The sequence below is a fragment of the Chlorocebus sabaeus genome, chromosome 24 (genome assembly GCF_047675955.1).
Source record: "Chlorocebus sabaeus isolate Y175 chromosome 24, mChlSab1.0.hap1, whole genome shotgun sequence".
NCBI lineage: Eukaryota > Metazoa > Chordata > Mammalia > Primates > Cercopithecidae > Chlorocebus > Chlorocebus sabaeus.
Window position 1 is genome coordinate 50,750,954 of NC_132927.1, and position 246,472 is coordinate 50,997,425.

A 246,472-nucleotide genomic window follows, 5' to 3' on the forward strand; every position below is an offset into this window, starting at 1 on the left:
CCAGTCTGGGCGACAAGAGTGAAACTCCATCTAAAAAAAAAAAAAAAGAAGGTAGATAATTGTTTGGCTTCTCTTTCTGCCTCTCAAAGCCTGGAATAGCATTTCAGAGGGCTGGGAAAGAGGTGGGAATTGTGGACTGTGAGACTGCCTGCCCAGTCCAAGCAAGGCCTGGACCAGGGTACATGCTGCCGTGTGCCCTTTCCAGTGCCCCAGCCAGGCTGGTGATGGGTGGGACCACAGCGCAGGCAGGGCCAGGTGAGACTCCTCAGCCACCATGCCCCCTTCTCTTCTTCCGTTTTAAAAAATAATCTCTCTCTCTCTTTTTTTTTTTTTTTGACAGGGTCTCACTCTGTCACCTAGGCAGGAGTGCAGTAGTGTGGTCATGGCTCACTGCAGCCTCAACCTCCCAGGTTCAAACGATCCTCCTGCCTTAGCCTCCCATATAGTAGTGGGACCACAGGCATGCACCATCATCCATCACGACCAGCTAGTTTTCAAATTTTTTTGTGGAGATGGGGTCTCACTATGTTGCCCAGGCAGGTCTTGAACTCCTGGGCTCAAGCAATCCTCCTGTCTCAGCCTCCCAAAGTGCTGGGATTACAGGTGCGAGCCTCCTCCTTCACCTCTTGTATGTGCACGTGGTGCACGTATGGGTGCGTGTGTGTGCATACAGCTTTTGTGCATGTGTGGGCTGTGCCTGTGTACATGTGCATGTGTGTGCACAAAGGTTTGCGTGGTGCGTGGCTGTGCCTATGTGTATGTGTATGCATGTGTGTGGGTACATGTATATGCAAGTGTGTGCATATATGTGGAACATGTGCATGTGCGTGTGAACGTGCATGCTCTGTGCCAGGGTTTGGCTTCTCCCAGAAGCCAATCCTGAGACAAGGGTTCAACTGTAGGCGGTTTATTGGGAGATGATCCCAGGAAGCACAGCTGGGGAGTAGGGAAGGAGGCAGGGAGAGGCAGTCAGCCAGTGAAGGGCATGGGTCAAGCGGAATGCTGCTGCAGGCAACTGAGCTCAGTCCCACTGGGGAGCCCAGGGAGCCTGTGTAGAACACGACCGAAGCAGCCTTCGGCATGAAGAGGTGAATGCAGAGGGGATCTAGGTGGGCACCAGCGCGTCTGCTGCTGGGTGGGTGGGTGTGGTGAACGTGGTGATATGCCGCTTAGGGCCCCTTCAGGAAGGATTGACAGCTTTCCAGCTGCTGCAGGTCCTGGCAGCAAACAGTCTTCAGGGCAAATCTTTTCGGGTTGTCACAGCTGAAGACCATTGCCTTGCCTGAGGTCACACCCTCTTTCTGGGTGGCCCACATATAATGACTGGTCAAGAGGGAGTAGAAAGACCTGGCTCTTCACCCCAATTTGGGTCAACTCTGGCTCCTCTGTGGGTTGGCCTAGCCTGTCATTCAGGACTGCATTGCAGCCTGACCTCTCCGTCTGCCCAGATCTGCCTCCTTCTCCATGCTTCTACAAATGTTATCCCAACAGCAGCTCCTCATATCCACCGCACAGACTAATCTGTTTCTGGGGTTTGCAATCCATGCAGCATGTGTGTGTGCATACATGCATAGCTGTGTCTTACAAGTAGGTGCACACATGGATATGGGATGTGCATAACCTGCCTCCCCAGGGCCCTCCATCCAAGTGACCTAGAGGCCAGACCAGTCCCTGTGCTGGCCCAGGCAGGCTCCTGGGGGCTCAGGTCTGAGAGGATATTGGAGATTCGGTGCTGAGCTGGGGCCTGAGGCAGGCAGAGATGCCTTCCTCTCCACATTGCCCAGGAGCAGCTCCTGGGATGGAAGAGATGGTGAACCCAAGAGCAGGAGGCAGGGGCATAGACTCCTTGGCCCCCTCACACCCTGTATCCAACCTTGGTAGCCCCAGGCAGCTCCGTGGAGCCTCGGTCACCCTGGCTCACATCCCTTCCTTCCTGTCCTCCAAGGCTCTTGAGCCTAGAAGGGCTTTTATTTCAGGCATGGATCTTGCTTTGGCTTGCCTAGAGCAAGCCAAATGCAGGCCATCACCCTGCAGCCAGACTACTCCAAGCAGAGAAGTCCTGAGATGGTGCAGACATTCTGGCCACAGCTCCTCCTAAGGCCCATACATGGGCTTGTCCTCTCCAGAGGCTGCCAGGGGTCAGAGCAGCAGACATAGCAATAGGTCAGTCTTGGAGAAGAATGGGATTCAGGCAAAGGCGGGGCAGGTAGCACAGCAAGAGACCTGGAGGACACCAGGTGTTACAGAAACGTTTATTACAAGGATAAATCAGTACAATAATGGGATCTTAAAACTGCTGTGATGCAGGAGTGGAGGGCTGGGCAGTGCCCAAGGCAGGGGAGGACAGTGGGACAAGGGATGCTCAGTGGGGGAGCCACAGCCCTGGGTTCTATATGGGGCATGGGAATGACCAGGTTCCCACATCATGCACAGCAGGGGCCTGTAGCTTGAGTCCAGACAGGCCTGCTCACATTAGTGCTCCCCCCTTTGCCTACCTGGATGTCTCTAAAATTCTGGATGTGCCCTAGTGGCTGAGGGTGTTGAGAGCGGCCCTGAGCAGAGGTATCAGTGAAGATGCCCCAGGGGTAACCAGGTACCCACCACTGACCCCCTAGCATTCAGAGATGGGAAAACATCATTGGTCTTTGAGAGACAGGCCTGACGTTCCTCCTTGAGTTGGTGGAACCTTTAGGAATGGCTGTAGTTTGACTCCAGCCCGGATGTTCCAGGCAGAATCCAAACAGCCTGGAAGCTTCCTGTGGAAGGCTCCTGCTACACCCCAGCCTACAAATACAAAGAATTATGTGACCAAATCCCTTAGATGAATTCTATTCATCCTAGGCCTTGCTCAAGGGACACCTCCTCCAGGAAGCCTTCCTAAGCACCGTTGACTACTCAGCAGGCCATTCCTTCCATGAGTCCCTTCCCTCATCTATACTACTCCCTAGGGTCTCTCCTTGTTGCATTTTCTGCAGGGCTGGACCTAGGGCCCTGCACTCAGTGGCTGGTGAGCTGAGGGCACTCTCTGGGTCTAGTCTACTTGTGATGGCACCAGCTCATGGACTCCCAGGCAAAGCCCAGAAAAGGATGATGGGGGTGGGGAGTGGGGGGAGAGTAGGAAGACTCATGTAGTCCAGCAATATTTCAGGACTCTCTGTCATTGCAACTGCCTTTTGCACCCACATAAAGAAGCTCCAAGAACCTGCCCTTGGTTCAGCGTTTATACACCGAGGTTCCTCTTCCCTATCTAGAATCTACAGTGCCTCACAAGCCCATGGGGAGATAAGCACCCCGTAGAATCAGAGACAGCAAGAGGCCGCCTTGTCTCCACATATTTCCTTCTTGGCCTGCTGAGGTCTGGGCATGATGGGGCCAGAGTGGAGTTGGGGGAAGCTCAGGCTGTCCCCAGGTGAAGATCCCTGTGGGCTGAAAGGATTGGGACAGGTCCCCTTGTGCCCTGGGTACCCCCTTTCCTCCCCGTAACCTCCTGCTCTTTCTCTGTGGGGAGGTTAGGAGGGTAGGTGGTGGGCTGGCTGTAGGGCAGGAGATCTTCTAGGGAATGGGCAGAATGGACTGAGCTAGGCCCCTCTGAGATGGCCTGGTGGGCAGCCCTGCCTTCTGCTTCCCGTCTGTAGCCTGGGTTAGAGAGTGGGGCCCCGGGCCCTGCTCTGGGGCTGGGAGCAGCGGGCAAGCAGAAGTGAAGGCTGAACTCTGCAGGCTGTGGAATGGGGGTCTGCCCCTCAGCAAGCCACTCTCCCGGGATCATCTTCAGGGGCTGGGCCTTTCCATAGCGTCTGCAACCCCAAGCCCCACTGCTTCCTCAGGTGGGCAGGGGAGTCAGGATGCAGGCCCTACTGGCTACTAGCCATGGCCGTTCTGGGACATGTAAGCTGCCAGAGCCACCACCACGGCCACGTAGAGACCAGCCCCCACGGCGATGGCGAGTGTGGCTAGGAAGAGGGCCCGGCGGGAGGTGGTGCTGGCCAGGCGGAAGTCCCCTTTGGAGATGGCCTTGCTGGTCTAGGGAGAGAAACATGCTGATGAACAGGAGTGTCCCCACACCCAGCAAAACAGCCCAGCCTGCCAGGCCCCTGACCCCATCCTGTAGACGCGATGCCAAGCCCTCAAGTAGAGAGATGGGCCAGGGAAGAGCTGCTGGGCCCCAGGTGCTCTTACCCCCTGGGAGAAGTAGAAGGCAGCAATGCCCAGTGGCCAGAAGCAGCAGAGCATGGAGAAGAGAGTAAGGCCCAGGTGGTCCCTGGGAGGCAGCGTGAGGAAGTTGTCTTCGCTTTCGCTCTCCGTTGAAGTGGCATCGCTCTGCAAAACAGTAGGGTTTAGTGACCAGGCCCAGGATCAGCCCCGCCCCAGCAGGCTGGCAAGAGGTTTTTAAAAAGGCAATGCCCAGTGGCCAGTGACATGGAGCGACAGGCAGTCTCTTCTGCCGCAGGTGGGGGTGTAGGCTGGCCTTGGCACTTTCTACCAAAGCCTTAACAATGGCACAATGATTCCACTTTTAGGAATTTATCACGAGGAAAGAAGGCAAATACCTACATGAGGGTTGTTCATCATAGGATAGCAATTGTGAAAGAAGAGAAACACTCTCAATGGGCTGGTCACAGCGGCTCACACCTGTAATCATAGCACTTTGGGAGGCTGAGGTGGGTGGATCACCTGAGGTCAGGAGTTTGAGGCCAGCCTGGCCAACATGATGAAACTCCCTCTCTACTAAAAATACAAAAATAGCTGGGTGTGGTGGCAGGTGCCTATAATCCCAGCTACTTGGGAGGCTGAGGCAGGAGAATCGCCTGAACCTGGGAGGCAGAGGTTGCAGTGAGCTGAGATCGTGCCATTGCACTCCAGCCTGTGTAACAGAGTGAGACTCTGTCTCAAAAAAAAAAAAAAAAAAAAAAAAAAAAAAGAAAAGAAACAATCTCAATGACCAGTAACCAGGAGACTGTGTTAATAAATGATGGAAGAACTTGCAATGGAAGACCATGTAACCATTAACAATCACCTCTCAGGAATACATTAAATTACGTGGAGCAATACTCAAATATGTTGCTTAGAGAAATACAATCAGATTATAAAACTATGTACAGCAAGATCTCTTCTGGGGAGTGGGCTGGGGGAAAATGTGAATAAGAGACTTACACAATCATTCACCAAAATGTTATCTTTGAGTGCGCTGAGTTTAAATTATTTATATAATTAAGAAAACAAGAACAAGTGCTACTGAACAATGAAATAGGCACCCCAAAGCTCATGTTTCTCAAAGCATGGGCTATACCTGTGTCCCAAGTCCCTTTTCTTTGGTAGTGTACAGATTCCTGGGCCCAAATCTAGGCCTATTAGATCTCAATATCTGGTGATGGGGCTCTGGGAACTTGCATTTTGTTTGTTTATTTATTTATTTATTTACATTTTTTTGAGTCAGTGTCTTGCTCTATCACCCAAGCTGGAGTGCAGTGGCACAATCACAGCTCACTGCAGCCTCAACCTCTTGGGCTCAAGCAATCCTCCCTCTTCAGCCTCCTGAGTAACTGGGACCACAGGCACACGCCACCATGCCAGGCTAATTTTTAACTTTTTTGTAGAGTCGGGGTCTCCTTGTGTTGCTCAGGTTGGAATCTGCATTTAAACCTCATTCACTCACCTCCTCTTCCTCCTGGTCGTCCTCCTGGTCCCGCAGCTCCTCTTGTACCCCGTAGGACACAGTCTGGATGGTGACATTCTCTGCAGCTTGGCCAGGTCCTGTGGGCTGCTCTGGGGGCCCCTCCTGGGGCTCCCTGTCCTCTGTGAAGCTGGTCTCACAGCTGCCTGCCCTGGGCTCCTTCACCTTGTCTCTCCCCAGAAGGCAGCTGGGCCGGTACCAGGCCTCTACGGCCAGCTGCAGGGACCCTGGGTCCAGGAGCTGGTGAGCTCCAGCAGGCCCAGCGCCGCCTAGGAGGTAGGAGTAGAGCTTTTCCTGGTAGGACCAGCTGGGTGGGGCCTCAGGGTAGGGATAGGGGCCATGGAGGTGGGAGGGGCTCCTGGGCAGCAGCGGGTTCTGTAGTTCACTCAGACTTTCCATGGTTCTGGGGGCAGCTGCTGGGGAGGGGAGCCTTGGCCAGCCGAGCAGTCCTCAGAGCCTGTCAGAAGAGCAAGACAGACAAGCACTGAGGCCAGGGTACTGGAGGCAGGACCCAAAGTGGTGAAGAGCATGGGTTCTGCAGTCTGACTCGGCTCAAACCCTGCCTTTGTCCTTTGCAAGATGCGGGACCTGGAACTGGCTACTTCACTTCTCAGGGCCTCCGTTTCTTTGTCTGTGGATTGGGGCTGGCAGTAGTGCTTACCCCACAGAGTTGGCTTAGTCATTTGTCCATTCAACACATATTTATTGAGCATCAGCTATATGCCAGGCACTGTACTGGATGCTTGGGGTACCACGGTGAGAAAGATGAGAAGTAGGGAGAGGGAGCAGATGCATGCTTTGTCTTCACAAAACTTCCAGTCTGATAGAGAAGACAAGTGTAAAATCACATCTCTGCCTGAAGAAGTACAGCAGGTGCATGTAAGCACACACAATGGAGGAGCTGACAGAGACCCAGGGAAGGCCGTGAAGCTGAGATCTGAAGAGTGTGTGCAGGTCAACGAGGTGAAGAGGATGGGGAACACGTTTCATGCAGAAGGAAGAATGTGTGGAAAGGCCCCGTGGCTGGATACAGGAGAAGGCAGGTGTGGTGCAGGGCACAGATGGAGGTGTGAGATGGGGTGTGGGAGCCAGACTGTGCAGCCCTGCTGGAGTCTAAGAGTAGGTGCTAGGGTGGGATCTAGGTCCTGAAGCCTTCCCCATGGCTGTGTGTAGGGAGTGGACTGGAGAGGGCTGGACTGACTGACCCCGTTAAGGGGCCTTTGCTATGGCTGCAGGCAAGTGAAGATAACTAGGGTTCAGTGGTGGTACGGATGGAGGAAAGGGAACTGATCCTGGGAGATACTGACAGGACTCAGTGGCAGGTGGGATTTGGGGTTGAGAGAGAATTCATTCTAGGGTCAAATGGGAGTGCGCTGAGCCCAGAGCTTGGCACATGGTGTGTGCTCACAGCTGTCAGCTCTTACTGAGTGAGGATGCTTGCCCCTAGCAATGGTCTTAGAGGGATACACCTTAGTAACTTCCTCCCTAAGGCAAATTGAGACTTTCAGAAGTTCCTGCAGGATCTAAGGTGGGGCCTCCTGGGTGCTGAGGTCTGGACCTGCATATCCCAGCTGGAAGTATGGAGACACCCAGGGCTTCCCTTCCTCCTTCAGCTGCTCTGAGCACCTACTGAGCACCTGGGAAGCCACAATCCCCCCACACACATTGGGCTGTGGCAGGTGCAAGTGGGGTATGGAGAGAGGGAAGGGGCAGTCTAGGGGCTCCGGGGACCTCCTGCTGTCCCCCTCCTTGGCCCATCTCAAAGCTGGAGGGTGATGGGGCTGTGTCTTGCCCTGGATTTCTAGGCTGAAGATCGGGGATTCAGTCCTGGCCTTGAGGCCTTGGGGCCTTGGGCAGATCTTCGTGCCCTCTGTTTTCTTATCTGTAAGGTGTGGAAGGTAATAGGGATTACCATCCATACATCCCCACAAAGTTGTTTTGTGGAGCCAAAGACATGGCTGGGATGAGAATGTGTGGTAGATTTTGAGAGAGGGGGTTGCTGTCGCCCTGACTTCTGGGCTTCAGACCTTGGCGTCACCCATCTGGGGCCATGTCTGGCCTTCTAGCAGGTCTCTGCTAAGGGTGAAGGACAAAGTGCAGGGAGATCCTGCTGCTCCCAGGGCTGCGATTATCTAGTCTCCTTTCCAGTCCCAGGCCCCATGAGAATCCACAGCCAAATCCTGGAAAAGAGCAGTTTCTGCTTCTGCCCCCAGAGAAATGCCTGGATGCTAGGAAGCTGGCTCCAGGAACAGTGCCCAGGTATTGGGACAGAGCAAGGGAGGAGTGGGACCAGGCAGGCCTGGACGAAGACACTGAGGGTGTGTCCATGAGGGGTCAGGATCCCCTGGCTGACTTCCTAGGAAGCAGGGTGGGGGTTGTTGGCTGCATGAGGGCAAAGGGGCAAGAAGACACTGCCCATGGCTCTCAGCTGTGAACCCAAGAGTGGCTGCCTCTAAGCTGGGCTCCAAGAACATCTAACAAACAATCACGGGGGGACTCAGAGAAGGGGATGTGGCCCAAGCACCAGCTCCTCCACCAGGGAGGGCATAGATGGTCTGGAGACACTGGGCTGCCATGGGCCTCAGGGCCCTGCTGGTACATTAACAAGAGGTGAGTTCCATATAGGGTGTCACGCAGCTGTAGCAGACGCCTCTCCACAGGCAGAGATGGGGCACACAGGCTTGGGCAGGTCATGCAGGCTTGCATCATAGCTCTTCAGTGCTCACAAACGCAGGGCCTCCTCCTTCCTCTCTGGGGGTCAAAAATACAGGGAACCCCTTGGATTATAGTGATGTGGAGGGCATGTTCCAGCAGGTGGGGAGCAAGGAGTGCCCAAAGCAGAGGCCTTGCTGGGCTGGGCTTGTGGCTAGGCTCCTCTGGGCAGATTTCCAGGAGGACTGGTCTCTTCTGCCCTCCAAGGGCAGCTTTGGAGCCCCTGCTATGGTCTCCCTTCTCCCAGCAGATGTGACCACAGGTGTGGGGTTGAGGGCATGTGAGCACTGTAAGCCGTATGGAGTTGGGAGTCAGGTACACTGGGATTCCATGTCTGGTTCACCCCTTATTAGCTTTTTGATGTGGCCCCTCAGTTTCCCCAATGAGTGATTGCATGAAATGGCCACTGATGTCAATCAACTGTAGCACTAACATTCCATGATCCTGTGCCCCTAAGGAGCCCCACAGAAGTGAAGTCTTCTTGTCCTCTGCCCCCTTTTGAGGGTCGGTGGTAGGTGAACACATGCAGAGCCTAGTGAGGGGCACAGTCATCCCCTTCCCTACCATAGCCCCTTGATCAGGTTGAGGAAGGCAAAGGAAAGCAAGGCATCAGTTTTCCAGATGGGCAACAGAGCCATGGATTCGCCTCCAGCTTCCTGACTGCCCCTGTACTGCCCCAGTCGCAACCCTGCCCCTCCACCCCTGCCCATCTTGCCCACCCTCTGGGAATGGAGGACATGGCCCCAAAAAGTCCTCAGCCTCTCCCCCAGCTGGCCATAATGTATGTCCCTTCAACCTGCAGCCTCGAGTCAGGTACACTGTGCTGTCACCATCCATGGGGGCTGAGGTATGCAGGGGCCTTGGGGTGGGAGTGGGCAGCCCCAGGGCCCACAGAGCAGATTATTGCATCCAACTCACCCTGCCCTACACTCTGCCTCACCAGGAGGACTGCCCTCCTGTCTGATCTCTCCAGGAGGGATGGAAAGATTCCTGAAGACCATAAGGGAATTTGAAGATTGCTTGTTCAAAGCAGGCAGGGGCAGCTGAATCCCAGTTCATCCCTTTATTCCCCCATCACTGCTCCTGTCAGACTTTCTTGGTCAAAGTACACCCAGCTGAGCCTCTGCAATCCCAGCCACACTTAGCCTTTCCCAGCTTTCCTCCTCCCTTGCACTCTGATGGTGCCTTTAAGCAGGGCTCAGCACAAAGACATATGGTCCTGGCTTTACACAATATGAAAAACTGGAAGCCACCTAAATGTCCAGCAATTGGGAACAAGTTAAATAAATTACTGTGCACAATACGGTGGTACGAGGCCTTCAAACAGGTTTACAGGGAGTAATGACGTGAGAAAATACTCATTGCAGATTCAGTGAGAAAGAAGAAAAGAAAATGGTAAGTGCATGTAATCTCAACTCCACCAAAATGTCAAGAGTGATTATCTCCAGAGGTGGGAGCACAGGTGCTTTTCATTTTCTTTTTCACACTCTGGTTTTTCCATTTTCCATATTTATTATTATTATTATTATTTTTTACAATGAACATGTACTACTTTTAAACCAGAAAAAAAATTAAGTGCATAGATTTCTTCTGAGCCAAATTATCTAAAATCAGTTTAAAACCTCCTTAGGCTGAGGGGTTCTTTCTAGGTTTGGCAGCTGAGCACAGCATTAAAGCCTGCCCCTACACACACACACACACACACACACACACACCCCCACACACACCTCTGCTTCCATGAAGCAATCCGAGTTAGGAGCAGCTGCATCTGCTCACAGTCCAGCCAAGGGTCATGGTTCTCTATACAGCTCATACTCACCCCATATCTTACTAGGGCCACATGGGGAGTTCACGGACCTGATCCTGGAGACCCAGCACAGAGTCCTGACCAGAAGGAGAGGGTGGCAGGTCCCCAGACACAGTCTTCCTGCTCTAGGCTTGGCCTGGCATTTCAGCCCATTCCTTTGGTCTGCCTGTCCCTGTTCACTGGAGTAAGGGACCAGCATTCAGAGCAGAACAATTATCATCACCACCATTGTGGCTTTGTCTTCCCTGGACAGTGTGTGCCTTCCAGACCCTGTGTGGTGGCCTGAGGACCTGTGGGTGAGTGTGCCCACGCGCGCGCGTGTTTATGCATGAGTGCATGTGCATGTGTGTGTGTGTACACATGCGTGTGTGTACTCTGCTTCAGAGGAAAGATATGAGAGGATCTGGAATTCTGAAGCTAATATTACTCCAAATCGTGCAGCTAGGGCTGTGGGTCTGCGTTCCACAATGGGAGAGGGAGAGAAGGTGGTTCTGAGGCCACAGCACCCAGGTTGTCTTTTTCTGAGCTGAGAACTTAGCTGGGCCCGAGGTTTCCCACTCCCTGATTTAGGGATGGAGAGCACACTGCCACCTTCTAGACCAGGGGCAGGAAACCATTCAGGAATCCGCTGGAGTCCAATTACAGCCTCCTGCTGAGTCCAATTGCACTGGAGTTCAATCATACAGTGTGACATTGGTTTGCTTATCTGTCAAAAGTATGAGAGATTTAGGAGGAGTTGATTTTTAACACCTCCGCTCAGTAGGACTCTAGGATTTTATTGGGAGAAGAAGAATAACTTACACTTACTGAGTTTTTGACCATGTGCCGGGAACTGTTCTAAATGCTCACGTTGACTCTAGATTCCTAGTGGGAGAATAACAACAGCATAGAGGGCTTCCTTTTTCAGCCGGGGCAGACTAAGTCATGTCACGCCAAACCGCCAATAACAGCTAGAAAAGTGGTGTGTGGTGGGAGGGAAATATGAAGGTTTCAAGGAATCACCAAGGGATCAAGAACTGGAAGGTCAGAATGCCAAGATCCCAGAGGAAAGAGAAACACAGAGGCGAGCCTGACACTTGGCACTGCATTTTCCTTTCAGGCCTTTCCTGATTCCGCAGGGGCAGCTTAGAGGCTGCTCTTCCAGAAGCCTCAGGGCTGGGGGTAAAAAATTGGAGGTCAGGGCCTGTTAAGGAGGAGGGCCCTCAGTAAACACCCTGGTTTTCAACTGGGACCACTTTAGGGCTACATGCTGGAAGTAGGAGCAACCCAGAAACAAACCAGCCCTCACAGCACTGAAACCAGGCTTTGAATCAACTCCACCCCTTGTAGGATGAAGGCGATCTGCACATAGCCCAGCTGCCCGCCAGAAGCGAAAGTTGTCTCAGGGCAGGGGTTCTCAAACTTCAGCATGCATCAACATCACAGGGAGGATCTGTTAAACCTGGATTACCAGATTTTACCTTTACAGTTTATGATTCTGGGGTGGAACTTGGGAATTTGCATTTCTAACAAGTTCCCAGGTAGTGTTGATGCTGCTGGTCGAGGGACCACACTTTAAGAACCACTGCTCTGATAGTCACTGAAAAAAGAGTAAAAAAATGTATAACCGCTATGGGGAATATGAACTAATAAAAATACTTTTTTTTTTTTTTTGATACAGGGTCTTGCTCTGTGTCCCAGACTGGAGTGCAGTGGCCTGATTCCCGCTCACTGCAGCCTCAACTGCCTGGGCTCAAGTGATTCTCCTATCTCAACCTACCAGGTAGCTGGGACTATAGGCATGTACCACCACGCCCCACTAATTTTTTGTATTTTTTGTAGAGACAGGGTTTTGCCATGTTTCCCAGGCTGTTCTCAAACTCCTGGGCTCAAGTGACCCTCCCACCTTGGCCTCCCAAAGTACTATCCAAAAGGATAGTGCTATCCAAAAGGAGGCAAGAAAAAATAGAAAAAGGAATATAGAATAGGTGAGACAAATAGAAAGTAAATAGTTAAGATGTTAGGCCTATAACCAACTATATCAGTAATGACAATGAATATAAATGGAATAAAATTGCCCGTAAAAAGACAAAGATAGTCATACAGTGTTTTATTCCACTTATATGAAAGTCTAGGAGAGGCAAAACCACAGTGACAGAAAGCAGATGGGTAGTTGCTCAGGGCTGAGGGGAGAAGAAGGAATTGATTGGAAAGGGGCCTGAGGACTTTAAGGAATGTCAGAACTATTCTCTCTCTTTTTAAAATGTTTCTTTTTATTTTGTTTTATAATTTTAAATTTATTGTTTCCTTTATATTTCCTTTTTCCACAAGTTCTAATATTCCATCTCTTGGTCGCAGTCGTGATTATAGGACTGCATATATTTCACAAAACAAATTGAATCGTACACTTAAAATTAATGAATTTTGTCATGTGTATTATACCTCAAAGATGACTTAAAAAGGACAAAGAGGCTAGGCATGGTAGCTCACATCTGTAATCCTAGCATTTTGGGAGGCTGAGGTGGGTGGATCACTTGAGCCTAGGAGTTCAAGATAAGCCTTGACAATATAATGAAACCCCATCTCTACAAAAAATAAAAAAATCAGTCAGGTGTGGTGGTGCACACCTGTAGTCTCAGCTACTTGGGAGGCTGAGGTGGGGGGATTGCTTGAGGCCAGGAGGTCAAGGCTGCAGTGAGCCATGATTGCACCACTGCACTCCAGCCTGGGCAACAGAGCAAGACTTTGTCTCAAAAATGAAGCCAAACAAATAAACAAACAAACAAAAAAGATAGATTGGACTTAAAAAATATGCTGCAAATAAGCAATGAAACTTAAATGTGAAACTCCAAAAAGGTTGAGAGTAAAAGGATGGACTAATAATGACACCCCATGCTTACTAAGTTCTTACTGTGTTCCAAACACTGTTCTAAATGCTATATATCATCTCATTTAATCCTTACACTAGCCCTGTCAAGTCTATGTCATCATCATCTCCATTTTACAGCAAAAGACACTGAGGCATAAGGAAGTTGTAGGTGCCCACAGCGCACAGCTGGTGAGTGGGGAGCTGTACATGAACCTTGGAAGTCTGACGTCAGAGTCATGGTACCCTAATGCCACTATGTATCAGCTACCATTATTGGGTGCTTGTTTTGTTCTGAATGCCATGCCAAGTGCTTCAAATGGGTTATCTCATTTAATCCATCCTCTTTAATGTGTGGGGAAACTGGGGCTTAGAGAAATTAAATTGATTTTCTGAGATCACACAGCTAGAGAGTGGCAGAGCTCTATTTGACCCAAGTCTGTCTGACCAGAGTGCATGCTTTTAGCCACTAAACAGATGGAGGGATGGGAGAACAGAGGTCCTGGCAAATGAGATAAAAGGGCTGGCCTGAACAGGACCATGTTCTCCAGGATTTGCTGTAGGGCTGACGCCTTGAGGAGGGTTGCTGTGTGCACTGCCTGGTAGGCTCTGACCTGAATGGGAGGAGGCATCATGAACACTGTTAAAGAGAGGCCAAAAGGACAGTGTGATGTGCGTGACCAGGAGTTGGCTCACACCCTGGGATGGGGTCAGCCTTTATCAGAACCCTGTAAAATGGTAACAGCTGCTATTTATTGCATCCTCCCATGAAATGTTCCATGTGCTTTATCTCAAAACTTTACAACAACAAATGAAGCTGGTTATTATTATTCCCCATTGTTTAGATGAGGAAACTGAGGCTCTGAACTTGCCCAAGATTAAATAGTGACAGAGACTGGATTTGACCCAGGTTTGATTTAGTCCAAAGCCTGGGCTCTGACTTCCCACTCCTTTCAGGGCATAACTGTATGGAGCTATGCGATAAGTGGATATGGAGGGTTGTGATATGTGGTAGGGGTGAGAGTGGTGAGGAGTTGATCTTCAATGAGTTAAAACTAGAGTCCTAAGTGCCAGGAATGAGAAATTGGAGTGTTAAAAGAAGATTAAGAGATTTAGGGTGATTTAGCAGGGCATACCTGTATGTGGAGGGTTGTGATAAGTGGTAGGGGTGAGAATGGTGAGGAGTTGGTTTTGAATGGGTTAAAACCAGAGTCCTCAGTGACAGGAATGAGAAATGGGAGCGTTAAAAAAAGATTAAGAGATTTAGGGTGATTTAGCAGCCCAGGGGTGGCTGCATAGATAACCCCAAGGTCTGGATTCAAATAAATACCGAGGCTTTGTGAAGAAGTTGAGATACTGACCACTATCTCTCAGTGCAACAAGAGAGATTGCTTTTAAACTGAGAGATAAAAACCAGAACTTCCTAATCGGGCAGAAGATTAAATGTAAATGATTAAAATCCAGGGAAAAGGTGAAATCTTTAAGAACAGGCGCTAGACCATCCTCTAATCAGATCATGTATAAACTGTTCTGTAAACTGTGAAGTGTTGTGACTCTGGTGGCTGTTTGTTGATGGCTTGGCGCTGGGTTTGAAGATTTCTGGCTGGTGATAAGTGAGAGAGCCACCAAGCCAGCTTGGAGTCATTAGCTGCAGCTTGCTGCATTTGAGAATAAAGGGAGAAAGAGCCAGGGGTGGCAAGGGGGGCGAGGTTGACAGAGTCAAAGAAAATGGGGAACTGAGCTTTCTTTGTTTCAGTTTGCCTTCTCAGCAAGCCTCACACAATTGATTATCCTTTCTCTCCCTCTGTCTCCAACTGTTCCTAATTCCTGATCCTTCCTAATGGCACTTAAACATATTGTAGTCTCCCTCACTTAAAAAATAAAATCATTGTGATGATTGTAAAATCTGGCTGCAAATAATTTGACACTCTTTCTAGGAAGATTTAGGGAGTCTATGCCCTTCCTCCCTAATCTGAGTGGGCTTACAACTGCTTCAACCACAGAGCACAGCAAAAGTGATGCTATGTGACTTCTGAGGCCAAGCCATAAAAAGCCATCTTTCACCTTGCTCATTGGAACACTCGCTCTTGGAATCTTGAGCCATTCTGTAAGTAGTTGGATGATTCTGAGGCCACCATGCTGGACATGTGTGTATAGATGCTCCCATCGATGGAAACTGCAGAGCCCAGCCTCCTCATCATCCCCAAGATGCCAGACATTGTGAGTGAAGCCATTTTGGGTTCTTCAAACCAGTCTATCTGTCACCAAGTGACCTCTGTTAATGCCATACAGAGTGGAATGATCACATAGCTAAACCCTGCCAGCATTTCTGACCCTCCAAAGTCGTGAAGTATAATAAAATGTCTGTTGTTTTAAGCCACTAGGTTTTGGGGTAGTTAGGCAGCAACAGATTACTGGCACATAATTCCCCAGTGTCATTCCCCCTTTTAGCTCTGTCCCCCTCTCTCCTTCACTTCCCATCCCTGTTTGTCAGAAGTTCCACTCACATTAGGATGCTCTAGCTCTCAGCTCAAAGGTCACTTCCTTAGAGAGGCCATCCCTAATTCTTCAGTCTAGATTTCGCCTCCCTGGTTATCTGCTCTTCGTGGCTCCATGCTCCTTGCCTCAAAGTGCTTATCACAGTCTCTATTTACATATGTGTGATTCATTCATTAGTGTCTTTCTCCTTCACCAGACTGTGAGCTCCAGCAGGTGGTAACGGTCTGTCTTGCTCCTCCCTGCATCCCCTTGCGTGGCATATACTAAGCACTCAATAGACAGTGCATCTCATGAATGGATGAGTTAATTAGTGAATGGGTGAGCTAGGTATACTGAGATTCTCTGGGAAGAAAGTACTTTCCAGGATTTGGGGTGGATGGAACACATCTGGCTGAGGCAGATTTGGTTCTGCACAATAAACATTTCTTGAACAATTACTTCAGGCCAGTTATTAGGTTGCAAAAATAAACCAGAAGTGGCACCTGCTGTGAGGAAGGGTAGGAAACACAGACTAGCAAATACAAAGTTTCAACAGCTGGAGTAAGTCGTATTAACAGCACAAAGAATGCTATGGGTGCATTGATAAGGGACCCCTATCGTGAGATGGCAGCAAAGGTGATGGTGAGAGCTAGGAAGAGGCTTCTCAGAGCAGGTGACTTCTGAACTCAGTCTTGAAGGAAAAAGTAATAGGAATCATCTAGGTGAGCAAATGAGAGAAGGGCATTTCCAGCAGAGGTTATAGCACAAAGGCATTGGGTAGTGGTACAGAGGGGAAGTCAGGGTGTTTGGTAGTGATGGAATGAGGCAGGAGAGGTGGGAAGGCCTCCCATGCCATGCAGAGGAGCCTTGGGGAGCCAGTGATGGGTGTAGCAGGGAAGTTTTATGGTCATGCCTATGTTTTAGACAGAGCACTCTGATGGGCAGCAGGGGATAGAAAGGATTTAAGGTGGATGAGAATGGAGGCTAGGAGTCCTGTTAAGAAACTACTGCAGGAATGCAGGCAGAAGGCCAGGTGCGGTGGCTCATGCCTGCAATCCCAGCACTTTGGGAGGTCAAGGCAGGTGGATCACTTGAGGTTAGGAGTTTGAGACCAGCCTGGCCAACATGGTGAAACCCCACCTCTAGTGAAAATACAAAATTAACCAGGTGTGATGGGGTGCGCCTGTAATCGCAGCTACTCAGGAGGCTGAGGCAAGAGAATCGCTTGAACCCGGGAGGCGGAGGTTGCAGTGAGCCAAGATCATGTCACTGCACTCCAGCCTGTGTGACAGAGTGAGACTCTGTTAAAAAAAAAAAAAAAAAAAAAAAGCAAGCAAAAGAGGATGAGGACCTGAAACTGATCTGTGGCAGAATTGAAAAAGAGGAAGAGTCAGATCTAAGGAGCAGTCAGAAACCTAAATGAACAGGAATCTGTGGGTCACTAGAAGTGAGGAAGAGGAAGATGACAAAAGTGACTCCCAGGTTTCTGGCTTTGTCAACCAAATAGAAGGCCATGCAACCACTTGAGACAGAAAGCCTAGGGGGAGGCTGCCGGTTCAAGAGGGTAGCCTGAGCACAAACCACCACCTCTTTTCCTTCTTAAGTTTCTATGAAAATGACAGGATGTATATCTTTTACAAGAATAAAATAATAATAAATGTGGAAAACAAAAAAGAATTATATCAGTGGGCCAGAAATTCCTGGAGATAAAGAGCAGATGAGATTCCTTGGTGAGGAAATCAGTGTAGAGAAACTTGTAGGCCCAAACACTGGAGGTAAGAACAACTCCTGTTCAGAAGAGAGGCCAGCTGTGGAAACAAACTTAGCCAACTTCAGAGGAAATTCATACTAGCTGCCTGTTCTAGTCAATGCCGTCCTTCATCCTAAGTATAAATGGACAAAAAAAGATAATAAAAAACAACTACAGGAAAATAAAAGAGAAGGATTAAATAAACAAATACAACAAATAACCCAATAAGATCCCAAATCATTCAAGTTACAGAAAAAAACTGAAAAAAATTTTTTTGAATTCATATCCTCAGGCAGATGTAAGAGAACACTGCATCTATGAAAGAATAACAGGTTACTATGAAAAAGGAGCAATTCAAGAACATGAGCATTTTGGAAATTAAAAATAATCGCTGAAATTTTCAAAAATTCAATGAAAAGACTGGATAATAGAATAAGCATAGATAAAGTTAGAAGACCTTTCAATGTTAAAAAAAAAAGTTAATAAAATTATCTAAGACATAGAGCAAAAAGACAGAAAGATGGAAAAGGTAAAAGAAAGGTAAGGGACATGAAGGAGAGTCCCAGGAGGTCCAACATCATTCTAATAGGAATTTCAGAAAGACACAACAGAAGTGGAGGAGAAAAATAATAATTAAAGAAGCAGAAGCATCAAGTGTTTCATGAACTAAAAAAAAAAATGAATATTTAGTTTAAAAGGCCCACTAAGTACCAAGCTGGAAAAATGAGGCACACAAACACACACACAGAAGAGCAGGATGGGGAGAAGTGAACGAGTTTTGTTTTAAAGTGTGTTAAAGAGTAGAAACTCTGCCTGGCAGCTGGATGTATGGAGTCAAAGCTCTAGGTAGTGTTCAGGGCCAGAAAGAGATTTGAGAATCATGGAAGGACCTTTGGAGAGAGAGAAGAGAAGGGCAGAAGAGAGAACAGAAAAGGAGAGGAGAAAGCTGATGGGGGAACTCAGGAAAGACAGATTATACGGGTGGAACACTTCTTGGCTCCCATGGGAGGTTTCTTAGTCACTGTCTTCCAGGGAGAATCGATTGCCCCCCTTCCACCCCCTGCCACCCTGGGCTCCTATGGGCCAGACTGGCCTCTCCTTTAAAGCATAATCCACCTGCCTGGGAGATGGGCTTGTGGCTGACAAGGGTGAAAATTGCTGACAGGATTGGGATGGTGGCTCCGCTACTCAAATTAGTCCATTTTCAGGTGGAAATCAAATCTTTTTTCTTACTGAAACAACCTGTCTCTCTGCTGAAGCAGCTCATTCCCAACCACTTAGAAGCAAACAGCACATCTAATGGCGGAAGATAACACACCTAATGGAGAGTTTCAGCATCCGGCCCCACTTCCTGCTTGGTTTGCTTGCTGGGTGATGGGGGTGGGAGCAGCTGCAGGGAGGAAGGAGAAGACAGAATAAGAGGAGAGGTAAGAGAAATGAGGGCTTGATATAAAGGGCGGGGGTGAAGATCAGTCTTTAGTGTCCCCTGGCTTGCAGCAGAGTGGACCTTGCCCCATACGGGATGCCAGCTGAGTCCCGGAGAAGGGAAAAGGGTTGGAAAACGCAGAAGGTTTAAAGAACTGGGATGTTCCTTCTCCCAGGCTGAAGGCTGTTCCTCCTGCTTCTGTCTCCCCGGTGTACTTTGGAACTGGAAGCCCCTCTAGGATTCACAGATGAATTGGCTTTTGGACTTGAAGGTAACCAGTGATGTGCAGATATCTCTCGATATTCTCTGCCTCTGCCATTTTGTGTGCATCACACAGGGGAAGGGACCTGCATGTATGTATTTCAATGTTTTAATCTCTCTCTTCACACATACACACACACACACAATTTCTCTCTCTCTTTTTTTTTCCTTTCTTTCTTTTTTAAGACAGGGTCTCCCTCTGTCGCCCAGGCTGGAGTGCAATGGCACGATCTCGGCTCACTGCAGCCTCCACCTCCCAGGCTGAAGCAATTCGTGCTTCAGCCTCCCAAGTAGCTGGAATTACATGCCTGGCTACTTTTTGTATTTTTAGTAGACATGGGGTTTTGCCATGTTGGCCAGGCTGGTCTCGAACTCCTGACCTCAAGTGATCTGCCCGCCTTGGCCTCCTAAAGTGCTAGGATTACAGACGTGAGCCACTGCTCCTGGCCACACAATTTCTTAATGACCATGTTGCATTTATTCTTCCTCTTTCTCAGCTCCCCCCAATCCCTGCCCCTAAGATTACCCAATCATGAGCGATGTGCCAGGGTTGACTCCTTTCTTCCCTTTGAGGCCTTGTAGAAGGGCCCAGAATAAAAGCCTCAGCAAGGAGGGAACAAGAGGGGAACACAGGAAGCAGCCAATGGGTAGTTTTCCCTGGTCAGGAGAGGAGCCAGATGTCATCTGCCTGGGTGACCAGAGATGCCCTGCACCCTGACAGCTCTGGGAGTGGGGTGTCCACCCAAACAGCTGCAGAAGGAAGGCTAGTGTATTGTCCTCACCCCAGTAGCAGGCCAGCTCCCCTGCAGACCAGCCTTGCAGAAAAGAAAGCACCTCGCTAGCTTGCTGTTGCTGCTGCTGCTGCCGCCACTTTGTTATGAGGGTTAGTGACTGTCCATTAACTCCAGAGAGCTGATTTTTGCCAGTGCTGCACCAACAGCTGGGAGCCAGAAAGCAATGACGTGAGGAGGGGAAGACTGGTCCCCCACCCTGGCTGGGCACTCACAGTGTAATTCGGCGAGGTCACTGGCATGGCTTACTCAGCTCTACTGAAATGTGAATTAGCTAAGGTTTTTCTGAGCATTGGCTGGGTCTGCCACAGTTGAGGGGAATTATCAGAGAAACTCACTTTGTTTGTGTGTGTGTATATGTCTATATCTATATCTCTATCTCTATCTCTAGCGCTCTCTCTCTCTCTCTCTCTCTCTCTATATATATATATATATATATATCTCACACACAAATTCTCTGTAGGGATGGATCTTTCCTGCCTGTCCTCTCCTCTGGTCTTCCTAGGAGGGAGATCACAGCCAGGCAGGGTCCCTGGTAGGAGATGGCCAAGGGTGGGGTCCCTGGCCCTTTGTTATTCACAAGAGATGGTGGTGGTGGTGGTGGCAGGGATGATGGGGTGGTGGTTCCTGGTCTTTGGGCTTGGAGGCAGGAGCCCCTCTCAGTTCAGTCACTCTGAGTCATATTCATGGCTTTCCCAGAGAAATAAGAAAGGGAGGGGGTTCTTAAGAAAACATCAGAAATATAAATGGCTTTTTCTGGTTCCTATTGCTCACTTTCACTCCATTCATAAAATCCAGTTCATTACTAAAAGGTCATTAACTTAGTTGTCAAACCAGGTTGATAAAGCTGGCATCCTGTATTCAAGCAGAACTGAGGGGTTTATGGGCCTCAAGAAAGCCCTACAGAATATCAGGGCTTGAAATCTTAACTCATCTAGCCCAACTCTCTTCTTTTACAGATGAGAAAAATGAACCCCCAGAGGGGAATGGACCTGCCTGAGACAGTGGCAGATCTGTGACCAGAACACAGGGCTTCTGACTCCTGGTTAAATGCTTTTATTCTGATACATTTTAACTTTTCATTCCCTCATTTTACACCCGATTACCGAGTCCTTACTATCTTTCAGGTGTTGTTGAGAAGGGGGTCATGAAGGGAGGCAAAGAGATGAAAACAACACAATTCCTGCCTTCAGGGAGCTGTTTCCTTAGATCTGTGGTTCTTAGGGAGAAAATATAAAAACCTGTGAGTCAGACTCTCACCTTATATTATCTCCTATAGGTGATGATGGAAGAGGAGAAGAAGAGAGGACACACTTTTTTCTCCTTAAGATTTATAAGTTTGGCTTCACTGATTCTGAGACCCCAGGGTGGCCAAGGACAAAGGGAGAGACATGGCCACGCTGGGAGAAGAGGGAGTAGGGATGATAATAATCAGGTCACTGCCAGCAGGCCTGGTTAGGGGTTAAGAACAGTGACAGTAGCTCACACTGGTATGGAGATGTACAGGTGGCAAGCCTCCAATCAGGTGCATTGTTTTTCATTGGATCCCAAGGCAGTTCCCTGAGGTGGGCAGAGCATTGACCTTATCCCCACTCTAGGGGTGAGGAGGATGAGGTTGAGAGAGCTTAGGGAACTAGCTAAAGCCAGTAAATGCCAGCACCCAGCCAGGAACTCCTACTCTAGTGCTTTTTCTACTTCTGGGAGTGGGGAAGTTGGGTTGGGTTGGAGGGTGGGGATAAAGCAGTAGAAAGAAGCGGTCAGCCACAAGGATAGGCCAAGTCTTCCTTCACGCAATTTTATTTTGATCGCTACATTCTGCCAGTCATAGAGAACTCTGCTCTGAAGAACTAGAAGCACTTTGCAGGCCTGAATGAGCTCATTCAGTGCACTCTTGCCAGAAAGAGAGAGAACTCCAAATGGAGGCTCTGTCTAGGGTCACCAGCACATAATAGAAAACAGGACCCAGGTTCCCTGACTCTTTGCCTTCATGCGCCAAGAGATGTGATGCAAATCCTGCCTGCTTCTGTGAGCATCAAGAGTGTCATAGGAAAAAAAAAAAAAAAAAGAGGTATCTTCCAGGACCTCCTTCCTTCCCTGAAGAAATGGGTTAATGCACATCCTAAGGGGCCTCGGCCCAAGAGCCCATCCCTTGGCCCAAGAGCCATCTCCAGGGCAGAGAAATCTCAGAGCAGGGGGTACTACAGCCACCTCCGTCACCCCTGTGAACAGGTTTGGGTGCGAGAAGAGGGGAGCTTAGTGAAGCCTGCTCAGATTTTGCTAGTGTCGCAAAACCTTGGTAGGGATTGGGGTACCCGGGAGTCTGAGGCTCTAATCAGTATTTCTTGCCGTCAGTAGGCAGGATGTCTAGGAGCTGCCTGAGGTCAGGGTCAAGGCCTGGTGTTTCGAGGTTGTGGTGTCTTGACCCCAGTTCCTGAGCCCCCTCCAGCACCCCCAGCCTGCAGGGTGAGGGGTAGGGAGGGACGAAGTGCAAGCCTTGGAGGAGCGCAAGGTCCGGCCAAGCAGGAAGTCAGAGCCCCCAGCCCCGAGAGGGCTCCCGTGCCCTCCCAAGCTCACTCCCGACTCCGCGCCTAGCTCTGCGCTCCCGCGGCGCCCCCAGACCGCCCCTTACCTGTCCCGCCGCGGACGGTCCCGCCTCCTCCGCGGGGCTCGGGGGCTCGGCATGGGCCGGTGAACGACGGCTCCCCTGCCTCGCGGTCGCGGTGGAACTCCCAGGAGGGCTCCCCTGCTCCCGGCCCCGCGTCCCTGAGCCGCCGCCGCTTCAGCACCGCGGACAGCTCCCGCCCGCCGCCGGCCGCCGCCGCCCGCCCCTCCCCGCGCGGTCCCCGGAGCCCCGCATCCTGGCCGGGCCCCGCCGCCGCCGCCGCGCAGCCCTCGGCCCGGCCCGAGGCGGCTCCGCGCCGACTTGGGAGAGCAGCGAGGAGGGTCCCCCTCCTCCCCGCCTCCCGCTGCCGCCGCCGCCTCCCTGTCGCTTCCGTGCTCCGTGCTCCCTTCCACGCTCCGGAATCAGCCCACCATGCACTCCGGACCCGGCTCCGGGGCGGGGCGGGGCGGGAAGTCGGAGAGCCTAAAGGAGGCGGCGAAGCGAGGGGCGCGCAGCTGGAAGCCGCGTACCCGCTTCCTGGAGCCGAGCCCTCTTTCCCAGCCCTTCTCTCCCCTCCTCCCGCGCACCCCAGAGCGATGGGAGGCCCTTGGGCTTCTTGAAGCATTTTGGAGCTCCTGGGATACCAAGCCAGCCCTGAGTTTTTAACATTGATCTGCCCTAAAAAGAAAAACAAACAGAAAGCATTTATTGAGCACCTACTATATACCAGACACCAAGCCCGATAATGTGTTTAATCAACATAAGCTCGTTTAATTTTCTTAACGACTCTATGAGGCAATATAGTCCCCTCTCCCTTCCCCTCCCCCTCCCCCCCCCAATTTTGCAGACGAGGACGCTGGGCTCACAGGGATGAAATCTCATGATTGGGAAATTCAGTGCTGTGCTGGGAAGGGCACAGGTTTTAAAGCTCATGGACCTAAGTTTTGGTCCTAGGGTCCCACTTGCTGTATAACCTTGAGCAAGTTACCTAACCTCTTAAAGCCGCAGGTTTCTCATGGACAAAGTGAGGGGTCATATGAGGACAAAATGAGATGACATATGTGACACATTGGCACTCAATAGGCCCGCAGTGAGTGAGCGTCCCCCTGAGTTTTCCCAGCAAGAGCCCTGAGATCCGAATGCAGGCCTTTTGGCTGCTTTGTCTCCACCCTGTGCTGCTCTTTATCCACCTCCACCTCAGTTTCCTTTTTTATTTTTTTTTTGCATGGGGATGCCCTATCTTGAGTGTTACTAGTGGATGAACCTATTCTTCGAGTGCCTTCACAAGGTCTTGAGTCTCACCAAAGTCCCAGGAGGTCACGAGGAGAGAGTATTCTCATTTTCTGAAGGTAAGTGTAGGTTTGCAAAGTAAACCCCAGAGCAGGCTGCAGCTGGGGCTGGAAGACACAAGGAACCAGGGTCTGGCAGTGGGATTCCACTAGCATCCACAGTCTCCTAGCATCCAGCTGAGGATGCTATAGCACATGGCATGGTGGGCTCCAGCACTCCCTCACTCCCACAGGATATGGGCATCTGGCACAGTTCAGCATAGCTCCTAGAGTGCACAGTAGGAGCCAGGAGCAGGTCCACATCATGGGGCTTGGGTCTTCTTCCCTTCAAGGCAGGACAGACAACTCCCATATCCTGGGGTCTGTCTCAGGGCTGGTATTGGTGTTTAACTTGTTGGGTGCTAAATATATTATTGTTCTTCCTGTCTCTGCCCTATTAGTGGATAATGCAGTGATAAGCCCCCTGAGGCTATTGAGGCTCTTGGATCACTCATCTGAGGCCCATACATCGTCTTCACAGACACCCTCCTCCTTAAAACACAGACATACAGACGCACACACAACACAGACACTCATAGACACACACAGACACACACACACACACACACACACACACACACACACACACACAAGACATTGTCTCTGATGTCAGGCCACCCTCCTGCACCTTTGGTTTCTCTGGCCTTCCTCTCACAGGGACTCATGGCCCCCTACTTGGCCTTGGCCTCCCTGTGCTACTCCCCTCCCTACCCTGGCTTTGCTCCATGCCTCGGCTGCATACTGAAATACTAATTGAAAGGATAATAAAAAAGCCAGTGAAGCAAAAGCCGCATATAAATTCTAAATACTAATGTTGATAATTATATGCTGCTGCCTGGAGGGAAAACTCAAAGAGAGGCTGTTGGTGTTGTATCAAGGGCCCGGGCCTGGTGCCAGGAGACCCAGGTTCTAGTCTTGCCTTTGTCATTAATTGGCTGTGCGACCTTAGGCAGTCGCCTAATCTTCCTGGGCCTTTGCATTCTTATAATTCAGTAGCTTTGAAGAAACTATAAGTGCAATCAGCAATGTATGATGCTTGTGACAGAGAATAGTGGGTAATGCAGTGATAAGAATTTCTTCTCAGGAAACTAACCTTTACCTCTCACAAGGTATAAGGGTGGCTTAGGGACTGAAGAATCTATAACCATGCAAAGTTTCCATTCTTTTTCCATTCCCTCTCTTTATCCCTCCCTTCCTTTTTCCATCAAGCATTTCCTGTCATGTAATGAAAATCAACCCCTCTGTTAGAAACCAAGAATGGAAAGTATAAACCATTGTGCAGGCCTTTGAAGGAGCTGCAGAGAAGGGGATGCGGTCGATAGACATGTTGACCAGCAATTCCAACACATTGTGATAAATGCTGTCACAGAGTAAGTGAAGAGTGCCAGAGAAGAAAACAACTCCCTCTGCCTGGTGAAGTCCCAGGAGGCTTCCTGGAGAAGGTCTGAGTTTTATTAAAGGATGAGACAGTCACCAGGCAGGCCATGGGAGGAGGGGATTGTTGGTAGGAAGGCCGGAGTGAACAGATGAGCCTGAAGGACTGATGAGGAAGCTCTACCGAGCCCAGGAAAGAGGTGGTGAGAACTTGAGCAAGGCAGAGTCAACAGGATGGGAGCAGGGAAGGGATTTAAGACACTTCTGGGTGAAAACAAAGAGGAGAGATTGGTTGTAGGGAAGGGAGCAAGGCCTCAAGGATAACGCTGGGGGCTCCTGTTGCTGGGAGGCTAATGTTATTTACTAAAGGGCATCAGGAGGGGAGCAAACTGCTTACCCTGGGTAATGCTGCTGAGCCCCTCAGTTTCTAGGCACTCTCTCTTTTTTTTTCTTTTAATTGTATTTCCCCTTTGGTTCCTAGAAAATTTTCTTAAGCCAGAAAGGCTCCTCTCATCTTATCTTGATTATCTGAATGGAAAAGGGAAAGGCCCAGGCTTGGGCCAGGTGAGCTGACTGGGGCAGAGCAGCCCTGGAAGCTCACCTGGAGGCAGCAGGCATCCTCGCTGGGACCAGGGTGAGGCCCACAGGTAAGGGACAGAGTAGGCACTGGCTGAAAACCTGGGAGGGGGTACCCTCTTGTCCTCTTCCCCTCCCACCTCTCTGACATTCCTTAAGTGAAATCCAGCCCTAGAGGGTTCTGTTTTAGTTGGAGTCAGCTCCAGCTGCTAATCTCGTCCCACCTGGGGACTTCCCTTGGCAAGCTTTTTCATGCATAAACTCTCAGTTCTTTTTACAAGTGGTTGATTGTCTTACAAGTGTTCCCTAGGGAATGTAAATCAGCACCAAGCATAGAGAGATCTGTCCCACTACTACTTCAATAGGCCACACATTGGAAGAGATGCTTCCCTTAAGAGGACAGACAACCCCACCCCTGGCCTAGTGAGCCCTCTACCTCGGAGTTGAGCTCACGGCCAAGGCCATATGGCTGTGACCCACAAAGCCCTGGCTAAAGGAGGGATTGTCTGACAGAGGACAGGGACAGGTGGGCCTTTGGACTGCCTATCAGCCAAATCCTGCACTCATGGATATGGCTCCAGAATGACACAGTTCCAAGGAAGGGTGCATATGTGGCTGTAAGCAAATAGTGGGAACAAATTTTTGACTCTTAATGCAACAGAGAACCCTGGAGCCCCTCATTACTTCTGAGTCAGACCCTTCGGTTTGAGGCAGACCCCCAGCAATGAAGTCTAGAGTCATCTGTCTTTTAAACTTCTCATTTGGGGGGCTTTGGAAGTACATTACCACAGCCGCTCACTTCTTCTCTCCATAGGAGACTGCAAAACTGAAGATGAAGCCATTTCTCTAGAAACACACTGATTCATGCCCAGGAAAGAAGATGAGGAGAGTTCTTAGCACCAGTCCCGCCCGAGTCCCTGCTTTCCTGCCAGGCACACACTCACTCAAGCCTGGGGAGCAGAGTGGGTGAGTTACTGCAGATTTGAGAGGCAGAACCAGAGCATAAAATGGAGGAACCCAGCCGCCGCAGACTGCACAGCTCTAAACTCCAGCGCTAACTCTGGCATCCACAGGCTGCTCGGGGCATGTGAGCATTTGCACCCTGGCAGAGAAACCTGCACTCTTGCACTTTCCCACTTTGCTGGAGCAAGGATGAGTGAGCGTATATGTGTGAGAGGTTGGGGCTGCCAGGGTGGGGCTTATCAACAGTGGCAAGCAGATGGCAGGGTTCTTTCACCTGATATGGTGACAAAATGAAAATGAGCGGAAGAATGCACTTTTTTTTTTTTTTGAGACAGAGTCTCACTCTGTCACCCAGGCTAGGGTGCAATGGCATGATCTTGGCTTACTACAACCTCCACCTCCCAGGTTCAAGTGATTCTCCTGCCTCAGCCTCCCAAGTAGCTGGGATTACAGGCATGTGCTACCATACCCAGCTAATTTTTGTATTTTTAGTAGAGATGGGGTTCACCATGTTGGCCAGGCTGGCCTTGAACTCCTGACCTCAGGTGATCCACCCGCCTCGGCCTCCCAAAATGTTGGGATTGCAGGCATAAGCCACTGTGCCCGGCCTAGCATTCTTTATATTTGCTTGCACACTACAATTTTTTTTTTGAGACAGGGTCTTACTACATCACCCAGGCTAGAGTGCAGTGTTGCAATCATGGCTCAACATACAACAATTTTTGAGGCATCTGCTTTGCCATTATCTCATTTCATTCTTATAAACATGTATAATTCCCAGTTTACAGATGAGGAAAACTAGAAGCTAAGTAACCGGAGAAGCTAAGTAACTTCCAACTTGGAAAAAATAGTCAGGGATCAATAACAAGCCAAAAGAAAAAATGAAACTGATGCATAATCCTGCCTTCCTCCCGCCCTTGAAGCCAGAGTCAGTGTTATGGGCCTGGGGGAGCTGCAGAAGGAGGCCTTCTTTGCCTTCACCCTGAACTGGGACAATGCAGAGTGGACTCAAGCTCCTATAAATCCTCGACTGGAGCCCTTTAAAGAGCTGAGACCAGGACCCAGGACTGCTCCCATCTTTGTGCATGTGTGTATTTGTGTGTGTGTGTGTGTTTATGTAAGGTAGGGTGTGTTTGCCCCAAGAATGGCTTTCTGAGCTAGGAAAGTGAGCCTTTCTCCCTCTGTGTAAAGGAAAGAACTTTCCTTGTGCCTTCCTGAGGGCCTGGGGAGGCAGGGCACTGGAAGGCAAAAGGTTATTGGTACTAAGAAAACATCCCTGGAGAAGTTGGAGAACTTGTTATACTCTTCGGTCTAGGACATGAAAGAGAGTCCGTTTTGAGTTCCTACTCTGTATTAGCAGTTTTATCTTTTAATCCTCAAAATAATTCAGTAAGGTTGTTTTTAATCAAGGCTCATGGAAGTTAAATTAATATACTAGATTCATACACTCAGCAAATGAGTGGGCAAGATTTGAAGCCAGGTCTGTGTGATGCCAAAGCTGATTTTTTTCCCCCACTCTCTGCCCCAGCAACCTTACTCATCTGCATCATTGTCCAAGGAATTGTGACATTTAATGAGGGAGCAGAAAGAGAAACAAGAGGAAATAACTTCAAAATGTACAGAGAGTCTCTGGACATGCACCCCTGCTCAGGTGGAATGTGAGCATGCAAGGCCCCAAATTCTCTGCTAGATCAGGAACGTGGACTTGCTGAACTCAAAGGCTGAGCCTTTCGTTATGTTCTGTTCTTTTCTCTTTTGTTTTATCTTAATTTTTCTGATGTTCCTTTTGAAGATTGCAGCCTAATTCAACTGGGTTAAGGGAACCCAAGAATGAATAGGTGAGGGAGGGAGGAGCACTGGGAGCATCACCCTGGGGGCTAACAGGGTCTGCAAGCAGAGGGGAAAGTGAAAAAATGTCCAGGGAGAAGGGGAGACACTCAGGCTACTGTTTCCCTTTTGCCAGAACACCCACTCCCAAGGACTCTCCTCTTCTTGTGCCTTGGAAGATGTGTGTGTGTGTGTGTGTGTGTGTGTGTGAGAGAGAGAGAGAGAGGGAGAAGAAGGGAAAAGCCAGTGAGGCCATGCTACTTGCAGTTATCAGTTTCTTGATATCAGCTTCTTGATCCCTGGTCGCCCATGATCCCAGCAGCAAGCAGTGCTTGGGGCACACATGTAAGGCTGTACATTATAGCAAGCACATACTTGGTTTCACTGAAGCCTTCATCCCATCTCTCCTCCACACTCTGGTATATAATCCTCTCCCTCTGGCTCCCAAGCCTGTTATTCCAGCACAAACTGTGGGCCCTAACTATACTGTGATGGCAGGGCTCTGCCATGTCAATGAGAATGTTAACTAGAGTAGTGAAGGCACACTGAGCCAGGTTGGGCACTGGAGAGCTATTGAGAGGGAGGTACAGTGGAGATAGAAGGAGAAGGCTCGGTGAGGTGGCTCATGCCTGTAATCCCAGCACTTTGGGAGGCCAAGGCAGGTGGATTGCTTGAGGTCAGGAGTTCGAGACCAGCCTGGCCAACATGGTGAAATCCTGATTCTACTAAAAATACAAAAGTTAGCTGGGCTTGGTGGCATGCCTGTAGTCCCAGCTACTCAGGAGGTTGAGGCAGGAGAATTGCTTGAAGCCAGGAGGTGGAGGTTGCAGTGAGCCATGTGCCAGGAACTGTGTTAGGAGTTTTAAAAAGTGTACTATCTCAATGAATTATCTATTAAATCTATGATGTGAACATTTACTATAAAATATAATTTGTACTGATTCTTAAATAATGTAACAGATGCCAGGTCTTGTGCGGATGCTATATACACTGTTTCATTTTGTCTTAACAATACTTCATTTCTTTGGTGCTAGGAGAACAATCATTGCAGTGATCTCTAACCCCTGCCTGAGGAGATGCTGTGGCAGGCTGGTGGAATGAGCAGGATTCTTTTCATCAGGCACACCTAGGTTCACATCATGGTAGGTTTGTCAATACATGTTTGCTCTTTTTTGGAAGGCAATTTGGTACCATGTATCAAGGGACAGAGTAAGTTCACTACTGGGAAACCATCCTAAGGCAATATTAATAGGTAACAATTTTTGAGTAACTACTACATGCCAGGCACTGGTTTAGATAAATAATCTGATTTAATTCCTTTTTTTTTTTTTTTTGAGACAGAGTTGCTCTGTCACCCAGGCTGGAGTGCAGTTGTGCAATCTTGGCCCGCTGCAACCTCCGTCTCCCGGGCTCAAGTGATTCTCATGCCTCAGCCTCTCAAGTAGCTGAGATTATAGGCACGCACCCACTATGCCTGGCTAATTTTTGTATTTTAGTAGAGACGGGGTTTCACCATGTTGCCCAGGGCGGTCTTGAACTCCTGAACTCAGGTGATCTGCCCACCTTGGCCTTTCAAAATGCTGGGATTACAGGCGTGAGCCACCATGCCTGGCAATCTGATTTAATTCTAAGAACCCCACAAGGTAGGTATTATTATCATCACTATTATGCAGATGTGAAAACTGGGACATATAATTTACCCAATGGCTTGTAAGGACAGAGCCCAGATTCCAACCCAGGCAGTCTGGCTTCAAGGCCTCACTCTTTTTTTTTTTTTTTTTTTTTTTTTTTTTTTTTTTGAGACGGAGTCTCACGCTGTCGCCCAGGCTGGAGTGCAGTGGCCGGATCTCAGCTCACTGCAAGCTCCGCCTCCCAGGTTTGCGCCATTCTCCTGCCTCAGCCTCCCGAGTCACAGGGACTACAGGCGCCCGCCACTTCGCCCGGCTATTTTTTGTATTTTTTAGTAGAGACGGGGTTTCACTGTGTTAGCCAGGATGGTCTCGATCTCCTGACCTCGTGATCCGCCCGTCTCGGCCTCCCAAAGTGCTGGGATTACAGGCTTGAGCCACCGCGCCCGGCCAAGGCCTCACTCTTAACCTTAATACCATACTAACTGTGTAAGCTTTGCATACAAAACTAGCCATCACAGTATTAATTTTCATTACAGAAAAATTGGAACATATATAAATGTCCAAAAAATAGGGCAATGGGTAAACAAATTTAAATGATATTTTAAGAGTTTGCAATATCATGGGAGAAATGCTTATGTTATAAAATGAAGTAGAAAAAAGCAGGTTACAAAATTGCACATGTAATATAACGGCAAGTATGCCAAAGAGCCCATAAAAATCTTAGGAGGAATTAAAACAAAATGCTATTAAGGGTTGTCCCTTGATGGAGATAACTATGGTTCATTTAAACATTCCACTTTATTCTGCTTTTGTATTTTCTAACTGTCTGCAATATACATGCACTACCTTAAAATTATTTTAAAGCTTAAATAAAAATAAATATCCACTGAGTGAATGATTGCTGCATTGGATACCCTTTGAAGACTCATCCTCTCTCTCAAAATCTTTATTCCCAGCAGGAACAGTGGTGGGATTGGGGAGTGACCTCTACCCCGGCCTGCCTCGGTGGAAGAATAATAGTAAATGAGGTCACATTTCTAAAGGATTATGTTCTCCTTACAGCCCTAGTGATCCTCACAGAAAAAAGGAAGGCAAATAAAAAGCAGCAGGGAGGATGCAGGGAGTGGGCAACACAATGGCAGGGGAGAAAGAGGTGGCAGAGGAGATGACTTGGGGAGGAAAGGGGAAGAGATCAAGGAAACCTGGAACATCCAGAAGGGTCAGGAAACTGGGAGGGGAAAGTGAATGAGTGATGAGGCATGATAAAGAGAGGGCAGATGAGAGAGAGAGAGAGAGAGAGAGAGAGAGAGAGAGAGAGAGAAAGTCGACACAGCAAACTGGTAAGGGATATAATTCATTTCACTCTGCTAAGCTGCAACGTTTTTCTCCAATGTTACAGAAACCATTTTCTTCAGTTAAATGCTGAAAATCTAGGGGAAGCCTTTTCCTGGGTTTGCAACTTGAATCTCTCTCCCTGCCTGGCCTTCCCCACCATCCTCAAGGCTCCAGTCAAGAGTGCCTCTTTGGACTGTAGCCATTACAGTGTTCGAGGGACAACGAGGCCTATCCCTGCTTCAATCCAATCAGCCAATACTGGGAGTTTTGGTACCAATGGACAAGCATTAGGACATAAACAGAGGATTAAAGCTCAGCTGTTTCAGAGCACAGTGTACAAAGGCTGCTTAAAGCTTCCAGTTTGCAAACCAAATCATGGAACAATGTAAGATCTTCAGGAATCATCTGTAGAATTCAACCACAGAGAAAGAAATGAGGCCCACAGAGAAGAGTTGGCCAGGGCCAACAGCTGGTTGGAGGGGAGTCTGGGCTTTGTGATTCCTTACCCAGTAGAATGATAGCTTCTGATAGGAGTGATGTTTTGTGTTTTCAAAGTGCTTGGTGTGAATCTGACTACTCTTTTTACCTTCATAATATGCATTGGGATAGGTAACCCAGTAATAAGTTCTATTTTTGTAGGTAGAAAATCAGCAGCTCAGACAGCTCATGGAATATTCTCCCAGCATCACTGAGCTGACGACTCCTGGAACTGGGGCTCACACTACATCTTCTTGGGAACATGTATGGGGGGCTTTTTGCGAGGCCACACACTCTCCAGAGGAACTTTCAGTCATGGAAAGTGAGGAGCAGTTTTGATTTCTGCAGTTTGCTGGAGACTTCGGGTCAAAGTTTTTTCTTGGTGCAGCACAGCAAGTGTTAGAGGCATATAGTGAGTGTGTCCAAGTTTTTATCATAATTTTCTGGTTTCTGCTTTAAAATCCTCTACTTGGCTACAGTTTTGATAGTGTGAGGCCTCAAACCCATTATCACTGAGAACCATTGAGAAAGCATTTACTATATATAGAAAACAGGGTAGGTTCTGGGGATACAAAGAGATATGAGATATTGCTCTGGTTAGCAAAGACAGGATGATTTTAGCTGTGGAATAAGGACACATACCTACATGTACAAAGAGATAACAAGTCTGGGTTCTCCACAGTGTATTCCCTTTGCATGTACCATACTGCTTCTTTGAAATCCCTTACCGCACTCTTTTTTTTTTTTTTTAATAGAGATGGTGTCTTGTTCTGTCACCCAGGCTGGAGTGCAGAGGCGTGATCATAGCTCACTGCAACCTTGACCTCCTGGGCTCAAGCAATCCTCCTGCCTTAGCCTCCCAAAGTGCTGAAATTATAGGTGCATGCCACCATACTTGGCTAATTTATTTATTTATTATTTATTTTTTGTAGGGACAGGGTCTCATTTTGTTTCCCAGGCTGGTCTCGAACTCCTGGCTTCAAGTGATCCTCCTGCCTCAGCCTCCCAAAGTGCTGGGATTACAGATGTAAGCCATCACATCTAGCCAACCCACCCATCATTAAAAGCTCAGCTCGGCCAGACACAGTTGCTCACACCTGTAATCCCAGCACTTTAGGAGGCTGAGGCAGGCGGATCATCTGAGGTCAGGCATTCAAGACCAGCCTGGCCAACACAGTGAAACCCTGTTTCTACTAAAAATACAAAAAATTAGTCGGGCGTGGTGGCGCACGCCTGTAATCCCAGCTACTTGGTAGGCTGGGGCAAGAAAATCGCTTGAATCAGGGAGGCGGAGGTTGCAGAGCCGAGATCGCACCATTGCATTTCAGCTTGGGAAACAAGAGCCATACTCCGGAAAAAAAAAAGCTCAGCTCAGGGGCTTCCTCCTTGGTGTCTTCTCCCAGACTCTTCCACCTGGGCTGGATGCCCCCTTTCTGGTTTCCTGTAATAGCTTGTATTTTCCCTCCCACAGCGCTCAGAGCATTGTACTTTTACATCTTACTTGTCTCTCCTTCGACTGAGTTTCCGGGAGGAGGTTGGGCCTCTATTTCTATCCCTTGTACCTAGCTTATGCGTGACATAAGTAAACATGTAATAGATATTTGCTGAATAAAGAAAAGCAACCATTCTGCCTCTACTGCCTCCAGTATATAAGCTCTAAGCCCCTTGCAGCTCTGATGTCCTGGGACCTCATTCTTGCTGTTTGAAGCATGGATTTCAGTGACAGAGGACTCAATTCATTGAGGCAAGGCATGACTTCACTTAGTAGTAAAGGAAACCACCTCAATGTAGCCCCTGTTTTCCTCCTCAAGTACCTAATGATAAATTGATCATGAACAACAGTGGGGACTTGTGGCTTACTTCACATCTCTTTTGTTAGACTGACCAGGGCTAGAAGAAGTCCAGCAGAAACTTGCTGTCCACTTCTAACAAGGTCTTACTCATGTACCTGGTTGCCAGGCAGGTGAGGCTGGGAAAATTCAGTGACTAGACAACACAGAATATGCAAGAAAGGAAACTAGCTAAGAGTATTTGCAGATTAGAATGGCAAGGAAACTTGATGGAAACAAACATTCAAAGTACCTGCCAGGCTTTTAATAATGTCAGAGGAGAAGAGCCTGGAACCAGCTGGAGGAAAAAGATAAGAAACACATTTATTTCCTCTGCCTGGACCACATCGACTATCCCCCCACTCCCACCCCTATACCTTGTGTTTTACTATTAGAAAACAATTGGTCGCATTTCTCAGGCAAGCTTCATTGTGTCAATCTCTCTTAAGCAGGAAAAACTGAGTCCAAGATGTCAGCAAATTTGTTTGGCAGCCGCTCAGGGGCTGTTTTGCTATCCATGGTGCTGACAGCCCTATAGGGCCCCCAAACCTCTGAGTCTTTAACCAGGTTCTTCTGCCGCCGCAGATGACCCTGTGATGAATGATAGAAAGAAGCTGGGATGTGGACGAGGCAAACCTGAAGTCCTATCTAGAAATATAGGTTCACAGTCAGACTATATTCTGAAACCCTTGGTGCCAGATGTTTTTCAGAATTCAGATTTTTTCAGATTTTAACAAGGAAAGATGGTGCACCTACCGTATGTTATACAAAATCCTTAGTGAGGTCTGAGGCAGCACCACATAACCAACCACATCAATATCTCTTCAGTAAAATGTATGACTAGTCATCCTGAGGGTGATCAATAAAGATATTAAATAATCTTATGGTGGTTCAGGTCAGGGTCTTCCTCTGAATGAGTTCTCTTTAGGCTTACAAAAAACCTTTTGGTTTCAGAGTGTTTTGGATTTCAGAATTTGGGTTAAGGAATTGTGAGCTCACAGCAGTTCCAACTCCACCTCAGGTAAACTGACCTGTAAAAATTCCTGCGATTGATCAAACTTTCTAAGCTTCTAAATGTCCTGGCAGGGAGTTGGAGGCAGGGGATGGGTAGGAATGAAACTAAAGTTTGGACCATCTATTTCGCAAACTCACCCCACCCTCAAAGGTTCACAGGCATAAAACTTTCTCCTCAAGTCAAATAGCAAATAATTACTGAGGAATAGCTACAGATCCTGGAAGCCTCATGGGTGACACACAGACTGAAAAATTAAAAGGCCATTAGCACTTTTTTACTACTCAGAAGACTGATTGTCCCTTGACCCTGGGTAATCTTACATTTCCTAACACCCAACCATGAGCATAGTTGGAATTCCTGTAATGGAGGAAGAATGTTCTGTTATCAGTGCCTAAAAATGGCTACCAGCCCTAGTGACTGCTCGCTACCTGCCACATTCCGTACAAACTGCTTGACACGCATTAGCTCTCTTATCCTTATCACTGCCTTAACACAGTTGTAAGGCAGTGTTATCCTCCCATTTTGCAGGTTAGGAAACTGAGGTTCAGAGGTTAAACAATACACCTTAACTCATAAAGCCAGTAAATGGTGGGAATGGGGATTTGAATCCTGATCAGTCTGACTTCAATGCCTGCACTGCTTCTCTCTTGCTTTCACAGTCTCACTGCCATGGGTCTTGGCTTGAGTGTGAACAGGGAATTAAATTGCTGCTAGTCTTGGATCAGTGTACTCTGTGGTGGGTTTTTAGTTAACTATGCTGTGAAATGATGTATATTTACATTTACAATATATTGTTCAACTTAAAAAAAAATTATACAAGTAGGCCAGGCATGGTGGCTCATGCCTGTAATCCCAGCACTTTGGGAGGCTGAGGCGGGGCAGATCACATGAAGTCGGGAGTTCGAGACCAGCCTGACCAACTGGAGAAACCCTGTCTGTACTAAAAACACAAAATTAGCTGGGCATGGTGGTGCATGCCTGTACTCTCAGCAAGTGGGGAGGCTGATGCAGTAGAATCGCTTGAACTCGGGAGGCAGAGGTTGCAGTGAGCGAAGATCGTGCCATTACACTCTAGCCTGGGCAACAAGAGCGAAGCTCCATCTCAAAAAAAAAAAAAAAAAATATATATATATATATACATACACACACACACACACACACAAGTAATAATTGCTTATGAAGTGGAGAAGTCAACGGTATAAGGGTGCTCCCTGCCTATGGCCTCCCCAAGCCCACTTCCAACTGATCAACTATGCATTGTATATCCTTCCAGAAGTTCATGTGTACTTTTCAGTACAATAGGAGATTATACATAATCCACCATGGCATTATTTTTGGCCTTAATAATGTATCTTGGCCGGGCGCGGTGGCTCACGCCTGTAATCCCAGCACTTTGGAAGACCGAGGTGGGCGGATCACGAGGTCAGGAGATTGAGACCATCCTGGCTAACATAGTGAAATCTCATCTCTACTAAAAATACAAAAAGTTAGCCAGGCACGGTGGTGGGCACCTGTAGTCCCAGCTACTCGGGAGGCTGAGGCAGGAGAATGGCCGTGAACCCGGGAGGCGGAGCTTGCAGTGAGCCGTGATGGCGCCTCTGAACTCCAGCCTTGGGGACAGAGCAAGACTCCATCTCAAAAAAAAAAAAGTATCTCTCCATATCTAAACATACAGAATACCTCATGTTTGTTTTTATTATATTAATTTTTTAAAAGACATGATAAATGTACCAGGCAAACAGCAGTGAAAGGGATACATTTCTAATTACTAGGCTTTAAGGCAGGTAGATACAGCTGTTTGTTTTTGAGGAAGCACAACACAGTTGTTAAGAGCATAGAGCATTTGGAGATAAGTCCCCAGTCTGTCCCTTATGGACCTTGTAATTTTGGGTAAATCTTAAGTCTCTCTGAACCTGTTTTTTTTTTTTTTTTATCTGTAAAGTGGGACTAATCATGGAACTATATACACAAGAAAAGATAAGGCAGTGAATGGGTTTAGTACCATGCCTGCTGCCTGCCGGGCACAAAGCAAGTTATTATGGTTCAAATAGGAAGCAGCCACGCTCCTACTGCTAGAACAGATATATAAGAGTCCTCCTACATTTGCTTTAGGTTAGCCCTTAGTTGATAACACTGAGTTTTGTTTTGTTTTGTTTTTAATCCTGGAAAGTTGGAATAGGTGGATCCAGGGATCTCTTGCCCTCTTACCCACCCTACTTCACCAATTACAAATTAACTACACTCAAAAAAGTTTGGAAGCACTGCTCTTGGCAGATTGAACTTTGTACCTCGGACACTGAGCTCCTGCCCTGGTAGTGGAGGTAGGGTGGGTATATAGAACTCAGGGTGCAAAGCATTGAGTTTGGAGCTAGTTCTAACCCTAAATCTGTTACCACCTTGCTGGGTGACTTGGATAGATTCAGTATTCTAGACTTTTAAAATTAAATTTTGTTTTTATATATATATTAGAGGCAGGGCTTTGCTCTGTTGCCCAGGCTGCAGTGCAGTGGCACCTTTTTAGCTCACTGTAGCCTCGAATTCCTGGGCTCAAGTGATCCTCCCACCTCAGGCTCCCAAGTACCTAGGACTACAGGTGAGTGCCACCATGCTCGGCTAATTATTTTTTAAACTTTTTTTTTTTTTTTTTTTTTTTGGTAGAGACAGAGTCTTAGTATATTTCTCAGACTGGTCTTGAACTGCTGGCCTTAAGTAATCCTCCCACCTCGGCCTCCCAAAGTGCTGTGATTACAGGCTTGAGCCACTGTACCTGGCTGATTCTAGGGTTTTGTTCTGATTTTCAAGATTCTGCTTTAAAAAAAAAAAAAAAAAAAAAATCCAAGACTATGCAGATGTAACTGCAGGGAACTGGTGTCCTTAGAAAGCTGCAGGTAGGTCTGGTTTTGGTGTTTGGTCCACTTGGAAAAGCAGAATGCTGCTTAAGCATTGTAGGGTCTAGAATCAGAAAAGCAGGTTCAGATTTTGACTCAGCCACTTCTAAGCTGGGTACATGACTTAACCTCTCTGAACCTTAATTTCTTCATGATGTGACATGGGGTTAATAATAGTGCCTTTCTTTAAAATAGTACTTTTTTTTTGATCCATTCATTCTACAAATATTTGTTGAATGTTCATCGTGAGCCAGGCACTGTGCTAGACATTGTCATACAATTATGAGAAAAACAAATGAAACTTAGCAGCCTAGCACAGAACACAAACAATACCTGAATAATAATATTAACAAAATTAAGATGGTAACTGTGACAAGTGCTGCCACCAATGGCAATATGGCCTTATGAGAAACTATTTTGGAGGGACCTGATGTGCTAAGGTTTTCCTGGGAAGGTGATACTTGCACTGAGCACTGAAGAATGAGGATAACTAACTAGATAAAAGGAGAAACAGGATGTACAAAAGTTCTGTAGTGAAAGATAAGAAAGAAGGCCAGTGAGGTGGGAAGAGAATAAAATAAAACATGTCACAAAGCAAGGGTGGAGAGATAAACAAGGTCTAGGCCATGTTTTGTTTTTATTCTAAAATCAGCAGGAGGCCACTGAGGTTTAAGCAGGAGGCTGATATTATCAGATTTGCTTTTAGAAGAGATCTCTAGCTAACAATAGATTTTGGGGAGGGTGGTAAAATGAATTTAGGCACAATGGCTAGGAGGCCACTACTATGGTTCAAGTGAAATAATATGGTAGCCTAGAATGGGTTAGGAATGGAGGAAGTTAGAAGTGGACAGATTAGGAGATAAAACTGACAGGACTTTGTAAGAGAGTAGATGGGTTGGAGTGGGAGATAGTAAGAGAGGAATTTGTCTTGAATGATGGCTGGGTTTCTGGTTTGAGTAATTGAATGGCTGATGGCACCGTTTGCTAAAAGAGGGACTCCCAGAGGGGCAGCAGGTATGGGGGAATGAGCCTGAGTGACTTTGGACCTGTTGGCTTATGGTGCCTCTGAGACATTCAAGCTGAGTTGTACGACAGGCAGCTAGATTGTGGGTTAGAAACTGGAAATACAAATTTGGGGAAAATTAGCAGAGACAGAATCAACACTATACATATGCATGAGATGCCCCAGGAATTAAGCATAGTGTAAAGAAGGGGCAGGGCTTGAGTCTCAGCCTCCCAGAAATACAACATTTAATTGCTGGTTGAGAAGAATGAACCTGAAAAGGAGACAAGGGGGAGAGGGAGCTAAAGATCTCAAGAGAACATAACAATTCCAGACATTCATTGTAAAGACCATGAAAAGACAAGCCATTGTTTGGAAGAAAATATTTTCTTTCTTTTTTTTTTTTCTTTTTTTTTGAGACGAAGTCTCGCTCTGTCGCCCAGGCTGGAGCGTAGTGGCCGGATCTCAGCTCACTGCAAGCTCCGCCTCCCGGGTCTACGCCATTCTCCTGCCTCAGCCTCCCGCGTAGTTGGGACTACAGGCGCCCACCACCTCGCCCGGCTAGTTTTTTGTATTTTTTAGTAGAGACGGGGTTTCACATTGTTAGCCAGGCTGGTCTCAATCTCCTGACCTCGTGATCCGCCCATCTCGGCCTCCCAAAGTGCTGGGATTACAGGCTTGAGCCACTGCGCCCGGCCCGAGAGAAAATATTTTCAAATCATGTATCTGATAAAGTACTTGTACATGCAATATAAAGAACTCTTGTAATTCAATAACAAGAAAACAAACAACTCATATTATTTAAATCGGCAAAATATTTGTAACACTTTGCCAAATAAGGTATAGAAATGACAAGTAAACACATGAAAACATATTCCCAGCAAACTTGTAATAGAAAACTATCAAATGTTACTGAAAGAAATTAAAGAGTGGAAAGCTATACCTTGTTCATGGGTCAGGGAACTCATTGTTTGGATGTCAGTTTCCCCCAGATTGATCTATGGATTCATTGTAATTCCAATGAAAACTCCAGCAGGCTTTCTTGAAAGACGTGGACACATTTCTAAAATTCATATGAAAATACAAAAGGCATAGAATAGCCAAAACAACTTTGAAAAAAAGGAACAAATTTAGATGGCTGACACTACCTGTTTCAAAACTTAAAAAGCTACAATAATCAAGACAGTGAGGTGTTGGCATCAAGATAGAAAAATGGTCAGTTAACCAGAATTCAGAGTTAATAAATAACATATATGAACAGCTGGTTTTTGACAAAGGTGCAAAAGCAATTAAGTGGAGCAAGAATAGCCTTTTCAAGAAACAGTGCTGAAACAATTGGATGTCCATTTGGAAACTAAAGGCATACAAATGTTCAATCCATACCTTATACTTTATACAAAAATTAATTCAAAGTTGATCATGGAGCTAATTTATAAAACCTGAAACTGTAAAACTTGTAGAAGATGACATTAGAAAAACATCTTTGTAATTTGTGCTAGGCAAAGATTTATCAGATAGAACACCAAAACACAATCCATAGAAGAAAAATGGATAAATTTACTTAATCAAAAGTAAACCTTTTGCTCTTTGAAAGACATTTTAAAGAGAACAAAAATACAAGCCATGGTTTGGGAGAAAATATTGTCAAATCACATCTGATAAAGTACTTCTATATGCAATATAAAGAACTTCTATAGTCCAGGCATGGTGGCTCACGCCTCTAATCCCAGCACTTTGGGAGGCTGAGGTGGGTGGATCACGAGGTCGGGAGTTCGAGACCAGCCTGGCCAACACAGCGAAACCCCATCTCTACTAAAAATACAAAAATTAGCCGGGTGTGGTGGCACGTGTTTGTAGTCTCAGCTACTCGGGAGGTTGAAGTGGGAGAATCACTTGAACCCAGGAGGTGGAGGTTGTGGTGAGCTGAGACTGTATTATTGCACTCCAGCCTGGGTGACAGAGAGAGAATTTGTCTCAAAAAAAAAAAAAAAAAAAAAAAAAAGAACCCCTGTAACCAAATAATAAGAAAACAAACAACTCATATTTTTTAAATGGGCAAAAGACATTTAACACTTTACCAAAGAAGATATAGAAATGGCAAGTAAACACATGAAAAGATATTTAACATCATTAGTCATTAGGGAAACACAAATTGAGACTACAATGAGATACTACTATGTTCCTCCTAAAATGATTAAAATTATAAAGATTGATCATACCAAGTATTGACAACAACATGGATGAACTGAAACCTCATACACTATTGGTGGGACTATAAAGTGGCTGATATGGTTTGGCTGTGTCCCCACCCAAATCTCACCTTGAATTGTAACTCCCACAATTTCCACATGTCATGGGAGGAACCTGGTGGAAGATGATTGAATTATGGGGGTGAGTCTTTCCTGCATGATAGTATATGAGTTCTCATGAGATCTGATGGTTTTATAAAGAGGAGTTCCCCTGCACAAGTTCTCTCTCTTTGCTGACATCCATGTAAGATGTGAATTGCTCCTTCTTGCCTTCCACCATGATTGTGAGGCCTCCCCAGCCATGTGGAACTGTAAGTCCATTAAACCTCTTTCTTTTGTAAATTGCCCAGTCTCGGGTATGTCTTTATCTGCAGCATGAAAACGGACTAATACAGTGGGACAAACACTTTAGAAAACAGTTTGTCCATTTCTCAAAAGTTAAATATAAACTCGCTACATAATCTAGCCATTACATTCTTAAGTAATTTACCCATGGGAGAAGAAAGCATAAGTCTGTACAAAGACTTATACATGAATGTTCAAAGCAGCTCTATTTCTCATAGCCAAAAACTAGAAACAACCCAAATATTCATCAACTGATGGATGGGTGAATAAAATATGATATATCCATAGAATGGAATACTACTCAGAAACAAAATAGAATGAAGTATTGATACACATAACATGGATGAATTTCAGAATAATTACACAGAGTTCACGAGCCAGACCAGAAAAGTGTACATATAGTATTACTCCATTTCTATAAAATTCTAGAGAATGCAACTAATCTATAGTGACACAAAGAAGATCCATTGTTGGCCAGGTGCAGTGACTCATGCCTATAATCCCAGCACTTTGGGAGGCCGAGGCAGCTGGATCACCTAAGGTCAGGAGTTCAAGACCAGCCTGACCAACATGGAGAAATCCCATCTCTACTGAAAATACAAAACTTAGCCAGGTGTGGTGGCGCCTGCCTGTAATCCCAGCTACTTGGGAGGCTGAGGTAGGAGAATCACTTGAACCCAGGAGGCAGAAGTTGCAGTAAGCCAAGATTGCACCATTGCACTCCAGCCCGGGCAACAGAATGAGACTCCATCTCAAAAAAAAAAAAAAAAAAAAAGATCAGTTGTTGTTTGGGCACGGAGAGGAGGAGTAATGTGAGGAACAGGGGAATAGGAAGGAGTTTTTACAAAGGAGCATGAGGAAATTTTGGGGAATGATGAGTGGGGTATATACACACATAAGTCAAAACTTAGCACATCATACACCTTAAATATATGACACTTATTGTATGTCAATGATACCTCAATAAAGCTGTTTTTTAAAAAAGAAGTTAGAAAAAAAGGGCCTGAATATAAACACAGGCCAGGCATGGTGGCTCACACCTGTAATCCTAAAACTTTGGGAAGCCAAGGTGGGCAGATCACTTGAGGTCAGGAGTTCGAGACCAGCCTGGCTAACATGGTGAAACCCCGTCTCTACAAAAACCAAAACAAAAATTAGCCAGGCGTGGTGGTGCACACCTGTAATCCCAGTTACTTGGGAGGCTGAGGAGGAGAATTGTTTGAACCTGGGGAGGCGGAGGTTGCGCCAAGATTGTGCTACTGCACTCCAGCCTGGAGAACAGAATTAGATTCTGTCTCCAAAAAAAAAAAAAAAAAAAAAAAACCACAAAAAAACACAAAACTGAATAAAAATACAAAGAAAGAAGGAAATAAGAAAGATCAAGACAGCAGCAGTTAATGAAACAAATTAAGTAGATTATCCAAAGTCGCACAGTTGGAGAATGGCAGAACTGGCCCAAATTCAGATTTTTCTGACTCCAAAGCCTATGTTCTTTACAGAAGTTAAACATCTTCACTGTTTTCCAAATTTCAATTGTGAGGTATTATCACCTTCATGATTTTTGTCCTCTCAAGTACTACCTACTATTGTTTACTTCATATTTTTATTTAAATTAGCTCACTTTTAAAACTTAACCTCATCTTAGGCAATAACAGCTGTGAAATCAAGGTTTTGATAAGCAATTAGAATGTTCCTAACACACATTTGGAAATAAGTACATATCAATTCAAAGGAAAACTGCCAGGTCTGTCGCACAGACCCTGGCTGACAGATGAAATGAGTACTCAGACACAGGTATGCAGTGTAAGAGCAGCTAGGTGACTGCCTGGCTCTAGTAGCCAGAGAGCAGCCCTGAGAAACTGAAGCTGCTTCCTTTTATTCAGTGTAGGCACAATGCCGAAAACCTGCAGCCAACACAACCTGTAGGTAATTAACATTTATTGTTCCCCTTTCAGGGAACGTGGGTCAGTTCCTGGTCAACATAAGTAAACAAGCCTGTTTAAGATAAATTCTCCCATGCTCCCCTGTACCTGCCCCTACTATTATTAATACCTATTATGTACTGGGCAAGATACTATCTTCTAATTGGATCACAACACCTCATATGAGAGGCACTGTTGTCCCCATTAGATAGATGTGGAAACTGAAGCAAACAAGGTGAAATAACTTGCCTAAGGTTATTCAGGTATTTAGGGACAAAGTCAGGATTTGAACCCAGGTCTTTAGACTCCAAATCCAGTGATTTCTGTAGGAGTCTGATGGTTATATCACTCAGCCGTCTTCACCAGATTGAGCCAAGGGAAGAGTGAGGGCCTGGCTTCTTGTCCTGCCCTTGCTGCCAGCAGCTGTGTGCCACTAGATGGTCTCATCCCCTCTCTGGGTGGTTTTCTTACATATAAAGTGAAGGAGGTAGGTAGGTCATATTAAAGATCCTTTGCTGGGCACAGTGGCTCAGCTCATGCCTGTAATCCCAGCACTTCGGGAGGCTGAGGCAGGTGGATCACCAGAGGTCAGGAGTTTGAGACCAGCCTGACTAACATGGTGAAACCCCATCTCTACTAAACAGAAAAAATTAGCCGGGCCTGGTGGCGCATGCCTGTAATCCCAGCTATTCAGGAGGCTGAGGAAGGAGAATTGCTTGAACCTGGCAGGGGGAGGTTGCGGTGAGCTGAGATTGCGCCATTGCACTCCAGCCTGGGCAACAAGAGCAAAATTCCATCTCAAAACAAAACAAAAACCCACAAAATAAAATAATAAAATAAAATAAAAGATCATTTTCAATTCTCTGACTTTTAAATTTCCATTTCCTTTTCCCAATGAGGTATAAAAGCATTTTGCTTCCATCTTATAAAAGAGGGGTCACTGGAGCTGGGGGTGGGGGTTATGCAGACTCTTTCCTGCCAAGCTGGAGCTGGAAACCACAGTCCAGGAGCCTGGTATGTTGTCCATCAGTCGGGGCTGGACATATGCAATGGGACTTCCTAGTAGGGCCACCTTGGGTCTCGGTGGCAGGATTCTAGGAGCAACAGCTGTACCCCTGCAGGAGCCACGGAGGGAAGTCACTCAGTTCACCGAGTCAGGCCACATGGGAGGAGAAGGCAGCCTAGAACTAGTCATGGTGAAGCCTTCCCAGGCAGTTCATGCTTTTGCAAATGGCCCTGAGAGAGATGCTATCAGGAGGCGTATTTAATGGGTTTTGGAAATTGGCTAATTTTGTCGCAACCGTCTGAGTGTTATCCGATGCATGCTAAGCATCTGCGGCCAGCATGCCCAAGGCCTTCCAAGAGATTTGACAGCCGGGAAGGCTGGGCAAAGTAGCTAGTGTTTTCTAGCACTTAAGGGACCCCAGGTGACCTCAGAAAACCAGGTCAGGTTCTGGGTTGATAACCTCTCCTGCTCCACAAAGAATCACCCCACCTGCCTCCTCTATCCCTCTTCCTCCCTCACATTGGTCCTTGCTCCCAGGCCTCCTTTCCCACAGCCCCTGCCTCCCCATTCCCCCAGCCAGCCGTGGGCTGAGCTCCTTCTCCCCTAGCAGCTGCCCTCTCCCATGCTTTGGGTCAATAAGTCATCAATATCCTGCACCGAGGAGAAACAACAGCCTCTTGCACGCCTGATTCACCAAGAACCACTCTCCCGCCCCACTTCCCTGGGCCTCCCGCACCCTCCCTCCATCCTCTGGGGCCACGTTTCCGCCTCCAGAGACGCTGCCATCCATCAGCTCTCTGCCTCACTGGTCACATTTACTTTCTCTGGCTGTCTTCAGCTTGGTTGTTTATTTTCTTCCTCTCTCTGCTTCCTACTCCCTTTTTCTCCACTTGTTCCTGGATGCAGGATTTCTGTAGGTTGCTTCTCAGGATTGTCCTACAGAAGGGGGGCAGCAAAGAGGCCCGAAGCCATACGCTCCATTTCCCCTTCCCAGGGGACTCTTGCCTCTCTCCAGAGCTTATTAGGATCATTGAAAAGGGGTCCCTGTTTCCCACAGAGGCAGGTGATGAAATTTAAAGGGCTTGAGATTTGGAATTAGAAGCCTTCAGTTTTGGAGCTGCAGTGGTGCAGTCACAACTCACTGCAGCCTCAATCTTCTGAGCTCAAGTGATCCTCCCACCCCAGCCTCCTGAGTAGCTGGGACTACAGCCATACACCACCATGCCTAGCTAATTTTTTATTTTTTTTAATTTTTTTTTGTAGAGATGAAGTCTCACTATGTTGCCCAGGTTGCTCTCGAACTCCGGGGCTCAAGTGATCCTCCCGCCTCAACCTCCCAAAGTGCTGGGATTACAGGAGAGCCACTGCTCCCGGCTTGGAACAATTTCTGAGAGAAACTTGGGTAAGTCTATTAATCCTTTTAAACCTCAGTTTTTTCATTTATAAAATGGAGCTGTGAGGACTGAGTGAGAAAATAATAACTCATTTACTGAGTGTAGTGGGTACGTCAGGCTCTATGCTAGGCCCTTTCAAATATGATTGCCCCTACGCAAGTTTGTGAATGTGCTTTGCAGGTTAGAAAGTGCTGTGCAGGCCAGGCGCCGTGGCTCACACCTATAATCCCAGCACTTTGGCCTGTAATCTCAGCAATCTGGGAGGCCGAGGCGGGTAGATCACCTGAGCTCAGGAGTTCAAAACCAGCCTGGCCAACATGGTGGAAACCCTCTCTCTACTGCAAAAATACAGAAATTAGCCAGGCGTGGTGGCAGGTGCCTGTAATCCCAGCTACTCGGGAGGCTGAGGCAGGAGAATCACTTGAACCCAGGAGGCAGAGCTTGCAGTGAGCTGAGATCACACCACTGCACTCCAGCCTGGGTGACAGAGCGAGACTCCATCTCAAAAAAAAAAAAAAAAAAGTGCTGTGCAAATGCTAGTTATTACAGACAAGTCCAGAGAGCTATTATAGCATCGCCCAGAAAATATTTTTTTGTACCTAGAAAATAATTAAATGGGCACTTTTGAACAGTTTTGTCAGCAAACATTTTATACACACCTTGACAGGACTGCTGTGAAGGAGTCAGGCAGATGTGATTAATCCCATTCTGTGGGGAAGGAGACCAAGCCCTGGGTCTGCAGAACTGTCTGCTGTCTCCACTTTTCCCTGCACCCTCTGGAACTCCCTGCCATCCACCGTCTGCAGTGGACAGGGAAGTGTGCCATTTCGTGTGATGGTGTTGGGGGCGTGGGCAATGTGTATGAGAGCCTGTGGACCCGTGCAGCATTTTGGAGGTTGGGATGAGACGCCACGTGGAGAAGTTATCTAGAGCAGGCAGCTTGGCGCTCTGAGAGCAGCAGCATGCACCCAGCAGGCCAGGGGGAGCGAGCAGCACTGTCTCTGTCTCTGGAGGAGAGAGGGCATGGTGGGGAAAGTCCACGGGTCATTGTGTTGGCAAGCTGGCTGTGCCTCAAAAACCAGCAGGAAACGGGGATGCGTAACAAAGGTGGCTGGGCGTGGTGGCTCACACCTGTAAACCCAGCACTTTGGGAGGCCGAGGTGGGCGGATCACTTGAGCCCAGGACTTCGAGTAACGTGGCAAAATCCCGTCTCTATAAAAAATACAAGATACTAGCTGAACGTGAGGTGCAAGCCTGCAGTCCCAGCTACTCGGGAGTCTGAGGTGGGAGGATCCCTTGAGATTGGGAGGCGGGGGTTGCAGTGAGCCCAGATTATGCCACTGCACTCCAGACCCTGTCTCAAAACAAAACAGAACAGGTCTCGGGAATCATGTGACTGAGGTTCTGAGGACTTGTTCTTACTTGCTGCTAAGCTCAGGCCAAACAGATCACTTTCCAAACCATGCTCGGTACCCTGCATCTTCAGGACACAGGGCCAGACTCTGGTCCAGGAGCCTGTGGGGGAATATGCAGCCCCTTCCAGGGCTGTAAAATCCAGGCCCTGGCTACCTCTACATCAATTGGCCAAAGTCCCCCACTACCGCCACCAGCCACCAGAGGCCACTGCTAATTCCAACCCAGGCTGAGTCATGGCACCAGCCTGTGCACTTGGTCCAGGGCTGTTGCTGACTCCTTCAGAGAGGCCCCAATAACTCACTGCTGAGATGGATTTCTTTAAAAATTGCAGCCAGCCAAATCTACTGTTCCCAGGAAATAGTCCCTTCTGCTAGCCAGGCTTCTGTTCTCCTCCCAGATGCTTCTATGATTCCTTCCCTCCTTCCATGGCTCCCCATCCATTCAAAATTGCCCCTGGACCTCTGGGGACCCCCAGCTCTTCTTCCCCCTCATCTCTGTGGTCTGATGGCCTGGCTTTCCCCTAAGGACATGGCTTCCCTTTGTGCCTTCTCAAGTGGAAGCTGCCCTTTCCTCTCAGGCTTTAAGCTCAGGAAGCAGATGGCAGCCTCCGGATCAGCAAGCCATTAAGCCCTGCCCTGTCTCACTGTCTCAACCCTGTTCCAGCGGGGCTCCTGCCACCTACTCTACACTCTGTTCTTCTCAGTGCTGCCACGGATCCGTCTTGTTCACAGAAGACCTCGCTCTCCCTTTTAACAGCTGCAAACATTAATGTCATCATCATCTGGGATGATGTCACATCCCCAGGGACCCCACCCTCCCAATAGCTTGATTGCACGCTCTATTGTAGGCTCTTATTCCACAGCCACCCCCTGAACCTGCTCATTTTGAGCTGCCCCACCTCTGGAATGTTAGATCCAAATTTCCTGCGGGCAGGCTACAACCCCACGTGCTTCGTGCTCTCCCCAGCCTTTCAAACTACAACTGCCTTGTGACAGCGCTGGTCCACTGAGAAACCATTGCCTTTTTCTTTTCTCTTCATATTGGCCCTTCCTGTTTTCCCTTCCATCCTGGGTCAGCTGAGTCCGTGTTCCATTTCTTCTAATCACTCTTGCTTTGTCGCCCAGGCTGGAGTGCAGTGGTGTGGTCTTGGCTCACTGCAACCTCCGCCTCCAGGGTTCAAGTGATTCTCCCACCTCAGCCTCCCGTGTATTAATAGCTATAGCTGGGATTACAGGTGCCAGCCAACAATGCCCAGCTAATTTTTGTAGTTTTATTAGAGATGGGGTTTTACCATGTTGTCCAGGCTGGTCTTGAACTCCTGAGATCAAAGTGATCTGCCCGCCTCGGTGTCCCAAACTGCTGGGATTACAGGAGTGAGCCACTGTGACTGACCTCTTTTAATCGCTCTTATACGAACAGCTTCATCTCCGTGGCCCCCTTGTCTTTTCATGACTCCCCTTTGGCATAAAGGTAATTCAATTATTTGCCTTTTCTGCACCCGTTATCTAGCATTCTGGGCACCACTGGAGAGAAATCACACAGCTGCAGAGACCGAGGGGACTAGACAATTATGGTCTCTATCACACCAAGTTTTCTTTTCTTTTCTTTTCTTTTTTTTTTTGAGACGGAGTCTCACTCTGTCGCCCAGGCTGGAGTGCAGTGGCCTGATCTCGGCTCACTGCAAGCTCCGCCCCCCGGGTTCACGCCGTTCTCCTGTCTCAGCCTCCCGAGTAGCTGGGACTACAGGCGCCCGCCACCGCACCCGGCTAACTTTTTGTATTTTTAGTAGAGACGGGGTTTCACCGTGTTAGCCAGGATGGTCTCGATTTCCTGACCTTGTGATCCACCTGCCTCGGCCTCCCTAAGTGCTGGGATTACGGGCATGACCACCGCGCCCGGCCCACACTAAGTTTTCACCATGGCCCAGAATTTTCTCTTTCCTTAGCTCTCTCTCTAGAGCTCACCATTAGCTCTTTCGGACTTCTCCACTTTTTTCAATACAGCACCTTCCCCAACATCTTCCTCCATATTCTCAGTGGATAACGTCACGAAAAAATAAGACATTCGGCAGAAATTCCATCAATATCCTGCCGCCAAACAGATTTTGTCCTTTCCTCCTTTGATCTCTGGTCACAATGGGAGAGGATCCAGGTGTCCCTCCTAGAAACTTAGGCTAACACCTTCAAGTACATTAGGCCCTCTCTTTCCATCTGCCCAAAAACCTCATTCAATTGATTTTCCATGCTCTTCTCTCTAATTTTCCACTTTCCCCTGTCTACTGGCTTCTTCTCATTAGTATTTAAACATGTTTGAGATTCACTCTTTAAAAACAAAACAAAAATCCTTTCCCTTGTCCTCATATCCTTATCTCAGTCCCCCTGCCTTCATTCTCTTTGCTTGTGTAACATATTACCCCAAAATTTAGCAGCTTAAAACAACAAACATAAAACAATAAACAAGGCCGGGTGCAGTGGCTCATGTCTGTAATCCCAGCACTTTGGGAGGCTGAAGTGGGCAAGATTGCTTGAGGTCAGGAGTTCGAGGCCAGCCTGGGCAACATGTCGAAACCTTATCTCAACAAAAAATACAAAAAAATTTAGCCGGTCTTGGTGGCACAAGCCTGTAGTCCTAGCTACTTGGAAGACTGAGGCAGGAGGATTGCTTGAGCCTGGAAGATCAAGGCTGCAGTGAGCCATGGTCACACCACTGCACTCCAACCTGGGTGACAGAGTGAGACCATGTCTCAAAAGAAAAAAAAAAAATTCTGAGGGTCAGGCATCAGGAAGTAGCTAGGCAAGGTGGCTCAGGTCTCTTTAAGGAGGCTGCAGTCGAGAGGGAGCTGCAGTTTCCTGAAGGTTTGACTGGGGCTGGAAGATCTGTTTCCAACATGGTTCACTCATGTGGCTATTGGCAAGAAGCCTCAATTCCTCGCCATGTGGGCCTTATCACATGCAGCAAGCTTCCTGCAGGGGGACTGATCAGACAGAAAGAGGCTAAAATGGAAGCTACAATGTATTTTATACAGATGATCCCTGACTTACAATGGTTCCATTTAAGATTTTCAACTTTACCATGGTGCAAAAATAATATACATTAAGTAGAAACTATACTTCGAATTTTGAATTTTGATCTTTTCCTAGGCTGGCAGTATTCAGTGTGATACTCTTTTGCGATGCTGGATAGTGGTAGTAAGTGCTAGGTCCCAGTCAGCCATGCAATCAAGGGTAAACAGCCAATACTTGACCAGACGCAGTGACTCACACCTGTAATCCCTGAACTTTGGGAGGCCGAGGCGGGTGGATCACTTGAGGCCAGAAGTTCAAGAACAGCCTGAGCAGCATGGAGAACCCTGTCTCTACTAAAAATACAAAAAGCAGCCAGGCATGGTGGCACATGCCTGTAATCCCAGCTACTCGGGTGGCTGAGGTACTAGAATTGCTTGAACCTGGGGAGGCAGAGGTTGCAGTAAGCCGAGTTCATACTGCTGTATTCCAGCCTGGGTGACAGAGTGAGACTGTGTCTCAAAAACAAAACAAAACAAAAAACAATCAATACTCTGTGGTGTGCTGTGTTGCAGGATAACTTTGCCTAACTGTAGGTTAACATAAGTGTTCTGAGCACGCTTAATGTAGACTAGGTTGGCCAGGCGTGATGGCTCACTCCTGTAATCCCGGCACTTTGGGAGGCTGAGGTGGGCAGATCACCTTAGGTCAGGAGTTTGAGACTGGCCTAGCCAACATAGTGAAATGCTGTCTCTACTAAAAATACAAAAATTAGCCAGGCATGGTGGTGCATGCCTGTAGTCCCAGCTACTTGGGAGGCTGAGGCAGGAGAATCACTTGAACCCGGGAGGTGAAGTTTGCAGTGAGTTGTGATCATACCACTGCACTCCAGGCTGAATGACAGAACGAGACTCCATCTCAAAAGAGAACAACAAAAAAAAAAAGGCTAGGCTAAGCTATGAGTTTAGTAGTTTAGGTGTATTAAATGTCCAGGCTGGAGTGCAGTGGCATGATCATGGCTCACTGCAGCCCTGAACTCCTGGGTTCCAGTGATCTTCCTGCCTCAGCTTCCCAAGTAGATGGGACTATAGGTGTGTGCCACCATGCCTGGCTAATTTTTGTATTTTTTATAGAGACAGGGTTTTACTATGTTGTCCAGACTGGTCTCAAACTCCTGAAGTCAAGCAGTCCTCCCACCTCAGCCTCCCAAAGTGCTGGGATTACAGGTATGAGCCATTATTCCTAGCCTAAATGCATTTTTGACTTATGATATTTTCCATTTATGATGGGTTTATTGGAATGTAACTCCCTCATGAGTCAAGGAGCAACAGTACTTGAATCTTGGAAGTGACAGTCCATCCCTTTTGCTGTTTTCTGTTGGGTACGCAGACCAACTCCAATACAATGTGGGAGGGAATTAACAAGGCTGAGGATACCAAGATGTCAGATCACAGGGGGCATTTGGAGGCTGGCAACTACGCTTTCCTTCAAAGCCAGACTTCCTGAGAGAGTCGTGCACGTTGCCTGCCTCCACATTTTGCTCTCTTCATTCAGACTACTCTTTCTGGGTCTCCAATAACTTCCTTGTTTTGAAATCCAGTGGCCACTTCTCAGTCCTTATTGTATGTGGCTTCCCTGCAATACTCCACATTGGGCACTTCCTCCTTAGCTAAACACTTCTTCCTTGGCTCGTGTGCCCTCACAGGCTCCGGAGTTCCTTTGCCTTTTGCCGCTCCGCGGCTGTAGTCACAAGCTTCTCTTTACTATCTGTCCATCCCTGAAGGGTTGGAGCAGCTCAGGGTTCTGCAGAGTGTCCCTTCTTTGCCCATGGTGGATGAAGCTGGCATGATCTGGCCTCCATTAACCTTGTCTTCTGCCACTCCTGCACACCAAACTCTCCATGCCAACCCCATAGACTGTCCCATGGTTCCTGCCCTCTTCCCACTATCATCAGTTCAGATCGGCACTTTGAGGCTACTCTTTGTCCAGTCTTGGATTCCTCAGTTAAAAGACGAGGGGAGGGGCCTTAAGAGGAAGTAAGGATACAGCTGTAATTAATGAAGAAAGCAACTGAAATCCATCAACCTCAGATGGAGAAGGCTAAGGGGCGATTTGATTATGTTTTTCAAGCCTAAGGGGGCCCTTTGCCTTAAGAAATATTAATCTGTCTCCTTTAAAGACAAAATAGAAAAAGGTTAAGTTTTAGTCATGACAGAAATGACAGATCCAGGTTAGGGAAGAGAAGCATTAAATGCCAGGAATTAGCTAGAGCAACGTGCAATCTGATCAGCCTGCTTTAAAAAGTAGGCTAGGTTTCTGCACATCTGAGATGATTGCTGGGTAGACTGAACTAAGGGTAGGCTGGTGAACTGGGCAACTCACCAAGCCTCGGGATGTACTCTGCTGCATAAGCAGCAAGTTTGAGGTAGAGCTGGGCTCAGAGACCAATTCCTTGTCCATTTCCAGCAGTGGGGTCTGACCGTGGCAACCCTTGGGCTGCAGAATGGGTTTGTTCTGGTCTGTAGGGTCAAAGCAGTCTAGCTACTCCTGCTTGGTTATACCTGCCCTGAAAGAGGCCAGAGGGTAGGGTTGTGGGTAGGGAATGAAAAAGGGTGTAGGTTGGTATTTAGAAGAGTGGCACAATCAGGGGGAATAACCTTGGCTCAGGAGCTGGTTGGTATATCACCTCCTTCAGGAAGCCCTCCCTGATGCGCCCATGCTGGCTTAGGGCCCCTCCTCTGTGCTCCCACACCCCTGTGCTACCTTGGTTCCTAAATGAATCCTATGGTATTGAGATAATCTAAGGATTTCAGTCTCTCCTCACCAAACTGTGAGCTCTTTGATGGCAAGAACTATGTTTCGTTGATGGCACAGGGTATAGGTTGTGGAAGTGCTGGGTAAACGGGTCTTAACTAATTGACCTAGGGAACAAATGCATTGCTGCATTGCCCTGCGAGACTGTACTACATTGTCCCCAGAGGCAGCTTCAGAATACCCAGCAGAAAACTCCGGCTCTCTGGAACCACACATTTCAATGGGACAACCGAAGAGATGACCCCCGGAAATCTGGGCTCTGGTCCCTACTCAGCCACTTATTAGCAGTATGGCCTGGTTAGCACGTAACAATCCCCTCCCTTTGCCTCGGTTTCCTCCTCTACCAAATGGGGGCCATGGTCCCACAGATTCACAGGGTTGTCTTGAAAATGGAATGAGATCATGGGTGTGCAGGCAGTGAAAACATCTTGAAAAAGGTCTTTAAGACTTATACAGAGGTAAGGAGTTATTAATAGCCTCATTATTATTCTTACCCAGAATGCCCATGGCAAAGCAGCATGTGGCAGCCCCAGCCCCCGCACCCCACCCTTCTATACTATTTCTGTACCTGGAAAGCAGGTTCTTGGAGGGATCGTCCCCACATGGGGAAGAGGGTGAATGCCGGGCAGACCTGCTCTCTAGCCTGCTCCTCCCTGGGCACTCTCCCCAAACCCTGTGATTCAGGAAGCATGGCTGACTCTGGCCCACCACCCATCTGGAGGGCTTCAGGTAGCGTCTGTCTCTGTCACTTCATTTGGTGGAGCAGTGGTGCTGGTGAGGTGCTGAGGGGAGCCCCTAGAGTGGTCAGGACAAGTCTCATCACTTGGGTTAAATCCTGGGGCAAGCTGTCTTCCTGGCGACCTCTGATCCACCTTCTTCAGACCCACTTGATTCGGAGTTCACTTAGGCCCAGGCACAAAAGGAAGCAGCTTTAATGCCTATTGCGCATTTCTAAGTAAGCAGCTCAAGTCAGCTCATCCTACCTCTCCTCCCTCTTTTCTTCCAATGACTTCACCATTGCCTGGAGAGTGGAGAGTGTGGGGCAGGAGTAGGAACAGATCCAGGTGTTTCTCCTCCCCAACACCTCTCACTTCCTTGCCGTGCGAGTGTGATGCTTGTGAACATCAGTTGGCACACCCCAGGGAGCAGCAGAGAGATAGAAGTATCCCAGAGAAAGGAGGAGAAAATCAGATAGGTGGGTGGGTGATGGGTGACCCCATCTTCCATAAAGCCCTGGATGCAACATCCAGGTTCCAACAGCCAGCAGAATCCCCCAGGGTATAAGCCCCAGGACTCCCAGTGGAGGGCCTGACCTTCCCAACCCTGGGCCTCATCTTTCAGTTCCCCCTGGCCCTCACCCTAACCTGTGAACATCAGCATGAGGGCCGAACAGATTCGTAGAAGTGGGGTCTTCACTGGCTTTGGGAATAATCAAAGCCCTAGGGTCAGCAGAGCAGTGGGTACAGAGGGGAAAAAGCCAGCAGAATCTAAAAAAGCCAGCAGAATCTATCTGCAGGTCAGGGAAGGCTGGAGCCTGGAGTGAGGTGTCAGACCAAAGCTCCACCAGCCCGGTCCAAGGATCTCTCCACAGGAGGAAGGCCAGCAGCAGCTACTGCCAGTTTCATAGGAATGGTCCATTATCAGAGAAACACAGCCTGACTGCTTTGAGGAAGTCTCCTAACTCGTCTTAGCTCCCGCTTCCCATTCGGCCAGCCAGGTCCATGCGCTGCTGACTTAAAACGCTGCCCTCAATTCTATCTTTAGCTCTGGCTGCTGGGAGCCTGAGTGACAGGCAGGGTGGGGGCTTGTGCTGGGGGTGGGAACAATTTGCAGCTACCAGGTTTGCTGAGAAGGTGGCATTTATTGCAAGGAGCAGGGCCCATGTCATAATCACAGAATCATCTGTGGTCAGTGCAGTGGAAAGCACAGAACTCCACGGATACTGGTTGGGTGGGTGGATGGATGGATGGATAAATGGATGCAGCCATGCATAGATGGAGCAGAGGCCCCAGGGAAAGGATGAGAATGGGGCCAATTGGTCCATTGACCAAGGCATGGACCCTGAAGGAACGCTGCATGATATTAGGCAAATGACTTCCCCTCTTGGCCTCAGTTTCTTCATTTGTAAGAGGGGACAAGAGAAGTGGTTTTCAGGCTGCCTCCATGGGCCATCAGCACTGGCTCCACCACCACATCTCCTCCCCACCCTCCCCCTTCATGAACAAGGGGCTGCTGCTGGGCTTGAGCTGGGAGGAAGGGAAGTGATGGCTCCACAGGGCTCTCCTCCCACTTCCAACACGGCTGCTCGTTGGTATCAATCCTGAACACTGAGCTTCCTGGAAAAAATTCTGCTAGATAAAAGGGCCGGTGGCTAAAGAGTGTGATAATCACTGGGTTAAACAACCTTAAAGGTTTCTTCTGACGTCTGGAGCCCCTTGGAAGCCATTGCTCAATCACACATTGGAAATGTTTGGGTTGCTATGGATGGCTCCAGGGGGACACCAGAATTAACACAAGTTTTCCTGGAGACAGGAATAATGAAGACCCCCGGATTTTACCCCTCTTTCCTCTCCCTCAGAAACCCCTCACTTCGTAAGGGGGAATTCCTGGGGTCATGTTGACTGCAGAATGTTTCCAGGTTACTGGCTTTGGGTGGAGAGGTGGGATTCTGTGTAAATACAGTTTTCTCACACTTTTCTCATTAATGGGTCACCCTGTTGCTTCCTTTAAAATTTTTTTTTTTTAATTTAAATTTTTAATAGAGACAGGGTCTTGCCATATTGCCCAGGCTGGTCTTAAACTCCTTGGCTCAAGTGATCCTCCTACCTTGGCCTCCCAAAGTGCTGGGATTACAGGTGTGAGCCACTGCGCCCAGCCTGTTATTTCCTTTCAGAAGCTTGAGTGTTGCCCACTGTGTCCTCTCCAGTATAAGGGTCCTGGTTGGGGGTGGAGTGAGGAGTCAGGTCCTCAAACGAGGGCTGAGAAGGGGCAATGTCCAAGTCAGCTGTGCTCCCACCTACCTTAGGCAGAAGCTCGGTACCTTTTCAGCCCCAGGAGAGGGCGCAGGGGGCTCAGATTATGAAGTTGTTAATTCCCCTCCACCCAGAGCAGCTCAGTTTCCCAAGTGCATTCAGACTTGGTCAAATGAAATTGCCTTTTGCAGGAAGTGGCAAGACTAGTCCATCAATTGCTTCTCATCAGGACTGATACGAAAATCCCTTATCTGAGCAATAAAACACTGGCAAACTCCCATCCAGCCAAATAATTTTTCCAAGAAGAGAAAGTGAAGTGCCCAAGAAAGGATGAGGAGGGACTGGGGGGAAGCCCTGGCAGGGCAGTAGGAGCATGGATTGAAAGGAGTTGATGGGGGGTGTGACCCAAACGCCCAGCCTGGCCCGGGGGAGAAGTGAGTGGAACTGACGTTGAGCTGGAGAGGAGACTCCAGGCAGACACAGTTCAGAGAAAGGTGCCAGGAGAGGGAAGTGGAGTCAGATCCATCCATCCCCTGTCTATCCTAAGGTGGCGAGACCCCACAGCACAGCAGGCCTTTGAGGTTCCAAGGTCGAGGGGGATCTAGTGGCCTAGCATCCTGCAGATCTGGATGCAGCTTAGAGTGCAGATCCATGGAGCCCGGGGAAAGAGGCCATTGGCAAGGCAGGAAGGCACCCTGTGGAGAGGGAAGCTGGGCCAACCAAACTCCTCTTTCTTTCTCTTGGCCTGACCTGTGAAAGGAATGGGATGTGACTGGACCTTGGGTAAGTTACTTTAGCTCCCTGTGCCTCCATTTCCTCCCTTGTTAGATGGAGACTCTGCCTCGGTCACAAAGAGCCAACGCTTGACTTTGCCTCCAACACAAAGATGTTCTAATCCAATCTGATGACAGACGTGAAGGTTTTTCTTTTGAAATAGAACTGCTTCACAGGCATTACTCGTGGCCAGAAGGCTGGAGTCTAGCGGCCAGCTCTCTGCTACTTTTGGGCTCTCTTCTTCCTGCTCTTAGGGATTTGTGCCTGGGAAGGCCAGGGCCTCTGTCTCTCCCTCATTTGACCTTCCCTTTACCTTCCTACCTTCTGTCTCAGGGACATTCTCCTCCCATTCCTTTTTTTCCTCAATCTTTATCCCAGCCACCCTCTGGCAATGAACTCCCAATAAGGCATATGTTCCTGCGTGAACCCTGTGCTCCATCTTCTCAGGCCCAGCTCTTCCCCTACACACACTGCGGTGGGATCACGATCCCCCTGCTTGGAAACCTGCTGCTGTGTGCTCAGGTGTGCATCCCACATCGTGCCTGAGTTACTCATCGAGGACTTGCGTGGGCCCACTCACCTCCCACTGACCCAACCACCCCACGCACCAGCCTTATAGGACATGGCCTTTCTGTAGATAGTCGGCTTTCTACCTCCTCCTGCTTCCAAACCATTGCCTCTCCCACCACCCTCAATGTTCTACCCTTTATCTCTGCTAAATCAAGTAAATAGCCTTTGAGAAATTGTCTATCTCCTCCCCTCCAGGAAACCTTCCCCAAATAACCTCACTGTATCTTGTCTTCCCTTCACTTGGACACCTTCTAGCCTATGACAGGATTGGTATCTCTGCAGTGTGAAGTGTGTGTCTGTGCATCCTTCAAGGCCCTTGGGGGTCACCCTTTCCAAAGGGGCCATACCCACTGGCTCCCCATGGTGAGGCTATATGGGCTGCAGACCGACTGTAGCCTCCTTGTGTAGGAAGAGCTGGACCAGGTCAGGTTTGGTGTCTAGAAGATGGCAGGACAGCCCCCATTGCAGAGGCTGTAGTAACCTTTATGACAGTGACACGTCCCAGAGCCTTTTCATGTCCTTTGTAGGGACATAGATGAAGCTGGAAACCATAATTCTGAGCAAACTATTGCAAGGACAGAAAACCAAACACCACATGTTCTCACTCATAGGTGGGAACTGAACAATGAGAACACTTGGACACAGGGTGGGGAACATCACACACCGGGGCCTGTCGTGGGGTAGGAGGAGGGGGGAGGGATAGCATTAGGAGATATACCTAATGTAAATGACGAGTTAATCGGTGCAGCATGCCAACATGGCACATGTACACATATGTAACAAACGTGCACATTGCGCACATGTACCCTGGAACTTAAAGTATAATAATAGAAAAAAAAAGAAAAGAAAATGTGGCCACATGGCTTTCTCCTCTAACCCTAGACTGCAGCACGCATCACCTGAAATTGTAGATGAGGTACAGACATCGTCACCTGTCGCCTGAAGGGTGGTTTGGATTGTTTGTGTTCCCTGCTCATTGCTAAGGGATAAAGGCTCAGGGGCTACTTATGCTGTCAGACTGGGCTCAGCACACAGTCCTGACCTATTTCGTGGCTTCAAATTCAGAGATGCCAAGAACACTGTGTTTTTGCTGCTAAGTCTGGCAGTTTAACCCACAGTAACCTTTAGGTGCTTTCCAACCCTGAAATTTCCTTGCTTATTGTTCTGGGTGGAAAATGAAAACCCTCTCTGCCAGCAATTAATTTACAGAAATAAACAGGATTTCTGCTTTTCGTGACAAAGACAGTCCCGGAATGCCAATCTTAGGGCTGCCAGATTGCAATTTCAAGTGGGTGCAGCCAACATGGTTACAACCTGCAGGTGATTTATCGAGAAGGTTATGGGAAAAGGAGAAAACGCAGTCAGGAGGAAGTGGAGAAAGGCATTGTCTAGGAGTTCTTGCACTCATCTGTAACTTCTCTGGCAACAAGTTTCTGTGCCCTTGGCCTTCTACCTTCCCTGTTTTTTTTTTTTTTTCTTTAATTGCCAATGATTCTTGTTTTTTCACCCTGTTCTGTTTGACTTATTTCCAGCCCTTTCCTGACAGGGGTGCAGCCTGGCCCCTGGTTCTAAGCCACATCCCTGCCTGACGGCATCTCAAAAGCATGTCACCCAGAACCCTTGGCTTGCTACATTTTGCCTGTGGGTCTGGTCCCTTCATCTAAGAGCTGCTTCTGGGGTGGTTGACTGGATACTCTCTGGAAACAACATCCAAACTGCAGAAGCAGCCTCACTCTTTCTCCTTCCCTGGATGCTGAATGAATAGGGACACGATGCATTGGAAACGAAGGGGGTAGGCATAGAGCTGAGACACAGACTTGCTGAGAAGCTGGAAGGATTTGCTCAGGTAGGAAGAGTGGCACAGGTTTGGGGGTGGAGGCTCTGAGTGGCACCAGTCAGGGACCATTAGAGATTATGTTGGGGGAGTTAAAAGCAGTGATTAAGTCTGAGAACATTGTCTCCTCCATCTCAGCCCCTGCTGAAAATCAATCCTTGTAATCACTACTCCTATCACCACTGCTGCTCTTCAAGGCTCAGTGCAATAGCTTGTTAGGTAGATTAGGAGAGAAGAGAAAGGACCCACTAGTTTTCCTCAGACGCCTGCTTTTCCAACATCCTGCTTCTACTGCCTGCCTCTGAGAACTTCACTGTTTAGGGCTTTGCAATTTGGATACTTATCTTTCCCAAGACTTTATCTGCTCTGATCTCAGGGGTTCCCTGGGCCGGACAGTGAGCAAGTATTTGTTGTGCATGATTTCAAGGTGCCTAGTGTTAAAAACATACACAGCCGCATCTTCAAGGAGCTCACAGTTGCTCCTGGAGTCAATATAAATACAGATAACTGTGGAAACCTGCAGAGAAACTAGATAATAACTTCCTTTACGCAATCGCTGGAAGCTAAATGTTCTTGTACTTTCTGCTTTCATCTTACTCTTGGTTCCTCCCCATCGCCTCCCTCACGATTCCATCCTGGAGTAGTTTAGACACAACACCCTGCAGAGCTTGATCTTCTTGATCCTCTACAGAGAGACACGGAAGTAACTCCAGCTCTCTCTGGAGGAGTGGCTGGCAGAGGAATCTTGATAATAAAGTCTAGGAGGCATGGTGGCTCATACCTGTAATCCAACACTTTGGGAGGCTAAAGTGGGTGGATCACTTGAGCCCAGGAGTGCGAGATCAGCCTGAGCAACATGGCAAAACTCCGTTTCTACAAAAAAATACAAAAATTAGCCAGGTGTGGTGGTGTACGCCTGAAGTCTCAGCTACTTGGGGGACTGAGGCTGGAGGATCGCTTGAGCCTGGAAGGTTGAGGCTGCAGTGAGCTGTGTTCACACCACTGCACTCAAGCCTGGGTGACAACGTGAGACCCTATCTCACGAAAACAAAAACAAAACAAAACAACCCTCACAATTTACAGACCAAACTAAGAGTGAGTTGTTTGCTATAGATTCAATTTAACATTTAATGCGCAACTATGGTGCACCCAGAGCATTGTGCTAGGTCTTAGCAGGAGTGGTGGGTTGCACAAAAATGAGCAAGAGAAGTTCTGTCTCTAAAGAGTGTTTCCAATATTATTTGATTTCCAGAACTTTAATTCATACAGGATCCTTTGGAGGTACTCATGGTTCTCTGACTCTCTTCCTGAACTACCACTGAAGTCATAGCATTAACATCTTTAAAATCTCAGATGGATTTTTGTAATCATATGAAATTTATTATCTACTCTATATTGGTATTGGTTTTGATATAAAATGATCCTCCTTTTCCCCAACCTCATACTCCTCAAGTTCTACTCATAACACTGAAGCAGCAGGAAAATGGACTAATTGTATCCCATCTTTTGTATCCCTGGCATACTATCTTACACCCAAGGCACACAAGTACCCCTGAGAATCAGAGTTATAGATTCTCAATACCTATTTATTGATTTCAAAACCCAGAGAGATGTAAGACACCAGGGTGCTGGAATTCTCCCTCTCTCCCTCTTCATATTTCCTACCTTTACCCTCTGATCCTTTAAGCCTTCTTGTCTGGGACACCCCTCCCCTGGCTTACCTTCTTTCTCCACATTTCTTTTTTTTTTTTTTTTTTTTGAGACGGAGTCTTGCTCTGTCACCCAGGCTGGAGTGCAGTGGCGCAATCTTGGCTCACTGCAAGCTCCACCTCCTGGGTTCATGCCATTCTCCTGTCTCAGTCTCCCAAGTAGCTGGGACTACAGGCGCCCGCCACCATACCAGGCTAACTTTTTGTATTTTTAGTAGAGACGGGGTTTCACCGTGTTGGCCAGGATGGTCTCGATATCCTGACCTCGTGATCCGCCCACCTCGGTCTCCCAAAGTGCTGGGATTACAGGCCTGAGCCACCGCGCCTGGCTCTTTCTGCACATTTCTCAGAGGGGCTCCCTGTTTGGTTCTGGTGTTTGTTTTTGCATTTGGCATTGTTTTAGTTTTGAACACAGAACCATTTAGGCCCAAGGCAAATGGTGACCCAAAAAAGATAATTAATCATTCCATTAACTAATTCTCTCACAAACCACATATAAGTCATCTGCTCCTTGGACTAATAGCTATGCTGGACAGTGGGAGTACAGTGATGAGCAAAATAGAAATGTTGTCTGTCCCAGTGAGGCCTTCAAGGGACTGGGAAAGCCAGACATTGATCAAATAATTATAGCAGTATATAGTGTTGAATTGTGCCATGAAGAGAGAGAACAGAGTGCTATGAAAATGTATAGCAAAGTGTTTGATCTGATCTGGGGGAGGTAGTCAGGGAAGGCTTCTGGAGGAAGAGACATTGCAGGAGAAATGAGGATGAGTAGGAGTTAACTAAATGAAAAGGGGTTATGGGGCAGCATTTCAAGCAGCGGAGCAGCATGCGTAAGAGTCCTGTGGCTGGAGGAAGGAAGTACAGCCAATTTGAGGAATTGAAAGGAGACTGACGCGGCTAGAGCACAGAGAGAGAAAGAAGTGGTGTAACGTGGGCTGGAGAGTCAGAGGAGGGGGGCGAAATTCTAAAATCCAAATAGAACATGATAGCTGGCTATACACTAGGATCAGGACATCACCAAGTATGCTTACTCAGTTCCAGAGTAAATTAAGTAGCAGGAACTTTAAATAAAACCAAATTAACCAAGACCAGTAATTCAGGAGGAGGTAAATTCACCATAAGAAATACTCCAGGCTGGGCGTGGTGGCTCCTGCTTGTAATCTCAGCACTTTGGGAACCCAAGACGGGTGGATCACTTGAGGTGAGGAGTTGGAGACTAGCCTGGCCAATATAGTGATACCGCGTCTCTACTGAAACGCAAAAATTAGCTGGGCGTGGTGGTAGGCGCCTGTAATCCTAGCTACTGGTAAGGCTAAGGCAGGAGAATCGCTTGAACTCGGAAGGCGGAGGTTGCAGTGAGCTGAGATCATGCCACTGCACTCTAGCCTGGGCAACAGAGTGAGACTCCGTCTCAAAAATAAATAAACAAATAAATAAATTCTCCAAAAAATCTCAGAAGATTGTTGGCTGAATGAATGATGGATTAATAAAGACCTAGTACATGATTATGTGTCTCCATTTCCAGCCACTTTCTAAGTAGAAGCCTGACCTGTCTCTGCCTCTTCCAGAGCAAAGCACCTCAGTACTCTCCCTTTTTGTTGCCATGGCACATTTCTGTACATGTGACTATCATGGCTTTGTTCCACTGGATTGCAGTGATGGTTTGCTGCTAGCTTCTCTCATTAGACTCTAAGCTCCTTGAAGGCAAGGACCATGCCTTACTCATTTTTTCATTCCCAGTGCCCAGCTCAGTGCCTGGCACATAATAGGTGCTCAGTAAGTATTGGTTGAAGGAATGCATACTGTGCTGTCCGTATAAATTCCACTAGACTTCATGATGATCAGGATGATACAAGTGTTCAGCTGCCTAGGCCTCTTATACCCTCAGAACTAGCAGCCAACATTTCAGGAGAGCCAACTGCATTACAGGCCTGTTTTGTAGTCAAAGAAAGGCATTCACTAAGTCAGTCTCAACCTTGTTCTTCTGGTGACCAAATCAGGGACCTTGCTTTCCTTGTGAGGTTTTCTGTGGGTGTGCCCAGACAGCTCATCAAGCCAATGGGATCTAAGTAGGAAAATCCAATGGATTAACTGCTAGTCCTCTGCACTAGCCTATGATATTAGTACTGCCAGTATGAATAGCCTTTGTATTTCCAAGCTACACATGCACATCCATTGTTTCCTTTTGTCTATGTAACACCTCTACGAGGTATTTAGCTGAAAGAGGTTAAATGGTTGATCCATGGTCCCATGGCAAGTCAATCAGACCTGGAGGCTTTTTCTCCTACATTCGCCTGCCTTACTCCCTACCCCAGAACTTTCTCTGTTACCCACCTTGAAAGAAGATGGTTCTCAGAGGCCACTGTCTGGGAGATACTCTGTGTGGCTCTTTGGGCTTGTTCCTGCCGAGTCAAGCCTTGGCAAGCTCTGGTGGGAAGCTGAGGGGGTCGGCCAGAGACTGCAGAGATTCAGTGTAGGGGAGAGAGAGTTGCATAAGCCGGGTCTGCTTTCTCTCTTTCTCCCAGAGGCAACCTGATGCAACTTGCAGCTACAGAGCCGTCTTCATGGCTTCTTGCTTCGGCCAGAGCAATCAGGAGGGAGAGGCAGGCTGAACTGAAGACAGACAGCAACCAGGAGGGGAGGAGGAGCCATTTCTGCCTGAGCCCAGGGCCAGGGAGCCTTCAGGCTGGAGACAAGCTGGTGTCAATGAGTCCTAGAGACAGATGACAGCTGGCTTCTAGAAGATGTGAGCCCTGGCCCTGCTCTGGAGCTGCCCACTCAGGATGGGGCAATGCCATTCCATTCTTCAGGAGAATGAAGCCTAGCCCACTGTTACTCTTTTCTCCGCTTTGGAGACAAGGCTGCTATAGGGTTAAATGGCCTGATCCAAAACCTACAGTAAAAAGACATTCTTCCCTATTAAAAAAAATTCATTAAACAATTGCTGAGTTCTAGGCATTTATTGAAAGATGAAAGGGTAGTCTCTATTCTCGAGATGTTTATAGTCTAGTAGGAAGGTAAGCAGACACACAAAAATCATACATGAAAAAGAATGTGGTTAAGTGTCTTAAAAAGAGAGGGTTAGAATCTGGCTTAATGAAGGCAAACCAGCGGGTGGCATCAGAGGGGCCATCAGTCTTGAAAGGCACCTGGAATTAAATTTGGAAGACAAATGCATGGCAAATGCCTATGATTCTAGGCCACTGAGCAGTTTCCATGGCTGCAACCTTCCTTTTTTATCTAGGATGATAATAATAATACTAACGACCTTTCTCAGGTACTTATTATGCATCAAGTACTGCACTGAGCACTTTGCATCCCCCACCTCATGTCATCATTAGAACCACCCGAGGTGGGTATATTCTTATCATCCTATTTTACAGCTGAGGAAATTAAGGCCCTAAGAGGTTAAGGAACTCATCCAAAGTCAAGCAGCTGGAAAAAGTTGGAGGTGAGATATAAACCCAGCTTGTATTTAAAATTTTAAATGTTATAGAAATCTATAAACAACTACTGCTTTCAAAAGTGAAAACCTCCCCACAGATTCTGGGGAAGTGCTCAATTGTCCTGTGGAGCAGTCCAAGTTCTGGTGGCATCTTTCTCTCTCTCTCTCTTTCTCTGGTGCCAGGCTCTTAGACTCTGAAGTTCCTGGGAGTGTCTGAGACTAACAATTCCAGGCAGGAAATGGGCAAGACTAGGAGAAAAACACAAAATCAGCATCACACGTCTCAGAATTCTGGAGAACCAAGTGAAAGTCTCCTGGGCCAAACATATCTGAAATGGTCTCTAAAGCAAAAGTCTTGGCCTTAGTCTCCATCCTAAGACCCTCTGGAATTGAGACCTTCCCCGCCCTCACAATATGAGTAACTAGAAAGCGATTAGTCTGTGTCCATTTGCCAGTGGTTCTTTAACTTCCTTTCAGTGTCTCAATGCATCATAAGCTGTTAGCCCTGATAGAGGCTTTAGCGATTAGTCCAATCCCTTCAATTTGTACATTACACATTAACAGTGGTTAATGGAAGAGCTTCTGGGATGTTTTCTCTTTGTTTTAGTAAAAAAATCATCTTACCACTAATGTGAGAGTTACTTTGATTGCAAAACAGAAAAGAATCTTACAACCATTGTGTGTGTACACTGAGAATCTCCATCAAACCTCATCTTTCCTATGTTGATCCATTTGCAGTACCCCCCTTTGTGGCAGAGGCATATGGGTGGTTGAGGGTGTAGTGAGCAGAGCAATGCATTTCTCCAGCACTGAGAACAGTCTGCTGCTGCTGGCCTGCTCTCTGCTTTTTGATCTGGCACACCCAGCGGCTCTGCCATGTTCAAGGCCAGCAGCCATCCATTTGTCTGCCAGGCTCCTTCTTGGCCTTACCCACTGGCAGTCAGAGCTAAGCTGATCTTTCTGCCTGCTGGCTGCTTATTTGGGACATATGATTTGTGGAGGAGGGCCTGCCAGAAGGGAGCCGTCCTTTTCTCCAAGCCCCTGCAGGTGAGGGGATTCGCACTGACATGCCACGTCTGCTCCAGAATCTCAGGCTCTTATTCTCCATTTGGAACTGCAAACACCTGTGCTCTGTGGCTAGCATTGGGCAGCGAGCAGAGAACAGGCAAGGGAACACCTGCAGAAAGTAGAAGAGGTCACTGTTCTTCTGCTCTAGTCGAGAGGAGCTGGCCGAATCCACCATCCATATTGCCACCCTCTTCCAGGACCCTCGAGCCACCTATGCAGGCCATCTCCTGGGCTCCACTCTCCCCTCCACTCCTTTTTAGGAACCAAACCCCTGGTTTGGAGAGCCTGGTAGGTTCCCATAGCAATGGGCCTTTTAGCTGTTTCCATGGCAACCAACACCCAGACCATTTAGTTGCTAGTCAACTGACAGCTGTAAGTGAATCGGATTCAGTTTAGAATCTAGGGATAGGCTGAGGAATTCTCTTCAGAGAAAAAGACACAACCACCCAAAATGACTCAAATCCCTCAAAGACTTTCAGGCAACATCTGTGGAGATCCAGAGCCACTTTCTACTTTGGGTCACTCAACCCTGTCTCCCCACAACCCCATTCCCAACACACACACACCCTCGCCTGAGTGTCCCAGGCCTTTAAATAAGGCATACCCCAACCTCCATTTCCTGTTCTGTCTCTTCCTTGGGAAAAACACTTGTTTAATGTGACTCTCACCTTGGCCACTTTCTTACACAACTCCTTTTTCTGTGCTAATGCTTTTCTTATGTACTGTGACCCTGTCCTTGTACCAACCTATTTAACCATTGCTTTTTGGATTATCTGAAGTGAATGGCTGATCGCAGATCATTTTCTCTTAGTTGACCTCACCTACTTCAAGCCACTCTTCCTATGTCTGGAGGGTGTTCTCAGAGAACAAGCTGTTTTTATCAACCTTTCCAAAGCATAATCAAGATCACTCTGTTTCTTTTCTGAAAGATTTTGTGTTAAAAAAAAAAAAAATCACTCTGTTCCTTTTTAAAAAAGTCAACTAAGATTTAAAAACCAAACATGCAGGATTTAAAATTACTCCATGCTTGTTGCTTTTTATTAGTATGAAGATTTGAATACCAGTCTTCACATTTAACCTTCTCCCAAACTGGAGATATGAGGTGTTGGGTTCCCTTTATTCTATAAGCAGGGGTGCCCCTCATTACTATTTTAACAATTAGAATCTGGGATTTATCTGTCCTGGAATTCATGTTAAGAGTTGGGTCTGAGCCTCCAAGGCCTGCTCTGTGGACTAGAAAAGCATGAGACTGTCATTGGAAAGAGGATGACCTTTTTGATATACCGCAGATTCAGTGCTTCTCAATGTTTTAATGACTCAGGGGGGCGTCTGTGAACTGTCTGTAGAAGACGACCTTTCAAACTAATCCCCCCACGGGAGCCTTACCTAGCTCACGGCTGCAGGCTTCATGTAGCCTTGCGATGGCTGGCAAACAGTCACAAGCTGTTGTGTTCCCCTTTTGCTCTGATGGAAGGGTATAAACTAGCCAAAATACTTTTTAATTTTGATTTCCGAAATATCTACTTATACTCTTTGTCTTTAGTGCTTCCCCACCCTTTTCATTATCACTCCTTACAGGAGCTTTAGTGGACCTTTTAATCCTAACTGAACACCTCATCAAATTTTAATACCACAGATATAATATGTATCTGTTTATGTATTATCTGTCTATTCCTACATTACACATAAAAAGATTTTTTTTTGTCCCTAAGAACAAATTTTCACAAAAAACGCAAAGTATAAACAATGAAAGATATGCAGTATTAAAACATTGTCTCAAATTTGAAGAATAAGTGGAGGAAAGAAAAAAATATTTTAGAACTTAGATATGTAAATTATTTCCAAAATAGTTTAACACTCAACTAGTCAGCTGTATCAAAATCAATTCTCCCTGAAGTAGGCACTGTTCCTAGCTAGAGGCAAGTACTCATTTTGCACGCTATTGTGAGTCCTGTCTTCTTTTAACACAAGGGCAGAGGAATATGCAGGGCAGGTAGTTGTTAGCTTCAAAGGAGCTAAATGGCATGAGAAATCTTCCGGGAATAAGGGGGACAGTGGACACATGAGAATTGAGCTTTGCCTCGTCCTTCTGAGGAAACATCATCATATCTCAGACTGAACCTGATTCTCCTGCTATTTCTAGACAAAGAACAATGTCTGTTTCCTAGAGTGACAGTTAACATTTAGAGAGTATATACTATAGCCAGGGTCACTCTAAGTGTTTTACATGCCTCATCTCATTTAGTCTTCGCAGCCCTGTTATTATTAGTCCTATTTAACAGATAAGGAAACTGACAGACAGAGTGATGAAGTGATTTCAAGATCACACTGGTAGTCCTGTTAATTGGTGCTACCAGGATTCAACCATAGGCAGTCTGAAGCCAGAGACCTGCACAACAGTTAATGGCCTCAGGAATTCACACAATTCTGATACATCTAGAGTCTGGTATGGGAGACAGGGTGGACAGTTGCTCTAGACTCAATGTGACAGGATACACAAAAGATCTTAGGTAAAAAGTACACTGGTTGACTGGCTCCTGGCATTAACTAGGAAAGCTTGGCTGTTGATAACTGTATTCCTGATCCATCACTGTCCCCTGGTGGTTTTCCTGGGAAACTCACAGGCCAAAAAAATCCAAGGGTCTAGTGAAATTAGTGGGATGAAAAGAACTGGATCAAATCAATTACTTGCCCACAAGCACTTGGTATGAATGTTCCCTCCTTCTGCCCTAACAATGGATGACCTGAGGTCCATGTTACTCAACTCAATTGTGAATGGGGTTGTAATCCCTGTGCCACCTAAGAGCTGACTGCTAGTATACTGACTCAAAATAGGTGGCAGGTGGCAAAATATATGCCCATGATTATACTTGTACTTTAAGAGTAGGAAACTCCAAGATTTAATTAATTTTGCCACTACTTGCTACAACTTCACATTTCATTTTTAGGTTTCTAGGCTTTCTTCATGGCAGAGGGTTCCCAAAAGATCACCATGCCTCATCCTAACCTGTAATCCCTAACCCCTACCTGCCCTCCCCACCAAATTCAGTTCCTTCAACCTTTCAGACATTATTATTCAACTAGGTGATTTCTACTTTCACTGCTTCTTTCAAGCATGCTTGGTGGTATAAGATTATGTCAAACAAAGCAAAACAAAGGCATTTTATATAAAATAGATATGGTCTTACTGGACAAAAAGGAGGAAAAAGAGTTTCTGAAAAAGTCATGTCTTCAGCGCACTCTGGGACCATGGAACTGGGGATCTGCCTGCCATGGTTTTAGCAAAACGTACTCTGAAAGGAGCAGGAGGAGACCACAGCCCACATGCAGAAGACAAGACAAACGTGTTTTTATTTATTCAAGGGTACATTTCCAGGTGTAGAAAGAGGCCACAAGTTAATGTTGCTAAAAAAAAAATTAAACATCTGCTAACCAAGTCTGCATTTAATGAAAACCACCTAAGACAGAAAAAGAGACATGAGACAACCACTGAGAACCAGCCACCCAGAGCTGAGTTTCTGCCACAGAGCACCTCCTCTTCAACGAATCACTGGATACCATTGGAGAGCAAGTCACTGTTGTTGAAGCAGCAGAGCTGGAGGCGCTGTCAAGAGTCAGCAGACTCGTTGGCCAGATGCACCGAACTCAATGAGGCACTTAGAGATGAGAAACCTGTGGATGTAATGTCCCAGCTCAGTGGAAGTGGTTTGGAACCTTTCATCCACTGTGAGGGCAATAACCCTAGGGCAAGTTATCAGACATTCCTAAGCAACCTCCTTCAGGTCCTGTCTGGTTGGACCTTCCTTATTCCAACAGAAAAAAAAAAACCAATGAAGACAGTTAAATCAGTCCCTACAGTCTCACTCTCTCTTCTTTCCTTCGACCTTTTTTTTACAAAGGATATTACAAAGGCAACAGTTCTGAGTTCTCAGGAAATAGGTCCTTAGATGCTTTTAGAGGTTGAGAGGCATAAAACAGCAGTCTTGAAATTCCTTTTATCTTATGGCACTGATTTAGTTTTAGTCTGATTTCTCCTCCACTTCTTTCTTCCCTCCACCCATGCCCTCTCACCCCCAAATAGACTTACGATCTGTACTGGGATTTCCCAGCAGAAGAGACTTTGGTTTTTGTCATCTTGAAGTTGCCACTCCACCACCAATTTTATCTGGAGAAAGAGAAAAATAACTGAGAAAAATGAAATAGGACCTGACCTCTATCCATAATTGGCTTAACTATGAATCCTGGACGTACAGTAGCAAACTTCCTAACTCCTCATACTTTTTTCTTTTCTTTCTTCTTTTATTATACTTTAAGTTCTAGGGTACATGTGCACAACATGCAGGTTTGTTACATATGTATACATGTGCCATGCTGGTGTGCTGCACCCATTAACTCGTCGTTTACATTAGGTATATCTCTAATGCTATCCCTCCCTCCAACCCTTCCCCACAATAGGACCCAGTGTGTGATGTTCCCCTTCTTGTGTCCAAGTGATCTCATTGTTCAATTCCCACCTATGAGTGAGAACATGCGGTATTTGGTTTTCTGTTCTTGCGATAGTTTGCTGAGAATGATGGTTTCCAGCTGCATCCATGTCCCTACAAAGGACTCGAACTCATCCTTTTTTACTTTTTTTCTTAAATCACGAGGGCTGCTTAGCATGTGGGCACAGTTTATGGCCTTAAGAGAGTGAACTAAGTTATACTTGTGATTTGATGCTAGCAGCACCACATACTAACTTGGTTAATTTATCAAATGTAATTTCTAAAGCATTCTTTTCTCTCTTAGATCAATGGCACATAAATGAAGTGATATGGTTTGGTTATTTGTCCCTTTGAAATTTCATGTTGAAATGTGACCTCCAATGTTGGAGGTGGGCCAAGTGGAGGTATTAGATCATGGAGGAAGATCCCTCATGAATGGCTTAGCACCATCCCCTTGGTGATGAGTGAGTTCTCACTGATTTCACACGAGATCTGGCTGTTTAAAAGAGTCTGGGACCTCCCCCTTCTCTTTTTTGCTCCTGCGCTGGCCATGTGACACGCTGGCTCCCCTTTGCCTTCTGTCATAACAGTAAGCTTCCTGAAGCCTCATCAGAAGCAGGTGCTGGCACTATGCTTCATGTACAGCTTGCCGAACCGTGAGCTGATCAAACCTCTTTTCAAGTTACCCAGTCTTAGGTATTCCTTTATAACAATGCAAATGGACTAACACATGAAGGCTTACATGAATAATTTCACATTTAAGCAATTTCTCATGTATTTGGCAATCTGATCCAGCTTTTTCTCAATGTAACCGTAAAGAGCAGAGAGTAAAAAAAAATTTAGATTCTTAAGTATAAGGAAACATTCTTGTTAGCTAGAAATGGAAATATCAAAGTGCAAAGGATGGCCCAGAGAAGTCTGTAGCTGTATGAATAATTTCAAAGATGACAACCTTTTGTAGCAATATACTTTCAGGTAACGCCCTTAATCTGCTTTCTAATAATGTACTTCATCAGAAATCCCTGCCTTGACTTGTTACACTCATATCATGTGAGCAGTCCCTTCCAATTCTTAATCACTCACTGACACTTTGCAGGTCCTTTCTTATATGGACATTGGCTAACTTGTCACTTGTTACTACCTCTCTTTTGTACTCTAATGCTTCTTTGCAATGGAACATGTGAATGGAAATGATATTTAGGTTCTTGAAACTTGCTTTGTGAGTTTTTCCAGGCTAGTATACATTAACTACTGCTTCATTTAGTGCTTAAACAGTTTGAGCTATTTTTCAAATTAAATGTAACTCATTTAACAGACAATGACTACCATATATTAAGTACCTACTATGTATCAGGCTCTGACTAGTCACTGCATACGTAATTGAGTTTCAAACATGCCCATGGTTATATGGATACTCTGCAAATTCATCTACTAATCTGTCCCTGACCTCTAGGGTCTCCAATAGCCCTTAAGCACAGACACCCTATATTTGAGTCTCTTTAGAATGCTCTTTAATTACTTACCTTTCCTAGAAAATAAATGGCCAGATTTGCTCCTGAGTTCTACTTGATTTCCTTTCAAGAAATGCGGCTCTTTTTCTTCATGGAAAAAGGCCATCCCTCCATTTCCTCCATTCTTATCAAGATACAGATCTTTAATGCAGGTCCACTGCAGCAGGATCTACCTTACGAGTGCTTGGTAGAAAAAGAGGTAGGTGCAGCAGGGATGGGTCAGAGGTGAAGGGGGGAATTGGAGGGGAGAAAGGAGAGTGGAAAAAGCTACCTCTCTGCTATGAAGCTAACAAACTACTACTCTCTTGTTTTGTTAAGAGATTAATGGATAAAGCAGGATTTTCTCATGACAATGTTAAGACAACTTGGATCTTCAACTATTTGGTACCTGGCTAAAATCTTTTAATATTGCACAGGCTTTGGAGTTATAAGACCCAGCTAGAAACCTGGGCTGTACTACTTCTTAGTGGAGTGAACTCTGTTCATATTGCATAACTTCAGAGGCTCAAATTTCTTCAGCTGTAAAATAGAGATAAGATCACCTCTACATAGGATGGTCATGAGAACCAAGTGAAATATTGTATATAAAAATGGCATCAGCCGTTGCCGTGTGGAGCTGAAGCAGGAGCCACAGCTGGGAGGAGGGAGGAGGCAGGAGGGAGGAGGAGGTGCTGGACCAGGGGAGTCGTCAGTATTTAAACAGATCACATCATGGGTGAGTACAAGTTAGTGGTCCTTGGTTCAGGAGGTTCAGGGAAGTCTGCTCTGATGGTTCAGTTTGTTCAGGGAATTTTTGTTGAAAAATATGACCCAATGATGATAGAAGATTCCTACAGAAAGCAAGTTGAAGTCGATTGCCAACAGTGTATGCTTAAAATCCTAGATACTGCAGGGATAGGGCAATTTACAGCAATGAGGGATTTGTATATGAAGAATGGCCAAGGTTTTGCACTAGTATATTCAGTCCACATTTGACTTACAGGACCTGAGGGAACAGATTTTACTGGTTAAGGACACGGAAGATGTTCCAATGATTTTGGTTGGCAATAAATGTGATCTGGAAGATGAGTGAGTAGTTGGCAAAGAACAGGGACAGAATTGAGCATGACAGTGATGGAACTGTGCCATTTTAGAATATTCTGCAAAGTCAAAGGTCAATGTTAATGAAATACTTTATGACCTGGTCAGACAGATAAATAGAAAAACACCATTGGAAAAGAAAAGGCCTAAAAAGAAATCATGCCTGCTGCTCTAGACCCATAGTCAGCAGCAGCTCTTAGCTAGGTTACAAGAATGAAGAACTATTGCCTAATTGGAAAGTGCCAGCATTCCAGACTTCAAAAAATAAATCTGAAGAGGCTTCTCCTGTTTTATACATTATGTGAAGAATTTAGATCTTATATTGGTTTGCACAAGTTCCCTGGAGAAAAAAAATTGCTCTGTGTATATCTCTTGGAAAATAAGACATAACAGATGTGAAAATATACTTGACTCCAATATGATTATACAAAAGACCATGGATGCATTTCAAATGTTAGATATTGCTACTATAATCAAATGATTTCATATTGACCTTTTTATCATGATTCCTCCCTATGAAGCACTAAAAAGTTGAACCATCATACTTTGTAATAATATTGATTATGAAATGTCCCTTTTACCTCATTGCAGTAGATAACTTTTTTGAGTCATTGACTTCATTTTGTATTTTAAAAATTATGAAATATCCTCTGTCATTATATTCTAATTAAAATTGTACATAATGCTTTGGAAAAAAATGAGTCTTTTATAGGAAAAACACTGGGATAACTGATTTCTATGGCTTTCAAAGCTAAAATATACAGTGTACTAAACCAACTTTAATATTGCTTCTTGTGTTTTACTGTCAGATTAAATTACAGCTTTTATGTATGAATAAATTTTAGTATATTAAAAAAACAAATGGCATCATTAGGTCCAGACTAACCATCAGGTCACAGTGAAAGAATGAAGAGACACAGAGAAAAAGATTTACCCTACCTCCTGACGCCTAACACTCCCACCCATCTCCTTTCCCTCGGGCTTCCGCTTCTTCATCATAGAGATAAAGGGCCCTTTACCCGCGTCTCTGCTTCTTGCCTGCTGCCCTCAGAACTCTAATCCAGTCCCAAGGCCTCCCATGTCCTCAATAATGGTATCACTTACAGAGGGATATTCGCTTTTCACTGGTAGTTTATTCAGGTAGCTATAGGTCTTGTCTTTTTGGATGGGACAGTTAATTCCACTTTTACAACCATCAGGCTCAGGAATGGGAAAGGGAACTGGGACGCCCATCAGGATGCCATGCACCACGGCCTTGCTGCTTTTAGACTGAATATCTAAGAGGAAAAAAGAGAATCAGATGGCGAAGAAAACAACCTGTTTTCAAACTCTAAATCAAAAATTCAGAAATAATCCCAAGTAACAGCATTCCTAGGGTCTATTTCTCTTGGCAGTGGTGCTTGGTACTAGCACAGTGCAAGCATTCACTCCAAACGTAATTATGCAAAACAAAAGCAATCAGCAGAAGTTTTCTTTGCTCTTAACCTCGCTCTTCATGGCCCTTCATAGTTTCTTAGGAGAATCAGAGATACCTAGATAAATAACCTTATCTAACGAGACAACTGATTTTTGGCAGTAAACTTTCTGTTTGCTATTTTTTTTTTTTTTTTTTTGAGACGGAGTCTTGCTCTGTTGCCCAGGCTGGAGTGCAGTGGCCAGATCTCGGCTCACTGCAAGCTCCGCCTCCCGGGTTCACGCCATTCTCCTGCCTCAGCCTCCCGAGTAGCTGGGACTACAGGCACCCGCCACCTCGCCCGGCTAGTTTTTTGTAATATTTAGTAGAGACGGGGTTTCACCGTGTTAGCCAGGATGGTCTCGATCTCCTGACCTCGTGATCCACCCGTCTCCGCCTCCCAAAGTGCTGGGATTACAGGCTTGAGCCACCGCGCCCGGCCTCTGTTTGCTATTTATATCAGCTTCTGTCCAAGTATATTGTGTGTCTTAAATGTCATGGTCTGTAACAACAGTGAAAGAGGTAACCCTTTAGTGGGGTAAGATTAGGCTGGATCACGGGAGCTCACAGCTGTAATCCCAGCAGTTTGGGAGGCTGAGGCAGGTGGATCACCTGAGGTCAGGAGTTTGAGACCAGCCTGGCCAACATGGAGAAACCCTGTCTCTACTAAAAATACAAAAATTAGCCGGGCGTGGTGGCGCACACCTGTCATCCCAGCTACTCAGGAGGCTGAGGCAGGAGAATCGCTTGAGCCCAGGAGGCGGAGGTTGCAGTGCGCCAAGATCACACCACTGCACTCCAGCCTGGGTGACAGAGCAAGACTCTGTCTAAAAAAAAAAAAAAAAAGGGAAAGAAATTGGGTAAGATTAGAAAGACATGCATTTCTTGATAAACGTTACCCTCCACATCACAAGCTAGCCAGGAGGAATAAAGTTATTACAAAATTAGGGCAATCAGACTTATGAGTTATTACGGTATTTTGGAGACCCAGAAAATTGGTTCTGTTTCTTTCTGTCTGGGTTGGGGATGACTTGTTCAGAAGGCTTTTTTTTTTAGGTTTGGAGCAATAGAGAGGCCAGGGTATAGTCCAGAGAGGAGACAGGGAGCTAGTACTTAGAGCTGTCTTTAGGCTTATGAACAAAAGATGACAGGAACTTTGAGGTTACTTATTAGACTGTCTAGTCTAGCTTCACAGGATAGAAAATGAGGAAGGGATTCATGGAACATGCCCTGCTTAGCAATAAAAGATTTTAATTTGTCTAGATTCTTAAAAATCTCAGTGTGATGTGGTACAAGAAAGCAACAAGTTCCAATGACATTTCTTGAATATTATTGGAGAAGAAAGCTCAGATTTCTTGGCTGTTTCTTGGGTTCCCAGTGGGTTCCCAAAATCTTAAGGAGGCTGTTAAGTATTAGTTGCACCTTTATTTTCAGGTGGGATGTAGACTTAATAGCTGAAAGGCATTAGTGCTTAAAATAACACTTTGGAGGAGTTCCAAAGCTTGAAGAATTGGGGTCCATACTAATACTCTGCAGTCTGTAGCTAAACACAGCTGACATTCCCATCAAAGCCTGCAATGCAATATGGGCCAAGACAGGACAGAGAAAAGCCAAGCTGTCTTCTCTAACCTGTGAACACATGGACATCTCCCTGTTTGCTTAAAGGGAGTCTAGGAGCCATGGACCTTGCATGAGAAGGGTGTCCAAGGGCACAGTGAACCCTAGCTTTGCACAAGGTGCAAAAGGAGTCATAAAATTCATGACTGCCAATTCCCTCCCCTCCATTCCCATGCTCATTCCAACACTTGATATTTACTTTATGCTTTAACATAAATTTGAGGTAAGAGCCACTTTTACGCACTGCTGGTAAAGGTGACATTGACGCTGTAAGACTGTCCTTTGCTCAGTTGGCAGGGCTGGGTGGGGCACGGGCTCACATTCACTTCCTTTATAACTCCATCCACAGAACCTGCAAAAGAAAAATGAATTGGAATAGGAGAAGAGGAGAAATAAGCCAGTTAGGCTGCCCACCACCTAATGGGAAGGTGCTCTGCTCTCCCATTTAGGGTCAACTCATTCTCCTCGTACTGTTTCCCAGGATGGAATCTTTAAGAATAATGCCCAGTTAGAAGTCAGAATCTTGATTCACCTTGCAGATAAAATCATAGCCCCTAATTCAGATGATAAGAAACTAGTTGGTTTTTTGACCAAGAGAAAGTTAATATTTGTCAAACTAAATAATATCAAGACCATATCCATAAATGATCATAGTAAAGGGATTAAACTTCAATCAGAGAAATTCCAAACATTCCCAGAGTCTTGTCTTGCATTCTCAATGGTAAGGGTCACAGTTTAAACTTAAACCTTGAAGACGTTTACTTCAACCTTCCTTTGGATTAAAATATTCTTATTTTCCCTTTCTTTTTCTAGCATATAGATTAGCAAGTACATTTGATGAAAGTTGTTCACTACAGGAAAAACTGCATTTTTTTTCTTTTTTTTTGAGATGGAGTCTTGCTCTGTCGCCAGACTGGAGTGCAGTGGCACAATCTCAGGTCACTGTACCCTCTGCCCCCCGGGTTCAAACCATTCCCTGCCTCAGCCTCCTGAGGAGCTGGGACTACAGGCATGTGCCACCAGGCCTGGATAATTTTTTGTATTTTAGTAGAGACGGGGTTTCACCATGTTGGCCAGGATGGTCTTGATCTCCTGACCTCGTGATAAGCCTGCCTTGGCCTCCCAAAGTGCTGGGATTACAGGTGTGAGCCACCGTGCTCTGCCTCTTTTTTTTTTTTTTTTTTTTTTTGGTTTGGTTTGTTTTTTTGTTCTTTTTTTGAGACAGGGTCTTACTTTGTCACCCAGGCTGGAAGCAATGGCATGATCTCAGCTCACTGCAGCCTCAACCTTCCCAGGCTCAAGTGATCCTCCTACCTCATCCTCCTGAGTAGCTGGAACAATAGGCATGCACCACCACACCCGGCTAATTTTTGTATTTTGTAGAGACAGGGTTTCACCATGTTGCCCAGGCTGGTCTCAAACTCCTGGGCTCAAGCAATTTGCCCACTTTGGCCTCCCAAAGTCCTGGGATTACAGGCATGAGCCACCGCACACAGCCAAAATGGTACTTTATGCAGAAACAGCTAGAATGCAAATGTAGAGCCTGAAACTCCAAGGAAGAAGATCAGAAATGAATTACACCATCTTTCTACCCCAAGTTCTACATGAACAAACACTGATTGAGGAAGTCTGTTATTATTGCTTGGAAAGTCTGCCAGATCCCAGAACAGACTGAACCTTTCTTGAATCTGGTTTAAAGAGTTTTTAGTTCCTGAATCATTCATTTTTGGACCCTATGGAAATTGTACCTTGAGTAGCAAGGTACAATGAAGGTACAATGAAGGAAAGCAGAGGCATCTAAAGAAAACATCTCACAACAATGGGATTTATCATCCCTGTTTTAGGGGTTAGAAACCAGAAGAGCAAAGATTACTGAGACTTGTCCAAGGTCACATTTGCCTGGAAGGGGAAGATTCAAGACTCAATGGGTGGACATGACTTGGAAGCCCTGTCACCCGAACCTGAAGGAAGCTTTAAATATGTAGCCATGGTGACGAATGGAAGGACACCCCAAGGAAATTCGCATCTGATAACTACTTGAGGACTCTGGATGAAGGTCCAGTCAAACTCAACTTTTCAGGTTTCTTAATTCAGCATCACCTCTTTGCCCCTCACCATGATTCTCTTTCTACCATAGAGGTTCAACCCCTATATCCTATGTGATTTTCAGTGATGAAGTACCTTCTATCCACATTTTGTACCCTTTCTCCTAAACTCCTGGTAAATCCTTTGCCCAGTATTTTGTCTTCTTGGAATCCCTTCATTCTTTCACCCCAACTTGACTTCCTAGAGAAACAAGCAGTACTATTAAAGGTATAGGTAAAACAATAAAAAGTATCAGAATATCAGTCTTGACTTTTAAAATTAGGCTAATTCAAGGCTGGGCATGGTGGCTCATGCCTGTAATCCCAGCACTTTGGGAGGCCGAGGCAGGAGGATCACAAGGTTAGGAGTTCGAGACCAGCCTGACCAACAGTGAAACCTCGTCTCTAATAAAAATACAAAAATTAACGAGGTGTGGTGGTGTGCCCCTGTAGTCCCAGCTACTCAGGAGGCTGAGGCAGGAGAATCGCTTGAACCTGGGAGGCGGAGGTTGCAGTGAGTCGAGATTGCGCCACTGCATTCCAGCCTGGGTGACAGAGCAAGACTCTGTCTCAAAAATTAAAATAAAATAAGACTGATTCCAGAAGCCTACTCACTTCCAAGTAAGCGGACGATGGAATTTAAGAGGAACTACTACTTAACACTGAACAGAGGAGTGACCTTAAACAGAAGAACCACCTACCATCTCTGAACTAGGAATGACCCTTAAGAGAGGAACCACCTCCCACTTCTGAATTGGGAACTGTACCATTTTCACTGCACTTCTGCAGTTTCTTCAACGATTTAGTCCTGTTCTTTAAGGCCCACTTATGAGTCATGAAATATTTTGGCTCCAAAAACAACATGAAGTACCTTAAATCTTGACTAAGGTTGTTAAGATCTGGATTTTTTCCAAGAGTCAAGGGGATGAAGAGGAGTACAGAGGTTAAGGTCTTTATAGTTTCAATACAAGCTTAGGCACAAGTTAAACTTAACTCCAAATAGCACTGACTCACACAGCCAAGATGGCAGAAGTGCCAGCTGCGTTAAAGAAGACTACTGCTACCTGAGTCTGGGTTTCATTTCCTCTGAAATATTAACTTGGCCTAGGTCTATATAGCTGCTGGGAATGATACACTTGCAAATACTGCATATGTTGAAAACATAAGGGTGAGACGTAAGAAGGTACTAGAAAGAGTCAGATATAGGATTTATCCCTGGAAATCCTCAAAACAAATAGAAGTTTTTCAAAATTAAAAAATTTAAAAAAAGAAATAGGATTCATCTGACTTGCCCATGTTGTTTCTAAGTAGTTTCAAAAACTGATTTTAAGCACACATCTGCAATCTACAGATGTATACTCGATTTTGGGAACCTGTGTTCTTAAAATACGAGTGTGTGTGTGTGTGTGTGTGTGTGTGTATTTTAATCTCAGTCTAACCAAGGACAAAAGTACTTGTATACAATAAATGCTGGACCAAAAAAGGTTTAAATAAAGTCTTTAAAAATCGCATTTCCTCCTGCCCCAGAGACTTGGCAGTTGAATGGGAGGGAATGCAAGTGAACTGCCTGGTAATGGTGCCTGTAACAGGGTAAGTTAAGTTCTGCCATTCAGCCATCATTGCTGAGAGGCAGACTCTGATGCCTGGGTTTGAAATCTCACTATCTCTGCTACTCACTGTATAGCCTCAAGGCAAGATACTTAACCTCTCTAGGGATAATAGAGTAGCTGAGCTAACACAAATACAGATCTTAGGTAAGTGTTTGGAACATAGTGATACATATATTTACTATTATTATCATATCTGGATTTAGTTCATGAGTTTAATCTAGAATAGCTGCTCTGGGTAAGTTAGCAAGTTCCCTTCTGACAGAAAAGCTGGGCCTCTCACCTCAAATATATTTCATGGATAGAAATTGTTTCTAGCCAATAGGATGGACTCTTTCTGTCTCAAAAGTAGAATGCATGAAGACAGAGGCAAACTGCAGGTTGAGAGTACATTATCTGCTATGCAGTCAGTCACCAGATTAGCTCAATACTATAAAAGTATGATATGAACTGAGAAATCTAAGTAGATGTTCTTTGCTGCCTGTACCTGCCCTTGGGTGGAACAGTCTCTTTAACTCTATCATCACATTGACCAGTTAGGTTGGTAAATAGTACCTTGCAGTCCTTTACCCCTCAGCTTGTTTCTCCATCATAGCAAAGTTCTCAAACTGCACACATTATTAAGCATCTGAAGCAGTTTGAGAAGGACTCTCTTCCACTCCAACCCATTTTCGGTGAATAGGGGGAAAAAAAATCCTGAACTTCAATCAACACTCTATTGAAAATCAATGTTAATGTTACGACTTTCAATGTCCAGCTTCCACCTGCTGCTTTCAAGGCTGAGTCACACAATCTAGTAGGAAGTAAGTAAAGGGTGGTACTTATAGCCCTTTCATCCAGTTTTCTGATGACAAGAGGTTCTCAGACTTCCCGTGTCAATAGAAGAAACTCCTCAGTTCTAACCAGCAAACATTACAAAACTAGTTTGCTTGGCCCCCTTTCTCACTTGAGGAAAGTCCATGCCAGGCAAGGTGGGTGTAGAGTGGAACACAAACCTTTTGATGTGGGCACTGAAGTCTTTATATCATATTTCCCAATTCAAAAGTAAATTAAAAATCTGTAACTGAAACCCTTCTTCCCTTTAAAAACTTCTTCCCATAGGTGTACTCCTGAAGGGGTGGCCTGCCCCTCCACACCTGTGGGCGTTTCTTGTTAGGTGGAACGAGAGACTTGAGAAAAGAAATGAGACACGGAGAAGGTCAGCAGTAAGACAAGAAATAAAGATCTCTGTGACATAAGTTTAAGGAAAAGTGCAGTGCCTTGATATGCATATGTAAACATCTCCATAAACCTTTTTAGTGCATAAAGAGCAGCATTGCGCTAGCAAGTCCCACCTTTCGCCCTAAGGCGGTTTTCTCCTTTCTCACTAAACAGAACATAGGATCGGGTTTTACACCGAGATATTCCATTGCCCAGGGACGGGCAGGAGACAGGCTTTTCTCTATCTCAACTGCCAAGAGGCCTTCTTTCCTCTTATACTAGTGCTCCTCAGCACAGACCCTTCACGGGTGTCAGGCTAGGGGACGATCAAGTCTTTCCCTTCCCATGAAGCCATATTTCAGACTATCACATGGGGAGAAACCTTGGACAATACCTAGCTTTCCTAGGCAGAGGTCCCTGCGACCTTTGGCAATGTACGTGTCCCTGGATACTTGAGATTAAGAGAATGGTGATGACTTTTAACCAGCAAGCTGCCTTCAGGCACCTTTTTAACAAATCACATCCTGCACAGCCCAAAATTCTTTAAACCTTGAGTCACCACAGCACATGTCTCTTGCAAGGACAAGGTTGGGGGTAGGGTCACAGATTAACAGCATCTCAAATACAGAACAAGATGGAGTCTCTTATGTCTACTTCTTTCTATATAGACACAGTAACGGTCTGATATCTTTCTTTTCCCCCACATACTCCTGCTTTTTCAAATGAGTAGAATAATTTCTGGATTTATTTCCCTTCTTTTTTTGGAAACTCAAAGTGGCTCACAAAGACCCACTGTTTCCTACCACTTACTGGGTGTGAGATCTTGGGCAAGTTACTCTATGTGCTTAACTTTCCTCATCTGTAAGACAGCTTGTGAGGATGGAATGAGTTATTTTATTTTATTTTATTGAGACAGAGTCTCGCTCTGTCGCCAGGCTGGAGTGCAGTGGCATCATCTTGGCTCACTGGAACCTCCACCTCCCGGGTTCAAGCAATTCTCCTGCCTCAGCCTCCCGAGTAGCTGGGACTACGGGTGTACGCTACCACACCCGGCTAATTTTTGCATTTTTAGTAGAGATGGGGTTTCACCATGTTGGCCAGGATGGTCTCGATCTCTTGACCTCATGATCCGTCCGCCTCGGCCTCCCAAAGTGCTGGGATTACAGGCGTAAGCCACCATGCCTGGCTGGAATGAATTATTAAAATTAATAGTGTCTTCATCCAAACGCAGGCTACTAAGTTTAATGGAGGGAAAGGCAGTAATTTGAAGCAATAATAGCTTTCAAGTGCCAGTCTCCTAAATCAATGGAATAGCATTTAAGTGTTAATCAGCCAGCAGTCTAATCCTTCATCAACCCTGTCCCCTAATCCTCAACTTTGCTTTTGTCAACATGAATTTTTATGACATAGGGGAAAAAGTATTCCATCTATGTTTTCAACACATTTCATTGAGCAGTTACTATTACCTGGGCACTGGATGTAAAGCAGCACACTTATGAAACCACCTTTGCAAAAATCCTTAGGCAATTACGTCAGTGAAAGAGATGAGAACTCACCTATCCCGTCTTCCTTCTAACTTCTAAATTGTTCATTCCTGGGTGTAGGCTGAACTAGTCTTGGAGAGGAATTTATAGTTTAAACTCTGAAACGAAATGGATAATAGCCCTTTCCTGAAAAACCCCTTCTTGCCTGGGGAGCAGTCTGCCTTTGTAGGACTAACAAATCAGCTACGAGTTTAGATATCACAGTTTAGGGGCCACGCAGCCTCTGGCTGCAAGAGTCTGAACCTCCCCAAATTGCTCATGGTAATAATATCACTATTGTAAAACCTAAGGTCAGTAGCTTGAGATATTCTGCAGATCCTGCATTCCGATGCAGCAAATGACACCACCCAGAGGTCAGCAAGAACTCACTTCGACCCCCTATGATTTTATCTTCAATCTGACCAATCAGCACTCCCCACTTTCCGAGCCCATACCAGCCAAATTATCCTTAAAAACTCTGATCCCTGAGTGCTGGAGACTGATTTGAGTAACAATAAAACCCAGATCTGAATGCTGGGAGACTGATTTGAGTAACAATAAAACCCCGGTCTCCAGCACAGCCAGCTCGGCGTGAAATACTCTTTTCGCCATTGCAAATCCCATCTTGATAAATCCGCTCTGTCTAGGCAGGGGGCAAGGTGAACCCATTGGGTGGTTACACTTAACTCTAGTTCCCCATTCTGCTGCGTGACTTTAGGTAGGCTACCCAACATCCCTGGAATTCAATGATTGATTATACGATCTCCGTGCTTCCTTTCCACTCACAGATCTTACAAAATCAGTTTCATGCCTCTTTCATTGACAGTTGTATCCCTCTACCTCCACCTCTGAACAAATTTGCTCGAGTTCTGTTCCGACAATTCTATAGACTCGACTCAATGAAGGTACTCAGAATTTCCACCACCTGTTGTATTTTCCAACAAAGATTGCGACCACCGCGGCGAGAGGGAGTTATGTGTCACAAGCTGTGGTTAGAGACACAGTGAGATTTATACAAGAAAAAACTGATTAAGAATCACAAGATACCAAAGCCCAAAGGAAGTCCTATTTGTAACAATAAATGATGAAAAAGGGGAATTGACTTTTGACTTGTCAGCAAAAAGGAAATTAAAAGAAAAGCAAAGGGAGCTGGAAGGGGGAGGGCAGGATTCCAAGATACAAAGCATAAATAAAAAGAAGTTCCGTGCTCCACCCCTCCACCAGCGCTGGATACAGCCCTTCTATTGTCAGCCCTACAAACTTTAGGAAACTTCAGCAAAAGGCCCACCTCCTGGAGTTCCCAGGAACCCCAACACATGCGTTCTAAGAAAAAGACAAAGTTGTGTGCGATCGGGTTTCCTGGAGGCCGGCGCCTTCTCCCCGACCCAGCCCACTCCAGTTAGGGTCCAAGGCTCAGCCAGGCCGCCCGAGGGATCCGCCCAGCCCAGCCCAGCCCCGGGGGTCTCAGCGCGGGGATCCGGCGGGGGCTTCGCAGAGGGCGCGGGAACCTTGGGCGGGCCTGGGGCTCACCGCAGTCCTTGAACTGCACGGGTTCGGCCTGGGCGGCGGTGCTGAGCGCCAGGAGCAGGAATGTAGCGGCCAGGAAACGCATCGTGGATAACGAAGTTCCAAGCTCTGGAAAGAAGCGGCGGCCGCCCGCGGTCACAAGACAAACCTGTGGGGGCGGGCCCGGGGAGGAGCCCAGTCAGGCGACCTGTCACCAGTAACCACGGCCGAGGCCCGCCCGCGCCCCGCCCCCGGCTCCGGGAGCCAACTCCAGCCCTCTCCGGCCCAGAAGCCTGCAGTCTCCGCCCATGCCATCCCCTCAGAGGCCTGACCCGCCCAGACCCACCTCCGCCCCGCCCCACCTTACTCCTCCTCGCCCCGTTCCTTCCCTTTAGAGCACCTCCCCGGCTTCATGGGTGCGTCCCCGCGGCTGCCGTCGGGAGCATTTCTAGCCAATCAGACACCTTCTCCTCCCTCACTACCCAATAGGCATGTTGGGGGCGGGGCCTCCGTGAGGCCCGGCCTCCTGTTCGTTCTCTCCCCGCCTCCCGAGGCTCCGGGTGAGAAACGGGGGAGACGCGCGGGGCGGAGCTTGTGGAGGAAGATGGCTGCCGCCCGGGGGTTGTCCCTAACGGTCGCGACGCAGAGAGCGGTCACTCCCTGGCCGAGGGGCAGGTATCAAGACTAGAAAGGCACCTGGAAAGGGTGTTTGGTTCTGCGCCTCTAGGACAAATGGGAAACCAAGGCCTGTGGGGGAGGTGAGGGTTTGGTGGGAGGCCGTCCAGGTGGGGGTCACCAGGTTTAGCGTGAGGCGCTCCAGGTCAAGAGTTGTCAGGTACCCCTTCTGCCCCCGGGCTTACCCTCCCTTGCGCGCAGGCTCCTCGCGGCCTCCCTGGGACTCCAGGCGCGTCGGGAAGCGTCGTCCTCCAGCCCCGAGGCCGGCGAAGGGCAGATCCGCCTCACGGACAGCTGCGTCCAGGTAGGAGGCCGGACGCGGGGCGGCGGTACCCAGGCGATTGGCGGGAGCAGCGGGAACTGCTCTTCACTCAGCTCTTTAACTCCCGTTGCCCGCTATTCCTGATCCCCCTTCCTGCATTTCAGAGGCTTCTGGAAATCACCGAGGGGTCAGAGTTCCTCAGGCTGCAGGTGGAGGGAGGTGGATGCTCCGGATTCCAATACAAATTTTCACTGGATACAGTTATCAACCCCGACGACAGGCAAGGAGGAAGGGATGGGTTCCCAAAGGAGGTAGAGGAGGGATAAAAGTGTGTATAGTTTAAGGTGCACTTTTATTCCAAATTTAAAGGGTTTACTTGGGATGTTTAACACCGCCCTTCTCACAGTGAGGATGCCGTGAAAGTTTGTTGTCCTGAATCAAAATAACTAAGTTATAGGAACAAAATTGGCCTGCCCAGGTCCATTGGGTAGTCGGTAGAAAGTCAGGCCGGATTAGATTCCAGGCTTAATTCCCTAAACTTTTCGCAGTATTTATTCCATTGAATCATTTTTGCCTAAAAGAAAATCAGCATGTGTTAAAGGTAATCGGGAAGCTCCCTCTGTACTTTAGAAAACAGACGGTGTGCACCTCTGGGCTCAGGGGGTGTCTTTTTTGTGTTTGTGATACTCGTTAATGCTTTCCTCCTGTCTTTTCAGGGTATTTGAACAGGGTGGGGCAAGAGTGGTGGTTGACTCTGATAGCTTGGCCTTCGTGAAAGGGGCCCAGGTGGACTTCAGCCAAGAACTGATCCGAAGCTCATTTCAAGTGTTGAACAATCCTCAAGCACAGCAAGGCTGCTCCTGTGGGTCTTCCTTCTCTATCAAACTTTGATGCGATGACTGGTGACTCTGAGATTGTCACCAGTTGTACCAATTTGAAGAACCTGGAATTAGTAGAATTCTAGAGGTTTCCTTCTAATCATGTCCCTCTCAATTTTATTTCCCACAGTCCAGGAGTGTTATGTTTTGCCACTATTATTTTCAGAACGTGAAGATTTTGGCTTAATTTTTCCCTCCAACTCCCCTCAGTGCTAAGGCTGAGCCTCCAGATGCTGTTACCTCAGATTTAATCACTGGTTGAAACTCCGTATAATCTGTAGAGCTTCCATGGCTCTAAAATTTGGAATTAAATTCTCTGGCCTTACGAGCTGCTTGTATATATGTGGATAGCTATGTATAAAAGCTTCATGTTAAAGAAAGTTCTTATTGTGTTGTGGATCAGGATCACAGGTTGGGTAGCTTGGACACCGTTATTAGAGGATGAGAAAAGTAAATGAAATGTTCTCTTTTTCATTTCACCCTGCCAGTATGTGCCACTTTTCTTTATTGTCTATGCAGCCCATTCGCCACTTCCTATGTGATAGGACAGATACATTTTACTCTCATACTCGTGGATCTGCTAGGAGTCATAAAACCAAGAGCCCATTGCCCAGAAAACTTGGACCAAACCCTCACTGATACTGAATTGTTTCAAAAGTAGCCTCCCTACTCATAGAGACATTTTAAGATTCTGTGACAATTTAATGACTGAATCTTTTTAGGATATGTTGCTTCACCTGCCTTCTGTTGTAAAATTGCTCTGGTCTCATGCACAGCAGGAAGTGATCTCTTTATCGTTATAGATAATAGATTCTTAGGAACCTTTTTTTAGATTGGATTGCCAGATGAAATGTAGGATGCCCAGTTAAATTTGAATTTCAGGTAATTAATTTTTTAATATGCCTATGTCTCAAATATTGCATATACTAAAAATTACTATTTGAAATTCAAAATTAGGCATCCTATATTTTTATTTGCTGACCTTGGCAACTCTAGGGTCACCAAACAGCTTTTGAAATCACAAATTCTAGTGAATTAAAGTACTTGTGTAGGTGTGGCACTTAAATAGGCTTTGGAGCTTGAAATAATCCTATTACAGTGCTGCGGAGCTGTGTGGACAGACAGTGAAAGAAAAACAATCCATCACCATCACCACACCGAATGATTTATTAATACTGATGTTGGAGAAACTACAACCAAGTTGATTCTGGAAGAGCTACTGGTTAAATCCATCTTTTGCTTGGGAGCCTAGAAGTTTGTTACAGCAAAGACTTGCATTTCTGCACTGGATTGGAATTAAGGTCATTTAGTAAGAATTTACTGTTTAAAAAAATGGAAATAGAGTTCAGAAAATATCTGAGACAGAAACTTAGATACATTTCCAGCATGGCAAAACCTAGGAGTTAGAAAAAACAAACCTATCATGCAGTTAGAGGAGAGACGGGGACACTCAGAAGCCTGAGTACATTTCTTAGAGCCGATGGAAGGAGGCAGAAAGCAGCATACCATGGGAGCACCTGTGTACACACATGACCAAGACAGTGCTGCCAGTACCTGCGTCTGATAGGGTTTCAGTTCGGACTACCTGTCCTTTCATCATCCTCAAAAAGATTTTGCTACATTTTAAATATTAGAATCTATTCTTTAAGAATATTTTTGTGGGTTATTTATTGATTTGGTGGTTTTTAAAATTCTTGAGCACAAGCAGAATAGCTTTTGTTGCTAAATCAATCGATTAAATTACAGTGGTCCACTAGGCAGAAACAGAGTCCCTTAGAATGCAGAAGCTTATATGTGAGTATATACTGTTAATGGGAGAATTGGAATTTTATGTTTAGAAAAAGGCAGATTTGGGGCTGGGCATGGTGCCTCATGCCTGTAATCCCAGCACTTTGGGAGGCCAAGGCAGGCGGATCACCTGAGGTCAGGAGTTTGAGACCAGCCTGGGCAACATGGTGAAACCCCATCTCTACTAAAGATACAAAATTTAACTGGGTGGCGGACAACTGTAATCCCAGCTACTCGGGAGACTGAGGCAGGAGAATCACTTGAACCCGGGAGGCAGAGATTGCAGTGAGCCAAGATTGCACCACTGGACTCCAGCCTGGACGGCAGAGTAAGACTCCATCTCAAACAAACAAACAAAAAAGGCGGATTTGGGAAAAATCATGTTACTTCACACTGAGAAAGCTTCATGGGGAAACCAGAAGTGGCAGCAATAAGTCTCCATTGGAGGGTGGTGACTTAAGAACACAGGGCATGGGGGAATGATAGCATTGGGGCCGCTGGGCAGTTTGTTGAGAATAAACAGTACACATGGTAAAATGGGTTTAGGATCTGCTGCAGGCCCTTTCTGACCAGATGTGTCTCTTGGTAGCCCGTAAAAGCCAGTGGTCATTTTCACAAATTTTGCTCACTGCACATTCATTTAGGAAAACTTTGTACTCTTCCAGTTTCAATTGGAAGATCTTATGTCTTCCCATTCTTTGCAGGGGAGTTGTCAAGGCCTATTTGTTGCAGAATTGGCATTAACTTTTTATGCAAGCCGTTGCTCGGTCATCAGGTAAGAACCAAAGTCAAGGGAGCTCTAAATCTGCTTTATATTGTGGATGAACTTTATGTTGTTTTTCAAAGAGAAGGTCTCTTGGTCAATGCCCAGATCTTATTGTGGTACCATACTTCAGTTATGAGATGACAGTGACCAACGGTATGTAAATTAGGTGTCCCATTCACTTTCAAGTTTCTTTTTTTTTTTTTTTTGGAGGCAGGGTCTCAATCTGTCTCCTAGGCTGGAGTGCAGAGGTGCAGCCTCTACCTCCCAGGCTCAAACAATCCTCCCACCTCAGCCCCTGCAAGTAGCTAGGACTACAGGCCACACCACCAAGCCCAGCTACTTTTTGTATTTTTTGTAGAGATGGGGTTTCACCATGTTGCACAGGAGTTTCGAACTCCTGGGCTCAAGCAATCCTCCTGCCTCAGCCTCCCAAAGTGCCAGTATTGCAGGTGCAAGCCACCCTGCCTGGCCCACCCATAGTTTCTTGGTATGAGAATGTTGACTGATTATAAGGGGTAGGAGAAAAGAAGTTGAGAAGTAAAAAATTAGGAAGGACTATTAAAGTAGGTGTTCAGGAAGACTCTTCTTTCTATAACTTCTGAGAATTGAGCTCTGTTCTTTTGTCGTTTGTTATAAAGCATTAGAGTGCAGGGGTGGCATTTGGCAGGATCAACCTGGTATAGGGAAGTGGGCAGCGCTGATCATGATGGTACAGAAGCTAATGTTGTGCAGCTGGCTTTGGGCAGGGCCTAATACTGTTCACTGCATGTTTGTCTGAAAGGAAGGAATCTCTTCTATTTTTCTTCATATCTAGCACTGATGTTTATGATTGCTCTTTTAAAATCCGTATCTGCCATTCTTCATAAAAATGCCACAGGGCTGCCTAACAGAAATTTGTGTTATGGAATTTTGACATAATTAGCACCTGGCTTTAGTTGTAAATTATAGTCAGATAAATATATAAAGAGAGGGAGCATTTAAGCAATCTGTGGCCAGCAACTGTATTTAAAAATATTTTATTTTTTTTGAATAGGTGATACATATGGTACAAAATTCAAAAGAATACAAAAGGAGATACAGTGAAAAGTCTCCCAATCCTGTACGTATCCACCCTGTCATCCTTCCCACAAACCACCATTGTTTCTAAGAATTTATCCTGCAGATATAATCCCATAAATTAATGTGAAATATGCACAAGAATATTCATTACAGCATTATTTATAGCAAAAGAAAACAATGGAAATGTCTGTCAGTAAGGGACTGATTAAATAAATTAATGGTTTATCCATTCAATGGAATAGTATACAGCTATAAAATGAAATGAGGCAGCTCTACTTGCAAGTATAAAGCAAAAAAAAAAAAAAAAAAAAAAGCAAAGTGCAGAACAGCATGCATAGTATGCTATTTGTGTTTTAAACAAAGGAAATATGTACACATGCATACAATATCTCAAGGTTGGGCAGGAAGGCGAAGATTGGAGTGTTGTGGGGGCAGTGGGAACAGCAGTTATGAAGGTGTAGTGCCAGCAGGATATATTTGGGGGATGGTAAGAAGTTCTCTGAATGGTGAGGTATAAGGCAAAGTGGCAAGGATGAGGTGAACAGACAACCGCTTCTCTTTCCCCATTCTTTAGACAGATAGTGTTATGTTACACGCTGTTATGCAACCCCCTTTTTCCCTTAATTTGTTTTGGATATCTTTCTTAAGGAATTTACAGCCACCTTTTTTAAGGGTTCCATAGCAATTAATTGTTTCTAATCTTTTGCTATTACAAATGATGCAGTAATAACTTCTTACATGTCATTTTATATCTGGTGAAAATATATCTGAAGGTTAATTTCCTAGAAGTGGAAATTACTGGATCAAAGAATTAGTGCTTTTATAATTTTGAAGGGCATTGCCATATTGTCCTCTTCAATATGTACTTCTGGCAGGTATTATGAGAGTACCTATTTCCCACATGCTTGCCAGCTAGGAGTCTTAACAAGCTTTTGGATATTTGCCAATCTGACAGTTTTAAAAAGGATCTCAGTATGATTTTAAGTTGCATTTCTTTTATTATGAGTGAAAGAATATTTTTACATGCGTAAGAGTGATTTAGTTTTGTCTGCTGAAAACATCTCAATTAGTATAGGGACATAGAGCAAATTATTTAAGCTTTCTGTGTCTCAGTTTCCTCACCTGTAAATTGAGAATAAACAATAGTAAGTAGGATTATTGGATAATTAAATGAAATGTATGTATGGCACTCAGCACAGTGCCTGGCACATGGCAAGCATTCAATAAGTTTTGTGATGGCTAATAATCAGAGGAGCAGGTAGGCTAGGGCAGATTAAATTAAGAAAATAGCATTCACTTCCATGCTCCAGTCACATGGAGCCTTGTTCATTTACATTGCCATTCATCAGAGAAGTGAAAAGTCAGAGCTTTCCTTGTCTTTTAGTAGTAAAGAGTAATTTCCCATTGGAATCTATCATAGGCTATCAGCAGAGCTGGCCAGGGAGTAGGCACAACCTCGTCTCTAATATTTAGACTTAGCCAACATGGTAAAGAAATTTGATTTGATATGAAATAAAAACAAGAACAGAAGAGACCAGATGTACATTTCTTTATTCCACCATGGTTCTGAACTCCCAGCTAGTTTGGGTTGGTGTGAGTCTCTGCTTGTAAACTCAGAGGAATGCCTGCCATCATTTTCTGAAGGGAAGGGGCAGGGGCTTCTGAGTAGAGGGGAAAAACAATATTGGAAATCTGGCTTCTTCTGAACAAGACCACACTAGAAAATAGACCTTTTACTTTTAGCACATCAAACTGGTTTTCACAAAAGGAGAGCCCAGAAGAGGTTTGTTTCCTGTAAGAAGCAGTGTTTATGTAACAGAGGTCTTTGTAGATGGGTACTCTATTCCGTGGCAGCCCTTGCTGCTGGTGCACAAGGGCTATCACTGGGTGGATTTTGAATGTTTACAGCTACTGAATATTTTCTTTAGACATATAAAGCCTTGGCTCCCCTTTCTTATCAACTCCACATATTTTTCATAATGTCCTCTTGCTGCTTTCCCCAGGTCTTTGTTCTTCATTTGTGTCTCTTACACTCAACAAGCTAATATCAGTCTTGCTTCTCTGAGTGAAGGGATCTTCTGCCACTCCTTGTGGTCAGAGAGTGGGCTACAGGTTGGAGGTGTGGCAAAATCAGGGCCCAGAACAGATTGGCTGAGTGGTGGTGATGGTTCTTGGGAGGCGCTGGAGTCAGTCCCCAAGCTTCCCCAAATCCTTTCTTGCTCCACAGATTTTGAAGGACCTCCCTAGGGCAGATGTAGCCTCTGTCCCAGTTGTGGGATCATCAGGATGATGGTGGATTGTGGCTGGAAAGGGGTGTCTGCAGTGTGAGGCCACAGGGCCTTGTGCTTGCACAGCTTGGGAGGGTGGATGAGGGCCATCGTTTGTTAAGCATCCGATAGCAAGGCCAGGAAAGGTGGTGGACAGGGCCTCATGCGGTGGCTGAAGCATTAAAGTGATTGGTGGTGCTTGAGCCAAGCAAGGGCACGGAGGCGGTGACCGAAGCTTACAGCCAGAGGCTAAGCTGGGAGAGATGAAAGTAGGCAAGGCTGATTGGAAACCTCTGGCCTGATGTCGCAGTGTCTTCCCAGCTAGGAAATCATCCTCAAGGCCCCTGCCTGTGACTGGAGGCCATTTCCAAGTAGTTGCCACACTGACCACTGACTGCTACTCCTTGGCAGTGCAGTGTGGGGGGCCTGCCTCGGCCACATATCCTGGGGAGCAGTGGCAGCGGTAGGAGCCCTCTGTGTTCTCACAGTAACCGTGGACACAGAGCACAGCAGGCCCGTTCAAGTCATCACACTCATTCACATCTAAGAGGAGACAAAGGAGAGAGCTGTAGGGAGCCCAAGTGCCTCTGCTGGCTGCCTCCACCCCTCTGGTTACTAAGCCCTGGCCCCTGTCCTGGAGTGAAACCCTAAGTGTGACAGCCAGAGGCTGAAGTCACTTCCCAAAACCAAGCAACTCAAGGACAAAGCAGGGGGCAGCAAGCTCATACCATGCCCAAGACCGTGCTCTCTTGTCTTTGTCTTTTGTCTGGGAACCTGCCCGGAAGCGGCTTTCTAAAGCACACAATTAGACCTTGCTTTGGTGCTTTCTTCCCTCCCAGCCTGATGCAGAAAGCCCCACTAGGAGGCAGCAGTGGCTCTTGCAGCCTCCCTGAGTTCAGGCGTCTCTGTGGGCAGTGGGCCAGCCTGACTCCTCCATCAGAATTCTACTCACCTACGCAGGCCATGTGGGCCGCATCCAGCTGGAAGCCCTCAAAACAGTCGCAGGTGTAGCCCTCCCGCACGCGCACACAGCGGCCATTCTCACAGCCGTTCAGGATGCCGCACTCCTCTGCCTGAAGCCCTTCGAAGCCGGCTGGGGCCTCTGGGAGGAGGGAATCAGAGAGAGAAGGAGGCTGAGGCCTGTGTCCAGACTCTCCCTAATGCTGGGACCCTCGCCCTCCTGGACAAAGGATGCCCCTGTGGAACTTTGGGGATGGGGGCAGAAAGGATAATAAAATCTCATGTAAAGATGCTAGAACAAAAGGCAGTACTCTTGGGAAAAAAAAAAAGTGTGTGTCATTTTAGATGGGGAGAGGTACTCTGGGCTTTAAATGAGGGCTCCAGGGAGGCTGAGACTTGCTGCTTCCACAATGCCCGGCTCCTGCTGGGGTTCGGTGGGTGGGGGAGTGTGTTGTTACATAGTTTTTGGGTTTGGACGTGGGATGGGGTGAGGTGTTTTGTTTAAATCTTCACATTGTGTTTTGGGGAGTGGGGAACAACTGGTAGCAGAGGGGTCTCGCTCAACACAAAGCAAAAAGTCGACCAGATCTCCCTAACCCTCTTCACTCTCTAAGCACCCCTTCACCCCATGGAAAACGCCCCACCCTGCCCAGCAGTATGGTCTTAGTTTGATGTGATAGCTTTGCCTGTGGTGGATACTGTGTGCATTGCACAGTGCTAGGCCTGACTTCCTCATTAGACTCCAAGGCCTGAGTGTTTGGATCACACCATTCACAAACCGAGTCATCACAGTGGGCCTTTAAAGTCCTTGAAAACCTTAATCCACATTTCAGGTCACAAGTGTGAATGCTGGGTGTCCTTAGAGCAGGTTCTTCTGCAGCCTGTAGGTGGCGTGGAGGGAGAAAAAGACTGCAGCAAACAGCTTTCTCTGGCTCTCAGTCCCCACAGGAAGCTTGTGGGTTGGTTGGGATAGGGGCAGTGTCCTGTACCTTTTTGTGTCCCTGTGATAGTTTATGACGGAGTTGTTAGGGTCGGACCTGGGCGTATGTACTTGTCTTGAGAGAGCTGTGAACGGGGACCTCTGGCTTGGTGTGTCTTTCCCCTTCCCAGTCCTCACCCTGTTGGCAATATGACTAGCAGGTGGAGGAGATGGAAGTGAAATAGCTTTGGTGCCCACCTCTTCCCCATTTTTGCAGCAACACAGACCTGGATGGCTGGCCACGTAGTGGGGCTGGAGTTCTGAGGGCTGCAAAGGAGACTCAAGGATGGGTGTGCGGTCCCCTGGGTGGCCGGCTGTGTTGGGGAAGGCAGGCTCAGGCACGGTGTCTTCAGGGCCCAGGTAGTTGTAGAAGGGGGCCCCGTCTGGGCCATAGATGCTGTAGTGCAGGTCATCAGGCCCGGGGCCATACTCATAGCCTGGCCGGAAGTGGACCCCGGCCTCCCGCTCTGCCTCAATGCGAGCCACGTTGCACAGCTGAGCATAGACCTCTATCAGGAAGGAGGGAGAGAGGGAGCTGGGTTCCAGCTCCTGCCAGCTGAAGCCTGGTTGGCTTTGTCTCTGGGAGCATGCAAGGACTGGTACCCTCTGGGAGATCCTGGCAGCATTCCTCTCCCCACCTCTCCACTGCCCTACTTTATCCCCAAACAGCAGGGATGGAAGACAGGGCCTGATTGCTCTGCTACTTCTTTCTAGATCCCCCTTCCAAGGTGAGGGCATCCCCCTCCCTGGTGCCTGGCCCAGCCCTGCAGGGTCTCCCCTTTGCTCCCCCTCACCAGAGCTCCTGGGGGGACACAGAGCACACTGCTGGCTCCAGGCCTCGCCGTCCTGGCAGCAGCATTCCGTGTAGGTGGTGCGGTGCCCACGCAGGGGTTCACTGCATACATCATTGGTGACTTTTTTCCAGCAGACGTCCATGTGGATGTCGTGATCAGGGAGGTCCTCTGGTGGCACAGGGCATGGAGGCACATGAGCCCCCCAGCCCAGGTCCCCTTCTCCTGCTGCCCCACGCTCAGGCCCACTCACCTGTGCTGCTGGTGCTGTTCATGCAGCGCTGTTGGCTGAGGTCCAGGGTGAGCGGGGGGCTGCAGAAGCAGTGGAAGGAGCCCTCCGTGTTGACGCACTCACCATTCTCACAGGCCAGGTCCTGGCACTCATCATGATCTATTGGGAGGCAGGAAAGTGTGGGGCGATGCCAAAGTGGCCTGTCCACCGGCCACCCTCAGGGAAGGGGGTTTTCCTATCACTGATAATGAAGAGTTAGTGCCCTGCCTCCCTCCCCTCAACCCAGCCCAGCCTGGAAGGCCCCTCCCTGGGGACAATCTCTGACAGCCCAGAGCTCCTTCACCTGGGACCAGCCTGCTGCAGTGGGCAGCCTCCCTAGGAAGAGAGACTTTCAGCAATAATGGGACTGGCTGGCAGGGGCTGGGTAGGCCATTATTCAGCTGTGGGCCTGGGGTGGGGCAGGGATCATGTGTGTCCTCACCCTCACACTTCCTGTGGGAAGCATCGTAGTGGAAGCCGGGATTGCACAGGCAGACATAGCCAGGCACAGTGTTGAGGCACCGGCCGTTCGGGCAGAGACCAGGCCCGAATATCATACACTCATCTGCATCTGTGGAAGGGCAGAGCTGAGGTGAGAAGAAGGTGAGAGGCAGTATGAGGGGTACCTAGAGCAGGGAATCCAAAGCCAGACTGGGTTTGAATCCCAGCTCTGCCACTTACTAGCTGGGTGGCTTTGGGCAAGTTGCTTAAGTTTGCCTTGCCTCTGGTTCCTACATGCTCCTTAACCTCTTAGAGTTGTAATAAGGATGAAAAGGTGTTAATATGTGTGAGGTGCTCAAAAAAGTGTGCAGCACATAGCCAGCACCCAAGGAAAGCGGTCTCTGTCTCCATCATTCCTTCTCAGGACTACTTCAGGACTAGGGTGCTGAGGGGCGCAGTATCTGGACCATCCTACTGTGAGTGTGGGTTCCCCAGAGTGTCCAGCCTCATCAGTGCGGCCAGGGAGATGAGCGCAGCCTCTGGCCTCCAGAGCAGTGCTCTCCACTCTGTCCCTGTGCCCACATGTGGCTGGGGGTGACAGTTAGTCAAGGCATCATAGTTTGTTTCTGGAGGTGCAGCCTTGGGAGAGTAGGGAAACTGAGGTGAGGCTCATGTGGACACTCCAAGACCAGCTTGGGTCAGAACTTCCAGCTAACATTCTGCAGGGAGTCAGCCCTGGGACAGAAAAGGTGGAGGCAACCTGGGAGGCCAGGGTTGGATGCAGAACTTCCCCAGGAACCCTGTGGAGGAGCAGGCTAGGGCCCATTCAGGTGAATGGAGTTTGGGGCAGAGGATGGAGCAGGAGGTTACCTGTGTACATGGTCTGTCCAAACGTCCAGGCTCCTTCCACAGGAATGTAGCCTTTTCCACTCGGGCAGATCTCGCTGAATTCAGCTATGTAGAGAGGCGTTTCAGCTCAGAGCAGGGAGGGCCTTGCCCCCTTCCTCTCTGCCCCTCTTTCCGTGTCACCTTGCAGAGCTGACCCTTCGAGGATCTGGAACCCTTGGGGCCTTACCTGAGTCCTCAGACGGGCAGCGGTCACAGGCTTCTCCCCAGCTAGTGCCCTGGGTGCAGCAGCATTCGGCCTGCGTGGTGTTCTGGCCCAGGACGCTGGAGCAGGGCGCATGGCCATTCTGCCCAGAGTAGCAGTCCATGCGGGTGGGGCCCGGGGCATGGTCCCCCGTTGGGGCCTCAGGGATACTCTGACCTGTGTGTGACAGATGCTCATTACTGTCTGTTCATGACCCTCTGAGGGGTCAATAGTCCTTCACTTTATTTCTTAAATTTAACATTTGTGTAGCACTTTACAGTGGAAAAAATGCTGTTACCTGTATTACCTCACCGATGCTCTCGACAACCCTAAGAAGTGGCCTAATTATCATCTCAAGAAATTGAGGCTTAGAGAGGCTTGGGGCCTTACCACCACTGTGTGATTAAACTATTAAGCAGTGTGGCAGGGATCTGACCCCAGTTCCTCCTCACCGAAGCCTGTGCTCTTTGCGGTACACCACCCCGCCTGTCTCCCTGTGATGGGCTGCCCCCAGTCCCTGGCATGCCATATGGGCAGCCCTATGGTCCATTCTGCTTCACAGGTACCCCAGCCCCTTCCACCCTTCCTTGTCTCCCTCACTTTCCCCCAAGGCAGTGAAAGCCGGCTGAATCCTAGTCCAGCCTGGCGTGAGAGGCTGAACCCAGTAGCTCTCGGGTGGGGTGGGAAGTGGGAAAGGGAGAGCCCAGTTTAGCTCAGCTTCAAGTCCTCTCTCATCCAGAAGGTTCCCAGGGATTAGATGGATTCAGGGTCCCTCCGAGGCTCAATCTGTGGTCCCTGGGGTCATCCTAAGTCAGCATCAGGGTTTCCTGAGCCTCCTCTAGGGTCGTCCTGGTTTCACTGCACGTGGCCCTCAGCCTCCTCACCCCTCCATGCACCAGGCCCCACCTGTACCTCCCTATGCTGCCCCAGGCCCTGGCCCAGCGTCCCCCTCAGTGGCTAGAGGCTAGAAGAGGGATGCAGAGGGACACGCTCTCTGTAAACCTCCGAGTCGCCATGGATAATGCATCTCCCAGGCCTCACCTCCAGCCCCCCGCGGGCGGCAGTGCCCCTCCTGGGCATCGTACTCCTCCAGGTCACTGGCACAGAGGCACAGGAAGGAGCCCTCCACATTCTCACAGAGCGCGGCCCCACACACCGCCAGCATAAGCTCACACTCGTTCACGTCTGCCAGGTGTGAGAACAGGCTCGTGGGCAGAAAAGAGGCAGCCCGTGCCCCTTGCCCCTGACTCTGGCCCACTGCCCCCAAAAGAAGCAGGCTAGGCCTTGGGGAAGAAGCAAGAGTGAGTATAGATTTGCGGGGAGGAGGAACTGATGGACAGAGGGCATGGGAAGGAAGAGAGAAGGAGAGGAGTGGCAGCAAACGGTCACAGAACTGCACAAAGAGGAAGGGTTACCCCTCAGTGCACATTCTCCAAACCTCCTGCCTCCTGAGGCCCTGAGGCTTGAGGACACCTGCTGTCCTGCTGGCAGAGTGCGGCTGTGCTTCCCCTTACCCGCCCGGCCCACATGCCCCTGGGCAGGGAGTTGAAGTCTCTCTCTTCTTTGAAGCCTCCCTTGCCCATGCTCTGAGGACCCATGATGGAGCCACGTGACCAGGACCAGTTCAGGAGGAGGACCCCAGGGCCTTCCCTTCCCCAGCCCAGACCGTGGGTAGCCCACAGGCTCCTCACCCACACAGTCCCAGCCTGAGGGAGAGATCTCGAAGCCCTGGTCACAGAGGCAGCGGAAGGAGCCGTCAGTGTTGTCACAGAAGCCGTGGCTGCCACACATGGTGTCGTTGGTGCACTCGTCTATGTCTGCGGGACAGTGGGAACCACAGTAGAGGGTGTGTGCGTGTGCGTGTGCACTCTCTCACACACACACACACTCTCTCGTTCTCTGCTGAAAATACTTATTCGGCTTATTAGCACCAAGACCTGTGAAAAGCAGCCTCTCAACCCTGTTAGGGATAAGAAAACCCTAACATTCACCGTCCTGTGGCATTTTTCGTAAGCTCTGCTGGATGGAAAATATACAAACTACAATCAGCTGCAAAAAATCGTGTCCTCAGGAGAAAATCATGTCTCGCTCAATATATGAAAAATAGGTTTTCTCAGCCCTCTCTCTTCTCTCTCCTCCCTCCCTACTCACCAATGCAGTCTCCGTTCGGGGCCATGTGGAAGCCAGGCTGGCAGCCCAGAACACAGCGGTAGGAGCCAGGGCTGTTTTCACACTTCCAGGTGCCACACACTGGGTCTCCGTAGTCCTCACACTCATCGATATCTGCCCCCAGAGCCATGCCATGAGAGAGGACAGAGGTGGCCAGGTCATTGCTCTGGTCCCACAGGGTCAAGCCCCACAACCTCCAGTGTTCTTGATCTGTTCCAAATGACTGTGCTCATCCCAACCCCAGCACATCAAGGTCAGGACAATTTCCCCTGCCCCTGCAGGGCTGAGCATCTGGGAAGAGAACCGTATGCTACTTAGGAAGCAGTGAGCTCCTAGCCTTCTGTGACACTCCCTTTCCTCCGCCGCCCCATCTGTCTCCTATCCCTACCAGCACAGCACTGTACTTCTCTTTACACGAAGCCTTCAGCATAGTGTATTACAGAGAGCTGTCTTCATATCTGTCTCCCTTGCTCAATTTCAAGATCGTCCTTAACTGTCTATTTGTCCTAGCAAAAGACATTGAGCATAGCAGGTGTTTAATGTCTATTGAATCAATTTGGCCTTTAAAACTAGATTGTGTGCTCTGCCGGCACGAAGATGCTGGTTGTCTTCATTTTGTCATCCTTGGACAGCCCCTGAGCCCTGAGTCTCAATACATGCACTATTTGTTGGACACTGCATCTGTGGAAAGTGCTCTGCTCCACGGGAGCTGAGGACCAGGCAGGGTAGAGCTGGGCAGACATGGGCAGAGCCCTGTCCCCTCCCCCCAGAGCCCTTACCCACACACTCTCCACTCTCCGGGGAGGGCTGGAAGCCAGTCTCACACAGACAGTTGAAGGAGCCCTCGGTGTTGACACAGTGCCCTCCCAGACACGGGTCTGTGGCGGCACACTCATCCACATCTACAGTAGAGATGGCTGTCAGCAGACCCAGCCATAGGTTCCTTCCCTGTTAGGGTCCTGTGTACCTTCCTCTGGGCCCTGAGGAGCCCATAGGAGAGGCAGGGAGTAGCTTATGTAGGAAAGGGCTGGAAGCCAGAGGCCAGGCTGTGGGAGGTGGGCACCGGGGTAGGGGTGGGGGGTGAGGGGGGGCTCCTGGAACTGAAGCTCTGTAAAGGGGAGAAGTGACACTCAGAGTTTGGAGTTGCCTGTTGTCAACGTCGTGAGGAGGCCCTGGTGAGAGACTGAGTCCCTCCCTCGCTGAGCACCGGGCTCCCTCACATCACTCCTCGCTCCCATCTTCTCCTCCCTGGGCAGGGCCGTGAGCACTTGCTTTCGGTACTGGTATTAAAAGGGACACTACTCTAGTCTTAGCCTCTAGCGCCCATGCTCCTGGCCAGTAGAGGTAGCTGTGCTGGCTTCTCACCCAGGCAGCTGGTGCCCCCCTCTGCGCTGACGAAGCCGGGTGCGCACAGACAGAAGAAAGACCCGTGGCTGTTGAGGCACTCGCCATGGGGTGCGCAGTGCTCCTCCCCCATGCATTCGTTCACATCTGCAGGGAAAAGATGGGGAGTGGGTGTCTGCTGGGGATGTGCCTGCCTCCCCACACACTCATGCCCCCCAACCCCAGTAGGGTGACCTGGGTCACTTACCCTCACACAGGGTGCCATTGGCCAGCTGGAAGCCCTGGGGACAGAGGCACTGGTAGGAGCCTGCGGTGTTCTTGCATTCCCCTCCCAGGCAGCTGCTCTGGGGGTCTTCACATTCATCCACATCTGCAGGGCCACACAGGGGATGAAGACAGCCGATGGCAGCACCTCCCAAGGACAGGAGCCAAGGGGGAGGTTTCCAGAGGACCTGTCACCTGCCTGCAGAGCTGGACCCACAGGGGCACCATCCCCTCGTGAGGCAGCACAGCTGGGAGAAGCTCATGAGCGACCCTTGGGGAGCAGGATGATGGCAGCTCCTCCAGCCCCAGCAGCCCTGCACCTGCTGGGCTTCACCATGGCCCTGACAGAGGGGCATCCCATTTGTGTCCTCTCCCACATGGAGGCTCATACCTTCACAGGAGTCACCCAGGGGGCTCGGCCGGTAGCCCCCATCACAGTCCTTGCAGGAGAAGGAGCCAGCCGTGTTGGTGCAGACCCCTGAGGGGCAGACTCCCGGGAAGGCACACTCATCTAGGTCTGCAGACAGACAGTGCTCATCCGGGGACCTAGGAGGCTTCCCACTCCCCAGGCAATGCAGGAACCTCACGTGGCCTCCCTTTCTGAGCCCCTGGGGGGTTTCCTAAAACCCCCTCCCTAGAACACTCCCAGGACAGCCCTGCCCTCAGCTTCTCTCTTGTCTCTGTGACTGGATTTTCCTCCTGTCCTCACTCTGAACTTGGGGATTACAATAATATAAGCTCTTGTTGGGGCCAAGTCCATGTATGGGGTCCTCTAGCCTAGCCTGGAGCCCCTCGACATCAGCCCCAAACTGGGGACACATGAAGTGTTCTTCGGGAGGTAAGACGGCCTGTATTCTGTCCCCTTCCACCACTGCCTCCCCAGGGTTACCTTCACAGGCAGTGCCGTCTTCATTCACCCAGTACCCACTCTCGCAGGCAGAGCAGGCGAAGGAGCCCTCTGTGTTGAGGCAGAGGCCTGTGGGGCATGAGGCCCGGCTGGCACACTCGTCCACATCTGAAACAGGGCATTGCATTCTGTGTGGGACTCTGCAGGACAGACAGGCCAGGACAGCCAGAGACTGGTGGGTAGGCAGGGGTGGGGGAAGGACAGGTCTGGGCAGGGATGTGTTAGGTCAGTGTGGATAGGGATGCAAGGCCAGGGGTGGATTCAGGGCGCCAAGCGTGGTGTGCAGAGGGGAGGGAGCCACAAGCTGGAGTGGCCTGTGGAGAAGGGGTACTTCAGCATCTCTGTACCTTGGCAGCCCTTCTCATCTGAGGTGACCTCATAGCCCTGCTCACAAGAGCATCTGAAGGAGCCTTCTAGGTTGGTGCACTTTCCATGGGCACAGACCCCGGGGGTCAGACACTCATTCACATCTGTAGGAGAGAGGTCCTAGATGGGGGGCTGGCCTCCTCCCCGTGCTGCAGCCCCCGCTGGCAAGCTCCAAGCATCTCAGTTATGAGGCCGGGAAACCAGCCTTCAGAGGGGCCGCAGGCCACCCGGGGGAGGCCATGAGGCCATGTTCCCTCCTCCCACCTAGGCAGGGCAGGGCATCCTATCCCTCGGGCTCACTTCAGCCCTATCTAGTAACTCAGAGCACTCTGCATGTACCCACACAGGGGGCCGGGTCCCCCAGCCCTGGGGCTGGTTTGGCTCATCTGAGGATACTTGGAAGGATGTGTCCAAGACCCTTGACTCCCCTAACTGTGTGTGCCAGGAACCCTACATGACCTCCTACCTGCCAACCCAACAACCCACGATCCCAACCCAACAAGCAGCTTCCGAGGGTGGGCGGGCAGTGTGGAGAGAGGCCAGTCATGCCGAGGTGGCTGAGTGGCAGCCTCAAGGGCCTGGGAAACGTCTGCCCTCTCCAGAGCCTCAAAGCATCTATTCAACACTCAGTCCCTCCCAGCATTCTGAACCTGAGCCTTTCTTCCTGAGGGGGCTGCAGGAAAAGAGCACACGCCTCCTACTGCAGACCTGCTGCCCTTCTGAGGGAGGTGCACCCGCTGTGCGGTGGGTGGGCTGTTTCGATGCTGCTTTTGAGGTGCAGAAGAGCAGGAGACCCCTCCTCCCTGGGAACTGCAGAGGGGCCTGGACCCATTCTAAGACCCTTAGGCTCCTCGCTCCACCACAGCATCCAGCTACAGAAGCTGCTGGGACTTTGGGCAGTCACTCCAGAATGAATACGGCCAATGAGCAGAAAAGGGCCCCACCCTAGCTGATTCAGAGGGCTTGTGCCCAGCGTCATCTGGGAACCCAGCTAGATCATGGAGGACAACAGCCTCCGAGCCACCTCCCTCTGCCCACCTCTTTCCCTCTCCGTGTGTGGGCTCAACCAGAGGTCCCAAGGCCGAATGGCCTGCTCAGTGCCTTGGCCAGCAGCCCTCACCTACACAGCTCCCACTCTGGCCCCGGTAGCCCTCCTCACAGGCCAGACAAGTGTAGGAGCCGGGGGAATTGACGCATCTCCCATCAGGGCAGGTACCGGGGTGACGGCATTCGTTGATATCTGCAAAACAGCAGCCCCTCCCTTGGTCATCCCTGGGAACATAGCACATGGGTAGGTCTGTGACACAGCAAATTCTTGTCCCTGCCCTTGGTTGGGGAGAGGGATGGACAGACAAAAACTAGGAAAGAATGACAGCTGCCCTGTGTTCCCAACTCCACCTCTCACCCACTGTCCAGGACAAAAGAGGGAGATGGAATAACTTAAAAATTAGAAAGGGAGACTCCCTGGGTGGGTGCAGTAGGCTGTGGTTACCACCAGCTGTGGGAGGGCCAGAGGATCCACTGTTTGGGATGGGCTTTCATCTATCCCCTGGCGAATTCCTAATCCTTTATAAGCAGTGAACATTACTGGGACGTGCTTGGCACAGCAGCTCACTGGATTGCCAGAGGCTCCAGAATAGATCATCAGAGGGGCAGCGAAGGCAACTTGGGCTTCCTTGCACCAGGAAACGAGGACCATGGAGGAAGCCCCAATCTTGGATATGGCCAAGACCAGCCCTGAGGCTGAGTGCAGACTGCAGGGTAGAGCTGGCAAAGCTTCTGTGCTCCAGAGTTGTCAGACATTTCTTCCAGCCAAGAATCACGTAGGGATCCTGGCACCCACTCTGGTGAGATCCAGGAAAGTCAGCCAGAAGGGGTAAGCCTGGACACCAACTGGACACCCAGGGGGTGAGGGGACCCAGGAAGGGAGAGTGGCAACAGGAAGAGGAGGGAGCTAGTTCTCCCCGGAGCCGTGGAGAGGGCTCTTCCCCATGTAACCTGGCATATCATGGGCTTCATCATCAAGGCACCCAGGGGACCTGAACTGAGTGAGGGAGGTCCTGTCACAGGGACTGAACTCTGAGTCAGCACTGCCAGAGGACATTATGCCCCTCTGGCCTGGTATCGAGGCTCTGGCTCACTCTTCACAACAGGTCCATTGGCCAAGAAAAGAGGAAGAGTTCTTCTTCCTGAATGGGTAATTGTCATTCTCCTAGAGGAAGTATACCAGCTTATGCAGATTTAGAGGTCCTACTGCCCAAGAGGAAGACCTACTCAGCACCCATGGAGGAAGTGTGGGAGGCAGGCCTAGGGTCCGTAAACAGGCTTTCTGCAGAGGGACTAAAGCCAGCAGCTGTCACTGCAGGAGAGGACATGGACCCTAAAGGGGAGGGTGAAAGTGAGTACTCGCCGAGGTTATTTGGTTTCCAGAAGTCAGGACACATCGAAGCCCTCTGTCCCAGAGGACTGGGACCCTCTCAAGCCTAAAGTTTCTGCCTGAGGGTCCAGAAGACAGGGACATTGCCACAGGGCAGGTAGTTTTTCAGGTGGGTCTCTGCAAGGAGAGTCCCACAATTCCCATATAATCTTGGGGACACTGAGATAAGGCTCATCTCTGGCAAGAGGGCAGCCACAAGGCGGTGCCCCAGCCCCTATTTGAGTTGTGGTGATATCATCTTAACTATTCTAAGGGCTTCTGTAAAGACAGAGATGGAGAAAATAAAGGATCTAAGATGAGTAACTTTGGCCACCCAAGAGACAGAGGCCAGTGCCAAGACCTGTTGGCCTTGGCTGAGGTACTTGAAGGAGGATGGACAAAGCCACTGAGAATAAGCAGCAATCCCTATTTCAGGGATGCTGGATGACCTCTTCCAGGATGAAGAGAACGAGATTGAGGCAAAGCTCCTCCTAAATCCATGCCAGGAAAAATGAAGTCTTCGGACCTTTCCTGCAGGGATCAGGCAATGTGGGAAGGAGACAAGGTTTGCCAGGAACAAAGGGCCCTGAAGTCTGTCCTGCCCCAAACAGGCTGGGCACATCTCTTGGAGGTGGTGTGTGTAGTGTCTTAATGCTGGGCATTTAGGATGCATGTGGCATTCCAGCTCTCCACTTTCTGCACCATGGTAAGCTGGTGCCTCCTAGTCCCTTGTGGTTGGGTGGGGCCATGAGACTAGTGAGGGCCAATGAACTGTGAGTAGGTATGATATGGATATTTTATGGACCAAACCATTTAATTTGTGCAGCGCTCCAGAGTGCTCTTTTATTCTTCCACAGAGACTGGCTATTCCTTTAGCCTACATCTCCAATGAGGAAACATGGGGCAGAGCCTCCAGCTGACCCTAATGGACATGTAGCACTGATGAGATAGAAGCTTGGCTGCTGCTGGGTGTGGTGGCTCGTGCCTGTAATCCCAGCACTTTGGCAGGCCAAGATGGGCGGATCACCTGAGGTCAGGCGTTCAAGACCAGCCTGGCCAAAATGGTGAAACCCCATCTCTACTAAAAATACAAAAATTAGCTGGGTATGGTGGTGGGCACCTGTAGTCCCAGCTACTCGGGAGGCTGAGGCAGGAGAATCGCTTAAACCCAGTTGGGGAGGAGGTTGCAGTGAGCCAAGAGACTCTGTCTCAAAACAAACAAACAAACAAAGAAACAAACAAACAAACTTGGCTGCTATGTCAATAAGATAGGTGCTGTTTGTTAACGCGGCATAACCTTGTCTATCTTGGCAGGCCGCTGCTGGTTCCCTTCCTCAGATCAGAGCCCCAGCCAGTGATGATCACATGTGAACGGGAAGGGGAGGGCAGAAGATGAAAGCAGCCCCTCAGACTCTACCTGAGCCAGGGAAGGGCTCTCCTGGATGGAAGCGAATATAACTGAACCATTAGCCAAGCCAATTCAAAGGAGCCAAAGGAAGATTCTGAATGAAGCAGCTTCTATCACCAGCTACCCTGAGGCTGTCCCACCAGCATCTTGGTGCCTGGACTGGAACCAGTCACTGGATGCAGAAATATTCCAGTTTTTCTGCCTGGCCTAGGGTGTGAATGTTAATCTGAGATTACGGTGTGTTTTGGAGGGTTTTAATACTCTGTCTTTGAAGCCTGGAGCCATCTGTCTTCTTCCTGTGTTCCCAGTCTAAGGCCGACACAGCTGGTGCTCAACAAACGTTTGCTGACCAAAGAGTGGGAGAGTACGCCTCAGACCTCACCCTTCGTCTTTTTCGTATAAGGCTGCTGAAGAGACCCCAGAGGGCCCATGGAAACAATCACTCCAGAGACCAGCTTGCCAAGCTGCTGTCGGTTTGCTGGGAGAATCCTGGAGCTTCTCTAACCACAGATCAGCCTTTGGATGAGGAAATGTACAGACATTCACTTCTGCTGCTTGTGAGAGCATGGGGTGGGGGTGGGGAAGGCACTCAGGCAGGGGCCAGAAGCTCAGGTAACCTTGGTTATGGCTGGGCGACATGAAAGGCCCTGGCGGTCTGCAGGGAAGTCTATCCCCTGTCCGTGGGAACCTGGAGTCCCGGTACGACGGAAATGCCATTGAGACTGCTGGACGGGCCTCTGTCCAGACCACTCAGCCTTTCACCAGAGACTTTCAGTTTCAGTGGAGAGAGTGGTTTCTGAGTTGGAGAAAGAAGAAAGAGGGAGAGGAAGTTGACTGGGCTCCCAGGGTGATGGGCCGGGTTTGTGGTTACCGATGGAAACCTGGAGAAGTGTGCGAGCTACATCATTCTTTCTTTCAACAGACTCAGAGTGTCTGCCCTGGGCCAGGAACTCTGCCTGACCTCCCAGATGAGGTGTGTCTCTAGAACCTTTCCTTGGGAAGGGAAGGAGAGGGCTGGGGTATGGGGGAGCCTGGACATGAAAAAGAACTACCCTCTGACGGTAACGTTACTCAGTGTTACTCAGTGTCTGTATGTGCCAGACAGTGCCTAGCACTTTGTATACATTAGCTTATCCAGCGCTCACAAACATCTCTGAGATGGGCATTACAGTTCCATTTCCAGACATGCGTCAAAAGCCAAACCCAAGCCTGTCTGCACCAGAGCCTGTGCCCTTAACACAGACTGGTTAATATAAATCTGATTTTTTTTTGTTTGTTTTTTTGAGACAGTCTCACTCTATTGCCCAGGTTGGAGTGCAGTGGCGCGATCTCGGCTCACTGCAACCTCCACATCCTGGGTTCAAGTGATTCTCCTGCCTCAGCCTCCCAGGTAGGTAGGATTACAGGCATGTGCCATCACGCCCGGCTAATTTTTGTATTTTTAGTAGAGACGGGGTTTCACCATGTTGGCCGGGCTGCTCTTGAACTCCTGACCTCCAGTGACCCACCTGCCTCGGCCTCCCAAAGTGCTGGGATTACAGGTGTGAGCCACCACACCCAGCCTAAACCTGATGTTTTTAATGTTCTGGTATTCTCTTGGTTCATTTCCTCTCATTTTACTTTTCTTTTTAATAAAGTCTAATGTCAAATTCACAGCGTCATTGTGATGCTTAAATGAGGTAATCTATCGAGGACCTAACCCAGCCACCTGGGACACAGGAGGCACCTGTCAGTGGTGGGTGCCATCACTCTCTGTTCTCCTGAAGATGCCAGGCTTATCTCCATCATGCTAAGGAGGACAAGGCAGGTGGGTTCTGGCTTTGGTCATGGGTAGGCCTGAGTTTTAAAGGGGGAAGACCAAGAAGGAGTCATTGGGAGGTGACACACTGGGGCTGAAGGCAGAGCTGTCTGTCCTACACCTGCTGCCACCTCTCTCCTTTGCTTCTCTGGACTTTGCTTCCATGGTAGTGGCATTAGGAAGGGAGGCTGTCCTTTCACAAAGTACACAAGCTCTTACTCTGACTTCCGGGCCCTTCTGAAAGCAGGCAAGTCCCAACCAGGGAAACCTAGAGGCTGGGAGGAGTCTCAGCCTAAGCTTGGACCCAGGGCCGTGTTCTTCTTGGACTGCGCCTGGATGGATTTACCCTCATTTCTTCCTGTCCCAGCCAGTCTCGAGAGCATATACCCTGGGCCTCCTACAAGCCTGTGACACCCCAGCCTGACAGGGACGTGGTGGCAGCAGAGCTGCCAGGGGTCTTCAGAGCTGGCATGAGATAGGCGCGGGTCTGTGAGCAGTCCAGTTAGCAGTGTCACAGCACCTTTTGGCTGGGTCTGGGAAAGAGAAGGATCTGGGGTCCCTTCCTCCCTTCCTCTTTTCCTCCCTTTCTTCCTTCCTTCCTCCCTCTAGCATTTGTTGGGTACTTATCAGGTGTCCATGCATGGGCCATCTAAAGATATGGCCCAGCCCTCAGGAGCTCACAATCTAACAAGCTTAACAAGAAGGCTGACACTCCCAGACACACCGACTCTTCCTCTGCCCCATGAGGAGAGCACATTTTTCAAAGTAAGAGGGCAGAGGTTACAGAGATGTTCCTAAGGTGTCATGTGGATAAAGCTGTTCATGCTCCCCTGCTGCAGCTGGCAGACAGGATGCCAGAATATCACTGAGGGGATGGAAGGGCTCAGAAATTCCCATACGTGTCTCTGTCCATAGGCGTGGGCTCAGCATCAAGGGGCCGGGGCAGGGACAAGCTAGAAGGCGCGTTGGTGGTGGGCAGTGTGTGGGGAGGGAGAGGTGGGTAGTGGGGTGGCAGGGCGCCTCCCTCCTTCCCGTTCCTTACCTTGGCAGTGTCCTTTCCTGACCATGATGTAGCCCTGATCACACTCGCAGTGGTATGAGCCCTCGGTGTTGGTGCACTGCCCCCCGCTGCACACCCCTGGCTGCTCACACTCATTGATATCTGTGAACACACAGAAAAGCCCTGAGTCACAGCCAGCCCTGGAGGATGGTGGAGGGTGCGGGGTCCTGGAGCATTCCTTCTAGAGGCCAAGGACAAAGGATGCCATGCTGAGGCCTGGGCAGGGAAGGCATGCTTGCTGCAGCCACAATTGGCTGGAGGGGCTCCTGGGCCCGGTCTGAAATTAACTAGCTCAGGCCCCTGATAACCCTGAGTTCCTTTCTCTCAGGGGAGGCTACTCTGGGGACGCATGGGGATCCTTATAGCTGTTTCCTCACCCTCATGCAAGGGCTGGTCTGGAGGTGGGGTAGCAGTCCATATGGTATAAACTTCGGAGGCCAAAAGGACTCCTCCCCTGCTCCTGGCCCCACTATATCCCCTTTGGGTATGCTCCTGGAGTCTGTCCTTCCTTCCTTCATTGATTGATTGATTGATTGAGACAGAGTTTCACTCTTGTTGCCCAGGCTGGAGTGCAATGGCGCAATCTTGATTCTCTGCAACCTCCGGCTCACTGCAACCTCCACCTCACTGGTTCAAGCTATTCTCCTGCCTCAGCCTCCTGAGTAGTTGGGATTACAAGTGCCTGCCACCACACTCAGCTAATTTTTTGTATTTTTAGTAGAGATGAGGTTTCACTATGTTGACTAGGCTGGTCTTGAACTCCTGACCTCAAGTGATCCACCCTCCTCAGCCTCCCAAAGTACTGGGATTATAGGCATGAACCACTGTGCCTGGACTCCTAGAGTCCTTCCTAAGGACCTTCTTAAAGGTTAGGAACCAAGCAGCCAGTGAGGGATTGCATTTTAGGTAATCATGGATCTGTAGGGTGTGGTTTCTGTCATTTTTCCAAAGTATGTTGGTGTCCCACCATGGCTCTAAAGCCCAACCCCGCTTACGCCCCTCTCCTGCTTAAACTCCTACCAGAGACCCCTGCTACCTCCAGTTCTGCTTGCAGCCTGGCTCACAAGGCCTTTGCCACCTGGCCCAGCTCTGCTGTATTTGCTAATTCACACAAGTCCCTTGGTATAGCCTCAGCTATTGCGGATTTCAGTGGTCCAACCTCTAAGCCTTTGTTCACACAAATGCTTCCACCTGGAGTCTCTTTCCTCATGATGGCCAGCAAATCCCTGCCCCCATTTCAAGGACTGGTTTAAAGCATCACCTCTGGGTCCTCTGGGTCCCCATCCCCTGTCCCCACAGTCAAATTAATCAAGGCCTCACCTTCCCACTCTCTCCCTTAAACTGGGACTGACACAAACACTTCACAGAGTCCTTGTGCGGATTAAATACAATAATCCAGGTGAGGGGTTGAGCACTGTGCCCGCCTGGCATAAGGTAAGCACTGCAGAAATGTTAGCTATTTTTATCCTAACGTTAAACCCCATAAAATCCCAGCTCCTCAGCCTGGCATGTGAGATCTTGCATGACCGGCCCCAGCCTGCTTCTCATCTGTTTCCTGCTGCCCACACCTCTCCTACCCTTGCCTAACCTCAGGACCTGTTCCTGAGCCTCTGCCCGCACTGTCCCCTTGCCTGGAACAGCTTCCTACACACCAGCGTGACTGCCTCCCACTCATCTCCAACCCAGCATCCCCTGAGGGGCCAGCTCTCAGTGTACCTGTTCATTTACTTGCTTCTTCCCTGACTAATGGGAACATGCCTTATTATCTCAGCATCTCCAGTGCCCAGCACAGTACCCCAATAAGTGCTTACTGAAGGAATCGAATAATAATCATTTGTTCAAGGACAGTGCCTTCATTCGAGCAATACTTCATAAAACTCCAGTGCACGGCAAAGTCTCCGCCAGAAGGTGAGAAATGCACACTCCTAGGTCCACAGCCAGAGATTCTGATCCTACTCTACTGGTGGGCCCAGGAACTAACGTTGTTATAACTCTTCAGGCAATTCTGGAATAAGTGGTGTTCACTGTGAGAAGCCCTAATCCCAATGGAAGAGAGAAGGGAACTCATAGACAGAGTCATGTGTGGGAACCATTATCCCCTGAGGCCAGGACGACCGTCTGACAGATGGTGCTGGAAAACTCCCTCGCTCCACGGAGAAAAATGGAGACGTGAATAGAAAAAGACCAGGTTCTTAACAGCCATACAAAGAGGGACTCCCGATGAATCAAAGCATACCATAAAAGGGAGAACTAGAACTCAATTAAGGTACAGGAGAATATCTTTTGACTTCAGGATATGGAAGGATTTCTTAAACAAAGTCCCCAAAACACACAAAAATAAGGCAAAATGGTGAATTTCAGTACATCAAAATTAAGGATTTCTGTTCCAAGAAATGCGGATAAGCTTAAAGGATAGAGGACAAAATGGGAGCGTTGCAATTTCTAAACCCAGCCAAGAATCTAGAATATATAATGGACTCCTAAAGAGCCCCAGGAAAAAGCAGCAACCACCATTGGAAAACTGAGCAAAAATGGGAGCCAGCAGTTTACAGACGAGGAAACTCACAGGCTAATGTATGAAGAGATTCTTACATTTCTTGGTAAACATTTACTTAGATATTTAATATGTAAACAATTTATCTTATTGATAATATAAATTATAATGACATATTAATTATATACATTATTTAAATAATCTATAAATCAGTATAAGTATCAAATCATTGAATTAATGAGATATTACTTTATGAGACTGGGAAACTTCAGAAGGTGGGTGTTATTCTGGACAAGGCCTCTTCCAGTAGCAGCCAAGCCCCACTGGGAGAAGCACTTAGAGCCAGCCTTGAGCCCCAACCCCTGTCTCCCAGCTGTTGGGGCTGGCAGAGACATCTTGGACACCTGGGCTGGCACGTAGCAGAAACCCGTGTCTGCACCAGTCCTGGTGACACCATTCCCTGCAGCAGCTGCTGCTTATCCCAGGCCAGCTCCCCAGGCTGGGTCTGCAAAGAGCAGTGCCTCTGGCCCACAACACCTGCCTAGACCACTGGAGCCCAGAGAAGCCCCCTTCCCTTAGCCTCTCTCCTGACTCCCCAAGCCTGTTCTGAGCCCTGCCCCTTGAGTCAGCTCCCCAGAAGGCAGCTGACCCAGTCACCACTGTTCTGCTCACAGAATTCTACTGGCAGCCCCTGCCTGTGAGACAGTGTCCAAACCCTTCAGCCTGGCACTTGAGACATTTCCCACACTGGCCTCTTCCTCCAGGTAGCCCTGCTCCAGTCACACTGCATTCATCATTATTCCCAGAGCATGCCAGGCAATGTTCACTATTTAAGTCTCTGCAGAGACGCTTCCCTCTACCTGGAGTACTCTCTGCTCCCTCCATTCCTATTCATGCTCCATGGTGGTGTCCAACACCCTGTGTGTAAGGGGAGTGTGTCTTTGGAAACAAACCATGCTTTGGAGCTAGAGTGATTTGATTCTGTTTCTAGCTCTGTCACCACTAGGTATGAGGCCCCGGGGTATTTCAATTCACCTCTGAGCCTCAGTTTGCTAACCTATTAAATGGGGCTAAGGATTTCCACAACATGGGTTTGGGATGATGAGCTTCATATAACAAAATGCGTGGGACAGCGCCAGCATATAGTAAGTGCTCATTAAATGGTAGCTATTCTTGGTCAGGTGCGGTGGCTCACACCTGTAATCCCAGCACTTTGGGAGGCCGAGGCAGGTGGATCACAAGGTCAGGAGTTCGAGACCAGCCTGGCCAATATGGTAAAACCCCATCTCTACTAAAAATACAAAAATTAGCCTGGTGTGGTGGTGGGCACCCATAGTCCCAGCTACTCAGGAGGCTGAGGCAGGAGAATGGCGTGAACCCAGGAGGCAGAGGTTACAGTGAGCCAACATTGTGACGCTGCACTCCAGCCTGGGCGACAGAGCAAGACTCTGCCATAAATAAATAAGTAAGTAAGTTAGTTAGTAAGTAACTAAGTAAATAGATGGTAGTTATTTTTATCTGCTCCAGCTCCAGCACCCAAATAATCTCATACAGAACTTGCTTCCTCATCTGAACCCTACAGTGTCACCATTCATACCTCACTCATCTCAGCATCCTCAGAGCTTGGCACACTGCCTGGCACATCGGTGGTGCCAACGCATGAGAGTGCAGTGAACACCGCCCATGATTCTCCCGCTCCTCCGTTAAGTTAGGAGGTCTGCCCCTTCTGCTTCGCTTCCCTCCATAATCAAGTGATTGCTTTGGTTTCTGTAGACTGGACCCTTGGAGGATTAGAACCCGAGGGGATCCTGGCAGCAGAAGGATACACAGTTTCCCTGGCCTCCTTGGGGGTCTGGCCAGAACCAGCCATGTGAGCCCCAAGCACAGGCAGGGCCCCTCTTGAGGTGAAGGATTTACAACTGGATTATGAATCTTAAGGTGTTGCTTAGAAAGTGCTCCTTATATTATTTGTGAACTTAATCATAAAAATGTATGTGGAAAAAAATGTATGTGGGGTGTTTTGCATAATTAAAGGGTTTGAGTTGAAAGTGTATTTATCAAGGGTCCCCTGGCAGTGGGCCACATCTTCCCAGGGAAGTTCAAAGCCCTACAAGTGTCTCCAAGCTGCTGGGAACCCGTGCTCCTCGTTCAAAGGCACACTACTCCCTGGTCTGCCAATAGTCCCAGCCTGGTGTCCTCATGGGTCTCCCTCCTTCCCTAAAATGAAACCAGCTCCTTGTCACTCGGAGTTTGGGGGCCTGGTGTATAGTCCTCATCTCCAGCCATGTCTCCTGATCCTGTGACACTCTTGGTTCCACCCACAATTCCTTAGGGCCTTTGCAGAGATTGCTGGCTTTTGGATTTCTACCCCTCCTTGCCACCGGCATAGGGTCAGCCTCCTCCCAGATCCAGGCCAGAGTTTTGGTCTCTCCTCCCTCAGCTGCTCACTCCCCATTCTGCAGCACGGTGTATGGGGGTGTGAACCCCTGGTTCCTCTTCCACCCCCTCGAGACTGTGGGGCCTGGCCAAGGGCAAGGGTGGACTTGGCTTACCTTGACACTCCTGTGTGGCCTCCGAGGTGACCAGCGTGTAGCCAGGGTAGCAGAAGCAGGAGTAGGACCCCACACGGTTGATGCAGCGCCCTTTTCCCCTGCAGGGGTCCCTCAGACACTCATTGTCATCTGACCAGAAGGAGGCAGGGAGGGAGGTCAGGGAGGCCAGCAGTGCTGTTCTTTGGGCAACTACCAGCAACCTGCCCACAGTAGGGGCTGGGCAGGGGATGGTGCTCTGTGGCAAGGAAGGTGTGAGGGAGTGGAGGAGGCTGTGAAGATGCAAATCTCTAAGGCTGGAAGCCATAAAGTCAGCCCAGTGGGCCCACTCAGGCACCAAAAGCCTGGGGTGACTGCCAGCCCCTCCTCTCTGCCCCTCGATTCCTTCCCCCAGTAGCCTCATAACTCCTTTCTCCTTTGAAACCACAGTGGATATTTCTCCCTTATTTGAAAATACTGGGGGGAGGAGGAATGAGGTCCACACTTGGTGATTTATCTTAGCCTCAGACCTCCCCCCAGGGATGACCCTGCTGGAGACATTTGCAACTGGGGCAGACCTTGGTCCACCTCCAGGCAACAAAACGGTCAGTTTGATGGGTGGGCTGATCTCAGAGCAGAGGGCTGCCAGGCACAGGTCAGGATGCATGCAGTGGGCTGGCTTCCATGCTCCTGGAGTCCTGGAGACTCATCAGATGGGACTCACCGAGACTGGTCTTCCCCTGAGGGTTAAAGTTAGCTTTGTCCACAGGGACTGCGCTCCTCCTAAACTCATCAACCACCCAGCACTGCTTGGACCTTCTGCTTCTTCCTGGACTCTCAACTCGGCCTCCTAGCCCCTGCTCCCATCTACCCCAGCCACCAAGTAAGCCCAGGGCACCCAAGTGAATACCCGTGCAGTAGGCCTGGCTGGGGTGCAGCTGGTAGCCGGGGCTACAGACACATCTGTATCCATCTGGGAGGTTCACACAGGTTCCAGGGCCACAGATGTTGGTGGCTCCAGCAGCACATCTATCAATGCCTGTGGGAGCCAGAGCAAAGCAGAGGTTATGGCAGGGTGGGTGCTGGACAAAGGCAGTGGAGCGGGGTGGGGACAGTGAGTGGCCAGGGTCTAGGGGCCTCAGAAGGCCAACCTTAGCCAGGCCCTCCCTCCCATACCCATGCACAGCTTGGCCTTGCATAAGACCCTAGGGGACCTCTGCCCAGCACCCCGAGCCCTACCCAGGATGGAGGTCACGGTAGGGCATCCCCCCCACCAAGATCTAATAGGTCACCCATATTTCTAGCAAATTTGCAGCAAAACTCCTCCATCCTAACCCCACCCTGAAAATGAGCCCGACTCCTACCCAGTGCCCAGTGCCATCCCTCCCTGCAACTCCTGTCCAGTTTTCCCTGGACAGACAGACAGACCTGGTGAGTAAGGTGCTTGGGGAAAACTGCCAGGGGGAAATGGGAGAGGTGAGCTGGGGTCAACTGAGCAGAGCCTTGAAAGCCACATTGAGACTGGCCTGTAACAGGGAGTTTGTGAAAGGTGGGGGTGGGTCAGAGCAGTCCTGGAAAGGCCACTCGGGCAACGAGATGATGGATGAACTGGTATGGGAGGTATGGTGGGCCCTTAAAACCTGTTGAAATAATGTAAGTGAGAGTCTGCCGTGGGTGGTGGTGATGGGGTGAAAAGTGGGGAGACAGCTGCAGAACTGAGAAACAGTTTGGAGGCAGACTCACTGGGACTCAGGGCTGAGGCTGTGTAGACAGCAGAGACTCTAGCTGTCTGAATGGTATCCCCAATACTAGAAAAGTACCGGGCACTTAGAACATGCCAAATGAATGAACAAATGATGCTTTTGCCGTTGTGTCCACCCTGAAGTCTTTGCCTGGAGCTCACATACTCAGGGGTCCCTGCCCTGCCCCCATAACTCGGGAGAAGCTGAAGACCCAAGAGAATGGGTTGGGAAGTGGTCTGTATGTGGGTATACAGTCTGCCAGATTGTACTGACTTGAATGTGCACCCAAGGCTACCCTCTCCCTGGGCCTGGCTCCAAGTTTGTGTCAGCCTGGGGGTCATGGGGGCCCTCAGCTGGGTCCTAAATGTCTGCCCGGAGGGGTGAGGTTACAGAATGGCAGAGAAGGGGGATAGGGCAAAAGGCCAAGGCTGGTGGTGGCAGTGGGGACACTCATGCACCTGCCAAGAGCTACTGCTGAGCTTGGCCTGCCCCCTGCCCCCTGCTTCCCATCCCTTCCTCCAGGCCCACTTTCCTCATCAGAAATTCAGCACTCCTCTGCACACTCTGCCTGCGGGGCAGAGGCCAGAGGGGATGCTCCCTGGAGCAGCGCTTTCAGCCAGAAGAGACAGGCCCCGGGAGAGGTGAGTGGGGTGCACCTGGGAAGGCTGGACCCCCTCTCCCCACTCTCTGGGCGGTTCCACCAGGCTGCAGGGGCTTTCCCTTTGCTGGAGGAAATCCAGAATCCCACCACCGCCCTCAGCCCCAACACAAGGTGACTGGGTCTCTGGACCCAGTCGTGAGGTTAAGAGAGCAGGAGCCCCGGGAGTGGGCACACACGTGTACAGTGGGCAGCGGCAACAACACCCGCCTTGCTTCTCCTGCACCAAGTCCCCAGACAATGAGCCTTTAAGGAGGGCACATTCCAGAGCAAGGTGGATTTGCCAGGATCACCCCCACGCCTGCCCCTCGCCCCCATCACTGTAGCTGACCAGAGGGAGAGGAATGCAGACTTGGTTAAACAACCTTGAGAAATAGAACCATGTTCCTTCCCGAAAATCAGCCCTCCCCGTGGGCAGGCAGTTGCTCGATGCCAGGGCACTCTGCTGACTCAGGGGAGCGGCCCTCACTCCCCATGCTCCCCTTCCTTGAGAGGGACCCCCAGATTCTCCTGGAAGATCCTTGGCTTCCCTCTCCCATGGTGTCCCTTCTGTTCCCCGTTCTGGGCTTGGGCAGTGCTCCAGACTAGGCTCTTATTTTCACAAGAGGGACCCTGTGCTCTTTGTAAGATGAGGCCAGGGGTGCAGAGCCCAGCCGGGAGCCTGCTGGAGACTTTACCTAATTGGAAATGCGAGGGGGCATTCCCCTCATGCCCCTGCCCTGGAGTTGGCTCTGGACAGACACAGCTCACAGGGCAGGGTGCAGGGAGCCCCAAAGGTCTGGCTGCAGCTACCTGGGGTGCTCAGGGTCACCAGCACATCAGTGGAGGGGGTCACTTGTTCTTCCTGTATCTCTGGAATCCCCTGTTCAGGCATTGGTGGGGTTGTGGCATTCCCTGCGGAGGAGAGAGGGGAAGAGGTGGGGTCACAGTCCCTTGGCCGGCCGTGGCCGCTCCCTTTTCCCTGGTGCTCAGACTTCCAAGAACAAAGGGTGAAGCCTGGGGTGGGTCACTCCCATGCCTTCCAGTCTCCTGAAAGTTGATGTGGCCCCACCTAGAGAATCTGAGAGCTCTAACAGGCGTTGGAGCACATCCAGTCTAATCCTCCATTTCAGGGCCAGGAAACTGAGGCTTGCAGAAATGGCCACTTGTCCAAGGCCAGCCACCTTGTTGGAGGCACAGCTGACACCTGGGTTTCCTAATTCCCACTTCAACATTCTTTCCCTTCTGCTTACAAAGTATTTCACAGCTTACAGAGCTCTGCCACAAATGCCAACATCTTATTTGCCTTGAGAAGTCACAAGACAGGCTTCAGTGTCTTCTACCATTTTATAAGAAGCATGAGCTCAGCCTTCCAATGTCTGAACCCAACAACAGTGACAGGCAATTAGTGGTTTCAGGACAAGGCCTCCTGGGGGAAAGAGTCTAGCGACCCAACCAACCACCTATTTCAGCTAGTGCTGTCTCTTTGTTCTGATTTATGTGCCAAGTGGTGCCATGAACTTTGCAAAGAGTTCTGTGGCTAGAAAACTATCTGTGAAGTGTCATGGGGTCTCTTGCTGACCTCACAGCACCTTAGGTGTATAGAGAGCTCCCAGAAACAGCACTCACAGGCCACATCCTTCTCACCCTCCTCTGATGTGTGTGAGCGTGGACCAGCCCACACATAGTAACTCCACTCCTGATTAAGGCCTCTTTCCTTCCCTTCTCTTTTGCCTGTGAGCCGCCAGGAAGAGGAACTCACCTGTGACCCAGGCAGGTGTATGGGTGACACTGGTCGTGACCTGCACAGAAACAGGAGAAGGTCACTTTTGGCTCTTCTGTCGTCCCTGTGATGTGCCACCTTCCATCACACTCACCCCCATCTCCGGGCTTCCTACCAGCTAGCTCATTCACGTTTTCATTCATTCCAGGTATTGATGAGTTCTTACTCTATGCTGGGCATTCTGTCAGACACTTTATACCCACTCACTTCATTAGCTTTCTCAACTATCTTATGATGGGAGATTGACAGGACTAAATGAGCTGATGTACACACTATGCCAGCTCGGTGTCAGGTACATAGGAGAAAATCAGCAAGTTTGGTGTCAGCTATAACCCTCGTATCTCAACACAGTAACTGAAGCTCTGGAGGCTCACTAGAGTGCCTGGAGCCACAGGGCCAGTGTGGGAAAGCCAGACTGCAGGTTACACCTGGTGTCCCTCAACACAGCCAGTGGACAGAGGTTGCTGAGAGGGGGGACATAACAGAAGAGCAGGCAGAGGGTGAAAAAGGCCCTGGAGGCTAGCTGTGTCTGTGGGGACTGGAGTTAGAGCTTTGGCCTGGGAGGACATCATATGGTAGCCCAGGGAGAGAACAAGCCCCTCGAAGAAACTGTATTTGGGGACAGTCAGGTATGCAGGGTGGAGGGGCAGGAGATAGAGTAGGGACTGAGGGGCTGATGAGGGAAGAAGCAGATCCCCTCTTCTGGAATGTTTTCCTGGGAGGACACCCAGTTTTTCCCAGGGGAATCTTGGGCACAGGGAAGGGAGTTGGATACGCCTTTCTCAGTGAGGTGGTTTGAGGCTGTTCACAGCTGTGCCCGCACTTCCCCGTACACCACTCCCAGAGGATACCCGGAGGTTCAACTAAACCGGCGCAGAAAGTGCCATACCCAGAATGAACTGGAAGCAGCTCCACACCTCATCTGCAGTGCTTAAAGCTTGAGTGACAGCCGGGCCTAACAGGACATGTTCCTACTTCCTTTCTGAAGGGTCCCCAGCCCATCCCAAATGGGAAAATGCTTGCACAATGGCCGCTCCGTAAACAGGAGCTGTTGTTATCACTTCCTTTAGGGTAAAACGGTCTTTGGATCAATCCTCCCACTTGGTCATCTCTTCAAGTAAAATCCAACAGATGCTCCATCTTTCTCCCTCTCCTCTGTCATGAGACACTGCCCTGGGACCTGAGCTGCTACCAGGTCCTGCTCTCTGCCATGCTTGCCCAGCCCCCTAGTGGGAGGACGCACTCACCTGGCCAGCCTGGGAGTCACCTGGAAGGGAAAGGTGACAGCGTGAGCTCAGGGAAGAGGGTCCGGCTGCCTTCTTCCCGCACCGCCACCTGGGCAGCTTCACAGTCTGCGCCCCAGACCATGTCCCCAGCAGGGCCGGCAGCACAGAAAGCATGGACTCTTCTTACCTGCCTCTGCCCCTTCACCCCTGTAGGGACTGGCCACCACACAATTCAAGGACCCCAGGTCTGGAGAGCCTGAAGATAGCTCAGTGCAGCCTCTCAGTAAGTGGAAGCCCCTGCTTTCCTGTAAGGCCTCGGGTGACAGGAGTCCCACCAGCTCCCGGGCCTGTCCACCCCATCCATCCTGGAGCCACCTCCTTGCACTGCTACCTCCTCCCTCCCAAGCCTCCCAGCCAGGCTGGGTCACACAGCCCCCTGCCCTGGGCTTTGGGCCAGGGGAACTGTTTGAGGAAGGAGTGGAGTTGCTCCAGGCTTGGCCGGTGTCCTGTGTCCACAACAACTGGGGCTCTGTCCTCACTTTCCTGTCTCTTCCAGATTCCTGGAGCAATCTGACCAATCACATAGCTTGTTGGCCCTATGATGTTCCAGGCCTCCTGCACTCAGTGTTACCAGTCACCTGGGCATGACTTCTCCATGGTTTTCAGGGCACTTGCAAGGAGAGCCTCATGCCCAGCCGCCCTCCAGTTCTGTCCCTCTGGGGTTCAAGGCCATTGAGCTAGAGTTAGCACTCTGACTCTAAGGCGGGGCCAGGGGTCTGGCATGCAGGTCCTCAGGACCCACCTGTCAGCTATTCAAGCCTGCAGCAAGCACCAGCCCCAGAAGCTGCATGGCCAGAGGGCAGGAGATGGAGAGGCCTGATCGCTGGGGTGGGGGCTGCGGCTGACCTTTCCCACCTCCACAAGCTACTCCCTAGGGCGTGGGCCCCTCTTGACCCCATATGGAAGAGGAAGTGGGTGGGGCCTTGCTGTTGTAACAGGCCATGAGAGAAGGCTGCCAGGGTTGGGTGCTACTGCTCCAAGCTCCCTTTTCTAATGCCACAGAGATGGGATGCCCAGGCACCCAGGATGGACACCCACACTTCTCTGAGGTGCTGGAAACTTAGGGGAAAGGGGAATCCCTCAGGCGTCTCCCCCAGCTCAGATACCCTTGTCAGGGACGGTCCCGGCCTCGAGCCAGGTGTCTGTGATGACCCGGAGTGGCTGCCTGTCTGCTGGCCCAGGCAGTGCCCCGCTGCTCCTCTGCCCTTGCTCTCTTGGGGGCCTTGCCAGTTCCTCCTCCTCGGCTTTCCTCATGGACAGGCGAATGTCGGAGCTGGCATAGGTGTAGCCGTGGCCGGCAGGGCAGATCTCTCTGAAGGCCTCTGCAAAGCCAACAGCCGGAGGACAAGCTGAGAGGTGCTGTTCCTGCAGGAAACCAGGGCCCTCCTTTCCCTCCCTTTGGGAGACACAGCAATTTATGGCAGCAAGGAGGGAGGGAGCCCCAGGTTGGGATAAACACGTGAACAGGCAGGGAAGACTACTTTAGTCTTCCAGATTGAGGGAGGTCTACTCAGGCCCGGCAACATGGTCACTAGCCTTGAGGAAGCCCCTGGGCAGTGAAAGCTGGGATGGGGACAGGGGGTTACCTGTGCCAGGCAGAGGGCATTTCTCACACTCGCTGCCCCATGCTTTGCCCACACGGCTGCAGCAGCATATCTGCTTTGTGATTCGCTGGGCCAAAGGCAGGGTGCAGGTGTCAGGCCCGAGCGACCGGTAGCACAGTCCCTGCAGCATGGAGATGGCCTTGTCCGCTGCAACAGACACAGCACGTGGAGGTGGGCAGGTGGCCAGTGGGAGGGGAACACACAGCTGGGAGGGCAGTGGATGGAGGTGTGGCTGGCCACATGCACTCAGACTGGCCTGGCCCATATCTCAGTCGGGAAATTTGGAGCCCTGCAAATGCTCACAAGAACTTTAGAAGGAAGAGGCGTAGTGGAATGTTTCAGCACCTGCCCATGTCATGTGCTTGATGAGACCTGTGATTCCCCACCTGCATGTGGAGAACCTGAGAGCAGGAACTGAGGATGCAGCTCCTTGTCTCCAGTGCTGAGTTTAGAAGTGTTTACTGAAGGCCCCACGTGTCTCTAGGGTTGAGCAGGGAGCAGTATGTCCTGAGGACCACAGCCTCTGTGGGAAGATGAGGCAAGCTAAGGCCCGATGGGGAGCTCAGAGGACAGGGACCCTATATTGGGTCATCTCTGTCACCCAGGCACCTTCCCTAGTGTCTGGTGCATGCAAATGCTTAGTAATGCTTGTTGAATCTATGCATGGATGGCTAGGTCAATGAGCCAATAAACATGGAATCAACCAGCCAATCAAAACACTGAGGGTCATTGTGTGTTTGAGCTACACTGGGCTTAGGTCATAGCAATGCCACCACCCTTATCTCCTTTCTTGTACTTTGATAATAAATATTAAAGAATAGTTTCTGTATGTTATCTCAATGGAAGATGAGGAGGCCATGCCAGGTTGGAAGAGTCTGGAATCCGTAGAGGGCTGACTGGATTCTAAGAGGAGGAGAGGTGAGGTGAAGAGGACATCAATCAAAGTTTAGGAATGAATGATTCTGGGGAAGTCCTGGTCAGGCCCAGGACGCAGCAGACCAAGTTCGAATCCCTGCTCCACCATGAAGTACAGGACCTCCTTGGGCCTTAGCTTCTTCACATGTAAAATGAAGATGAGAATGATCATTCCATGGCAGGGGACACCTGTATTTCTGCCTGCCCAGAGTCTATGTGCCATATTCCAGTATAATCACCCTGTTTCTCCTACGGGAACCACCCCTTTCCCACCCTTGGTCCATGTGACTGGAGTGGAGGCTGGCACCTTTCTGGCTGAAGGCTTGTGGTCCATACCCCTGGTTCCAGTGACTGGGTCAGGGATGGGAACTTCACCAAGGAGGCCCAGTGATCATCAGCTTCGAGACTATTCCTGGGTGATGGGGGAAAAGGGGCTCATTTTTTATTGAGTTTGCAAGGCTGAGAGGGTGTAGGCCTAGAGCATCTGGTGACCACCTTAGAAGGAACCATGAAACTGACACAGAGGAAAGAGCAGGACCCCCACTGCAGACACTGTGGCTGCCTGATCAGCCAGCCTGAGGCCACACCATGCCTGCACTTCCTAGTTGGGTGAACCAATGCTTTTTTTTTTTTTTTTTTTTGAGAAGAGTCTCGCTCTGTTGCCCAGGCTGCAGTGCAGTGGCACGATCTCGGCTCACTGCAACCTTTGCCTCTGGGGCTTGAGCCATCCTTCCGCTTCAGCCTCCCAAGTAGCTGGGACTACAGGTGTGCACCACCACGCCTGGCTAATTTTTAATTTTTTGTAAAGACAGGGTCTCACCATGTTGCCTAGTCTGGTTTTGAACTCCTGAGCTCAAGTGATCCGCCTGCTTCAGCCTCCCAAAGTGCTTGGATTACAGGTGTGAGCCGCTGTGCCCAGCCCCAGCAAATTCTTTTTTGCTTAAGGCAGTTTGAGTTTGGTTTCTGTCACTTGCAATCCAAGGACTCCTGATTAATAAACTTTCCTCGTGGCATTGCCGTGGAGATTAAATAGAGTGAGGTGTGTGAGAGTGGCTTGCCAAAGGTCATGTGCTCGCCACAGGTAAATCACCAGCCAGTCTGCAAGCCCTGGATCTCCAGGTGCAATTTCTGCTTCTAGCAGCCACTTCCCTTGGGACACTGTAAGGAAGGGCTCCGTCCCTTTGAACCCCAGGGTGGAGATGACCCAGGTGGGAATATCAGGAGGCTGGGGCAGCCCTGCAGACTGCTCCACTGGACCTGGTCAGGTGGCAGGGAGGGAGGGAGGCAGAACTCAGAAACAAAGGGAAGAGAAACTTCGCACTGCCCATCCCACTTGCAGGGAGGTGAATCGCCATAGGAGGCTTGGGGGAGTAACACCAGAGACAGAGGGGAAAAGGACACTAGAGAGACATCTCTGCTTCCCTGTATTAAGGATCTCTTTCTGGTACTCATAAATAAGTCACCTTGGATGTCAAACACACCTGTCTGGTAAAGGGATCTTAAGTGATGTGGAGTAGAAGGTAGGGTTGTAAGCCTCTCAAGGCCTTGATCACCTGCCACTGCCACCATGGAAGTTTCTTGAGAGCGGCCTGACATGTTCTCCCCACTCTGGACCCCTCACTCTCTGGGCACCCCCTTCCTATAGCTCTTGCTGTCTTATCTCCCTAGAGCCACTGGGTTCAGTCTCTGGGTGGCACTGGAGTCTTGTTCAACCCCATGGCCCTCCCAAACCCAGTACCAGAAAGTTTGCAGACTGAGGGCTTGGCTGGTTGCAGGGAGCTCTGCTGAGCTGAGAGCGGCCCATCCAACCTGGGCTGCTGCCTCCCAGAGGCCAGTTGGGACTGGTTTTATTTAGCTCTGGTCGGGGCTTCCGGCCCAGGGAAAGCCCCATCTGGGCTGTGGTGTCAGTTCTGCCACTGGGGGTTACTGATAGCCTGGGCCACTCCCCCTGGAAACCACAGAGGTCTCTGGAAACAGGGCTGCCTGGCATACATGCATACACATACCTGGACACAATGCTAATGCTCACTATGTGTTCACAGATGAGGAGAAACTTCAGAACCACAAGGGGCCACAGGATTGTGGAAAGGCCCTCAGGTCTGGCAGCAGCTCCATGAATGCTATGGATAACCCTTCTGGAAAGGTCACTCAGCAGCCAAGGCTCAGCCAGACATCACAGCAGAGGCCACCCCCACCACCCCCGCCGCCAGAGAAAACGAGGCTACGCATGGAACAGAAATGATTAGAAAGAAAAAAAAAAAAGAGAAATAGAAAAGATGAATTCTAAACTGCAAAGGCCTGGAAGAAATGCCTAGTGTAAAAAGGGAAGTAGTAACCATCTCTGTTCCAGCAGGATGGGCTGATCAGGTTTTCACACTGGGCCCAACTCCAGGTTGAGTAGCAGACACAGGACCTGAGCATGGCATGATCAGGTCTTGGGAAAATTACTGCCCTGGGCTGGCCTGTGGACCTGAAGGGTCCCATCTTGCCTCCCAGTGTCCCCCCAAACCCCGTCCCTACCAGCACTCACACACACAGCGGCTCCGCGATGGATCCAGCATGAGGCCAGGTCTGCATGTGCACAGGTAGCTGCCCCTGGTGTTCACACACTCCGCGTCCTTGCACAGGCCCAGGGTCAAGCACTCATTGATATCTGCAGAGTTGGAGGAGATGAGCAACTCATGCCCCTGCCCTGGAGTTGGCTCTGGACAGACACAGCTCACAGGGGGCCTGATGGAGGGGAGGGGTGGGGTGGAGATCTTCAAATACCCTCTCCAGACAAAACAACAACAAAGGAGCTGCTATGTATTCAGTGGGATTCCTCTACCTGGGCCTCAGTTTCCTCACTTGTAAAATGAGGATAATGATAGTAACAACCAGACGGTGTTAGATGGATAAAATAAGATCAAACTGCAAACCACTTAGTCCAGTAACTGGCATGTAACATTGATCATAATATTAAGAGCTAATGTTTGTTTGTTTGTTTTTTGAGAGACAGTCTCACTCTGTCACCCAGGCTGGAGTGTAGGGGTGTGATTTCAGCTCACTGTAGCCTCCGCCTCCCAGGTTTAAGCAATTCTCATGCCCCAGCCTCCCAACTAGCTGGAACGACAGGCATGTACCACCACATCCAGCTAATTTTTGTTTTGTATTTGTTGTAAAGATGTGTTTTCACCGTGTCGCCCATGGCTGGTCTCAAACTCCTGGCCTCAAGCAGTCCAACTGCCTTGGTCTCCCAAAGTGCTGGGATTATAAGCATGAGCCACCTCGTCAGGCCTCAAGCACTAGTATTTATTGAGCACCTATTACATGCTACATACTCTGCTGGGTAGTAACATACAATACCCCATTTAATTCTCACAGACAATTTTATCAAATAGGCCCACATGTCCTCATTTTACCGGAGAAGAAACTGAGGTCCCAGGAATAACCAGGTCACCCACTGGTTTGGGGAAATTGGCACTGGGCACAGAGTCACTTAGCTGGAGAGTGGCATGTTGAGATGCAGACAGGAAACAGATTGAGGGGACTGTTTGGGTTGGAAGGTGGAGAAGGGGCAGCCAAGTCCCTCCTATTCAGCCTTCCTCCAGAGGTCCCTGAAGCACCTCTGCAGGGCTCAAGACCCTGGGAGCATGACTGCAGTGAGCTGGAGGAGGGGGGACCCTGGTAAAGAAAATGAGGCAGAGGCTGGAGGAAGGCACTGAAGGGGAAGGGGATAGCAAGGGTGCGCAGAGGTTGAGGGTTAGAAGGGCACATCTCCGGGTCCTCCTGAACGCCCTTCCTTGTGCAGGCTGCACATATCTCCCCAAAGACCCGTGGAGGCTAATGCTGTTCTTCAAATAAGGGAGGTGCACTGGTTTCCTCTGTGACCTCAAAGAGGAAACCCCCTTTTCCTGCTGCAAACTTCTCCCTGCCAAGGAGAAGTCTCAGCCCCCGCAATCTGAGCTATGAGGAGTCAGAGGCCATCTTGATGATGGCACTTCTGTTGATGATGGTGATGGCAGCAGAGATGATAAGCATGAATTGCTTGTGAGGGGCACCTACCTCCAGGCCAGGCGATAACATAGGCAGCCCTGTGTCTGCAGAGCCAGGTCACCCACTGGTTTGGGGAAATTGGCACTGGGCACAGGAACGAGGGACTGAAAGGTGACCCAGTCTGAGCACCAAGGGGCAGTACTCCTTGATAGGATGCACCATTGTAACAGGGTGCCAGTAAGAGCTGGGAAGGTGCTACTGAGAAATGGGAAAGGGCAGTGATCCATATGCGTCCAGACTGTGGCCACAGTGGGATGTGGACCTCCAAACCCAAGTCTGACTTGCTTCCCTCTGCTTAAGAAGCTTCTGGGTTCCCCATCACTTCTTAGAGGGAGGCCCTAAACCTTAACATGGTATCCAAGGTCCTCCACCGTGTCCCTAAAGCCTGTAGGTAAACAGGTGGCTCTGATGAGACACTGGCAGACCTGTGGCATCTCCCGTGTGTACACAGGCCACGTATATAGTACTTTCTGGGACACTCCAGACAGCACAAAATGTTCTTTTGCTGATGGTGTTCACATTGCCTGGAGAGCTTGCATCCTCTTAGTTGGCCAACTTGTACCCATTTTTAAAGTCTTGGCTTGGGTATCACCTCTTCCAGGAAGCCTTCCCTGATCCTCCCAGTCTGGGAAGGGGCCCCCACCATGGGATCCTGTAGCACTCAGTGACTGCTGCTTTCTCTCAAGAACACTCTGCTCATTAGATGTGATTGTTCAGGGGTCTATCTGCACCTGGGGCAGAACTGTGTCTTCTCCATCACTGTGTACTTAACACCTAGCACAGTGTATGTAGCCCATAGTAATCTCCCCTCCAATAGTTTGTGGAAGTAGGAGGGAAGGATGGAGAGAGAGAGGAGAGATGACGTGTACGGGTGCAGAGGTGAGCAGGTCCCTTCGCAGACACGGAGACCACAGCCACATACGTGGGAAGGGGAGGTTTCAGGGGCAGGGTCTCCTGAGGGAAGGTCCTTTGGTGTCCTGAATCTTGGGGCTCAGTGGAGGGAGGGCAGAAAACCCATTTAAGATCCTGAGAATAGCCTTAAAGCTTCAGACTGGGAAACCCACCAGGAGGAAAAGCAACTGGCGACCGTTTAGATATGAACAGCCCCGACTTCCCTCCAAGGGCAAAAATGCGTATTTCTTCCTAGAGCCACTGTCTGCTTGGCCCTCAAACCACTGGCTCCTGAGGGAGTCTGACTCTGGACTAGGATGGGCCGGAGGCCTGCCCCTTTGTTTGGCCCCAGCACCTTTGCTTATCCACAGGCTAGGAATCACTTCTGCAGCCTGGCACCCCCAAGGGAGACAGCCCAGTCACGCAGAGCTTCCCCAGACTCCTCTCTCGGAAGCAACCTCCAGAGGGAGAGTACCGTGGAGGCCACCTGGGTCAATCCCCTGTCTCTGACCCAGCTCCATCCAAAGCAAACCATACAGACAACTATTTGTCCAGTTGTCCAAGCTCCTCACAGGGAGGCCACCTTGTTCCCCACTGGCCTCTGCCAGCCCCAGGAGCCTGTCCCTGGCAGGAAGCCCCCATGCTCCCCGCCCCCCTTCCTGGCTGTGGGTTGAAGCAAGTGGGAAGGAGGCCTGATAGCTAAGGGTTTTTAGTTGGGAAAGGCCCACAGAGGCCCCAACAACTCAGGCTGACTTGATTTCCCATCCTGGAGCTGAAATTCTTCCCATTCCAGGGAGACCAGCTCAGGAGGAAAGCAAAAGTGCAGGGACTGCGGCGGCCCCTTCGGACACAGCCCCCCATAGCCTAGAGACCCTAGCCTGTGTTCCAGGTGGGGGTGGGTGGAGATGGGGAGGAGGGCAGGTGTCGGCCCCCTTGGCTTCCTCTGTCACTCTCAAGCAAGTCCCTGGATTTCCTTAGGCCCCTGGAATCAGCAGCCTCCCACCACTCCCCCAAGCTGGGGCTTAGAGGGACTCAGTGGAGACCACTCGACCAATGACAGACACTCCTCCTGTCTGGTGCTGGGAGTGTGTCCCGGCATCCCTGAGCCCAGCCCTGGCCCTAGGGGTCCTACCTTGGCAGTGAGTGAGGTTCAGTCTCTTGTATCCCTGAGGACACTCCAGCTGGCCATTCTCAATCACCGGGGAGGCTGAAGAGTGGAGATACGAACAGGTCTCACTGGAGGGCCCCTAGGCTCCTCTGTCACCCATGCTGGGAAGGGCTGCAGTCTGGATGTCCAGCCCACCCAGCAGCAGTGAGCCCCAGCCCCTGAAGCCATCGCCCTGGGCAGCTGTGCTTCCTGGTTCTCACCAGACTCCTCTCGGCCTACCTTGCTTTTATTAAAAGCAGTACTAAGTGAAATAAGCCAGGCACAGAAAGACAAATCTCACAGATCTCACTGATATATGGGACCTAAGAAAAACAAACCCACAGAAGCAGAGCAGAATGGTGGTTACCAGGGCCTGGGGAGAGGGGAGACAGTGATCAAAGGGTACAACATTTCAGTCAGATATAGGAGGAGTAAGTTCAAAAGATCTGTTGTACAACATAGTGACTATGGTTAATAACAGTGTCTCGTATTCTTGAAAATTGCTAAGAGAGTAGATTTTAAGTGTTCTCACCACAAAAAATAAATATGTGAGGTAATACACATATTAATGGGTGCAATTTAGCCACCTTACAAGAGATACCTATTTCAGAACAACAGTTGTGCACCGTCCAGGCGCAGTGGCTCACGCGTATAATCCCAGTGCTTTGGGAGGCCAAGGCAGGTGGATCACCTCAGGTCAGGGGTTCGAGACCAGCCTGGGTAACATGGTGAAACCCCATCTCTACAAAAAATATGAAAATTAGCTGGGCGTGGCAGCACATGCCTATAATCCCAGCTACTCAGGAGGCTGAGGCAGGAGACTCGCTTGAACCCAGGAGGGGGAGGTTGCAGTGAGCCAAGGTTGTACCACTGCACTCCAGCCTGGGTGACAGAGCGAGACTCCATCTCAAATCAAACAAAACAGTTGTGCATCACAAATATATACAATTTTTATTTGTCAATTAAATTTTTAATACTAAAAATCGTATTATATACTTCACATATATAGTTATAACATTACATATAGTATATACTATACTATGTGCATGTCATATATATAACATGGGTTTTATTGTTATAACTTTTTGCTTTTTATTTTGAAATACTAAAGACACACAGATGTCTGATTGCAGATTGACCAACAAGGAAATGATTCTCAGTATTTTTATGCTGATACACATCCTGCCTTGATATCACAACATTCCCCCTTACTTTACAGAGAAAAAAAAAAAAAAAACTCAAACAGTTGACATTAAATAAAAACAGGGGGAAAAAATCTCCATTACTTTGGGGGAACAGACTAGTGTGCCAACCCTCTTGAAAAGCTCTAGCAGGGGGCATACTTCTGATCACCACCTATCTTCACAGGAAAAGGCAGGGGAATACTATATTTTGTGGAACAAAAAGAGAACTCAGCTATAAGTTCGACAATTCTTTTGCCTATAGATAGCCAGCAATTCTAAGCAGGTGCAAGCAATTGCCACAGACCTTATTCCATACACATATCCATAAAGACACTACGATACTTCAAAGATCTTGCTCTATAAAGCTAGCTGCATGGTGGCTTCCTGTAGCAATCTGCCTTCTTCTAGCTTTGACTCCTTTGTGGCAATAGCTTGTCTCTGAATGCTGCACCCTCCATCTCTGTTACCTTATTCCAATTCCTTTTTCTCCCAGTCGTAACATCAGCAGCTACACTTTCAGAGTTGTTTGCTAAAGCTTCTTGTCATCCAGGAAGTCATTTACTGTTGAGAATATATGTTCACTGGTTCATCCTTCAGTGATTTACAAAAAGAGAGTTCTTCACATATATATATATATATATTTTTTCTCCTCCTCCTCCTCCTCCTCCTCCTCCTCCTCCTCCTTCTTCTTCTTTTTCTTCTTTTTTGAGATGGAGTCTTGCTCTGTCACACAGGCTGGAATGCAGTGGTGTGATCTCGGCTCACTGCAACCTCCACCTCCTGGATTCCAGCTATTCTCCTGCTCCAGCCTCCTGAGTAGCTGGAATTACAGGCATGCGCCACCATGCCCGGCTAACTTTTGTATATTTAGTAGAGACAGGGTTTTGTCATGTTGGCCAGGCTGGTTTCGAACTCCTGACCTCAGGTGATCCGCCTGCCTCGGCCTCCCAAAGTGCTGGGATTACAGGCATGAGCCACCGCACCCAGCCTTTCATGTATTTTTATTGTTGAAATGAATTATTGCAAATACCAAGAGGCACATTAGAGATATCTATACTTTCGCCTAATTGTACAGCAAAGCTGAGTGTCTTTGTGGTTTAAAATGTTTTTCTAATCAAGATAGCTTTTATTTCACCATTAGCTGCTGTCTCTGGGCACTTATACACTTAGTGCAAGGTTTGTTATTAGTAATGGCCTATATCAATCTGTATTTCATATAGTCTTCTTGATCATTTGGATCCTGGGGTACTTGGGGGTCACATCTGATAGGTTGCCACGATTTTTACATTGTAATATGGCTGATGACACGGTATAAGACCCCCTGAGAAGGGTCAGCATTGCGTTTTTAAATGATTGCTTATGATTATGGGACTAGTATTATTTTGCATCCACGGTGTCTTTGCAGGAGCTTTTCAGAGCCACCTCTCCATTTGGTGTGGGTTAGTTTAGTTAACACCAGAACACATAACTAAAAAAATCCAGTAATCACAGCACTGTGAACTGCACTGTGTTGTAATATGCCAAAGACAAATAGAAGGAGGTGCCACATTTTCTTGGAAGCCCCACTTTTCCCTGAGGACACACTGTGTGCCAAGCATGACATGTGACATCCTGACATAGGGACAGACCAAGTGAGGACATAAATTAGTAACACTTAACTTTTTTAAGATTAAAAAAATGTAAACTGAAGTTCAAAAATGTTTTCCTGCCAGGACTGGCCCGCTCTGGGTTTGCACGTTCCATGTGGGGACCAGGGTGCAGCCTAGAAGGCTGCTCTTGTGGAGACACACAGGGATTCTGAAAACGCTGAGAAGGAGATGGAAAGATGGGAGTGAGGCTGGGAAATGTGCATGTCCCTGGCTTGGGGCCTAGTGGTGTAAACTGAGGACAGAGTGGAGGGAAGAAAGAGAAGTCATTTGGAGAAACTCAGAAGGCAGGCTGATTAGATGCAGTCCATGAACACTATGAGGAGCAGAAGGTAGGAAAGAATGATGCAAGGCTGCTGCCAGAGGGCCGAGGAAAGAGACCAAGTGCACATTTGTCCAGTGCTTCAGAGTTGCAAGGCCATGGGTGCACATGGTCCTGTCTGTTTCTCACAACAATTATGCCCTAAGGCAGGGACCATCATCCCCAATTTACAGATTAGGAAAGCAAGGCTCAGTGAGGGGTAAGTAACTGACCCAGGTAACAAAGTTGCTGGAGCAGAGGCAGGGTTGAAATTGGGCCTCTAGCTGTGAAGGCCACATCCCTTCTCCTACCTTCCACTGTGCTTCTCTAAGAGAGAGAGAGATCAGGAAGAGCTAGGGAGCCAGCAGGCCAGGATGATATCAACTCTGTAGATGTCAAGAGGGAGAAATGATGCTGGGCATGGTGGCTCACACCTGTAATCCCAACACTTTGGGAGGCCAAGGCAGGAGCATCGCTTGAGCCCAGGAATTCAAGACCAGCCTGGGCAACATGGAGAAACCCCGTCTCTACAAAAAAAAAATAGAAAGATAAACTGGGCATGGTGGTTTGTGCCTGTGGTCCCAGCTGAGGCAGGAAGATCACTTGAGCCTGGCAGGTCAAGGCTGCAGTGAGCTATGATGGTGCTACTACACTCCAGCCTGGGCAACAGATGAAGATGGAGACAGAGACGGAGAGGGAGAGGGAGCGGGAGAGGGAGGAAGCAGAGGCCCCTGCTTCTTTAGTGATCAGAAGGGGAGCAGCAGAGAGCTTGGATTAGAGCAGGAAGCAAGAGTGGAAACAGCTGCTGGCACCTATGGAAAACTGTGAGAACCCAAGGAATGGGTGAAGCTGAGAGGAGCTGGGTCCACCCATTAGTCTGGATACATGTATGTGCTTTTTTATATAAAGTGGTCTCCTCCTTAATAAGGGGAACCTGCCCCCCCACCCCACCCCGCCGCTGGCCTGAAGGGAGTATGTGTCGTGGACAATTCTTCGTGAAGGTAGGCTTCCAGAGGGAAATAAATGCCAAGCCACTGTCTCTGGGGAAACTCTCATTTTTGCCAACAACCTTCACCCTGAAACCACGGCCCTCAGCACCCCTCCTCGCACCTCCCAGAGGCAGTCTATAAGGGGCTAGTTCCTAGCTTCTGTAAGACCAAGTACAGCATGGAATCTGAAAGATCAGGTTAAGGCCGCGCACGGTGGCTCATGCCTGTAATCCTGGCACTTTCAGAGGCTGAGGCAAATGAATCACCTGAGCTCTGGAACTCAAGACCAGCCTGGGCAACACGGCAAAACCCTGTCTCTACCAAAAATACAAAAAGTCAGTAAGCGTGGTGGCATGAGTCTGTGGTCCTCGCTACTCAGGAGGTTGAGGTGGGAGAATTCTTTGAGCCTGGGAGGTAGAGGCTGCAGTGAGTCAAGATCATGCCTCTGTACTCTATGCTGGGCAACAGAGTGAGACCATGTCTTAAAAATAAATAAATAAGGCTGGGCGTGGTGGCTCATGCCTGTAATCCCAGCACTTTGGGAGGCTGAGGCGGGATGATCATGAGGTCAGGAGATCAAGACCATCCTGGCTAACACGGTGAAACCCTGTCCCTACTAAAAATACAAAAAATTAGCCAGGCGTGGTGGCAGGCGCCTGTAGTCCCAGTTACTTGGGAGGCTGAGGCAGGAGAATGGTGTGAACCCAGGAGGTGGAGCTTGCAGTGAGCAGTGATTGTGCCATTGCACTCCAGCCTGGGTGACAGAGTGAGACTCTGTCTCACAAAAAACAAAACAAAAACAATGTATGTGTATATATATACATACATACACACACACACACACACACACACACACACACACGAATAATTCAGGTTAAATCTCCTTGGGAGAAAGTGGAAGTTTAGGTGGCCAGGTGGCTCAGGGTGAGAATTTGGCAGCCAGTGAGCTTTGTGACAGGTGAAGGCAGGTGTCACTGGTGACCTGTCACTGTCCCTGCCACCCACACCAGGTGTCCCTCTTGCATGCTCCCCACACATATAGACCTGCCCAAGTCACAGCACTAGCTTTTGAGCTGAAAAACTCAGTTCGTGGTGTGCCGTGGCTGCCTGCTCACTCTTCCATCCTTCCACAAAATATAAGCTACGTGAGGACAAGGATCTTGTTTTCTTCATCACTGTTATGTCTCTAGTGCTATGTCCCAAGCATGACACCTAGAGCTGTGTGGGCACTCAGTCAAAATAGGAACAAATAAGAAGAGCAAACACTCAAATGGCACTTACTATGGGCCAGGCCCTATTATAAAGGCTTTATACTAATTAACTTAGTTAATGCTCATAAGAGGCCTTGGAGAGTCTTACTAATATTATTCCCATTTTATGGATGAGCAAACTGAGGTTCATCCATAAAATGGATGAGGTTATGAAACAAACCAAAGGTCACCCTGTTGGTGGACAGAGCTGGGATTATGAACTCAGGCAGTCTAGCTCCAGAGGAGAAATTCTGAACCATTCTCCCCACTGCCTCCAAATAAATAAATAGATTCATAAAAAGCCTTAGGGGTGCCTAGGCAGACAACCCTAGGGTGCAATGGAGGCACCTGCCCAGTAGAAAACCTAGCACCCTTCCTAGGAAACCTCCACCCTGTTTTTAAATGAGGGATCAGGAGAGAGAATAAGAAAAAAAAAAAAAAAAGTAGGGATACTCAGAAGGAGGTCAGAAGAACTGATCAGATGCCTGATAAGGGCTCCACGATGTGCATAACCAAAGTGCCGGGCAGAACTGACAAAGGAAATGGCGTAGAACCCATCCTACCCCTTGTGGCTCCTCAGCCAGATCAAGGTTATCACAAGGGGCAAGGGGTCAGAGAGTAGAAAGAAGAGAATCTGTGAGACCTGGGGAGAGAGAGTGGCTAAGCTGTGACTTTCACGAATGCCTCAAGGAGGCCTTGCAGGGCTGCAGTGTCCTTGCCTTTGGGACTCTTAGACTTGCAAGAGCCAAAGCAGCTGCCCAGGGTCAGTGGAGACTGACCTGAACTCCAAAGCGTTCACATCACAAATGCCTGTGAAGCATGCAGGGTGGATGTGGGGAACCTTCTTGGTAAGGATATCGGGACATATGGTTTTCTGACTCCCTGGCCTCGGCCCTGTCCACCCTCTGCTGTCTCTCGGTTGCTCACAAACTGAAGAAAGAAGCAGAGGGGTCCCTGGCTGTAGCCTGCCCCTGCCCTCCTAACTCTCCCCCTCAGCCGCTGGGACTCCCAGGGAGGCCTCAGTAAAGGCAAACTAATTTCTCAAGACAGTTTTGGCATTGACTACATGAGTAGAGTTGTGGAGGAGAAGGTGAAGACTTATCTGGCCACAGGGCTGTTTACAGGCTGTGCCAATCTCAGACTGCGATGACAGGTGCCTGCAGCAGGGAGATGTGAAAGGTCCCCACCACACAGCCCCTCTGCCTAGGGACAGACACATGCACACCTGGTGAGGCCAAGCTCAGTGCCTCAGGGATGTGTGAGCCGGCTGGTGCCTTGCCCTTTGATTTGCAAACCTCAGATGGGCAAGCTGGAGAGAAAATTCTACTCCCCTAGTAGAAGGAGTGCAGGCACTGGGGCAGCCAGACCCACAGCTAACCCCCGGCTCCACCATGACTAGCTATGTGACCTGGGGCACATTTCTTAACCTCTCAGACTGAACTTTTTTGTTTGTTTGTTTTATTTTATTTTATTTTTTTGAGACTGAGTCTAGCTCTGTCGCCAGGCTGGAGTGCAGGGGCGCAATCTCAGCTCACTGCAACCTCTGCCTCCTGGGTTCAAGCAATTCTCCTGTCTCAGCCTCCCAAGTAAACAGGATTACAGGCATGTGCTGCCACACCCAGCTAATTTTTGTATTTTCAGTAGAGACAGGGTTTCACCATGTTGGCCAGGACAGTCTCAAACTCCTGACCTCGTGATCTGCCCATCTTGGTCTCCCAAAGTGCTGGGATTGCAGGTGTGAGCCACCGTGCCTGGTTGATTTTTTTCATCCGTAGAAGTGGGGACTGGGCTGGGTGCAGTGGCTCACATCTGTAATCCCAGCACTTTGGGAGGCTGAGGCAGGCAGATCACGAGGTCAGGAGATCGAGACCATCCTGGCTAACACGGTGAAACTCCGTCTCTCCTAAAAATACAAAAACTTAGCCGGGTGTGGTGGCAGGTGCCTGTAGTCCCAGCTACTTGGAAGGTTGAGGCAGGAGAATGTCATGAACCTGGGAGGCGGAGCTTGCAGTGAGCCGAGATCACACCACTGCACTCCAGCCTGGGCGACAGAGCAAGACTCCATCTCAAAAAAAAAAAAAAGTGGGGACAAAAACTCAGCTTGTGGAGTCATTGTGAGGATTAGCTTTGCTGAAACAATGAATATCAGACTGAACCTCACAGATGCATGGCACAATCCCTATAGAGCCAGCCTGCCTTCCTGCCTTCCTGCCTTCCTGCCTGCCCTGCCTGCCTTCCTTCCTTCCTTCCTTCCTTCCTTCCTTCCTTCCTTCCTTCCTTCCTTCTTTTCTTCTTTCCTTCCTTCCTTCTTTCCTTCCTTCCTTCCTTCTTTCCTTCCTTCCTTCCTTCCTTCTTTCCTTCCTACCTTCCTTCTTTCCCTCCTTCCTTCCTTCCTTTCTCCCTGCTTTCCCTTTTTCCTTCCTGCCTGCCTGCCTGCCTTCCTTCCTTCCTGCTTTCCTTGCCTTCCTTGCCTTCCTGCCTTCCCACCTTCCCTTTTTCTTTCCTTCCTTCCTCCCCTCCCTTGCCCTCCCCTCCGCTCCCCTTCCTCCCTTCCTCCCTTCCTTCCTTCCTTCCACACAGTCTCAAAGTTGGCATGCTGGCCCACTGTCCCTCACTATCTGGGTGAATTTGGGCAGGTTACACAACCTCTCTGAGCCTGGGTTTTCTTATCAGTAAACAGGAGATGACAACTCCCTCTTCATGGGGTTATTATGAACACGAAATAAGCATGTACAACTCTGAGCACAATACTTGTCCCATTTTAGGAATTCTCGTAATGTCCATTATTCAGATTTCCCTCCTTGGTGAAAGACCAGTGGGGCCCCCCAGTGATTGTGGACATTCTGCCCAAAGATGGCCTCTGACTGCCTCCTCAGAGCAAGATAGAACCAGTCACCACAAAGAGAGAAATCGAAAAAAGAGTCTGGTCAGACCCCTGGCTCAGGTAGGTGCCACCTAGCCACCCCCGCCCCAGCCCTTCCTCCACTCTCTAGGCTAGAGGTACCACATGTCAGTGACACCCACCCTGCTGGGTAGGGAGGGTGCTCACTTAAGCCTGAGGCACAATTCATTCCCAGCAGGCTTCAAGTCCCTTGGAAGAAGCTCTCGAACATCTCTGAGCCAAAGAGACACTGCCTTTTCAGCTGACAACTGGAATTCTGAAAATCCCATTTCCTTAGAGTAAGGGACTGGGCATTTCATCCAGAATCCCAGAGAACAGAAGCCCCACCCCAGCACAGCTGTTCCCCAAGCCAGGGTCCTCTAGTTCAGCAAATGCTTGTGCCCGGTACAAGAAGTGGCACAGAGGGGCCGCTTACAGAGTGGCTGGAAGCAGGTGTCTGGAGTCAGATAGGCCTGGGGTGTCAGGCCCAAGTTTTTCTTCTGTAAAATGGGGATAATAGCACCCAACATCTAGAAATATTGTTAGGATGCAAGGAAATAAGAAAGCACTTAGCACCGTGCCTGGCACTTACAAGTGCTCTGAATAAATGGTTGCGAATGACGACGAGGGTGATAATAATGGTGTTGCTGCTGTGGCCTGCCCTAAGGCTCTCTGCCCCTCATGCTTCCAGCACCCTCACATACCCACCCTCCCCAGGGGCTGGCATCACAGAGCTACACCTATAACTCTCGTCAGGGGCAAGGGTCAGGACCAAAGCAAAGCCTTCTTTCTGTTGGGGGTTTCAAATACATTTTCAAACATTTCTAAAAACCCCCATTTCCTCAAAAATCAATTTTCTTTGTCATCTCCTCTGAAAAACCTGTTCTTGGTAGGCATTCTCCCGGCGATCTGGAGCCCACTACTTTTAGTTTATTGCTGGGCACCTGCAGTTTTTAATAAGTTGTCCCTTGTGATCAGTTTCAAGTCGAGCTCTGGTTACCAGAAACACCACACATTGGATAGTTCTCTCTAGAACCGCGTGGGGAAAGCCTACACCCTTCTCCCTAGGGCAATTATTTCTCTTAACACAGGCCGGGGCTACATGTTGATAACCTGCCCGTGCTATCTTGACAGATATAGCACAAGGAACTCACAAAACCCGATCTTGATGCGCATCCTCTTGGCTGCAGCATTCCAGTCTAGCATCCTTATCTTTGTTTGCTTCAGGGAGGCTCAGGTCTCCCCAGAATGATTAGGGAGATCTTGCTCAGCTGAGAGTCAGACATACTGTGGTTGGAATCCTGGCTCTACCTGCCCTAGACATGTGACCTTGGACAAGTTCCTCAGCCTTCTCAGAGCTCTATTTTCCTCATCCATCACATGGGGTTAAAAATCCTGGGCTTGCAGGTGGCTGTACAAATTCAGTGAGACAAAACAGGTGAAGGGCCCGGCGTAATGTGAAAGTTCAGGAACTGGCAGCTAGTCTTGGTCTAAGAGAGAAAGGTTCAGAGTTCCTTGAAAGGGCAGAGCAAGAAAATCTGTTCTCCCTGGAGATACAGGGGGCCCTGGGTTCAGAGGTGAACTCAACCCACCCCAGGCAAATGGCAAGACGATCTCATGGCAAACAGCTGGAGCCCACCACTGCAGGCCCCGAGCCATGTGCCAGCCCTGCCTGTCCCAGCAAAGGGGCCTCGGGGTTGACACAGCCAGTGCCAAGCCAGATGGGGCAGTGGCCAACTTTCCAGTCAGCCCAGATGTCTGTCTTCCTCAGATGAAAACTCAAAAATGTGGCCTCAATCAAAGTGGCTTTTGAGAGCCGTGTGTTCTCCAGACTCTGGCAGGAGGACTGAAGAGGCCTATAAGTTGGTACCCTTTGATAAATCCCAAGGGGTCAGGAAGACCTGGCTCAGGGTAGGTCCTGGGAGTTCAGCTGAGTACACATTACCTCTACCACTCAGAGTGAAGGGAGGAGAGGGGAACTGTGGGCTGGTCTAGACTGACTCCCGGGCCAGCTCTCCATGCATTCCGGAAAAAAAGGGATTCACCTATGCCATGTAATTAAGACTTCAAGGGAGTCTTTTTCCATGTCAAGAATAGTGGCATTCTGGTGGGACCTTCTTCAACAGTCCAGCACAGAGCCTCAAAGCCAAAATGTGACTGAAGGGAAGCCGTGAAGCCACTCCCAGACTGCTCACCCTATCACTCCCACTGCCACCTGATTTGCTAGAACACCTCACTGGGGATGACAAAGGCTTCCCCCAAAGAAGCATACCCCTATTTTATCAGAGGAGAAATAGGGGCTCAGAGAGGCAAAGCCACCAGGGCCAGGGACAATCTGGAATCCAGAAGTCCTGTCTGTCTTGCCCACCTTCCCCAAACCTGCCCTGACAGCTTGCCTTTTCTTCCTCCGCTTCTTGTACAGAAGCTTCCTTGTCATCCCCACTTAAAGAAATGTGCCCACCCCAGCCCCAGGCTCAGGCATGAAGTGAGGTGCCTGGCACTCTGTCAACACAAACAAGGCTCCCCAACATCTTGCCCCTTCTCTATACAATGCCCAGCTGCACTTTCATGTGTTTTTGATGTTTATGTTGCCCTGGTCTTTGTTATTTCTTGCTCAGTGTGCTGGGATGCTTGACATTCCAGGGTCTGTACCCTGGTGCCCAGCATGCTGAGATGTGCTGGACACAGTGGGGGAGGCCACCATCTGGGATGGGGCAGAGTGAGGGCAAGGGCTGAGCGTTGGGTGTGTTGGGGGAGGGGTACAATTGGTGTTCTGCATGCACCTGATCCACAGAGCTCTGCTCCCATGCCCACCGCCACTGGGCTCCAGCCCTGCCTGAACCGAGCTCACCGGCTGTATTTGGAGCAGGGTTCTTGGGCATCAGGTGGGCTGAGCTCTCAAGGCTGGCACACAGGTGGAACCAGGAGTGGAGCAAGTGGGTGAGCAGGTAGCCACTTCAGTACGGACTCTGGCCTTTTCCTCCTGCTCCCCACCCTTCCAGTGGAGGGCTCCCCCACTCTCAGAAGTGCTTTCAAGATCTGGGGATGTGGTCACTGTGCCTGTCAGCCCTGGTTGAGGGGAACAGGCCTAGAATCCTCCATTGGCAGCGGCCAGCCCTGGCATGGACCTCACAGCCTGCATCTCTGCATCCCTGATGGGCTCCAGAGCTTGGGACAGGCAGGCCCTGTGCTCCCACTCTCCGTTCCAATCCTACAAGTGGCAGATGTGACACATAAGTGAAGAATCCAGAGTGGCTCTATTTTCATTTTCACTAATGTCACCTGATATGTGGCTACTAACATCACTGTCAGATTGGCTTAGTGAATTAGAGAGGAGATACTGACCCAAGGACCCTGTGGGGTCCTGACTGTTGACAACCCACCCAGAGGGCTACATCTCAAGAGCTCAGGATTATGCTTGGTACCCAAATCAAGCACACCTTAAGGCCTGAAGACTTGCCCAGTGGAAGGTTCCATGAAGGGCATAGACCTCAGCTGGGAGGAGAATCCCAGCAGTGAAGCGGGATTCTGTGGAAGGCCCTTCTGGAAGCCTGTTTCTCAGCTGCACCACTCCACTCCTTTATACCCATGCTGTTGGCAGCTGAGCCCACTCTTCCCCTTCATTATTTTTCAGACTCTAGAGGCAACAGTGTGGCAGCTCATGAGCCCTGAGACAAGGAAGGGAAATTTCTAAGTCTGCCCCTGAATTGCCACTTGGATGAAATCTCACTGTTCCCACCACCTAGAAAAGCCAGCTCCCTCTTAGGACAGCCCTACTGGGTCAGGTCAGCACCTTGGTCAGCGCAGCAGGTACTGCATGCCCCTCAGAAGGCTGATGGGGTAAAGGGGGAGAGACTCCCACCCACTTGTCTGACTGAGCCAGCTCTTGGGAACCAGAACCTGCCCAGAGCAGGGACGTGGGAGCCCTGGCCCCACCTAACCCTTCTGACATGCCTGCCTTTCTGCAGGAGAGCCAGGGCTGAGCAGGGCTCAGCAAGAGACACACTGTGCTCCAGAAAATGTTGCTCACTCTCTTGGTCTTGCCTGCATATGCAATTTCCTTGGGTTGTTAAACTCTTCCTCACTCTTTAACTGTCCTACTCCTAATTATTCTTCAAATCTCATCCTGGAAGTCATCTCTGAGAAGCTTTCCCTGATCCACCGGCTTTAGCCCGTAGGGCCCCATCCCGCAGTTTACAGATGTGCAGGTTGTGTGCTGCACAAAAGCACCATCTCTAAGGGAATCATTGGCATCCTAGATTGGCATATTTATGAAGATGATCCTGAACAAATGGAAGGGTAGGTTTTTCTAATTTGCACAAAGGTGCTACTGGGCTTATGAGGGGCCTGGGTTCCACTGCCTCGGCTCTTGACCAGACACTGCTCAAACCTCTTCATTTCTGATGCCCACCAGCCATCTACGACTCCCTGCTAAATTGTGAGCTTGGAGAGGAAGATGCGGTTTTTACCACCTTCTCTACTCTCTGTCCAGGGCCTGCACACTATGGCCTTTTCAAATAGTGGTTTGGTCAATGTAAATATTTGTCAACTGATCAGAATGTGGGATAGCGAAGTTTCAAGGGTTCAACGCCTGATGGGAAAGAGAAAAGAAAACAAGGAAAGAAGAAAAGTGGCAAAAACATCTCTGGCCTACAGGGGAGACTTGGGCAGTTTGAGGTACATTTCCTGGTAGGGTAGTGGGTCCATTCCTTTCTCGCTTTCTTGAGGGATACTTTCTAATAACAATAATGATAATGACAATAACAGCCAGGTTTATTGACCTAATACTAAGCAGGTGCATCATTTCATTTAATCTCTACAGCAGCCCATGAGGCTGGCACTATTACTCTTTCCATTTTACAGATCAGGAGACTGACGCAGAGAGAGGTGATCAGGAGGAGCTGGGACTGGTATCTAGTATGTGTTAGACGTTTAAGCCTGGGAGCTGAATACTACCTTTTGCTACTTTGCCAAAAATTCTATCACATTGTAAAACCGTCTACACTTATTTTAAGTTTGGAAAATATAGTCACTGCTCCACAGCTGAGTCTGATGTGAGGAACGGCCCTGCCCCTCCCACCTTTGGGCTCCTGTCCAGACTCCTGACAAAGCTGATTGACCAAGCTGACTGCTGACAGGCAAAGGAAATACACACCAGGCTCACGCCCAGGCCCAGGAAGGAGGCCTGAAGGGAGAAGACAGACCAAGTGGGCAGAAGCCACACTCAGGGACAGGCATCTGGTCACCCACCTCCCAACTGTGCAACTAAGACTGGGGAGAGCATTGTGAACAGGCATCTTGCTCACTCCTGAAATCACGGTCCTTGGCACATAAAAGACACCCAGTGAGTATTTGCTGAATGAATGAATGAACACATGTTAGGTTTTTCCTATCCTCCAAAAGAAGGCAAGGAATTAGGGTTCCCATACCCCAAGGATGAGGACGTCTAGGACAGACATTCAACCCTAATTAAAAGTCAGGGAGGCTGGAACAGGAGGTAAGGAGATAAAAGAGGAGGCCTGGGAGCCCCACCAGGGAGAGAATAAAGAAAACACTGAATCAAATCAAGACCCCTGGACCCCTGGCATCTAGACAAGGGTATACAGGGGAGCACTGAATAAAATCCCTAAAATCTGATCAAGAATCTCTGCATGAGGGAGCAGGCCCTTGCAGGCAACCAAATGGAGCAGGCAGGCCAGACTGCACCAGCAGAGGGCTGCCAGGAGCCTCAGTGCTGGCCAGAAACACCTTCAAAGCAGGTCTGGGAAGTCTGCAGTTTACCAGCCTGTTCTACCTGCCTGGCCTCCGACACCCTGGAGGGGAAACCCTGGCAGGAGAGGGCAGGCACAGGGAGGGCTTCCCCCACCACTCCTAACCTTGGACTCCAGCACTCACCGGGTCTGGGTGGGCATGGGGCACACAAAGTCACCCCCCAGAAGGCTCCCACACTGCCACAGCAGTCCTCTTGGGTGGTCAGCTCCAGCAGAGGGTTGGCACACTGGAAGAGAGGTCATGGACACCTGTGACCACCCCTCTTCCCTCCCAGGCTGTGCACAGAGATGTCCCGGGAAAGCCTAGGACACAGAGCTCACTCCCCACATTCTGCCAGAGGATGTCCCCAGCCAAAGAAGGGGAGAAACAAGTCAGCCCATATCCCAGAAGGCAGCAGAGAAACCTGCCGTGCACTCTCCCAGCCCCTAACCTTGTGTGTGGATGGGACACCGCAGACACAAGATCCGCCCTGTGCGGGGCTGCAAACCACCACCCTCCATGGCCCTAGCCACAGACAAAGCGTCCTAAAGGAAGAGCTTCCTCTGCCTACTTCCAGGGAACCGCAGGGTCGCCCACAGTGTGGGCCTTCCTTGTGAGCACTGCCCCAGGTTCAGGAATACCCCAAGCTGAGAGGCCAGGGACTATCTGGAAATTCAGGGTGTTTACCCCTTGGCTGTCCCACTTCCTCCAGTTCCCTAACCTCAAATGGGGTTTCTGGAAATACCTTAGTTTCTGGAAACTAAGCGGTTTCCTGGCAACCCCAAGAAAAACCATACTGGGCCTGGTCTAACCCCTATTCTTGGGTGCCTGGCGTCAGAAAAGCTTCCCTGATTTCCCATTATGAGCTGAGGATGGCTCCAGGGGGCAATAGGGTATCTCTCATCTTTGTACCACCAGGGTTTTTGGGTTAACCTCCATTTGTTAATTCCACACCTCTGTGACCCCAACTGTAGCCTCAACTAGATACAAAACTCCTGGCCAGATGCTAACAGCCCCACTGGTCCATGTGCCAGGGGTCATAGGATCAGCAACTCGAGGCTGCCTTCACCTGAGGATGCTGGTGACAGCTCCTCCAGAGGGGAACTTCCTTGGGTCCTCTTCTGTGTGCCTGGTATTGACAAGCACCAAGTAGAGCCCAGGAAGGAGGCCCAGCCTCTCCATACATGGGCAATTTCATGCCTTGGGTTTTCCCATCTGGGAAATGGGAGACTCTGCAGACACTCACATTCCATAAGAACAAAGAGGACAGAGAGGAAGAGAAGGGCAGACTGGGGACAATTGCTGTCCTGGAAGCATCCAGGGCTGAGGCTAGAGCTGTGTTCTCACCTGTCCGTTCACAGTGTTCAGGTAACACCGGCCCAGCAGTCCTCGAGGCCTGGGTGCTGCTGGGGGCAGTGGCCGAGGGGGCTCTCCAGACCGAGCCGGGATGTTGTTGCTGTCCCAGAGGCTGTGGCCAGGGCTGGCAGGCAGCCAGGGCGAGGGTCTGGTCTCCACGCTGTTCTCCTCTAGGGCCTCCTCCACCCCGCCCCGCACCCGGGCCACCTGGTGGATCTGCACTGAGGCCTCGGGCGGGTGGTGAATGTGCACCTTCACCAAGGAGGGGTTCACGGAGGCTGGGCACAGGGGCTGGGGTCAGAGCCAGGGAAGCAGGGCCCCACCCTCATTTTCAACCCTCTGAAGGGTATCCACCACCCCTGGGCCAGGCAGACCACTGGCTATGTGTCACCCTAAAACTCTCCTTCCATTTCCTTGCTCCCAAGTTAGAATCCCAGAATGATCCCTTGGGACGGGATGAAGTGCAAACTCTGTCACTGAAGGAGCCTCATTATCATGTTCTAAGCTACCTTCCTGATTCCACCTCCCCCATGACCCTGGCCAACCCTGGAGCTCCAGCCCCCTGGCTCCTGCATGGCCCCACCTCTGTGCCTTTGCTCATGCCAGTCCCTCTGCTTAACCAGATGCTACCCATTGTTTCAGGCCTAACTGCAGTCCATCCCCTCCATGCAGCTGTGCCAGAGCACTCTGGGCTTAGGCGCCTCTCCATCCCCTGATCCCCTAAAGCATTCTGCATTTTTTTGGTACCTAATAATGGAAGGCAGGGAAAATGAAATGTTTTATGCTGATATTCTATTTCCCATCCATTCTCCCTCTATTACCCAGGCCCATGGGTTCCTTGAGGGCAGCACCCTGCCCTTACACTGTTTTGTCTTCCCCAAGGTACCCAACACAGGGAAAGGGCAAAAACAAGTGGATGAATTCCGATGGGAGGGGGCCGAGAAGTTGAGGGAATGAAACTCAGCACTGAGGGCCAGGAGAAAGAGGGAGGTTTGATGGTAAAGGAAGGACTATAGGCAGCTTCCCTGTCCCTGTCACAGCAATGGTGACAGCCTCCACCCAACTGGTACTCCTCCCAGGGTCCCGCTGGCCCAGCTGTGCTGGCACTCACCCAGCTGGTTGGAGAGTGGCAGTGTGAAAGTGGACTGCCTCAGGGGGGCTTCCAGCAGGGCTCTGGAGCGGGACCCCCTCCCTGGAGGCTCCCTGTCCAGCTGCGGGATAGGCAGGTGGCAGAACTTCCCGGTGGAGTTGGCGGGGCACCAGCACTCATCCCTGCCGATGCAGCGGCCTCCGTTCAGGCAGGGGATCTGGCAGAAATCTGCAACATCAACCGTCAAGGTAACCAGCGGTGGAAGAACAGTAGCACCTGTTCTGTGGCTGGTGACCACCACAGAGAAACAGGCGGCAGAACCCTGACCCTAGATGGCTCCTGTAGCCTGGAGCCCCCTGAAATGTAGGGACTTTCCACTGCATTCATGTAGAGTGAAGAAGGGTGGATAATAACCAGTCCCTGCCTTCCTAAAAAGCCCGTTTAGGCCTTTCCCTGCACCCCACAATAACCTGGGAGGTGGCATTATCATGAACTGTCTCTTCTCTGTTGAGGAAACTTGGACTCAGAGAGGTTATGTGACTCCGAGAGTCACACAGCTAGGCTGCCAAGTGAGGACTCAGCTCCCCATGTGATTTGGGACACTTGTGGAGCCACAGTTTGGGAGCAGCAGGCTCCCGTCCAAGGCAGACCTGGCTCTCTGGCTATTCACCCTCTGGGGCCAGCTGGGAACCATCTGAACGGGAAAGGGACTCACAGATGCGGAAGCCAGACTTGGGATCGTGCCCATGGCCGCCCTGGCTGTACAGGGTGGTGGTGTCGCCCCTCTCACAGCTGTTGGCACAGTGTCCACGGGCACAGGTCTGCTTGCAGATGGTGGGAGTGAAGACGATCTTGATCTTCTTGATTTTCTCCGTGAGGTTCAGCCCTGCAGAGAGAGGGCTTGGGTCCAGGGGGCAGGGCTGAGAGGCACAGCTGTGACCTCCAGAGTCTGGTTAGAAAGCCCCATGGGACTAGGGCTGCATTCATCTCAAGGGCATTTGCTGAGTACCTACTGATGCAGGGTCCCATCGTAGGGGCAGGGTGATACCTTTGAGAAGCTTGCAGACGTGCCAGCCACCAAGCTCACACTTCACGCACATCAACCCTCTTGAGTGGGTAGTATGTTAGGTTGAACTATTAGAAATTGCCATTTTTGTAGGTTCCTAATGGCTGAGTGTTGGTATTTTTCATACATCCAACCTACTATGTCCATTTTACAGCTAAGAAAACTGAGGCCCAGAGAAGTTTGGGTGCCCAGGTGGCGCAGCCAGCAAGTGATGCAGCTGGGCTTTGAACCCAAGGGCAAGGAACAGAATGCAGCTCAGGCTTGCCAGAAAGGAGAGTTTTCTAAGAGAAGAGAAGAAGATGAAGCCTGAAAGGATTAGAGTCAGGTTTTGGAGGGGACCTGATTACCAGAACAAGGATCAGGCACTTTACTTGGTGGGTGGTGGGGGAAGCCGCAGAAGACTTTTAAGCAAGACATCATGCTGGCTGTGATGTGCAGGGGGCTCCAGAGGCGGGGTGAGCACTGGGGAAGTCATGGCAGCAGTGCAAGCTGACGTTGCTTCATTTACCAAGAGTGGTGGCAATGGAATTGGGGTATTAATTCAGTATGGGCAGCCTGGGGACAGAAGCCAGAGGCAGAAGGTTGAGGGAGAAATGGGAGGGGAGGAAGTTGAAAAAATATGCGTTGATCATGGGTTTGAGAAGCTTGACTGTGAAGGGAAGAGATAGGAAGGAAGCGGAGAAACAAATGTGTGTGTGTGTGTGTGTGTGTGTGTGTGTGTGTGTGAATGAGAGAGCTGTAAGCAATTGTACATGCTGAGGGGAAAGGGCTGAGAGGGAGGGACAGGGTGAAGATACAGAAGTCAGGGGACAAGTGATGTCAGCATTCCAGAGGAAATGAGAAAGGGTGCCAGAGTGTGCCTTAGATAAGAGGGACACCTCCCTCTCAAGATGGCATGAAAGGTATCATCAACCATGAAAAGGAATGAAGCACTGATACACGCTGCCACATGGATAAACCTCAGAAACATTATGCTAAGCCAGGCACAGGAACTCACGCCTGCAATCCCAGTACTTTGGGAAGCCGAGGCAGGAGGATCACTTGAGGCCAGGAGTTCGAGACCAGCTTGGGCAACATGGCAAGACCCCATCTCTACAAAACATTTAAAAATTAGCCGGGCATGGCGGTGCATGCCTGTAGTCCCAGCTACTCTGGAGGCTGAGGTGGGAGGATCACTTGAGCTCAGGAGTTCCAGCTTATAGTGAGTTGTGATCATGCCACCACACTCGAGACTGGGCAACAGAGCAAGACTCTGTCTCTTAAAAAAAGAAAAAGAAAAGAAAAGAAAATGTAATGCTAAGTGAAAGAAGCCAGACACAAAACCTGGCACATTGTATGACTCCATTCATGTGAAATGTCGAGGGTATGCAAATCTATAGAGACGGGAAGCAGGTGAGTGGTTGCCAGGGACAGGAGGGGAGATAAAGAGTGACTGCTGCTTAATGGGTACAAGGTTTCTATTTGGAGTAATAAAAATGTTGTGGAATGAAATAGTGGTGATGGTTGCACACAATTATAAATATACTAAAAGCCACTGAAGTGTAGCCTTTAAAATGGTTAATTTTATGTTATGTGAATTCCACTTCGATTTTTAAAATGGAAAAAAAGGAAGGAGGTGAGCTCAGGCACAGATGTAGACACGGGACTGGTGTGTGTGACGGGCAGGAAGTTGAGGAGCTCTCTGGGAGGTGGGGGCATGTCCGTGGGCTGACGGATGGGGCCCTGGGAAAGGAGGGGAGTGGAGGGGAGGCCTGGAGTAGCTGCTCTGAGAAATGGAGGGAGAAAATGTCCAGGCACACAGGGAGGGGTCATCAGGCAACAATAAGAGTGTGTCATGGCGTGAATCCACAGAGATTCTGTTTCCTCCTGTGGGAAGCAGAGGCGCAGCTGTAGGTGCTGAGGAAACAACTGGTTGGGTTGATCCAGGAGGGTTGGGGTTTGCAGGAGGGATGAGGTGGAAGGACCGGGACCAGGGAGTTGAGGATCACAGTGGGATACGAGGGAAGCAAAGGCAGGAAGGGACGATAGATTGGGCAGAAATAGAGCAGTCTAGGTCTAAGGGTTGCAGCAGGGGTGAAGTCCAGGTCCACTGGTTTGGGTCCCCTGGAGCCCGGCACAGAGCAGATCAAGAAGCGTGTTTTGGTTGGCTGAAAGAATGAGGACAAGGTGACAACTCAGCCCCTCTGTGAGAGCAGAGGAGGAAAGCTGAGGTGGGAGAAGAGAGTTCTAGAGGCCCTGCTCTTCTAGGACCCAAGACAGGGCATCCTTACCCCAGGGGGATGAGGGGTGCTCCAGAGGTACCGCCTGCTGGGTGCCATCTCTCTGCTCAAGGCCTGGTCCCGGGGGCAGGGCGTTGGAAGAGAGCTGACTACTGACCGTGGCAGTCGGGTGAAGTCGGACAGTGCGGGACAACCCCACGTGCTGCTGGGAAGGGTGAGTCTGGCTGAGGTCACTTAGGGTCCTGTGGAGACAACCGCGGCATGGGGGTTTGCACCCTGGGAACAGTGTGTCTGTGCCACTCCTCATCCAGCCACCCACTCCCTGCCTTTGCACAAGAACAATGCTCTCTGGCTGCCTTCTCACCCATGTATGGCTGACTCCCGGACATGAACGTGCCCCGAGGCAGAAGGACTGATCCAAAGGCCTGCCGGCTAGTTTTGTAGAAATACCAACCCCTATGTGGAATCACCAGGCTTTTGGTGGGTTATTCCAGGCAAGCCACTTAGCCCCTCTGGACCCCAGGACCCTTAACTGCAAAATGGGGGTGTTAGATGTCCTCATGGAGCTCTGAAATTCCGGGGGTCTTTGAGAACCCACTACAGACCAGCCCCTGCCCTGAAACCAAGTCCTGTACATACTCCCTATCACTTCTTAATATATCCCTTAATATGAATTACCTGTAGAAGAGGTGCCCAACAAACATACCTTCACAGATTGATTCAGAGCAGAGCCTAGAATCTCCCTCTCATTTATTTTTATTGTAAGAATAATATAACAACAATATTCAAGGAGAAAAACACGAATTCATCATCTCCCATCCTGACCCAGCAAATACTTTTGCATATTTTCTTTCAACCTTCGCTCACATATATGATTTTACACTATTGTCATAACCTAGAGATACAATTTTAAATTCCGTTTTTCACTTAACATTAGATCACAGTTTACACAATTCAATTTGTCATATTTGTCACGTTACCATCGCTACATGATAGTCCAGCTAAAGATGAATCACAACTTATTCAGACATTTACCTGTTACATATTTAGATTTTTTAAAAAGTTTTTTGTTTGTTTGTTTTTGTTTTTGAGACCGAGTTTTGCTCTCGTTGCCCAGGCTAGAGTGCAATGGCGCGATCTTAGCTCACTGCAGCCTCTGCCTCCTGGGTTCAAGCAATTCTCCTGCCTCAGCCTCGCCAGTAGCTGGGATTACAGGAGCCCACCACCACTCCCGGTTAATTTTTTTGTATTTTTAGTAGAGACAAGGTTTTGCCATGTTGGCCAGGCTCGTCTCGAACTCCTGGCCTCAGGTGATCCACCCACCTTGGCCTCCCAAAGTGTTGGGATTACAGGCGTGAGCCACTGCACCTGGCCTGTTTTTAAGTTTTAAATATGTACATCCTTACCTATATGACTTTGTCTTCTGTTAAAATATTCCTTTAGTACAGGGGGATTTGTTGTACTGTTCTATTTTGTATGCTTGAAAAAAATGTTATAGGAAACATTTTGAAGGATTAAAACTTTAGGATGAGGCTGGGCATGGTGGCTCACGCCTGTAATCCCAGCACTTCGGGAGGTCGAGGCGGGTGGATCACTTGAGGCCAGGAGTTCGAGATCAGCCTGGTCAACACGGTGAAACCCCATCTCGGGCCGGGCGCGGTGGCTCAAGCCTGTAATCCCAGCACTTTGGGAGGCCGAGACGGGTGGATCACGAGGTCAGGAGATCAAGACCATCCTGGCTAATACGGCGAAACCCCGTCTCTACTAAAAATACAAAAAACTAGCCGGGCGAGGTGGTGGGTGCCTGTAGTCCCAGCTACTTGGGAGGCTGAGGCCGGAGAATGGCGTGAACCCAGGAGGCGGAGCTTGCAGTGAGCTGAGATCCGGCCACTGCACTCCAGCCTGGGCTACAGAGCAAGACTCCGTCTCAAAAAAAAAAAAAAAAAAAAAAAAGAAACCCCATCTCTACTAAAAATACAAAAATTAGCTGGGTGTAGTAGTGCATGCCTGCAGTCCCAGGTACTTGGGAGGCTGAGGCTAAGAATCGTTTGAACCTAGGAAGTGGAGGATGCAGTGAGCCAAGATTGTGCCACTGCACTCCAGCCTGGGCAACAGAGTGAGACTCCGTCTCGAAAAAGCAAAACAAAACAAAACGAAAACTTTAGGATGAATTCCTGGGGCTAGAATGACTGTATCAAAGGTTACAAACATTTATGTCTGTAGGCACAGTGGTGTATTACTTTCTGAAAGGGTTGCATCCAAATATATAAATGAACCACTTAGAGCACAACCTTGCCAGCACAGCATATTATTAATTTTTAATACTTTGCTAGCTTTGAATACGCACAAAGTGGTACTTCAACGTTCTTTTCACCTCCCCCCTCTTTTAAAAAATTATTTTTGAGGTTGAAATATTTCAGGTATTTATTTACCACTTGTGAAAATCCTCCGCTCACGTCCTTTGACATCTTAACTGTTTGAATTGTCTCGTACATTTGGACACATTCTCTTGATGTTTATTATTGGGCAGGCTGTTCTAAAAGGCAGCCTCTGTTGTAAATACTCTGTCATTGTCACAATGTCTATGAACCACTGTGTATACGACAGTGTCTGGACTGTGGTGGGTGTAAGCATATTGCAGACTTCAAAGTTGAGAGAGGCTCAGTCCTTGCCCAAGGTTATACAAGAGCTAAATCGGGACACCAGGATGCCAACCCAGGGCCTGATCCACAGCCTGTGTCCTGTGCCACCCGACAACCAGCCCAGACTCCAGTGGGAGCTCAGCCTGGAAGCCTCTGCTCAGGCCTTGGGGGCATCCCTTCCCCCAGTAGGTCCCATGCCAAGCCTCCCCACTGGTTTCCTTGCCCAAGTGGGATAAGGCCCTGGGATTCTCTCCCTCCCCCATCTCCACCCCAGTTCTGTCAGCCCTCGGTGCCCAGGCCATGAGCAAACTCCTTATGCTTTCCTGGAAGAAGGCAAACTAGGACTGGCCTGGCGCAGTGGTTCACACCTATAATCCCAGCACTTTGGGAGGCTGAGACAGGTGGATCACCTGAGGTCAGGAGTTTGAGACCGGCCTGACCAACAGAGAGAAACCCCATCAAAAAATATAAAAATTAGCCGGGCTTGGTGGCACATGCCTGTAGTCCCAGCTACTGGGGAGGCTGAGGCACGAGAATCGCTTGAACCCGGGAGGTGGAGGTTGCAGTGAGCCAGATCACCCCACTGTACTCCAGCCTGGGCGATAGAGTGAGACTCAATCTCAAAAAAAAAAAAAAAAAAGAAAGAAAGAAAGAAAAAACAAAAAACAAAAAAGAAAGCAAACTCCCTCCAAGGGCTTCCAAGAAAGCACCTGGGAGAGAGAGGTGGCTGAGCTGCTGGCTCAGTGGGAGCCTTGATCTGGGTACCAGGCTGGTGCCATGCTCAGGTTAGTGGCAGTGCCACAGAGCATCCCAGAGAGGTGAAAAGAGTAGCTCATGTTCTACCCAGACCACTGCCACTTTTCTGAACTTGACCCTGACAGAGAGCTCTCCAGTCTGGTCAGGATGGAAACTCCAAGTGTTCTTTCTTGGTGGTTTGTTATCATTGTTATGTTATTGCTGCTGTCAGTTTTTTTCTCTAATTGGTGCTCATAGCTCATGGCACCAAGATCCCAGGGTTCAAATCCCTTAAGGGCCAGTGGGGTAGTTTTGCAGAGAAGAAAACCAAATAAACAAACCATGCATTCCCTAATCACAGACAGGACCTGGCTGTACAGAGGAGAGGGGTTGGGACTGGGTCAGACAGATGTCAGTTCTGCCTCTTACTAGCAGCACAGCCTGGAGCAAGTCACTTAGCTCCCCTGAGCCTCAGAATCCTCATCACTGAAACAGAATAGCAATACTCACCTCATAGCGTTGGTGTGAAGATGAAGAGAAGTGAGACTGTGCAATTATTTCACAAATACAAGTGAATGGTCAAAGTAGGAACATATGCCAGAATTTTTAAATTGCAGGAACAAGGAAGAAAAAAGGAGTTAGCTACAGTTTGGACTAAATACATCTCCCCAAGCAAATAAGAAAATGTGACTGCGCCACTTAAAATTCTTCTTTAAGGGAAATAAAAAGACTCCAGAAAAAAATGTGATTGCTGTCCAAGTGTCCTTATATATAAACAGGGCCAAGTGTCTAACCTGGTGTCAACACATTTTTAACAACCGGAGTCCTGTGAGCCCAATTCATTGTCACCTACTGCTGTTAATGGGGATTGGGGGTTAAATGACAGAAATCAAAAAGTCCTGCATTCTGTAAGGCTCATAGTGGAGTAAAGGAGGATGCTCCCAGTTTTGTTTTTTTTTTATAGGTACTGCCTCTTATTCCTAAAGCATCCATATAAGGAGGTTGATATCTCCCTTTATAAGTCCCAGCCTAATCCTCAGAGGTGAGAAGTGAGAGACGCTGTCACTGTGTGGAGGGCTGCAGGTTCTTGGCTCAGCTCTGGCTCCCTGGTGTTCTCCAGCTGGTTGTCACTGCCATCGCCACGTCGAAGGGCACAGGCAGCTAGGATGGAGTGGAGACTGTGAGCTGCGGAGTTTGTAAACCCCACTGTCTAGCCTTGTGTTATCTTTGCACTCATCTCCTTTAAGCAAATTGCAAGCCTTTAGCCAAATCCTGTTTGCAAGTTCCTTCCTAATCTCAGGTTGTAGGACACCAAGAGAATGGTGTGGTGCCATGTTTGCCCCAGGCTGGTCCAAAGAAGCAGTATCCCCCCAATTAAGGACAGTAGAGATTTGGTAACAGAAGATCGCAAGAGTCTCAGTGAGAAGGTGACCACAGCCCGCAGTAGAGGCTCCATCTACTAACAGCCTTGGAAGAACCGCCGCAATTTCATCAAAGGACAGAGGTTCCCAAACTTACCCAGCACAAGAATGGAACTTGCTATCTTTCTGGGATTGTTCCAGGGAAGTCCTGGCCAAGCCTCCACAATGGACCAAAATAGTCATCTCTAGACTTCAGGATTTCATGAATCCGTAACATTTTGGAACAAATTTGGGGGAACAACATAAAGTTGCTAACTTTTTATTTATGTTGCTAAGACTTTCAGACAAACACACACAAAATTGTCAATCATTACCACCATAATTTCATGAAAGAAAAGACATTTCAGAGCCAAAAAAGAAATGTTTGAATAAGCCTAACTTCACAGAAATCTCACCAAATGACTTTATTTTCTTCATTTCTTTGTGGACCATGAAATCCCCATCACAGGCCAGCACAGAGTCAAGAGACAGCCACCGGATCCACCACAGTCTGCTCTCACCTGTGGACTCTGGGCTTTTCAACCAAGATGAGGAAAAATTATCATCCTAGTGGGTGGGGTTTTCAGGCCCACATGAAAGCTGCCTGGGCAGTTTGTGCCCATAATGATGCCACTTACTTAAATGTGCAAGGTATGCCCACACCCTGCCCAACACACTAAGGTTTCCAAATAGCGATGGGAAGACAAGTGGGCGAGGAGCTCTGTGCCCTCCACCCCATTCACCCTCACCCTAGCCTGGCAGCTCTCCTCTATTTACTTCATAAACTGGGCTTCCAAAAATAGTTGGCCCTTCATATCCATGGGTTCTGCATCTGCAGATTCAACCAACTGTGAATGGAAAATATTTGGGGGATAAAAACCCCAAAAATAGCAATCAACAATGAAAAATAATACAAATAAAAATGATATGACAACTATTTACTTAGCATTTGCATTGTATTAGGTATTATAAGTAATCTAGAGATGATTTAAAGCACATGGGAGCATGTGTGTAGGTTATATGCAAACATTATGTCATTTTATATCAGGGACTTTAACATCCATGAATTTTGGTATTCACAGGGGTCCTGGAACAAATCCCCTGTGGATACTGAGGAATGACTGTATTATTGTTTGGAAAGGGTCTTGCTGCTAAAAGGAAGTTTAAGAGTGTTGCTAAAGATGCAGAGAATATGCCTGTGATCCCAGTACTTTAGGATGCTGAGACAGGCTGATCACTTGAGGTCAGGAGTTTGAGACCAGTCTGGCTAACATGGTGAAACCCCATCTCTACTAAAAATACAAAAATTAGCCAGGTGTGTTGGTGGGCACCTGTAGTCTCAGCTACTCGGGAGGGTAAGGCAGAAGAGTCACTTGAACCTGGGAGGCGGAGGTTGCAGTGAGCCGAGATCTTGCCATTGTACTCCAGCCTGGGCGACAGAGCAAGACCCCCTCTCAAAAAAAAAAAAAAAAAAAAAAAAAAAAAAAAAAAAAAAGACATAGAATAGTTGTAATTATCATTATGAACATGAAGCCAGGTATTTGATATACATCATCTTATCTATGTTATTTTAGTGAATAAAAAAACTAAGTTGCAGAATATACAGATAGTATGCTTCCAGTTTTGTGTTTTAAGAAACTTTTCTCTCTCTCTTCCCCTACAGATGTTTATGTAAGCATAGGAAAGGACCGGAAGATCTGTAACTAGTGGCTACTCTTTAAGAATGAGAGTGTTGGGGGGAGGGGGGAGGGATAGCATTAGGAGATATACCTAATGAAAATGATGAGTTAATGGGTGCAGCACACCAACATGGCACATGTATACTTATGTAACAAACCTGCGCCTTGTGCACATGTATCCTAGAACATAAAGTATAATTAAAAAAAAAAAAAGGAAAAAATTTGCTTGCAAATTCTGGGGTTGATATCTGACAACGACAGCTTTCTTTACTTTTTATGCATTAAAAAACACACATAATCAGTTTTTCCTAAAGTTTGCAAAAAACCATGAACTTTGGAATCAAATAGATCTACATTTAATCCTGGCTTTACCATTTATTATTTGGGAATCAATGAGAAAGATACCTTTCAAGTCTGGATTATTATTTATCAAATGATGGAGGAATAAAACTGCTGTTCCTGTTGTGATCATAACCTGAAATAATGTAAATCTTCGATGTGTAAAGTCTGGCACAAAATAGACACAAAGTAAATGTTAATTTCCAACTCTGAAAAAAAAAAAAGGAATGAGAGTGTCTGTGTGTACCTCCTATTTTAAACTTTATAATTTCTATATTTTTGAAATTTTTACAATAAATATGCATCACATGGAATAAATATGTATTTGTTTTGTAATCAAAATAAATCTCTATTCTTCCTACAACATCATTTTATAGATAAGGAAACTGAGGCTCAGAAAAAGCATGGTAAACGTGTCCACATAACTAGGAGCCACGATGGACTGTGTTAGCGAGCAGAGGTACAGGAGTTCAGACAGAATACAGACCATATCTAGGAGAAGGATCCAGGGAACTTCTCCATTTCAAAAAAAAAAAGAAAGAAAGAAAAATAACATAAGAAATGCATGGAGGTGGGAAAGCACAAGCCATGTTTGAAGAATAAGGAGCACCATTTGGATAAAGCACAGATTACAGGGGAGAGCGGGGACGGGAAACCATTCCCATTCAATGCCTATCAGGTGGCAGGTATCATGCTAAGTGTTTTAGCTAATATATCATTTACTTGTCCAAACAATTCTATGATCAAAAACCCCTGCTTGGCCAAAACCACCTTACAGTAAAACGACAAATGACATGGTAGGAAAAATATGTGCAACTCGTATCATAGAGAAAAGACGAATCTCCGTACCTAGAAACTAGAAACAGAAATGACAGAGACCAACAGTCTTAAAAGAAAAATCAGCAAAGAATATGAACAGGTCACAGAAAAAAAAGAATACAAACATTTCTTGAACCCAGAAAAATATGCTTAACCTTTCTCCTTGTAAGGGATGTGCAAATGAAAACTATGCTGAGGCAGCATTTTTTAATCCATCAAATTAGAAAGAAAACCCAAAAGTTTAATAACATACTCATTTGTGAGACTATGCAGAAACAGACACTCTCAGATGCTGCTGGCAGGAATGTAAATTGATAGGACCCTTCTGGAAAGCAATTTGGCAATGTCTATCCACATCCCATTGCATCCGCGCTTTGACCCTGCCACTCCACCTCCAAGACTATCCGGCAGATAAACTTTCTGTGGTAGGTGTTGCTGCCCTGCCCAGGTCCCCTTTCTGGCTCGTGTATCTGCAAGTGTAGTGGCTAAAGGCTTACACCTGTGATTTCTTCTGAGTCATGCTCTTGGCTGATGGGAACCACCTGAGAAGCTCCTCCCACCACCAGGACCACACAGCCAATGACTGCCTGAAAGGGAAGTTCAAAAGCCTGGGCCACCAGGCCTTAAGGAGAAACAACTTTGTAAGCTCTATCCTCAATCAGGCCAAAGCTTGATTTACCTGGGACCACATCTTTACTTGGCCCTCTCCCCTTTCCCACACTGCTTTCTTCTCTCCTTTCTCATCTCCCCCCTCCCCCACCCGACAAAATCACACACACCCGAATCCCACCTCTAGGGGACCCGACCTAAGACATTTGTAAATGCCCAAAATGATATATGAACAAGACTATTTATAGAAGCACTATTTTGTAATAGCAAAATAGTTTGTACAGAATCAAAACAACTTAAGTGTCCTTCAGTAGGGGACTGGTTAAACAAACAAGGATCTGCCGGCAGAATGGGGTAATAGGCCCTGGAAACACAGCGGCAACTCCTTTACATCAATAAGTTAAGCTTTCCAAGGTATACTGAAAAGTTAAAACACAACAGCCCAATCCCACCACCGACTGTTTTTGTACAGACTATGACCTAACAATGGTTTTCACATGTTTAAATGGCTGAAAAAAATCAAAAGAAGAATAATACCTCAAGACATGAGAAAACGATATGAAATTCAAATTTAAGCATCTGTAAAGTTTTACTGGAACACAGCTGCCCTCCTTGTCTGTGACTGGTTTTGCTCTCCAATGGCACCGCTGAGTAGTTGCAGAAACCATATGTCATAGAAAATCTAAAATATTTACTGTCTGGCCATTTATGGAAGTGTACTGGCTCCTGGTGTAGGGCATGTGAACTTCTGAAAATAAGGATATATGTTGCAGTTATTTGCATATTCATAAAGCAATATTGGAAGGATATCCTGGAATATTAATAACAGTGGTTACCTATGTATGTGGCAGGGTGGAGAGCAGGGAGTGGGAAGTGGGTGGGTAGGGAATAAACTGGTGCTATATATATACATATATATATATATATATTTTTTTTTTTTTTTTTTTTTGAGACAGTTGCCCAGGCTGGAGTTACCCATCTGGAGTTGTCTCTCTCTGTTGCCCAGGCTGGAGTGCAGTGATGCAGTCTCAGCTCACTGCAACCTCCACCTCCCAGGTTCAAGAAATTCTCCTGCCTCAGCCTCCTGAGTAGCTAGGACTACAGGCGCTCAACACCATGCCCGGCTGATTTTTTTTTTTTTTTTTTTTGGTATTTTTAGTAGAGAAGGGTTTCACCATATTGGCCAGGCTGGTCTCGAACTCCTGACCTCGTGATCTGCCCACCTCGGCCTCCCAAAATGCTGGGATTATAGATGTGAGCCACCAGGCCTGGCCAACTGGTGCTATAATTTAATGACACTTTCTCTGCCAATAATTGGCACAGAACGTGGCAATAATGCCCATCACGTGCACCCTCTCACATAGGCCTCTCCATAACCCAAGAGTTAGATACTCATTATCCCCATTTTATCGTCAAGAAAACAGAAGCTATGGGGGTTCTATGCCTTGCAGAAAGTGGCTGAACTCCTAAGTGCTGAGGCCAGGTTACCAAACCAAGTAACTTCACCCTAAATCCACCCACCATTAATCGTTTCTTTATCGCCATTTTACAAATGAGGACATTGAGGCTTTGAGGGATTAAAGAATAGGTCTGTGCCCTTATGGTGGAGGTCTTGAAATATTGGGGGAGGTGTCTGGGCTGCACTGAGTGGGTGAAGGGGAGTGCCCTGAGATTTTGAAACAGGGAAATGACCTGGTCCAAAGAACAGCTACACTTTTTCACTCATTCAAAGGGCAAGTACTGAGTGCCTGTTACAGGCCATGCACTGACCCCAGGGATGGCAAAGACTCCAACCTTGGGTGAAGTCTTTAGCACCCTAGCAAAAGTGAGGGGGCACAGGAGAAGCCACATGTTAGCCTCAAGTCACTCATGGTCTTCAAGCAGGCCTAGGACATGTTGAGATGGGCATTTTTAAATGATGATTATTGCGGTGAAAGACCACCAGGTAGAGAACGGACTAAAGAGAGGAGGGCTGGAGGCCAGCTGGAAGGCTTTGGCTGTGGTCTAGACTATCAGTGGCCGAGGAAAGAACCAAGAAGAAGGCATGGATGCAAGGGCTATTTCAGATATAGAGACAGATAATTCCCACCTATGGCTTGGACAAATGGGTGGAGGGAGTTCCAAGAGCCAAGATAGATCTCAACATGAGAAATCCAGGAAGTGAATGATGGCCTCCGTTTTGGATATAATGAGTGCTTGGTACCTCGAGATGGATCTCGAGATGGAAACACCCAGGAGGCAGAACTTGGGAGAGAGTTCTGGGGCTGTAGACACAGTTGGGGCTGGGAGGAGGTTGTCAGAGTAGAGGCGGTGGCTGTAGAGTTAAGAGGGAAGGATGATATTCGAGGAAAGCAGGCAGAACAAACCATGCTTCAGAGTGCCACTGCTTGACTAGGGTGTTAGCTCTGCCAACGTTTTCCAATTTAAAAGGGAAAAATGTATTAGTGAACAGAATGGTCTCAGTTCTAAGTCTTGCTCCCATAAATTCTTCTCCAACCTCTGGCGCCTGCTACCACTTGTCTGCTAGCAAACGATTAAACAAACGAACAAGCTGTAAATTAATATTAACGGAAAAATGTAGCAACAGCTTATCATACTTCATCCCACAGTTTGCTCTTTTCACGGACACATGTGTGTGCCTATAGCGGGGCTTTTTTTTTTTTTTTTTCCATACATAGACGATCGTCATAGTTTCTGCTAATAAAACTGTTCCCAGCTCTAATCATGGAATTAAGTATATTGATATTTCGTGGTATTCCTTATGACTTCCAGGTGTTCTGACACCTAAACAGTTTGAGAAATGTAAGAGGAAAGAGAGAACAAAGAAGGGCAGAGGGAACCTAGGGAACACCAACGCTTTAGGGGCAGATGGCGGGAGAGGCTCTGAAGGCATCTGGAGCAGCCAGAGGAGAAGGAAGGATTGAGGAGAAATCTCCAAGAGAGGAAGGCGTTCCCAGAACTCTCTCTGCTGCCAGCCAAAGCACAGAGGCTGCTCCTTCCTGTGGCTGCAGGTGCAGCTCACTGCAGCTTAACATGTCCTGTGTTTCCCTGGTGGCTCAGTCTCCCCTGAGGATTTGGGTGCTGGCAAGGCAGGGGAAAGACCTTGCAGAGCTCTGCTCCTTTCTCCTCCTGGCTGGCCAGGCAGGCCCTTGGCTGCCGAACCCCCAGGGACCTAAGATAGAGAGACAAGTAGGGACAGCACGTTCAACAGGCCCAATGCCTAGATGGGAATCTGTACCTTCCTGTTGCCTGGCATGCTGATAGAGCATCGTCAACATTCCCTGGTGCCTATTCTAAAGGGTCGAGAGCCAGCCCTTTCCCCGGTGTCCCCGAGGTGTCTCAAGATCACTCCTGCTGCTGTGTCTGCTGGGCCCACCCACCCAACCTCTTTGCCCTCACCAGTCAGCTTCAGGCACCCCACTCACCCCACCTGGCTGCCATGAGTCACATCCCCACTGCTCTGAGACTCTGGGCCTCTAGCTGTTCCTACAGCCACACCTAGGTCTGAAAGGACTGGATCCCCCAGCACATAGACTCCAGGAGATGCCCCTGCCAGGCTGTGGATGGAGAGGAGGTAGAGCCCTGGGGCAGTCTCTCCTGCCCAGACTGCACCTTGCCCTGCTTCCCAGCCAGCTCAAGGGAACACAGCATTCCTGTTTCAGGTAGGGAGACAGAGGGAGGTGTGAGCTCTGCGTGTCCGGGGGAATGTCAGGGAGGGGCACCCAGCCCTTGCCTGTGGCCTGTCCCCCCTCAAGGGCAGCCCTGAAGTAGGTGCCACCTCAGTTTCTAAAGGGTCCAGAGACTCCTAGAGCCACATCCCGCCTTCCACCCTCCAGCCCCCTCATATGTTGGTCCACTGTGAACCCTTTTCCATGGAGCAGCCAGCCTTTAGGCTGCCAGGCTGCCAAGCCCTGGCCCCTTGAGATCCTGTGTGGCCTTTGTTCCCTCCTGGCAGGGTAAGGGAGCTGGGCAAGAGAGCCAGAGCAGGCTGCCTGGGCAATGGGCTCACACCCGGGCCACCTCAGGGGCAGAGGTGGGGTGTGGGTGGCCCCGAGGGGTTCTCAGAGCTCCAGGAAATGCCCCTCATTTTGTCTCTAGCTTGCCCATGCGTCCAGCTGCTGGGGCAATAGCCCTCTGTTTCCCACCAGGAAAAAGAGCCCCTCTAAGTGCTTCCCTGCCTCCTTCTGGGCCCAGCTGGACCACCCAAAGGGTTGCAGCTTGGCGGGGGACACAGACCCCCAGGAGGGAAGGGACTGGGCCTTACCCTCTTCATATCTTCCATGGAGTCACAGCTCTGGGCACACAGCTGCTGCCCTGAAAATATTTGTCACACTCAACTTCAGACTTCTCCATGGCTTTTCCCAGTCCTCCTGCCTCACTGGAACCATCTCCCCAGCCCTAGCTGGGCCCCATTCCTCAGCCAGCCAGGGCCAGCAGGCAGCCTGAGGCCTCTGGCTCCGAGTTCCCTCGGGAAGGCTTGTCAGCACACAGTGAACCTGGATTTCATGAATTAGTCGTTCAACCACTGCCAAGGTGCACAGTCCCATCAGGCACTATGCAAAGGGCATCTTGCCCACCAAGAGCTTATCACCCAGACTGGGAGGCAGGGGGTAGGGAGAGGCCTAGCATACCTGGTGCCTTCGTACAAATCACAAGCGGCCTCTCTGGGCAGCCAGTTTACAGAAGTTGCCCTACTTCCTTCAGGCTGATGTAGCATGGTCCTGGTGCTGGGTGAGCAGAACACAGGCTAGATTTTGGCACCAGGTTTCATCTCCTGGCTGGCACCCTTGTGCAGGACACAGCAGGCACACTATATGCAGTAGCCCCGGGCCAAGCCCCTACACGTGATCATTTCATAACAATCCAAGAGCAGATAAGGAGGAGATGGGCAGGAGCCACGAGTCTTATGGCCAGGTAAGCTGTCTAGCCAGCATGTTCTAGCACGGCCGTGGGGCTGGCATACTGGGGAAGGCTTTCCAGAGGGCGGGAGACATGAGCCAGAGGAAGGGGTGGGGAGCACAGAGAGAGCCACAAGCATAAAGGGACATATTCAGGAATGTGCTGGCATGGTATTTGGGGATAACCAGGCCTGTCTGATTAAAGAGAAATAGGAAGAGTCAAGGGTGAGAAGAATAATAGCCAAAGTTACATAGTGCTAATCACATGCCAGGCACTGTGCTAAGCACTTTTATGTCTATTAATTCAGTTAACCACCATTACAATTAGGAAGTAGGTATTATTATTATCCCCTTTTTCCAGATGAAGCATAAAGAAGCTAGATAACTTACCTAAGGTCACATAGTCAATGACTAGGAATCAAACACAGGCACTCTGCAGATATTCTAGTTTTGGAGCCTATATCACAAACCTCTGCACCATATCGCTGCTTGAGTACTGTACTTTGGGACTGAGTATAGAAGTCCAACAGTCTGGGCCTCATCCTATGAACCTCACGCATGGAAAGGAAGCCTTGAAAAAAGTGTTTTCACCAGAAAGTAACAAGGTTAAAAATGGTCATCAAAAACTCCCCCTGGAGGCCCCCTACCTACCCCTATTACCTACACTGCCCAGGGATGCTCCCCTCCCTGTCTCCTAGAGCACTAGCAAAAGCCTTCCCAAGGGCTGGGTGTGCTTTAGCTGCTTGAGCATGTCAAACCGCTGGATGTGAGCTCTTAGAGGCAAGGCATGGGTCCAAGTCATCTAGTACTCCTTGTGCCTGGAATGAAGATAGAGATGGAGGGAAAGAGAGAAGGAGAGAAGGAGAGAAGGAAGGAAGGAAGGCCAGCTGAGTCTGAACAAAATCCTTGTCAGTTGCTTAACTCAGAGAATATCCCTCTCTTGAGCATCCTTTCTTCCAACTGGCCTGAAAAATCCATCCAGGACACACATAGAATGAATGGAAGAAAATTAATAGGGAGTATGAGATTCACACAGGAGAAGGTTATTTATTCCTGACTTACTACTTGGAATGTGTTATGGGATCTAATTGCAGGAGACCCCCTCTTAGCACAGGTTCCTTGGGTGGGCAGACACTGGGAATGTTGAACCAAAAGACTAAAGTTTTGTACAGATGTACTGCTGGAGTCCAGATCAAGGCCTGGGTCTCCCCTGGCTATTAGAACAGGGCATCTGCTCATGCCAAAAGGGGGTTACTCCTCCCAGGTCCAACGACAGAAGCCAGCTGTGCTGAGGGGCAGAGATCAGACTGTAATGAGATTTGTCCACTGGTGTCTCCTCCTTTGGGTATCTGCTGGGGGTCAGAGTCCTCCCCACACAATCTGCCTTGATGAAATAATTGCTATACTTACTAAACACGGTCTGAGCACTAGGCACCAAACACACATGACCTTATAAAGGTCCCCTAATGAGAACCTAAGACATAGGTGTCTCTGCCCCATTATTACCTATGAGAAATTTGCGGCATGGAGGAGGAAGGTAGCTGGCCCAATCTCATGTATCTCATGAATGGCAAAACCCACAATCCTAAAGCTCAGGACTGCCAGGTTCTAAAGCTCATCTCACCCCTCCCATCACTGCAGCCAAACTCCCTCCACAAGCTGCCATGGTGATACTGCATGATCTACAAAGAAGTGTATGAAAACCAGAAGTGGCTGGAGAGCTGCCGCCGTGAAAAGGGAATGAAAATGCAAGGCAGGGCCTAAGGACCTGGCAAGTGCTACAGGAGATTGGAGGAGGGGCTGGAGGAAGGGGAGAAGAGACATCTAGACTGAGGGGATTGAGCTAGGACCCTTTCCCAAAGCCACAGCAAACCTGGTATACAGACATCTCGCCACCACTAACTTGGCTATGAGATGCTCACCTCCCAAACCCTTGAGTTCCCAGCTCATGGCCTTTGGGACCCTTCCACCCTCCACGATGCACCCCCACACATGCACATGCACAAGCTTAGCAGGTCTGGCTTATTAAACAGCAAACACAGGCCTGACTCCAGATGTGTTTACCCCACTCGTGGGCCTGCCCCCACAAGCCCATTGTAGACTAAGGCAGCTGGGGACCTGGGTCAAAGATACACTTTCAGGAGCTGGCCGAAGTCCCAGCCTGCCCTTTCCACTCTCACAGGGGCTGGAAATTTACCCCGGGGCCATAAACAAAAGGAGATTTCTATGGGAACTAGGGCCCCAACCTGGGAAGCTTTCCTTCAGCAATCTAGCAGCCCAAACCTGTCAACCTATGATGTGCCAGACCTCTGCTAAGGCATTTTATTTTTTATTTACTTGATTAGTACAGCAACTCTACGATGCAGGAACTAGTGTCCCCATTTTACAGAAGAGAAAACTGAAGCGCAGGGAGCCTGGTAACCTGCCCGGAGTCATCCCCAGCAGGGAAGTGCTGGGCCAGGGTATGCAGGCTGAGCTCCGTCTGCCTCTGGGGGATGAGATTCCCTTCCCCACCCTGCTGCTCACCCTTGGCTGTGACCAGAAACCTCGCCAGGTATGGAAACACCTTCAAGTGCTCTGGGCAAACTCTCAAAGTTTCTGATGACCACTGCTGCGTTTCCGAAAGGCTCAGATAACCCCCCAGGGAGGGGACAAGTAAGAGTAGGTGTCGACTGGGCACAGTGGCTCATGCCTGTAATCCCAGCACTTTGGGAGGCCGAGGTGGGCGGACCACTTGAGGTCAGGAGTTCAATACCAGCCTGGCCAACATAGTGAAACCTCGTCTCTACTAAAAATACAAAAATTAGCTGGGCATCGTGGTACGCACTTGTAATTCCAATTACTTGGGAGGCTGAGGCGGGAGAATTGTTTGAACCTGGGAGGCAGAGGTTGCAGTGAGCTGAGGTCATGCCACGGCACTCCAACCTGGATGACAGAGCGAGACTCCATCCCCTTCCCTGCCAAAAGAGTGGTGTCATTTACAGAGGACCAAAAAGGTGCCAGATGCACTTATGTGGATTAGTCAATCCTTCTGACAATTCCATAAGGTGGTGATGATAATCCCCAGCCTACAGATGAGAACACTGAGGCTCACAAGATTAAATCACTCGCTCTAGGCTGCACAGCTAAGTGGTGGAGCTGAGATTCAAACCCAGGTTTATTTAAGACATAAATTATCTCACAATTCTGCCCTCATGCGCTACTGCATTTTGCGGAGCCTCTGACCTTGCCCCAAGAACATTAAAAAAGAAAGAAATGTGGAAGTAATGTTCTCCCCTGGAAGGGCGTGGCCTGGCTGGGGTCTTGGGAGGATACCGCCAGCCCCCTGCAGATGCAGACTCCCTGACGCGGCCTCTGCTGCGGGCACTCGTGGGTGGACATGTCACATCGTGGGCAGGGCTGAGGCTCCAGGAGGAAAATGCAGCGTAGGCGGCATCTGGAAGCAGAAATGTGGTAGCTCCAGAAGTTTTCATCTGTAATCTTTGTTTTGCAAGGAATGGGGATTTTTTTCTCTTCAAAAAGTACTCCACTTCCTTTTAGACCTTTCACAAATATTTTTTTAGGAGAAATAAGGAGAAAAAAAAAAAACCCACAGAATGCCCGTCGCAGCTACTCACTTCCACCATGAATCACAGACACAAAACCACAGCTATGTGGCTAGCAAAGGAACTATGTGTTTTCACATTTCATTATTGGGAATCATTTAGCAATCTTCCCTGTGTCATCTGCAGACAGATAGACACAGACAGACGGACACACCCCTCTGGGTCCCAAGCAGCCTTGTACAACACAGTCATCAGATGACTGCAGTGAATCCATTTTCCCCTTCTAATCCTTTTCTGGGAAATTATCCTGCCAGGTTTAAATCTTCCCCTTCAGCCCTTCTGCAGAGGTGGGGTGTGTGTGTGTGTAAGAGTGTGAGTGTGTGTGTTTGTGTGAGTGTGCATGAGATTGTGTGTGTATGCATGCGCCATGACAGGGCGAGGAGGAGGAGTGCGGAGACACTGATTCAGTTAATTTCACAAGTGGAAACAAGTGTATGTTTCAGAGTCCCTCCCTTTTTTGAACTGTGATCATACTTTGCTAAAGTTATTTTCACCTGGGAAGCTCACAGTGCCTTTTCTGACAGTGGCAAATTAATTAACTGATGGCAGATTTAAAGATGGAGTAACTGGAAAAACTACTGGACCCATAAATCAGAAACTTCCTTTATATCCTGGACAAGAGGTGAAACCTGATACATATTTGAAAATCTTGAGCTCAAAAGGAGAATTCACGGAGCCTGAAAATATCTCCATTATGACTTTTGAGGCATGTTCTCTCCACAGCTTCCACCCACGCCCCGCCACACACACACATATATACACACACACACCCCCAGAAGGTGACCCTCCCTGAGCGAGCAGCCAGTTCTGTAAAAAGCAGCTGGATGGGGCGAACCTTCCCTGGACCATCTGAAAAACAGCTTTGCCAGTCTTTCCTCTCTTTTCTTGCTTCATGGCTCCCAGCCTCTTCCTTTCAAACAAAAATCCTACAGGATTTAAGTCGGCTAGATGCTATGAGCATAGCTACAAGCTTGAAATGTTTATTCTCACTACTTTTTTAAGTCCGGGGCTGGAAACTGCATACATTAGCATTTTAATGAGGCTGAATGCTGCTCCAGGCTCTCAGCGACTTCTGTAGTTTTCTGAAAAGACACTGGATACCTTGCCTAACCCAGTACTCTGCAGTTTCCAAGCCAAGCTGGATGTTACCGCACTTGCCTATGCTCACATGCCCTGGAGACTGGTTCACACAGTGACTATAATCACAAGTTCTGAAGTCGAGCAGAGCTAGGCTGGAATCGCCCTTACCCTCGGTGTCCTCATTGCAAAGTGGGAGTCATGGGAATACCCTCCTCACAGGGTCACGGCAAGGACTGGCAAATGTGCTGAAGATCTTCCACTCGCCCCTGGATCCCTCTCTATCCCACTCTGGGTCCTGGGAGGTTCCTTTGCCCTCTGCCTTCTGGTCCAGTTCAGTCAGTGGGGAACTCTGGCAGGAGGTCAGAGGGCAGGAGAAGGGTGAGTGGAGGTGCAGATCCTCCCAACTCCCTCGTGACAGGTACTGCAGGTGAGCAGTGGCTACATTCCTACACCAAAGGCCACAGCCCTGTCCACAGCCCTCTCCTATAGCCTGAGCTACCCTGGATTCTTATGATTGCTGGTCCCTTGCCCCTTTAGGCCTGGAGGGTAAGGGCTTGCCTACGTAGCTACCCTGGGATACTCCACCACTCTTCCTTGTTTTCTCTCGACCCTGCCGATGCTTTTGTAAATACATCGAGTGTGCCATCTCTTTCCTGCTGTAACTCTAACTGACCCAGACAAGACAAAGTATTTGCTATCGAGTACTGAGTTCTTACCTACTGACCCGGCACTTTATCCACTTTCCCTTGTGTTATTCTGACCACAGCCTTGCGTAGCCAGTGTTGGTATCATCAGCCTTTCACACTGAGACTCCGGGAAGTGAAAGAACACACTTGATAGCACGGCTGGGGAGTAACCGAGTCAAGTGGAACCGGGGTCTGTCTGACTCATGGCCCATGCTCTTAGCCACTGTGCCGAGCTGTCCCCAGTATTAAATTAGGTGGTGCCCGCAAACTGCCAGCTTATTCAATAAGGCTCCATCAATGGTGGGTTAGAACAATAACCACACATACAATCGAAAACACCCACAGTCCTAAATGTTACTCTAGCATAACCCTAACCCAACCCTGACCACAACCCTAAGATTAAAACCACACCCTAATGCTGCACTACTAAAATTATTCCTCTAATCTTACCCTAACCACCACCGTACTGTTAAATAGAATGTCACCCTAACCACAACCTTAGTGCTAGTCAATCTTAACCCAAACTTCCACCATGGTAACCATAATTCTAAGCACACCACTAAGGCCATGATGAGCTCTGGGGACCCTCTGCGCCCCTCTGCTCCTGGGTGCTGGTCCCTGTGCTATGCCATTTATACTCCACTATTTGGACACAACACAGTTGACCAAAAGACGTTTGTGCAACATCCATGTCCTGCATGTCACTGAGCTGGTGACTCTAAAGCGGGGACAGCAAGGAGGAAAAGAGAAGGGTAGGAATCTAGCACAATGCCTGAAACATAACAGGGTGCACTAAATCCTACTGATGATGAAGATGGTGATGATGAAGATGATGATGATGAACTGGAAGAGGCAGCTTTTCCCATCACCGAGCTGCAGGCTCTGGGAGGACAGAAGGCGAATAGCTCATATCTCAGAGATTTGTTAAGGGCTGGACCTGGGGCTGGGCTGGGAGGAGTCCTCTCCTGAAACTAAACCCAGGATGCAGTCCATATATTCCTCAGCTCTGGGAGAATACTAAAAAAGGGAGTCACTGGGTTGTCATCAGAGAGTTTGAGATTTCTTGGGCCAGATGTCCACCTTCAGGCTCAAATGGGAGAAGGGGGAAGGTAGGAGGAAGTGTGTAGAAAGCAGACACCATTTCCCTTGAATCTGCCCAGTGCCCCATGAAGGGAGCGGGAGGGGCCTCCTCCCCTGAGCACTCAGAGGCCTGAGCTGGGCATCCTCACCAACCCAGAGATGTCTGCTCTATGCCCAGCATGAGAAAAGGAAGAGGTTACTGGCTTTACCACTCAGAATAAGGAAGGCACACTGGCCCCCACCTTCCTCACAACCTCTCCTGGGACTTCTAGGCTCTGGATCAAAGCATAGCAAGACCGTGTGCCCTGGGCTACATCCGCCCAGAACCAGAGTCTTTTTATCATGAAATAGAAATGTGGCCAGCCATGGCCTGCTCAGGGCCCGACCTCCATGGGTCTCAGGTATTTGTGTGGGTTGGAGAGATGCATGTTAACACTACAAAGCCCCAGAGATCCATCTCCCTTTCAGGGGAACCTAGAAGGGACCTCAACAGCCAAACCCAGCTGGAAAGGACTGCCTTGAAGCAACACACTTTGTAAGGGAAATAGGAGACATCTCTCTCCTTCCCAGAAAGAAGCCAGGTCTAGTATCACCACATATCGCTGCACAGGCTGTGCACTGCATAACTCTTGGGTTATCTGTCACAGAGACTGTAATGTGAAGGACAACCCTTGGTGTTGTGTCCAACAGCTGAAAGGTCCAATGCAGAACAGCAGGCCTCCCTCCTCTGCCTGGCTGGAACACAGTGCTTCAGACTCATCTGGCCACTCCAAGTAGTCTCTGCTGGGCAGGGATGCACTGGGGCTGGCAGAGGTTGAGTACCAAGGGACCCTCCACAAACCTTAGTGTGGCCCATCCACATTTCTAGAACTTACCCTCTGCAACAGCAGGGAGACGAGGCGTGGGTGGTGAAGGAAGTTCTTGGCTGAGACAAAGGTCTCTTCCCATTCTCCTCAAAAAGCACAAGCAGGGCTTCCGCACCCTCAGACTTGGGAAAATAAAATCTCTTCCATTGGATCTGGCTGGAGGCCTACAGTGAGCATTCCTTTCTTCCTAGCCCCTCCGAGCCCTCCTTCTTCCAAACCCACAGTCCCAGGGAAGGGGAGTCCTGGGGGCTCTTCTAAGGCCCAAGAGATGGAAGAAACCAGGAGAAGACTCCTTTACAGCTGCCCACAACCCCCTGTCCAGACTCTCAGCACTCCTGAGGGTCTGTCAAGCCCACTCTTGCTGCCCTTGGGGGAGAGGCATTGCCCTCAGTTTGCCTGGTTTCAGACTCCCAGGGCCAAGGGGCACAGGGTGAGGAAGCACCACCCGTTGGGAGGGCTAGGAGAGCCCCTCCATGTCGGTGACATGCTAGGGGATGGCCTGAGCATCAGATCAGAAGGAAATGGCCCTGAGACCATCTCTTTGCTCTAGGAAGCAATAGAAGACACATTAGGACAGGGATGTCCATTCAGTGGATATTTAGTTAGTGAGGGCCTGCTATATGCTGGGCACCATTCTAGGAGCTTGAGATGTGTCAGTGAACAAAACAAAGATCTCTGCTCTTGAGGAACAGAATAACTGGGAAAAATGGATTACATACAAATATACTAAATAAGTAAATTATATGCTACGTTAGAAAGTGGAAAATAGAAAGTACTGTGGAAATAAAAAGTGAGCCAGATGAAAGGACTCTCAAGTTGAGGGCTGAAAATATTAAATGTTGGAAAAATGGGAGACATCTCCCTCTTGGGAAGAAGCCAGGTCTGGGGTCACCACATGCAGCTGCACAGGCTGTACACTGTACAACTCTTGGAGTACCTATCACAGAGAGTATGATAGGATGGAAAGACATTCCCTGTTGTTGTGTTAAGCTGGACACAACAGGGGATGTCCTTCCCTAAGATTAAAATTAAAAGATTTCCTTTAAAATATTTCCTCAAGGGCCTCATTGAGGAGCTTCTTCCTAAAAGTGGCTTCTGTACATGTAACCGGGCATGAGCGAAGGCCCCAGCCCAGTGTCAGGACAGCTAAGAAGTAATAACAAGCATTTGCGAGGCACGTTAGAACCCACAAAGCAATCTTTCCCACACGCCTTAGTTAATTTTCTCAACATCCCAGTGAGGGGAGAATTAACCCTCTCGCTTTACAGATATAGGGACATTAATGCCTAGTGATGCTAAGTGGCTTGCTCAAGGTCACAAGGCCAGTTAGTAACTAAGAGACCAAAACTGGGTTTACTGATTCCGAGTCTATTCAAAATAGTTTTCAAGGTCCTAAGTGTTGGGGGAATTCCAGAAAAACCCAAGGAGCAATTTCGGGAATCAGAGTTATACAAACAGGTCAGGGAAAAGAAAGAGAAAAGGCTAAAAAAAAAAAAAAAAAAAAAAAAGAAAGAGAAGGGCTCAACCCTCAGAGGCCACCAAAAATTTGTAGGGTTGAGTTAACCCCACAGAGAAACAGCACTCAGTGGCCATGAGGAAGTGGGTGACACAGCACAGAAGATGCAGGCTGCTCAGCCCTCTGCAAGCTTGCCAAGGTGTCAGGGACAGCGAAGGTCTGCCCTGGTGAGAGGCTCACATGTTCTTGTCACAACCTTGGAAACAGGCAAAGGGGAGAATGAGCACATTTCACCATCAGGGATGGAAAATGGCCAGGCTGGCTGGAATCCTAGACCATTAGTTTTGTTTTGTTTTTTTTCTTGAAACAGAGTCTCACTCTGTTGCCCATGCTGGAGTACAGTGGCATGATCTCAGCTCACTGCAACCTCTACCTCCTAGGTTCAAGTCATTCTCCTGCCTCAGCCTCCCAAGTAGCTGGGATTACAGATGCGCACCACCAAGCCCAGCTAATTTTTGTATCTTTAGTAGAAACGGGGTTTCCATGTTGGTCAGGCTGGTCTTGCACTCCTGACCTCCAGTGACCCGCCTGCCTCAGCCTCCCAAAGTGCTGGGATTCCAGGCATGAACCACCACGCCCGGCCGACAATTAGCTCTTGAGCTTAGAGGAGATCCACGCTAGCCCTCTGATTTACAAATGCGGGAACAAGCCCAGGAAGGGCAGAGGATTTTCCCAAGGTCTTCGAGCACCCGTTGGTCTCCTGGCATGTCCCAGCTGAATCAGAGAACCACCTTGGGTCCAAGGGTCTTGAATGAGAAGGAAAAAAGACAAACGGGGCCACGTAGCCCAAAGGAACAAGTAGAAGGCCCGCAGCAGCACACAGAAGCCCAGAGGGGAGGGTGGCAGCAGTGGGAGGGGCTGGAGCAGGAGGCAGGCTCAGAAGGCCAGGGCAGGCCTTCAGGCCAGCCCACAACCTAGTGGCCAACCTGCATCCTCCCTCAGTTTCCCCAGCTATAAGCCCAGACAGTGGGGTGCAGAAAAACTCACCCTGGCAAATGAGGTGTTCCACACTGATTTTTCATAAGCACATGGAGTAGGCAGGTAGGCCAAGAGATTTCAGATTTATTGGACTGACTGTGTGGCAGACACCCCGCGAATCACGCTACATTATTTCAGTAAATTCTCCCAACCATCCTAGGAGATGGGCATTCATTTTCCCACATCAAGGTCAAAGGAATTGAGTTTCAGGGAAGTAAAGGAGCTTGCAAAGTTTGTGACGGCATCAGGATTTACATTCTGCCTAACATCAAATTTAACCCCCTTGCCCCGGGCTCCCCTGACACACACACTGGACCACCAGGCACCCTCCTCATGTCCCCTCCTCCAGCCACCAGACTCTAATCCTCAGGGCACCCAGCACTGCCCCAGCCAGGAACCAGTCTTCACTCCCCCATCACAGTGCCACACGGCCTCCTTCCTGCCAGCCAAGCCTGAACTCGCCTCTAAGTTCATGAGACCCTAGTTCATGAGATGGGTCATCAGGAGGTCTATCCACAGCAGCCCTGCAGGGAGCCTTGTCCTGTGTCCTCCCTGACCCCCAGTCCTTTGCTGCTGCCACTGGGGGAAGGGGACACAATTTACAAGCTGCCACACTGAGGTCCCCATGCTGGGTGTCTGTTCCCAGCCGCCCTGTTCCCAGCACCTAGGTTTTGTGTGTGTGTGTGTGTGTGTTTTGAGACAGAGTTTCGTTCTTGTTGCCTAGGCTGGAGTGCAATGTCGTGATCTTGGCTCACTGCAACCTCCGCCTCCCAGGTTCAAATGATTCTCCTGCCTTAGCCTCCCAAGTAGCTGGGACTACAGGCACCCACCACCACGCCTGGCTAATTTTTTGTATTTTTAGTAGAGACGGGGTTTCACCATGTTGGCCAGGCTGGTCTCGAACTCCTGATCTCAGGTGATCCACCCACCTCTGCCTCCCAAAGTGCTGGGATTACAGGCATGAGCCACTGCACCTGGCCCCAGCACCTAGTTTCTGATTCTGCCTCGTCCCAGGGAAAACCCCTTGCCATTCTGTCAACCAGGGGGTGCTACCTTCCCCGCACCTTTGCCCCCAGGAAGTGATGCCTGGGTCTCCCCGGAAGTGGCTCTGGGGCAGCAATCTTTTGATAGTTCCCTCCATTCCCTCAGACTTAGAGAGACCACCCACTTGGAAGCAGAATCCCTGTGCTCCCAACAGGAAAGTTAGTCAAGGTCTTGGGTAGAGGCGGGCAGCACTGCCACGGTAAACCTGCGGGCTCACTCTCAGCAGCAGTAGGTTAAAGATCATGCCAAAAAGTGCCAACAGGGACCCTGTGGAGTCGTGGAGGCTGAGGCAAGGCGGGGTTCTGCTCTGAGGTAGGGAGCCTCTGCCTGGGTGATCAACCCACATGCAGGCACATGCTGCCACACGTGCCCAGCAGTCCTGGCACTCACCACCTGAGGTTGGACCTCCAACAAGAACTGCCCTGGTGCTCTGGCCCTTCCCGGTCTCCCGACAGACAAAAACTCAGAGAGATTAGTGCAGGCAGAGGACAGGTGCTGGAGATACCAGGCTGGGAAAGGGTAGGGACAGCCTCCCTCCCCTCTATGAGCCTCTCCTTACCAACAGAACGGCAACACTGGCCACCTGTTGCAGGGAGTTGTGAGATGTAAAACAAAATGAGTGTAGACAGCCAATTGTAGACGTTAAGTAAAATGGGTGTAGATAGCCAATTGTAGACGTAAAGCAAAATGGGTGTAGACAGTCAGTTGTAGACGTAAAATGGGTGTAGACAGCTAATTGACTCAACCCTACTCTGGGCATGTATTTACTCAACGCTACAATGGGCTGAGTCACGCTCCAGGTGCTGGAGAGAGATCAACCAAGAAAAGAGAGAAAAATCCCTGTCCTCCCACATCTGACACTTTCTTGGGGTAAGAAGAAGAATAATTAAAATAAATAGGTAAAATACCAAAGACATTAGTGTTGCCGAGAAAAATAGCCAGGTGGGAGGTGGGGAGGGTGTGGAGGGCGTGGTTTTAGATGTGGTGGACAGAGAGGGCTCCACCACAAAGGAAAGGGGAGAAGCAGCCGCAGGAGTGTAGGGGGAAGAGTGTTTTGATGCGGGTTGAATTGTGTCCCCTCGGAAAGACGTGAGTCCTAACCCCCCACCTATGAATGTGACCTTATTTGGAAATAGAGTCTTTGTAGATGTAATTAGTTAGGTTTAGATGAGGTCACACTGGATTAGGGAGGACCCTAAATCCAATGACTGCACCCTTATGAGAAGAAGACAACACAGAGACACACAGACACACACAAGGAAGAAGGCCATGTGATGACTGAGGCGGGGTCAAGGTCATGCAGCTACAAGCCAAGGAAGGCCAAGGATTGCACCAGATATGCTAGCAGAGAGGCATAGAACCTTCTCCCTCAGTGTCTCAGAGGGAACCAATCCTGCCACCTTGATTTTTGGATTTCCAGCTCCTGAGCTGTAAGAGCATAAATTTCTGCTGTTTTAAACCACTCAGTTTGTTATGGAAGCCTTAGAAAACTAACACAGGGGCCAGGTGCAGTGGCTCATGCCTGTAATCCCAGCACTTAGGCCAAGCCAGGAGGATCGCTTGAACCCAGGAGTTAGAGACCAGCCTGGGCAACATGGTGAAACCACATCTATAAAAAAATACAAAAATTAGCCGGGTGTGGCAGTGCACACCTGTAGTCTCAGCTACTTGGGAGGCTGAGATGGGAGGATCGCTTGAGCCCAGGAGGTCGAGGTTGCAGTGAGCTGTGACATTACACTCCAGCCTGGGTGACAGCGTGAGACCCTGTCTCAAAAAAAAAAAAAAAAAATTTCAGGGCTCCAGGGAGGGGGATAGCAAGTGCCAAGGCCCTGAGGTGGGAGCATCTACAGCATTTTGAGGAAGATACAGTCAGCTGGCAGAGCAGAAGCAGGATGAACACGGGCTGTGAGTGGTGAGGGTGGACAGTGGGGATGTCAGAAAGACTTTGGGGCCAGATCATGTAGGGCCACCCTTGTGGCAAGCCCTTGATAAGAGGGAGCTTTTCCACTTTGGACAAGAGTCCCAGCTGGAATGTGCTGTAGTAAGTGGGTGTGGTTGGCCCCCATGATCTCCGTCCCTGGGGTTACACCTTTGAATATGTTATGTTAAATGGCAAAAGGAAATTAGGGTTTCCGATGGAATTAAGGTTGCCAATCAGTTGACCTTAAAATAGAGAGATAGTACTGGATTACCTGGTGGGCCCAGGGTCATGACATGGGCCCCTAAAAGTAGAAGAGGGAGGCGAGGGAGTGAGTCACGGAGAGAGACAGCCAAAGAGGCAGGCAGAGGGGAGACCCAAACACAGAGTCCACCTGTTGCTGCTGGCTTTGAAGATGGAGGAAGGTGGCCTCAAGCCAAGGAATGAGGGCAGCTCCTGATACCGCCCTTGAGTGACAGCCAGCAAGGAAACGGGGCCTCAGTCCTACAACTGCAAGGGACTGAATTCTGCAGATAACCTGAATGAGCAAGAAAACTGAGCCCCCTTAGAGCCCCAGGAGCCTGCAGACACCTTGATTTCAGCCTGGTGAGACCCGTTTCAGATGTGTGACCTCTACAGCTGTAGAGAAATAAATGTGTGTCGTTTGAACCTGCTAATTTTGCGATTGTGTGTCATGGCAGCCATAGAAAATGAACACAGTGGATAAAGAGGTGGGGTGTGCAGAGAGAAGGAGATCCAGAGGAGAGGGAGCGACCAGGCAGGAGCAGCCTGCTGGGAGCCACCATCACGGGGTCACAGCTCCCCAGACACACCCCAACCACCCTACTCAGGGCTCAGCACTGCCCTTCAGGCCCCTTGTTGCCCATGTTGTGACCAAGCCTGCTTAGGCTTTTTTTTTTTTTTTTTTTTTTTGAGACGGAGTCTGGCTCTGTCGCCCAGGCTGGAGTGCAGTGGCCGGATCTCAGCTCACTGCAACCTCCACCTCCGAGGTTCAAGTGATTCTCCTCGAGCCTGTGTAGGACGTCTCCAGGGCTCAGCCTCTAGGTTCTCAGGTCTGCACAAGGAGCAAACCCAGCGGAGGTCCCTCCCATTCTTGACACCTCCCCTTAACCTCCTCTCCCCTAGGGCTGGTGACAATGGTCCTGGTGGAATGACTGTATCCCAAGCCAGCCAAAGCCACTACTGGACCTGCTGACCCCTGAGGCTGAGTCTGGACTCTGATTTCTTCCCATAACAGGTCTATACCTGTTCTGTGTACATTGCATACACACACACACACGCACACACACACACACACACTCCAGTTTCCTCTGCTCTTTGCCATCTCCTCCCATCCAACCAAGTCCTCACAGCAAAGAGATCCTGCCCACTGACAGGAATCATGTATTGAACACTAACTCATATCAGGTACCACGCTAAGTGTTCTACTCACATGGTCTCATTTCATCTTTCCTGTCATCCTATCAGGTGGACGCTATTGGCTCAGAGAGGTTAGGATGAGTGCCTATTGACACACAGCTGGTGAGTGGTAAATCCAGAATTAGAACACACCAAAGCCTGGGCTCTAACCCTCATTACTCAAAATATGGTCCAGTAGCATCAGCATCCTGTGGGACCACATTAGAGTTGCTTATCCCAGACCTGCCGAATCAGAACCTGCATGTTGACAAGTTCCCAGGTGACTCACCTACTGGTTTCATTTTGAGAAGCGCTGGTCTAAACCACTGCTTTCCAAAGCCTGCTGGTTGTAGATTCTGGTAACCAGCCCTCTCCCCATCTCTCAAGGGCCTTCCCAGCGCCTGGCTTTTGCTCTCCAGGTAAGGCAGGCACTCTGCCCAGCCTTGGGAAAGAAGCCAGGACATGAGGCTCAAGGGAGTCTCCAGACCCCTCCAGCCAGCCCAGACAACAGCTGGACAGCATCAGTCCACGTCTGGCCCTCTGTAGGGCACCCTGCCTGCTGCCTGAGACACTCCTGGCTTCTCCCTCTGGTCTTCCTCCGGGACACAAGTCGCTCAGTCTCTGCCTGCCTCCTAAAGGGGGCCTCTGGCCATCACCAATTCCTGCAGTGTTCCCCTCCCCAGACCTTTGCCTCCCCAACTCCTAGAATGCCCCCTGCATCATGTCACCACCTCTATCTGGACACACACGGCCTGTCCAAGTTGCTATCAGGAGAGAGGCCAGCGACTGCTTGGGAAACCTGGCCAAGGTCACAGGAAATGTCTGACACCACCAGGCAAGCAGGATTTGGCCTCCTAAAGCAAAACACAGCTGGGCCAGCAGCTGGGCCAATAGCAGGGCGCTCCCAGATTTCATGGCATTGAGGCCCCAGGGCACAGAGAGACTAGGCTGGCTTGGAGGCTGCCGCTCATTAAGAACATCACAGTAGCCCCTGGCCAGGGAGCCTGTGAAAATCAAAGAGGACAGCCCTGCTGTGGGCCAGAGACGTCACCCAGGACCTCTGCCCTCCACTGCCCGTCACACACAGGAAACCTTCACTGGGGGATGGAAGGCTCACATTGCCCATCCTCCTGACCTCGCAGCCTCCCCTCTCCCCATCACCTAGCCTCATTCATTTATCCATTTAACTTACACTGATTGAGCACAAAGTGTACCAGGCATGGTGTTAGGTACCAGGGACACATTGGTGAATGAGCAGGACACAGTCCCTGTGAGTTCCCAGGTAGCTCCCGGTCCAGTGAGCAAATGGACAGACCATCTAAAGGCAGGGTGAAAAGTGCTGCGCTAGGGAAAGACGGAGCACCCACCGTGGGAACTGGCAGGGGCCTCACCTCCTCCTGCCCTCTGAGCAACACATGGGGTGGTGCCCTTGGCTGCAGGTACGGGCTGAGGGTCCAGTGCCAAGTGGGCCCTTTTGTTAGGCTAACTCTGTAGTTTGGACCCAGTGTCAGAGCAAATATGGACTGAGCAGTTTTGATGGGCCAGGCACTGTTGGGGGAGCTGTAGAGAAATCCAAAGCACAGGCCACTGGGTCGACAAGCGGCTGCGGGTGCAGGGCACAGATGCACAGGATGTGTGCCAGAGAGTAAGTGCTGTGGGGGCCAGAGAGCCTAGTGAATGTGATTCACCTTGAAGAATGGGGAGGAGTCAGACGGGCAGCAAGATGTGACGGGGGACTTCAAATGACTACGACTCAAGAGTGTGAGAGACAGAGTGACGTGCCCAGCAACCCCTGCTCCCAGCCCACACCCTGCCCAGCAATCCCTGCTCCCAGGACACACCCTGCCCAGCAACCCCCGCTCCCAGGACACACCCTGCCCAGCAACCCCCGCTCCCAGCACACACCCTCAGTGCATCGTAAATAAATGAATCCCACAAGCCAACAGAGATGGGCAAAGCTCCGCTGGAAGGACTTCGTGCCCACCCTGGCCCTGGCTGGCCCTTGAGCTGGCACCTCTAGTATTCCTCCAGGTGCCTTACACCAGGCTTACCACCTGGGACCCTCAGCCGGGACCGATCAGAACAAGGTACCCGCACTGCCCACCTGCTCACTGCCAATCCCAGGCCCTCACTGTTATCCACCTGGGGCCCCTTAGCTCTGCTCCTTGTTTCTGCTACAGGACCTTTGGGCCTTGGCTGCAGGGTTTGGCTCTTTTGCTCTTGACCTTGGAGTTCCCTAGGCCCTTGACCTGAGTCCATCCTTTCTTTCTTCCTCCTCCTAGCTGCCCTTGGAAAACATCTACTTGGGTGCCCAGGGCCCCAGAATCCAGCTCACCAAGAGCCTGGTCTGCCTGACCTCACCTGCTCTCAGAGTCCCTGGACACCCTTAACCTCCTTTCTTTGCTCCTCCTGCAACTCAGCCACTCTCTCTAGACCTTTCCTGCTGGAACCTAACCTCAAGGTCAGCCTCCTCTGCCTGGTTCTCCTGGGCTCTGAAAGGGCAAATCCTCTTTCCCTTTAGTTCAGCAAGGCAGGGTTGCAACATTTCAGAAAGAACTTCTTAAGTAGGAAGCCAATGGAAAAACTAACCTGAAAAACTAAAAGGAAAACACAGTCCCCTAGAAATGGACTCGTTTATAAAGTTCAGATTTCCTGTCCTGAGCTAGAAAAAGTCTAGCCAGATTGGCTGGCAAGCAGGCCAGGGAATCCTGCCCATGAACACTCTCCTTGTTCACTTTCCTTTCTACTCCCTTCTCCCGCATGCTGCTGCTTCTCCCCTCTAAGGAGAGAGGCTGAAGCTGGGTGCTGAGGAAACTGAAGGGGCTTCTTCTGGCAGAGGAGTCCTTCCTACATTACAGCGACCACAGGCAGAGGAGGAGGAGGTCGGGATGGGGTGTGGGAGAACGTGTATAAAGAACGTCCATGTGTGCCAGGCACTGTTCTAAGCACTTCCCTCATGTTGACTAATTTAATCTTCATGACAATTCATAACACAGGTATTATCATTGTCCCACCTTACTGATACAGAATCCGAGGCACAGAGAGGTAAGTGACTTACCTGGGGTTGCCCACCTGGGAAATGGCAAAGCCAGACTGTGAACCAGGAGGCCGTGGTCCCAGGTACATGCCCTCCTCAGCTTTATTTCAGGCACCCGAGGGCAAAGACTTCACTTCCCTCATCTTTCCACCCCAGCCTGGCAAAGCCCAAGTCAGCCCCAACACCTACTCTCCTGCTCATATCTCTGGCCATGCCAGGGAAAGCCAAGGAGGGTGGGGAGGAGGGAAGGGAAGACTGTGGTCTTCTCCACCAGCCTTCACCAAATGGTCCGAAGGAAGAAGCCCCTCCAGAAAGAGACTGAGCCCCAGATCCCGAGCCCCATGGAGAAGGGGACTTACCCAGCTGGCGGCGACTGTGGTACAGGCGGCGATTGTGGTGCGGATGGCAACTGTGGTGCTGGCGGTTGTGCTCTAGCCAAGGTGCCGTCTCCGGCCGCACTGCTCCTGCGCAGGTTGGGTGAATGCTCGGCCCAGCGTCGAGGTGCCACCCTGGAGTTCTGGGGGTCAAACTCCTCATCGGGAATGACCTCCTCGCAGCGGGCTCCACGGAAACCGGAGCGGCAGACGCAGAGCTGAGGGCGGCTGCAGGAGCCCCGGTTCTGGCACGGCGGCTGGCACACGGCTGAGGACATAGGGAGAGAGGTGACAACAGTGGCCATGGGGCTCTGAGACCACAGCTGCCTACTCCCTCCTGTCAGAAGTACCCTCCTGAGTGCTGCCAACCCCATCGCTCAAGCAGGAAGCCACTCTCCTGGCCTCAGAGGGCTCCCTGACCCATGCTTCTCCCACCTCCATCCACAGACCCCCAGGACGTGTTCACCTCTGATCTTTGGACAACCAAAGACTGTGTGGCCAGCTGCAGAGTGGCTCACACCACCACGTCCCACAGAGCACCCTGAAGAGGAAGTGCACTGCCTGACACTGTGTCTATACTGAAATGTTCACTCCCACCAGACTGGAAGTCCCCTGAGGACAGACAGTGGCCCTGGAACTTAGAATAGGGACTGCCACAGAGTAGATTCTCAGTAAATATGGAGCAAATGAATGAATGAATGAGTCTCTTTTGTGGGAAAGGGTCCAACACTGGCCTGAAATTCAAGCGGTTTGAGTTGCTGGGATTTTCCTGTCACTCATGAGCTATGTGGTCTTGAATTCACTGAGCCTCTATTTGCTCCTAAATCACGGGAGGGATGAACTAAGGAGGTTAGAGGACCCTATGCATCCTTCAAAGGCATATTCAGCTTGACAGTCTCTCCTCTCCTTCCCGTTGTTCTCCATCTCCTTAGCAAGGCAGAACTCCCGACTGCGCCAGAGAAAGCACGGTGGCCAGAACACAGCTGCCGGCATCACAGCCACTGCCAGCCAGGTAAGTCCCCTCCTCTGTGGAGCCTCCGTTCAGGGCTCAGGCTGTCTCTGGATTCTGCCTTCTGGGCTGTGGGTCCAGCCAGGGGCAAGGTGGAGCTGAAACCAGGCCCTTCTCCCGGTTAGCCCTGTGCAGCATTAGCCACCAGCTCCCCAGGCTGACTCCTCTCTTCACTATCCTTCATCCCCTTGCAAATTCCAGAGTCACATCCAGTGATTACTGGCCAAGGGAACATCCCATGCAGAGGCACACACTGGGATACGGAGTCCTGCCCCTCCCCCACCAGGACTTCCACTGGGGAACATGTGTGAGCCCGGGAAGCATGGTCTGGCTCACACTGCACCCTCGAAACCCAACGCCTATTTCATTCATTCATTCATTCATTCATTCAACAAATTGCTGCTGAGCCCTAGTGAGTGCCAGGCACTGGGACAAAGTTCTTGTCTGCCTGGGGCTTGTGGTAGAGGAAAGGACACTAACAGGAAGCAAGAAAACAATAGCATGATGTGGCCTCAGGCAGTTTCAAGGGCTGTGAAGACAATTAACCCGGGTGATGCAGGGGTTTAGGCCCAACCAGGAGACTCAGATGGGGCGGCTAGGGCACCTCTCTGAAGAGAGAGATGGGAGTGTGCAAAGGAAGTGAACCCCCAAAGACCCGGGCAGTCTCCCAGGCAGAGGGCGAGGCGAAGACCAGGCTCTGGAGGCTGGAAGGAACGTGGCGTACTCGAGGAGTCGCCAGAGACCCAGGGAGACCAGGGTCTGCTGGCAGAGGGGGCGTAGGCAAGGTCAGTGAGGAAGAGGAGGCAGATACACAGACCTTGTCATCTCAGGAATCCTAAGTGCAACTGTGAAACTAGCAGGCATGGCTACCCAGACCAGATGCCTGGGTTTTGTGAGCTGAACTCTCCTTTCTGAGAAGAGCACCAGAATCCAAACCAAGGGCTGGCCAGGATAAACATCTCCAAACTTCCACCTGGCCCATGTCACAGAGACCTTCAATGGTTCCCCGGTGTCTTCAGGATTCAAGTCCATAGACGAGCACAGAAGACCCTCCTGGTCTCATCCCCTCTAACATTCCTCTAAGCCAACCTGCTCCAGTCGAGCTGGCCTGCTGGCTGTGGCCCCAGGTAGCCTCTGCTCTGTCTTCTCTCTGTCCTTGCATGTGCTATGTCCTCTCTTCTTTCCTACTTGCTCTCCATTTACCTGGCTCCTACTGTTCCCTCAAGACCCACTTCCCCATGCTGGACACCCGCCTCTCAGCAGCTGCTCCCTCCTTTGATTAACAGGAAAAATACTTGTGTTCGCCATTCACTGGGCATGTCCCGCATAGTGCCATTAGTTTTTGTTGTTGTTATTGTTTTTGTTGTTTGGTTTTTGTTTTTTGTTTTTGAGACGGAGTTTCGCTCTTGTTGCCCATGCTGGCATGCAATGGTGCCATCTCAGCTCACTGCAACCTCCGCCTCCCGGGTTCAGGATGATTCTCCTGTCACAGCCTCCCGAGTAGCTGGGATTACAGCCATGCTCCACCACACCCCGCTAATTTTGTATTTTTAGTAGAGACAGGGTTTCTCCATGTTGGTCAGGCTGGTCTCGAACTCCCAACCTCAGGTGATCTGCCTGCCTTGGCCTCCCAAAGTGCTGGGATTACAGGCATGAGCCATCGCGCAAGGCCGCTGCCATTAGCTTTTTTAATGCACGTGTCTCAATTTCCTGACTCATACAGTCAGCTCCTTGAAGTGTAGTGACTATCTCTTACACCTCATTGTATCTTTAGCTCCTAATATATGCCTAACAATAACACCATTATTATTATTTTTATTATGGCAGCTACTCTCTGATGAGTGCTGACAATAGCCCTGGCACCGTGCTCTGCATACACGCTCTCACTGAAGCCTCTCAACAATCCTATCCAGCAGGTGTGACTATGATTCCCATTTTACAGATAATGCTGCTGAAGCTCAAAGAGGTTAAGAGACTTGCCTGAGGTCACCCAGCTAGTTAATAGTGGAGCCAGGATTCAAATCCAGTTCTGTGTGACTGAGAAGCCCAGGCTCTTTCCACCCCACTGACCCCCAGAAGGGTGGGCATCCTCTCTACTATCTCTAAGCCTTGGCCCAGGGCTGATAAGGAAACAAAGGGGATCTGTTGACTTCAAGTCAGCCACCAAATGCACCCTTGGGAATTCTGCCCTGAGAAACTGCACATCCCAATTGGCCCTGACAGTGGAGACCCCAGGACCCCACACCCTTCCAAAGCCCACACAGAATTTTTAAATAATGATGGAGGATGTATGTCAGCTCATGGGTTTATCCAGTGAGCATTTGTAGAGCACTCACTGGGTGTGAAGTTTGTGACACCGTCTCTAGTACACTGTCTGACACGGAAAGTAGAACACACAGGTTATAGTGCTACGCCAGCTGGACCCTCTAACCCAGGCTGAGGCAGGCAGTAGGGAAAGTCAGGGAAGGTTTCTTGGAGGAGGTGATGCTGACCAGAGGCACAAAGGATGAAAAATTGGACATTGTGCACCAAGGGCACTCAAGACCAATCTATCAGCAGAGAGTGTGGGAAATAACAGGTTTTAATAGCATTCCAACCACAAGTTGGGCTGGGAGGCCAAAGCATTTTTCGTCGTGCCCAGGCACCTCTTCCTGGCAGGCTCCAGGCCTCTAGGTAGAACCATGTCAGAATTGCAACCCAGAGCACTTCCCCAAACACAAATTGCCACCATGGCAGGATTTTGGCCTGGCCACCCCTCTATCTGCCCAAGCACACTTAGTCCTCACCTGACCACCTGCCAGGCCCCTGTCACCACCACCACAGGAAACGTGGTCAGCTGGGGCCAGCCCAGCAGCCACGTCAGTGCTAGTGAACATGGAGGAAGCAGATGTGCCCAGGGCAGGTCTTGGCCTTGGGGATTTTTTAGGGAGGGAATAGAATGGGAAGGCCTGAGTGATTTCCCACATAGACCCACACGCCTCTGCCACAGAGACCCAAAGGCTGGCATGGGTGAGAGGAAGGTCATGCAGCTTCCACCTCTGAGTGTGTGGTCCTTGCCCCGAGGATGGCCTTTGGAAAACAGTCTAGCTTCCACCCTTCCCCTCCTGAGCCCTGAGAACAGCCCATCCTTCACATTAACAATAAGATCCTTCATATAAATGGCCAACAAATATACGAAAAAATGTTCAACATTACTCATCATCAGGGAAATGCAAATTAAAACCACAGTGAGATACCATCTTATCCCAGCCAGAATGGTCATTACTAAAAAGTCACAAAACAATTGATGTTGGCACAGACATGGGGAAAAGGGAACACTTACACACTGCTGGTGGGAATGTAAATTAGTGCCGTCCCTATGGAAAACAGTATGGAGATTTCTCAAAGAACCAAATAGGTCAACTATTCAATCCAGCAATCCCACTACTGAGTAAAGGTGAAGAAGTCATACTATCAAAAAGACACCTGCAGGTGTATGTTTATTGCAGCACAATTCACGATTGCAAAGATATGGTACCAACTAAAGTGCCCATCGACCAATGAGTGAATAAAGAAAATGTGGTGAAACCCTGTCTCTACTGAAAATACAAAAAATTAACCAGGTGTGGTGGCGGGCGCCTGTAATCCCAGCTACTCAGGAGGCTGAGGCAGAGAATCACCTGAACCCAGGAGTGAGCCACGATTGTGCTACTGCACTCTAGCCTGGGCGACAGAGTGAGACTCCACCTCAAAATAAATAAATAAATAAATAAATAAATAAATAAATAAATAAATAAATAAAAGAAAATGGGATATATATTCACCATGGAATATTAATTACTCAGCCATTGAAAAGAATGAAATAATGTCTTTTTGCTGCAACTTGGATGGAGCTGGAGGCCATTATTCTAAGTGAAGTAGCTCAGGAATGGAAAACCAAATACATGTCATCATTTACAAGTGGGAGCTAAGCTATGGGTATGAAAAGGCATACAGAGTGATATAATGGACTTTGGAGACTCAGAAGGGAAAGAGTGGGAAGGGGTGTGGAATTAAAAACTACATATTGGGTAAAATGTACACTACTCAGGTGATGGGTGCACTAAAATCTTAGACTTCACCGCTCAACAATTTATCCATGTAACCAAAAACCATTTGTTCTCCAAAAGCTATTGAATTATATATATGTGTGTGTGTGTGTGTGTGTGTATATATATATATATAAAATAATACCTTTCACTGTCTAGAAATCCAAGACCCCAAACCCTGTGAGCCAAGCCCCTGTGGCTCGCCACGACTCACTTCGCTCTGGTTCTGCCTCGCTTGCTAATAATGCATTCCGAAAACATTTAGTGAGCACCTGATCTTGATCAGACTGGTTGCCAAGGGCAGAAAGGTGAACAAGACTGGGCCCTGCATAGGCGGAAGCCCTGGCCAGTGGGGGTTCCCACACTCCTAGAATCCATTTTCCAAGCAGGGAATTAGGTCCTCAGTGAGGGTTAGGGCTGGCAAACTTTGGTTAGTACAGTGAACAAACAGCTCATGGGAAATGAGTGGTTGGGGGGAACTGCGGAAATGGCATTTAATATACAATAGCCTAGTAAATCAAGTTCTAAAAGGCTTCCAAACCAGCCAGACGTGTTGGTGGGAAAAACCCCCTCAGGAAGGTAATCCTTCTGAATCAACCATGTAGGATGCTGTGCAGAGGCCCGATCTGCTGAGGCAGAGCCTCCAACAAGTTTCAGGTTTTTGGAGGTTTAGAACCAGCTCTCGCCGGCTTCACTCGCATCCTCTCTTGTTTTCACAAGTCTCAGCAAGATGCCAACCTGGCTTCCTCATGGAAATGTAAGCATTGTGTTTTGAGCTGAGTGTTTGCGTTACGGGACTGGAGTATGTAGACTCCTGTCCTCTCTCTCCACTCCCCTGAAAGTCACCCCTAAATGGTCCATGATGGTGGCTTCCAGTGCCTGTCTATGAATGGGACTGTTCTGACAGTTTTTACTGGTCTGCCATAAAGTCAGGAAAAGAAACCCTTTCCTGGGTTGTTTCTTTTTCATAGGCTATATTTTTCCCATCTAAAGAGTGTCTTTTGCGATGATGTCTTTTCTACAATTTTGGAGTTAAAATGTTCTTTTTAATTAAAGGTGATGGCAAGTGGTAATTAGCTTTGTTTCTTGTTTTTTTTCCTAATGGCTTCACTTGGAAAAATGAAAAGCTGGCCACTGTAGGTTGGTACTTAAGATATTTTTGGAAACATTACTGGTGCATGAAGTCCAGTGACCCTTTGGGAGGGAGGGGCAATCGTGGTCATGTGTCCTTTTGTTTAAAGGAGGCTGAAGTGAAACATTCCTATTCCAAATGAGCACGATTTCAAAACTTAAATATCCAAAAGGAAATCAGCCATCTCAGAACCTCCAGTGGCAGAGGCTATTGCTTAAAACAAAAAAAGGAAATGCTGAGGTCCCAGGAGAGGCAGTTCCATGCAGTGCTGTGGGAATTTTAAGAGAGAAAACCTCCATCCATGGTGGGCCAGCGAGTTTCATGCCTCCAATTTTTCCTCAACAGTAGAGATCCTAGAGGTGGGTGCAATGGCTCATGCCTGTAATCCCAGCACTTTAGGAGGCTGAGGCTGGAGGACTGCCTCAGTCCAAGAGTTGCCCAGCCTGGGCAACATAGTAGGATCCCATCTCTACAGAAAAATCTTAAAAGTTAGCTGGGTGTGATGGTGCCCACCTCTAGTCTTAGCTACTTGTGAGGCTAAGGTGGGAGGGATCACTTGGGCTCAGGAGTTTGAGGCTGCAGTGAGCCATGATGGCGCCAGTGCACTCCAGCCTGGGCAACAGAGCAAGGCCCTGTCTCTAAAAACATATATAAATAAGTGAAAATTTAAATGAGTAAATATCATGCCTTATACTTGAGAAATCAACCCAGTGTGGGTTATGTGGCTCTAATGAATCTCCACTTGATTATTGGTCCGTTTATCGAGCATGATACCGTGATGTCCACATTTAGCCTCCGGGAGTTGATCTGCAGAAGACGGAATACCCCCCCAGCCCCTGGGACAGTACCCTCGGACAACCGGGAGACTACAGTGTCACGTAGCCTCCTCACGCTCGCTTGCCAATGTCGGTCTTTAGCCATTCATAATTTGGGCTCCTCCGGGATCCTTTCTTTTCCATACCCCCCTCGCCCGCTCTTCACTGAGCATTAGAGAGGTGGAAAGTCCCAGATTTGGGTGTTCGGCTCTGTGGAGGCAGCAGGACGCCAAAAGGCGAGGGGAATAAAAGAAAACTCCTGAAATTGCTTTAAAAGCAAGAAATAAAAGGCATTGTTCCCCTTATCCCCCCATGTTCCTAGTTGAGCCCCTTCTCCCCTCACTCTACCCCAGAACAGTCAACAAAGGTTTGCTCAGATTTTCCACACAAAACCCCTACTTTTGGGAAGGAACCAAACTCAGAATGGGCAGGCCTGGGAGAGATTCTAGGAACAGCCCTCCCGACTACCCCATGCAGGCTGCTCCTACCATTTGCTCGGAGCCCCTGCTGATTAGCTACGGGCTAGTAGCAAGAACACGGGGTGGGGGGCAGGAGGATTGGTTTGGTTTGATCCCAGCTCTGCTACATCTCAGCTGCATGACCCTGGACACATGTCATCTCGCTGAGATGTCTCCACCAGTGTGCCAGTGGCCTCGTCCACGATATGGGGTTGATAATTCCTGCTTCAAAGAGCTGTTGTGAGTCTCAGCTGAGCACCTGGACGTGGGCGTACTTTGTTCTCTCTAAAGCTGTGCTGTTCAAGAGAGTCTCACACTGTAGCCAGGAACTGTATGTGGTTATTTAAATTTAAAGGGATACAGATTAAATAAAATTTAAAATTCAGTTCTTTCAGTCTCACAAGCCATATTTCAAGTGCTTGACACCCACATGTGGCTCACGGCTACCACAATGGACAGCAAGATACAGAACATTTCCATCATCACAGGAAGTTCCACTGGCCAGCACAGCAAAGCTTAAAACAACAGCAAAACAAATCACTCCCCCAGAAGCAAGAGGGCCTCTGCTTCTCAGCTATGACCCTTTCCCCAGGAAAGGGCAATGTCAACTCAGGCCCTCAGGATAAAAATCTAATCTAGTTTACAGGGTTGTTGTGAGGATTAAAAATTAACAATATGAAGTGCTTAGAATCGTACCTGGCACATAGTAAGAGCTATCAAGTTCATATCATTCATCCCCAAAACCAACTCTATATAGATTGTTATACCCATTTTATGGACGAGGCCCTGTGGCTAGAAAAGGTCCAGTCACTTGCCCCAGGACACAGAGCTGGGACTCAAACACATCTCCAGGGATCAGGCCCTGGTTACAGAGATGAACAACCAAGGGCTGTGGGGCTGGGTGGGGACTGCTTTCCAGGTGTCAAATATAGCCAGGCCCCTCCCCCACCCCCACCCTACCCCCAGGCAAGGCGTTAGTCATCAGCTCTCTCTCCTGGGCCCCAGAGACACCTTCTCCCTCCATCCATCTATGACCGTTAGATAGAGGAGGTGGAGACTTCAGGGTGGGCCCCTCCAGCCTCTCCCTTCCTCAGTGGCTTCCAGTGCCACCCACTCTGGTCTGGGGGAGGAACTTCAACTCCAGACTCTGGGCCCAGCTCTCCCACTCCTGAAGCTCAGCTGCTTCCCAGGTTAAACCTCCATTTTCCCTAAAATCTGTGCCGGGATGCTAAGACCCTATCCACTGAGCCACCCGATCCCCTCCTCAGGCCGGCGCCCTGCCCCCTTTCACAGCTAGGGGCCTTCGCAGACGGAACAGTTTGCACCTCATCCATAGGATTTACCTCAGACCTCCCTGGGCACCCGACTTGGACCCCCACCTGGAGACCTCAGTTTGCTCCTGGAATCTGCTTACTGGGGGGTCCACCTGTGGCCCCGAGCTGTTTCTCCACAACCTTGACTTTTGGTTTCCAGGGGAGGGACCCTGATGTCAGAGATCCCCTAGCCCAGGGAATCCCTGTCTGGCTCACACGCACCCTCGGAATCCACCCTCGGAATCCACCTCAGAATCGCTCTCTCCACTCTCAAGCTCTGCCCAGGGGCTGTGTCTCCCAGGCCCCGACTGAGGGCCCAAGCCCCCAGGCTGTGGGAGAAGTCAGGGCCTCAGGGGCTACCCAGCTCCCATACAGCTGTGCCGGGGCCACGGCTCAGGACGGCTGGAAACCGCACTGGGGCTCCGGGGCCGGCCAAGTGCCCAGCTCCAAAATAGCAGTTGTGTTCACATAAAAGCTCCTAATGAGAGAAAGATGCCGTTCTTGGCCCCTCACTTGCTCTCTGCAGACGCTGTCTGGCAGGCCAAGCGGGCCTCTACCGTTTGGCGGCTGGAGGGGAGGAAGGGGAGGTGTGAGTCAGACCTTGGCCCCCAGCCCTTCAGCATGGACCGCCCTGTTAATTGCATTAACAAATGCTGCAAGGCTGGGCCAGGTGGGGGCCGGGGAGCCGCGGGGCCAGGGGCTGGGGCAGAGAGCAGCCCCAATCCCACTGGCTCCAGCAGGCATGAAGAGGAAGACTCTGGGCCCAGCTCAGGGCTGAGAGGCCTAGGCTCCTCTCCAGCTGCTGCCCCAAAGCAGAGAAGAGTTGCCTAACCATCTCCACAGTCCCAAGGCTTGTCTGGGAGGAAGCCTCAGTGCCAGAGGGGCCCTAGAGGTGAGACGGGCTGGGAGGGGTCCCTGGGGATGAGTCTTTTCTAGAGAAGTAGCTTCCAGGGGAGACAGTTCTAGGCTGGAGTGGATCCAGCCACCCTCCCACGGCAGCACCAGCCCCACACCCAGGCCCGGGACGGTCGGGAAGGATGAGCACACCACTCCAAATACTGACAACTCAGAGAGGCCAGGGCAGGGGCACGAAGGGCAGTGTGGCCCTGCAGTCAGAGACCCGTGTTTGAGTTCTGACTGTGGGACCTCACCTGGGGCCAGTTTCCTCGCCTCTGTGGGCCTCAGTGTTCTTCTCTGGAAAATAGTAATGCATTCAAATGCATGACTTGCCAGGATGGCAAACAAGAGAGACTGTCCTTTGGGGGCTTCCAATTTAGTCAGAGGGACTGTCACTCAATAGCTAAACAAAGAAGTGGAGGAGGATGGACGTGATGGCTCATGCCTGTAATCCCGGCACTTTGGGAGGCCGATGCAGGTGGATCACCTGAGGTCAGGAGTTCAAGACCAGTCTGGCCAACATAATGACACCTCTCTACAAAAATACAAACATTAGTCGAAACATCTCTACAAAAATACAAAAATTAGTTAGGCGTGATAGCACACACCTGTAATCCCAGCTACTTGAGAGGCTGAGGGAGAACTGCTTGAAGCTGGGAGGCGGAGGTTGCAGTGAGCCGAGATGGCGCCATTGCACTCCAGCCTGCGTGACAGAGCTGGACTCTGTTTCAAAAATAAATAAATAAACAAAAATAAAAACAAAGAAGTGGAGCAGAACCTGGTATGTGAGGGATGGAAGAGACAGTCGAGGGCCCAAGATCCAGAAGAACAAGGCCAGTGGGGGCCACTCAAACCAGAGTGGCCAGGGCAGCCCTTCTGAGGAGGACACCTCAAAACAGAGACGGGGTAGATGACAAGGGCCAGCCGCACAGAGAGATGAGGGGGAGCAGAAACAGAGGCAGCAGTGTGTCCACCGGCCTAGAGACCAGTGGCCCAGGCTGCACTCGAGGAGTGCGTGAGTGCAGAGACACTGCGGCAGGAAGGTTCAGGTGGGATGTGTTGAGGATGGCAGGGAGAGTGGGCAGCAGGCTGCAGTGTCACCCAGGAGAGCTGTGACAGGGCCCTGGCCCAGAGAGGCAGCAGGGAAGCAGGCAGGTCCATGAGGGACTGAGGAAGTAAAACAAACAGGGCTTGGTAATGGGTTGATGTCAAAGCCTGAGTGAGAGGAAGGTGTCCCGGTAGCCCCTGGGTGTCTGGCTCGAGCAGTCAGGCCGATGGGGGTGCCAGTTAACAGCGGGTAAGACCTGCACAGGGGAGTTAGCTCAGAGGAAGGGAAGTCACGAGTTCATTTTAGACAAGTCGGGATGAGGATGTCTGGGAGGCATCAAGCACAGATGTCGAGCAGGCAGCAGATGCGGAAGACTGGTCAGACGAGAGACCTGGCAGAGGATTCATGTGAATCTGGGCGTCATTGGCCCAGAGACGATGTTTACATCCCTGAGGAGGCAGCAGATTGTTCCGGGAGCAATGCAAAGACAAAGAAAAGAAGAAGACCCCAGACTAAGTCCTGGGAAACCCACAGTTTAGTAGTGAGCAGAGGAGAAGTAGCAGCCAGGGACACAGGAGGGGACCAGGACAGAGAACACCATGAGGGTTTGAAGGAAGATGGCAGCGTTTGGCACATCCAGGCAGAGTGAGCCCCGGGCATTACTGTAAGTATTGCATGTCAATTGTCAGGCACAGTGCCTGCCGGCACTCAATACCCAGGGGCGGTTCATGCTCCGTTTGGCTCCTATGGCCCCCCTCTTTGGGGTTAGGGACTTGGAAGGTCTGGGGAAAGTCCTGGGGAAGCCCAACATTAAGACGTCAGGTAGAGAGGGAGAAGCCAGCAAAGGAGACTGAGAAGAGGCAGCTGGGGATGGAGGGAGGAAGCTCAGTCACCCATGCCATCATTTGCCCACTCGGCTCTTTGATAAACAGGCCCCAAGCACGTACAAAGGACACAGGTGTGGAGAGAGGGCCAGGCACTCCACTGGTGTCAGCAGGACACAGCACCTGGCTTCAGGAAGCTCCCAGTCAAGGACATCTCCTAATCACCTCATTGGACAAAGAGCCTCAGGGTAACCTGCTCCCCAGGAAGATCTCTCCAAGAAGGGTACCCCCATGCAGGCGTAAGAAATGGACAGGGTCTCTTGATGAGACTGCACCCTACATATCAACTGGGTTCCACTGAGGTCATATAATTATTCCCCTTCGCCATCTCCCAATTTCCTCTCCACCACTCCCTGCCAACTTTGGAGTCCCCACTGAATGGTTCATCTGGAGATGAGACTTTCCTGGCTTCTGGAAGGTGCTAACCAGTTAGTGAAGATGAAAATCCCACCCTTGCCCTGACCCCTTTTCCTAAGGCTCGTTAAGCATTTCCCATAGTAAGGTGCTGGGCTCACCGCTTTACACATATTATTACCTCACGTAAACATCTCATTCTTATAACTACACTAGGTACTACTCTTGTCCCCATCTGACATATGGAGAAACTGAGGCAGAACCATCAACAACTTGCCCAAGATCACCGTGCTAGTAAGTTATGGAGCAAGGGTTTGAACTCAGGGAGTCTGACTCTGAAGCTGGGGCTCTTAGCCACCTTGCCACAGTCTTCCACTTTGGGATGTGGTTGGCATGAATGGGGCAAACAGGCTCTCTCAGGGAAGCCAAGGAGGAGCTCAGATCAGGAGAGACAGGGTTCTTGTAGGACTGAGATGGGGACTTGGGGAAATGCCATTCCATTGCCCACGTGATACACGCAGAAAAATCCTCAGACCCATTCCAGCGTCTCCATCCCCAGGATCCCCTGAACACTGTGGGGAGTTTCTGGAAGGGTCGATAGAACTTGGGCAGCAGAAAGGGCTGTCTCAGCACAGGGCTGGGGGAGGCCATGTATTATTCAGTAGATACTTATGGACCCTTCACCTTGTACCCAGCATGCTGCCTGCTGGGGGTGGTGAGACGCAGTCCCTGCCCTCAAAATCAAGGCCAAACATGTATAGAGTGCATCGCACATGCTGGGCCTTGAACTAAACATCTGACCTAAGTGACCTCATTTGTTCCTTACAACTCTGGGAGACAGGGCCCAGTGTTGATCCCGGTTTACGGAAGAGGAAACCAAGACACAAAGACTTTAAGCAGCCTGCCCATAGCCCCTCAGCCACGTGGTGGAGCTGAGAGCTGACATTTAAATCCAGGCAGTCCAGCATGGTCTCCTGATCTAGCATTAAAATACCAGCTAAACTTAGCTTGCGCCAGGCTGTCTACACACATTTACTCATTTATCAGAAAGCACAGAGCTAAGCCCTTGCGCTCTGGAGCCAGGCTACCTGGATTCACGTCTGGGCTCTGCTGAGTCTCAGTAGCATGACTCGGACAGAAAGCCAACCTCATTTGTAAATGGGGATAAAAATCCAATGTAGCTTATAGGGTTGTTGTGAGGATTAAAAATTAACAATATGAAGTACTTAGAATCGTACCTGGCACACAGTAAGAGCTATCGAGTTCATATCATTCATCCCCAAAACCAATTCTATATATATTGTTATACCCATTTTATGGATGAGGCCCTGTGGCTAGAAAAGGGCCAGTCACTTGCCCCAGGACGCAGAGCTGGGACTCAAACATGTCTCCAGGGATCTGGTGCCAGAATCCAAAGTACATGCTCTTAATATTGTGCCTTGCTGCTGGGGGCAGGCGTGAGAGAGTAACTTTCCTGCCCCCTCCTCGACAGCTGCAGGGATTCTCTTCTCTCCTCCCCAAAGCAGCCCCAGCCCCTGTGCGTCCAGGCTGAGATAAAATGAGAAGTCTAGGGAGTATTCAAATCCCCTTCCCCAGCTGGGGTGGGGTTGGGCAGGAGCCAGTCTGGGAAGAATGGACAGTCTTCCAAAAGCTGCAACTATAAACAGGACACTGTCACTCCACACCCTCCAGTTCTTCCCCTCTGCTGGGCAGGGCCCGGCAGGCCGCAGTCAGCTGCCTCCACAAATACATAAACACATAAATCCCAAGAGAGGGAGCTGGCAAAGCCACAGAAGGAAAGGCAGATACCAAGACTGGAGGAGGATTCGGTGGCCCAGCTCTAGCCCCCGCCAAGGTGGAAGGATGGGCTGGGCTTCCAGCAATGGGCACCTGCAGAACAGGGCGGAAGGAGGGCAGGCCTGGGAGACGGACTGTTGTGTGACAGTGACCTGGGATTGATTCTGCTAGAGGGAAGAGAGGGCAACTGAGCAGGAGCCAGCACTCTCTGCGCATGGGCAGTGGGTTGGGCCCGCAGATATCTGGGAGAGACTGAGTCTCCCCGTGGTTCTGGCACTAGACTTTACCCTTGGCAGTGGCGGATGTCGGCCCCCATCTCTCACCGGCCCAGGAAAGCATCCCTTCATGTGTGAAACTGCTAGGACAGAATCATGAACATTCCCCAACATTGGCAGTCTCTGCCCCAGCCAGGAGGGCAGCTGTTGGGAGAGGAGAGGGAGGTGCAGAGCCACAGGGGTGGGGGAGAGCCAGCTGACGGGGTGTGGAGCCAAGAGCCCCCCCTTCTGCGGAGCTCTGGACGAAGCCATCCAGTGCCAACACCCCACCGCCCGCCTGCGTGGTTCTCATTAGGCTTATTAGCAGCCAAATAGCAACAAGCAAACAGCACAGGGACCAGTTAATGAGCACACAGCCCTGCTGCGGGTCAGCCAACTTCAAGCAGGAGAAGCCGTTGCCCACTGGCAACCCCCTCCAGGAGAGCTGCTGGCCTGTGTGCCTGGGTCGGGGTCGGTGACCCGGGGGCAGCAGGGTGAGAGGGACAGGGAGAGAAATACCAGGGGAGAAGGTACTGGCAGCATCCTGCCTCAGCATCCTGGCGCAGCACCCGCTGGGGCACGAGGATACCCCCACACACATGCGCTGGTACTGTAACAGTATGCAAACTCACTCAACCTTGAGTTTCTAGGGTTGAAACTCCAGTTTGGCAGAGAATAACGCTGGAACATCACTAGCAAGTTAGGAAACCGAGAACTTCCAGGGTTGGAGGGCCCAAGTGAGACCTATGCCCAGACCCCTCAGGCAGCTGGGGAGAAGCCCACCCGCTCTGAAGCCACCCGCTGCAGCTTCAGCTCAAACCTCAGCAACACTCTCCATCAGCCAATGCTGCCTCCCAGCAAAGGCTACGCTCTGTCGAACATACCAACCCTCTTCCCCACCTCCAAGTCCCAATCTCTCCTGCCCAGGCCTCCTGAGTCTTGAAAGGCCCTGCTACTCAAAGTGTGGTCCCTGGGCCAGCAGCATCAGCGTTCCTGGGAGCTGGTTAGAAACACAGAATGTCTGCCCCACCCCAGATCTGCTGAAGCAGAATCTTCTCTTTGATGTGATGCCCAGAGGACTGGAGGAACATTCAAGTTTGAGGAGGGCCCCCAAGGCAGATCTCCCTATGACTGACCCCCAACTCTGCTCAGTGATTTTTAGCCACACCTAGAATCACCTGGGATGCTGTTTGAAAAATAACAGTGCCAGACCCCAGCCCCAGCGCTTCTGCTTAGCATAAAGCCATCTGGCCACCCACATCCCTGGCTTCCCTACCCAGAGGAGTTGCTCAGAGCTGATTTTGAGTCTCAGGTTCTTTTCCAATGAGCTGTGTGGCCTTAAGCAAGTCACCACCTCTCTGAGGCTCACTTTCTTCTTCTTTAAAATTATGAGGGGCTGGGCGTGGTGGCTCACACCTGTAAGCCCAGCACTTTGGGAGGCTGAGGTGGGAGGATCACTTGAGGCCAGGAATCTGAGACCAGCATAGCCAACGTGGTAAAACCTTGTCTTTACAAACAAAACAAAACAAAAAACAAAACCCACAAAAATTAGCCAGGCATGGTGGTAGGTGCCTGTAATACGAGCTACTTAGGAGGCTGAGGCAGGAGAATCACTTGAACCTGGGAGGTGGAGGTTGCAGTGAGCCGAGATTGTGCCACTCCACTCCAGCCTGGGCAACAGAGTGAGACTCTGTTTCAAAAAATAAATTTAAAAGTAAAAAATAAAATGGTGAGGGACAAGGGTTTCTCCTCCACCGGTGCCCCTGGCCACAGAGGGCCTGACCTCTGAGAGCCCCCACGCGTCCAGGTTCCTGGAAAAGGAAAGGGTGTTCAAGCAGATCTGCTTTGTTGTTCGTTTTTGAGTTTTTGGCTCTGGTTCTGTTATCTGGAGGTCCTAGAAGGGACCGAAGATTCTGCCTGAGCTGCATCTTCAGACAGGCAGAGAGGGTCAGGGCCATGAGGCCTGGGGCAGAAGCCAAGAGCTTGGTAAACCCGCATGTCCAGCCTCGTGGAAATGGGAGCAACCCCATTGCATCCTGCATCCCGTCAAGTAGGGTGTCAGAATAACCACATTATCCTACGTTGTCATAGAACCAAATATGATGTTCCCAGATGAGGGCATCCATCGTGCTGGGAACATCATATGTTTTGTCACACACCTGGACTATTAACTGTGAAGCCCTCCTACTGAGAAGGGCCTGGGGCTGGTCCTTGAAGGAAGGGAGCTGTTGAGACTGAGGCTTTGCAGCCAGGCTTGGGACCGGCAGAGGCAGGGGCAGCCACCTGAAGGACAGTCAGGCAGAGTTCCTGGGGAGCTGATGTGGACCCAAGAGGGGCCTGTGGGAGGAAGGAGAAAGATCCAAGGGGATCCCTCAAACTCCCATATCTGCTATGGTCTGTGGGGATTCCACACTCTGGAATGCCCAGCCCCGTCCGGTGTTGGGAGGGAATGAAGCCCAGGAGATCGGAGCCCGGAGTTCTGGAGTCAGTCTGCCAAGGTCCAGCCCGAGCTCAGCACTTGCAGCAGCAGAGCTTGGCCGTCTTTCCCAAGCAACCCGAGCCTCAGCTTCCTCATCTGTAAGCCACGATGAGAAGCATACACCTACTTCATAAGATGATTGACAGGTCAAACTAAGATAATGCATGCGAAGAGCTTAGCGCAGTGTTGGGCAGTAGTACGTACTCAGTTGTTAGCTAATAGTAGCAGTAGCAGTAGCAGTGACAGCAATAGTACCATTACCTCCAGTTCACAGATGCAGAAAGTGAGGCCCAGAAATGAAGGTGAGATACCTGGCAGCAGGGTACAGGTATTAAGAAGAAGGACCCTGGAGTCAGGTTGTCTGGATTCAAATCCTAGCTCTGCATTTCCTGACCATGTGACCTTGGATAAGTTACCCAACTGTGCTTTGCGTTCCTCATCCACCCGCCACAGAGGATGTTTAAAGTGCACCCTGCACCAAGTGAGTGCTGTGAAGGTACTGGCTCCTGTTGTTGTTAATGCCCTTGATACCATCAGTGGAAGAGGCTCGGGCATGGAGGCTCTGGCTCTTCCCAACTCACTCCTCCGTTTCCACAAAATAAGATGGCTTTTCTCTGCTTCGAGCCAGACTGCCAGACATCAGAGCAATCCAAGGGCAGATGGCTCCAGGCATGGGTCAGTGAGTGTCATCTCACCATCCTGAGAGTACTGATCAGAGCCAGGGTCATCGGGACAGGGGCCAGGGCAGGGGTGGATTCTCATCCCTACCCTTGGAAATGGTGCCCTTGGAAATGTGGGATGCAGACACTCTGGGCCAAGCATGTTCTGCAGAACACCGGTGCGGACAGGCTCCTGAGACCCTGCCGGCAGTGTGAGTAGGGCCAACACAGTAGGGCAGCAGGAGGGAATGCAGGAAGCTTTGAAACTATGATAAGTGATTTCATTTGAGAAGCTGTGTCCAGCAGGAGGCATTTTTTTTTTTTTCTTTTTGGAAAGGAGACTCACTGTGTCACCCAGACTGGAGTGCAGTGGCACGATCTTGGCTCACCACAACCTCTGCCTCCCAGGTTCAAGCGATTCTCCTGCATCAGCCTCCCAAGTAGTTGGGATTACAGGCACCCAACACCCACGCACGGCTAATTTTGTATTTTCAGAAGAGACAGGGTTTTACCATCTTGACCAGGCTGGTCTTCAACTCTCAACCTCAAGTGATCCACCCACCTTGGCCTCCCAAACTGGGATTACAGGCGAGAGCCACCACTCCCAGCTCCAGCTGGAGGCATTTTTAAACCTCCTCCCTTCCACTGGATATTGCCTCCACTTTAAAGAGGGGCTGCATCTCCAGGACGCAGACTAGGAAAGACGCTTCTGCTCCAGGTTCTGGAGTCCCTAAGCTTGACCTGCCCAGGGAGTAGCGTGGGGAATGGCACTCCACGTCTGATACAGCAGAGTGTCTGCTACTGGTGGAGGCACTCACGTTTGATACAGTGGTTGGTGCTGTTTGCTGTTGTCCATCCTGGGCAGCACTGTCCCCCGCAGACATTCCTCCTGTGGGGTCACCAAAACAGAGTCAACAAAAGGATGCTCAGAGCTGGGGACTATTCACAGCCCTTCCCACAGTCCCACCTTCTACAGGAAAGGCCTGGGGGAACACGGAGAGGCTGGGAAGGCTGTCCCCATTCTACGTGCAAATCTAAGATTGAATCCTGACTGCCATTCTCTGCATGTCCCTGGGAAACCTCACTCTCTCCATCTGTACAATGGAGATAACAATAGCTGCTTAATTGGGTTGTTATGATGGTTAAATGAGGTGAGAATGTTTAACATCTAACATAAAGAAGGCAGTCCACTGGGGCAACAATGACAGTGATCCTAAAGCTAATAAACAAGCCAGTTCAGAGAGGTTCAGTGACTTGCCAATTCCACACAGCAGGTAAGTGCCCGAGCCTGATTCAAACCTGGGTTGGTCCAACTCTAAGCCACGCTCCAACTCTACATTGCCTCTCACAAAACAAACAAACAAACAAACAAACAAAACACCAAGGTCCTTGCCCTACAAATGCTGACGATCCAAGGGAAGCTGGAAGACACACATAAAACAGTCTCAAGGTCATATGAGGTGTCACCTGCCAACAAATGCACACTGAGGAGTCTCAGCCCCCAGCAGTCTGGTGCATGGGAAGGCTGAGCCCTGAGTGGACACTGAAGGAAGGGGGCTCTAGAATTCCTGCTTAAGAGGGGCTTACGAGGTGGCAAGCTGGTAGGAGGATGGGGCTGGGGATGTGGGTTAAGCTGCCTCTGCACAATTTTTATTTGAGAGGCAAACAGGAATTACTCTATAGGGAAATAGAGTTCTTCCCTCAGCTACTCTTTTTTTTTTTTTTTTTTTTTGAGTCTCTCTATATGGCCCAGGCTGGAGTGCAATGTCACAATCTTGGTTCATGGCAATCTCAGTCCTGCCACCATGCTAATTTTAAAATTATTTTTAATAGAGACAGGGTTTCACCATGTCGGCCAGGGTGGTCTCAAACTCCTGACCTCAGGTGATCCACCCACCTCAGCCTCCCAAAGTGCTGGGATTATAGGTTTGAGCTACTGTGCCCAGCCCTTCAGCTACTCCTTGATGTTGGCTCTGAGGGACCCTCATGAGACACTGATGTCCAGTGCTGGGGCACTCACTCAGTTCCCCAAACTTTGCTTCCAGGTGTTTGGTGCACTCCAGCAGCACCAGCAGTTTCCACCCAGCCCTGACTCTGCGCTAAAGACCCACATGCCTAGACCAGGGTGACTCCCTAGAAGGGCTTCTCCTGAAGACCTCTAGGGAGCGACTCCTTGGCAGGCTGGGCCCGGCTCTGGCTTCCATCCTTATCACCAGAAATCGTCACTGGGCGCTGGAACTGGAGGGTGAGAGGGGAGGGAGAAGTACAGAGGCTGGACAGGCGCAGGACAGAGCAGGGCGGCCGCTCCTGTGATCTCTGCGGCCAGCATGGCGACATCTGGTCCCACTTAGGAGTTTGTTTGACATTTGAGTGGACCCCAAAGCTTATGTGGTTTTTGGAGTCTTATGAAGAATTCAAAATAAATTCCTGCAGCTTGAAAAAGCAGAGGCCCATTCCTGGCCCTTTGGCCCAAAGTTGTGGGGCATTGCCTCCCTCCCAGGGAGCTCCCAGAATGTCCCACCAGCCAAGAGTTGTGCCACTCGGGCCACCTCAAAACCTCTCTGGGCGACCACTTTTAGCAGCTTCCTGGCTGCATCAGGGCCTATGTCACTGGGGTCAGGGAAAGGGCTGCTTGTCAGACCCAGAGTTTCTGGGGGTGTGCCCCAGTGGAAGGGGAAGCTACATACCCACTTGTATGTCACTACTCCTTGTGGTGGTGACAAGACCTCTCGTGGGGCTAGGAGGGCTCTGAGAGGAAACAGATACTGTGCTCTGGGAATTTTCTAAGAACTAGGGCCTGTGGGAACCCAGACAGCACGGACGCAGGAGCCTGCCTGGCTGGGAGGTCATGGCATGGAGCCCAGCCCAAGGAGGCCCCCTGAGCCAGCTGTCACCCCAGCTGCCCTCAGGATGGCTTTGCAGCTGACTGTGGGAGCGCAGGGGCCAGCCCTGCTTTGCCTGCAGAGTAGGCCCTAAGGGATATACGGCCACAGGGAGGATTGGCCAGAATCAAAGGCTGCCAGGCAGAGAGGCCAGGCTGGGGCTGGAAGGGCACTCAGGAGAGATTCAGGTCCCCAAGGAGACACTCTGAGGATCCCTACAGGCCAATATTAAAGTCTTGGGTGCAGGCCCAGGGAGGTAACCAGCTGGGAATTGTCAGTTCAGTGGGCTCTGGCTAGCAGAGAGAGCAAATGAGCCTGAACAGCTGGGATATACAATTCAATCGCTCTGGCTCCCTAGAAGGTACCTCTCAGAGATCATCTGAGTTCAGTCTTCCAGTTGACACCACTCAGTACACATTAGTCCAGTATCCAGCATCACTGTAGAGGACACATCTGGCTAGCAGTCTGGGAGAGCTGCTATTCCACCTGGGCCAAATCTGATCACACTAGTCCTTTGTTAAAAACCTCCCACAGCTCTCCACCGGCCTCTACAAGGTCACCTGGCACCCACGTGCCTACTTGCCTGTGCAGTCTAATTGCCCCCATCACCCCCACCTTGTATCCACAACCATCCACAGCCAAGGCTTTGCTCTTCCAAGGATGCAAGGTTTGTTGCTCCCCAGTTGCCTGATGGATTTCACTTTCATGCCTTTGCCTGGGCTGCTCTCTCTGCCTAGAATGCCTTCCCTCTCTGATCTACTGATGGAAATCCTTTGCATACTCCAAGACTTCCAGATCAGATACTACCTTCTTTGTATAAAACCTCCCCTGGGCCAGGCAAGGTGGGTCACAGCTGTAATCCCAGCACTTTAGGAGTCTGAGGCGGGTGGACCATGAGGTCAGGAAATTGAGACCATCCTGGCCAACATGGTGAAACCCTGTCTCTACCAAAAATTAGCTGGGTGCGGTGGCGCACACCTGTAGTCCCAGCTACTCAGAAGGCTGAGGCAGAAGAATCGCTTGAACCCAGGAGGAGGAGGTTGCAGTGAGCTGAGATTGTGCCACTGCACTACACTTTGGCCACAGAGCAAGACTCCGTCTCAAAAAACTCACAAAACAAACAAACAAACAAACAAAAAAACCCACCTCCTCTGACATCATCTACCCAGCCTTCCCTCATTCTCCATCTGCATCTGCTAGGATCATTTAGTACTGCCTGTTTCAGGTCATTGGTTGTATCTCCGTCTTGGGTATCTCGAGATCTCTTTCTTATTTCTCCTTGTGCCTCTAGAGTCTAACACAGTACCCAACACGTGGTATACAATTGATACTTCTTTGTTTCATTTAATCTGGAGTTTTACAAAAAGTGGGATGAGCCACACTGAGGGTAGGAAAGGCATTTTAGGTTTACAGATCACAACATTCAACAATGAGTTACATGGTGAGAAAGCGATTCTCTTTTCGGTGATCCTTCTAACCTAATTGTCAGTGAAAAAGGCCAGGTCCTCCCCTCAACACATGCTAGTCCCCCTTTCCAACAGAAAGAACTTGCCACAGAGTTGAGCTTCCTAAGATAATGAATGATGTCTGACTAGAACTTAAGAACATTTTGTTTTCATTTCAATTTTCCTACAATTACCTTCTCTTTATAACAAGTGGTACTGCTTTCAACTTATGATAATGATACAAAGTTTCCTTTCAGTTATGAATTTATTGACGGAGAAAAATGAGTCAAGCACTGTCTGTAATAGCAAAAAAATGTAATTCAACTAAATGTCCAAAAACAGGAGGATGAATAAACTGTGGTAATATTCAGACAAAGGAATAATATACAGCAGTAAAAATGAATAAACTTGGGCTAATTATATTAATATGGTTACATCTCAAAAATCTAATGAGGAGGGGAAAACAAATTGCAGAAGAATAATGAAATATGGTATCACTTATCTAAGTTTAAAATATGCAAAACAACATTGTATATTTTGTGGATACATGTATCTATAGTAATATTGTAAAAACATCTATTGGAATTAATTAAATTCAGGGTAGTGGTTAACTCTGGGGAGGGAAGGAGGCAAATTTAGAGAGGAACTTTCAACTAAAAAACTGGAATCAGGCCGGGCGCGGTGGCTCAAGCCTGTAATCCCAGCACTTTGGGAGGCCGAGACGGGCGGATCACGAGGTCAGGAGATCGAGACCATCCTGGTTAACATGGTGAAACCCCGTCTCTACTAAAAAATACAAAAAACTAGCCGGGCGAGGTGGCGGGCGCCTGTAGTCCCAGCTACTCGGGAGGCTGAGGCAGGAGAATGGCGTGAACCCGGGAGGCGGAGCTTGCAGTGAGCTGAGATCCGGCCACTGCACTCCAGCCTGGGCGACAGAGGGAGACTCCGTCTCAAAAAAAAAAAAAAAAAAAAAAAAGAAAAAAAAACTGGAATCAAAATATGCCAAAATATTAAGGTTTGATAAAACTAGACTATAAGTTACATTATTTTCAATACCCTTTAGTGCATTTGTAAAACTTCATAATATACTTTAAAACAGATAAAACACAAAATCCTGTCATTTAACAGAATATAAAGTTAAGGAAAAATAATAACAGAACAAGAGGGAAAGGTAGAGAAAAATATTATACAGGTGGTATACTGTGAGGTTGGTTCAAGAAACCCTGTAGAGGCCGGGGTGGTGGCTCACACCTGTAATCCCAGCACTTTGGGAGGCCAAGGTGGATGTAGTGCTTAAGGTCAGGAGTTTGAGACTAGCCTGGCCAACATGGCGAAACCCCATCTCTACTAAAAATACAAAAAATTAGCCAGGTGTGGTGGCACGCACCCATAATCCCAGTTACTCGGGAAGGTGAGGCACGAGAATCGCTTGAGCTTCGGGCATGGAGGTTGCGGTGAACCGAAATCATGCCGTTGCACTCCAGCCTGGGTGACAGGGCAAGAGACTCCATCTCAAAAAAAAAAAAAAGAAAAAAGAAAAGAAAAGAAAAGAAAAAGAAACCCTGTAGACTGTAAATTTCATTAGTGTAGGGACAGTGTCCACTCTGGTCACTGCTGTATCCTAGATACCTAGCATCAAGCCTGGCACAAACTTAATAAATCTTTATTATGTGCAATAAATCCTCACTACATTGAAAGTTCCATGAGGACAGAGTCTGCCTGTCTTGGTCACTGTTATATCCTCAGGATCCAGTATAGGGCCTGGGTATAGATGTCCTTCCAAAATATTTGTTGAATAAATGAGGAAGCTCCAGTAGTAGTTATGCAGTTCCAAGATTCACCAGCAGGTGGCACTTGGTCCCTGGCTGTCTGCAGCTCACAAGGCAATGAATGGCCAGCCTGATCAGCCTGACTAGAAGCCGTTAACCAGAATGGAGCAGGGTGGAGGAAGAGAATAAACAAGATGACCACTCAGGTCCTCCCCACCTGACATGGAGTGGCTGACTGGAGTGTCAGGGAACCCACTCTCTATTAAAGCTGAAGAAGACAATCTGGGGGAGGAGCCTGACGTGCGTCATGTGATGTGTGCACCTGTGTACAGCAGGTGGCACCCAGCCCACGTCTTCACATGCCTGTTCACATGCACCAGCCTTGTTGTGGTGACAATTTGCTTTGCTCATCACCACATCATTTCATGACTTCTAATAGTGCACCCTCCAGTCCCCACGCTCCACTTCCTCACCTTCCCCCGCACCTCACCTGCACCTGAATGCCTGCAGTACAAGCTCCTCCCTGCTCCAGCCCAAGCTATGTCTCTAGGTTCCCCTACACCAGAGCTGCAGTGCTACCCCTGGGCCAGTGCCAACAGTAAAAAGCCCTTGTCCTTGGGCAGTGCTACACCTGCATGCCACCCTCACCTTCAGGCCTCCCTCCTGCCACCTCCCCTCTGCTTCCCCACATGCTGCCCACAGAGTCCCAGGGACCCCAGGTCACAGGTCCCATCTACTCAGTTCTTCCGCTACAGCTGCCCCACTGCTTTGCACTTAACAGGAACCTTCCAGTACTAGAAAGCATCTGTTCATTTCTTCAACGTGATATTAAGTAATTGGGTTGCTCTCTCAGCAGGAACAATGCCTTGGACTCTGGACCTCCATCCCCTTTCCCATGCTCTACATGCAGGATCCTTAGAAGCATGCATTCACTTGCACAGATCAGGAAAGGAAAACGCTGAAACACAGCAGGTGCTTTCCACTAATACTTGTTGAATGATCCTATGCGTAAGCGACTTGGCAGTGCATGGATCTACTCTCCGCCTGCTTGAAGCTGGGCCTTCCACGGGCGGCAGGGAGTTCATCCACTCATTCAACAGATACCTAGAGAATACCAACTGGTGCAGGCACTATTCTGGGCACAAGAGACACAGAAATGGACACAATGGAGTCCCTGTTTGCATAGAGCTTGCATTAGTGTGGGCTGGGAGGCCAGGCCATAAACACATAAATAGGAATAGAATATATCAGATAGAATAAGTACTATGAAAAAACATAAAGCAGGGTGAAGGGAGAAAGAGGATGGGGCAAGCGTGGCCAAAGGCCACTCTGAGCATAAATCTGAAAGAGAGCATGAATCCTGCTGAAATATGAGAAGAGCGCTCCAGCCAAGGAAAACAGAGAGCGCCAAGGGTGTGAAGCGCAAGGTCCTTGGAGTAGGACTCGGAGTACAAGCGTCTTTCATGCTATTCCCTAGGGCTAAACCCAACTGGCAAATCGGGCCCAGGCAAAGAGAGGCTGCCAAAGCCCTTCCCATACTTCTCGATGGTGGCCCCGCCCAGCCCCTCACTGTCCAGGGCTCAGTGCCCTCCATTCCAGAGGCACCTGTCATACCCCAGCAAGGTGGAGAGCACCCGCAGCCATGATAATCCGATTGGGGACGGGGATTGCTGGGGCGTCTTCTCACTCTGCGACGGCGCCCGCAGCGGGCCGGGGGTGGTGCCCAGGGGGAGCAAAAAAGTAAATTGCAGTGTTGTCGGGTGGCTTAGCCCTGCAACGCGCGCAAATTGTGCTTACACCTAGAGGCACGAGAGCACACTGATCCAATTCTCCACGTGCCCACTGTGTCGCAGCCTCATCGGGACACGCTTCCCGCCCAAAGTGCCCAGAGCTCACGCCCACGCCCGCATCCAGCCCTCAGCCTGCGCAGGCCGACCCACGCCCCAGTCCACACACTTGTCCCGACGCACCAGCTTCGCTGCCAGCTCCCTTCCCGGAGACGCATCTACTTTCTCGCCATGGGGCCCCCGACACCTCCGCCCACCCGCGCCCTGAGCCGGCTCAACCTCCCCTGGGCCTCAAGAGCCTGGAGCGCCCACCCCACTGCCCTCTCCCCGCTGCCTCTCGGATCCCGGCAGCGCTGCAAGCGTCTACAAGAGCTCGTTAGTTGCAGGCAGGAAGAGCGCGGGCGAGTGGAGAGGCGCCTTGCGAAAGGATTTAACGTCGGGGCTCCGAGCGAGTTGCTAAGAAAGGATTAGGATGAGGATCTATCTCTTGGAAAGCGGATCAAATCTTCCAGTCCCGACTTTGGAACCTCGGGGCTGTTTCCCGAAGTACTAAAGACAGAGGGACGAGGGCATGAGTCCGGCGCCCTTTCCTCTCGCCTGCACGCCCCTCCACAAATGAGCCCTGGCTTCCCTCTGCACCCCCCAAACTTCCCTCTCCCGTGCTCACCCCGTGAGCCGCCCTCGCGGCGGGGTTGGGGGCGCAGCCCCGGACCGCCGTGGGATCCCCAGGCGTGGGAGAGCCAGCGCGGCCCGTGCCCGGGGTGCCGGCTGCTGCTGGCCCAGGGGAGTACTTCTCCGGGTCTGCACAGGTGGTTGGACACGCCGCGACTGCTGCGCGCGGGACGGCCTCCTGGCCTCCGTCTCGGTGGGCCTCCTGGGGATTCCCCAGCCCAGCTGGGCCCGCTCCACGGGCGGCAAGTCCGCGACAGACGCGTCCTGCTCCCGGAACAGACTGTACACTTTGGCTGCAGCCGCTGCCGGGTAGCTGCCCCCAGGACGCCGCAGTCGATTCGCGTCTCCGCCAGCCGGCTCGTATCTCCCTACGGGGTCCCTTTGGGCATGACCCGCGCCCACGAAGAGAGCCAGGGTGAGCGGCAAGAAGCCTCTCCAGGGGTTCCACAGGGCGCGCCCCGGGCTGCGGGCTTTGGTCCGCGGCCTCATGGCGCGGGGGCGGCTGGAGAGTGGAGCGCGCGGGCACCGCGAAGAGCTTTGTGGTCGGCGCGCTGGACGCCCGCGGGCTGTTCTCCGGGCCCCGCCCGGCGGCCGGCTTCTCTGAGTTTAGGGGGCCCTGAAGCGGCCGACTGGGGGCCCGGTTCTCCGCGGAGCGAGGGCTGCGCGCCCCAAGCCTCGAGTCCGCGCTCCTACTCCAGCTGGGCTCTCACTGCTGCCGCACCTTCGCGCCTGCTTCCCGTGCCTGCAGCCGTCTGAAGGGGACCCGGACGGTTTTATTTTTGGAAACCTCCCCCGGCTTTTTCGTCTCTTTTATCCACACCAGGCCCCCTCCTCGGAGGGACAGCTCAGCCCCCTCATTACGGGAGAGGGAGCGAGAAATTCCAGCAACACCCACTTTGGCACTGGGAAGCGAGCGGGCGGCGAGCGGGCGGCGAGGGGGATTAACCCGTGCGGAGCAGGGGGCGGCGCGGGGCTGACCCGGGCGCTGGTCGGGCAGATGGCGCCTGCCACGACCAGGACACCGGGCCGCCTTTCTCCAGCCCTGAGCAAGTTCGAACTGCCTATCTGCCCCGAATCGTTCTCCCGCGCCTCGCCTCAGGGACCGTCTTTCGATAGGGTGACCCAGGCTGCAGCCTCGCAGATCTGCAGGAGGCCGGGAGGGGCGCCGAGGTCCGCGTAATGGAACAGGGCCGCCGGCCCCTCCGCTTGCGCCCTGGCCGCTGGGGGCGCCCTCCGCAGGGCCGGACGGAGTGGGGGTGGCGCGGGGCGCGGCGCGCGGGGCGCAGGGAGGTCCCGGGCGCGCCCCCTGGCGGAGCTGGCGGCCCCGGCGCTCCGTGGCTGCAGAGCCCTGGCGCCGCCGCCGCCTTCGCTCTGGATCTCAATGCCCTCCAGTGGCATGAGGGTCACGCCTAGGCCTGGCGTGGTGATGGCTGCTGCTAGAAGAGGGGTCCTCTTTTTCTTTTTCTTTTCTTTCTTTCTTTCTTTTTTTTTTTTTTGAGATGGAGTTTCGCTCTTGTTGCCCAGGCTGGAGTGCAATGGCGCGATCGCGGCTCCCCACAACCTCCGCCTCCCGGATTCAAGCGATTCTCCTGCCTCAGCCTCCCAAGTAGCTGGGATTACAGGCATGCGCCACCAAGCCTAACTAATTTTGTATTATTATTATTTTTTAGTACAGACGGGGTTTCCCCATCTTGGTCAGGTGGGTCTCGAACTCCCGACCAACCTCAGGTGATCCGCCCGCCTCGGCCTCCCAAAGTGCTGGGATTACAGGCGTGAGTCACTTCGCCCGGCCAAGGGGTCCTCTTTTTCACAGAGGCAAAGACAAGGAGCCTCTTGAGTAAGCCACTCAAGGAGACAGTGCGTGTGAAAGAGGGGAGTGGAATCCAGGCCTCCCGCCTCTGGTTGAGTCCATTCCTGGAATCCCATCCCAGCCCCTCACTCAGAAATTACTCAGAGGGGAATTCGGTGATCCCTGATTGACCCAGTGTGTGCACTCACATCTTCTTGTGTTGGCAGTGAGGTGGGCAGGGGTGTGGGAATGCTGATTGCCACCGTTTGTGTGTCCCCAGTAATCAGCACACCATTCTCACTCATGCCCCCTCCCTATAGCCTAAAGGCTTGGATCAACAGGGCTGCCCCTGGCACATTTGTACAGCCTATTTCCCCGAGAGGCAGAGTGAAGGAGCTGGCAGGCAGGCACCAGTTCACAACCTCCCACACCACACAAAGGATGGGCCGAGGTAATACCTACTGTTGGAATAAAGCCTCGACCCCTGATATTGGCCTACAAAGCCCTAACTGGCTGCCCCCGCTCTGATCTCATCTGACCTCTTGCTCTCCCTTACCCACCACACTCCACTGCCTTGGCCCTCTCTCTCTCCTTGAACAAGCCGAGTGAATGCCCCCTTCCCTCTACTGGAAGGTTCCTCTCCAAGATGTTAGAGGATAGTTCCTCATCACTGCTCCTCTCAGATTAAATATCGGCTCCTGGAGTAGCCATCCCTGACCCCCATCTAGAGCAGCCCAGTCATCACTCTCTAACACACTACCCAGTTTCATCTTCATAAAACAGTTGATATCATCTTGTTATTGATTTGTTTGCTCATGTAACTGAGTTTTTTAATGGGCTGAACCTAAAGACGACTAACTGGAAACTATTCCACTACTACCTCCAACCATATTATGGTAAATTTCCCTTTCCCACCCTTAATGACATCTCAGGCAGAGTCCTTGGCTTGAGAGGTCATCCCTACCAGACATGAGAACTGTTCTATTTCTATAATTAAGACCCATTTTCAGGCACAAAAAGTCTGCTCCTGTCCAGATCAAAACCTCATCCAAGTTAATCAATATCACATCCCGTTTAATAGTCCTCCTCTCCCCTGTCCCTTTGCTAGAGATCCTGCAGTGGCAAGAGTGGGGTGTGGTCTGTTTTCCTGACCTTCCTTTTCTGCTATGGCTCCTCTTTGTCAAGGTTTGGGGAGAGGTGTTAGAGGAAAAGTAGCAAAGCCTTATGTGACAGGTACCCTTGGTTGGCAGGTGCCAAGCACTGGCTTTTTAATGGGCACATATGTGGGTTCTTGGGAGATTCTCTACAGGACCTCCACCCTGAGTTGCCATAGCAAAGCACTCTCTGGTCAACCTCTCGCAGACCCTTGCATCCTCTGTCTCTCATAGGACTGTCCCACCTATGCCAGGCAAAACAATGGTGGGTTGGTTGGCTGCTCCTCACCCTGCCCCCTTCTTACCTTGCCACACAGGCCACTCCAGCCAGGCTTCAAGATCAGAATTCTCCAGACAGGAAATGCACACAAGTCTCTTCATTTATTTATGTCCTCAATTCCTAAAGACATATGTTGGGGTCTCCCATGAACTATCTTGCTGTAGTTTAATGCACCAAGGTGCCTGCAACATCCAGCAACATAGTCAGCATCAGTTGGGGGACAGTTACAGGGACACAACCTCCTCTTCTTGCAGATGACTGGTTCTCTCTGGGATCTCCCTTCATTTGGTTTGTGTTGGGGAGTGCCCTCAGGGGAAATCTCAGCCCTGCCCACAAATGCAACAGTGTTATGCTTCAGTGACTTTCTTCATCCCTTTCATTTGTAGACTGGCACTGAGGGATGTGGTTTGATTGTTGTTGAACCTGTTCTGCCTTTAGTAAGGTGCCTAGTACTTCTCTTCAGAATGCAAGAATATTTAGCTCTCATTGTTCTTTGTGGCTTCAGCAGATATTCCAAGAGCAGAGGAAAAGTCCTGTTCAACAACCTATAAAATCATTTCTTGTCTGACTTCCCAAACCACAATGATAGCTGTAAAGCAATAGATATCTTGTCTGCATTGCTCACCACTGTTTCTACAGAACCTAGAACAGCCAAGAAACATGTGTGAAATGGATGGCTAACTGAAGGACACAATAATCCCATCAAATGGGGAGGGCTGTTATCATTAGACCCATTTTAAGACAGAGGAACTGAGTTCTGGGTAGCAGCTTCTGATCCAGGTTCATGTACTTGCTGCCTTTGGGGCTGGCTCTAAAGGTCTCCTGGAACCCTACCCCTTGCATTTGACCATGAATGCCCCTTAGTTCCCAGAATGCTGAGTTCTGTTCCTGGGACGCTGCTCCTTCACAGCTGTGGAAGCCCCAGGTCCACACTTACCTCTCCTTGCCCAGATATCCACCCACCTCTGTAGTTCTGGGCTCCCTTCCTCTCCCCGGAACCCACCCAGTTCCTTCAGGAGCTCCCCTGTAGATCCCTCAAGACCCACCCCAGTTCCCCGTGGGCCTCCCAAAGCCAGAAACCTTGGCGTCATCTTCGTCCCTGAGCTATTTTTTCCTCCTGTGTGTCCAAGTCATTATTACTGCTCCATCTCCTCCGTCTGCATTTCTGGAAGTCTGCCGCCCATTCATCCCTCACCCTTCGCCTCCGCCAAAACCCTCACGCAGACACACTTTCTCTCACCATCAGGCGTCCCTTCCACTCCTCAGTAAGTACAAGTGGTCCTTGGACATTCCCACCCTGTTCGCCGGAGGGACCACAACCCGGTTCATCTACTCCAAAGACTGGCATCTTCTACCCCATCCCAGCGCCACACTCTGTCCAGCCACCTACTTACTGCCCAAATCTCCCTTACCCTCTAATTGCTGGGACTGGTTGCAGCTCTTCAGAATCTCCAATCCCACAAACACTTGAGTTTGGCTTTTTATTTTTTTTAACATGCCAGAACTGATAGAGCCTACTGTAGCCCAAACACCATGCTAAACATGTTACATCAATTGGTGGATTTAACCCACCAAAGGAGGCATTATGATTTCCACACATACAAAGGAGGAAACTGAGGCTGACAATGGCTACTGGTTTGCCCAAGATGGCACAGCTGATAAACAGCAGAGGCAGGATTCAAACCTGGATCATTTTCCACCCATGCCCAAGCTTTTAAGGTTACAGTGCCTTGCCTCCACCCCAGGCTTGTATGCCTGGAGCCCTCTTCACAATTGAATCATGACCTTTCCAACCACCCCACCACTATCACCACCAAAGGAGCTCTAGGGCATATCCCCAAATGCCCTCTTCCCTGCCTGCCAGCCCACTGTGTAATTCCCTGGAGATGTGGGTTATCAGAACTTTCTGCCTCTCAATCCTCTTGGCCCAGTGAAAGAAGGGAAGCTGTTTTCAGCACGGCCCCGACTCGCCGTGTGTCACTTTCCCACCCCCTGATCAAAGCTTTCTCCCTCATGAGAATGCTGCTAAGCCTACCCACCCATCTCTTGGGTCTGGGGAGGAAAATCATCTCTGGAAAACTCTGCAGAGGGAGTCTAAAGGGTTGATAAAAAGACTCCAGCAGGGAGAAGGTTTGCCCAGACACATACCCCATGCAAGGGACAGCAGTCTCCTGGACTCCCAGGGCAAACTCACTGCTTTTCCATGTCTCACTGGAATAATGTTGGCAGCCAGAGATCTATCAGAACCTGAACTAATTTGGCAAATAAGGGCCGCATTTCGGCCCCCGTTGCTGAGACCCAGACTCCTGACAGAATTCCAGGGATTTTTCTTCCTTGGAAGTAACTGGACCTCCAGCCCTGAATTCCTCTCCCTAGGAGAGCTCGTTCCCCTGCTTAGAACAAATAACACATTTCCTGGTTAATCAGAGGGAAGAATCACTGAAGGAAGGTTTGATTGCGCCCCCAGCCTTCCAGATGGGAGCCGCTCATGGGCTTGGATGTTCTGCTGCAGACACTGGGCAGCTGGGACCCCTGCACTGTGCAGCCTCGGCCTCCAGTTTGGAAGGTGGAGGCCGTACAGAGAGGCGCCGACTCCCTCCTGTGTGAGGTTGTTAAGGCCCGCAAAGGCTGCCAGAACCATTCCACCTTAGATGCCATGACCTGGCATCCCTTCCAGAATTCACAACCACCCTGCCCTGGTCTGCCGGTGCCTGTCTCCTCCGCCTGGGCATGACATGCTGGCTGGTGGTGGTAGCTATGGTATGGATGCTCCTGCAAAGGTAAGGTGAGCTGGCCTGTATTTCACAGGGGCCTCCCACAACCATGTGGGAACATTTCTGTCTTTTGTGAATGGAGCACAGTTCTGAGCTTCACTTGGCTTCTACTTTCTTATCTGAAAGTTGAGATAATGATACTCTTGTCTTGCCATTTCCTCTTCAGGACAAACTAGCTAGCCAGCCCTATTTACCCTGTCATGGGGCCAGGGGCAGGTGTCAATTACTACTACTCCATTTACCAACTGATATTTCATTGTTTGCTTGTTTGTTTGCTTGTTTGTTTGTTTGAGACAGGGTCTCACTCTGTCACGCAGGCTGGAGTACAGTGGCACAATCTCAGCTCCACCTCCTGGGTTCAAGCAATCCTCCAGCTTCAGCCCGCCAAGTAGCTGGGACTACAGGTGCATGCCACCACGCCCGGCTAATTTGTACTTTTTGGAGAGACGGGGTTTCGTCATGTTGCCCAGGCTGGTCTTGAACTCCTGGACTCAAGTGATCTGCCCATCTCGGCCTCCTAAAGTGCTGGGATTACAGGCGAGAGCCACCACGTCCAGCCTTGATATTTCTTGATCACTCAAAAGATACCAGGCACTGTGCGAAGTCATCTTATAGTCACTTTCTCATTTAATGAGAAGCGCTATTGATGAAGAAGTGCTATTATTTCTCCACATAGCAGATGAGGAAATGAAGGCTCGGGGAGGTGAATGACTCATCCACAGTCACAAGCAAGTAGGTGGGTGTGCTGGGATTCACTCCTGGTTTGTCTGGTCCCAGATGCTAAACCAATGCCAGGTTCCAGGGGAGGGGAAACCACCTACAGCTGCGTTTTTCTCAGAGCTGGAAGCATGCACAGCTGTTTGTGATGTGGCGGGGTGATAATGGCTGCATGGGACTGCGGTCACAGGTCAGCCCCCACCAAGCATCCCCCATTCTCCTCAGGCCTGTTTACCAGCTAGGGGTCCCCTCTGAGTCAGGGCGGTGAATCTGACTCGCACCCACAAAGGAGAAGGAAGGAAGTCACAGCCACGCTCACCCGACCTCCATCAAGTAGTCTGCAATTGCTGAATAGAGCTCATCTCAACTCGTAGCTTTTCTCTTTGGGAAAGAAAAATGACATATATATAATGTCTACGCTGTGTGGTAGAGGTGTTGCCATTCCCATTTCATAAGCCCAGAGGGGTAAAGTTGCTTGCTCAAGGTCACACAGCTAGGAGCTGAGCCAGGATTCAACTAAAAAGTCAGAACAATTTCAAAGTCCATGCAGTTTCCCCTGCAGCACACTGCAGTCACGCGAGGGTGTCCTGCAATGATGGGAAATGGGCAGCTCTTCTAAATCATTTAGTTCACTTCGCTTCCCTTCCTTTCCAGTCTCTGGTGCACGGGTGAGCTGATCTGAAAGCTCCGTGCCTTTCACTGTAAGCTGAGACATCATTTCCTATTTACCTGCATAAATTCCTTCAGTCCCTGGCTGGGGGTGGAAAGGTGGAGGAATCTTCTAAACCCCCGGGGGGGCCTGAAGCATAACTTCTCCTCAAGCAGAGTCTCTGAAGACCTGAGCAGAACAACAGCGTGAGCAGCTGGAAGACCTCCTCCCTGTAATTCCTCCCAGTGAGACCAAGGGGACTTCATATGCTCTGCTGGAGGTGGAGAGAGTTACCCAGATGGGCAGAGCTCATGTACCTGGATTATTCTTTCCAAATTCCCAGGAAGAAAATCCTGTGGGCTGGGGGATTGTGCAGGCCTATCTAGGCTTCTAGAATGGCTGTGCAGGAATTGGAGGACAAAAAAGGACAAGCAGCAGCTTTCCTTGGCTGTCGCTGGGGTCTTCCAACCTGTGCCCACCTTGGCTTTGAGCTGGGTCATAGTAACACTCCTCATACCCTGAGGGATGAGGGTTGCAGGGGCAGAGAGGAAGGTCTACAGTAGGGTCTTTCCTAAAACAAGCTCTCCCCAGGGAGGCCTGCAAGCCAGCTCCCTCTCACTCTCCATTGTCAAGGCAAAGAGAGGAAGACGATGCCTTCTGCCATCATCCCCTGAGTCCATTTTCCCTGGATCATCTGTGGAGAGTGGGGACTCCATGAGGTTTGCCCTGGTGCCCCCAATACCCTCTCTAGGGCCCCAGTCCCTCAGGAACAGACCCAGACCTGGCAAATCCCCAGGAAAGGGCACAGACACCAAGCTGAAGGGCAGGCGAGGTGCGGCAGATCCCAGTGGGCCCCAGCTAGTCCTAGTCTGAATGACTCATTCCTTGTTTCCGTCCACTGTGGACTGAGTGCCTTGGCCCAGGGGCCCCCAGGAGGTTGTAACACAGGCTGGCCTCTCGCCCATCGGGGCTCAGCAGACAAAAATTAAAGATCTCACTCCTCAGGAACTCACACAGACAGCGCAGGCATGCTCTGTACTCTGCCTCACCAGACCAGACCTCAGGCCAGAGGAGGCTGATGGCCAAGGGAGGAAGGAAAGTCGTCTCCAGCTCCTCCTCCTCCTCTTCACCCACCACGACCCGAGGTGAAGGCCTGGCCCTGCCCACTCTCTTCTTACTCCTACTCTGGTCCTCCACCTAACGGTGCCAGCAGTATCTCCTCAGCTCTGCTCCGTTCCTCCCCATCTCTGACTGAAGACAACAGCAAAGGTGAAACAGCCTGTGCCTCCCAGGAGGAACAGATTTACAGGGAACTAACCATACATTTTCTGGCAGCCCAATTTTGATCAAGTCACTCACCTGCTCAACAACCTTCAATGGATCTCCACTACTTCACAAATCAATCCCAAACTTCTTATTGAGTTTGATACACAAGCTTGTCTCATAACCCTCCCAGCCATGTATGCTGACGCTCCACACAGTCTCACCCTCTCAGAATCCCGCCCAGTTTCCTCTCACCCATCCCCTCACCCAAACACCTTGGCTAACATTATTTCCTTGATCTGAAATGTTCTTCACCAGCCCTGCCTGTTTGTTTAAACTCCCATTTTAAAGGCCGCCTCTTCCATGAAGACTTCCTGGGCACCTCCCTCCATCTGGAAAGTTTGCTGCTTCCACCAAATCCCCATAGCCCTCAATGGACTGCCCTGTGCTCTGCATGACTAGTCCATAGCTATGGGTCCTAGAGTAGTGGGAAGAACACGGAGCTTTGTGGTTCTAACCTCAGCACCATCATTTACCAGTTTTGTGGCCTGGGCTAAGTGACTCATTGAGCCAGTTTCCTCACCAAGAAAACAGAGATCCAATAGATACCTTTCTAAACAATGCCTAGAAAAAGCAACTGTACTTATCAGTGACATAACACTCCAGGCCACAATGGACTGAACCAAAGATGAGCACCTGGCCCATGGGCAGCCCTTTCACTGGCCAGTCAGTGACCTAAGACTTCTGCGGGCTGATTAAATACAGACATCATTGGCTGCTGCACAAATGAGATTCTCTCTGAAATTTCAACTAAAAAGCTTTACTTTGAAAGCCAAGTCCCGGGATTAAAATAGAACAGGCAAGTCCATGTTCCCTAGAGCTTAGAGCCCAATGGGGCTCATATAACCACAAAGCAATAAAGCCAGAGAGGTGGAGTGACTTGCCCAGGGTCACACAGCTAGTCAGTTACACAGAGAAGGCTAGAGCTCAGATCTCCCCACCAGGACTTGGTCTAGGTTGGCTCCTGCTACAGGATGGAAAGGTATGGACCCTGAACTGATTGCCCACAGAAGGCTGAAGAGGCACCAGCCATACCCTATGTGAACCTATGCTAGGCACATGGGCAGCTTTGACGCAAAGAATTGTTCCGTTCAAAGCAGTCGTTAAAACCAAAGTCAGATCATGTCTGGGAGCACAGACTCCGGCTGGAATTCTGCATCTGCCCTTAGTACATCTTCCTGATCACACCCCTTCCCCTCCCTGGGCCTCAGATTCCTCATCTATATGAAGAAGATTTTTACAAATTCCCTGTCAACACTAAGATTTTGATTTGAGGAACAGACAGATAAGGAGAGCATGTGGATCCAAGGAACTGCAGGGTCCACAGAATGAGCATGCGGAGGGGACTCCCCAAGACCAGCCATCCCATTTCTTCAACTTATAGCTGGGGAAACTGAGGCCCAAAGAGGGAGAGATGCTGGCCCAAGGTCACATGACTGGTTATTGGCCCGCACTTGAACCAGGGCCTCCTGACTCCCAGGCCTTTAACTCTTTCAGCTGCTGCAAGAAACTGGGAGCTATCTGGCCATCTGGCCCAGGGAAGCCGAGAGTCACGATGCATGTCAGGGCAGGGCCTCGGGGCTTGGGAACATCTCTGATGGTGAGTGCAAGTGCCAAAGTCGCTGGTGGAGAGGGGTGGCTCGAGGGTCCTGGAGGGCATATTGGAGATAAGCTGTCAGCAGCTTCCCTCCTCTGGCTGACAAGAAGAAACAGGGAAGGGTCCATGATGGTTGAAGGGAAACAGTCCCCATTTCTGATGAAGCCACTGCTCCACGGAGTGCCCCCCGCAACTCACACACACACTGTCCACCCCTGCCTAGCTGCTGAGACCTCCTACCTGCACCCTCCGTCTCAGGATGTGTGTCAGTGTCCTCAGCCACATTATTTTGTGGAGCCTGGAATTCCTTTCACTGCCTGAGATGCTTCCAAGCACCCGCTTCTCAAGTTCAGCCTGTTTGGCTGAGATCATGATGCCCTCCCATTCCACAGACATTTTTTTGAGCACCTAATATGTGTCAGGCACTGTGCTAGGCACAGGGACAACTTCACTCCCTTGGTGATGTCAAGTGTTTCCATAGGGGAATTGACACAGTCTTTTGGACTCACTAAAAACTGCTAATTGTGTGAGGAGGGGCTTGGTTGGGGAACACATCTCAGAAAACTTTGACTCTGACTTAAATCTTTTTAGAGACAGGGTTTTGCTGTGTCATCCGGACTGGAGTGCAGTAGCACAATCACAGTTCACTGCAGCCTCAAACTCCAAGGCTCAAGAGATCCTCCCATCTCAGCCTCCCAAGTAGCTGGGACTACTGGCGTGCACCAGCATACTCAGCTAAATTTTGTACTTTTTGTAGAGACAGGGTTTTGCCATGTTGCCCGGGCTGATTCTGAACTCTTGAGCTCAAGTAATTCACTGTCCTTGGCCTCCCAAAGTGCTAGGATTACAGGCATGAGCCACCACGCCTGGTCTCTGACTTATATCTTTTTTTTTCTTTTTTCTTTTTTGGAGACAGGGTCTTACTTTCACCCAGGCTGGAGTGCACAATCTCTGCTCACTGCAACCTCTGCCTCCCGGGCGCAAGTGATCCTCCCACCTCAGCCTCCCAAGTAGCTGGAACCACAGGCACACACCACCATGCCCGGCTACTTTTTGTCTTTTATGTAGAGATGGGGTTTCACCATGTTACCCAGGCTTGTCTCGAACTCCTGAGCTCAAGTGATCCACCCGCCTCAGCATCCCAACTGCTGGGAATACAAATGTGAGTCACTGTGCCCGGCCTCTGACTTAAATCTTAAAGTCTAAGAAGCAATTCAGCTTATGGGGAAGGGTGGGGAAGGGCGGGGCGTGCCAAGGTGAAGACAGCGCACATGCAAAGCCTGAGTGACTGGAAGGATTGCAAGAAGCTATATGGCTGAAGTTTCCATAGAAATAAGGTTATGGAAAGGGAGGAGGTTGGAGGGGAAGGCTGGGGTCAATGCATGTGGAGCTTAGCTCTAATGAGCTCCTTCACTCAGAAAAAAGAATCTGGCCAGGCATGGTGGCTCACGCCTGTAATCCCAGCACTTTGGGAGGCCAGGGCGAGTGGATCACCTGAATCAGAAGTTTGAGACCAGCCTGGCCAACATGGCGAAACACCATCTCTACTAAAAATACAAAAAAATTAGCTGAGCATGGTGGCACGCACCTGTAATTCCAGCTACTCGGGAGGCTGAGGCAGGAGAATCGCTTGAACCCGGGAGGCGGAGGTTGCAGTGAGCCGAGATCATGCCATTGCACTCCAGCCTGGGCAAAACAAGAACAAAACTCACTCTCGGGGGGGGGAAAAAAAAAGTTAAAAAAAAAAAGAATCTTTTTACCACATCCAAGTCACCAGCTGACCCCAGAGAGGGCAGATAATTACCTGGAATTCTGAAACTGGTGTCTGTTGGTCAACAGGGAGGAGTCACTTGGGTGAGGAGGAAGCAGCATGATCTTAATCTCATCAACCCCCCCTAAAGTCACCCCAAAATAAACATCTAAACATAAAGCCAGATACATGCCAGACAGGTGTTTGACACACTTAAAACAATGCCCATCCTGCTTCCCAGCACTGCATCCTCCCGTGGCTCCTCTTTTCTAGAAAGTGAGGAGCTGCCAGTGCAGCAGGTCTGGCCTGGCCCCTGGGCTCCTGCCGCCATGATCCACCAGCCGGACTGCATCTCTTCCTTGCTCCAGCTACCTCTACTTTTCTAAACCCTGTCTGAATTCCCTACTCCCTTTGGACCCCCCGGTTCCTCTGGGGACTCAGCCTCAGTCAGGATCTTGTCCCCAGTCACTCATTCTTGCTGGGCCTCAGGTTCTGCTCTGATCCCACAAACTCATGTTGAAGTTATATCATCCCAGGTGTCACAATATACATCTCCAAGCCCGCCTGCTCCTCAGCCTCCCTCATAGCTTTGCTCCATAGACAGAGAAGCCTTATGTGCTTGACATCAAACAGATAGTTGAGGAGTGCCTGGTACATTTCAGCCATTATTTCTTGAGTATCCCTTTGTCAGGCATCAGGGTTGCTAAGAAGAATAAGGTTAAGGACGGTCCCTACCCTCAAGCAGCTTCCAGTATACTAGGAAAGGCAGATAGTATACATCATGGTAAGCGCTGTGAGTGAGGTAAGATCAGGGTGCAATGTGAATACAAGGACAGGGCACCTAATCCAGGCTGGGAGCATAGGATGATTGGTCAGGGAAGGTGCTAGAGAAGATGCTGTCTGAGTTGGGGCTAGAAGGCTGGGCATGTCTCAGTCAGGAGTAGGTGGAGAGACTGAGGAAGAGAAGGCAAAGCTGTGATTACCACAGCCAGGCTCACACAAACTAAGCCACACCCCGTTCAACCCTGTTTCTTTTTTCTTTTTGAGACAGTCTTGCTCTACTAGAATGATGTGGCCTGATCTCGGTTCATTGCAACCTCTGCCTCCTGGGCTCAAGCGATGCTCCCACCTCAGCCTCCCAAGCAGCTGGGACTACAGGCACACGCCACCAAGCTCGGCTAATTATTGTATTTTTTTTGTAAAGACAGGGTCTTGCCATGTTACCCAGGGCTGGTCTCAAACTCCAGGTCTCAATCAATCCTCCCGCCTTGGCCTCCCAAAGCTAGCACTCCCAAAGTGCTAGTTACAGGCGTGAGCCACCACACCTGGCCCCAGTTCATTTTTCAAGGGGTTTCTGACCAGAGAAATGTTGTCCTATTTTTAATGATATTCAAATGAAATGGAAATGATATTCAATGTGGATAGGGTGAGAAAATATGGTGCCCATAGTAATGAAATTAGACATATGTGGAGATGTTTAAACAACCATTCCCCATATTGATGAATGAATGGAGGTCATTGAGATCTATAAACATACATGAGACAGGGATATCACCTCTCACAATTTGAGATCAGAAAAATAATTTTTAGGCCAGGCACAGTGGCTCACGCCTGTAATCCCAGCACTTTGGGAGGCTGAGGTGGGCGGATCACCTGAAGTTGGGAGTTCCAGACCAGCCTGACCAACATGGAGAAACCCCATCTCTACCACAAATACAAAAAAAAAATTAGCCAGGCGTGGTGGTGTATGCTTGTAATCCCAGCTACTCAGGAGGCTGAGGCAGGAGAATCACTTGAACCCAGGAGGCAGAGGTTTCGGTGAGCCGAGATTGTGCCATTGCACTCCAGCCTGGGCAACAAGAGCAAAACTCCATCTCAAAAAAAATAAATAAATAAAATAAAAAAAAGAAAGAAGGGAAAAGAAAAATAATTTTTATCAAAATTTCACATGACATAGAACTGGAAGAATAAATTATAAAATTGGACAATAGAAGCAAAATATAAACTGATCTTATCTAGAGATTTAATAGAGATAAGTAAAAGAGTCTTACATCTTGGTCCAGAGAAATAAATAAATAACTTAAGGATAAGAGATACTTACTTTGGGCCAGGCTTGGTGGCTCAAGTCTATAATCCCAGCACTGTGGGAGGCTGAGGCAGGCGGTTCACGTGAGGTCAGGAGTTTGAGACCAGCCTGGCCAACATGGTGAAACTCTTTCTACTAAAAATACAAAAATTAGCCAGGCACAGTGGCGTGTGCCTGTAATCCCAGATACTTGGGAGGTGAGGCAGGAGAATTGCTTGAACCGGGAGGTGGAGGTTGCAGAGAGCCAAAATCAGGCCACTGCATTCCAGCCTGGGCGACAGAGAGAGGCTCCATCTCAAAAAAGGAAAAAAAAAAAAAAAAGAGATACTTGCTTTGATAGCAGCTCATGTGAAATGGCCCAAATTTGGGGGAGACAGTGGTGCAAACTATTCAGCAGTGAATAGGGAGAGCCTAGGTAGCTACTGGTTCAAAATAAACTAATACAACCTCCTTAAAGGTCTAGTGCCATCTTGGATAGAATCCAGGGCTCAGGAGCCAGGCACAGTGGCTCATGTCTGTAATATCAGCACTTTGGGAGACTGAGCTGGGAGGATCACTTGAGGCCCGGAGTTCAAGACCAGCCTGGGCAACATAGCAAGACTCTGTCTCTACAAAAAGACTCTATTTCTACAAAAAAATTTTTTAAATTATCTGGGTGTAGTGCACACCTGTAGTCTCAGCTATTCAGGAAGCCGAGGCGGGAGGATCATTTGAGCCCAGGAGTTCAAATCCAGCCTGAGCAACATAGAGAGACTCTGTCTCCAAAAAAGAGAGAGAGAGACAAAAAGTGTATTTTAGGGAGAGTTTGGGGAGGGGGTTAACAGTAAATGGGCATCACATCTTATTGGGATGATAAAATGTTCTAATATTGATTTACAGTGATGGTTGTACAACTTGGTAAATTTACTAAAAATTGAATTATGCACTTGAAAATGGCAGATTATATGATACACAACATATGCCTCTATAATATTTTTTTAAGAGTTAAGAGTTTTGGCCAGGCAAGGTGGCTCATGCCTGTAATCTCAGCACTTTGGGAGGCTGAGGCAGGTGGATCACCTGAGGTCAAGAGTTCCAGACCAGCCTGGCCACCATGGTGAAACCCCATCTCTACTTAAAAACAACAACAACAACAACAACAACAACAACAAAAAACATAAATATTAGCCAGGTTTGGTGGCGCACACCTGTAATCCCAGCTACTCGGGAGGCTGAAGCAGGAGAATCGCTTTAACCTGGGGGGCGGAGGTTGCAGTGAGTTGAGATGACGCCATTATGCTCCAGCCTGGGCAACAAGAGCGAAACTTCGTCTCAAAAAAAAAAAAAAAAGAGTTAATTCATACTTCAAGGTTGGGGAAAGGAGAATATCCTGCAAAGGAGATAGTGAAGAAAAATCCAAAGTGGAAAGGGTAAGTGCCATAGAACCCAATGAAAGAGATGTTTTATAGAAGGAAACCATGGTCAACTCTAGTCAAAGCTACCGAGGTGTCACATAAAATGGAAACTTAATAGTATTGTATCAGGCCAGGCGCGGTGGCTCAGCCCTATAATCCCAGCACTTTGGGAGGTGGAGGCAGGCTGATGCTTGACTCCAGGAGTTCAAGACCAGCCTGGACAACATGGCACAACCCCGTCTCTTCTAAAATTACAAAAAATAGCCAGGCATGGTTGTGTACACCTATAATCCCAGCTACTTGGAAGGCTGAGGCACAAGAATCACTTGAACCTGAGATGTGGAGGTTGCAGCGAACCGAGATCGTGCCACTGTACTCCAGCGTGGGCAACAGAGCAAGAATCTATCTCAAAAAAAAAAATACTTTACCTATCACAGTGGGGTTCACAATGGAGTTTCAGATTCAGGACTAGGAACAGCAAAAAACATGGAAATACAGATTTCCGCTCTAGTAAATGCAGCACCTGGAGCTCTCCAACAGTAGGACAGATCCCACTGCAGAGTAATGAATGAGCTCTCTAACACTGGTAGTATTCAGAGAGAGCCTGGATGAGGCATTGTAGAAGGGGTTTCTACATGGAAGGAAGATCTTTAAGGAGTATGAGTCTGTGAAAGGCCCAGGGTTTTCCTAAGATTTCATGACCTCTCTTTGCCCAAGACCTCTTCTCCACCCTTGGCCTTGGGCACCTCATCTCGGGCATTGAGATCTTGACCTGTGGGAAGGCAGAATGGCCCAGCCTCCTGAAGCCCCAGGGACCTCGCTGCTGTTGGCTAGGGGTCCTTCAACCTCTGATGGCTCCCTTGAGTAATGAGCTAGCTCAGGGGTTGCTGATCACACAACAGCAGGTTTTCCCAAAGTCAGTGGAGAGAACTGAGTAATCCCGGGAGACCAGGAGAAAGAGACTGAAGGGCCAGGGAGATGGCATGGGAGGACTGGTCCTCATTTTTAAATATTGGGACCAACTGTCTTTGTATCTCTACCTCACCCTCACACAACATTTCCCCAGGGATAAGACGTGGGAAGGAGAGGCTACAAGATGAAGTTCATGGTAACTGTGTGGAGGGTTCCTGAGATAGGAAGAGGAGGAGGATATAAAGCACAAATATGTAGCCAGGCATGGTGGTGCACACCTGTAGTCCCAGCTACTCGGGAAGCTGAGGCGAAATGATTGCTTGAGCCCAGGAGTTTGAGAACTGGTCAACGTAGCAAGACCCTGTTGTTAAAAAACAAAAACTTAGAAAGCCGTGTGGAGCTTCTGCACTGCTTGAGCTGCTGATGGTCAGGACTATGTCCACCGGATTTGTTCCGACATGAACTCTCAACCCATGGCAAAGGGGAAGGAATTCTTGACAACTCCCAGAGTGGGCCTGACGAGCTACGGTGCTGCCTGGTCACCAAAAAGGACACACAAGAGGCAACCCATTCTCCCAGCCGACATTTCTTGGGCATCTTCTATGTGCCAGGCCCCTTCACAGAGTTTGCAGTCTGTTCATTCTGTTCATTCATTCAATACTAGGGAACTGCCCCAAAACTGCAAGGAAAATGCCAACCGGGCTAGGTAACAGCTGAAGGAAGAAGAGCCAAGTGCATGCTTTGAGGCTGCCTCATGAAGTCAAGTCAAACATCTTTCTTTCTTGTCTCTGGACAAGAAATCCACCTGGGGAAGAAGGAGGAGGTGACAGCAACAGTACATGCTTCCCATTGTATAGATGGCAATCTTGATCTCTGAACTGCTGCATGCCCAGTCACAGGGGGCATCCCACGTGACAAGGAATTAGAACTACACTGCTTCCTAATACTATACTTCATGGCAGGAGGAGTCGGAACCAAAGGACCTGGGGTTACTCTCCCAGCATGTGGGAGAGGAAAGGTAAAAGTAGTGTGAAGTGGGCCTCAGCAGAACCTCAGAGCCAAAAGGAACTCCGGGGACCATCTGACCTGCAGCCCTTCCACCCCCACCCTCCATTCCCCCAACAACCATCCCATAGCCCATACTGCTCCCCTGGGTTCCAGGAGACACAGTGTCCCAGGTTTTGCCTTCTCTGGTCTTTTCTTCCACATGCCCTGAATCTAAGGAAACAATGGGGCCCGTCAGGCTCACAGATGACTGTGTCCCCACTTCCACACCAAATGGTACCAGCAGCACATGTCAGCTGGGAGCAGTGGCTTTCAAACCTTTTAACCACAACTCATGCTAATTACTTTTTTTTTTTCTTTTTTTTGAGACAGAGTTCCGCTCTTGTTGCCCAGGCTAGAGTGCAATGGCATCATCTCGGCTTGCTGCAACTTCTGCCTCCCAGGTTCAAGCAATTCTCCTGCTTCAGCCTCCCTAGTAGCTGGGATTACAGGCACCCACCACCACGCCCAGCTAATTTTTGTATTTTTAGTAGAGACGGGGTTTCACCATGTTGGCCAGGCTGGTCTTTAACTTCTGACCTCAGGTGATCCACCTGCCTCAGCCTCCCAAAGTACTAGGATTACAGGCGTGAGCCACCACACCCGGCCCTGTTTGGTTTTTAATGCTGGTTGTGACTCACTATGGTGATTTCACAACCCACATGTGCTTTTCAATGCCTACCTGGGCTAGAAGTACAGGCTCAGCTGCTGGAGTCCTTAACAGAGGTGGCGATAACTCAGGGCAAACCAAGAGGGCAAGGCATGAAGGAGCAGCAGGATGGGCAGTCTATATGTCCTCAGAAGAACGACCTTGAAACCCCTCAGCCTGGAGAAAAAGGAGGCCAAGGGCAGGCTCTGTCAGATCTTCACCTATACCAAGGCGTTTTCTTCGTTTGTTTGTTTGTCCTGTATAGAGGACAGTGAGCAGTATTCTTCACATTCACTGAGCACGAGTAAAGGGGAGTTGACAAAAACTGCAGTGGAAAATAAGTCGGTGCAACACAGGCTAGGTGGGTGAGTATGTGCAGGGAGTGAGGGCAGCAAGAGATTCTATACATTAAAAAAGGTTTGTGGCCAGGTACGGTGACTCACACCTATAATCCCAGCACTTTGGGAGGCTGAGGCAGGTGGATCACTTGATCTCAGGAGTTTAAGACCAGCCTTTGCTACATAGCAAGACCCTGTCTCCACCAAAAATACAAAAAATTAGCCAAGCATGGTGGCGCGTGCCCTGTAGTCCCAGCTATTCGGAAGGCTGAGGTGGGAGGATCGCTTGAGCACGGGAGGTGGAGATTGCAGTGAACTGAGATCGCATCGCTGCACTCCAGCCTGGGCGACAGAGTGAGACCGTGTCTCAAAAAAAAAAAAAAGAAAAAAAAAAAATGTTCATAGGGGAAGTTGGGAAGTCAGTTGTCCTATAAAACTGGTTAAATGCTCAGCAATCTGGGATGGTTGTAATATTTCCCAGAAGACAGTGAAAGGGCTAAGATGATTTGAGGGGGTCCTGTCCAGCCCTGGGGGTTCATGACCTCTTCAGCTCACCCCAACAAAACCTGCCAGTGGACTTTCACCCTGGCTTGGGGTTGGCTGAGGAAGGTTTGGCTAGACCCACAGGTTGCCCAGGCAGAAAGGCCTCTCCATTTCCAGACCCTGAAAGGGAACCAGGCCAGGGAAAATCTTCCAAAGAGAAAGAGAGAGAGAGAGAGAGAACCTGTGGAGGGGCCAGGTGTAGGGAGGAGGCTGCACACTGTGTGCTGTATCCAAGTGTTCCAGACTGGGTGGGAAGCACCGGGAGCTGGGGCAGGGCGCAGGAAGGGGTCGCTGAGCAGGAGCCGTGAGGTCAGTGTTGGGCAAGAGGCAAGTCTGGCTCCCATCATACCTGCACTAATGAGCTGGAAGCAGACGGAAACGGCACAGCGTGTGAAGGCCAGCAAGGGAAGATCCTCCCCATGCCAGCTGGATGGGAAAAGACCGAGCATGGTGGAAACAGGGCCTGTCCCCTCCCCATCCCCTGGGATCTCAAGCTAGAGGCTGGAACAGCCAGGAGAAGGGAGGTGAGGGCTGATCAGATGAGGCTAAAACAAGACCTCCTGGGGGAGAGGGGATTAGAAAGATGCCAAGGGACTGTGGCATGGGGGAGAGAAAGCCAAGGGGCTACAGAGGCACCCTGCCAACCCTGGGGAGGGAGGAGTCCCCAGGGGGGTTGTCAGCTGCAGGCACCGGCCCTGAGGAGAACAGCTGGACTGAGCCAAAGGCTGGACAGTTGATGACTGACTTAAAAGGGCAGGCAGAATGGGCGAGTCCACCCTGCTCCGTCAGGGCAGCAGAAATGGCCATAAGCATTCGCAGACTGTAAACACTAAGGCAGGGCTTGTCTGGGACTGGGAAGATCTGGCTAGGCCTGGCAGGGAAGAGCCAGGGGCTGGAAGGAGGCCTGAGCCTGGTGACTTCTGCAGTGGACTGTCCTGAGACACAGGAGAAGGGTCACTTTGGGAGAACCAAGGATCACTCAGAAAGCCTCACTAGAGCCGGGAGCTAGACACAGCTCTAGACAGACAGCAGGGGCTGTGTTGTGTGTGTGCAGGGGGCAGATCCCAGCAGGTAGTTTTTCTTCTCCAGGGTCCAGGATCCAGGGACTCGAAAGTGGCCTTTCTGCATCATGGGCATGGTATTAGAAGTGGTGGGGTGCTGACTCTGCCTCCCAGCTCCAGTGGGCCCAGTGCAGGTGGATAAATATTTACAGAGCATCTGCATTAACCTTTCACAGGCAGGGTGGCTCCTCCCAGTGGCTTCCATATGGACCCTCACCCCCACCCTGTCTCTGGTACAGAAAATTCCTACCAGAAGCAGAGCCTGTGGATTCAGTTTGACTCTGTGCACTCCTGGTTCAGCATCAACACTGGCTGCAGGTGAAAACCTAAGGCTGTGACCACAGACAAGTGGCCTCCCCTCTTGGGGCCTCGGTTTATCCACCTATAACACAAGAGGACTGAGCCCTCTCTGCACCCAGTGATTTTCATTGGTTCCAGCCTTTTGCTCAACCTATGGTTGCTATGGGAACAGCACAAGGGAATAGTGCACCCAGAAGGCGGGGTGGCACCCTCTAGCCTGTGACTATCACGGGCTCTGTCTGCCCAGCATCCTTCATCTCTTATTCTCCTACCAGCATCCATTTTCCTTTAGGGAACTGCTCTTCCCTTTTCTAGGTTGTCTGATGGAACAGCCAGTTGCAATATTTGCAATGGGGCAAACAACCCAAACTGGCCCAATCAGATTCTCTCTCATGATTTGACCCTGATACAGAGACACAGTTATAACTAAACCATCCAATTGCAGCTCCCCAAAAAGACACAGCCCAAGGAGTTCCTGGGGCTGGGAGCCCCATCACTGCCTAGATTCCTGGCTTTCTTCCTATCTACTTGTTCAGTTCTTATTTCTATTCTGTTTGCTCCTAAAATCTTTGTGGTAACCTTACTCTTTTTTAATGTACAAATGAGAGTCCTGGCCAGGCGCAGTGGCTCACACCTATAATCCCAGCACTTTGGGAGGCCGAGGTGGGGGGATCACTGGGCCCAGGAGTTTGAGACCAGCCTTGGTAAGATGGTGAGATTCCATCTCTACAAAAAAAATAAAAAAATTAGCCAGGCGTGGTAGCACACACCTGTGGTCTCAGCTACTTGGGAAACTGAGGCTGGAGAGTTGCGGGAGGTGATGTCTGCCATGAGCCATGATCTCAGCACATACTCCAGCCTGGGTGACAGAGCAAGACCCTGCCTCAAAAAATAAATTAATAAATAACAAAAAATAAAAATTAGAGTCCTTGTTGCTTGTATGAAAAGAACTCTAGCCGGGCACAGTGGCTCCCACCTGTAATCTCAGCACTTTGGGAGGCCAAGGCAGGCAGATCAACTGAGATCAGGAGTTTGAGACCAGCTTGGCCAACATGGTGAAACCCTATCTTTATTAAAAATACAAAAAAAAAAAAAATTAGCCAAGCGTGGTGGCGGGGACCTGTAGTCCCAGCTACTCAGGAGGCTGAGGCAGGAGAATCACTTGAACCCGGGAGGCAGAGGTTGCAGTGAGCTAAGATTGTGCCACTGCACTCTAGCCTGGGCAACAGAGTGAGACTCTGTCTCAAAAAAAAAAAAAAAAAAAAAGAACTCCCAATTTATACACCAGCCGAGACAGACAGGCTAGGTGGACTCCAGCCCTCTTTGCTTTGCAATCCTAGGGCCATGGGCTCAGCTCTCCCACAGCATTCAGTTAATGTAGTCAGCGTCATGTAGTCCACGTGGTGGGTTTGGCTCTGTTTGCTCAACAAGACTGCAAACATCAACGGCTGTATCTCAGACACCTAACTCAGAACCTTACACACACTGGAGGTGCTTAGTTGCACAGAATCATGATCTTACAGCTTGAGACAGGTAACTCCAGTGGGAACAAAACATAACGAGTATCAGGGGATAATTCCCAGAGAACCGATAGAAACAGCTGCCCAACAGACCAGGTCTGGGACAAGGCAATTCCCACTGCATCCAAGTAATGGATAAGTACAGAGGAGAACGGGTCAGGGTTCATGGCAGGGCATTTTAGGGAAAGCCTACTCTGTCCCTTGAGGTCTCTCTCCCACCTCTTCATGAATACTTCTGATTTCTGAAACAAGATGCTAAGGCACTTGGTCAGCACTTAGAAATGCATCTACCCCAGTGAAGAGCAAAGAGAATGTTTTCATTTACTCTGAAGTATAAAGAAAAGTATAGACCCAGCGCAGTGGCTCACACCTGTAATCCCAGCACTTTGGGAGGCCGAGGCAGGGGAATCATGAGGTCAGGAGATCAAGACCATCCTGGCCAACATGGTGAAACTCCACCTCTACTAAAAATACAAAAATTAGCTGGGCGTGGTGGTGTGCGCCTGTAATCCCAGCTACTCGGGAGGCTGAGGCAGGAGAATTGCTTGAACCCAGGAGTCAGAGATTGCAGTGAGCCGAGATCATGCCACTGCACTCCAGCCTGGCAACAGAGCCAGACTCCCTCTCAAAAAAAAAAAAAAATGAGTATAGACTATTTCCTAAGAGGTCCTGACAGGGGAAAAAGGTTAGGGGGCATCAAGGTTTTCAGGGTGTGGAAAGTAAACATGGATTTTCAGGTAGAACATGAGAAAGAGAAAGGGCTGGAAAAGAAGGCTGGGATACAAGCATATGGGATACACATCAGCTTTGGCTGCAAGTTACAGATGCTGGCTCTGGCAAACACAAGTGGTGAAAGAGAATTTGTTGGAAAGATACATGGTACTGAAGGAGGCCCTCAACACTCAGGCCTGAGAAGGCTGGGACCAGGGCAGCTTTGGGGGTCTGGGTGGCAGGAACTCATGAGCTGTCTGACTTTGGATGATTCTAAGGCAACTGCCTTCCATTATGGGTAGTGACTCCAACTCAGATTCAAATTTCCCCAGGAAAGAGTCTGACAGACCTTGGGTCTACACTCACCCTTTGAGAATGGAGGGTTGGGAGAGTCCCTTGGCTGGCAGCCCTACTAGGAATGCATGGAATTGGGGAGTTTGAGTTTCCCAAAGGAAAACTGAGTTTCTGTTACTCAAGGAAGGGAAGAAGTGCTGGGCATATGCACACAGCAGATGTTCTCTACACGTGGGATGTCAATTGAGAGGCGGGGGATGGATGGGTGGGGGATGGGAATTTCCAGGACACTGCAGAACCTGCCACAGGGGCCAAGACTCCTGCCGCAGCCCTGGATTGCATCTCTCTCTCCCACTATAAAAGCAAGCTCAGGAAAAGAACGTTGTTTCTGTTCTTGACAGCTCCATAGAATTGTCTCCTTAGCTTCCAGTCACGCTCAGCTCCTGCTAGAATAATTACCACCCACCTGTTCTCCATACAGGAATTCACAGCCAGTGGACACACATCTGGCCTGTAAAAGACATGCTTGGAAGTTTCCCAGGCTGCTTGGAACAGGCAGGGGACAAGACAGGGTCAGCCACTAATTCAAAGGCAAGGAAACAGCTGGCCTGAGAGCTATGGTCACTGGAGCCTAAGTGGCAGCTCACTCCTCCCCTGCCAGGCATCTCAATAGATGTGGGGCAGGTGTGCCGTGAGACAAACAAACCCCTGAGACTCAGAGGAGGTCTGAGTGCTGGGCCCTGTCCTCTTCTTCCAGCAGATGGCTGTCCTCCCCACCCCATCTGCTTCTCTACTGGGTGGAGGGGGCTATTACCCTGCCTTTCTTGGAGTTCCTTTATTTTTCTTCCCATTACTGTTTACATCACTCCCTTCTAAACACCCTGGAAATTAAGAAAAGGCCAGGTAAGGTTTTAATGAGGAGGGCCAGAAATATTTTGGTGGTGAAGGTAATTGCATCCAAGTTTTAAGGATGTGGATGCAGAACTGGAAGGGGGCCGGGCGCCATGGCTCATGCCTGTAATCCCCACACTTTGGGAGGTCAAAGCAGGTGGATGTCTTGAGGCCAGAAGTTCAAGACCAGCCTGGCCAACATGGTGAAACCCCACCTCTACTAAAGACAAAAATTAACTGGCCATGGTGGCACATGCATGTAAACCCAGCTACTCGGGAGGCTGAGGCAGGAGAATTGCATGAACTCGTGAGGCAGAGGTTGCAGTGAGCCAAGATCGTACCACGCACCACTGCACTCCAGCCTGGGCAACAGAGCAAGACTCTGTCTCAAAGAAAAAAAAATGGAATTGGAAGGGGACTGAGAGAGCCTCTAGGCCAGTGGTTTTCCAGTTTTTTTGTTTTTTTGGGTTTTTTTCCCAGCAAAACCTTTGTGCAGTGTTTCAGCACTCAACAAATATTTACTGAATGCCAATTCTGTCCCAGGTGCTGTGCTAGGGGATACAGCAGCATGCAATCCAGACCTGATTCCAGTTCTCGTGAGCATACAGTGCAGTGGAGGAGACAGACACTGGGAAAATAATTAGATAAGCAGATCAACAGTGAGTTGCAATTGAAGTAGAGTTAAGAAAGAGATATGCAACTAGATGACCTAATACAGACATGGGAGGGGATTTGGGGAAGGTATCCCTAAAGGAATGACGTTGGAGCTGAGAACTGAAAGGCGCACAGAACTCAGAAAGGAGGTATGGAGGATGGTCAGGAGGAAATGTCATAAGAATCCTGGAGGTAGGAAGGCTCTTGTGCTGGAGGAACTCACAGGCAAGGCAAGCAGAGAAGTGCAGGATGCAGTGACCAGACTGCCAGGGGTTCAGGAGTAAGATCCAACATGTGAACAGGAAACCGGGGAGCTGCTGTGGCTGGAAAGAGGCCCACCCCTGACCTCTCCCCAAACACCCCAACACACATACTTCCCTTTGCCTTATAGCCTCTGAGGCATCTTGGAGGAACGTTGGGGCTTGTCCGAACACAGCTTGAAAACCACAAATCCAGCCCTATTGCCATTTTCAGATGTGAAGACTGAGAATCAACAATCGCCCCCTCGCAGTACCCTCTCTGTTAACTCTGGGCAGCTAACCTGGCCTCCCTGGAGACAGTAGGATGCTGTGACAGACTCTGAGGACACTGCGCACAGCTCAGTGTTTCAGGAAGGAAGGGACAGCCTCGAGAGCCAGCCCAAGGCTCTGGCATGGGGAATGGACCCCAAAGATGAGAGGTTGGCCCAGTCTGGGGCCCTCAATCTTTTCTGCCTGTGCTGGGAGAGTCTCTGACCCTCTTAGCCCATCCCCATCATTCATCCAGAGGCGCAGGCAGGCTGCCTGCCAGGACAGCAGATCCCACTCAGCTCTGGCCTCAACATTCCTCTTCCCGCCGGGGGGAAAGGTCAAGTGTAGGATATTTTCCCAAGCCCTGGAGGACAGCAGCACCCCCTGATATCTACAGCTACTACCCAGCTTGAAGGGCAACTACCAGGGCAGACAGGCTGGACAGGAGAGCAGTCAGCTGGCCCTCTAAGCAGGGCTGCAGGGGGAAGGGTCTGGGGAGGCAGGGTCTGAAATATATCAACAACTTCAGCCCCAAGAAGTAGAATAGAGAGTGGGTGATAGGAGAAGGGCTTGCATGGCAGGGGTCTGAGGCTGAGGCTCCGTCTGCCTCAGGAAGGCTAAAACGTTCCTGCTTCAACCCAGCTGGTCCTCATTTAACTAACTCCAGGGTCTGGCCTCTCTGGAGACCCCCTGCTGGCCTGTCTGCAGCTTCTGGAGCAGAAGCCAAAAGCAGTCACCAGCTTAGAGACAGCAGCTGAACCCAGAGCCCCCCAGCAGGAGACAGGCAGTGCAGGCATTGCAGGCCCCTTTGCAACCCTGCAAGGAGTCAAAGGCCAAGTAGGTGGGGCTGGGGGGAAGGCTTCAGAGATAAAGGAGAAGCCAGAGGCAATTGTCTCTAGGCCAGATCAGGAGCAGCTATGGAGAGAGAAATCTCTTGGAGCCTGGAAGGTGGTTTCATCAGTCAAGGCTGTCCTAAGGCAAACTGTGCAACAGCAGCCTCCCTTCTTCCCCCGTCTCCCTTCTGCCCCTCATCCAGCACACTGCTCTGTGAGCACTGGGCACCTGCCATCCTGCCATCCTCCCCCAAGGGAAGGCGGGTACAGAGGAACAAGGGAGCAGGTGCCAGAAGGCCTGAATTCAAGTCTAGCTGCTCCCCATTCTAGCCGTGTGACCTTTGGCAAAGATATGAACCTCTGAGACTCTGCTCCTGCTTCTGTATAAATGGGATGGATAAGAGCTACGTCATAGGACTGTAGAAATGATTGAAGGAGAAAATGAAGGTAAAGATCTCAGTTCTTACTGAGTTTGCATGGATACTCCTCATGGGACAAGGGAGAGAGAAGAGGGAAGTGGGGAAGTACTGGGGACCGCTGAATGATTCAAATGGGATGCTTGATTAATGGGGGCAGGTCCCAAATGTTTCAACCCTGTTTCCAAGGTAGAGGCTGGGCCAGGGAGTGGGTGGTGAGGGCCTGAGGTAGGGAAAGTTATTCTCTATTGAAAAGAAAACAGAGAGAGGAAGTCAGATCTCATGACGCGCGTCAGCCAAGAGCCTGGGCAGACAGTGTCTCCTCCAGAGGAAGGGTTGGTGCTCTGGCGCTCTGTTGCCCTCTGGCAGCCACTAAGCTCCTGTTTTCCTCATTAAGCTGTCTGTAACCTGGCCCCCTTTACACTGCTGATAAGGGTCAGAAACAATTCAGAATCTCCAACAGACGGCATCTGCGGCTTTCAGTCACCTCCCGATGGAATCAACAAGGTGGGGCTGAACTCAGGTGGACTGCAGGGAGTCAGCGCAGAAGAGCACCAACTCCCAGGGGTGGTGTCCAGGATTCGGGGAACCTCACTGTGTGCCCAGCAATGTCAGGTATCGTGGACACGTAAAATGGTAAAAGCTAGTATTTGTTGGGCACACTATTTGCCAAGCTTTGGTGCTAAGCACATATGTTTATTATCTCATTTAATCCCCATAACAACCCTACAAAGTTGATAGCATTATTATTCCTATTTTATAGGCAGAGGAACTGAGGCAGAGTGCCTCGGCGGCTTATAATTTGTTGGGGAGTCAAGAACATAGGTTAATACCCCCATGTGAGAAGAGAACAAAATCTGAGCTGTTTCTCACCATCCCAAGTGGCCCTGTTCTCAGTTTTGCGTCACTTTCCGCCTGTTTCCCTAGATTTCCAGCTACCAGCATGGTAGCTGAGCTCAAAGGGCAGCCTCCACTCACCGTTCTAGGGATGGACATGCTCATTTTCCCAAAGTTCAGCCAAGGCAGAATTTGTCAAAAGAAGCTTATTTAGGAAACTAAGAAGAGGATGGAACAAAATAATATAAAAAGCAAAGACTCTGGGAAGAGAGCAGCTTATGAGGTCGTTTTCATGTCCCAAGATGAGGAAAATAATAATAGCTATTGGTGTGCCAAGTATCAGACACTGTGCTATGTTTTTGATATATGTTATTTTGTTTAATTCTCAAGGGGACTCAAGTATTAGACAAGCATTATTGTCCTCGTTTCACAAATAAGCCAACAGATGTTCAGAGAGGTTAAGCAACTTGTCCAGGTCACATAGCTTGTAAGGAATAGAGCTCGCAGTCAAGCTTGCTTTGCTTTTAACAATTTAAATAAAGGACACAGGCATGGTGAGTACAACCAGCTGACAACCAGACAGGCCTCTTGCTTCCAGGCCCCATTTAGGTCTAATGGAGAGATTTGACTAAACAACCTAGATCCTAAATGGAAGGTTTTCAGGATGGCCCTGCTGATCTTCCATCTGATAGATTTTCAGATCTTGCTCAGGAAGTAATCGGAACACTTTTCCTCCTGGACAAGTCTGGAAAACACCTTGGCAAATCTGTACCTTCCAGTTCTCCTAGTCCCCATTTACACAGGCCAAAATAAAACAAAGAGAACCCAAAACACCCTGATAAATTAAAACCCTGTATTTGCACTTGCGCTTCATTTCAAATGAAGTACACGCCTCATGGCCGAGCGCGGTGGCTTATGCCTGTAATCCCAGCACTTTGGGAGGCCGATGCGCGTGGATCACGAGGTCAAGAGTCCAAGACTAGCCTGGCCAAGATGGTGAAACCCCGTCTCTACTAAAAATACAAAAAAAAATTTAGCCAGGTCTGGTGACAGGCACTTGTAACCCCAGCTACCCAGGAGGCTGAGGCAGAGAATTGCTTGAACCCAGGAGGCAGAGGTTGCAGTGAGCTGAGATCGCACCACTGCACTCCAGCCTGGGCAATAAAGTGAGACTTTGTCTCAAAAAAAAAAAAAAAAAACCAGAAAAAACACCAAACTACCCTCATTGCCCTCATAACATGCTACAATTTCCATACTCTTTCATTAGTTGACTGACGGTTCTCAAAGCCCAGAGATAATGTGAGTGAAGCCCGTAACCCAGCGCCCTGGCATGTGATGCATTGTTGCTGCAGTTATCATTGAGAGACCTCTTCCTGTGTTCACATCAGCAAGTCATCCCTGATACCCTTGGAGTAAAGCAGTATGAAATTAAGTACTAATTGAATGGTTGATATCGATAGCTATTGATGAGTAATATTTATTGAGCAGCTACTGCATGTCAGGTTTCAGTCTATATAGCTTTACATGCATTATCTCTTTTAATCTTTATAACAACCCCGTGAGATAGGAATTATTCTTATTATCTCTCTTTTAAAGACAATGAAACTAAGGCCTGGAGGTACTAAATAATTTGCTTATGGTCACTCAACATCCAGATGGCAGGAGTGGGATTTGAACCCAGACAGCTACGTTCAGAACCTGCACCAGTAACCTCTTTCCTCTCCTGCCTCCCGTGATGGGTTTGACAATAGGATATAGGGGTCAAAGAAGGAAGATGTCCTTGTGTGCTGGGGGAGTTGGGGAAAGCTTCCTGGAGGGAATGGGCTCTATTGGACCCTGAAAGAAGGACAAGATAAATGAAGCAAAACAGAGATAAATTTTAGGCTGGAAGATGATCCTGAAGTCTCATGGGACCCAAAAATGGGACATCAGGAGAGCTCTCATCTTTGGAACATGAGGGATTGCTTCCCCTCTGAAGCAGTGTCATTTGGCCAACTTGTCAGTCCAAGAAAGAACTCAGAGCTTATCAGGAACCTGGGGGGTCTGCACTGGGTCTCTAGCATCAGAATAGAGAAGGAGGATAGCAATAGATCTCCTGGGAGGCCCTGGGGATAGGGCCAGGGTTAGATCAATCCCCGGCCATCTCCATACTGACCACAAGATTTGCTTAGAGGAAGTTGTGTTTGGTTTGCTGTGACCATGGCAGGGGTGCCCCAGTGGGTAGGGATGCAGAGGGGCTCAAGGACCCACAAGTCTGTAGGAGTTCACAGAAATCTTAGAAGCTTCAACTTCACTTAAGCCACAAAAATGTTGGGGGTTGGGGAAGAATTAAATTCCAGGCTAGGCAGGCTCCCAGCTGACAGCCATGTTAGAGTCTTCCCACCCACCACTCGCCAAAGGCACGTGTGGGAGGGCCAAATGAGACATGCCTGGCACGTGGCAAATGCCCTTAAACGTTCAACAACCGGCTGGGCACGGTGTGGCTCACACCTGTAATCCCAGCACTTTGGGAGGCCGAGGCAGGTGGATCACCTGAAGCCACCTGAGTTTGAGACCAGTCTGGCCAACATAGTGAAACCCCGTCTTTACTAAAAATACAAAATTTAGCTGGGTGTGGTGGTGCATGCCTGTAATACTAGTTGCTTGGGAGGCTGAGGTGGGAGAATCGCTTGAATTCGGGAGGTGGAGGTTGCAGTGAGCCGAGATTACACCACTGCACTCCAGCCTGGGTGACAGAGCAAGACTCTGCCTCAAAAAAAAACAAAACAAAAAAAACAGCTCAGCACCCTTCTCCAGACCCCATCTTTCAGAGCTCACTTGCTTGGCTGTGGATTACAAATCTCTCAACCAGACTCCCAGATGCCACCTGCTACCTGTTTGTGCACACACACATCTTCCTGCACAGTCCCCTGTATGAATATGCATTACAAACCTCTCCATGAAGCAGAGTTAAACTGAGAAGATTCTATCTGTTCAGGTCCCAGCGGCCCACAGTGTGGCCTCCCTGGACTTAAAGTCTGGAATGACTTTGCGTGGACTGAGATGCTATGAGGGTAGGATGTTATGAGAGCTTGCCAAGCTGAGACAGGCTGCGGAAGGGATGTCACAGGCACACTTAGGAGGCCTGAGAATCCAAACAAAACGGTATCACTAGGCAGAATGTGGCTGAAGCTACTAGTTGGGTGCTGAGCATAGTTCAGCAATTTTGTGAGCATATTTGTAAGAACATATATGTTTATCAGTAGAAATAATGCACTGTCTGGGTTGACTGGCTCTGTTTGTGTACATTCTTGGATCCCAGAGAGCCCTGGGGAGCAATACATCACAAAAGCATTTCTTGCCTGAGAGCTGGTCAGAGGGATTGTTCCAGGGAAAGCTGGGCTGGTGTTGACCAGCTGAGGTCTGAGAGAGAACATGTGTGCACCCTAAGCCCAGGCCTGGCTCTCACAAGCACTGGTGGAATTTCTGAGTGCGTCAGTTACTCCGCACCTGTCCCTTTACACTTAGCCCCAGCCTGGCCTGGCCCATCAAGTCTGCAGCCAGAGGTAGCATGGAAAGAACTGGCCAACACTTCCGAGAACCAGGCTGAGGCCAGAAGGCACGCAAAGCCTGAAGGATTCCTCTCTGCTCAGGATCCCATGTGAGAAGCCTGGGGCTCCTGTCACATACGTTCTCAGCTGTCACCACACAGCTCACTTTCTTTTATCGGGGCCACATGTGTGCATGTTTGGCTCTCCTACTGTACTTCAAGCCATTGTTACTTAAAGTGTGGTCTATGGGCCCAGAGCATCTGTGTCAACCAGGACCTTGTCAGAAACACAGAATCTCAGGGCCCATCACAGGTGTATCAGATCACAATCTGTATATTAACAAGAACCCCAGTGATTTGAATGCACATTAAAGTTTGAGAAACACTGCTACTTGAAAGCAGGAGTGAACCTTGTCAGGGTGATCTTTGTACAACTAAGCTTTTGTATTCCAGATACTTGGTGGTAATTAGGTGCTCAGTAAATACATGTTTTAACATTTCATTTTGAAATAATTATAGACTTAGAGGAAAGTTGCAAAAATAGTACAGTGATATATGTGAACCACTAACAGCTTACATAACCAGAGTACAATTACCAAATTAACATGGAAATTAACATAGGTATCATTAACCAAACTACAGGGCGTTTTCTAATTTCCTCTATTTTCCCCACGTCCCTTTTCTGCTCTCAGATCGCTCAGGATATTTAGTTGTTGGTTCTCCTTAATCTCCTCTAATCTATGGCAGCTCTCTAGTCTATCCTTGTCTTTCATGACCTTGATTCTTTTAATGAGTACCCCTCAATTATTTTGTAGTCTATCTTTCAACTTGGGTATGTCTGTTGTCTTCTTGTGATTAGACTGAGGTTATACATAGAATAGAGGGGATGCTGTGACCTCAAGGCATCATCTCAGGGGGTACGTAATGTCAATGTATCTTATTCCTGGTGATGTTAATCTTGATCTCTTAGTTAAGCTCATATCTGCCGGATTTCTCCACTGTTTCTCCACTCTAAAATTACTACTATACTTCCTTCTTTAGTTAATAAGTATACTGGGGAAGATAATTTGGGACTGTGCAAATATCCTGATTCTCCCACTGATTTTAGTGGCCATCACTGGTGGATCTTACCAACAACTTTTGTTTGTTTTTGTTTTTTGTTCCTGGCCGTCAATTATCACTATTGTGTCTGCCTGGTGGTTATTCTGTATTTCCCTCCTTTCTTCTATATTTATTAATTGAAATTCTTCTGCCACGAAGAGTTGTTACTTCTTCCCCATTTTTTTAAATTCAATTGCTTATTTCAGTAGGGGTTCTAATTCAATGTTATCATTATTTTATGTTCTTGCTTAAACTGTTGCAGCCACTGGGAGCTCCTACAAGTTGGCTGCATTGTCCTTTCAACATGCCCATCCTTTTCTGAGTACTTCCTTATTCTCTGGTACCACAAGATGTTTCCGACTCATCTTGTTCCATATAGTTTGAACAAATGAATGGGAGAATGAATAAGTAGGCTGTATGTATAAACTCAGCCTTCCTGTGATTCTCCAACTAAGAAGTTATATTTAATTCAGTTCTCAGCTGGGAGGAAGAACGCATGTTCAGATGCCCCATAGAATCACTCACCTCCAGCCGGGCATGGTGGCTCATGCCTGTAATCTCAGCACTTTGAGAGGCCGAGGTGGGCGGATCACCTGAGGTCAGGAGTTCAAGACCAGCCTTGCCAACATGATTAAACCCCATCTCTACTAAAAATACAAATAAATAAATTAATAGCCGGGCGTGGTGGTGCGCACCTGTAGTCCCAGCTACACAGGAGGCTCAGGCAGGAGAATCGCTTGAGCCCAGGAGGCGGAGGTTGCAGTGAGCCAAGATCATGCCATTGTACTCCAGCCTGGGCGACACAGCAAGACTCCATATTTTAAAAACAATAATAATAAACAAACAAAAAAACAACAGAATCACTCACCTCCACTGTTCTGTGAGCCTCAAGGAAAGCTGGAGAAACTTTTAACCTAAAGACAAAGGAAACCATATCCGTGGAAACTGTAGGCTGGAAAATTGGCTTGCCCTGAAAGTCCGACCCATGGACTTGGCACATCTACCAAGCAGTATGAGATAGTGCTTAAGAGTGGGTGTGCTGGAGCCAGATGCCTTGGTCTAAATCCTTATAGCTACTTACTGTGTAACCACCTTGTGCCTCAGTTTCCCCATCAGTAAAATGCAGGTGATAATGACAGTCCTTGCCATGGATTTGTGTAACGACTGAGTTTACATATATAGATTGCTTAGAGCAGCCCGTGGTACATGTAAACATTTAATAACCATTAATTAGGAGTCTGACATTTCCAGCAATTAGCTCATCCTGCTAAATTCATTCAGCAATTGCTTATTGAGCATCTACGTTATAGTCCACACTGCTGTGAGTCCTGGGATCTCAGCAGTGAACAAAAGTGACATCACTGCTCTCATGGAGCATACGTTCTTCTGGAATAAAAATAATTTAACCATATAACAGACTGCACTATTTTTTTTTTTTTTTGAGACGGAATCTCACTCTGTTGCCCAGGCTGGAGTGCAATGGCACCATCTCAGCTCACTGCAAGCAACGCCTCCCAGGTTCACACCATTCTCCTGCCTCAGCCTCCCAAGTAGCTGGGACTACAGGCGCCTGCCACCTTGCCCAGCTAATATTTTTTGTATTTTTAATAGAGATGGGGTTTCACCATGTTACCCAGGATGGTCTCAATCTCCTGACCTCATGATCCACCCGCCTCGGCCTCCCAAAGTGCTGGGATTACAGGCGTGAGCCACAGCCACAGACGACACTACTTTTTAAGATAGTAGAGGGGGATGGGAACAGCTGCATTTTTGTCATCTAGCAAAACCATTCACCTTCTCTTGGTATAAGTATCCATTTTCCTCTGTAGAACCATACTCTGGTATCATGCGATTCATGCGTTGGTCAATCAAATAACTGTATTGCCCTAGCCACAGTGATTGGTCAGGCAAGGACACATGACCTAATCAGCACCAGAAAGAATTTTGCAGCTGGGGCTCTTCACAGTAAAAACCAGTGAGCTAAGAGCTGCAGGGAACTGGGGCATGTGGCTTGAGAATAAAGCCAACACCCCTGAAGGCAGAGCCGGGAGTGGAGGGGAAAGTCCTGATGGATTGTACATGCCCCTGAATCAAGAATGGGCCTGAAGTTCATCCCAGGCTTGACTTCTCAGTTACATGAGACAGTCAATTCCCTTCTACTACTTGTTACTGAGAGAGTTCTGAGCTTACTTCAATCCCTCAGAAAGCTGACACCTGAGCAGGAAGCAGGAGCCTGTCCTGATTCCCCCACTGTGCCTGTGTCCTGAGCCCCGGTCTTGCTCTAGCACTTCTGTTTCTTGCCTCGCCCGAACACACACACCACCACCGCCCCACTGCCCATCTCAGGCCACCTCCTTACCTCCTCTCAAGGAGATTCCTGCCCCATCCTCCACAGAGCTGGAGCCTCTCCCTTCTGCTCACCTGGCTTCCCTCCCATAGTCTTCTGCCCAAGCCTCTTCTTTCCAGGCAAGTCTGGATGAATCCCCAGCTCTCAGTTTTGCCTCTTGTGGTCTGGTCTCCTCCTCTCCAGAGGCCTGAGGGGCTGATGTGTGGTTTCAGATGGCCAGCAGAATGCTATCCCCAACCTCAGGAGTCCCACCAAAGTTCACATCTCGGAAGGTCCCCTTTTTATTACCTAATCTCCTGCCTCTCATGCCTTCCTGTAACTCTAGGCCTGAGCGGCTTCAGGGCAGACTCAAGGATGTTCGAGTTCTCCCACCTCTGTGTTCTGTTAGAGAGCCATGTCCTCAGAGCAGACGGGGAGAAACCAAACTCCCACTTCCTTTGGGAAGATTTCCATTTCCCTTTTCCTAAATCCTAGGGAATGTACTGTGTAAGCCCCTTAATTATACACTGACTCACGACATTGCTTGTGCTGTTCTCTCCCCTCAAGCTATCTTTCATTCACTAGAAGATTTGCCTCTTATGTGCCGTAAGCCTAGCACAGTGCTCAATAAACACTGAATGAAGAAATGAGTGGTTGAATAAATGAATTATTGAATGGGTGGTGAAAAGAGTAAGTGAATGAATAAATAAATGAATAGATTAATGAGGAGAGGTAGTAATAGGCCTAGGATGGAGTGGCAGAAGGGTCAAAAAAAACCCTGGAGGGGTTAGATCCTGAGCCCAGGGAAGGGAGGATGGGGCAGCCACCATGGCAGAATGGCAGGAGGGAGACAGATGTTGTCAAGTCTCTCAGCCTTGTGTTTACATAAAAAACTGGAGTTTGGGCCTGGGTTGTTTTATCAAACCCATTTACTAGCTTTTTAAGACTTTTTGTTTAAAAACACATAGCCGGGTACAGTGGCTTACGCCTGTAATCCTAGCACTTTGGGAGGCGAGGGGGGTGGCTCACTTGAGGTCAGGAGTTTGAGACTAGCTTGGTCAACGTGGTAGAACCCCATCTCTACCAAAAATATAAAAAATTACCCAATTATGGTGGTATGTGCCTGTAATCCCAGCTGAGGCAGAAGAATTACTTGAACCCAGGAGGTGAAGGTTGCAGTGAGCCAAGATCATGCCGCTGCACTCCAGCCTGGGTGACAGAGTGAGACTCAATCTAAAAAAAAACCATAAAAATAATTTTTTTTTTTTTTGAGACGGAGTCTCACTCTGGGAGTGCAGTGGCCGGATCTCAGCTCACTGCAAGCTCCGCCTCCCGGGTTTACGCCATTCTCCTGCCTCAGCCTCCCGAGTAGCTGGGACTACAGGCGCCCGCCACCTCGCCTGGCTAGTTTTTTGTATCTCTTAGTAGAGACAGGGTTTCACCGTGTTCGCCAGGATGGTCTCGATCTCCTAACTTCGTGATCCGCCCATCTCGGCCTCCCAAAGTGCTGGGATTACAGGCGTGAGCCACCGCGCCCAGCCTAAAAATAAAAAATTTTTTAAAAACCATACAAATGCCATTTTCAAGGCCATTGCACATCTTGCAATGATGTGGCCGGCTGTGGCTCTGCCTCAGCACCCCACTTCCCAGATCCAGGAAGGACAAACTGGCCATGCTGACCGCACACCAGGTGCAGCCTCGGGGGAAGGGCCTGGGAGATCCAGTGGACTTGGGGTGCCTCCCAAAGCCCTTCAGCAAGGACTCAAGTTCTCTGGAGGTCAGAGCCAGGGGGCCTCTTTCTTCCCCCCAGACTCCCTGCTCCTTCCTCTGCCATTGACTCTCCATCCTGATTCCACACTGGCACTGCCGGGAGCCTTGTGGGGCCTCAGGCAACCCAAGAAAGCTGCAGATGACTCCATGGATTTGCAGCTACAAATGAAAAACCACGGTTTGTTTTGAATGGATTGTGGCTCTGGCGAGAAAGTCTTGGGATGTAAATCCGCCATGAGTGGGGATGCAGATGGGAAGCAGATGTGGGGATGTTGAAAGCCCCTGCTCCAGTGCCTAAGGCCCACCTTGGAGAACACATGCCTTCCACTGAAAAATGCAGATGGGCAAGGCAGCTCAGACACTGTGGGAGCCCCAGCTAAGAGCCCAGTCTGCTCAGCTGTCGCCTTCTCCTTCTTCCCCTCCCTCTAGGCAATGAAGCACTCCTTCTCTTGCATTCTTGGAGGATATGCCTCTTCTCCCTGCCTCCCTCTCCCTCTGTCTTCATATCACTGCCTGTCTTACTGGCTCTTGCTCTCAGGCGTTCTCTGACTCCATGTCTGTCCTTGGTCTGTGCCTCTCCCTCCCTCCCTCTTCCTGGCTGCTGCCCAAGGCCAGTGCCCCTACCCTTCATGCTTGGATAAGTCTGCCAATCAGCTTGAACCCCTGGGGTGAAGAACAGGAAGAACAGTCCAAGGGCAGACGGCAGCCCCAGTTCCATGAAGGAAGGCGATTTCAAGCCAGAGAGGCCTGGGCAGGATGAGGCCAAGAATTTCTCACTTACCCGCAGGGCTGGATATTTAGTCTGAGTTGGGGAGGGCAGGTGGCAACCAGCCTGGAGCTCCCAAGCCTGCAAGAACAGCTCTGCCCCAGCCTCTACCCAGCTTTAGGTTTCATTCAGTGTGACTTTCTCTCCTTCCCGGCCTGGACCCAGCCCTCTCCAGCACCAGGAAGAGGCAGCACAGCTGGGTGCCATGGTCACAATTACCCGCAAGGACACAGGCCCAGGTGAAGGCTAGGCAGGACAGAACGGAGCATGTTTTGTATCCTCCACTGCTCTCCAGAGAGCTAGGAGCAGCCCTTCCCTTTCAACCCCTGCAGGGCCCCAGACAGCCTCCAAAGGCAAATGTGCTTTTTCTTTGGCTTGTATACAGTCTAAATACTTTATCCAATTGATACGGGCTCTATATCCAGTTGTCTTATTTTCCTTTTTGGGTCTGTCCACAGCTCTCTGAGCTCTCAGGCAGGATTTCGGGACCATTTGTGGCACATTCCAGAGGCCACTAGCAATCTCACAAATTAATTCTAAACTTGTACACAGGCTGTGAATGCTACACAACTTTTGGGGGGGACTTGAGGGACACACCAAAACCCATCCAAAAATAGAATGTTGCCATTCCCAGGAGACTGGAATCATTTAGAGGACAATTTCACAAATGCTTCTGCAGATGTGAAGGAGGCTGCTGTCGGAATGCAGCTGGGACCCATCTCCCTGGCACTGTCGAGTCTCTGCTCAGGGACTGTTTTCTCTTCCCAGAAGGCACTCATTCCAGGATCCACAGGCACCTTGTGGTCCCCAGCACTGGGTGGCACTGAGGGGGTATCACTGTGGCACCATACCGTAAGGCATGGTCCCAGAAGGCTTGGCATTTAGTGTGGAAGCTAAGATCTTGGTTCTAGGTTCCTTTATGCATTGAGCATCTTTTTTGTACGTGCCTGACGCTGTGTTAGGCAGTGGGTATGAATGGCGAACAAACCAGACAGGGAGCCTCTGCTCGTGCAAGAAACAAACAGGGTGCTGGGACCCGGAATAACGTTCAAGAAGACCGAAGAGAGCAGCTTGCAACTGAGGGAGATCTCAGCCAGGTCAAAGCAGCTGCCTCTGGGCTTCAGTTTCTTCACCCATAAAATGGGGGTGCTAACAGCACTACTTTGAGGATTCAATGAGATAATTAATACAGGATAACTCCTAGTCATAACAAGCCACTAATGAGGACCATACAACCAAAATAGTTAGCAGCAGACAGGGCAGGAGGATAGCAGACGCAGTCAGCACTCCTCACGATCCCCGTGAACCATGGTTCACTCCCAACAGCCCACACCTGTCTCTGTTTGTCAGCGGGCTGCCCTCAGGCCATTAGAACCTGCTCTGGTCACCTGTATGGAGGGCAGGCCAGTGCCTGGGAGGTTTCATCCCTGAGCCCCTACAGGCGGCCCCTGACCAGTAACTCTGAGTGTGGAGATAGAAATATCTCCTCCATCTCCAGAGCTCCTGCAGACTGAGCCACTTACCCTTCATAGCCTTTTGCTTGACATTATATCCTTGCTTGGCCTCCTGTTTCCAGTCCTCTTCCCCTACTCCTGGGAAGATCTGGGAACAAATCACCACTTTCACACAAATCCTTGTTTGCCGGGTCTGCTTTTGGGGAAAACATCTTAAGACACTGGGAAATGCTAAACATTATGAGGTGTCCCCTAAGCTGTGCGACCCTGTCTTCCCGCAGAGCTGCCCTCGGGCCAAGGCAAGTCCTCCCAAGTTTCTAAGGAATTAGTCACAACAAGATAGCCTTCTAACTCAGGAAATTTGTGCTCCTTGTATTTGAACACGGCAAAGGCCAGCACCATGGGAACCCTGGATGGCTCCTGGCATGTAGTTCTCGGCTCTCAACTCAGGAAACTGTCTGAGCTGCTGCCTTCGGGACTGTGTCCTCCCTCCAAGAACCTGCACAGGGAGGCCAAAATAAGGGCATAAAATTCATATTTCATTATTGTTATCCTTCTCTATTCCTGGAAACCCCAGTGGTCATTCTGAAGCTGATTCTTTAGTGTCTCTCTTCCCATGAAATGGTGGACTGGTGAGGCAGACACACAGGCAGCCAACAGGGAACATCCAAGATGCAGATCTGGATTATTTGTCTAGACTTTATGATGTTTGTGGTATTTGCCAGCTTTTTAAGTTTTAGGATTTGTGACTTTTTTTTTTCTTATTTCAAATAAAATTTTCCTTCATACCTAATTTTGTATTTTTTTTTTTTTTTTTTTAAGGGATCCCAAAATTATGTAAGCTTTAGGCAACAGAAGACCTCAGTAGGCTTTGAGCATCTGAGGACTGAGAGACTTTTTCACAGACTAGCTTCTGGCTCCATACTTTTTTTTTTTTTTGAGACAGGGCCTCACTCTGTCACCCAGGTTGGAGTGTAGTGGCACAAGCATGGCTCACTGCAGCCTTGACCTCCCAAGCTCAGGTGATCCTCCCACCTCAGCCTCATAAGTAGCTGGGATTACAGGTGCCTGCCACCACACTTGTCTAATTTTTGTATTTTTAGTAAAGATAGGGTTTCACCATGTTGCCTAGGCTTGTCTCGAACTCCTGGGCTCCAGAGATCTGCCCACCTCAGCCTCCCAAAGTGCTGGGATTGCAAGCGTGAGCCACCACGCCCCACCTGGCTCCATATATTTCTACTCTTGTTTTTCCTCTCCTGTCTTCATACTTCTGGTCCCGATGTGACAGCTGCTGATCCTGCACCTGCCACCGTGTCAGGTGAATCAGCACAGTGTGTGGTGGAATTATTTCTGCACGCCATTTATAATCAGGACAGCCAGCAATAAATTTATTACATGACATAGACATATTACAGACAACCCAACGGAGTGTTTTCCCAACATAGCCAAATGAATATATTACAGAAGGCCCAACTGAATATATTCCTAACTCAAATTCCTTTAGTCATACTCCCAAATGCCACAGCCACCTCACCACAGCCTGACATGAAGGGAGGTGTGACAGAGAAGAAATCAGGGTGGAGACCGACCACAGTTAAATTTTTTTGGGAGGAGACAGGGTCTTGCTATGTTGCCCTGGCTGGAGTATGGTAGCTATTCACAGGTGTGATCATAGTGCACTACTGCCTCAAACTCCTGGGCTCAATTGATCCACCTGCCTCAGCCTCCCAAGTGCTGAGACTACAGGTGCATACCATCACACCTACCTATAGTTATTATTATTATTATTTTTTACCTTAGCAAATACTGTGACTTTGAAAAAGAAATATGATCTTTGAAGGAACTCATGTAGGTGAAGGACCCCCAGTGTAAGCCTCATTAGCTTCTCAGGAAACTGGCCTCTTGTAGCTGGACTTGCTGTGAGACTTGGCACACAATATTTTAAGGTCTGTAAGTTTTAGCCAAATCCTGGGTGTGTGTGTAAGGGAGGAGGGTGGCTCAGAATTGTTCTGGGCTCTTCATTTCCTTGGTGCCCCTCAACCCTGAATCCATGTCAGGAAGACCCTGGCAAGACTGAGGAGGGAGAGCAAATGGTAACTGTGGCCATAACTGACAGTGAGTTTGGCCCCTGAGGTTGGACTTAATAGCAGGAGACATCAGTATTTCGAAAGCCCAATCACTCCTCTTCTTTTGCATTTTCCTTTAGTTTAGCCCTTTTTTTAAACCAAAGTTTCTTCTGAAAAAATTCTTGGTTTGTCTTTGCTGAATGGAAGAGCAAAGGAATTTAGCTATACCCAGGTCAGGCCAAGGTCAGTACCAGTGGACGTGGGAGAGGCAATGTCAGAATTGAGAGGATGTTTTGTGATTTACAAAACACTATTCACATCCATTGTCTCATTTGAGCTTTACATGCCCTCTGTGGGGTACGCTTTTGTACATTGTTAGAATCACTATTTCCCAGTTAAAAGAGCGACTAAGCAGTTTATGCAGAGTATACACCTAGACAGTGGCAAGTTAGAAATTTGGACCCAGATCTTCCAAATTCAAATCCACAACATAACCAAAGACAACTGTGGATAGTGGTTTACTATTGCTAACTACGAATCTTTTTTTACACTTAATGTGTGTCAGACACAGTACTGGCACTTTTCATGAGTTCTCTTATTTAATCCTCACATCCTCTGGCATGAGCCAGGTTTGAAGGATGGGGAGGTAGCAGGGAGGAAGGACAGGATGGACCTCATTCCTTGCAGAGTGCACAGAACAAGTAAAGGAACAAAGGCAGGCATGAGCTGAGATGGTTCAGACCACGTTCACCAAGAGCTGGTGGTGCTTCACAGCTGCTGTCCTTGGGCCTCTGGCCTAGTCAGGTAAGCCTCCTAGAACCTTTCATCTTAGTAAAAATGGGCTGTGCCCACAGAAAGTGGCCTCTGGCTCAGCCCTGGAAGCAACAGCTGGAAGAGGCCTGTGGCCTGTCACTATCCACATGGTTGCTTCTCTGCAAGACAGAGGCCCGCCATGGTGAGCTGGTCTGTCCAACCAGCTCCTGGGTTACCAGTCAAATGATGGGCTCTGTCTCAGCACTCAGCTTTGAAGTTTGATGGGACTCCTGGTAGCCCACAGGTCTTGGCCAGATCTTACCCTTTAGTAAGTGTCTTCTTTCACTTCCCATCAGGGGCCTGGAGCCTGGCCAACTCCCTGAGGCATCTCCCCCAGCTTATTTGGATTGAGGGATGGAGAGTGCCTGGAGAGGGAGGTGGAAAATGACCCCGTATCCTGATTGGGCAAAGAAACCTCAGGAGGCACCAGGCGGTAGGACTGGAAAAGAAGTGCCGGCCAGACTGGCTCCCTGGGGTCCCAGAAGTCACAGACCCACACAATGTCTCCCTGGGTTGGAGGATGAACAGAACACTAGCAACTCTCTTACCAGTGTTCTCTGGACTTGTCTGTCCAGACCCTACCACCACCGCCTTTGAGCTTGTGTGAGAAAACGTGTCAGAGCCAATTTGACACCTACACTCATCCACTGGACATGTAATCCTGGGTGACTTACTTCTCTGTGCTTTGGTTTCCTTATCTGTAAAATGGGAATAGTGATTGTCTTTAGCTTATAGAATGATGTGAATATTAAATGAATTAACACAGACAAAGTGCTTAGAACAGGGCCTGGCACAGAGTAAGCATGCATTAGATGTTGGCTGCTATTATTATTATTATTACAAGAGTTCTGAGATTACTCCCTTAGGCCCCAGTATTTTCCTCTGGGGTGTTTTCTGTCACTTAACATGGATTGAGATTTTAGGGCAAACACTGGAGAGGCTTCTCAATTCCTCCTAGTGGGCCTGCTGAGGGTGCCGTGGCTAACTGTGGGAACCGCCTTGCTGCTCCTCTCCTGGCTGCCTCCAGTTCCAGGCTGCTTTTGCTGCCCTGACTCACTGGTCTGTTCAGAGGATCCACAGCTGCTAGCTGGAGAAGCGGTGTTAATACCTCATTAGCACCTCCGGCTGCTCCTTGTGGGCACTGATCACTTCGGCTTGCTCCCTCTGGAGTGACTCTGTGCTGCCTTTGAAAAGCAGGCCATGTGATGGCCCAGAGGCTTCTCCTCCAGCTGGTCCCAATTCCCTCCCTCAGATTGTTACTTTTACCCAGGAAGTGAAACAACTTACTGTTTACATTTTGTACACACACACACACACACACACACAAATATAAAATTTTTTAATAGGTCAAATCCTTACTCCTTCATCAGGACCTGAAACCAAACCTGTAAGCAGCTTCTTTCAGAGCCTTCCTCTTCTTCCCCAGTCCACACCTGCAGACCTGCCCCTCACCCGTGCCACCTGTGGTTTGTACAGGAATCAGACAAGAAGGCAAGGGCCCGAATTGGAAGCAGATGTTTGGGACGATGAGTAAGGCTGGGGTGGAGACAATAGGAAGGATGTAGACCCTGCTAGAGCTGCTTGTTGCTCTGACCTACTGCCAAGACTCAGAAAAATAGAGTGACTGTTCCTGGTTAAATACCCAGCTGTTACTCGTGCCAAACTTCCCTGGGCCTCAATCCTCAGAGTCTCTGGCTCTGCTTCCAAAGTTCTCCATATCCTCATGCCAACCACTATCTTGGCCCCTTCTTCCCACCATGCCAAGCCCCCAAGACCAGGCATACCCCCAAAAGTCAGGACTGGAGTTTTATTTACCCCGCCCCGCAAAGCTAACCCACAATGCCATTTTTTTGAAGCCTAAACTCAAGATATGGTCTGACAAAAGAGGTTTTGCTGATTCTGGGTGTGAGAGTCTACTGGAAGACATGGCTTGGATGCCAAGACGACAGAGTTTTCAAGGGTTAGAGGGATAATGGGTCAGAATTGTTAAATCAGACCACTGTGGAGTATGCAAATGGGTGGCTGTCCACTGCACCCACTTTGGAACATCTCCAGAGCTGCACACAAGCCTGCCAGGACCCAACAGCATGTTTGTGTACCCTGACTGTGACATAAAATGCTAGACCTATAGAACACCCAAGTTTAATTTCATTGATTAATTAATTCCATTGTGATTTTTCAAGGAGACACAAGTTGGCATCATCATGAACAAGGTTTCAGAGAAATCCCACAGGAAAGAGAGCCTAAAGAACTGGTTTTCTAAAGGCAATGGCCTGACCCAACCCCTATCCAGCTGTGATCCCAGTCAGAAGCTTAGGCGATCAACTTTAAGATCTGCCCAATCCCCAGGGAGGAATAGATGTCAGCTGCTGTATATGACAGAGAGATAACCAGGGACTGTAGTTTCCTGGTTTAATATTAAGGGAAATTCCACTGAAGCTCAGTGTTTCCACCCATAGTGGTCACAACCAACCAACTTCATGGCTGTTCATAAAATTGATTTGCCTTTTTCACGCCTCTGAGTTTACTGGAAATGGTATTCCCTTGACTTTCCTCTGCCATACTGATTATAACCATAGCACAAACCCTTTGATTGCCATTAGTGTTGGAGATACCTCCCACTCCCCATCCACTCAAGATTCTAATTTCATTCACTGAGCTGTAGGCTACTGGCCAGTCCTCCATTGCCAAAGTCAACACTTCAGGTCTGCTTTGTCTGGGAGAGCATATTAAAGGAAGAGTGGGCCGGGCGCGGTGGCTCAAGCCTGTAATCCCAGCACTTTGGGAGGCCGAGACGGGTGGATCACGAGGTCAGGAGATCGAGACCATCCTGGCTAATACGGCGAAACCCCGTCTCTACTAAAAATACAAAAAACTAGCCGGGTGAGTTGGCGGGCGCCTGTAATCCCAGCTACTCGGGAGGCTGAGGCAGGAGAATGGCGTAAACCCGGGAGGCGGAGCTTGCAGTGAGCTGAGATCGGGCCACTGCACTCCAGCCTGGGCGACAGAGCGAGACTCCATCTCAAAAAAAAAAAAAAAAAAAAAAAAAAGGAAGAGTGGGCCCTTAGATCACCAAGTCCCCTTTCTCAGCCTGTGCCAGGACCTGCCCAGGTGACGGCCTATTTATGGCACAATAATGGGCTTGCTCCTTGGGTCTCTTGGTTTGGAATCTATCTTTACAAGGGTTCTTTCTTCTCTGAAAATCAACAGGGAGAGTAACTTCCCTCTCTTTCTGTGGGAAACCA

General features: G+C 49.4%; 4 protein-coding genes and 1 pseudogene across 8 annotated transcripts; 2 read left to right on the forward strand and 3 right to left on the reverse strand.

Moving 5' to 3' along the window:
• Nucleotides 1-2,317: 2,317 nt before the first annotated feature.
• Nucleotides 2,318-22,666, reverse strand: SYNDIG1L (synapse differentiation inducing 1 like). The gene is made up of 4 exons (XM_007987270.3): nucleotides 22,371-22,666; nucleotides 5,654-6,128; nucleotides 4,177-4,317; nucleotides 2,318-4,020 (listed from the first exon to the last, which is right to left on the reverse strand). Exons 2-4 carry the CDS (start codon nucleotides 6,068-6,070, stop codon nucleotides 3,862-3,864), a joined length of 717 nt encoding a protein of 238 aa, XP_007985461.1. The 5' UTR covers nucleotides 6,071-6,128; nucleotides 22,371-22,666; the 3' UTR covers nucleotides 2,318-3,861.
• Nucleotides 22,667-68,438: 45,772 nt separating this feature from the next.
• On the reverse strand, nucleotides 68,439-83,521 carry NPC2 (NPC intracellular cholesterol transporter 2). Of its 2 annotated transcripts, XM_007987272.2 has the most exons (5): nucleotides 83,203-83,521; nucleotides 75,503-75,610; nucleotides 73,293-73,465; nucleotides 69,201-69,278; nucleotides 68,439-68,785 (listed from the first exon to the last, which is right to left on the reverse strand). In XM_007987272.2, exons 1-5 carry the CDS (start codon nucleotides 83,282-83,284, stop codon nucleotides 68,771-68,773), a joined length of 456 nt encoding a protein of 151 aa, XP_007985463.1. In that variant the 5' UTR covers nucleotides 83,285-83,521; the 3' UTR covers nucleotides 68,439-68,770. The 2 variants fall into 2 exon arrangements, with proteins under 2 accessions (XP_007985463.1, XP_037840170.1); XM_037984242.2 differs by lacking the exon at nucleotides 68,439-68,785 and having other exon boundaries at nucleotides 69,099-69,278.
• Nucleotides 71,820-72,437, forward strand: LOC103229329 (ras-related protein Rap-1A pseudogene; annotated as a pseudogene).
• Nucleotides 83,522-83,730: 209 nt separating the features above from the next.
• Nucleotides 83,731-88,924, forward strand: ISCA2 (iron-sulfur cluster assembly 2). 2 transcript variants are annotated; one of them, XR_012091003.1, is made up of 5 exons: nucleotides 83,731-83,853; nucleotides 84,055-84,157; nucleotides 84,280-84,395; nucleotides 84,832-87,556; nucleotides 88,581-88,924. XR_012091003.1 is itself a non-coding variant. In XM_007987273.3 (4 exons), the coding sequence occupies exons 1-4, from the start codon at nucleotides 83,783-83,785 to the stop codon at nucleotides 85,004-85,006; spliced, it is 465 nt and encodes a 154-aa protein (XP_007985464.3). In that variant the 5' UTR covers nucleotides 83,731-83,782; the 3' UTR covers nucleotides 85,007-88,924. The 2 variants fall into 2 exon arrangements, 1 of the variants encoding a protein (XP_007985464.3); XM_007987273.3 differs by having other exon boundaries at nucleotides 84,832-88,924.
• Nucleotides 88,925-90,140: 1,216 nt separating this feature from the next.
• Nucleotides 90,141-203,521, reverse strand: LTBP2 (latent transforming growth factor beta binding protein 2). Of its 3 annotated transcripts, XM_037984238.2 has the most exons (36): nucleotides 202,373-203,520; nucleotides 194,641-194,711; nucleotides 176,642-176,924; nucleotides 145,984-146,174; nucleotides 143,363-143,533; nucleotides 142,669-142,875; nucleotides 141,549-141,835; nucleotides 140,346-140,448; nucleotides 126,185-126,259; nucleotides 122,657-122,779; nucleotides 119,194-119,358; nucleotides 118,714-118,929; nucleotides 117,569-117,588; nucleotides 116,301-116,340; nucleotides 115,352-115,453; nucleotides 113,070-113,198; nucleotides 112,184-112,312; nucleotides 107,120-107,239; nucleotides 101,576-101,695; nucleotides 100,437-100,559; nucleotides 100,072-100,197; nucleotides 99,574-99,699; nucleotides 99,166-99,288; nucleotides 98,940-99,065; nucleotides 98,354-98,476; nucleotides 97,557-97,688; nucleotides 97,097-97,222; nucleotides 96,447-96,590; nucleotides 95,391-95,582; nucleotides 95,186-95,269; nucleotides 94,317-94,445; nucleotides 93,857-93,994; nucleotides 93,607-93,774; nucleotides 93,040-93,321; nucleotides 91,826-91,975; nucleotides 90,141-91,416 (listed from the first exon to the last, which is right to left on the reverse strand). In XM_037984238.2, the coding sequence occupies exons 1-36, from the start codon at nucleotides 202,864-202,866 to the stop codon at nucleotides 91,271-91,273; spliced, it is 5,484 nt and encodes a 1,827-aa protein (XP_037840166.2). In that variant the 5' UTR covers nucleotides 202,867-203,520; the 3' UTR covers nucleotides 90,141-91,270. The 3 variants fall into 3 exon arrangements, with proteins under 3 accessions (XP_037840166.2, XP_037840167.2, XP_037840168.2); XM_037984239.2 differs by lacking the exon at nucleotides 107,120-107,239 and having other exon boundaries at nucleotides 202,373-203,521; XM_037984240.2 differs by lacking the exon at nucleotides 99,574-99,699.
• Nucleotides 203,522-246,472: the final 42,951 nt, after the last annotated feature.

What these genes read in the sequence shown, in the direction of transcription:
- NPC2 (XM_037984242.2), bottom strand. Translation starts at nt 83,284, where the DNA reads ATGCGTTTCCTGGCCGCTACATTCCTGCTCCTGGCGCTCAGCACCGCC. An exon ending in CGTGCAGTTCAAGGACTGCG is followed by an intron (nt 75,611 to 83,202) that starts GTGAGCCCCAGG and finishes TTTCTTTTGCAG; the next exon opens with GTTCTGTGGATGGAGTTATA. An exon ending in CAATGTCACCTTTACCAGCA is followed by an intron (nt 73,466 to 75,502) that starts GTGCGTAAAAGT and finishes TTTTCCTCTTAG; the next exon opens with ATATTCAGTCTAAAAGCAGC.
- ISCA2 (XM_007987273.3), top strand. Translation starts at nt 83,783, where the DNA reads ATGGCTGCCGCCCGGGGGTTGTCCCTAACGGTCGCGACGCAGAGAGCG. An exon ending in ACTCCCTGGCCGAGGGGCAG is followed by an intron (nt 83,854 to 84,054) that starts GTATCAAGACTA and finishes CCTTGCGCGCAG; the next exon opens with GCTCCTCGCGGCCTCCCTGG. An exon ending in TCACGGACAGCTGCGTCCAG is followed by an intron (nt 84,158 to 84,279) that starts GTAGGAGGCCGG and finishes CCTGCATTTCAG; the next exon opens with AGGCTTCTGGAAATCACCGA.
- SYNDIG1L (XM_007987270.3), bottom strand. Translation starts at nt 6,070, where the DNA reads ATGGAAAGTCTGAGTGAACTACAGAACCCGCTGCTGCCCAGGAGCCCC. An exon ending in ACGACCAGGAGGAAGAGGAG is followed by an intron (nt 4,318 to 5,653) that starts GTGAGTGAATGA and finishes ACTGTTTTGCAG; the next exon opens with AGCGATGCCACTTCAACGGA. An exon ending in CCTTCTACTTCTCCCAGGGG is followed by an intron (nt 4,021 to 4,176) that starts GTAAGAGCACCT and finishes TTCTCTCCCTAG; the next exon opens with ACCAGCAAGGCCATCTCCAA.
- LTBP2 (XM_037984238.2), bottom strand. Translation starts at nt 202,866, where the DNA reads ATGAGGCCGCGGACCAAAGCCCGCAGCCCGGGGCGCGCCCTGTGGAAC. An exon ending in CCACAGTCGCCGCCAGCTGG is followed by an intron (nt 146,175 to 176,641) that starts GTAAGTCCCCTT and finishes TTGTCTCCACAG; the next exon opens with GACCCTAAGTGACCTCAGCC. An exon ending in GGGGGGCACCAGCTGCCTGG is followed by an intron (nt 98,477 to 98,939) that starts GTGAGAAGCCAG and finishes TCTCTACTGTAG; the next exon opens with ATGTGGATGAGTGTGCCGCC.